The following is a 243,793-nucleotide window of genomic DNA, read 5'->3' on the forward strand; positions in this document are numbered from 1 at the left end:
CTGCTCCCAGGATCCTCTGTGTGTCATTTGCATGAACAGGGATGACCCTGGGACGATCCCGGGATAAACTTTAGGTCTAGCTAAGGCCTTAGTTTAGGATCTAATCCATTGTGTTGGCCTTCATAAAAAAGCATAAAGAGTGCTTTGCAGAACTGTTAGCTCTGTCCATGAGCTTTCAGGTTCTTTCAGGGAAGCCAAGGGGACAAAAGTAGTCAGACTCACAGGTTTGCTTACAAGGAGAGGAATTTATTGGCATATTTTACAGCACATTAGGCATATCCCAATAAAAGTGGACTGCAAAGGCTTCCTGCACCGAAGACCCTTCGACCAGTCTGGACCCCCACCCCTGGACACAAGAGTAATTATAGCATAACTTGGACTTGGCACTGCTGCCAAGTTAATCAAGTGATTGATTACTAGGTTTACTAACAAGGTATTACATTCTCAGCATAGAAAAGCATTACTGGTAAAGAGCACTACTGATAGTAAGGCACTTCTTGACATCTCTTTGGCATGGGTAAGACCCACTAATTGGGTTTCTAAGGGTGTTATGGCCAGGTTTTTGACTGAACCATCTTGGAATGTAGGCTTGTTAGTATGTTCCATGAGAACCGTGCTTTGACTCATCTTCCCATGGACAGAGGAATGTTGCAGACTAGTACAGAAAAACAACAGTTTGCCAGCTTAGAAGCAGAAGCAGCCATTCACCCCTAAACCTTTGCAGGTAGCCATGGTTTGCAGGCCTGTAGGCCATACAAGAACAAGTCCAAGGTGCTATCTGATCTAGTGTTCTATTTTCTACAGTGGCCAGTCAGTAAACAGCTGCTGTTAAAAAAAAAAAAGGCAAACTCCATGCTAGAGATTGCTAGGAAAGGGATAAAAAATAAACAAGCCAAATTCATAATATCTTTATACAAATCCATTGTGCGACCACATGTAAGTGATTTTTTAACAGCTGGGGAAGTGTGGTATTTAATTGTAAAACCAAAGGAAACACTGTTTTTCCTTGTGTATTTGTGCTATTCTGTTATACCAAAGTGCAACCTAGAGGTCATGTAGTGGGAAAGCAGGAAAGGAAACACTCTTCATGTAGTGCTTGTATCTCAGTTCTGTGACAAAACTGAAAGTAAATACAGCCGATTGACAACGATTAACAGTCTCATGTAGAAGTGGAGCCAATGTTAACGTTGTTAATGAAGCCAATGCAGGCCCCTTTGGGGGGAGAAAGTTTGCAGTAGGGAGCCTCCCATTTAGAACCATTTACAGTTTGGATTCTAAATCAAACAAGAAGGCTATAGTACTACAGTGGCAGTAGCTCCTGGCTGCAGCACTTTGCCCTCCAATGTATGATGGGTAATGAATAGAGCCAGGCAATGGTGATGCATTGGAGGGGGTGAGTGTCCCCATTCTCCCCTCATCCCATGAGCTGTTCAATGTCTTAATTTGCACTAAAATCAATGGATGACTACCTTGTTCTATTTATTTATTTCTATATAAATAAAAGGAACAGGGGAGGCCCTGTGGCTCAGTAGTGAAGTACATATTTTACATGCAGAAAGTCCCAAGTTCAACCCCTGGCATCTCTAGGTAGAGCTAGGAAAGAATCCTGTCTGAAACATTGGAGTCAGGGACAATCAGTGTTGACAATACTGGACTAAATGGACCAATGGTCTGACTCATTAGAAAGCAGCCTCCTCTGTTCCTGTTTATTTAGCTTTTCTACATGCTGCTGTTAATTGCTGTATATACTTTGAGTTTTGTCACAGAATTGAGATCTGAGCCCTTCACAAACAGCTTTTCCTTTCCTTCTTTTTCACTACTTAACTGCTAGGTGGTGCTGTGATATAGCGGAATAGTGAAATTACACAAGTAGGAAAATACTTTTTCTTTCCCTTTCCAAAATAATACTTTATTTTCCCCACTCTAAATACCTGGAAAGTGCTCTTAAAAAACAGAAGTGAAACTGGAGGATCACAACATCATGTAATGAATCCTTAAACAAGGAATCATGAGTGCACAATAAATGCCTTGTGTAGAAAAGCTCATAAAGCCCCATTGTTTTCAGCTGAATTTAAGCCCCAATTAAGCTGAATTCAGTTGGGTTTTCTGTACTGGATTTTGGCCGGAATCAACCAGCCTTCAGTCCTTTCACTGCTTTTTATGTGTCTTGTAAGTATTATTTGGGAGTGTTTTGAAAGGAGACTGATAAGTACACAGTTTTCTGGAGCTAAATGATGCATCAATATGTAATTACAAAGATTTTTATTACAGTATCAATGTTGCTGAGTCAATAGTGAGTAGGAACCAGACAAGAATTATGTTTCATACTGTTGAATGAACATTCATATACAAATATCATCTAGCCCATAGCAAAGTATATGTCAAAGTAGTGTCACTTTGGCAAATATTTTACCTGCCCTTGCAGAAACTCTTGTACACAAAACTGTAATGCGGACAGGAAAGGAAAAGTGAAAAACTGTAGTCCTAGCTGAAGGCTAACATGTAGAAAGAAATGGGTTGTCACCCACTTAGAGAATTTTTAGTTGATTAATCATCTAGCTTTAATCAATTTATTGATTACCAAAAGCTCACTATAGGTATCTTTTAGAGATATTGACAGCACTGTGGGAAAATACAATGTAATAAACAAAGCCTACTTCCCTTTGTTAAAAGGAAAGACCATCTTTAATGGTTTTCTTCATTCAATATGACAGTAGAATACCAGAACCAAAATAGCCTCCAAAATTAAAGAAGTGCATCTTTAATGCTTGGGGGGTGCAATTAAAATGTGTCCGCATTAATTAAATTTGCCCGCAACAATCAATCTAGTGCTTTAGATAATTAATGCAGCAATTAAACCAGTGCAGGACAAAGTACCTGCTCACTCAGTTCTCGTCTCAGGGTCTTGCTATTTACTGTGTAATCTGTACAGCACCATGTACATTGATGGTGCTATATAAATAAATATTAATAATAATAATAATAACATCCAAGCATGGGTGCATCATGTTTAAATAGCTTACATTTCCATGGTTCTGAGCTTTCCCCAGATGTGTTGGATTACATCATCCCCAACCAGCATACTCCTGGATTATGAGAGTTGTAATCCAAAAATCCAGAGGTCGATAGGCTAGAGAACGCTGGTTCATGGCAACATTTAAGTGCATACTATGCAGCTTGGCATGTTTATTGCCCAAAGCACACTTCACAATTGCTTTTGATTTTCCGTGTGCAGTAACTGTGAAAGTGGACAAACTGCGTAAGTGAAAAGAGAGCCCAAACAGGGTCACATGAGTGTGTGAACTTGTTTTTGCTGTGAGACAAACATTGGGAGGAGTTTTGACATTGCAGCAGCACTTTCATGGCCTGTTAAATCTGAAGACACAAGTTTTTAATGAGGGTGAAAGATTCTCCATGCGTCTGACAACTCTCATTTCTTCTCATGTCCCAACTATCTCAGGAAGAAGGTTTTCTTCATGAGAGACAAATGTTTTATATTGAGTAACAGGATCCCACACATCTTGCAAAAGGTGTCAGATAAACCAAAGGAGCCAGGAAAAGGTGACAGCAAAGAGCTTTTGCTTGTGTTTGAAAGATAACAGGGACAGAGGTGAGATTTTACTTTTGAGCTAACAAAACTGGGATAAAATGCAGCCCATTCTGATGTCACTTTCTGCTATTCATGTTTGGAAAAAACCAAGTAAGGGAGTAACTAAAGAATCACCATGGATGTTTCACATCTTCTTGAGATTCTTACAAGGGGGCAGTTTGTCTAGGGTTTCCCCCCCAGTTTTAAGGTCACACAAAGGTTATGTTGTTGTTGTTGTTGTTGTTTTTGCTGTTGTTGCTGTTGTTATTCTGTTTTATATTGTGTAGATCCTTGTTCTTTAGATGTCCAAGAAATAATATTGGGTTGGTTCCAGATTCAGGCATTGCATTTAATTGCCATAGCGAAGAGGGAGTGGTAAAATAATCTGCTTCATGCCCAGTTGGACATGCCTAAATCTGGATCCAAACCATTGTTAATAATAACCCATTATTCCTGGGTTAAATTTTACTTTTGTGTATATGATTATCTTTGACCTTTGCTTTGCTTTGGTTTCAGAAATTCTTATTATTATTAAAACATATGTGAAACAATGTGTGAAGCCCACATGTAGCTTATAATGTGTGTTTATCCCCCATACATGTCTTCTATTGCATGTATGCATGGGGTTGGACCCAGCATCCACTGGCACAGGTTGAAGGATACCACTTGCGGAACTGGACTTCTGCATCCCCACCTTCTCCCTGCATCCCACACCCACCCATTATGCCCTACAAATCTCCTCCGTAGCAGTTTTAGAACACACAACAGAGGGGGATGTAGGAAGTCCGTAGTGCAAATGGTATCCTTCCATTTGTGCATTATCTATGCTGGATCCAACTCAAGGTGTATGAACACTGTGAAGCTGAGGTCAGCTGTGCAGTACAAGCTATGAATCTATGGCATCATCACAATTTCATGTGCTTTTCTCTGCAAAAGTGCTTTTCATGTAGGAATATTGTAACATGTAAAGTGGCCCTGCTGTTATTTTTTTATATGACACAACTTTTCTTGGAATCAAATGGAATATTCCATTCCTTGCTGTATTTTTCTCCTTCAGCTGCTTACATCAAAAGCGTAATAGGTTTTCCACAAACACCCTTAGCGCACGTTTACCCTATGTCAATTGCACAAGAGTAGTGGTAATTATGGTGCTATGGCTGTATTTTTACTGTACATGCTGGTTGACAGCAACTTAAACTGTGATTAAAATGTATTTTAAAAAAAGAGAAGTGGTACATCGCATACTGCACAAAGAAATATAATACATCTTACAAAGGTTGGGGTAGGCTGTGACCAGGCTGCCTCAGTGCCAACTGCTCTTGTGCAACGTCAGACCACCTGCTCTCCCTTCTTACGGTTCTTTATCTTTAAACCAGACGCAGACAGGACAAGCCTAATAACAGAGGATACCTTCAAACAGAGGACTGTCCTCTGCAAAGTAGGACACCTTGCCACCCTATCAAGTGTTAAATACATGTTCAAAGAATGTGAGAATGGTCAAAGGGAAATGTGAGAGCTACAGATCTGGCTGCATTCACAGAATGTTCTTTGCTGGCGCAGGTTTACGTCTGGCTGATTCCAACGTTATACTGTGGCCATTTTCCTAGGCCTTGTCTTTCACAAATTTTGAAACACAAGCAGGGAAATATAACAGGGAAAGTGGTTCTCAGAACAAAAATAATGAGTTTATATACAATTATGTGCTTTAAATATTTTTTAAAAAAAAAACCTAAAGAAACCTAACCTAAGAGTAGATACTATATTCAAACGTTTGGATTTTTTAAGATGCAAGGACACAGGCCTCAGTAATAAGATTTCAATAATTTAATTAAACACACTAGACCAAAAGGGTTATTCATTTATCAGTTTCATTCGACTTCCCACCCTCAACTCGTCAGGCACCAGCTCGCTATTGATTACCCACCAAAAAAACACCTTTCCTGGGCATTTTTATTGAATAAAATGAAATATGCAACTAATTTTATATGAAAATAATTACCAAAGCGGACAACCATAGCAGAAGTATGAAATGATGAAATACCAAACCCGGGGATAGCTCAGAGAGTAATAAAATGGGATATGATCCATATTGATCTGGAGAATGGTTTTTGAATGAATGGAACCTATAGGTTGTTAGCCCTTGAGTATTTATAATTATTTTCAGGAACTGAGCCTTTAAACAGATTAACAGTAGCAGGCTCATCATTCTGCTTACTTATGTGGAAAGAATTCTAAATTCAAAATGTCCAATAAAATAGCTGTTCAGAGCCCAGGACAATATAAAACACACAATATCAGTGTGCCTGTCACATCGACAGGTAATTTTCTAGGGCAATAATTCCCAACTGGTAGGACTTGTAGGCATATCAGAGAAGTCTTACAAGAGAGTTGGCAAAGCAGCATCAGCACTGGGAATATATTGGAGATAATTCAGCAGAAATTGCAAAGCAGACTTGCTCAGTAGAAATGGCCTTTCATGCCAGAAGAGTGTGTGTGTGTGTGTGTGTGTGTGTGTGTGTGTGTGTGTGTGTGTGTAGTATATAGACAAGCCTTCTCCAACCTGGCACACTCCAAATGTGATGGACTACAACTCCCATCATCCTGAGCCAGCACACTGACCAGGAGTGATGGGGGGTTGTGATCCACCACACCTGGAGGGCACCAGTTTAAGGAACTTTGATATGCGCAATGAGCGAAAACAAAAATGCACGTCTACAAATGGGCATGAATTTAAGAAGAAATTAAACTGGTGGTACATTGCTGATATGCCTATCACTGAGAGGTGCTATTCAAAGCTTATCTTCAGCACCAAAATAAGAAGAAATATTTCAGAACAGAGGCCTATCTTGCAAGATCCCCATGAGTATGAATGAGATAAGAAAGGGATATTGCAATGCAACACCCTTTTAGGGTCTTGGTGAACATAAATAACTAGAAATAATGTGGCAGATATTTCTTTTGGAACTGATTTCAAAATGACAGACAACGATTCTCTCTTTACGTTTTGTATTCAATCCAAAATATACACATCTGCTGTCGAGTGTGAATTTATTATTTTATTTTATTTTTAGTATATTTCTAATCCGTCCAATAACTAATGTTCTCCGGGCAGATTACAGCCAGTTAAAAACTAAAATGCTGTTTTAAGACAGTTAAAAATGTAAAATACAATGCAAATATTTAAAAGAATAAAATGCAATATAGTCTCCATGTGTGCAAAATTAGGTGCATGTTCTTTTCAAATGCACAGAAGTATCAACAAAGAAAGGACTGGACCATTGCTTCTGAGTATTTTGAAGGAACATAAATGAAATTATGTTCATAATGACATGCCTTCATGCTGGCTAAATGGTATGTACATGCTGAATTTGGGTGTCCATACAAGAGTACAAGATATAAAATAGACACAGCCTAAGTTGTTGTGTTGCAATAGCGTACAGTATCAGGACTGGGTGGATTTATCTTTGCAAGGTCTGATAAAATCTATCTTCCTATCTTGGCATGGTATGAATGAGAATAGAGAGGGTCCCTGTGTTATCTGTTTTAAAAACACAAGATGGGGAGGGACCACAAGGAAAAAGCCCGCTCTACAGGAAAATATTACTGAACTATACATTCCATGTGGTTAAGGGTGTTGTCACTTTAAAATCTATTGGGCAAACCACACCATGGTAACACCCATAAACTTGCTCAATTGACAGAAATAGCAACCAATAGTACCAGACTACTTAGCAGTGAGAAACACAAGAGGTTTTTTTTTCCTATTGTTTTATTTGTGACTATAACAAAAATAAAAGAAAAAAACAGCAACAAGAAAAAAAGAGGGGGGGAAGAACATAACTAAAAACAAACGAACATATCTACTCGTAATAACCATTTACAACACCATTAATAAAAAGAAGAAAAAGGATGGGGGGAAAGAATAAAAAAGGATTCAATAGTTCTATTTCAAATTCATTCATTCATTCATTCATTCATTCATTCAATCATTTATTATATTTGTATCCCACCATTTTTCTTCCAAGGAACCAAGGCAGTATACATACTATGGTCTAATCTACACCAAGCAGGATATTGCACTATGAAAGCGGTATATAAAAGGCAGGAGCCACACCAAGTAGGATATAGTGGTATGAAAGTGGTATATGGTATGTGCTAATGGGGCCATACCGCTGTAAAGCAGTGGTGTGGCTCCTGCCTTTTATATACCACTTTTATACTGCTTTCATAGAGCAATATCCTGCTTGGTGTAGATTAAGTCATAATCCTCTGCTCTCCATTTTATCCACACAACAACAACCCTGTGAGGTAAGTTGGGCTGAGAGTCTGTGACTGACCCGAAGTCACCAAGCGAACTTCCATGGCTGAGTGGGGACTAGAACCCAGAACCTCCGACTCCCAGTCCAACACTCTAGCCACTATACTAATATATACTTTAATATAAACTCTCCATATATCTAAATAAGCATCCAGATAAAATTGACAACTGTAGGATATATGTTCAAATGCAGTAAAAGCGGTAAGATCTTCAGACCATTGTATGAAAAGTGGGGCATGTTTATCTTCCCAAGCTTGATATATGAGTCTCTTTGCAACTGTAAGGGCTTTCCGAGTCCACTTTTGCAATCCATCTGTTAATCCACACATTACACAAATATAATTTAAAAGCTCATAAACATTCTCAATTATCACAGATTTCTCAAAAACAAAATTTACACAAGCAATTACTTCCAGCCAGAAAGAAGCCACCACAGGGCATGAGAAACATGGGGTGCTTTATGGTGCATTCCTGCCTCATTAATAGAATTTTACGAGGGGCCTAGATGATGTCGTGTTCCGTTTGTAACCTGCCTATGTTTTCCCACTGCTTCTGCTGTCTCTTTTCTTACCACAGAAGATTCATTAAGGAGGGGAAGACAAAATAGCTGCGCAATATCTTTTGACTGGCAGCACTAGGAGCCATCCATTTGGAAGCATCCATAGAGTGAGACAACGCATTATCAGTAGGGGTTCATGTCAGATAGCAGATCAACACCCACCACACACTCTCCAGAGCAAGTGTTTCAAGGCCAGACTAGACACCGTGTTAAACACGAGCTGCCACCAAAAAGGCAGCTACTTCTTTAGCTCTCTTCCCCTTCAGTAGGGAACTCAGCTATTTCCTGACGTCTTGACATTGTGTATTTCCCCAGACTTATCTACACCTTAGCTGCTACTGGCATGGGATGGTCTTATATCAGCTCATCGATAAGTTGTACTAGACATTGGGCCAGTTCACAGGTCATGATAAGCTACTGTGGGTTAATTAATCCACTTTGAATATGCAAGCTGCAGCCAGGATGCACCTGGGTGTTGTGGGTTAAACAACCCTTGGATAACCCTAGAACAATCCATGGTTTCTTTGATTCTCAAAAAACCCACAACACCAGGCTTGCAAAACACAAGAAGCCATGGTGTACCCCTGCCATGGCTTGCAGGTTAAAAATGGCAGCCAGTACATGTATCAGCCCTATGGGTTATTTAGTCCATGGAAGTTATCATGACTTGTGAACTGAGTCATAGTGAAGGAGGCCTAAGTGGCTGGCTGTTGTTGTCAGTAAAAGGCAGCTGTGCATTTCTCACTAACACGTATTTTAGATTTCGTTTACCTTATGAATAAATTAGCTCTTCGTTAGTCATTTATTCCATTGGTGAGAAATTGAGGGTGACTTCGTATTATTTTTTCACCAAAGTAAATGCTGTGTTTTTGTGTTTGTGGTTGTCTGCATAAAACATGGACGTGCATAGCACGGCTGGCACCAAGGACAGACATAGTCAGGTACTTGCCAACAGCCCACACCCCGGAAGGGGCTGACCCTCTCTGCCATTGGAACCTGCTTGTTCACCTGCCTCTCACTCTGTCCGAATAACAGTGGAGGTGAGAATGAGGAGTGGTAGATGCCACTGCCTACTTGCTCACTGGCTCTCTGGCTGTCAAGCAAGCATGTGGTAGCAATGCTGAGAAAGAGGAGAGACAATAGCAGCTGCTAGCAATGGTTGTGAGAACGTAGGGCTAATCTACACCTACAGCAATGGAGGAGGGATAATTGCAATGGTTCCCAGCTTCTGTGATGGGTGCTCACAGGGCACATGCCACTGATGTTTCCCACAAGTAAAGGAGAGCCATTGCGGGAGAACATGCGCCCCATGATGGCCATTCTAAATGTGTATCGGAAGAAGTGGGCAGGGCCAGGCAGATGGCTAGTTTTTAATAACTCCTGAGAGATGTGCACCAGTGCAAACATGTAGCAACACAAGGGGGGGATAGGTAATGTGTCAAAAATGCACTGCTGCACAGAGATATACTTGTTTTCTAAAAAAAAAAAAAACACTTGACGATGAAACACGCTGATGCCCATGCACACGCCCCTGACAGTGGGTTGGCTGTTCTCTGTGCCAGGAGCTCGCACCAAACAGCAACAGCTTCGCGAGGTGGGGGGCACACCAGCCATGGATTTCAGAACTGCATTGAGAGAGTGGGGAAAAATGTAACAAAAGCAGGCAGCAAGATTTCTGAGTACCTGAGGGGTTGACCCAAGATCACAGCGGGATCAGCTGCACATCATGTGACCCAGTAGGGACAACTTTGATATTATCCTGAAATAAATGGCTGGTGTAGACACGGCTGTAGACTCATTGAGAGAGAGGGCCCATTGAGGTGTCCAAGGCTCATCTAGAATTATTTCCATAATACATGTTCAGCGTAACAGGACTACAGTGAAAGTGAAAGGTTTGCCTATTGGATATGTCTGCATTATAATTCTTAAAGGCACAAGAGTCTTTTCCGGTAAAAAGGAGGCAACCCTCATTGAGAATAATTGATTACACCAAAGTCAGAAGATTTACTCTCAACTCATGTGGATTTAAGCCATCCCGATGTTTTTAAAAACCATCTGAAAAATAAGGTTAAATTTTAAGAAGGCAGAGGCAGCTTGCTATATTCTCTGTAGTCTCATCCTCTGTGTGTGTTGCTCATTTTATTATCGTAGCAACCCTGTGAGGTAGGTTAGGCTGAGAGGGATTTGAAACTGGGTTGCAGGAGAGACAGAGAGACTCTGATATCTTCGTTGTTCTGCTTTTTTTTATGATGCCTTTTAAAACTGTCTATAGGGAATTCCAACTGTCTGGGAATAAAGAAGGCTATCTTTTCCTTCCTCACTCATTCTAAAATATTTTGCTGTTGGGTTTAATTTACTCAGTTATTTAGACATTATCCTAACAAGCAATTCCTACATAATGTTTGTACCTAAGATAAAAGTAATCTCTTCTGGTGTTTTCTGTCTTTCAATAAGATGGCATTGTAACTACAAGAGGGGCATGTTTGATGACAGCTAAAGATACCACAGGATAATAGTATTGACAATGGGGTGTTAATTGGAAACCAAGTGGGGAAGTATCTGAAAAGAATGAGTACTAATTAACTTCTTATCATTAAGCAGGTTAATGTATGTGTGAGAGAGTGGATTTCCCCCTACATCTTCTCCATGGTAATACGATTATGACATTTAAAATTAGCTTTTGTTTCTATGTTGGGGAAGGAGGGAAGCAGACACGCCTACATATTGAAAACACCTCAATAATTTCCTCAAGAGGTACAGATACAAGGTCTCTTCGAGGTTTGGTGGGTCCTGAGAAAGAAACTTGCAGTGAAAGAAGGCATATATTTCCTACCCTCCAGAGCACACACAGATACAGGATATGGCCACACGTTGTACTTGCACAAGAAACATTTAGACACACACTGTATTTTGATTTATATATTATTACATTTATTTCCTGCTATTTGTCCTCTTGCAAGGAACGCAATGTGGCTTACATGGTCCTCCTCCTGCTTTCCATTTTATCCTTACATCATCCCTGTAAGTTAGGTTAGGCTCCTTGTGAACTTCATGGCTAAGTGGGGACTGCAACCTGGATCACCCGAGTCCCAGTCCAACAGTCTAACAACTAGGGCTGTGCAGAGCCTCGGATGAATGCCTGAATCTGAGCTGAGGCGGGCTGATTCAGCCCACCTTGGTTCCGAGGCGGTTCTGGTTCAGCCCAAGGCGCCCTGAAGCCGAAACTGATCAGCTCCGAAGCTTTGGAGTGCCTCAGGCCACTTCGGAGCAGCAGTGGGCCACTTACCTGCTGCCATTGCCACCTCCTCCTCCTCGCTCCTGCCAGCTGCAGTCATCATTGCCGCTGCATCTGAGAAGAACCAGATTTTAAGTTTAGTACCTTTATGGCCACAAACTACAATGGTCATAGAGGTACTAAACTATTTAGTTAGTACCACTAGGGCCACAAACTACAGTGGCCATAGAGGTACTGAGCTTAACATCGCGGCCTGGTTGTTCTCGGTAGCGGGGCAGCAGGAGCGAGGGGAAGGGGGCGGCAATGGCAGCGGGTAAGCAGGGAGAGTGGGGAAAGGGAGGCTTTTCTGGTGCCGGCTGCTCAGCCAGCACCCAGAAAAGGCCAAGTTGCCTCAGAGGGCCCAAATCTCATCTCGGCTTCGGCACCGAGGTGAGGCGGGCAACCCCTGAAGCACTCTGAGGTGAATTGGGGCTGTTTGGGGGGCTCCAAACTGGCCTCCGAATCAGGGGAGTCCCTGCACAGCCCTACTAACAACTACACTGGCACTCTAACCACCATATGAAAGACCCACACACATTGCACACTGCCAATTTCACACCATTAAGGTTTATTCCAGTTTACCTCCAATCTTTTTCAAAGCATAATAAATGGGGGAAAGCGTGGGAGACATCCTGGGGGTTGATGGTATCACATAAAGGACCCGCAAACTTCTGTGAATAGTCAATCACGTGTGTACAATAAATCTCTCATGTAGAGAAGCTCTTAGATTTTCTAAGCACCCAGCACTCCAGCTGCTGCCTTATGATTATGTCCAATATGTAAAAGATCTAGTAATTTCCTATTAGGTTATGTTTTAAATGGAATGCTCTTGTATTGCCTACTGAGGAAGCCCTGGATTCGTTGACATCAGAGCTGATAATGTCGGTGAAACGCTTCAGGCACTTTGGAAAAGATCTGTAGAAGTACTAATGTAGACTCCCTCAACTGGTACCCTCCAGATGTGCTAGGCTGCAACTCCCAGAAGTGTTGGACACTGCTGGTAATGAGAACTGCAATTTGAGGAAGACTGTACTAATGCATTATTACAAATTAGGGATAGGGGATGTGGTACCTTCCAGAAGTTTTGGACTACAACTCCCAGGGTTCCTGACCATTGGCATTGCTGTCTGGGGCTGATGAGAACTGCAGTACAAAACATCTGGAGGATTCCAGGTTGCCTACCCCTATTATCATCCTTCTTTGAAGAAGCCCAAGGACATCCCCATGTACAAGGCAATACTCCCAGTCCCTCTGATGTTCTTTGCTTCTGGTTTTTGTGTGCGTCTGTTACTAGACTGACTGAGGGAGTCTTCATCTGCCAACAATCTGCTCAACTTAATTTTCCCAGAGTCACATGGTGATTTTTTTCGCTATGGACACAGTGGCCACAGCTAGACCTAAGGTTTATCTTGGGATCATCCAGGGTTCGCCCCTGCCTGAGCAGTGGATCCCCTGTGTGTCACCTAGATGAACAGGTTTGACCCCTGGATGATCCAGGGATAAACCTTAGGTCTAGCTATGGCCAAACTCTTCTGGAGGGGTGTTTTCCTCAATTGTTGGCTTTTCTTCAGCAACACTCATTACTTAAAAGAATGCCTGTGGCGGCTAGCCCAGGACTTCTCTGAGCTGCTTTTATTCTTGTCCAGTCTTATCTTGTTGTCCTATCTTAATCCCACTAAATAACAACTGAAGATTTCTGAATTTTATTACACTTTAATCCTGAATAAAATGTCAAAATATCCCTTCATATTATCAAAAATTGCAGTTTTGCAGCAGCAGCAACATAACTCTTCATCAGGCTGGGTTGTTGGTGGGAAAAGTGGCTGATACTGAAGCAAAGGGGGCACTTTGGGGGGCTTTGTTTACCACTAACCTTATAGAGTTTTGGAGAACTTGAAAACTTGTGACCTTTGAGTAGGCCTAATACGCATTTTGAATTTTTTCTTATGTCCCACACAGCTATCTGTACTGTTTGTTTTCCAGAAATAATCTGTCTTTGGTGATTTTAAAAAGCTACGTAAAAATGACTCTCTATACTACACAAGCCGACTAGACACGCTTTTACGCTGAGGTAAATTTATACATTTACGCTGAGGTAAATTTACACATGCATGTTGATCACTCAATCATTGCTGCATCAAGTAACATGGAGGAAACAGCCACCACATTTTTATTTTGCTTCTTGGTAAGGCCTGTTATGTCATTGTGCCTTTCCTTGTTGGTGCTGTTCTCCTTCTGGGTCCTTATTTAAGAGTAATGTACTGCATAAAAACAAAAGTCAGGAAATAAAACTATACTTTTCATATGAGACCATGGGAAGGAGTCAATTGTATGAGACAAACCAAGGGCATGCAAACCCTAAACATGACTTCGTGTGTTGCCGATATAGCATTAGTGAACTTCTGACATGTCTCATACAGTATTGCCTTGTACGGTGTACCTCACCATTCTGAAATTGAATGGCTGACCAATAATGAGATTTCTCAAAGTGGGTTCCATGAAACAGCAAATGAAGGAACAAGAAAGTAGTAGATAACGGTTGGGACCGGAGTGGAAATTCCACCTGCCTGACCATAGCACCTCTCCTTCAAAACAGCACTGTAAATCTGGCTCCTAGAGAGTCAATATCAAAGCAGAAGGAGCTAGAGAAACTCTGGTAGCATCCTGTCTTGGCAGTCCAAGAGGGGATCTACACTAGTATATGAAACATTGTTTTTACAGTCATTGAACGTTTTGTTTATGAACGATTTAAAACATAGCAGTTTTTTAAATGTTTACTTACTTTTTCTGTGGGAATGCATTCCTTTTGGCAACACTAAGAAAATAAATCTGTTTGTTCTATTTCCCCATCTGCCAATTTCCCCTCCCACTTCCTCTTCTCTCCGAGACAATCCTCCACCTACAAACAATTCAGCAAGCAGCCTCCCAAAAGTGAAACTGGAAGTAGCTGCAAAAAAGAGGCTTGAAAGAAAAAAAACGGCTCCAACTTTGGGCGTGGAAATTACATAAACATGCCCCCCAGGAATGCGATTGGCTAATTAAGAACTACAGGAAACCCATTTAATACGATGAAATCGGCCACGTCATACCAAATAGAACGACTTATTTCAGAGAAGTTCAAAATAAAAACTGGAGAACAGACAACAATAAAACGTCACAAACTACACGTCATGTGGCGAAATACTACCAAACACACACTTAAAATGGTAAGACACGTTCTAACTTGACTAGTGTAGATCCCCTCCAAGTGTACTGTGGGACACGGTGGTGGGTTTCTGTCACTAAGGCAGTGTAGCTTCTCTCAAGCCTGAACCTCTGAAGAGGCAGGTGTCCCCAAAATGTTTGAAATCTGCCCAGATTAAGGACTGTGGTCTGGTGCACATGACACAACAGCCCATTGTGAGCTCGAGAGGATGCAGTGCATGCTGGCCACCATTATGGATATGCAATCCCTAACCGGTGTCTGTGTGCCAGCAGGGTTATTTGAAGGCTAAACAACCCTGTCATAACCATACAACAAATTGTGGGTTATATAAGGGTTGTTTAGCCCTCAAACAACCCCTGCCAGCAGGGTTTCGTCAATGTATTTTATACTTATTGTTGTTCCCCACCTCGATCCAAATGGAGAGGTGGGTAAGAAATAAAATTATTATTATTATTATTATTATTGTTGTTGTTGTTGTTGTTGTTGTTGTTGCTGCTGCTGTTGTTATTATACAAAAAGCTACAGCAAGCTCTGGTTGGGAGCTGGATATTCATAATGGTGCCAGCATGCATTGCAGCCCTTGGGGGTTAATTAACCCATGATTAGTTGTTGTGTCATGCGAACCAGGTCACTGTGGCCATTTCTACACCTGCCTTTTTCCCCAGGATCATCCCCGGATTGTTCCTGTGCATCCAAATGACACACAGGGGATCCCGGTAGCAGGCAGGGATGATCCCTCCATTTTCCTGGGATAACCCTTAGGTGTAGAAAGGGCCTGTGTGTAGTCCTGGGCAGATAAAAATAAAGGAATTTCTTTTGACATTTCTTAGCACCAAAGCTAGTAGCCTCTTTTTCTTATAGCCTATTCGTGGTTCTTTTTCCTTCTTTTTCCTCAACAGTTAACAACAACAACAGTTGGAAACACAAAATTAAATACCATTTTTAATTGCAAAGTACTTCAGTCAATCTAAAGCCAAGCTTCAACCAGAATAAATGAAGGGAAATATATCACCGTGGGAGAAGGAAAGGAACGTTGATCCCTCTTCTTTGCTATACAAGGGTGATTTTTCTTCTTCTCCTTTCCTTATTTCATCCATTTCAAGAAGCTCACAACATAATTGGCAAAATATCAGGCACAATAAGATAGAACAGTGAATTAAAGCCCTGAGGGAACAGTGGACCTTTTGTACTGAATTTGCTTGGGGAACACTTGGAAACTCCCTCTGACGCCTCACTCAGAGCAATCACAAATCAAATTTTAGCTCAAAGCACAGTTGTGGGATACCTTCGCAACCTATTTTAACGGTTTCTGCTTGGGTTTTCTTCACACAGCGAACTACCTGCTTAAATTCATGCCTTGAAGCTTGGAAATGAAAAGTCCGTATGACTCTCATTAGCCATGCTGTCCTTTGAAGAGCAAACAGCTTGTATAATAATAACTTACATGAAGAGTGGGATAAATCCTTCAAAAAGAGCAATAACTTGAAAAAGTGAGTCATGTTTCCACATGTGTATTATAATGGAAGGATTGCCAAGGCACACACACACACACACACACACCAACTTTCTACAATTTCCTCCTGAAATGGGCAGCCTCCAGGTATCATCTTATAGTAATACAGTTTGATTTAATGGGCCATGGGAAAAGCCTTGTCAGGCTGGACTAGCCAATTGGCCTTCATTTACCTACCCCTAAACAATGACCTTCAAGCTAAAAATGCATGTTAGTGCAATACAAATAAGTGTTGTATCATAGTGTCTAAGGCTGTGACCCTATGCACACTTATTTGGTAGTGAGGCCCACTGATCTCAATGGGACTTATTTCTTAATAAACATGCATAGGATTGCCCTGCAGTGCACAAGTATGACCAAGCCAGGAAGACTCGGCCACTTGCTCACTAGGTGGCCTCAGGCAAGCCACTCTTTTCTCAGTCCTGATGCAATTGATTCAATGAAGCCATATTATTATTATTATTATTATTATTATTATTATTATTTATTTATTTATTTATTTATTTATATAGCACCATCAATGTACATGGTGCTGTACAGAGTAAAACAGTAAATAGTAAGACCCTGCTGCACTAGGCTTTGGCTCAGTTGTTAAGAGTGTCATGGGATGTTTATAAATATTCCAACTATTCAAAAGTATCAAAAGCCTGCCAACAAATAAAGCCAAAGGACACAAGCCACTGTGAGCTATTGGAGGGAGGGGAGACATTTGAGAAAGGAATAAGTGAAGGTATGTGGAAGTGAGTGAGGGGCTATATTGACACAGAGAAGATAATAGACACAAAAATGTACACTGCTCTTCACTTGTTTTGGTGATTTGCAAAGATCTCAAGATTTCCAAAGAGTTCTTTGTTGGAGCTTCTTCAGACAGGGACATCACGTTTCCCGCTTTGCCTCATACTACTGTCCCACAATAGGGACATACAGCTTCCTCTTCCTTCACACGCTGAAGAAAGAGGAAATAAACAAAGACCACGTGACCCATTGAAGTGGGTATTTTTATCACATTGCTCTCCCTGCACACAACAGGAAATGGTGGCACATTTTGCTGTAGGAGGAAAAATCGGATTTTGCAGGGTCTTTTTTTTAACGGGCGGCATATGGAAGGTAGAAAGCATCGTGAAAAGGACCTGCAAAAATCCATGAACGGCCAGTATCAAGTGTGCTATAAAACACTTGTCTGATGATCCTCTTGATCTGGCAGCTCAGATGTTATGATAGGACCTCCATGAAAAGCACACATTGTAGAACAATAAGCAGTTCCTTAATGGTTAAAACCTCTTTGGTTTAAAATCCAATTAAAACCTACATATGCTATATGCAGTCTCTGCATTTTTGTAACTAAAAGCTTTCTTTATTGTTTCTATATGTGTATTATTTCTTCATATTTTAGTGCAGCTTTTCTAAAACATTAAAACAGTTCTATGTAAATAAATACCTGCATTTGAGGGTACAACAATATATGACATACGCAAAGTAATTGCCACTTAATTCCCACTTAATATAATGGTTGGCTGTTAAGTTACTCAACATCAGACATATTTTCTCCCAGACATGTATTACAATAACATTCACAAGCCAGTTTTTTAAGTATTCAAACACTCCAGCAGTTTTAGCATTTCCGCTAACTTTTTTACCCTAAGGCTTCAAAGCTTTCCAAAGTAAGGGCAAACACTTTTAAAGCAGCTTATAATTCCTATTGTGATATTTCCATTTCAAGATAATAATAATAATAATAATAATAATAATAATAATAATAATAATATTCTAGGTTCTGCAATGTGTATTTTTATATAAAGCAGTTGCCTCTGTTTAATGATAGTAGTAAGTTTTATCAGGTGGTGGGGATAAAAGAAAAAATGGTTTTTCCTTTTTCTTTTTTTTTAATGGGCACCCAGAAAATAGAATTGGAACATTGTAACACCACAGTTACAAGACTATCCTAAAACTCACACTTCTTGAATAATTTGTATATATTACAGTAAAAAGGGCCATTTGGTCTGCTTTCCAACTAAGATATTGAGAGCGTCATCAGATGGGTGGATTTTCGTGTTTTCGTACCGCTGCTAAGGCCTCCTGCTGCTGTCCCACAATAGCGACAATCTCTTTATACGGGGGAGAGAAAGAGGAAGCAGCAACGACCACATGGCCCATTCAGGGGTCGTTTATAACATACAGGTGTTTTTTTTAAAAAAAGAAAAGACAGATTAAAAGGGGTCTATTTGGTGATGGAAAAACAAGCGGAAGGAGCAGTGGGAGGTGGACAACAACATGTAAAAGACGCGCAAACATCCGTAAGTTGGCAGTAGCGAGCATGCAATAAAACGCTTGTCTGATGCCGCTCTTGGATGGGAACTATGGGACTGATGTTTGGTTTGGTTTGGCAGGGCCTAACAGCAGCTTCTATTTATACTGCTTTGTAAAGGTACATGAAAGTTAAAGCACCAGACAAGGGAGTCACCTAAAGCCATGCCTTCACTTTCTAATTTCATTACATAACAGTATCCCAGCAGTAGACTGCAGCTTTTGAGATGTTTCAAAAACATCTTACAGCCATTCCAGCTGATAATAGATCATGGCTTTAGTTTGAAGGCTTAGACATTGTAATGTAGGGTGTCTTTTTTAATGGTTACACAGCCCTCCAAATTAACTCTTGCTTTAGAGCCTGAAGCTATACAAATCTTGATTGGACCAGCAAACGTTCAAAGCCTACATCCCGCCTCTCTTTCCTGCCCTGCGGGTCCTTTGTGTGAAGCTCATTGTTAAGCAATGCAACTAACTCCAGCTAAAGGAACCACTTGAACAGTATCAACATTATGCAAAAAGATTATCAGGGATGTTTTGAGGATTGTTGAGGTCTCTTAATTTTCAGCATTGAAGAGTTACCCAGTTGATGATTCCCCTACTCATTTCCATTATTTGGACTCTTTCTGTGAAAGTCAAGAATATTTTACATTGAATGTGTTTCAGTTCTAAGTAATCTGAGCATTTGATAGCCACTAAGCATTAGTCACTAAGTTCTGATGCACATAGCTATGTTCATGACTCAGTGACCGGATTACATGATTAAACAAGCCATGTTTTGTTAACTATGGGTTGCTTTGGAGTGAGCAGGAATGAGTGAGCATGGTGGCCCCTGACCACTTGACCACTTCCAGGGTACTAAACATGCTCCATCCCTGTATTTTTGTTTTTTCAAGCTTCATCCTGTTAGATTTATTACTGCCAAACATGCAGCACGGTAATATTGGCTTAAATCTAACATCGCACTAGCAAAAGGCTGGTAGCACAATGAAGCTTTCTTCCTCTCTCTTCCATCTGCAGCCCTCTGTGCCACCTGAAAATCGGCTCCAGAGAGTTTCCCAGACCAAAAGAGCAGATTTTGTGGGCACAGTGGAGGCTGCAGGGGGAAGGGGAATTGCTTCTGTCCCAGTTCCCCTAACAGAACTGCTTAAGCCAGTGGAATCAGATACTATCAGCTGTAGACACCAACAGTTACATCTCCCTATCTCAGCTGCTCCCTTTTGTAGTTATCCTGTCAATGGACTGGGTGGGTTGGTGGGCTATTTTCAATTGATGTCTGAGTATGATAGCAGCAGGAAATGAGGCCAGTGTCTCATGAGGGAAGACTCCTTACAGCTCAGGGGAAGCACAGTGGGGGCTAGCAACATTTCTAGGCTACATCAGCTCCATGCTCATACATTGGTTTCAGAACTTAGGCCATAGGGTTTGCCTCTAGCTACAAACCTCACAGACTTTCCCAATATCTCTGCAGCGACCCACACAGAGAAATACTTTAAAGGTTGGTTGGGTACCAGCAGCACTAAAGAGGACAAGAAAAGCACCCAGAACAAAGGAGGGGGAGTAGCCCAGAAGAGGATTGCCTCAATCTAAGGATAGTTAAAAAATAATAATTAAAAAAATCTTAAGAAATTAAACTAAAATCAGGAGAGGCAGGGTACTTGATGGATCCCAAGAGAGCTGTCCATGGGCAGATTGGTTCCCATGGGCGTCATGTTAGACACCCAGGGCATGGCTAGACGGGGTGATATCTTGGGGATCGCCCCGGGATCATCCCTGTGCAACCACATGATGCACAGGGCATCCCAGGAGCAGGGAGGGATGATTCCTCCCTTTCCCCAGGATATCACTCTACCCTTCCAACCCACTTTTTCCTGAGGTCCCGAGACTGCGGGACATGTGGCCCGCCATCGAGGGTTTTTTCCAGCTCCTTACAAGTCACCACCAGGAGCCGGAAACCGGGCACGTAGCTCCGCAGGAGCTCTGTGCCCATCGGGGGTGGGGTGGGGTGGGGTAGCACAAGTTGTTGTTGTTTTAAAAAACCAGGAGCAGGAGCACTTCAGCGCTCTTCTCCAATTGAAAAACACACACAAAATGGCAGGCGTGACATCCTCTTCCTCCTGGGACGTCGCACATGTGTGTAGATGAGGGGGATGATGTCGCGATCATAAAATCGTGAGAGATCATACCCCTCCACCCACCTCGTCTAGACATGCCCCCAGACTTAGAGCAAATTCTTCCTGAAATCAGGAGGCTAAGTAATACCTCCAGAGCCAATGTCTGTACTTAATTTGAAGGAAACTCAGTTATGGAACTCCCTGCTACAAGGAAATACATGTGGTAAAGAATTTAGCAATTATCAGAGAGATTAGATATCAATATAAAACAATATCAGCAATTGCCACCTCATTATGCCAAACTCTGCCCCCATCTGTCACCAGTGTTTGATGGGTGGGCCTCAATTATTTTCTGCTCTTTCTGCCCTGGAGGTAGAAATTTTGAGAATCCCTGCACTACACCATATTGTATCTTGTTAGTTTTAATGTTTTATCTGCTGTAGCAGATTGATTCCTCTTAATATTACACTTTTCTGTTTCCCAGTGTTTTTGTCATCATTCTGCTTCATAATTCTGTGTTTTGTGAACACTGTATGAGACCTTGAGTTGTACACAGAACTCCCTTGTTTGCCAATAGCACCTCAAGATTAAGGGCACAGCAGAATAAGAGAAAATAACGTGGAACAGCTTTTGTCATCTTTCCTTTGGGGGTTTCAAATGCCTGATATCAAGTTCTGAAATTATGTCCTGTAGCATCTCTGGGAGACAGATATCATTATCTTCTTCTTACAGGTGGATGCACTAATGTGGATCATGGTTAAACTACTTGCCTAAAGTCACAGTCCTGTGATAGCAAAAGCTAGAACTCAAACCCTGCAGCCTTCGCTGACAAATCCAACCTCCTAACCACTTGATCACAGCTCTACCTTCGTCAGAATAAATGTATTGTGTCATATCCCTCAAAACACTTTCTGGAATTCCATATACAACTTACTGGATCTGTTAACTTTAAATGTCACAACAGGAGTCAGAGCACTGTGTTTTACTTTTGATAGTTTACGGTTGTAGGGCTTAACCATACACTCCGACAAAGCGTGCCCAACTGCTTTTTCTTTTCCTTTATAGTACTTTACTATATAAATGGGGGGAAAGCCTTGGTTCTGGGGCTTTGTAAATGTGACTGAGTTAGATAGTGAGCTTCACAAAGCTTTCAGGGCAAAAGCTTTGCTACAGGCCACCAAAAAGAGGGAGGTGAAATGGCCAAGACTGCCCTGAGAGAAATGGCTGGCTGTTAAACACTCCCTTAAAGATTCCAGGAAGAGGAGGGCCAAGCTACACGTGGCACCTGCAGGCCAATTTATTTAAATTGGGTCTTCCTCAGTTATATACAAAGTAGGGTTTGGGGCAAGGGACTCCCATTTTTAGAGAAAAAGAGGAGTCCAAAATCAACGATGTAATTGTAAATTTAGAAGTGCAGGTGCTCATCATCCGTATAAGGACAATACCATTCTTAGGCCAAATAAAGATCACAAAAGCAGTGTGCAACCTTTCGATTCTCCTAGAACACTTGGAGGAATCCTTCCTTCCTATGCAGTCAAGTCATCCTTTCCTGACCCTGATAATAAGTGTAACAGAAAAGAGGTAAAATCAGTGAGCTTTGCAATCTCCCATATAAGAATTCCAGGATGGTTCCAGATAAGGTCTTTATTGCATCATTGTCCTGCCTTATTTACGGAATTTGGCAATGCCCTCTTCCTGGTGTAACATCCCCACATTTTCCCATCACTTCTTCTATTTTTTTTATCTTATGGCAGAAAATTCCTAAAGGAGAAAAAGACAGGGTCACGGCACAATACTTTCTAATTAGTAGTGCTTGGAGTCCTCTGACTGGAAGCACCCTCGGTGTCTTCATCCATCCTCTACTAATCTAAATATTTTCATACTATTCATTCTTCAAAGGGCCTCGAGGGAAGCCTACAAAGTAATTCAGTTTTAGGTCATTGGTTCAAATGTTCCAAAAGTCATTTGGGGCTGGACATGATTAGCATACCGACAGCTGTTTCATACTTCATGTGAAATGAATTGGTGGCTTCATTCCAATTGCTAACAGCCAGTTGTCCATTTCCTATACTTCCCACTTGATCATAATTGGCAGCCTCACAGCTGACGTATGTTTCACGGATACTAAATGGTTCTTTCCCTGAGACAAGATAGTTTTATGAGGGTATAGAATGCAATAGACGGCTCATGAGCCTGTCAGAAATGTTTCAAACAGAGGAGCTGGCAAAACTAAAAGGGAAGAATATCTGACAGCACAGTGACTATAATGGGGGAACTACAGCTTGATTACACTTTTAACTTTCTGTCTAAAATGTCCCTGTGGTACCTTTATTTATGTACTCACCAGCCCAGGTGCTTCACCAGACTCCTATCCCTTCCCTTGACCACTGATTCTTTGGTAGTTTATTTTGTGCTGATTTCCCCCTCCTCCCATTCAAGAAGGTTGAAATGCATGGTTGGTGTTCACTCAACATAGCTAGCCCCTAGAGGTTGAGTACAGGTTGAGTGTGTGTTGTTGTTGAATCATGTTGTGTTGTGTGAAACCAGCTGCATCAATAAACCATGGTTTGTTAAAAACTAACAACCCACAAAGAGAATTCATGGTTTGTTGGATTGTGAACTGTGGGTTGCTTGTGGTTAACAAACCATAGTTTACTAACATCGATGAGTCCACACAAACACAGCAATCCCAATGTCATGTGGTTTCTTGCCCTTCCCCCAATAACCACACATCAAGCATGAACATCTGAGCAAGGGAAGCCTATGCATTTCAATTTCCATGGCAGGTGAAATCCGAATTCTGTATGGTTGCAGCTCCTGTGGACATCAGGGGATGGAGAGTCAGGAAACCTACTGCTTCTGCTTGTCAGCGGTAAGCTGGCTGGGGACAAGGAAAATGCTGATGCATTAGCTGTGATGGAGGGAGTTCAAGAGGCAAAGAGCAATGTGATTGGCTAGCTGCAGTGGTACTGGAAGTGAAGGGGAATTGAATGCATGGATGAGGCAGAGAGCAAGGTGGACATGAGCTGGGAGATGTTGCACTCACTGAGTAGAGAAGAGCCCTGCCTCAGTGCCCAGGAAAGATCCATCCCAATCCAAAGAACGAATGAGTTAGTTTGTCAGAATTTGCTTGCCTGAGGAAGCTCTGCTTGGATAAAGGGGAGGGGAATGAGGAGGAGAACATCCAAAAGCCCTCCAGCCGAATCCAGTGTACACATCACCCCTTGACTGAGGGGGGGTAAGAGGATAGGCCTCTGACAGTTTGTGAAAGGACCCCATGTGGTGCCTGGAGCCAAAATATCAATAATCAATGTGAATGAAATAAATTAAAAATCATCATCATCTTAATAAAATACCAGGTGGCATGATATTTTTGGATCAACTAGTTGTTTGCAGTTTTTACAAACATTTAGCAAGTCCCAGGTTCCTTTCATTGTGCCCAGGTGTCCGCAGCAAAACTTGAAATAGATTTTGTTACAGCTCCAGAATGGCCATGGGTGTTCAGCTCCGAGGACAAAGGAGATGAAAGTACTTCAGAACTCCCTAAGCTGAAATATATTGCATGTTTTCAAATATAAATTTATATGCTGAATTGTTAAGCACCCCATAACGGTACAATATTACAAATGAGGTTTCTTGGCTCGATTTCGATTTGAGCCACCCCATAGTTACTCACTCCCTAGGGATATTCTTTTGATGGCATAATAGTTATCTAGAACAAATTTGTCTCTGCTGTGTGTTTTTTTGTGTGTGTGTGTTTTAACCACAAAAGAACGGTTGAAATGATTACACCCATAATACATGATTACCTAATACCTCGGCCAGTGTGGTTTTGAACTGGGACTTGCGCCAAGTTTGCGATACCGGAACCTAGAGCAACAAATGAGTGAGCGTGGCCATGGTTACGCTGCATGAAGCAACCATAGAGGTTCTTTCTAGAAGAAATTAGTCAGGTAGTAAACTTATCCTCAGGGTCTCAGATGTGTGGGTATTTCTTCCTGTTTTGAAAAAAAGGCTACCAAAATATGATAGCACACAATGTCCTGAACACAATCTGTACTCAAGATATTTTTAGCATATCAACACTGTACTGTTTTTCAAACCTTGTGTTTAGTTCCGAACAAATCACCTCAAAGGTGCATCTTAGGGCCAAAGCACATGTTACTTCAAAAATGTAGCTAGCAGCTACATCTTTCCCCCTTTTTTCTTTTAAACTAGTGTAAGTGCAGGGGTGGATTGGATCTAGCTTGGATGGTTGTTGTTTTAATTCTTCCCCGTCCTATGATCGTGATCTAGATTGGGACCCTACCCCTGCAATATATATTGTCAAATAGAAATCCTTTGCTTTAATGGATCACTATTTAGCAATATAAACTTGGGTGACCCTTGAATGCTAAAACACAGAACCGAGAGTGATCCTCTAAGTTGGGCCCGCATTAATGGTGACCCACCAAACTAAACACAGCTCACTAGCCATGAATGCCAACCACCAATAGCTCACTAAAGCTATTTTATGTTCTTGAAACTACAAAAAACAGGAGGGTTGTCAAAAAAAAACTGGCAGCCACATTCCGTTACTGGTGGGATGTGTTCAGCTCTCTGGGTCAGTGTAAAAAGGCAAATTCCATGTTAGGGATTTTTTTAGGGAACTGAAAATAAAGTGTCAAGTATCGTAATACCTTATATATTATCATATGGTGTGGCCACATTTCGAATAGTTTTGATCTTCCCCGATCTCAAAAAGAACTGGGAAAGGCCCAGAAAAGATAGACCCAAATGATCAAACTGATGTTACTTTTCTGTAGGAAGAAAATGTTTGGGGCTTTTTGGTTTAGAAAGAAGACAACAAAAGGAGTACATGATGGCAGATAGAGAAAGTAGGTTTAGAGAAATGTTTCTCTTTCTCACAGTATTAGAACTCTAGGTCAGCCAATGACATTGATGAGTTGTAGATTCAGGGCAAGCAAAAATATGCCTCTTCACCCAATGGATTCTTAACACATGCAATTCACTGTCACAAATTGTAGTGATAGCCACTGGTGTGAATATCTGACAGATTCATGATAGTTAGCCATGAAATCTAAATAGAACCTTCTGAATAGCTTATAATTTGCTGAGAAGAAATAATGGTCTTATGAGCCGCTAGGAGGCTTTCCAGAATCATTTGGCAGGCCATGGTTGGAAAGAGCCTGGTAGACTAGGGCAGGGGTGAGGAGCATGTGGCTCTCCAGATGTTGGACTACAACTCCCATCATTCCTGACCAGTGGCTGAAGCTGATGGAGTTCAACATCTGGAGAGCCACAGATTCCTCACCACTAGATTATGGGATTCTTGGGGTTAGATCCAATGTCACACTAGAAGATGTTTCTCCCTCTCTCCTCCCCACTTTGGCCCTCCATGTCACCCAAAAAATTGCTCTGGAAGTTTGCCCATCCCTCCAGAGCATATTTTAAGGGTGTGCAGAGGGGGGGTTGTGGGGGCAGGAGAGAGGGAGAACCCTTTCAGTGGAATGATAGCATTAGAGCCAACCATTGGCCTAGGATGACCATATGAAAAGGAGGACAGGGCACTTGCATCTTTAACAGTTGTATCTGGTCACTCTAGTATAGGTAGGGCAGAGCTCCTGCGGCTTTAACTGTTGTGATGAAGAGGGAATTTCACCATGAATACAAATGCCACCTGCTGAAATTCCTGCTTCTATGCAATTGTTAAAGATACAGGAGTCCTGTCCTCCTTTTCATATGATCACTCTAAGCAAGGTTCTTCTTACATTCTTATTTTCTTATATTAATTCTAGATGGGTTACCCTTGCAGTAGCCACTTTTACTGAAACTTCTTCAATACACTGAAAATCTAATTGTGTTAGCTTAGTAGCTGATAAATGTTAAAAATTAGGTTTCAGAACAGGTCTAGCTAACTTGTTACTCTCCATTCAAATTGAATGACATCTAAAAGCGAGCTTTTAGCATCAGGATGAAACAATGGCCACTTTTGGTTAAGTAAGCTCAGGTCCTGGTGCCTGTTGTTCAAGGTGAAGTGATGATATAATTCAGGGAATAACCTGCCCCCCCTTTTCTGTTTTACTCTGGTCTTCCTGGTCTGATGTCAGTTCTGGAAAAGTCTTGAAAATGCATCCTGTAATTCCCTGCTATGTAATCCTCAGAGATAAAAACTATCAGCTTGTCCTGGTGCACAAATGGAGACATGTTTGCTAGGAGGATTAACTGGATTGTTCAAAAGCATCTTGTCAGGGTCAGCTCAGTCTAAACAAACAGTAAACCATCTCTCAGGCAAGCTGATTTCTCCCCTAAATATAAACACTGCCCCATGGGAGAAAACAAGTCCGGAGCCACCTCATGGGTTCCTTTTGAGTCTGTGTCCTATTTGGTACTTGAAAATACAGCCCTGTCCATTTTCAGTGGATTTCCAGATGACAAATTAGCTCACACGACACCACTGGGCAGCACTTAAACCAGCATTATCCCATTTTACAGATGGATGAGTTAAGGCATGGGGGTTAAGTGCTTTGCTGGAGGCCACAAAGGGAGCTAACCATAGGGAAATTAGAGTTGTTTCTGCCAGACCACACAGTACAACTTTACTGCACAGACCATTAGACACTACTGATGCGGTAATAGGACATGGTTTGGATGAGCAGAAAAGAAGAATCAGATCAAAATGGAACAATACTCAGAGACAACAGTGCACTAGGGAAAATATCTCTCCCGGTACAGTGTCAGGGTTGGAATAGATGCATTTGCAATATATTTTCAATTCCATCTAGCTGTAGCAAAGGGTGAGATGAAATAGCGGATGCCTTAAATATAAATATAAAGGCATTCATATATTGTCCTTGACAATAGTTATTCCAAGACACACACCCCCAGTGGTCTAGGCTGAGAAACTAGGGTGACCATATGAAAAGGAGGACAGGGCTCCTGTATCTTTAACAGTTGTATTGAAAAGGAAATTTCAGCAGGTGTTGTTTGTATATATGGGGAACCTGATGAAATTTCCTCTTCATCACAACAGTTAAACTGTAGGAGCTATACTAGAGTGACCAGATTTAAAAGAGGGCAGGGCACCTGCAGCTTTAACTGTTGTGATGAAGAGGAAATTTCACCAGGTTCTCCATATATACAAACGACACCTGCTGAAATTTCCTTTACAATTCAACTGTTAAAGATACAGGAGCCCTGTCCTCTTTTTCATATGGTCACCCTAGCCTGGATCCATCTATGGCTGCTTGGTTGGATAGGCTAGAAAATCCTTGACACAGACAACACAGGAAGCATTTGAGGCAAACGGGTCAAAATGGATTCTTCTCTCGGCTTGATCCAGCTTACCATCCCAGTCATAGGATAATTGTTTATTGTTGATCTCTTGCTCATGCCTTTATTCTTCCCTTTTTCTTTAACCATTCCCTTTTGAAAACCAGTGAGATCGTCACGTTGCAACAGAAAAAGCTCTTTAAAATTACTTCCTACAGTATTCCATACTGCTGAAAGTACCAATCAGAATACCAAACTATATTATTACTAGTAGGGTGACCATATGAAAAGGAGGACAGGGCTCCTGTATCTTTAACAGTTGCATAGAAAAGGGAATTTCAGCAGGTGTCATTTGTTTATATGGAGAACCTGGTGAAATTCCTTTTTCATCACAACAGTTGAGTGACCAGATTTAAAAGAGAGCAGGGCACCTGCAGCTTTAACTGTTGTGATGAAGAGGAAATTTCACCAGGTTCTCCATATATACAAATGACACCTGCTGAAATTCCCTTTTCAATACAACTGTTAAAGATACAGGAGCCCTATCCTCCTTTTCATATGGTCACCCTGATTACTAGATTCCTAATAACATTGGCTTGGATCCTGGGTTGCCCTGAAGGGATCCTTCCATTCACAAAAGGGACTCCAATCCAACAGACACATCCACTAGTGCAATGGAAGGTGTGTATTTTTCATCATCAACACCTCCTCCCTGCAATGCCACCTTCCATAGTGTTCCATAGGGTCTCCCAACCTTGTAGAACAGATTTTCAGTGGACTGAAGGAACAAAGGAGAATCACCTCTCTCCCTTCTGACAGTGGAAGACTCCTGGGAACAGCCTTCCGCTCATGGATACTTAGATCGAAGCCGTTATTTGTATATTATTGCTAGAACTCCTAAGGCCATTGTTGCTAGAAATGGAAACTTCACTTCTCTGTGTTGGGTGGTGTAAAGATGATGATGTGTGTGTGTGAAAATGATATCTAAAAGGACTGTTCATCTTTGTTCTGATATTACTATTCATATACAGCCTGAACTGGAAAGTTCTTAAGTAGTTAAAATGAGAAACAGATCATTTCCTAACAAAAATATGCAGTTTGTCACTAAAATCAGCCTCCTTACCAGAGGATTAGAAGACAGCAAAAGTAACACCAGTTGCTGTTTTTAAAGAGATCCAGGAAGGAGCAAGGAAATTATAGGCCAGTCAACCTGTCTATCCAAGTTAAATCAGTGGAAAACTTTATTAAAGCTAGAATTCGTTAAACATGTGAAAGAAAAAGCATTGTTATATACAAAATTCTTCACTAAAGATTACCATCTGTTCTAATGAAGATTTCTGCAGAACCTGAAAGCTTGTATACTATGTATATACACACACTACTATTTTGTGATCTTTGGTTTAGCCTAACAAAGATATTGTCTGAAAATGGATTTTGGAATTTTTCTTTTCTTTTCGAGAAATTTAGTAGTTGTGATAAGAAGTCAAGTCCTTTTATACTGTTAGTTTTACCCTACCCTGTGCCTGCTTACCCTACCCTGTGCCTGTTTGCATTCTCTTCCCCTCCTTATTGTTTTACTATGATTTTATTAGATTGTAACCCTATGCGGCAGAGTCTTGCTATTTACTGTTTTACTCTGTACAGCACCATGTACATTGATGGTGCTATATAAATAAATAAATAAATAAATAAATAATAATAATAATAATAATAATAATAATAATAATAATTTTGTGGGGTTTTGGAACAGAAAGCAGGAGGCAGGACTAAATGGTCAGTTATCAAACAGAGGCAAATAGGAAGCCAGGTCAATGGAGGATTTGTATTGGGACCAGTACTATTTTACTTGTACCATGTTAGTACAATTTTATTTGTACATACTGTACATGATCTGGAATCAGGGGTGAGCAGACAACAAATTATTCAGGATGATAAAAATCCATACATATTGCAAAGGCTCTAAAAAGATATCTCTGGACTAGACCAATGATAACAATATGACAAATTAGATGCAATTCCAAGATATATGCTGATGTGATTTGAACTGGTGGTCACTAACAAAGTAATAGAACTTGGGCTCAACACAGTATGGAACAGTATGGAAAATGCAAATTCCATGATAGAGATTACTAGGAAAGACATACTGTTTTTACGTTTCTGATGTTTTTTTTAAATCTTGTATACTTTTTAATGTTTACTATTTTAACTGTTATAAACCGCCCCGAGAGCTTCAGCTGTGGTGCGGTATATAAATGTAATAAATAAATAAAATAATAAATAAATAAATAAGATTATGAAAATAGATACTTCTAGTTAGTAAACTCAGCAACAACATAAAGCCATGGCCAACCCACCCATGAAGCAGGGTTAAGCACCAGCACCAGGGGGCAGAGCTGAAGGAGTGGCAAATAGCACCACTACCCCACCACCTCCAAGAAATGCTCTGGAGAGCTCCACCAACTGTTTATTAATTAATTAATTTATTAATTACATTTCTATACCGCCCAATAGCCGGAGCTCTCTGGGCAGTTCACCTGTTCTCCTGTCGTGGCATTTGCCACAGTGAAAGAGTGGCCAGTGAGTCTTTCTGGAGCAGCCACCTGCCCTGTTTCCTTTTTGAGAATCCCATGGTTGGAAAAAGAGGGATGGGTGGGAGGCTCTTGCAAGAGTTCAGGTGGGTCTTGTGAAACCCAAACAAGCTCCTGTGAGAAGCAAAACCCAAAAGGCTGCTTCTTCTGGCTGTGTGGGTCTCCATAGAACCAGTGTGGCAGCAGCAAAGGTAAAGAGGGACAAGAGAAGGGGGGCATGATACAGCAACAGCAGGTGGAGGGCAGGAAGCAAAGCAGCAATGGGTGTTCTCCCACTTCAGGTAGTAAGAGAACTTGCAGCAGGGCTGGATAAAATGAGAGGTCCCTTATATGTTACTTTTGCAGCAAAGGAGTTGTTTTCCCATAGCTGCCAAGCTGTTGCAGTTCCATCTGAAAACTGGGCATTGTGTGGGCATGTCTAGTCATGTAGGTCCTTAGGTAGATGACTATCATGCAATAAGGATCCATCTGGTGTCAGGCCTTCAGATCACACTGCATTTGCATAGCACAAAGCTTACTGCTGGATTATATGACAGGTCTCTAATTTGAGACAGATTCTGGAACAAGTATATGTACGTATTTAATACATATTTGTGTGGCAAGACAATGGCTGACGTCTGCCAAATCTTTAACGTGTTCTTGAGAATGAACACATGTGGACCTAACTTTGTAATGTTAGGTCCACTATCACCACCACACACAACCAACATTTGGTCCTGGAGTTGGAAGCACAATCCATCAATTAGACCAACTGGAATTTAAAAATGACAAAAGTCCCCAGCAAGTGTACAAAAAATGCAGCTATGTAAAACAAAGACTCAATGTCAAATATTTGTTGTAAGGATGAGGATGGGAATGACCAAAATTACAATTCATCTTAATGTTATTATTTTGAACACCATCTTTCTTTATTCTTATTCCATAACCTATAAAAGTTTGTATTCTTTTAATATGTTTTCCACATTTACTGAATATCATCCATACCCTGCTAGTATTACAGTATTTGTAGTAGTAATAGTAATAGTTATAAAAGTACAGAAGCCAAATTAATTTTATAGTTCTTCCTTTATTTTTAAACTTGCCTCATAAATAAGTAGAAAAATCTGAGTACAGGCACTTTACGCTACAGTCATATACCAATTTACCTGGGAGTAAACTCCACTGAATGCAATGGGACTTACTTCTGAGTAGACTCATATAAGATTGCATAATTCGTTTATCTTTTTTGAGTTCAACACCAAGTTATCCATTTCAGCAATTACATTTAAGTGTCACTTTGTTCATCAGTGAGTGTAATGAACATTTTTAATTATTTAACAAGTGCATGTTAATGATTCACAGTTACATGATGCTATGTTGTATAGGCACTTAAGACTTAATATAGTAAATGGCACATACTTTCAGAAATGTGTAACAAGTAGACTGGATTCTAATCTTTACCCTAATTTCTATGGTAGCAAAGCGTTTAATGCCGTGCGCAAACTTGAAAATTGCTCTTTTCTCCTTAAGGTTTGTTGCACATTCATTGAAGGAGATGCTTTTCCTGGAATAGTCACCTCTTTTATTGCTTTGCAAATCATTAACCACATGCTCTTCTACTCCTTTTCAGAAGAAGCTTTTGACTTGATCCCCCCCCCCTTTTAGGTATGGTTTGGTAACAAAGGAGACTATAGATCTAAAAAAATAAAAGCCAACTGAATGCCTTCCGTCCCATATACATATCTCATTAAGGACTTACTGCTTTCAAAGAGTCTTGCTCTCCAAAAGACACAATCCCGAAACCACAAACTCTGGAGGAATTCCAGTTAATTCAATGCCAGACTAAGCAGTTTGAGGACTCATTCCAAGACGGCAGTACTAATCACATTAATTGGTAAGAACGGTTTGTTAGTTCAAACGTTACACATTTTCTACATAGTAATAAACACATCCACATAGGAAAAAGCATGAAAATCATGATGTTGTGCAGACTTCTACTGTTACTTTCTACTGTTAGTTTTACCCTACCCTGTGCCTGCTTACCCTACCTGTACCTGTTTGCATTCTCTTCCCCTCCTTATTGTTTTACTATGATTTTATTAGATTGTAAGCCTATGCGGCAGGGTCCTGCTATTTACTGTTTTACTCTGTACAGCACTACGTACATTGATGGTGCTATATAAATTAATAATAATAATAATAATAATAATAATAATGTGTGGGCTATCACATGTTCTGAGAAGCCACCACCAATCACAGTTCCCTAACATGTGTACACACAGTGGAACGGTTATGTGATGTGATCTGCATATGGGTCTCAGGGTTTTCCCCACACACACACAGGAAAAGCATAACATTTCATCGAAAGCAAGAGGATATGATTCGAAGCAAATATACTGAGCATAGAGCTTACGGTCACTTACTTCCATGGGAAAACTCCCTTGTTGGAACTTTGCCTTCAGGCACCTTTCATCTAAGGGACCAAGGCACCTTTGACCTTCTCACACCACTGAATGAGCATTTGCAGCTGAATCCTAACACTGGGTGAACTGGCAAATAAGTAGATTAAAAAGGGGATACCTACTTCTGTGCAATGTTATAAATCTTGAATTTATGCTGGCCTTACAAGCAAATATGCTAATGCAAATGTTGAGATTACAGAAATATCTGGTGACAACAGCTTATGGCACAATAGCCGTGGGTGAAGGTGAAAGGCCAGAAGTCCACATTATGTTCCAGCATGCTAATTCTCCAGTTTCTATGGAGGGGGGAAGAGAGGAAGGACTTTTCAGCAGAGATTAGGAACGTGTGGCCCTAGAGATGTTGCTGTTTTGAATCTTCCACCATCCTCCACCATTGACTATGCTGGCTAGGGCTGATGAGAGTTGTAGTCCAACAACATCTGGAGGAGCACACATCCCCCACCTGCTTTACAGGGATATTGATTGTAACTGTGTTGATTAGGATATTTTGTCTACCCCACAGAAGATGTACAAATTAAATCTTTTTTTTTTTTTTTTCATTTTTATACCGCCCAATAGCCGAAGCTCTCTGGGCGGTTCACAAAAATTAAAATCATCATAAAACAACCAACAAGTTAAAAATACAAATACAAAATACAATATAAAAAGCACAACCAGGATAAAACCACGCAGCAAAATTGATATAAGGTTAAAATACAGAGTTAAAACAGTATAATTTAAATTTAAGTTAAAATTAAGTGTTAAAATACTGAGTGAATAAAAAGGTCTTCAGCTGGCGACGAAAGGAGTACAGTGTAGGCGCCAGGCGGACCTCTCTGGGGAGCTCATTCCACAACCGGGGTGCCACAGCGGAGAAAGCCCTCCTCCTAGTAGCCACCTGCCTCACTTCCTTTGGCAGGGGCTCACGGAGAAGGGCCCCTGTAGATGATCTTAAGGTCCGGGTAGGTACATATGGGAGGAGGCGTTCCTTCAAATAACCTGGCCCCAAACCGTTTAGGGCTTTAAATGTCAATACCAGCACTTTGAATCGGGCCCGGACCTGGACTGGCAGCCAATGAAGTTGTAAAAGGACTGGCGTAATGTGATCTCGCCAGCCAGTCCCTGTTAGTAAACGGGCTGCCCTGTTTTGTACCAGCTGAAGCTTCCGGACCGTTTTCAAAGGCAGCCCCACGTATAACGCATTGCAGTAATCCAAACGAGAGGTTATCAGAGCATGGATAACTGTAGCTAGGCTATCACTGTCCAGATAAGGGCGCAGTTGGTATATCAGCCTAAGCTGATAAAAGGTGCTCTTTGCCACTGAGTTCACCTGTGCCTCAAGTGACAGTTCTGGATCGAAGAGCACCCCCAAACTACGGACCCGATCCTTTAGAGAGAGTGCAACCCCGTCCAGGACAGGGCAAACATCACCTCGCCGGACAAATGAACCACCCGCTAACAGTACCTCCGTCTTGTCTGGATTGAGTCTCAGTTTGTTAGCCCTCATCCAGTCCATTACCGTGCCCAGGCACTGGTTCAGAACAGCCACTGCCTCACCTGGGTTTGATGAAAAGGAAAGGTAGAGCTGGGTGTCATCCGCATATTGATGACACCTCAGTCCACATCTCCGGATAACCTCCCCCAGCGGCTTCATGTATATGTTAAACAGCATAGGGGATAAAATAGAGCCCTGCGGAACCCCATGGCTTAGGAGCCACGGCACAGAGCAATAATCCCCCAGCACCACCTTCTGGAATCGGCCATCCAAGTAGGAGCGGAACCACTGCAACGCAGTACCTCCAACTCCCAGCTCAGACAACCTATCCAGAAGGATACCATGGTCGATGGTATCGAAGGCCGCTGAGAGGTCCAGGAGAACCAACAGGGTCGCACTCCCCCTGTCTCTCTCCCGACAGAGGTCATCCCACAGGGCGACCAAGGCAGTTTCTGTTCCAAAACCAGGCCTGAAACCCGATTGAAATGGATCTAGATAATCCGTTTCATTCAAGAGTGCCTGGAGTTGTCCTGCAACCACCCGCTCAAGCACCTTGCCCAGGAAAGGGATATTAGCCACCGGCCTGTAGTTGTTAACCTCCTCCAGGTCCAGATTAGGCTTCTTCAGGAGTGGTCTAATTACCGCCTCTTTTAAAGAGGCCGGCACCACTCCCTCTCTCAAGGAGGCATTTACAACCTCCTGGACCCAGCCGGCGATCCCCTCCTTATTTGATGTAATGAGCCACGAGGGGCAAGGGTCAAGCACACAGGTGGTCGACCGGACTTGGCCAAGCACCTTGTCCACATCCTCGGGCCTCAATAACTGAAACTCATCCAATAAAACTGAGCCGGACGGCGCTCTGAACGCCTCTACTAGTGGTGCTGCATTAAGTGTGGTGTCCAATTCATGACGAATCTGAGCGACTTTATCTTCAAAGTGCCGTGCAAACTCGTCACAGCGTGCTACCGAGGGTTCAACTATCTCACGCCCTGGCCCAGAGTGTAACAGGCCACGAACCACTCGGAAAAGCTCCGCCGGACGACACCGAGAAGACGCAATGCTGGTGGAAAAGAACTGCCTCTTTGCCACCCTCACCGCCACAGAGTAGGCTCGATAGTGAGCTCTAGCCCGTGTTCGATCAGACCCAGCACGAGTTTTCCTCCACCTGCGTTCTAGCCGTCTCCCCTCTTGCTTCATCACCCTCAGCTCAGATGTATACCAAGGAGCTGACCGGGCTCTGCTCAGAGGGAGAGGACGCTTGGGCGCGATCGTGTCAACCGCCCGAGTCATCTCTGCATTCCACAGAGCGACCTGGGCTTCGACAGGAGCACCGGCCATATCAGCAGGAAAATCCCCCAGAGCCCTCTGGAATCCATTGGAGTCCATTAGCCTCCGGGGGCGGACCATTTTAATAGGCCCCCCACCCTTGCAGAGGGGAAAGGCCGCCGAGAGTCTAAACCTCAGTAGGAAGTGATCCGACCATGACAAGGGGATAGATGTTAGTTCCCCCACTTCCAGATCACCATCCTCCTGTCCAGTCGAGAAAACCAGATCAAGTGTGTGTCCCTTTGCATGTGTTGGGCCGATGACATGTTGAGACAGCCCCATGGTTGTCATGGCAGCCATGAAGTCCTGAGCCGCTCCGGATACAGCAGCCTCGGCATGGAAGTTGAGATCCCCCAGAACCACCATCCTGGGGGTCCTCAACACCAGGTCCGAGACAACCTCCGTCAGCTCAGGCAGGGAGACTGTTGGGCAGCGGGGTGGACGGTACACCAGCAGAATCCCTAATCTGTCTCGAGTACCCAACACACAGTACATTCCTTATTCTATCAACCCTCTAGACTTCTATCAAGTTGACAGGACAGGTTCATATTTGAAGTCAAACATTTCTGCTGTACTGTGTCTATTTCCACCTACTGCAGTATCAGCAGCTTCAGTGTTAGATGGGAGAAAGGACAAGGGAAGAAAGGATAAAACAAAACCAAAAAAAATCTCCCAGAATGCCATCTTCCCAGAGTGTCATGCAGGGGCTGCCAATTAATTTGGGGGAGGGGAAAATACCACAGGATAGAACCAGCATAAATTTGTAGTGTAAACATACTATGGTCCCTTTCTCTTTTTCGTCTCTGCAACACCCCCGTCTCCTGCCCATTAGTTAGGTGGTAAATTTTGAAGTGCAGGTACTCATCGGGCCTGTTCAGAAGACACCTTAAACCATGGCTTTAACCATGAAGTTAAGCCAGAAAGCTGTGTTGATACATATCAACAAACCAGTTCTGGGAATTTTCATCTGCTTGGAGGAGGATATATATGAAACTAATGGGTCTTAATTGCCTATTCAAGCCAAGCCACCTCAAAATACTTTGCCTTACAGCGGGGCACAATGTATTGTTGCTAGGAAAATTCATTCCCTCTCCCGCAGCAGCTACGAGAATTCCAGCAGAAGGAACAGGAAACTCTGGGGGTGGCAGATAATGGCACCACCCCTGTCCCGCTAATAAAAAAAAGTAGAGGCGCTGTATCTCTGCAAGCTCCAGCTACACTGCTGATCCTCTGTTTCTGCTTCACTTTAAAAGCAGAAAAAATAAATGTGGTGCAATTCAATGTGAACGCAATGTTCACTTCTATTCCTGAACCAAGAATGCACAAAGATCCTATGCAGATATGCCCGCTACTAGAAGAACTGCAAAAGGTACAGAAAAGATACGCTGGGCACAATCCTATGCATGTTTAGGCAGAAAAATGTCCTACAACTCCCAGTATCCAGCTGGAAAACGCTGGGAGCTGTAGGGCTTTTGCCGAAACATGCATAGGATTGCACTCTAAAATGATCAGGAGACTGGAGCAGCTTGCTTATGAAGAAAGGCTTACCAGGTTAAGCTTTTGTACTTTGGGGGGTGGGAGCTAAAGTAAGGAAAACATGACAGATACAATGACTATGCAATTATGATCACAGTGGAAAGCACAAATTGTTTCTCTGAAAACACATATATGCATGTGTGTGTGTATATTGCAATCTATATTGTAAACCAGCTTGAGGACCATTTGATCTAAACCCATGTAATGACCATGGGTCTGTTTTTCTGGCTCATCATTTTTAAAGTTGTTATAGTGGTTTTAAATGTATGTGTATTTTGCTTGTTTTTGTGGTTTTTAATCTTTGTATATTGTTTTTAAGTGTTTTTATCTTATGTGAACCACCCAGAGAGCTTCAGCTATGGGGTGGTATAAAATGCAATAAATAAATAAAAATAAATAAAATAAATAGATAAATAACACCAGAACTTGGAGACATCCATCGAAATATCAGCAGCAACGGACTCAAGATGAGCACTTTTTCAAGCAGCGCACATTAACTTTTGAAATTGTTTGCCACAAGATACGGTGTTAGCTGCAGGAAGATAGGAAACATCAGTAATTGCACAAAAGGGGGGAAAAGAAAGTGTGTGGAGGAAATCACAAACTTATGCAATGCTCAGTGTATGAAAAGCACTGCAAATGAATACAAAAGACTCAATGATTCTGCAGTTAACTTGGGCAAAAGGTTTAGCAGAATGAGCAGGCAGTGCACACTTTATGCAAGCATTAGGTAGACTACAGCAGTAGGAAATAAGAATTCCTCTCTGGAACAACACAAGAAGGAAATGTCCCACTAGACAGGACTATTTTACAGAAAAAGCAACAGAGTCACCGTAGCTGATTGGTGGCTATATATTACGTTCCTCTCTCTTATGTTTGATGTTATAAAACCTTTTCTTGCTGAATTTTCCTGAATTTGGCTTCTGATTATTATTAAGAATACAAGAATTATCGCCCACTACTACGTATATTTAATGTTTATTGAACTCAATGTTAAGTCACACTGAGTCCAATAAACTAATCTGAAGTAAATGTGTATAGGATTCTAGCATTAGACACATTCCTAGAAGATTCATCCAAGCATGGCTATTAGCCAGGACAAGTAAAGATAGAAGTACATGTACAGAAGCAGCAGATCAGCCTTCCCCAAAATGATGCCTCCCAGATAACCATCGCCAGGTGACAGGGACAAAGAATAGGTGATGCTATGGCTAACTTCAGCATGCAGCATGCAGCCTGGCTAGGACATATGTGGCCTGGCCCTACCAGTTTGGGAGACAAAGAGATGACCTTAAGGACACAAGAAGCTGTCTTATAGTGAGGTCCACCTGGTCCAGTATTGTCGACACTGACTGGTAGCAGCACTTTCCAGGGTTTTGTGCAAGAGTTTTTCCTGCCCTACCTACTGGGGATCAAACCCAGGGTCTTCTGCATGCAAAGCAAGTGCTCTACCACTGAGCTGGGGTCTCTCCCTATCAAAAACTGGGGTCTGGCCTTGTGCTAACACTATTTCACTTGGGATCTGATGTGGTTTTGCTCCCCTACTTTGTGCGTGCTGGGCTCCTTGCCGTGACCAGACACCAGCCCTTCACAGCTTGCTTGCTTGCTTGCTTGCTTGCTTGCTTATTTATTTATTTATTTATTTATTTATTTATTTGAAAATGGATACCCTCCCCTCACAAGCCGAGGGGAGGGTATCCATTTTGAGCTCAGAGAGCAAAACTAGCTGATTCCCTCCCCTTCAGGTTTGCAGCTCCACCGCGTCTCCCCCCGCAAGGGGCAGCTTGGAAAGCTCCGAGGTGTCTTTTGGCGCATGCTCGAAAGCCCTCTTCGCACGCTCTGTTACCCCCTCCCCTCCGCCCCCACCCAGCCACCCTTAACCGCAACCCCCGCTCGCCCGCCCGCCCGCCTGCCTTGGGAGGAGGAGCCTCCTGCTGGCTGCTGCTGCCTGGTCGCGGGGCTTGCTCCAAGATGTGAGCGCGCCTATAAAGCAGAGCGGCGTGGGTCGGCGCGAGAACTTTGTTTGGGTTTGTCGCGCGCGGCAGCTGCGAGCAGAGCCGAAGTAGCCCCCGAGCGATGGAATCGAATATAGATGTAAGTGCCTGGCCGGGCTGCAGATGAATGAATGGATCGGTAATGTGGGTGGGTGGGTCGGTTTCTAAGGGTGGCCGTTGCCTGACTGAACGTGATCGCGTGGATCCCACATCCAGCCATGTGGCTTTTGTTTGCGTAGCTAATCAAAAGTGCGTGGGCCGTGGGCCGCGCCGGCTTTCCCGAGAGGAACTGGAGGCGTCCAGTCCATCGCAAGCGACTGTGTTTTTCTCAAGCGCCGGCTGAGCGACTGCAACTTCCAGGGACGCCTATAATAAAGCGGGTCGCGCTGCGCCTCGGGGTCGTAGCCGGCTGGTGGCCAGCGGGAGCCGCCGCCGCTCCCTCCTCGCGCGCGCGCGTTTACAGGCGGGTTAAACTTGCCGAAAAACTGGCAAACTTCGTTCTCGCGCAGGTTTGGAAAGGCTTGCAAATGCAAGGCGACCCGAGCGTGGCTTCTGGGGCGGCTTTTTTTGGGTGGCAATGAAATCGGCGCGACTTGTGTGGAGTCGGGCGGGATTTATGAGTGGCGATTTGAGAGCGTTTGCAGAAGGTGAATAGAAAGTACGACTCGTATTTGGGACGCTGTTTCTTTCACACCCTTTTATTTTTATTTTTTTACGCCCCGCGAAGCTGTTGAAGGGTGGGGAATAAATCAAATAAATAAACACCGGGTTGAGGGTGTGTGTTTTAACTATCCTTCTACGACTGGTGTGTTTACACACCTGTTGCTGCATCTATTCGGTTTGTGAGGCGTGTCCAGGGAGAAGCTATGCACAGCGCTCTTTACTGCCGAGAAGTCTCAGTGGAATGCTAATGTAATGGGGGGATTTTGCAGACTTTACAGCGCGCGATGGAAACCACTGAAACTTTTTCTTATTTTCTCGGACAAGCCGTATTCAAAAAGTGGATCAATTCGTTTGGACAATCATTCATGAACCTGCCTTCCCTTGTCTCCTGCTTCTTCCAGTGTTTCTTACATTAATAGAAAACCGAAAGTATAGTGCAGTAGTTTCAGTGGGTGGTATTATTATTATTATTATTATTATTATTATTATTATTATTATTATTATTTCTAGGTTTACCTGATCCTAGAATGGAAGTTCTAGAGCCAGTTTTATACCTACACCACCACCCCACTCCATGGGATCTACAGCAAGACCTTAAGCGATTATGCCCCCCCACCCCCCAAATAGTTAACTAGCAGAGTAACCACATGGATACTCTTTCCTTTTTCCAAATTGGAGTGGGTGCCTGGGAAAACGAGTGAAGTCCAGCAAAGGCTTTCCAAGCTCCCAACAAAAGCTCTTGAATACACTTCTTATTTTTGCCTGCAAGCTTGTGCATATGCCTTCCCATTGAGAAGCACTCCTTGCAAATGGATCGCCCCTCTTGCATCCTGCTTGTGAGTTTCCCCATTTGATCCAGAGAGGCTACTCTTGCATTTTTAAAGTTCCGTGGCCCAAATTGAATAGGATCTGTTTTGAATTGGGGTTTACAAGCCCATTTCTAAAAGTGCCACCAGTTCACAATGAGAGTAAAGTTTGTGTGAGGAAGGTCTCAACGCCCCAGGGAACTGGGCTGTACCTAAGGTGGCATCACTCCTTCCCTTGCTTGTCTCTTGACTGAGTGCATTCAAACGGCTGGCGGTTTCCTGAGGTGTCACTTCTCTCTTCTTTTTTTTCCTATCGGCCGGCATAATTGAAATATCTCCTTCCCCTCTTCTTACACACCGTTCCAAGCAACAGCTGCCTGGGAAGAGAAAGTTTTTGCTCTCTTTTAGAATCTGTAGACTTAGGACTTCTTCATCACCCGCAAAACTTTATTGTCTCTTATCCCTTTCTGTTGTTGTCTGGTGACTGTCCGGCCTGATGAAGCATTTTGATGAACTCTAAAGTTTGCTCACTACATTGTAACTTTTTGATTAGCCCTAATAAAGGTATTACATACCGCTGTTGTTACTTTTGGATTTTTTTTCCTAATGAGCCAACATCCTGCCTTGTAAATAAGCCCACAAGAGTTACTCCCCCCCCCCAATTATATTAGCCTGCTAGGAAAAGGGGAGCAGAGGAGAGACAGAGAGCTGCATTTCTATGCTGGGTGTGGAGGAGGGGGCTCCCCTGTTGTAGAAGCTCACTTGCCCTCTATGCTGAGTGTAATGGGGGGGGGGGGCAGAGTGTTCCAACCCTTCTCTGCCAATCAGCTCACTTACCTGCGTAGAATCCTGGCCACCTATGGTTAGCAGGCTTAAGTATAGGACTGTGCTCTCTGCAACTTTTATTTGCTCCTTGTAACTGCATAAGAGGTTTGGGGGCTTTCCACTTTCATAGGCTCCTGCTGGTCATATTAGATGAAACTAGTGTTGTGCCAAAACCACACCTGCCTTTCGCAAACTGTTTCCCTGCGAAAGAAGCAGTCGTTTTTCTGCCTCCTTCACAGGGATTTTGAGAGTTTCAGGGCTTTAGGGCTGAGCTTACTGTAAGGTGGAGGTGGGGGGGGGGCGTTGTGCACATTATTTTACAAGGTCCGTGCCATTCTGTCCTTGCAGCTGCTTGTGCTTTCTGAAAAGCCCCCTAGAGGACTTAGCAGGGACTTCCTCCCTTGGAGTTTTCCAGGTCTGCTGCCTGAAAAGTGAGTGAGGAGTTGTAGTTGTTTGTTGTTCTAAAGGGATTTAACAAAAAAAAAAAAAACAGATCCAAAAATGCCTCACTAGGTTTTCAGGCACTCAGCTGGTGGCAGCACTGGAAAACCCCAAGGGAGGAAGGCCTAGTTACGTCCTCTAAGAGACTTCTTAGAAAGGTCAAGCAGTCAGAGAGACTGCAAGGACCAAAAGGGATAAAATCGGTAAAATAAACGGACACACAGACCCCATCAGCCACTTCCTTACAGTATGGTAATCACTGAAGCCTTGCACTCTGAGAAATTTCTCTGGAATTATCACCCCTTCCCACAATTTACAGGTGGAGTTTCTTCCCCACCCCCCCAACAAATGGTCAGAAATAAATAGATCGAAAAATTCAGCACAGTGCTATATGAAACTATAGTAATGCACTCTGAATGACTGTTAAAAGTTTGTTTAAGGACCTGTAGCACCATTTTATGGGCATTTATTTTAGTTCTTAGTCCAAAGAGGATATATTCAAGACACTCCACACGATTGTAATCATACCACAAACAAGGGTTGTTTACGACTTTTATAAATTCCTGATAATATCGATTTAATTTCTAGTCATCAAGATCAAGGAGATAAGCTCTGCTCTTTTTGTCCTATGCAGCTTCAGATCACTTCAAACGTGATTTTTCTTCACAGCACTTTCATATAGGAAAAGCTTTGCAGACAGCCTGTGTATCTGCATACTGGAAAGCAGTGATTGCTCTGTGTGTACTACATACTGTGTGTGTACTAAACTAAATAGATGTATGTGCAGTTTTGGCCCATTGCACTGCCTGAACATAATTTCCGATGTTGTTCCTTATGATCCATGAAGGATATTCCTCATTTTTAAAATGTCTTTTAGAAAGTAGAAGTGACGTGGCTGAAACTAGTTTGCTCAGAAGCTTCCCCCCCAAATTGTCCCTATTGCCTCCATATCTGTGCTCCAGCTTTTCTTCTTAATTTTAATGCTTGACCACTGATCCTTAAGCATTAGGAACTAGAACTTTTACTATAGCGACAATATTCTGAGATCATCAAAAAAAAGATTTACACCATTGTGTTATTGCTTGCGGTTGCAGAATTGGAAGTTTTTAGTGCAAAAGTATAGTCTGCTTGGATATGATTCAAAGGCATGGCAAGGCATCAACTTTAAGAGGTCCCTGCCATTTCTGTTGTGACTCATACAAAAAATGTACTCATGGCACTATTTCCAGCACTCTCATTTCCCTAAAAGAAGTGGGGGAGACTGAATTACTGGTTGATTTGAACCCAGTTCTCCCAAATCCAGTGTGCTATCTACTGTTCAGCATATGCTCTTACTTGCCAATGAATACACTCTAGGTTTGGGCTCTCTTTCACTGCCATCTTCTAACTACTTCTCTTTTATCATTCAATTACAGCTGTCTTCTGGATTCTTTATTATCCCGTCAGATAACAGTACCGATGAGCCAGGCTCTGGTGACGATGGCATTTACCAAGAGGTGTGTTTGCAAGAGGAGAATGCTGATTTCAACCGGATCTTCTTGCCTACCATCTTCTCCATCATTTTCTTGACAGGAATCATTGGCAATGGCTTGGTTATTGTGGTCATGGGCTACCAGAAGAAGCTGAGGAGCATGACTGACAAATACAGGCTACACCTCTCGGTGGCTGACCTTCTGTTTGTCATCACTTTGCCCTTCTGGTCTGTGGATGCCGTAATCAGCTGGTACTTTGGAAGTGCCCTGTGCAAAATCGTCCACATCATGTATACCGTCAACCTGTATGGCAGTGTTCTGATCTTGGCCTTCATAAGCGTAGATCGGTACTTGGCAATTGTCCATGCTACCAACAGCCAGAGACCCAGGAAGCTGTTGGCCGAAAGGATTGTCTACGTAGGCGTTTGGCTACCAGCTGTGCTCTTGACTGTGCCCGATGTGGTCTTTGCTAGTACTAACGAGGTTGGCGGAAAATACGTGTGTCAGCGATTTTATCCTGACTACAACTGGGTGATTTCCTTCCGATTTCAGCATATTTTAGTAGGCCTGGTCTTGCCTGGACTTATCATACTGACTTGCTACTGCATCATCATTTCTAAGCTGTCACACTCAAAAGGCCATCAGAAACGCAAGGCCCTGAAGACCACCGTCATCCTTATTGTTGCCTTCTTTGCCTGCTGGTTACCATACTATATTGGCATCAGCATAGACACCTTTATCCTCCTTGGATTCATCAAGAATGGCTGTAACTTTGAGGCTGTGGTGCACAAATGGATCTCCATTACCGAAGCCTTGGCATTTTTCCATTGTTGCCTGAATCCCATACTTTATGCTTTTCTGGGAGCCAAATTCAAGATGTCGGCCCAAAACGCTTTGACCTCCGTTAGCAGGGGATCAAGCCTTAAGATCCTTTCCAAAGGCAAACGAGGGGGTCATTCTTCTGTTTCGACAGAGTCTGAGTCTTCCAGTTTCCATTCCAGCTAACAAAGTGTTTTGTTTTCTCTCAATATGTGTAAAGAATGGGACTGTTTATCTGTATCTATTTCTTTCCACAAGATTTTGGAGGTGGGGAATCCTCCAAGATAATGTACAAGTTTATTCCCAGTTGGGATATTGTATTTGCTTTTAGTTTTCTGTGGAGTTTAATGGACTTATTTATAAAATAAAAACAACTTTTCATGTTAGTGAGAGTGTCTAGGCAGGACCTGAGAATATGTAGCTAGGTGAGAAAGTTTTACTGCTTGTCTATCTAATTGTACAGATGTTGGGTCTAAACACTTTTAGAGCTGAGCTGATGTGCCTGAATTATTTGTATATAGAAGGATTTTCAATATACCTGTTGAAAAGAGGCATCATCAGCTGTATGGATATTTAGGACTCTGTCACAGATTGCATAAGCTGTTTTGATTTACACTAGTTTAATTGTATTATGGACAGTGGTGAAATCCATATCTTACTAAAGGCAATGTCAAGATGCATAACATTGAATGCACCCAGATTGCACCCAATGGCATTTACAGCCAAAGTATCTTCTGTCAAGTGCTTTTTTGGTAAGAAATTGTATTGCCAATCCAAATCCCTGCCTTTGTAAAGTTGTAAATAAAAGTATGTGACAAAGAAAACTACTTGGAATTGTGTTTTCATTTTGAATTTCATGTGATTTCCTGTTGCCTTACTTTAGCTTCAAGTCGCTAATGAATTTTCTCTGTCCTTGAAGATTTTGTACAGAAGAACGAGTGGGATATTGCATATTCCAAACAAAATATCATTCCTGAGATTATTCATGTATACGGATGGATGCCTTTGCCACATTATCTATTGGTGTATAATAAACAGCGTTCCTGTGAGTTTTGTGTGCCAGAACAAGACTACAACAAAGCTGGTGCTGTTCATGTGCATTATACTTCATTTTCTATCTATTTCTAGATGCAAAACTATCTGCAGGAGTGATTGATTGGCTGGAGAAATGTAATGTATGAACCATCCCAGCGAAATCACCATCTATAAATATATGTCCATGGCCTAATTGTAGGCTGCAAAATCAAGAACTAAAACAGCAAAGTTCAGATTATCAGAATATTTTGCATGTCTGACCAAGCCATTCTGATAATATAGGTTGCTCAGTATTATGAAATGTACCTTGCCTGTGAAATCGACATAAACCTTGTTCTTCTCAAGGTCAGTTTCTGTTTTTGTGCCCTAAGTAAAGAGGCAAGTTGTTGACATCAAGCTCAAACTGCTGAGTGTGTTTTTTCCCTAGGATAGTGGTGACTAGCTTTATTATTTACACTGCCTTGTAAAAGTAGTAAAAATAATAATAATCCCACTTCACCCTTTGCCTGCTTGCCCTTTCCCCTTCTATTACTCCTCTGACTTTTTGTACACTCTGCAGCCTCCCAGACACCTTTACCTAACCAAGTTTCCTTATTTCTAGTAGCATGAACACTAGATCAGAACAGTATTCCTCTGAGCCAGGAAGGGTACTATGGGACTATTTGAAATGTATGGAATTCCTCCACCACCCTTGTAGGGGCATTAGACAAGTCAAGACGGTGCTCCCATCACCTGTAGACACGAAACGAGTAACTAACGAATTATATTTCACGTGTTAAGGTGAGGACTTATATTTTTACCATAGCCAGCATTTATAGTAACTTCTTCTGTCAGTCTCAGTTAAATCCATTTTATCAGCCATCTGAAACTAAATGGAGTAGAGAGTTTTCTGTATTTGTAATAAGCCTATGTTCAAAAAAAATAAATCAAATCCCTTCAAGCCCCTTGGCCTACACAGTGATCGTCTGCTTGGGATGAGATTTTAATGGCTTTGGGTGAGTGCGAATTCTCCAACTGAGCATTTTTGCAGGCGCTGTAGTCTTAATAGTCAGGCGCAACAAATGTGATTGGCAACTGGGGCTCTTTTGAAAGGGAAGTTTCCCATTATATGAATATACAAGCTGTGGAGGCTGGCACATCTTTCTCCCTCTCACATTTCCAGAGTCCTGTGTCGTCCAATGAAATAAGACTTTTTGTGGGTTAAGGCGAAAGGCAGTGCTTCACCCAGTATATAATTAACTTAAGGGTTTCACTACCACAAGGTGTCTGAGTCATTACTTTTGATGGCTTTATGAAAGGATTGAGCAATTTCTGCGAGGGTGAATGCTAGCCCTGCTAGCTCAATGAAATTTCCACGTGCAGAGATGGTATACCTCTGTTCAGATGGGGACAAAAAGCAGGTGAGGGGTTGGATGGTGGTAGTTGTCTTCATGCCCTACTTGTGACGTGCTGAGTTCAGTATGCTTTTGATCCAACCCAGCAGTGTTCTCTTGTGTTCCCAAACTAAAGTGAAGTCAAACACCCCTTGCACGGATTAGGAAATTGGAGATAATGAGCTTTATCACACCAGTGTTATACTGTGCAATCACTGTGAATTGCGTGCAAAGGACTCAGAAGTTTTCCATTTTATAATCTGCTTTTATTGTGAAGTACTCTGAAGTTTTCCAGTTTATAACCTGCTTTGACTGAAGTACTCCCATGCATCCTGCTTTAATTTTGCTATAAAGCCAAAAGACCCAAACTATTTTGCTACTAGTTTTGGAGCGAATCATTTGTTGTTTTCCGAGCGGCCACTGGGGGCTCAGGAGCAGGATTTGATGCTCTTAAGCTTCAAATTAAACAAATGCTTACATCTGCATAAGTTTTAAAGATAAAGACATCAAAATTGGCACAGTAATAGATATTAAGGAGAGCTTTAAGCATACCAAATTTGAATTGGATTGGGTCATCTGTTGATTTTTAATGATTTTTTTACATTTCCCCCCTTAAACCCTTTTCCTGGTATGCAAAGGATTTTAGGAGTGCTGCCACCCAGGGTGTGATTAGCTAGCAACAATAACGACAGCTTAGCGCTGTAGGGGATCATTCAAGGGAAACAGGTAAGTGGGATGAAGCTAAAAGTCTGCAAGTACAATTAAATGTTTATTAAAACTTCACCTGCAATCTCCTAATTCACTCCACAAAATGTGATTAACAGTGCAATCCTGTATCTACTCAGAAGAAAGTCCCATTGGGTCCATATCGAGATAGGAAGTTCCCCAGGTAGCCAAGCCCTAATCACTATAAAGCTTTATAGGTGAAGACCAACACCTTGAATTGAGCCTGGAAAACAATGGGCAAACTGCAGATCTTTCAATATTGGTGTGATGTGCACTGGTTAGCAGCCCAGCCACCATATTTTGCACCAATGAAAGCTTCTGGAAGCTCTTCAAGGGTAGCTCCATGTAGAGTGCACATGGTTACACTCTAGTTCAGGAAATGATCTTGGGTGTATCTTACTGTATGCAGGAACATCTAATTCAAAGAGAATGACATGCAAGGTTGCATAAGGACCGTCATACATGGCAAGGACATCTTCAAATGCTGTGCACACCTCTGACATTAAGGGCATTCTTAGGATATTGTCCCTGTTCACATAGAAAACCAGCCACGCGGAAAGTAGCAGAAAATTTGAAGTTGCATTACTTCTAGCTGGGTTACCCCCTCAACAAAGTCACCTACTGTGACTTCACAGAATATTCTGGGGCAAGTGTCATTTTGAATAGAGAAGAAAGCATAGTGAGGGACTGAAGTTACATACAGCTGGTATCACAAGGAGATGCACTTCAGTTGTGTCACCTTAAGCAACTACCTTGCCTGCCCTGGTTACGTAGCCTGGGGAGTAGAGATCAGGGTGAAAGGGCAACTCTGAATCAGAAGCTGCTTAACTCCTGCAAAAAAATCTTCTAGACAAACAATCCATTCATTACAAAGTTGCATCAAAAGAAGACACACGAGTGAGCCTTGTGGCACCTTAAAGAATGACACATTTATTCTGGCATAAGTTTTCATGGACGCTACCCATGAACGTTTATGCCAGAATAAATGTGTTAAGTCTTCAAGAAGACTCTTTGTTGTTTCGGCTGTCACACTTTTTCCAAAGGCTACCCCTCTGGAAAAAGCGAGTAGTGCTTTCTCTTTTTGTGCTTCTAAGAGCTTCTCCACATGGGTAATTTATTGCATGCTCATGATTGGTCACTTATGGCAGTTTGTGGGTCCATTTCATGATATCCAAATGCCTCTCCCGCCATTTCAAGCGTGAATCCATCATTTTATAACCCCCCAAAAATGCTGTAATAAATCAAAATCACGCAATAAAACAGCAGCATCTGTTGGCGATATAATTGAAATGTATGTGAAGGAACTGGCAAAAACAAGGGGAGAGCATGTGTATTGTGCCGATCTTTAAACCTGTGAAGACTCCGGAATACAAAGCCCTGGTAAGGCTGTGGGATTTTTGCTAAATGTGGAGAAGCCCTTAGAATAACAAGCAGGGGGCAAATTCTCACAGATCTCCTGTGACAAGGTGTGTATGTTGTTCTCCTAGCTGGAGTTTCAGCATTTCTCTACTTGACAAATGTCTGAGTTTCCCTGAGTCAACAATCTCAGAAGCAATATCTAACCATTAGTTGAGGAGATAAGTGCAAGCTGAGATGTTTGTACTTATCGTTGGATTAGGTACAGCTGCAGTGTGGCAGTATTTTCATAAGAACTGCCCTCATAGTGATGTTTGGACATCTGAAGCATGAATTCTGCCTCTGATGAACTACAGGGTAACACTTGGGTCAGTCACTGACCCTGTTCAGATGACACACTATGCCATGGTGGTTAAGCATTTTGAGTTAAACATTATGGCTTAGCATCTCATGTGAACCATGACTTAGCATGACATGTGACCCATTCTTATCCAAGGGGGCTACATAACCATGGTTTCAACATGCCCACTAACAATTTGTTGCAAAAGGGTTAGCGGCCTAACCATGGCTTAGCATGTTGTCTGAACAGGCCCATAGTCTCAGCCCTAACCTCTCTCCCAGGACTGTTGTAAAACCAAAAAGGGTTTTCTGGGCTTCTTAAAGAAGGACAGGATACATACATAATAAATGAAATAATTAATGTGTGTCAGAAGGAGCCAGGCAAACCACATTTAAAAATAGAAGTAAAAACAAATACGTCTTAGGAAAGTGCTGTCACTTTACCTAAGAGGCGTATTTCGCCCCCAAGAAAATCAGCAGTGGTACACTGTTTGCTCCATGAAAAGGCTTGGCTCCTTCTTTATAGAGTGGTGCTCATATCTTAGAATCAATTCAGATTAGGAATGGCAATGCTGAGAAAAATCTAACCCTGTCTGCGTCAGCACTGAAATAGTGTATTGTTACTGAACTCATGTTTAAACCATTTTACTGAAACAAGCTTCCTTAGAAGGTCAGCACTGTGGCTCCATCTGCATAGCATCCAATACAAGTAGCTCAAATTAAATCATGGGCACATTTCTAATAAACTTGATGGTAATGTATTCCCAAAGGTCAGCAAACAACATACTCGTAGCTCCGTTAGATTAGAATAACAAAAGCAAGAGCCTGTCACTTGTGGGTAGTTTGTGAATTTTGCTAATGTGATCTGCAGGGATAGCTCTATTGGAGTCTGTCTTAGGGCCTTGCTAGACAAGGTCTTAGCGCGCTGTGAGGCCCGGTTTCCCTGCTGTGCGTCCAGATGACACACAGGGGAATCCGGGGTCAGGCTGTGCTGAGACCTCATTTGAACCGCCATAAGCGAAATCACTTATAGGGCGTTTTTTCCGCAGTCCCGGCCTGAGGCCGGGACTGCGGAAGGTCTAGCAGGGTCCATGGCTTTTTGCGGCTACTCGCTCGCATCACACAGTGAGCTTCATGGCTGAATGTGCATTCAAACCCAAGTCCTAGTCTGACACTCTAACTACTACCCCACACTGCCAGTGTGCAGGGTATGTTTTTTACTGGAGTAGAGAAACAGATGGGCAAATGCCCCAGAGCGAAACAAACCAGCTTCATACATTACAAAATACACAATTTGTCCTGCATAAAATATAACCACCATTGTGCTGCAGAAATAAAATTTGAGAGCCGTGGCCTTATTTCATGAGATGGCCATGACATAATTAACTCTGGATTTGAAAAGTTATTGATTTAGGTGGTGGTGTTGTTTTAAGACAAATGCCTGTGATGGCAGTACTGATGTTTGTCAATGAAATGAATGTTGGTCACATCCATTGGAAAGGATCATATTGTTTGGGAAAGGAAGTACCATGAGGATGAAAGGAAGGATTTCCTCAAACCAGATGTATGGCTGCAGCACCACAACAATGGTTCATTCTCTCACAGTACCAACAAGCTTAGGAAACGTTTGAGCGTGAGCTGCTTAAAGGATGCCACTCCCTCCTGTTCAATGTCCTATGCAGTCAATGGGTCATTCATTGGCACAAAAACAGAAGTGCAGCTGGCGGGCGCTTGTTGTGACAGAAAAGTTAACTTAACAGCACCTTCACCATTATGTGACTTAGTGGGGATGCTTCTTCCTGTATAATTGTCTAGATTCATGGCAGGTCTGCCTGTGTAGGAACCTGCATGCACTTCGTGTGCCTATTTTGATGCCTGGGAACCAGAGACGGCATCTGGTGCTGATGTATAGACATCAACACTATGATAAATCAGTGAATGAGTCAGGCTGTGTGCAATGTTGACTTGTCGTCCTAACATTTTCTTAATTCTCTTCCCAAGCACAGGTGTTCTTGCATGACTGTGGGATATTTTTAACTTTATATAATATATATATATATATATATATATATATATATATATATATATATATATATATATATATACACAAAAAGATTGCTGGGATATATCTGGGGTTGAATCCAGCTTCTTTGTTATGCCCAGGGAACAGCCCCCTGCCCCAAGCACCTTCCAAATCTGCTTTGGCAGGTTGGGGTTGTCTCTACACAAGGCATTGCTCACTCATGGAAGTTCACGGGTCTTTTTCACGACGACATCACCTCTGATGCCTCTTGGAGGAATCCACCATTTTTTAAGTCACCCAAAATGCGGTAACAAATCTAAATCACGCAGTATAGCAGTGCCATCTGCTGGTGGTATAAAGGAAACATATGGAAATGAAGGGGACAAGGAAAGCACATGTATTGTGCCGATTGTAAATCCACGAAGGCTCTGGAAGTCAAAGCCCTCGTAAGGCTGCGGGATTTTTCCTTAATGTAAAGAACCTCTGGAAGACTCTCTGGAGCACCCTGTGGGTTTCCAGGGGGAAGAGAGGATGCAGAAGTCCTGTTCCACCAGCAGTATCCATTCCACAGGCGCAACAAGGAAGCTGGGCCCAACCCCTGATGTTGATGAGAAATGAAAACTGTTAAACTAAACCCCAGATTTGATGGCTCCTATCTTGTATCTCACTTCACTTAAGGGTATAATTGACTAGACCATGTACTAGTTGCAATCCAATCTGATCAATCTGACTACAAACTGGATTGATTGCAATCCAATCTGTGCTCAGTGGGCACAGAAGGCTGACTGAGAGCTTTTCTATATAAAGGCTGTTAACCAGTTATTAATCCACTGTCGCAGAACTGAGATGTGGGAAGACTGTTTCTTTTCCTGCTTTTCTACTACATAACCTCTAGGCAGCACTGTGTATAGTGGAATGCAGCAACAACACAAGAGGAAATCATGCTTTCTTTTGCTTTTCGCAGTTAAATGCTGCATTTCTGCTGCTCTCAAAATACTCGCTGAAAGTACTAGTTAGACACAGAAGCAATACTGGAAGGTCACGTCGTCTAAAGATCCCATAAACACCTTGTGAGTTACAAGCACATGGTAAACACTTTGTGAGTAACGGTCACGTGATAAACATCTTGTATAGAAAAGAATTGACTCTTGGGAGAAGTAATGGAAAATTGTGGAGCATGATGGGAAGAATGGAATAAAATATCCTGAAGAGGAGCACTCCATACTACATTTTGGAGAAAAGAACCCAAGTGGGCTGGGTGGGGGGGGGGGGAGTACCATAAAAGCAGTTCAGTGAGGACTGAGCATGCTCAGTGGCCACTTAGTAGCTGATGGGGAGAAAAACCAGAAAACCAGGTGGGAGAGGAAATAGAGTATCCTAGAGGAGGCCATGGTTGGCTGACAGTAAATGAGAGTGCTCCACACTGCAACAGTTTTTTTGCAGTGTGTGTGTGTGTGTGTGTGTGTGTGTGTGTGTGTGTGTATAGATACAGCTCTGGTATGGATTTTGGATTGTAGCCCAAAACTAAACAAAAAACTTCCATTTTCATTGGCTGGTTTCCTCCTTCCTGTCCTTTTTTCAACTCACAGATTTTCAAGCAGGTTTACAACATAACATGCAAGAATGAACGGAATAAAAACATGACAAAAACAAAGCTACCACCCCATCGTGTCCTTTCATGGCCCTTTTGCCTCAGGGGCAGAGGTATTTGCTTATGAATAGCAGATTAATGTATGTCAGGTGAAAGGTTTCATCTTTTTTAAGGAGCACATGCTGTCCAGGCTTGTCTGCTTCCTAAACTCTTATCCAGCACTCCATAAATCAAGTCAGGTCCACCTACGATTACACTAAGTGAGGGGTGAATTCTAAGGAGAGTCCTTATCTGTGCGTCCATTCCGTCAGTGACAGCAACACTGCGCTGAAAGCAAGAGCTGCCAATTTGCCTTTGAACACTTTATTGTCAGGCTCTGCAAGTCAATAATAATAGAAATAACAATAAACAACACCAACAACAGCTAAAATATTTTATTTATTTATAGATTTATTTAATTTAGATCCTGCCTTTCCCCCCGCAAGGAACCCAAGGCAGCATTCTTCCTCCTCTCCATTTTATCCTCACAACAACAACCCTGTGAAGTAGGTTGGGCTGAGAGTCTGTGTCTGGCCCAAAGTTACCCAGTGAGCTTCCATGGCCGAGTGGGGACTAGAGTCTGGATCTCCTGACTCCCAATCCAACACTCAAGCCACTACACCACACTGGCTCAATATTGTAGCTGAAACCTTCCTGCTGCCATAAACTCAGTAGATTAGGCAAGTCATCCTGTTTCAGATTTATCTGCAATATGGGGATAATAAGCCTTACCGTCTTTACAAGGTTATTGCTATGCCATGAAGCAGGGGTGGGCCATGGAGGGCCCACATATGGTCCCTTCAGCTGTTTTTGCACACATACCCCTGCCACCACAACTGCTTTGTTTGTTGAGGTAATAGCAACAAGAAAAAGCAGTGATTTTGTAAAGGAGTGTGATTCTGCTTTCAAACAAGGCTCCTTCTCCCCACAGACCATGGCCCTTTCTACACCTAAGGATTATCATAGGAAAATGGAGGGATCATCCCTGCCCGCTCCTGGGATCCCCTGTGTGTTATTTGGATGCACCGGGATGATCCCTGGAAAAAGGCAGGTGTAGAAATGTCCCTTGTCTCCTTACAAAATCACTATGTGGTTTTTTTTGGGGAGGGGGGTTACCACTGCTGCAGAAATTTTGGTGGAAATTTTAGTGGCAGCCAAGGTGGTATGCAGTCCCCAGTGGGTTCCAGGAGGTGGAATTGAAACCAAAAGTGGCTCACCTCTAACTTAGAACAAATAAATAATAAATGGGAAGTGTTTTGAACAATCCAAAGCAGGATCTACACCACTGCTTTAAAACTGTTTATAACAGTAGCGACAACTGTTGAGGCCCAGGACACACTCCTTGTACAGTCTTTAAAATGTTTTCAAAGTGTCATATCCTGCTTAGTGTAGATCAAGCCCTAGACTAATACTTCAGGCCTAGAAAAATAATTCACCTCCTTCCATAATACTGAAATCTCACTGCCCTTCTTCTTTCAAAAAAACCCCAAACCACTTATTACCAGCATCAGCTTTCATGTGACAAATAGTCCAACATCTGGCCAGTATATTCAGCCTCTATAATTAAGCAAAACTGTTAGTTTTTGTTAGTTTAAGATGTATAATACCATTATTGTGTCTTGTAGTTATTTTATTATTATTTGTGTTGGCATTATTGGTGGTGTCTTTATATTATTTTATATTGTTATTTTACTCTGCATGTGTGTGTGTTTATTGTAATATATTGTCTGTATGTAATTTTTGCTGACAGTGAAAAAGGTCAATAAAATATTAATAACAAGAAAGCCATGTGATTCTAAGAATGTCTACTAACAAGTAAGGCCAGATCTACACCAAGCAGCATATAGCACTATGAAGGCAGTATGAAAGTGGGAAATAAGAGACAGAAGCCACAGCAAGCAGGATATAGCACTATAAAAGCAGTATGAAAGTGGTATATGGTATGTGTTATGGGCCCCAGTTGTCAGTGCACTTCAATGCCACTATAAAGCAGCAGTGTGGCTCCTGCCTCTTATACTGTATACTGCTTTCATACCACTTTCATAGTGCTATATCCTGCTTGGTGTAGATCTGGCCTCAGTTAGACTTACTCCTTCCATAGGGTGCTTAGGATTGCAGCCCAAAGTGAATGTATTAGTAATAATGACACTGCATAACCATATTATCCATTCCTGTTCATTGTGCTCTCAAGATGTCCTCCTTTGAAACAAATCAAGAAGCAACCTGCAATATTGCTTTGAATGCGCAAGTCAGTTCTTACTGTATAGCCAAAATCTTAGTACAACATAGAACTAAAAACAGGCCAGAAAGAAAGAAAGAAAGAAAAAGAAGGGTGAGATAGACATGAATGTGGCATAATGGGATAACTAATCCTGTTTCCAAGCAGTGGCTGTACATGACGTGTACAATGCACACACAAAAAGGAAGGGCATAAGTGAAAACATGCTCACAAGCCGTTCCGTCTCTGCTGCTCCCTGACGTCTCCCTGCCTTTGAAGCCTGTTCCCACGGTTGTCTTTGCACATCTTCTTCCATGCTGTTCTTTACACTGGAATTCCTTTCCCCTCTCCTAGAGCACCAAAACTCAGTCCCGTCAGTTCCCTATTGAAAAGACACTCCTTCTGGCAAGCATGTCACCATTAATCCATCACAGAAAGAGGTCTCGTTGAAACCAGTAACAGCAGGCCAAATTGCACTGTCCATTACTCTGGTCTAGTATGATTTCTCTATTAAAGACAAGTGGATTTGATACCAAGGACACGGCAAGCAGAACTTTACTTATATTTGATTTCTTTTTAAAAAAAAGACAAATGCACTCTATATGTCTGAGTATGCTATTTAAATGGTGTGTGCGCTCTGGGACAGGCAAATGCTTTTCTATGCTAAATAATAGATTGATCAATAAAGCTCTAATGTCTAACAAAGGGATAGAAATCGGTTGGGATGGGGTTTTATCATGCTGGAGAGGTTTTCAGTTATTATTATTATTATTATTATTATTTATTTATATAGCACCATCAATGTACATGGTGCTGTACAGAGTAAAACAGTAAATAGCAAGACCCTGCCGCATAGGCTTACATTCTAATAAAACCATGATAAAACAATAAGGAGGGGAAGAGAAAGCAAACAGGCAAACAGTTGGGGAATACCAAATTTAGCCACTCAGAAGTGAACTTCTACACCAGAGGAAGATGATCTTATACCACCTGAAGTTGAGACTCTGAGGTAAGTAAAGCATCCAATTTGGGTTCCATTGACATATTTTCCTAGCACACCATCTAAAATTATCTCCAGTTTTGATAATATAAAAATTGTCTAGTTTCTGCATACTAAGGAGCCTGTGTTTTTCACCTAAGGATGGGTACAGTTTTTGCATAACAGCTGGATTTTATATTTTCAAAAATGGGGAGTCAAACATTGCTTGTTTGTTACTTCTTTCCAGCAACCTCAACGTTTGGGCGACCCCATATCATACAAAATGGGAGGTGGCAGTCATTCTGTGGATGTATGGTGTTGTGTTCCCCAAAGCTTATTTTGAAGTGCAGAGGTTGTGAACATCCGTTCCTTATTTAGGGTGTTCACACAGCTTTCGGTTCATAAGGAACTGTGCATTAGAAACCTATTTCGACCACATGGCTGTTCATAAGGAACTGGGCGTTAGAAACCTATTTCAACAACTCTGTCCCTGTGCTATTAGCAGCTTGACACACATAAACTTAGCATGGCAAGCTTTCTCTGGATGGAATAAAGTAGCATGGGAAGGTTTCTCTGCTAGTTCTTCATAAAAGCACAAAAGGAAGAGGAGGAGGAGGAGGAGGAGGAAAGACTGCTACAAAGACTACAAATGATTCCACAGGATGGGAGACTGCAGAAAAACCAGTCTGATTTAGAAGGCAATCAATTATTAGGGTTTCCCAGTTGAAAACCAACACTTTTTCATAACCTTCTTTTTATCTACTTACACACATGAGTCTAACCGTACTCTTCTAAGGCTTTTTGCATCGCATCAATAAGGACAGTTGCAAAAGGCTGCAAAGGGGCAACCCACAGACCTGGACGTGCAGAGGACAGCCCCTTTTGCCGTTTCATAGAGCACTATGAAAGCAAAAGTCAATGGACGGTTGATGTTACTGAGCTCTACAACCACAGTGACATCATAGCCCTGAATCAGCAAGGTCTAGAAAAGGCATCTCAGCTGTTATAAATGAAATTATCTGCTAAAGAGTGGAGTTAATCTAACCAAAGGTCAGTCAGCTCAAGACATTAATAATGGGCCCCTACCTTCATTCGCCCATAACATCTATAGCTACCTAGGAGGTCATGTCATGGCTAATGCCTCCCAGTTGTATGAAGGCAACCACAAGTCCCTTTTAAATCAAATTAGTGCTGATTATTACATCACTAAATCACAGATAAAGCTCTCCAAGTGCTCTCATCGGAAAGGCTAATTTCATTTGAACTGCACTTCTTTCAAAATGTAATGGTCCTATTTGTCTCTGGTATGGCTGCCAATAAATATTCAGAGATTCTACACAGTAAGATGGCAGAGAACCTGTTCATGATTTATCATTTAAAATAGGCAGGTGCATTTGGTCCAGTGTACTTCGTAGTGGCTGTTATGGCTTGTGATGTGTTTTATTTGCTATTACACAGTGCCATATGTACAATATATTATGGATCCCTTCCATATGTAAAGGAATTCTTTGGAAGCTGAGAAGATGAAGCAGCAACAAGGTGATAATATTCACTCAACAGAATCAGCTATGGATTTTCTCCAGGCTGCTACATAATCCTTTTAAAAATAGTGAATATGAAAAATATGGCTGAAAATAAAATCTACACTCTACAGGTACACATATTTAAAAAATCTACAGACGTATGATCTACAGGTACATACATTAATATATATATATATGTAAACAGTGTTGAATGAAAGCAAGATAAAACCAGCAGCAAAGAATAAAACAATTACAGCATCATAAAACCAAATTAAAACCAAATTCTAGTAAACTAAAACTCTCCTCATGGTGTGTTTGTGTGGGTGAGTGGATGGATAGACAAAACACCCCAACCTTGACTAAGAAAGATTTAAACTCATTTTCCTTTATGAACAAAGAAACAAGCGTTCCCCAATCTGGAGACCTTCAAATCCCAAGATGGCTTTGGATGGTGGGAGTAGTAGGGCAATATGTCTGAGGGCATCAGGTGAGGGAAATCTAAAATAAACAAACAGTGTTCCATTTCATTGTTTAAATTACATACAAATATATGTGTGTCTAAGAAAGAAACACACGGATCAAGACTCCCCAGAGGCTGTTTCAGTTTAAAATGAACAGATGTCTTCAACGAACAATCAGCAAGGGACAGTCAAGTGACAGCAACTGAAAGACATCTTCAAAGAGTCAGTGCCCGCCCACCTGAACATGAGATGAAGGTGACCCTTAAGCAACCTGTCAAGCCATAAGGAATGTAAATAGGGCCTTCTCTCAGATTTACTTAGTCTTGAAAGGTGTTGAAATGAAAAAAACGCTTCTCAGTGGGAAATGTTTCACTAAAATATACACTTTTGTTCAGGTAGCAATGAATTACCTAAAGCTAATACTAAACTAATTAGTCTCCTTGACCAGGGGCAGTCCTTCAATTAGGCCTCAGGCAGCAGATTGGGGGCATACAAGGACAGAAAATAGCTAGCAAATGTAATTGATTATTGTTCCATTTTTAATGCCATGTAGAACGAGGGGCATTTGTGCCTTAGGTGCCAAAATGACTTGACTGGCCTTGGGTATTATGCACCTTGACTTTGGATGGGAAGCATTTGCTGCTGTGCCTCAAGCAGTAAAATGTCTTGGGCTGACAGTGTTAGGGTGACCATATGAAAAGGAGGACAGGGCTCCTGTATCTTTAACAGTTGCATGGAAAAGGGAATCAGCAGATGTTATTTGTATATATGGAGAACCTGGTGAAATTCCCTCTTCATCACAACAGTTAAAGTGCAGGAGCTAGAGTGACCAGATTTAAAAGAAGGCAGGGCACCTGCAGCTTTAACTGTTGTAATGAAGAGGAAATTTCACCAGGTTCTCCATATATACAAAGCACACCTGCTGAAATTCCCTTTTCTATGCACTATTAAAGATACAGGAGCCCTGTCCTCCTTTTCATATGGTCAGCCTAGACAGTGTCCTGCACCACATCCACAATTTGAATAGAAAGGGATATTAGTAACAAGACATGTGTTTATGCTATCAAAAACTAGCCCTTTGCTACACTGCATTTTCCTCTTCCTTTGTGGACTTCCCCCCCCACACACACAACAAATGTGTTATTATTATTATTTATTTATATAGCACCATCAATGTACATGGTGCTGTACAGATTACACAGTAAATAGCAAGACCCTGCCGCATAGGCTTACAATCTAATAAATATGTTACTCAACTCATGTATTGCAATGGGTATAGACTTATTTCCTCAAGGTCAAACTTCAGTTGGACACCTAGGTGACACATACTTCATTGAAAATTGCTGCTGCTTCCTTCTCTGACAGATAGTGAAATCCCAACTCTTTCTGCAGCCCAGGGATTTTTTTTTCAAAATCAGATTTGATCAGAGTGACAGTGGGACAAAAGAAATAACATATACACTATGAGATGTGAGGCATCTCTCAAACTATGTTTAACTTTCTTTAAAACTATGCCCCCTTTTATATCAGAGCTCCTGCAGCTTTAACTGTTGTGATGAAGAGGGAATTTCACCAGGTGCTCCATGCATACAAATGACACTGACTGAAATACCCTTTTCTATACAGCTGTTAAAGATACAGGAGCCCTGTCTTTCTTTCCAGAGGGTCATTCTAAATATGTGGTAAGGACTACTGAGATCATGTAGGTAAGGCTGCACTAACGAGTTAAAATGAACAATGTATGTGCTAAGTAGTGTTATTGGAGGAGAACTGTACAAGAATTAGCAGTCCCTGTGATATGCATGTAGGCAGTTGGATAGTCATATATAGAAAGCAACGTAGATGTAGAGCCATCTACATCTAATTGAACTACAATTAGAGTATTTTTGTTTAAGGGGATGTTATACATGGCCCTGTGGGAATTAAGTGCTGCCTGATCATTTCTCTTTTCCACGACAAAAAAAAAAACCTTTTGTAAATGAAAACCTGTAAGATACCAGAGATGTAGACACACAGACCAATCACATCAGGGACTGCCTATGGTGACATGCAGACTGTTGTACCACAGAAAACTTTGCTTGTTTCAAATCAGCCTGAAAGCTCCTATTGCTTGAGAGAAAGGCCTTTCAGAGCACTCTGCACATTTGCAGATAACTTCTGATAATGCCTGGTGTGATTCTCGCTTCCTTGTTGTTCACTGGCTCCTGTAAATGGGACTCTTTCATGCTCTGTAGTTTAGCCTAAGGAAATCCCAAGAGAACAATGCACAAGTCAAATGCTTGCAGCTTCCCAACTGGTCACAAGGCTTTTCAGTGCTGCTGGTGCCAAAAGAGAAGACACTGGTCACAATCCAGGACAGAGTTAAGCAGACTTTAGCCAGCTAAAATCAATTGTCTGAAGTGTGTCTGACTCTGTGCTTAATTGCCACTGAGTGGTTGGGTGGTTTTCAGCTCTTTCTAGAAGCCCAAACTAAAGGCAATACAGGGGGAGTGTGACTCTGCTGATTCTCCTTGATCTCTCAGCGGCTTTCGATTCCATCGACCATGGTATCCTTCTGGAACGTCTGGCTGAGTTGGGAGTGGGGGGCACTGCATTGCAGTGGTTCCGCTCCTACTTAGCAGGACGGCTCCAGAAGGTGGTGCTTGGGGGACATTGCTCAGCCCCGTGGACTCTCCAGTATGGGGTTCCGCAGGGGTCAGTCTTGTCCCCCATGCTGTTTAACATGTACATGAAACCGTTGGGTGCGGTCATCCAGAGTTTTGGAGTGCGCTGTCATCAGTACGCTGATGACACGCAGCTCTACTGCTCCTTTTCATCCTCATCAGGTGTGGCTGTGGATGTGCTGGCTGCGACAATGGACTGGATGAGGGCTAATAAACTGAAGCTCAATCCAGACAAGACTGAGATGATGCTGGTGGGTGGTTCCTCTGATCGGATGGGGGGTGTTCAACCGCCCATCCGATCTGGATGGGGTTGCACTCCCCCTGAAGGAGCAGGTTCGTAGCTTGGGGCGTTCTCCTAGAACCATCTTTGTCACTTGAGGCTCAGGTGGCCTCGGTGGCACGGAGTGCTTTCTACCAACTTCGGCTGGTGGCCCAGCTACGCCCCTATCTGGACAGGGATAACCTAGCTTCAGTTGTCCATACTTTGGTAACTTCCAAATTAGATTACTGCAATGCCCTCTACATGGGGCAGCCTTTGAAGACGGTCCGGAAGCTGCAGCTTGTGCAAAATGCGGCGGCCAGACTGATAGCTGGAACAGGGAGGTTTGAGCATATAACACCGATTCTGGCCCGCTTGCATTGGCTGCCTATATGTTTCCAAGCCCAATTCAAGGTGCTGGTCTTAACCTATAAAGCCCTACATGGCTTGGGACCACAATACCTGATGGAACGTCTCTCCCGACATGAACCTACCCGTACACTGCGCTCAACATCTAAGGTCCTCCTCTGAGTGCCTACTCCGTGGGAAGCTCGGAGGATGGCAACAAGGGAGAGGGCCTTCTCAGTGGTTGCCTCCCGACTGTGGAATGATCTTCCCGATGAGGCTCGCCTGGCGCCAACGTTGTTATCTTTTCGGCGCCAGGTCAAGACTTTTCTCTTCTCCCAGGCATTTTAACAGCATTTAACAACGTTAAGTTTGTTTTTAATGGACCCAAGAATTGTTGTTTTTAACTGGATATTGTTGTTTTTATACTGTTTTTATGTTTTTTAAATTTTTGTATACTTTTAATGTTTACTATTTTTAATTGTTGTAAACCGCCCAGAGAGCTTCAGCTGTGGGGCTGTATATAAATGTAATAAAATAAATAAATAAATAATAAAATTTTATGTTTTATTCTGTTTTGCTTCCACACATCAAAGAAAGCATATAGACCCATTAAAGAGATACGATTATCTCATCCAAGGCATGATCAAAAGTTCATGTCAGTCAATGGGAGGATTGCTGCTGGTTCGGATTAAACTTCTAAAGCAGGGTCAGTTCAATACCCTTTCCTTAGTGCAGACACAACTACCTGACGTGTATTGATTTGGGTTGTTTTTCACAATACTGGGACTTTTCAGAAGACACCCTTTACTGGCACAGTGATCAGATGTGAAGTATCTGGGCTAGAAAAACACAAACAGTGAGTTATTCAGTGAACCACCGCAGTAAACCACTCTGTGTCTGTTTTGTTTGTTTGTTTGTTTTTTGCAGAGAAATGTTTGTACGTGATTGCTTACATTTAAAATATTATTTAGCCAGCCACTGAGACTTCATAACCAACACGTCTCCTGCTAGATTCCTTTAATCGCTAAAGCCAATATTCATTCACCAATCAGACTTTCTAAGCTCATCTTTGTTTTTACCCAATAGCCAAGCTATTTGTCTGAAGTACAAAAAATGGCATCTGTATGTAATTTCCATGCTAACTTGGCACCACCAGCACCATTTGATGACAGCCTGTACTGTTTCCTATTCCCCCTTCTACTCACTCCAGCTGCAGGACCCAGATGTCAAGCTCAGGAATATGGGGTTTCCCCCCTCCTCTGGCAGCAAAATCTGGCTTGCCGTTAGTTTCTTTGGCTAGCAGGAAGGTTGCCCAGGACCCAAAGAAGGACGCAGTTGACTGAAGACAATCATTTTTATTCTTATTTAAATGTCCTTTTCCTGCTCTTCGTATGATGATGATGATGACGATGATGATGATGATGATTTATTACATTTATATACCGCCCCATAGCTGAAGCTGTCTGGGCGGTTAACAAAAGTTAAAAACAGTGAACATTAAAAAGAAATATACAAAATTTAAAACCATAAAAAGCATAAAATACAAACAAAAACAGACAATATCCATTTAAAAACAACTATTCTGGGGTCAGTTAAAAAACTCAGCATATGGTGTTAAATGCTGTTAAATGCCTGGGAGAAGAGAAAAGTCTTGACCTGGCACCGAAAAGATAACAATCCTTTCTCATTAATGACTAAAATCAGAAATTTTCTTATGGCTGGCAAGGAAATTTCTAAAGCACTAGATCAAGAGGCAGCAGAGCAATATAAAAATCTGGCCCCAATATAGAAAAGAAAAGTTTAGATTATTATCCTGAACAGGTGTACTTGGAATCGAGAAGGATGTTTTCTTGATTTCAATAGAACATAAAAGCACAGTATGCTTAGGATGATGGCTGGGCATGCTTATCATGTATATCAGCTTTAGTTCTATCATCAGAGAAAATGATTTGTTCTGCTATAGCTATAACTCAACCCAAAGCATGGCAAATAAGACACAACCAGCCAGCTCTTCCCTACAGATCAAACAATCCCTATCCCCATTCTTCCGAACTGATTCTACTGGCCCACTTGCATTGGCAGCATGTATGTTTCCAAGCCTGATTCAAGCTGCTGGTTCTAACCTATAAAGCCCTACATGGCTCAGGACCACAATACCTGATGGAATGCCTCTCCCGACACGAACCTACCGATACACTACGCTCAACGTCTAAGGTCCTCCTCCGGATGCCTACTCCGAGGGAAGCTCAGAGGACAGCAACAAGGGAGAGGGCCTTCTCAGGGGTAGCCCCCAAATTATGGAATGATCTCCCCAATGAGGCCCACCTGGCACCAACATTGTTATCTTTTTGGTGCCAGGTCAAGACTTTCCTCTTTTCCCAGGCATTTAGCAGCATATATTTAGTTTTTAATCAATCCCAAATCTATTTTTAGGTTTGGCTGACAGCTCAAAGTTGGTTTTAGATATACGTTGTCTCTATGTTTGCTCTCTGTTTTTATGTTTTTAAATTTTGTATATCAATTTTTAATGTTTTAATCTGTTGTGAACCATCCGGAGAGCTTCAGCTATGGGTGGTATAGAAATGGAAAAAGGAGGAGGAGGAGGAGGTCTTCTGCAAGAGACTGATCATTCAGAGAAAGGGGCAAGCATCATGTATCAATACTGATGGCCACTGCAGGTTTAGTCATGCTGCATGAGAAATGCCCTTATATCAGAATTAAGCTCCTGAACTATATTAAACTCCTGAACACAATTAAACAACCAAACAGCAAAGCCCAGAGTGACCTTTTGCACAAGGTCAGGTGAAAAGCTGACCATAGCAAGCAAGAACCAGCTGAGTGTCAGGGTATACGTTTACCTCAGGGACAGTACTGTGAAAAACAGTAATTCCTATGGCAAGTGCTACACACACATCAATGTCTAAACATGCTCTAGACCAGCCTTTTCCAACTCAGTGCCCTCCAGATGTGGACTACAATTCCCATCATCCCTGACCATGGTCCATGCTGATGAGAGGCGATGGGAGTTGTAGTACCACCCACACACGAAATTCATATGTCAGTGGAAAAGGTAAATGCACATTGATCCAGCATGTGGGGATAAGCAAAAATAAAACTGCCAATATAATGCCTTGATACAAACCTATGGTGGAATTTGGAACACTGGGTTCAGTTCTTGTGACTGTGCCTCACCAAGGATATTGTAGGGCGGGAAAAGGTGAAGAAAACAGCAACCAAAATGATCAAGGGGCAGAAGCAACTCCCCATGAGGAAGAGTTGCAAAGTTTGGGGTATTTTTGCTTAGAGGTGTATAAAATTATGCATGGTATAGAGAAAGTGCACACAGTACATAGTAAAACTATGGAATTTGCTACCACTATATGTATGATGGTCACCAACTTGGATGACTTTAAAAGTAGACTTTGGAGATTCATGGAGTATAAGGTTACTAATCATGGTAGCCATATATGACTCCCTCCCCATCCCAGTATCAAAGATAATATGCTTCTGTATACCAGTTGCTGGGGGACACAAGTGGGAGGGCGCTATTGCACACATTTCCTTCTCTCAGCTTCCCTTAGGCATCTGATTGGCCAGTATGGGAACAGAATGCTGGACTAGATAGGCCTTTGGTCTGATACAATACGGCACTTCTTATATCCTTAGACTCTAACCTTTCCTCATAGGGGAAGTGCTTTTTTTCTTTTTCTAAAAAATACAATAGATCTCCAAGTTCCTTTTTAGGTTAGATGCACCATTTGATTCCCACCTGCACCCCCACTCCTTGTTGACAAAGTGCCTGTCTGCTCTAAGACTAGGAGCAAATGACAAACTTACTCATTGCATGATGTCTGGTTGGGAGGATTGAATCAGTCAGGGATTTTCCCCTGAACCACAAGTCCAGCATCTGCGCAATCTGTTTCACTCAGTCTAGTGAGGGGTGTTTTTTTTCTGAAAGGCTTCCTTGAGACCACATGCCTTGCTTCCTGCATGGCAATGGTATATAGTACTAAGTGCTACATTTTTAGATATCATCCATTCAAGGCCATTGCCAGAAACGTTATGGTGGGAAGGATATCTTGGGGTGAACCTCAAAAATCAATGCAACATCTCAAAGACCTGCTAAATGTTGTTAAAGTACGCGTGTTTGTAAATCATTTTAGTGCATTTGCACTCAGTGGGTTTGCTTCCACTGCGAAGTAAAAGCAGAGTTACTTCTTACTGAGCAGAGCATTACTGGGACCATGATTGAGACATGGGAGAAAATCCATTCCCTTGGTTGCTCGAGGACTGTGCATACGCACATTGATGTGTACAAGATATGGTGTGCCCTTGCTATCTACATCTCTATCTAAGATTAGGGTGACAATATGAAAAGGAGGACAAGGCTCCTGCAGCTTTAACTGTGGTGATGAAGAGGGAATTTCACACAAATTTCATACAAATGCTAAACACCTGCTAAAATTCCCTTTTCCATGCAACTGTTAAAGATACAGGAGCCCTGTTCTCCTTTCCATATGGTCACTCTATCTATCCATCTATCTATATATGAAAAACTCAGGAAAGAGTTTTGGAATATGTGGAGAGGCAGCGTTGCTACCCTCCAAATTGGAATGGCCCTGAATCCATCAGATTTCAAAGAAGATTCCAGAGAGAGAGAGAGAGAGAGAGAGAGAGAGAGAGAGGTCATCACAGCATCTACCACCAAATCAGTTCACTTGAGGAGCATCTACATGTTAAACATACTCTGACCCAAGTTTGGTGAAATCATGCTGCTAATGGGACAACTGAGGGGCAGAGAAGGGGATGATAAACCCTTCCTCCTCAGCCAGTTCTTCCCTGCAAATGACCTCCTTTCCCAGATCAATTCTCCCAGCTGGGGTTACTTTTCATTTCTGATCCTGGTAGTAAAAATGATTTGCCATGGCCCACAGGCCTTTTCAGGGAAGCATCAGCAAGTGTGGGACGGGTTAAGAACATGTGCCCTAGAACCACCAGCCCAAGCTCTTCCTGCCTCTGAATTTGCCTTATGAAGAAAACATGAGGTTGCAATTCCCCATGTTTTGTTCATCTTATCTAGTTGTGCCCTTAGGCGATCTGCAGGCATCAACTTCCTTTGCAGCTTATTTAGAGCTTCAAACTGGTTTTTTTCCCCCCTTCTACCTGGATCAAAAATGAAAAGTAAGCTAAGCTAGAGGGATCATCTAGAGAAGGAGGTCATTTGCAGGGAAGAATTGGTGGTGGAGATCAGGTTGAGTTCCCACTTCCACCCCTCAGTTGTACCTTTTACCAGTTTTCTTTTGTGGCACAGGGAAGAGAGTTGGCTAGAATTGAGGGATTCTGAAATAAGAGACATCCTCTTGTTTGTTTGTGTTGTGGAACTCTGACATTCTGAGGTAGAGCATACCTGATAAAAAGGAAAATCCATTTTCCCTGTTATGGCTGAAAACAGAGGATAGTTTTAAAGCAATTTAAAGGTGGTGTCATAACACTGTTCATTGTTGTCTAGTGTAGACACTAGCCATCTTCCTAGATCTCCTCCACAAGTTCACTGAACCTATGGAGAGGATGCATGCTGCAAAATTGTGCCTGCTGGCTCTGCTCCCACCAACCTCCACAAATGTAGCATAGAAGTGTAAAGCAGACTTTTATATGCATAGGCTCTTCACTGAACCAGAAATTATTATCACACATAAGATGGTGCCAGAGGAGGCAGAGCTAGAAATATTAGAAATAAAAATATTTCTAATTCCCTGGGGGATTAGAATGCCCAAACAGGGCTAATGTGAATTAGGGTGAGAGGGATTTGAGGGAAGAATTAGTAGGCAGGAAGGGAGCAACACTTAACCAAGAAAGGCCATGTTAAATAGAGAGGATGGCAAGATGTACCTGCACACCAGTGGCACAAGGCCTCTAAATTACAACCCCAAGTGGGGCTTCACCAGAAGAGGCCACAGCCCATGAGCAATGTAGTAAACAGTGAGTGTTTACCCAAGATGGCAGTACACTTTAGGGTGCCTATGATGAGGTAGATTGCATTTCTATTTAAATTGTGGGTTTTTTTCTAAATTTGCGCCTATACACATACGTTAGCATATGCAAACATTACGCGAATTGGTATCTTCTTTTGTCCTCTTTTTCGGTGACGTATTTCCTCTTTTTTGTCAATCCTTAAGTGGCCACCCTAGTGTACTTTGGGCAAGGCTGGCCCTACCGTTAGGCAGGGTGAGGCAGTTGCATTAGGCGACAGATACTGAGAGGTGGCAGAAGGAAGTAGTGTGCCAGGCAGCCTGCCCTGAACTTCCCTAGGCTAGCCTGATGCCTTCAGGTGCAGTAGAGGATGCTGCCCAATTGCCAATATTGAAGACAGATTCAATTACCTGTCCCGTTGGCTTTTGTGCATGGAATGGGAGGGGGCACCATCTTGCCCTTCGCCTCAGACAACAAAATATCTTGGGCCAGCCCTGACTTTGGGCATGTTAAATGAAGAACTGACGCATGATGGAAGTGACTTGGCCTATTTGCATGGCCATATAAAATCTTACAACAATCTCTGGCCATTACAAGATGCTTTTCAACAAGAATGAAAGAGGGGGAATGAGAAAGAAACATTATCTAGAAGGAAGCATCTGTTACCAATGTTAACAGTAAACACTCTCTATTACACACCCAAAGGTTTTTTAAGACTTTAATTCATTATCATTATTTCCTCGGCAACACAAACAGTTCCAAGCACTAATTTTTACACTTTTCCTGCCAATACATTTATGGGGATTAGGTGTTGTTTGAAGTGTGTGATGAAAGTGGTTGAGACAATCAGTTTTGTTTCTTAAGTATGAAAATTGAATCTGAGGGTGCAAATGGAAAAAGGGAACCATGCCCCATAATTAACTGTTTAGCATATAAAAGCTTGGTCACTGTCTTTTGCTAATACAAATGAGATTAGAGAAATAAATTGTCAGAAGCAAGAGTTCAGAAGTCTCATAGGGAGATTGCATTCACTTTGTTGATTATATTCAGCAATTTTCTACCATTACCACCACCACCACCCCAAAAAAAACCCAGCCTTGAAAAAAACTTTTTCTAGCTTCCAAATGCAGCTATCCTTCATTGGAGGAGTTAATCCATATCACTGTACCAATTCAATACACCCACACACATAAAAACTTTTATCCAATGAAAGCTAATTATATTTTCACATCTTTCAGCAGCACTCAGATCGATCAATTGATTGATTGATTACATCTCTAACTTGAAGGAAAAAAGAATACAAAATAATCACCCATTAGAACACCGTATTTTGCCCAGCCATTTTTTTTAAAAAATTGGGGGTTGCAGGATGTAATCCTTTTTGTATTAGGAGAGAGCTTAAACTAGTGTTACATACCAGGTAAGGATAGGTACTTTTACAGAATGGGAATAGAAAGATGAACAGTACAATCCTATGCATGCCTACTCAGAAGTAAGCCTCACTGAATTCATTGGGGTTTACTCCCAGGTAAGTGGGTATAGTCTTAAACTGCAGTCCTATACCCACTTACATGGGAGTAGGCCCCACACTGAATTCAGAAGGACTTCTTTTTGAGTAGACATATATAGGAATGTGTTGTAAAAGGCCGATAGCTTCAACTGAGATATTTTATGGATTTAAGATGTAGGCTTCCTATGCACACCTATTTGCAAGTAACCTGTGTTGAATTCAACTAGACTTATTGGCTATGTTCGGACACCACAATAGTCAATGGTGGGTTAATAGTCAACTCCACGGTTGATGATCGAGGGAGTACTTCCCACATCACATGTTTATAATCAACCGTAGTGTGGATTAAGGCCAGTATTAAGTTGACTGTTAGTTAACGGTGTGTTTGATTGACACATCCCCCATGCTCTCCCCACCCTCAGTCTTCCCGCTGAGCCATTGCGAGTTCTGCCAGTTAGACCAGAGCAGCTGCCACCACTTTGGTCACCTTTGCCAGGGGACTCTGTAGTCACAGCATTGGTTATTTGCTTTGGTTATTTTGGCCGAATAACCAACTGTGGTGTGAAAAAGTCCCAACAGACCACACACTAACCAACAGTTGACTATTTAACCCAGCATTGACTATTTAACCCACCATTGATGATTGTGTCATCCGAACCCAGTCATTTTCAGGTCATGTAGACATGATTGCAATGTTTAAATAGTGATAAATGGGAGTTTTGACACCAAAAAAAATGCATCACAATTCTCCCCCCCCCCAACACACACCCTTTTCAATATTTGTAATGTAATGTTTAGGGGCCTACATTTTAAAAAAACCCTCTTCATATTACAGAATAATTATTCTGTAGGGCCCTATAAATGAAATGGGGGCAGAGGGAGTGTGATTAAGGCTGTGTGAATCTGCAAAACTGGAGCTCACCAAAGTTCTCCAAATTCCATCTTGAATCTCATTCCAGCTTGAGTCCATATCAGATTGCAAACTTTGTTTTTTGTTTTTGTTTTTCACATGAAAACATGTGCTCGTTTTCCTGCATATTTTTCCAAATGTACACATTTTTGAAACATACTTGTTTTTGAAGTGTACTCATTTTTTAAATATATGCATGCTGTGGAATGGGTTTTTTTTGGGGGGGGGCGGGTCTGTCTGGGAAGCACATTGGAACAAAAACAAAAACAAAAAGGAGGAGAGCATCCAAGTCAGGTAGTAAAAAGGAGAATCAAGTTCCAGGATGCAAACGTTTTTATTACAAAGCCCAATGCATTTTGGCCTGTGTTCTCTCAAAAGCCTTCTTCAGGGGGCAATTCTTACTTGTTAGAAGTTGACTGCAGAGTTCGCTTTAGCAAGATAATTGTCTCAATCTTGCTAGAGAGAATTCTGCAGTCATCTTCTAACAAGTAAGAATTGCCCCCTGAAGAAGGCCGAAATGTGCCGGGCTTTGTAATAAAAACATTTGCATCCTGAAAACTTGTTTCTCCTTTTTCCTACATGAGAATCACATTGCAAACTTGGAAATGTACAGACTTCGACCCCAGATTACATCCAAGTCCATTTTCAGTCCAGAAGGTGTGAACTGGGTAAAATCCTGATCAAAAACAAACTGAAACAAATTTCTCGTACATCCCTAATTGTGATACACATTTTGTCGGTGTCAGAACTATCTTTTTTCAGTATTTAAAAGGAAATTGTGGCCAACAATAACAAAGGGAAGACATACTGTGGGTGGAGCATGTTGTCTTCAGTGAATGCTGTACTGGCATGGGATCCATTGAGCTCTGCTTATGAAACTCTGCACAAATGAAACATTACTTTGGAAGCATTTCAGACAAACTTGTTATAGAAATGGGGGGAGCGAACGGTGCCCAACATCTTCTGGAAAGGATCAGATTACGGCCTCTTCAAAAGAGAACTATCATTTTCATTTCTTGAACACAGCCAAATCAGAACGTTTGACACAAAGCTGTAGACAACTCGAGCAAAGTGAGTTCTTGCTTTGTCTGTTAGGCGAAGTGATGGAAACAGAATCAGTAGCATACAGAAGGAGAAGATGGGGAACTGTAACCAGAAAACATGTCATAATTAATGCAATTTATTTTCAGTGAGACTGCTGCTGGGATTCAGGTTCAACTGAAGCCGGGCTACCGGGTGTCACTTGATTAGAGACAATGCCATGCAAACTCTCTCTCTCTCTCTCTGGGATCCCAAATCTCTTATCAACAAAATACATGTGGGAAGAGGAAAAGAAAACACTGAAGCAAAATCAGAGCTAATAGAGTCACTTTGCATATAAATATTAAAAGGAAGTCATTAAGGGACAGTCAGCTATTGCTGACTACAGAAGCTCCATTCTGGAATGAAAATAAACAGGACCCCATTCAAAGAGATTGGATGTGCTGTAGAGTCAATTAGTCATCTCTCCTAAAACAAAAATAAAACTGACGTGTGGTCCTTACTCATGAGAAATCCGTTAAATTCCCCTTTGACCAGCACTGAAAATTAGCAATAAAAACTCAAGAGACTTTGAGGGAGAGAGGGAAGTGAGTCACAGGCCTTAGCTAGACCAGGCTATATCCTGGGGCGAACCCCGGGATCATCCCTGTGCGTCCACATGATGCACAGGGGATCCCAGGATCAGGGAAGGATCATCCCTCTCTTGCCCCAGGATAGAGCCCTCTCCTTTGGGCCTGCTTTTTCTGTGAGCCCGGGCTGAGCCCAAGACCGCAGAATGTGTGGCCCATTTCTGCGGCTTGCTCGCGCAGAGCTGGGAGGAGCACTGCGCCCATCAGGGGTAGGGTGGAGGGAGCGGGAAAATTAATTTAAATTTTAAAAAACACTAATTTTTGCGCACGACCGTTCATGCGCTGCCATCACTTTAAGAAAATTAAAAAATGGTGGGCACGATGCCTCTCTTCCTGAGGCCATCGTGCCTTACATGTAAACAGGGGAGGGATCTCACGTTAATCCCAACGCGAGATCTCCCCTCCTCTGTCCCAGAACAAAAGGTAGGTCTAGCTAAGGCCACAATGTATTAAACCTGGCCCTATCTGCCACAGGCAAGCAGAAGCATGAGTAGTATTTGAAGAGCAGTGACCCTAGGAAGGAACTATATCTTAGTGGTTGAATTAGACCTGGCATCAAGAGGAAGGACTGTAGCTCAGCAGTAGAGACCATGACTGGCCACCACAGTCAATGGATGGATGATGGCAGTTGCAGTTCAACAATATCAGGAGGACCACAAGTTGCCTACCACCATCCTAAATGATCTGTTCGTTCAAAATTCCAGCTATGCAACTGTTTTATTCCAGTGCATGTCATTTGTGCTGAAACGATAAATACTAGTGCTGTGCTGAAACCCCTACCTGCCCTTTCGCAGCTCCTTCATTTCCTGCGAAAGAGGCGGTTGTTTTTCTGCCTCTTCCGTTGGGATGTTGAGGATTTCGGAGAAATTTCTCAGGGTGCAGGGCTTCAGGGCTTGCCTTACTGTAAGGAGGTAGATGAGGGGGGTGTTCTCTTTTTTCCCATTTCCCCACCCTCCAAATTCTCTCCTCTCATAGAGTACTTGTATGCCCACAGTTTCAGGATCACTAACTTAAAGGGTATCCCTATTTCTCACCTATATTTTCATAGATTGAAAAAAGTGGGAAAGATGGGCTAGTCAAACAGATTTTTAAAAGACAAAATCCAAGAAAGCAGTATTTACTTTTAAAAACATCCATCCATTATGATAATTATATTAGTATAAATGCCTTCCCTATGAACCCACTCATAATTTATGATCATCATTGGAGACCCTGTTATAAGTCCCACCACTTAGAGAGGGTAGACTGAATGGGTATTCAAGGCAGGGCCTTTTTGGTAGCAGCATCTTGGTTGTAGAACACCCTCCGGAAGGAGGTGAAATTGGCTGATTCCTTCTGCTGTTTTGGATGGGCAGCAAAAACTATTCTGTTTTGTGGGTGGGGTGAGTGGGGTTGGGGGTGGGGTTGTTCTATATACTGTTTTGTGACTCTTCAATGTTAATACTAGTCTATAATTTTATTATTTGGGATTTTGGGAGGACAGGATCTTGGTTTCATGAGAAGATTAATTAAATTTTCATTGTTCATCATCCTGGTTGGCAGAGGGTAAATTGAATATATAAATAAATAGAAAATAATATATCACTGTTTTAAGATAACAGTGAAGAAAGTTTAACAACTGGTCTTTGAATGATACAAAATATGTTCTCTCATCCAAGTATGCCAAACTTTAATGTGTTTCTGTACAGCAACATATGGTATAGTCATTATTTAAAGACTGCTTCTAATCGGTACACATCTTTCACTTCTCAGCCAGTGCAGGGATTAGAATAGGAGACCCATCTGCTTGCCTCTGTCAAGCCCTCCGTGAAACTTACAGCTCTCAGTTAACTGCAGCCATTCTAAATACCACAGGAGTTTTTGTTTGTGTAACTCGGGGCAAACAACAGGAAGGTGATTTTACTTTGTCCAAACCGATCTTAAAATTCTTGTCAGTGAGAAGAATCAAAGGAATAAACAGCTGTGGTGCAGCATCATTCAGGACACAATGATGTTGATGCAGGATAAGTCAGGCTTTTCCTTAATGGTCCGTCTTTCTTTCTTTCTTCCTTTTCTTTTCTTTTTTTAAAGCAGCATTTCTATTCATCCCACAGGAGGGGGGGGAAACACTTTTAAAAGCCCAGGCCCTCCAAATGTCCAGACGGTCCTTTTTATTAGGCTACAAGCTCCCTCCCTGACCAATGCTCCCCCGCTTCTCTCGAAATACAAATAAAGAGGACTCTTTGAGAATTTTTATTTTAATTAGCTTTATCTGACCGCGTAAGCCATAAAGGGGGGAAATCAAAGGGTTGCCCTGTGTGGTGCCTCTTGGTAAAATAATCAGCTTTGATGTTACTCTTTTGATAGGCCACAGGATTTGGGGTCTTGAGCAAGGAGCAGCTCTTTAGGATTTGCTGCCATTTGACATGGTCTGACAAACTTGGAAAGGCTTCATCCCCCCCCACTTCAAATCAGTAAACATAGATTGCTATATCAAGTGACATTTACAGAGCATTCTGCTTTTAACTGTGTCCCAAACTGACATGAAGCTAAAAAAATAGGGTAAAGGTGAAAATACGTGAAATTTAAAAAAATCTAAGGGTCAACATTAAAACAAAGAAAAAATGGAGGGAAATGTCACAAATGGCCAGGTCTTTGAAGAGGGCCTTTCTCATGATTCTGAATATTAATTCAAGAGCTAGTCTCCGTATCTGTTTGAAGGCATCAAATTAAAAGGCCCTTGCCTGAATCTATTTTCCGGGGCTCTGGATCTATTCCACAAAGCCATGAGTGTCCATAGATGCCTTTTGATGGTTCCCCCCTTAGCTTATTTGCCATCCAGAGGGTGACTTTTATGGCAGATTGCAGCTGCAACTCCTCTCCCACACTAGAGGCATTCAAGAGGCAGCTGGACAACCATCTGTCAGGGATGCTTTAGGGTGGATTCCTGCATTGAGCAGGGGGTTGGACTCGATGGCCTTGTAGGCCCCTTCCAACTCTGCTATTCTATGATTCTATGATTCTATAAGTATCCACCACTCCCTGCATGGCAATTAAGCTTAGAAAAAAGTGTTTCACAGGAGGGGATTTCCAGGGACACTGCAGTTGGGTAGAGAAGGGTTAGGCCTCCCATCCCAACATGTTGCGGCCCCAGAAAATCTCCTTTGTACGGCAGTTACATTTTGGGGAGAGAGTTTCCATTGGTGCTGGTGGAAACTTTTTTTCTAAGCTTAATAGCATGGGATGGTGGCAGCTTTCTTCCAGAAGGGAAAAAGACAGACAGAGCCCAACTTGCACATCACCTGATAAGCCACCCTTCAAGTGTGTTTGCTTGCTTAAGAAAAAGTAGTGGCATTTTTCTGCAAACAATATATGTCCATTTATAATTTATGTTTATTTTACTTCGCAACCTATATCATTTTACACCATCTAATTTTCCAGGGTGGCTGACAATTTCTTGGATTGTAATTTCTGACAATTACATTTCCCAGGGTTCCTGGTACCTGGGAAACAGCAACACCAGAATCCCAGGTGTCATGAACGGAAGAGGAGTGGAAGAGAGAAAAACAACCCTGCATGCTATTGTCCATCAGCAGGAGCTGGATAAGTGGGTTGGGCAGTGGAAGGGAGGAGCCTGAGAAGAACTATAAGGGCAACGGTGCCTGGTTCAGAATGCAGGCACACATTACAAGCATGTCAAATTCACCTTCTGAACTGAGTGATTATGCGTTTTGGTGTTATCATTTCACACGTGTATTTTTTAAAAAATAAAATTAATATTTATACTACTAATATTTAATGAAATTTCGGGCACCATCCTATGCACATTTAGACAGAAAAGAGTCCTACAATTCCCAGCATTTCCCAGATAACTATGCTGGCTGTGGAATGCTGGGGCCAATCATCACAGGCAATTTTGTGTGAAGGGGAAGCACGTTGAGGTCATTTGTGACACATGACAGTCATCGCCAGTCCGCAGCAACCCCTCAGTTTCCCTTGGGGAAAGGTGCATTTTCGCAGAGTACTTTTAGTCCATTGTTTTTCCTTAACACGGCTCCCGTATGCTTCAGCTGCTATGTGCCTCATTCCTCCATGTTAAATATAGTGTGATGGGCATGCCCAGGGTGCGTGTCTTTCATCCTCCCTGTTTTCTCCCAGTGTTGTGCTTTTCCGCCATTTCATGGTAGCCTGTACAAAAGTCAGGTTTCTGTATTATACCACTCACTGTAATTTATTCCTCTTTCCTTCTCCACCCCTTTAAAGTAAACGATCTGTGTTTAGCTTCTTACTAAACCTCCAAAATCCCAAAATTGTTAAGTTACTATTTAACTTTGGTGCTTTTGGCGTTTTACTGCTTTGGGAATATATTATGGGTCTCTATGTGTGATATTGCTGTACGGTTCCATCTAGCAGTAGGGACACAGGAGTGTCTTTTCTGTGGAGAAAGACTGGCAAGCACACTTGTTGGTGGGATGTAGGGTAACTTCCAGACAAAAGGAGCCACTCCTTTTCTCTGCTAAACTGTGTTTGCTTCCTGAGCTGCCAGAACAACATAACCACAACATGAGAAGCCCTATTATCCATTCGTTGGAGAGGTGATGCTGGGTCTCTACCCTGTGGTTTAGGCTTCTCACATTATGATAATACAGGTGAAAGCCTATCCATGTTCAGACAGAAAAACATCCTACAACTCCCAGCATTCCTCAATCAGGCATGCTATAAATCAAGTCAATAATAAATTAAGACAACATCATATCCATAAAGCACATTCATCCCAGAATACTGTCTGCAATGCAACAAAATTTTTAGAATCATTGGTGTTAGTTTCTATATTACGATGTATACATTCCAATTCTTTTCAAATGAGCAAGGTCAAGTAAACCACCATAAAAGTGCTAGTTATAGCTTTTGCATTAAAATTGCTATTGAACCAAATATAGCAAAACTATAGTGTAACCATCTTGCATCTTGAGATAACGTATGCAATCATTAATGGCGGCAATGTTAGATCACCTTACCTGGGAGCAACATCTAAGCAGCTAGGCACTGGGCTGCACTGCAAATCTCTCCCACATAATAAGACCGCAATAACATTAGGAAAAGACTTAGAGCACCACTCTGTAGTTGCTTGGCAGTGGGGGCTGGTGGACCTAATGTCAATGGGGTGATGAATCCAGTCCAGGTTTAAGTCAGAACCATTTACAACTCTAAAGAGCTATCCAAGGTGCTTCTGCACCTTGGACAGCTCCTTTAGAATTGTGCTTTGAATGATTTCAGGGTGGGGGGAATCCTGAGCAACTTCCTCTTTTTTCACAAGGGGAAGCAAGAAGAAGCAAGAAGTGACCACGTGGACCCTTGAGCAGGCATTTTTGTAGCGCAGATTCTCCTGAAATGGCGCCAATTAGTGTTAAGGCCAAGAAGAATGGATTTCCTGGGTAACGTTTTGTAGCAGAAAAAACAACAGAAGAAGAAGCAGGAGGCACACAGGAGGACTGCTGCATTGTGAAAATGACCCGCATAGATCCATGAATGGCCAGTCACAAGTGTGCAATAAAACATTTGGCTGAAGGTGCGCTTAGTTCCAAGTGAAGCCTAGAGTGGATTCACTGCCCCATTGACATCAGAGTCACCTGCATCCACTGTTACTTAGAGTCACTTAACTGTGTAGATGTCTTTTCCAAGTAAAAATGTTTACTATTGGGCTATAGTCACTCCGCCCTACTGAGAAAAAGCATGAGTGAAAACCTTTAATTCAGAATTTCCTTCTTTTGTGAACACTTGCATTAATCCTAAAGCAATTTCAACATTGTTTTTGTGCATGGCCAGCCTGGCAAAACTGATAAGAACATTATGACGGTCAAGCCTAGATTAGAAAAGTGTAATGCTTTTCCTCTGGGTTAAGAATTTCTGGTGTGTCCTCATATCCTGAGAATATTTGATAGGCAGGATCCTTTTTATTTATTTATTTTAACTGTCAGTAAAAATGGATTCCCTCCCCCCCCCCCCACTCTGCATCAACCTGAATATTATTTCTCATGACTAGCGACAGACGCAAAATGCTGACCTTTAGGTGTGCTCCCCTCTGATGGACAATTTGCATGCCTCATTTCCTGGGCACTGTGAGGAAGCAAGGAGTTTGCACATACCACTGAACTGCAAAAGAATCAAAATGATATGCCTGATGAAAGCACCCATGAATAGCCAGGAGATTTTAATCCAGTTCTGAATCGAACTATAATATGCCATTCATTAGAGGATCATTTGAGCCCCCCAAAAAAGGATTTGCTTCTCTTAGCTGCCCGATAGATTATAGCTGTGACAGCTGCATTCCTTGGATAGTTATGTTTTGCCCGGCAATTCTGAATCTGGCCCTCCCTTGGGATTGACATGAGATAAAATGTTAGCAATTGCCAACTGTACTATACGCTATAGTCTTAAGCTGCTCCTACTGTTACGATGCATGCAGTGCTCTCAGACTATTTGTGTGGTTCTATGATTGTCTCAGTCTACCTTGATCAATCCAGGTTCCAATTGTTCACATTTTACTGTGCCACATGTGCAAATGGAATACAATTCGGGGGGCTGATCTCACAATCCTATGCACGTTTAGTCATTACTAAACCCCACTGTGCTCAGTAGGGCTTAGTCCCAGAGAAATACGGAAAGATTTTCAACCTAACAGAACAGTCCTATGTACATTTACCTGTAAGTAAGTCACACTGTATTCAGGGGGGCTTACTTCCCAGTATTTGCATTTAGGATTATTATAGCTTTACAGTGCAATCCTATATATGCTCAAAAATTAGTAGACATGTATATTTACTAGAGGTGTGCAGAGTGGGTATTCTCTGCCCCAAAATTTGAGGTGGAGCTTCGCTGAGGCAATACTCTGCCCTGATTTCCAGAGTGGGTCCTTCTCTCTACCCCATCGAATTACCTGTTGATGAACCGTTCCATTTTCGGGTAACCACTACATTATCTTCAACGGGAATTAACAGAAATGCTTACAGCTCCCTCAGTTTTACAGATAAACACATGAAAATTGGCAGTGTGACAGCTTTTAAAGAGACCTTTAGGCACGCCAAGCTTGGAGCAGATCCCTGCATGTAGTGATTTATAGGGAATTTGTAAAGTGTGAACTCAAATGTCCTCTCAGGCACCTCTCATGGCTTGATCTGTATGGCGAGGGAGAGGAAAATGAAGCAGCGGGATAAACGCTTAGCACAATAATAAATAAGTAAATATAAATTCATAAATGCCACAACAGCAGCAGTCAGCTTGCCCATCCTCAGAGGGACAGGAGGTTTGCAGGACAAGGAGGTGGAGGCATCCCACCCCCACCTTAGGTCAGGCACATTGGAGCAAATTGAGCCAAGGCAGGAATGGCTTGGAGGAGGACGACAACGAAAAGCCCTCGCCCCCTGCTCTGGAAGCCCAGCCAGCCAATAGGAGTAATAGTTTAACTGAAATAAAGAGCCTGCCTGATTCAGGTATAGAAGCTTACTCACTGATGATGTCAGCCCAACAGCACTTTCACACTGTCGATGACTTCTATGAGTCTGAGCAGAAACGCACAACCAACCAGCTCTGCACTCCCCACTCCCCCCACAGCCAGAACCAGCAGGAGCAGTCAGTGTTTCCCACGACACGTGGAATGTTATCAAAGTGTGCTTCATTAATTGTGTATTGCTTGTGTGCACTGCGCAACCCTAAAACACACGAACATACAAGTACAAAAAGATTTTTTAATGGGTGAAGTAAATCAAACAACAGTCACACGGACAGTGGGCTGGCTTGAAGGATTTCAATTGAAATGGCTCCTTTTTTCTGATTTTTAAGTTAAAGAACAGAACAGACACACGCACACAGCTGCCTTGAATGAACTTAAAAGAATATTTGAAGGAACAATTCAAAGAAAGGTCTTTTTAAAAGGATTTCTTAAGATTTTTGGACGCATGCACACTGGGCGTGGAACAGCTCAAATGAACAAAGCATTAAAGACAGCCAAATGAGAGGAAAAAACAGGTCCCTTTCTCCCTTTCTCTCTCTCTCTCTCTCTCTCTCTCTCTTTCTCTCTCTCCTAAATAAATTCAATTTGCAACAAATGCTAAACAAATGGTATCTTTGCTCTCTCTCTCTGACCAAAACAAATGCAGCCAGACCGAGAACCCCAACGAGCATGGAATCAAGGACACTGTGTGAAAAATGATCGGCATTCCCTTCCCTGAACACTGCGATTGGAGGAGAACATGGTCACCGACAGCGCTGTGGCAATTCCTAATTGGTTAGCCACAGATGTCAATATCAATTATCCAAAACTACCCTGCCCCATCGCCCCATGTTCCTTACTGGGAGGTTTTCAATTAGACACACCACACACACTAAATGATCAAATAATTTTGGAGATGTTAGAAGCTCCAATTGGGCGCATCACCACTCTGAAATGGGTTTAGAAGCAACCAATCTCTGCTCTGGAAGTTCGAATGCTCCATGAATGTTCCTGGTTATCAGATCTTTCCAGCGCACACTCCTGATATTTACTCCCAGATAAGGTTATAGGATTTCAACCTCAATCTATTAGAATGATTGGAATTGCTTGCTGTATGAAGGTGTTTACTCTCTGTTCGAATTAACACATGCAAGAGTTGTGCTTATTGGCTTCTTTACACACACACACAGTTTCTAGCATGACCTAGTTGTCTGTCTGATGGCTCAGGGCAGGTAACAACATTCCCATAAAGACAATGTCCTGTCACACAGTTCATTGCCTATCTCATTCACAAACCAGATCTCTTTAATCAAAGCCACCACTTTCTTGCTTTCATTAATTCCCATTCCTTAGACTCTTACTTTGGAAAGTACCATCTCCTAAATCTATACCCTAAACACATACATACACACAGGATATATGGAGATTTCCAAGTCCTCCCATCCATCTAATTCTCTCTTGAAGGAGCCATGTTTCCTGCTAGGACCATTCCCCCTGCTCCTTAACCTCATTAGGGGTTGTAGTGGCTTCTGACCTCACCCATCCACCCTCCCATCTTCCGCTCTTCTTAAAAAACGGAGGCAGACTCTGGCCTCAGTCTTCTCAAACACAAGGCGGCCACCCGATTGACAGCCGTGTAGATCTACTATGACATCCATGAGAATAAAAGCCTATGTCTGCATAGCTGCATTGCTAATTATTTACCCTTCCCATTCAGCTTTCTCTCTCTGGCTCCCCCACCCCCAGCTTAATGCCAGCCAACCCAGCCTGAATGGGTGAGTCATTTTCTCCCTCCTCCCTCTTTTCTTTCCCTCTCTTCTCCTCTCTTTGCACCTCTGTTACTTTCAATGGGCTCCTGCAGTTACTCAGGCGGTCAGCGTTCCGTTGCCAGGCAACGCTCCGAAAAGGGAGCAAATGCTGCGTGGTGGCATGGACACAACAAGCCAGTCTGCTCCAGTGATGCTGTGGCCTAATTTTTGCCTCCCTGTTTTAGGTACAAAAAGGAGACATTCTCCAGCATGGCTAGTGAGGAGTGCTGAATTATCCACACACCATTCTTGAATGCTGTTGGCCGGCTTTGGTTTTCTCTCCATCCTCCTGACTGGCGCTTCTCATTCTCTAAGCACCTCCTGAAGCCATGCACGGCTAATCCACCTGCCTGGATTCGGAATAGCTGTGTGCCTTGTAAATTACTGTCGATTTTCGAGTAGCATTTGGCTGACACTCAGGGCCATACAAAGATCCATCCTTAACCCCTAAAGGAGAGAGATGTGCCTGTAAATTATAAATGGTTTTTAGATACCCACCCACCCCATTTGAAACCTTTGTTTTCTGTATTGTTACAAGGCCTGAGGGCTGGCTCAAGACATTTTGCTGCCTGAGGCAATGGACAAGATAATGGCTCTTTCCATTCCATGTACAAAAATTCAGCTGGACTGGTGGTTAATAGGTCCATCACACCTACTTTTTCCCCCAGGTACAATCCACGGTTTCCACCTGTTTCATTAGCGCATGAAGCACTGGTCCATTTCACGTGCCTTCCTGGTATCACCATTGTATTGGCGAAATCCCTTTTCACTTGTTCACTTTTCTGACCACCCCACCTCGTCCCCTTCTCCTTCCTCTTCCACTTCATTGGTTCTTGTGATTGATGGACATTGTGATCATAGAATCATAGAATAGCAGAGTTGGAAGGGGCCTACAAGGCCATCGAGTCCAACCCCCTGTTCAATGCAGGAATCCACCCTAAAGTATCCCTGTCAGGGATGCTTTAGGGTGGATTCCTGCATTGAGCAGGGGGTTGGACTCGATGGCCTTGTAGGCCCCTTCCAACTCTGCTATTCTATGATTCTATGATTCTATGATTCTATGACTGATGGTTGTCCAGCTGCCTCTTGAATGCCTCTAGTGTGGGAGAGCCCACAACCTCCCTAGATAACTGATTCCATTGTCGTACTGCTCTAACAGTCAGGAAGTTTTTCCTGATGTCCAGCTGGAATCTGGCTTCCTTTAACTTGAGCCCATTATTCCGTGTCCTGCACTCTGGGAGGATCGAGAAGAGATCCTGGCCCTCCTCTGTGTGACAACCTTTTAAGTATTTGAAGAGTGCTATCATGTCTCCCCTCAATCTTCTCTTCTCCAGGCTAAACGTGCCCAGTTGTTTCAGTCTCTCTTCATAGGGCTTTGTTTCCAGACCCCTGATCATCCTGGTTGCCCTCCTCTGAACACGCTCCAGCTTGTCTGCGTCCTTCTTGAATTGTGGAGCCCAGAACTGGATGCAATACTCTAGATGAGGCCTAACCAGGGCCGAATAGAGAGGAACCAGTACCTCACATGATTTGGAAGCTATTCTTCTATTAATGCAGCCCAAAATAGCATTTGCCTTTCTTGCAGCCATATCGCACTGTTGGCTCATATTCAGCTTGAGATCTACAACAATTCCAAGATCCTTCTCATTTGTAGTATTGCTGAGCCAAGTATCCCCCATCTTGTAACTGAGCCTTTGGTTTCTATTTCCTAAATGTTGAACTTGCCATTTATCCCTATTAAATTTCATCCTGTTGTTTTCAGCCCAGCACTCCAGCCTATCAAGATCACTTTGAAGTTTGTTTCTGTCTTCCAGGGTATTGGCTATCCCACCCAATTTTGTGTCATCCACAAATTTGATCAGCGTTCCCTGCACCTCCTTGTCCAAATCATTAATAAAAATGTTGAAGAGCACTGGGCCCAGGACTGAGCCCTGCGGTACCCCACTCGTTGCCTCTCCCCAGTTTGAGAAGGTTCCATTGAACTGTGAATCCACCTAATAGTTGTTCCATCTAGCCCACTTTTAGCTAGTTTGTTAATCAGAATATCATGGGGCATTTTATCGAAAGCTTTGCTGAAGTCAAGATATATGACGTCCACAGCATTCCCACAGTCCACAAGCGAGGTTACCCTATCAAAAAATGAGATCAAATTAGTCTGACAGGATTTGTTCCTGACAAATCCATGTTGGCTTCTAGTAATCACTGCATTGATTTCAAGGTGTTTACAGATTGACTTCTTTATAATCTGCTCCAGAATTTTCCCAGGGATGGATGTCAGACTGACTGGTCTGTAGTTCCCAGCTTCCTCCTTTTTGCCCTTTTTGAAGATAGGGGCAATGTTAGCCCTCCTCCAGTCTTCCGGCACCTCACCCGTCTTCCATGATTTTGCAAAGATAATAGACAAAGGTTCTGAGAGTTCTTCCGCTAACTCCTTCATTACTCTAGGATGCAGTTCATCAGACCCTGGAGATTTAAACTCATTCAAGGAAATTAGGTGTTCTTTGACCATTTGTTTATCAATCTCAAACTGCAATCCTGCCCCCTCAACTTCTGCTTCACTTTTTCCAGGGGGGGTCATAGACCCGCCTTTGGGAGAAGACTGAGGCAAAGTAGGAATTGAGCACTTCAGCCTTTTCTTTGTCATCTGTTATCAATTTGCCATCCTCATTAAGCAGTTGAACCACCATTTCTTTCCTCTGTCTTTTACTACTCACGTATCTGAAGAAAGCCTTTTTATTGCTTTTAGCATCCGTCACTAATCTCAGCTCATTCACAGCTTTAGCCTTCCTAATGGGCGTGGGCACCTTCCTCCCCGCTCTGGTTTTGTTGTCTAGTGTTTTAGCGATTTAGCATTTCATTGGCTGGGTGCCGTTTATCTCTTTAGAGGTAAGATGATGCCCTCCAATTTTGCCAGCAAGACCGCACTTCAATGCACACACACCCAAGAAGAGAAGTTCTGCAACAAAGCGCGAGGACAGCAATACACAGGGACGGAAGGGTGGTTTTATCCCTTGTGGAGAAAAAATACCACACTTCCCCTGCGCCAGAAAAACACAGAAAATGGAGGGGAAGAGGCAAGATGACTGCAGGACAGGGACGGCATTTTGTGAGGGTTGCTTGGCAAAACAATAAACAAGGCAGAACAAAACTGTGATAAAACGCTGGTGTGATGGAGCTCTGTTGAATCTTTCTTCTACACAGGGATGGGACAGTGTCCTCCACTGCACCTGAAGGCCGCAGGCTAGCTTAAAGAAGGGAAGGCTGCAGCTCTTTCCTGCGACACTTTACTGTCACCTCCCAGCATCTGCTGCCTGCCTCACTCTGCCTAATGGTAGGGCCAGCCCTGGAGGCCATCTTTGAGTAAAATTCCTTCTCTTTTTGCAAGGAACAGCTGCTGCAGAATCTTCTTAGGAACTTTCCCTAGCCCTTAGCTTTCTGTTTAAGAACACAAGAATGCCTAACTGGTCCAATATCCTGCTTCCCACAATGGCTAGCCAGATACCTCTGGGAAGCCCATTACAAGCAGGACATGAGGACAAGAGCCCTCTCCGGCTGTGCTTTTGAAGCAACTGCACAGGCCCAACTCCTTCTCACGGTTGTCAACCACTGCCCAACTCCCTTCAGAGCCAGTCCACACAGCTGCCCAGAGGGTGGGCAGAAGTCGCTGTTTTTTCTCCTTACTCCTGCTTTTAAAAGAAATTTAAAGAGACAGAACAGGAGATCCAGTTACAGTTCTGCAATGTCTTGTCTGGTCTGGCCCTAATTCCCATAACAATGAAACATAAAACAGAGGGAGGAAAATATCAGTCATGCTCACAATCTTAAAATGGGTAACCCCACCACACCCCGTTCAGTAGATGCAGCTGGTGCTGTTGCAAGATATTCCGGTGCTTCTCTATTTAACAGTTTCATGCCACACTTTAATAACAAAACCTTCTAGAGAAGCATAGAATTCCCAGCCCCACAGGCAAACACTTCAACAGACCATTCTGTAAATTACATTGGCCTTCTTCTCCTGCCAGTTTAAGATGACACTGCAAATTCAGCCCACTGCCAGCTGGCAACAACTGAAATAATACTCCAGTTCTTTGCACTGTCTACACACAGCTGTCTTCAAAGGGAAATGGACTAATCCTAGTGCATTTCCTTTCTTCAACTGGTTTGTAAAGATGTGCTTCAGGGCTTAAAAGGGGGAGGGGAGAACTGACTAGTATTTGTGCATAGCCCTCTATCTCCAAACTGGTTGCTGCTGGAAAAGGAAAGCAGCTAAGAGGCCAGGATTATTGTCAATTTCCTCTTGCTAATAGATTGGAGCTGGTATTCATGCCCTGGTACACATGTGTGCAGAGACTTAAAGGATGTGGCCTCTTGCACACACGAACATCATCCTCTTGTTGTGGCTGGGGGATTCACAAATTGTTCTGAGTAGGACAAATTGATAGAGAAATGTTGCCAGAAGTCATTAGCTGAGACGTCGCAATATACTGTACAGTCGGTTCCCTGCAAGCCATCCCCAAAAAATATAACGGAAGAAAGGGAAAGTGACAGACATAAGGGCAAAAGCAAAACAAAAAAAAAGAAAAAGTTCAGTTCAAGTGATGATTTATTATTATTATTATTATTATTATTATTATTATTATTTTGGAGGGGGAGTTTGATCAACAAAGGACAATATGGAAAGAAGAAATCTCATAATATCTTTAACATAGCAGTTGAATAATACTTCTGTATTTCTCTCTGTATTGTATATACTCTCTCTCTCTCACACACACACCTCTTATGAGTGTGTGTGTGTGTGTGTGTGTGTGTGTGTGTGAAGAGAGAGAATCCTATTCAAGCATTCAAAAAATGGCTAACATGTGAGCAGATTATTATTATTTATTTATTTATATAGCACCATCAATGTACATTGATGTTAAGTGGGGTACACCACTTAACCCTGTCCCAGTGTTGTGCATGTTTCATAGGCCCTGCATATAGCATGAATGCCTGAGGTGAGAGGGCCTATGTATGTACAGGTGCAATGAGCAAAAGTGTATGAAACAGCCCAGAACTCAAACGATAAGGGGTTCACTTTCTCATCTTTCCTATATTAAGAACGAGTATTTGGGCCTTGCCATAATTCCTGAGGAAAATATCCATTAAATCTCAGAGGCAAGACATTTAGTCACTTCAAGAGGCTGCAATTTGAGATGTTCATCCCATATTCCTATGCAATGTTACAAAGCACATACTTTTCAGTTCACATGGGGATTCAATGATAATCCTCAAAAGACTGTCACCCCACCCCACCCCATAGCCATGCAGCCAGTATGGCCTCAGTGAACAATAAGCCAAACGCAGTGGTAGGGTGACCATATGAAAAGGAGGACAGGGCTCCTGTATCTTTAACAGTTGCATACAAAAGGGAAATTCAGCTGGTGTCATTTGTATGTATACAGCACCTGGTGAAATTTCCTGTTCATCACAACAGTTTAAGCTGAAGGGGTCCTGCCTTCTTGACCAGATACAAAAGAGGGCAGGGTTCCTGCAGCTTTCTGCAGCTGAAACTCTCCCCACGGCCTGAGTTCAATCCCAGCGGAAGCTGGTTTCAGACAGCCGGCTTGGGTCGACTCAGCCTTCCATCCTCCCGAGGTCGGTAAAATGAGTACCCAGTTAGCTGGGGGAAAGGTAACAATGGCCGGGGAAGGCAACGGCAAACCACCCCGCTATAAGGCCTGCCAAGAAAACATCAGCAAAAGCTGGTGTCCCTCCAAGAGTCAGTAATGACACAGTGCTTGCACGAGAGGTTCCTTTTCCTCCATATATACAAAAGACACCTGCTGAAATTCCCTTTTCAATACAACTGTTAAAGACACAGGAGCCCTGTCCTACTTTTCATATCGTCACCCTACACAGTGGTCACTACCCAAATGTTTTATTTATTTATTCATTCATTCATTCATTTAAAACATTTCTTGACCATCTTTCAGGGCAGAAACCCTCCCAAGGCAGCTTACATGTATAAAATATATAAAAACAGTTAAAATGTTAAAAATGTTAAAATGTTATAAAAAATATAAACACAGTGAAAAGGCAATAAAAACCTCAATAAAAAGCCAATCATCAAACCAGCAGCTACAGCAAATAACAGCAACAACAGCAGTCATGTCAAGAGAAGACCAATGTAAAACAATGTTTTCGAGGCCTTCTTAAAAGCCTGAGATGACAGATCATGGTGGACCTCCGATGGCAACTTGTTCCAAAGGTGTGGGATCACCGCAGAGAAGGCCCTCTCATGTGTGGCCACTAACCTCACTGCTTTCCTGGATGGGCAAATGAGAAGGGCCTTCCCTTCTGATCTTAAAGTGCAGATAGGTTGAATATGGGTGAAAGCAGTCCTTCAAGTAACTTGTTTCCAAATGATTTAAGACTTTAAAGGTCAAAACCAGCTTCTTGAATCACGCTCGGAAATGCACTGGTAACCAGTGCAGCTTGTGTATTATAGGCATTATGTGATTGAATCGCCTCACCCCCAATGATATTCGGGCAGCCACATTCTGCACCAGCTGAGGTCCCTGAACCATCTTCAAAGGCAGCCCCAGATACAGCATATTACAGTAGACCAGCTTGGACCTCACTAGTGCGTGGATAACTGAGGCAAGGTCCATCCTCTCCAAATAGGTCCACAGCCGATGTACCAGCCTAAGCTTCCCCAGTTAACTCTGAGTCCAGGAAGACTCCCAGACTGTGCACTTGATCTTTTAGGGGGATTTATCCTTTAGGTAAATTTCGATCTGCTGCAATTGGTTTCCTATCCTACAGAAGCTCCATCTTGTCTGGATTAAGTTTCAGTTTGTTCATCCTCATCCATCCCAAAACAGCCTCTAAACACTGTGATGTCAGCATGTCCAAAAGAACCATGGTCAAGTGACCCTCCAGAAACAAGGCTTGATTCTGCATGAATACTTGCATAAAGGAAGGCACTTCTTGAATCCCTTGCAACTTACCTGCAAAAGAAAGTTTTCAAAAATACTGAGGAGAAGCAATGGAAAATGAGTCCATCAACTGGGCTAGTTGGATGTAGTAATTCACAGTGTGCTTTGAAGGCTGCCAGTAGTCCTTGTACTTCACTAGTGGGCAATCAATTTGCCTGCTCAGGAGAGCAAGACAGGGTAGATCAGCCTGGTTGCCTCAGCAATGAGGCTGTGTTTCCATTCAAAGTGAGAGCAATGAAAGGCCTCCATTTTCTGTCAGGGATATCAAAGCATAGCCAAGTCCAAAATCTACCCCTGTGCAATGGGCAGACTTTTCTTAGTTTCTTTCCATTTAGAGCCCCCACCACTACCATAGAAACGTTGCCAGCAAAGGGATCCATTTTTACAGAGGTGAAAATCTGAGAATTTTTATTTCTTGTATTATAAACCTAGGTCCTTCACATTTCATCTAAGACTGCCTTATCCAACCTAGTGCCTTCCAGGGGGTCGATCACACCTACTTTTCCCCCCAGGTATGATCTGCAGTTTCCACCTCTGTTTCATTAGTGCGTCAAGCACTAGCCCCTTTAATGTGCCTTCCTGGTATTGCCATTGTTTTAGAAAAATCCCTTTTCACTTGTTCACTCTTATGCTATTGTGCCCACCTCACCTCATCCCCTTCTCCTTTCCCCTCCAGTTCATTGGCTCTTGTGATTGATGGACATTGTGAGGGGCATGGGCATCTTCCCCCCCCCTCTGGTTTTGTTGGCTAGCATTTTAGTGTTTCATCAGCTGGGTGCTGTTTCTGCCTTTAGAGGTGAGATGATACTCCCTTCTGCACAGGGTCTTCACATGCCCTCTCTCCCTCTCTCCCCCTTCCCAGTTGAGTGGTTCTACGGACTGGAGGAGAACCGCCCCCACCCTCCTCTTTCGTCAGCAAGACCGCTCTTCAACACACATGCCCCCAAGAAGGGACGTTCTGTGACATAGTGCGAGGACAGCAATACACAGGGGTGGAAGGGTGGAGGAAAAAATATCACACTTTCCCCGACCTAGAAAAACACGGAAAATGGAGGGGAAGAGGTGAGATGACTGCAGGACAGGATGACATCGTGTGAGGATCGCAGGGCAAAACAATAAACAAGGTAGGACGAAAGTGCGATAAAACGCGGGTGTGATGGAGTTCTAGATGTGTTGGACTGAAACACCCATAATTCTCAGCCACCATGGCAACTGGGAAAGGTTGGGGAGTGCTTAGGGGAATGCAATAAAGTGGTCCCTGTAGTAATAGGCAGGGTAGCACACAGAAAGTTAAGGACATCCTGCTTTTTCTACTTGCACAGCTAAAGTATCTAAAAAGGGAAATTACTCACGGAAAAAGTGAAAGAAGAAAAAAGAAGAAGCTTCTTCTGCTTTGGCAAGTCACCAACCTCACTGAAAGTTGATATATTTTAAGAATTAGAAAAATAAATCAGTTCACACTGCTTTATTCTTTTCTTTGACTGCACTTGCCAATGGTGAGAAACAAGACCCAAACTTGAACAGCCCCAAGGATGTTGCTAGGCACAAAAAAGATTTGGGGCCCAGGCATAAAGGACACAAATCTGCATATGTTCATTTATATCTATGCATGCAAATTTAGGAATAATGAGGATTTATTTCAGTTTCGCAGGAGGCAAAGCCAGCCAATTAATTTCTTATCCAAATAATCCCAAAGTAAACAAATTCTCCATTTGTTTACTTTTCATCCTGTCCCAGATCATCCCAAACCAACAGGAAAAGTTATTTTTTCTAAGTGGATCTGCTATGCAGGAGAAATTTTTCTTAAAGGGCAATTGCAGCATGTGAAGAGGGGAGAATTATCTGGCAATTAACCAGAGAGAGAGAAAACCTTTCCATTGGCATCACTGGACACTCAGGACACTCAGAAACTGAGCCCTGTGGAACAGATTTAGGTGCCAGGACCCTATAAAACCGGTCCTAGGAACACCCCAGAATTTACCACATCAAAACCTGGTTCTTCCAAGCTGAATTGACATCAACCATTATTGTTCTCATGCTTTTAAGTTTGAGGCAGAACCATTTCGAGACATTTCTAGCTTGCTAGAAAGCCATTATGTCTGCTACAGAAGCCCATGTCTCTTTGAATAGGCAGAGAGATAAGGAAGGCAGGGAAAGGGCAGGGAGCAATCAGTGCAGTTTGCAATCTGAATCCAAAGTCAAAGGGCACTAGTGCTCCAGCCCTTCCTTTTCCAGCCACAAATGGGGGGTTCTACAGGAAGAAATCAGTCAACACTCCTAGATAACATCAAAAAAAAAAAACAAATACAAGCGAGAAACAAAGTCATTTTACAACTTAAGATTTCCAGACAAATGGCAAAATTATTACTGTCCCTTCCCTGGCACTGCGAGGCCGAATGCTTGCACTTGCATTCCTTCCCAACATCTGCATGGGAAGGAACGCAAGTGTGAACTTTCCCAGTCTTTAAAAGTAAACAAAAAACAGGGGGGAGAGGAATGGGGCCATTCCTTCCCCCCTTTCTTATTTTATTATCTGTATCTCCACAGCTGCGCAGATACAGATAAAAAAAATTAAAAGAAATAGTGTGGGGAGGAACAGGCAGCCCGAGGGAGGACACAAGGAGAGGGGGCAGGGACTCAGAGAGAACCTCCTCTCCTCTCCTCCCTCTGGCTGCCCGTTCCTCCCATTTATTTTTATTTTTATTATCTGTCTCTGCACAGCTGTGGAGATACAGATAATTAAAAAAAATTAAAAGGGGGGAGGAACGACCCTGTTCCTCTCCTCCTCCCCCACCCCACCCCCATTGTGTGGTGTGTGTTTTTTACTTTTACAGCCTTGGGGCTGCTCATGCCGACTAATCGGGGCGCCATGGGCTCCACTGCCAAAAAAAAGTCAGGGTAAGTGCCCGACTATTTTGGAGCGGAGTTTCCAGGGTTTGCCCCCAGATGGTTTCACAATGGCGGCTGCATCATGTAGATGACCTGCCGTTACTGCGAAGCCACCCCGGGGCAAACCCTTCATGTAGACATGCCCCAGCTCACTTCGTAGGACTCTCACTGCCCAAGCAGAATCACCCTGTCAGCAGATAGGCATTTGTTTTACCCCACGTGAACATCTGAAAAGGGATTAAAGTGTTAACCAGTCACACTAAGAAGAGCAGAGGACTTAATAGAGTTCTTGCTCTTGCTATTTTTATTTTTATTGAGTTTTAATGCAGTGCTCTAGATGGAAGAAAACTTTGCACCATGTACGCAAGATCACAGCCTTGTACTTTGTGCTAATTAATCTGGAATAATTCAATCTTTTATTACTTAGCCAAAGGCCATTGTCAGTCATTCAGTAGTATAATAAAAAGCAAGAGGCACCACTTCGAGTATAAGACAACATAATCTTGTAACAGAATCTATTACTATAGAATGTCTTCAGAAAGGAGTTTGCTGAAGAACCTGACGGACAATGAGGAAAGGGGAAAAGCAAAAAGAACAAATGCCCATATTTCCCTCTTCTTCTTCTTCTTCTTCTTCACAGATGTGCCCACTCCAAAACAAGAGCTATTGTGTTCAGTGGGGCTTGATCGAAACCAGGAGACATTGGGGCAACTCGCTGGGAGGCTGTGTATCCCCTGCCTCTGAGGAGGAGCATCGTGGCAAGAGGAAGACCAGCCTGGCCACATCCATAGACCAGAGAAGGAGCAGCTGCAGTGTGTTTGATTCCATCCTTGGTGCCAGAAAGAACAGTCTTCCAACTGCCAGTTGTCTTCAGATCACAGAACCGCAGGCTCATCCATCTGGCAGAGAGCCAAAGACTGCTGGGGTGTGCGAGATAGGTTTTTTAAGGGTGGGTGGCTTCAATTATTACAACCTTTTTCACTGCCTTGAGAATAATTTGATTGAAATGAGGAGAATAAACCTTCAAAATAAATAAAATAATAAAGATTATTATTATTATTATTTATTTATATAGCATCATCAATGTACATGGTGCTGTACAGAGTAAAACAATAAAATAGCAAGACCCTGCCGCATAGGCTGACATTCTAATAAAACCATAATAAAACAGTAAGGAGGGGAAGATAATGCACCAAACAGGCCAGTTAATATCTTGCCCATTAAAAACATAAGAGCATAAGACGTGCTATGCTGGATCAGACCATCTAGTCCAGCACTCTGTTCACCCAGTGGCCAAGCAGCTGTGGACCAGGGACCAAAAAAGCAGGACACGGTGCAACAGCACCCTCCCACCCATGTTCCACAGCAACTGGTACACACAGGCTTCTGCCTCGGATACTGGAGGTAGCACATAACGATCAGGGATGGTAGTCATTGATAGCCTTCTCCTTCAGGAATTTATCTAGTCCCCCTTTTACAGCCATCCAAACTGGTGATCATCACTACATCTTGTGGTAGTAAATTCCATAGTTTAACTATGCGCTGTGTGAAGGAGTACTTCCTTTTATTTGTCCTGGATCTTCCACCAATCAGCTTCATGGGATGACACCGGGTTCGACTATTTTGAGAGAAGGAGAAAAGTGTCTCCCTATCCAAATTCTCCACACCATGGATCATTTTGTACACCTCCATCATGTCTCCCCTTAGCCTCCTTTTTTCCAAGCTAAACAATCCCAGCTGTTGTAACCTTCCCTCATAGGAGCAATATCCATTTATAATGGCTATCCCATACTATCAGAATTAACCTGAAATTATTTCTATCCTGTACTTCAATACTCATAATCGCAAGTGAAATGTCAAATCCCTGCTTTGCTCCAAAGTATGAGATCCATCATCTCCTCTCATCCGTAATTGCTTGAATTGTTCATACAAACAGGGTAGCTAAACCATGATAAGTGTATTAAAGTATACGACTCCATACATATGAAGTTCAGATTTTAAAAAGGCAGTCATGTAGAAAACCTTATAAACAGAATTAATAACAAAGCAGGGGCATGAATCAGATCCCTATTCTTGTAAAAAGTGACTAAAGTAGCAAAAGATGAAAACAACCACACTGAGCATCTCTTTTAAGATTCGCCTCCTTGGTCACACCTTTTTAGAAGCATAGTGAGCTAAAGGTCACTGTTAAGAAAAAACAAAACCTTGAATGCTTTCCAAAGGCTAAGCAGCTAAAGAGACTTTTCAAATGACATTTTAGTAGCGTTTGCAGTTTGGGGAAATGCAATGAGTGATGCTGCTCAGGTAGTTCAATGAATTACTGAACCTTACTAATTTGGTTTATGCTTGGGGTTTTTTAAGGTTGAGGAACCTTCTGTGATTGTCACTGTTAGTACTTCCTACTTTTCATTTCTTTCTTAACTCACAGCTTACAATTCCCCCCTCATGTACCGTAATAAATCTGAAACTCTCGGGACACTTCAAGCATCATCACACAGGGGGAAATCGTGTTTGCTTACCGTCGCTTCTCCGCCCACGCATCTGTCCCTCATTACTTCCGCTTTTGAAAGAGGAAGCAAACAAGATGCACGTGGCCCATTCAGTGGGCTGTTTTGGTCTCTCTGCTTCTCCTCCACACAGCATAAGTGTCAACTTTCGTCTTTAAAAATAAGTTGGACTTATTGGGATTTTTTTTTTTTTTTTTTGTCGTGCAAAGAAGGCTAGAAGAGGCAGGAGGCATGCGGGAGGCAGACAACGACATGAGAGGGACCCACGAAAATCAATGAATGCCCAGTAACAAACGTGCAATAAAACACTTGTCTGATGGAGCCCTTCATGCATTTGATGAACTGGGATATAGTCCATGAAAGCTTATGCCAGAATAAATCTGTTAGCCTTTAACATACCACAAAAACTTGTTTTTGCTGGAAAAGACTAACCAGGCTACCCCTCTGGAAATTCTAGTAAAGCAGTCCTTGAATTATAGGGAGGCTAATAGAGGTACTCTTACCATTTGTAATGGCTCCTAGAAGGCTTCATGGCCCATGGTTTAGATAAAATAGAGGGAATTTGGATCGAACTGAGAGTTAAAGAGCAGGGTTTGTGGATTTTATTAAAGCCTTCTCCTCACCCAATCCAAATATCTAGCAAATGCATTTTCTGCCGAGGTATAAAGACAGCATCTTAAGATGTTTTCAGAGAGGGTGTGGTTGTGAGTGTTGTACAGGACATATTCTTTGAAAAGCACCAGATCTGGGCAATTTCAGGAAAGCATAGTGAGTGGAGTTCATCATAAAGAATGCCATAGCACAGCTAACAGTTTAATCTTGGGCACATTTGGCAGATGTAAGTTCAATGAGACTTACTCTCTGGCAATTGCATGCAGGAATGCCACTAATATATGGCACAAAGGATCTGGCCATTCTTAAGACAGATCGCTTTGTAGTGTTTCTTGCATTAATTTGCTTAAACATATGGGCAATGTATCATGAGTTGTACATGCCTCTGAAGATGGCATGAATAAGCAGTTTCCAAGGAATATCTGTATTAAGCTGTAGCAGCAAAAGAACATTGTTGTTGCTTTAAAAAAATGATGTAAGAGATGCACAGCCTAATCCTATTCTAGTTTATTCAGAAATAAGCCCCATCAAACTCAGAGCTCCATCAGATAAGTGTTTTATTGCATGCTTGTTCCTGGGCACTCATGGATTTTCACGGGACCTCTCATGACATCATCTGCTTCCCGCCCCTTCTTTGCGTGACAAAAAACACCCCAGTAAATCCGACTTATTTTTAAAGACAGAAGTTGCCGCTATCTCCTGCTGTGTGCAGGAGAAACAGCAGGATCAAAACGGCCCACTGAATGGGCCACATGCATGCTGTTTACTTCCTCTTTCAAAAGTGGAAGTTATGAGGGACAGATGCGTGGGCGGAGAAGCGATGGTAAGCAAACACGATTTTCCCCTGTGTGATGACGTTCTCCAGGTTTTTTCCAGTTAACAATTCACAAACTGTAACAGTATATTGTGAAATGTCAGCTAATGCAGACACTACACTTGCTACAACCATATGTATTTGAACATGTGTGTGTAACCCCGGCTGCATTATACTTTTTCAGACCAGTGGTCCATCTAGCTCAGTATTGCCGACACTGACTGGCAGCAGCCTTCCAGGGTTTCAGGCAGGATTTCTTTCCAGCCCTTCTTGGAGATGCTGGGGATTAAACCTGTGACCTTCTGCATGTAAAGCATGTACTCCACCACTGAACTAAGCCCCTCCCAACACATCTGGAGGGTACCAGGTTGGGGGAGGCTGTTGTAGGGAAATGCCTCTGGTTTAAGATTTCATCAAACTGTATCACTCTTTTTAAAAAGTCACCAGACACAAAGTTGATCCATATGCAGAACATGCCATTTTAATCTCATAACTCTAATACCTTTCATGTTGTGTTTAAAGAACAGGAATTCAGGACAATAACTCCTTCCTCTTAAAAAAACAAAAACAAACCATCAACTGTTTTCTCGGGTGGGTGTCCTCAGTTGCTGAACAATGCTGCATTCTCAGCTAACCTTTTCAGCCAACTGCTGTTCTTTCTCAAATGCTTTTGCAGCTTCCTTAGGTTGTCGTGCCCCCCCCTCAAAAAAAGTGTTCTTTGACGATGCCTGTTTATAAAGCTATGGCAGGAAGAAACAAAGCAATTGTAAAGCTTGTTCAGAAGTACTTCATATGCTATTAAAAGTGACCTTGCCACTTCCACTTCTATTTATTCTGTTTCCTTCCCATAGCAGGCCAAACCATGTCGAGTCAAGTATACACTTTCCTAAAGAGAAACAGGCCTGACATCAAAGCACAGGTGTTCCAAACCCTGAAGCAGGCTTAAAAGTGGTAGTGCTGATCTCGCATCAGACCCCTGGATTCTGCTCTTAAACCATCTCTGCGTGTTTCATTATATAAACAGGCCTTATGTATGGATTTCACACCACATTTGTCCACTTTTCTATGAGATTTGAAGAACTGATCAATCAGTAGGAGGCATCTGATTGGCAGTATTTCGCAGTTCCTTTCTGTTGCAGCAGACCTTTCAACTAGTTCCAAGATGATTCCATAGTAGGCTGTAATGCCATGAAGAATATCATGTGACACCAGAAGATATTTCCATATATGGACTATTTAAACTGGTGCAGTATAATGAAGAAGAATGTGATCTGGGAAGCACCCAATTCAAATCTTATATACCCTCCCTTCAGCCCCAGTTAGTATAGTTAATGGTAAGGGGTTTGGAGAGCTGTAGTTTAAAACATCTGATGGGTTGCCTAACCCTAGGCAAACTACCGTGTTACTGCGTTGGTCAACCCATCTACAGTATAGGGCTAATAATATTGTCCTGTCTTATGTGGTTCTTATACATATTATGATATTCTGTGAAGCGCTTTAAACACTTAAAAAGCACCATATTATTTTAGCAGTTCTCTAAAAGTTACACACTAATCTGAAATGCATATGCAAATGGCACTCTGCCTTTCAATAGACACTAGGGAGAACAATATTCAGAAACAGATGTTTCTGCAGTATATACTTTTTACATCAAAGCTCTTGGATGATTTCTGTTTCACCTGCTTTTCTAATTTTTGACCCATCTCCCACATAAGGCATCAAGCGGATTCAGGTAATGAAGCTGGAATTATAATTTATCCTGGGCATATGTATTTCTTCATTGTGTGAATGGAAGAGATGGAACTCTTTCCCTTGCCAAAAGCTACACAACTACTTCCAAATCCTAATGGTCACGGGACAGTGAACCCAACACCACTTGAGGAAGTGCTGGCATCTCACAGGAAGAGGTCGAGATCCTTCATAGCACAAAAAGCTCCAGGCACTTAACATGAAAAGTGCATTGATGACTACACCATGACCTTTGTAATAAAGTAGAATTTAAGTTCAAGGAATTAAATCCTTCCTGAGGGCACGTGGATCACAAAGGACTACCGTCATTTTTACAGATCTAAATAATTCTACATTTTTCTCATTTAATTACATTGGTCTTCCAGCCTGTGAACATATTATAGAAAAGATAAGCATTACTATCTAATAGTCAAGTTTCCTTTAAAACCAATATACTAATGGGATCAGTTCCACTTAAGCTCTCCTAGGTGCTCTGGGCAAGGTCACAAAGTTAATTTAAATATTGTATGCAAAATACATTATGAAATCTACATTCAGACTGCATTCAGAAGCCTTCAAGGGAAAAGAAATATGAATATCTCAATACTGCAGAGATTTATGGGCAATACCAAACATGTTTCACTACAGATAAGGGCTAGTTCACATGTTATTTAGCTATAGTGTTATTTATCCTGTTCTTCAGCTGACAAATCTCCATGAGTGGCTTATGAACAATAAGAAAAATTGTTGTCTACTGTTTTAATATTATTTTTTCTATTGACAAGCCTTTCCCAAATTGCCCTCCAGATGTGATGGACTGCAATTCCCATTATCCACAGCCAACATTTGCTTCTTCTCCCTCTACTGCTCACAGGGTGGTTGGTTGTAATGGCCGCTTTGAGGAGCGGAGGGGGCCAATCTCAGCTGGTGAAGCAGAAGCAGATATGGGAAAGTCATGGTGAAAATACACCTCTTTGGCTTCTTCTTGCTCTCCTGTTCCCAGGGCAGTTGGTTCCAATGGCCATGTGAGGAAAGGCAATGGCAGTAGTTCAAGTACATTTAAAGCGCTGTCCACCTAAAAAGGTAATGTGTGAACGCAACCAATGTCTGTTTGCAAACACTATTATGATACATCAGGCAATCAAGGTTGACTGCAGCTCCTTGTTGAGTGGCAACCTTTAACTGAAATTATCTGCTGTGCAGTGTGTGAAACAAACATCTCTAAGGCGAGTGTGTACACACTTCCCTGGGAGTGGGCCCCACTGAACACAATGGGACTTACTTTGGATTAAACATTCACAGGATTGTGCTGCATTGCCCATTGATTTCAAGATGACTACTGGATCAAGGAGTTAATTCACAGATTTTGCCAGGCACATTGTTCTGTTTTCTTCCGTAAACATAATGGCTCGTGTCTGTGATATTGGAGCGATGGGATTCCATTGTCTCCAAACTGATGCAGTCTGCAATCAATCAAACAATAGAAAAAGACAAGAATAGCTTACCAATGGTGAATAATTACTTCTACCTGTATGACTCTTAAAGTACAGCTTCCCTATGCTTTCCAACTGATTCTTCCATCTTTGTCCTACTGCAGAAAATCTCACTGTTCAAATATTGTTCAGGAACTGAAATTGAAATTAAATTCCTTTCCTTTGGGCTGTCTTGATCACTGGGTTTAATTTTATGATACTGAAGATCCTGCCTGTGATCTTTAAAGAAACTGCTTATTGTGCTCTGAATTTGACATTGTGCAGTGACAACAATCAGTTCTAACTTTCCTATTTAGACAGAATGCAGAATTAAAGAAGCCATCTATTGGCTTCCTTAATTCTACATTCTGTCTCAATAGTAATATTAAGTAGTTCTAACCATTTATTGTCACCTTACAGCAACAATGGCTTTTCTTATCAATAAGAACTCAAATCTTTATCTATGGATCATGCCAAAGTCAGTCCCTTAAAAGAAATCTGGCTATAGCAGGTGCACCGAGCTGTCAGACCTTGAAATTTGTTTTGAAACTAGCCACCTGTTAGTGTAATTGTGTAGCTGTTTTTCCTGGCTTATGGGATTTTGGTTCAGCTGTTGTTCTCATGCTAACATTTATTTCCTCCAGGAATCACTCAGACCACTTGCTACAAGCAAGGCTCCCCCCGCCCCGTCATCCCAGGACCTGATTCATTGTTGTGTACATGCAAAACAATCTCTTAGGCTTCCTTCACAAGCAGCAGATCATTCCCCCACACTCACACATGATTCCAATATAGTAAATGTGATAAACTAGATCTTAAATGTTGCTTCTTGACTTTCACTACTTTTTTTTTTATTATTTATTGATTTATTTCATTTCATTTCTATACCGCCCAATAGCCGAAGCTCTCTGGGCGGTTCACAAAAATTAAAACCATGAAGAGCATAATAAAACAACCAACAATTTGAAAACACAAATACAAAATTCAATATAAAAAGCATGACCAGGATAAAACCACACAGCAAAAATTGATATAGGTTAAAATATGAGATTAAAACAGCAGAGTTTAAATTTAAGTTAAATTAGGTGTTAAAATACTGAGAAAATAAAAAGGTCTTCAACTGGTGACAAAAGGAAAACAACGTAGGCACCAAGCGAACCTCTCTGGGGAGCTGGTTCCACAGCCGGGGTGCTACAGCAGAGAAAGCCCTCCTCCTATAAACAATGACTATTGTTTATAGTTCTGTGGTAGAGGACAGTGGAGGCTGGTCGCTTCGATGTCAGTGGGGTGATGAATACACTTCGGGTTTCAATCAGAGCACTAAAGAAACTATCCAAGTTCCTTTAGACCTCTGGCTGGTTCTGACTGAAATCCAGAGCAGATTCATCACCCTACTGACTTCGGACCTACTAGCCTTCACTGGTGGGGTACATGCTTTCCATGCCAACAATCCCATGTTTAATCACTGGCATCTCCAGGTAGGGCTGGAGAAGACTCCTGTTCGAAACCCTGGCAATCAGTTTAGAGAATACGAAGATACATAGAGCTGTAGTCTTACTCAGTATAAGGCAGATTCCTATGCTTGTATAATATTATTCTCATGTCAGAGGGCTAGTGTGGTATAGTGGTTAGAGTGTTGGACTCAGGTGATCTGGATTATAGTCTCCACTTGGCCATGGAGCTCACTGGGTGACTGTGGGCCTAACTTACCTCACAGGGTTGTGGTTGTGAGGATAAAATGGAGAGGAGGAGGATTATGTGTACACTGTCTTGTGCTCTTTGCAAGGCAGAGAGGGAAAATAGGATATCAATGTAATAATAATAATTATATTTCATAAATAATTTATATATATATATATATATATATATATATATATATATATATATACACACACACACACACACACACACACACACACACGTCAGATGTGTGCTTGATGTGATTCCCTCCACAGACATGATATAGCTACAGCCCAGAAGGGCCAGCTCAAGATCTTTTGCCACCCCAAGTAGCAGCAGGACACACAGTTCAAGAGGTCTCCTCCAGGATCATTCTTGTTATCACAAGGTAACCCAGGGCACAACTTGTGGCTCATATCAGTAAAGAGACAATCAAGCTCACACTGTGCAGAGAGTTTGCAATATGGTAACTGAAGTGCTGAGAAGAGGTCATGTGACCTCAGGGGTGGCAACAAAGGAATAGTTTGGGGAGTGGCCTGAAATATGCAGCAGCTTGACAGAAGGCATGAAGTGGGAAGTAGGAAAAGAAACAAAGGAAAACGAGAAATTAGCAGGGGTGTTAAAGGTAATGTAAGTTGAATAGCTAGTGTACATAACAACCAGATACTGTGCATGTTCACCACACATGAGGCAGAACATGCATATAATCTATCTGTGAAGAAGAAAAACATAATTTCCTCATTCTGAAATATGTGTGTTTCTCTCAGTTGGAGACTATGCATATTGCTCGGAGAATGTACAAAGTGTTGTGGAGATATGTACATTCCCCAAGGGTTGTAGGAGAGTGTGTGCAGTTTGCTCTACTTGAGCAGATTCTATGCATACACGAGACATGGTGATCATGCATAATGCTCCGTTGTTGCACACATCAGTCATTCAAGTTCAACTCACATTATGCCTGAGAGAGAAAGAGGGAGTTTATACATATATACACACGACACATACACACATGATGAAAGAGCTCAAAAATTGGAGGGATTAAAATTTTAAAGCTCTTCCAAGAAATTAGTTCACAGAATTAAGGACCAGGATGATTACAGCAACAGTAAACAACACCCTGTGAAAGAAACATACTGATAAAGCCAGATACGGACATGATAGCCTGTGCTGTGGTGCATGTGGGCTGTGGTGCATGTGGGCCGCCATTTTGTATATTCAACTCCCGTCAGGGGTTGTTTGTCATCTGAACCTGGTGAGTGTGGGTTGTGTGAGGGTTGGAACGCTCTTCCAGAACACTTGAGAACTACAAACTCAATCACTGCTTTTAAGACTCAGCTAAAAACTTTTCTTTTCCCTATAGCCTTCAAATATTGAGTTTGTTCTGACTTTACACTGTTGGTTTTGCCCTACCCTGTGCCTGTTTACACTTCCCTGTGCCTGTTTGCATTCTCCTTCCCTCTTTATTGTTTACTACAACTTATTAGATTGTAAGCCTATGCGGCAGGGTCTTGCTATTTACTGTGTTATCTGTACAGCACCATGTACATTGATGGTGCTATATAAATAAATAAATAATAATAATAATAATAATAATAATTATGCCGTGGCTCGCATGGGCTAAATAATCCACGATGACTTGTGCCGTGTCACAGTAGGTGACCATATGGAAAAGAGGGCTCCTCTATCTTTAACAGTTGTATTGAAAAGGGAATTTCAGCAGGTGTCATTTTTATGCATGCAGCACCTGGTGAAATTCCCTCTTCATCACAACAGTTAAAGCTGCAGGAGCTATACTAGAGTGACCAGATACAAAAGAGGGAAGGGCTCCTGAAGCTTTAACTGTTGTGATGAAGATGGAATTTCTCCAGGTGCTGCATGCATAAAAACGTCAGCTGCTGAAATTCCCTTTTCAATACAACTGTTAAAGATACAGGAGCCCTGTTCCCCTTTTCATATGGTCACCCTAGCACATGAACCAGGTCATTGGCATATTCTGCTCCCTTGCTTATGACTTTATCTCTGCATCCAGGATCCCACCTCAGGTCTAATTCCTTAAAGAATGTGTGATGCATGATATCTGTGATCAGGATTTCTCCCAGTTTTTTTCCCCTTTAAAGTTAACTGCAGTCATCCATCACTAGTGAATCAGATCATAACCATGACACTGATGGAGAGGAGGAGGCTTTAACCCTTTCCCCTTGCACTGGTTTTCCAGTTAAAATCTCCTTCCTGAAGCTGCTATTTGTTCCACAGGGGAAAACATACAGCCAACACCATACAGTATGTTTTCCTCTGCAGGGCAACCTCGGGAGGAGGGCAAATTAAATCAGGAACAGTGTGTGAAGGGAAGGCAGATCCTGTCTGAATCCCCCCCCCACACACACACACAGTTGCTTTGATCCAAAAGAAAAAACCATGGGAGATTCTGAAACAAATCTCTTGTGTAATGTCTATGTTGACACTTATTCTCCTAATGGAAAGGACTTGTCTGTATTATCACATCTTTGCATGTAAACTAAAACCTATCCTGGAAGAGGCAGGTATGGATTAAGTTGTGATGAAAACTGGTATAAGGCCTCCCAGAGACCCTGCTGGGATTTTATAGTGCTATAATGTCCACATTTGAGTGCTGGCTTTAAAGCTATCATAAAGGCAGCCATGTAGGAATGTTCACATATGAATCATCAGGACTAATAAAACCTCTGGGGGATGTATTGCAAGTGAAACCAAGCAACACCCATTAAATATACTTGGAGGCTGAGATGGACTGGTGAAATTATTAGGATGAAATATTTCCAACATTTTACAAAGGGAAACAACTCTGTATTGTGGAAGTAATAAGGTGTGGGGGGGTTGTGTTTCTTCAAACATATAAAATTGTACATATGCCTGGAGCATGAGATTCATATTCTTGTTTCAAGCAATGATTGCTAGGTTTAACTCTGCTTCACCTTCAGTTTTGTAAAAAGGACCTTGGGATTCATAGCACCTGAAGTGTTGATGAGATTGGCTCTCTCCAATTTAAATGCACTACTCATCACAGCTTAACAGAATGTGGCTTGCTTCTTATCAGAATACCCCTTCAAAACCTGATTTTAAAATCCAGTTGCTATCAGACTCTTAATTGAAAAAGGATGCCTCTTTGTGTGAAGTCCTTTTGGAAAAGAAATACTCTTTGCTTCTTATCATAGGCATGCACTTCCTCAAAGTTCCTGTTTTAGAAGTGTATTAATTGAAAATGCTGTTTGTCAGAGGAAAAGCCTTCCGACTGAAGTTGTAAAACAAAGAGAATAGCCATAGCATTTAATCCTTTGAATAAGGTTTTGTTTCTCATTGACTAAAAACTTCCTAAAGGAAACAACTTCCTAAGTGAAAATCCAGGACGAATTTGGATTGCCCTACAAATCTAACCCTGCACAGATTTGAAAGCCTTTGTTTCTTTCTCTTAGAGGAGTTTTATGCAAAAACTGATAAGTTGCATTCTTGCCTATCACAGAGAAATATATATATAAATAACTGAACTTTTTCTCACACTGACATGAAATTAGATTTAAAATTAAAATAAAGTAATGATCTCATTCCATGTTGTTTTGTGACATGCAAAATACAATAAAATGTGTGCAACAACATACTAAAAAAACAGATTGCTGCAAACTAACTTTTCATTGCACCTCCTTAATGTTCAGGATTTTTTAATGAACAGTTCAAATCTATTCATGTTTTCTCAGAAGTAAATCCCACTGAGTTTAATTCAACTTACTCCCAGGTAAGTGTGCATAGGACTATCCCGAATTAATTTTTAACATTGGTAGTATTTCTCACGCATCAAACAGTGTGTGTGTGTGCGCGCGCGCACACACGGCATCTTATGATACTTCTCACCATTTGTCTTGGTGAGTCAGTCATTATGGGTGAAATCCAATGGTGTCCTTCAGCTGACCGAATAGCATCTGCTGGTGGAGTGGTTTCCCCCCTCTCCCAGGTAGCCCCTTCAAGCCATCCCCAAATCTGCTCTCTGGAGGGGTTGAGGACTCTCTGGAGCAGATTTGCAGGTGTGAGAGGGGGAATGAGAGGACAGGAAAAGACCGGTGCACGAGCAGAAATCTGCTTGTGCAACTTTGGATGTAGCTTCATCATCTTCACCTTATAGTGGTACTAGGGGTTGAAAGATAACAATTTCCACAATAGTTAATATTAGGACTCAGATTCCAAGACTAATTTTCTATTCTCTGGGGCAAGCTGGCTTTAGTTTATTTATTTTAAAATGCCATATGATGAATTTTGATAAGATACGAATTGACAGCTAGAGGTCTCTGGAGCAAAACAAGCATCCTGGGAAGTGCTGTCTGCCCTGCCTCCTTAGCTGTCACGAAAATTAGAGTAGGGGATGAGCAACATCTGCGGCAATGGAGATTTGCTGCAGGCCATTTGGGAGGAAAGAAAATTAGGCTTGGGTCCTTGGCCCATCGCCCTGCATGCCCCCATCTGACAAAACTAATTCTGATCAATTAGAGTTTTTTTATTGTTGTTATTTAGACACTAGACATATTACAAAACTGCAAGAGAGAAAAAAGCATTACAATCCTGAAATCTAAAAATCTAAAAAAGAAAAGAAAAAGCAACTGGAACTCAACATCAATAATACAATCAATGGCATTCTACTTAATAAAACAGCTTGTGACTCAGCTAACACCATAAAAATGTCATTTTTAGTTGTTATCTTGAAGTTATTAGTAACAATGCCCCACCTTGCCCCACCAGAGAAAAGAAATTATCTACAGGTCAGCCTATGGAAATCAGGGAGAGGGCGGCTAGAATCCGTGATAGAGAAGCCACCATTTCTTAAGCCTTGCCAGGCTCACACCAGGCCTTGGGGTAGGGGCAGTGTCCTTGCTTTCCTTTTTGGTATTTGATCATCCTTTTTTTTATTTTCCCTCTCGCCAACTACATCAACTCCAGCTCCAGCAGAAAAGTGATGGTGCCACAAGGTCTCTAGTGATGGAACTCCTTCTCCATCTGTGAACCGCCCTCTCTACCAACAAAGAAGAAAGTCCACAATATTCAATGGCCCCTCAGCAACCCTCTCCCAGAATTTAGGATTCTTCCCAAAGTGATCTACAACTGTCTGATTCGTCCTATGTTAGGGTGACCAGTTGCAAAAGGTGAAAGGGATCCTGCAGCTCTAATAATTGAATTAATAGTTATGAGTATTAATTAAAGGTGCAGATGTGAGAGAGGACAGGGCTTCTACATCTTTAATAGTTATGACTATTAAATACAACTATTAAAAGTGCACGAGCCTTGTTCTCTTTTGCAATTGGTCACCCTAACAGGAAGAACAATTGGTGGCGGGTCTGGGCTGCCAGTGGAAGGACGCCATTGGATCCAATCCCATGTGTTGGTAGACTGCAGTTCCTATCAGCCCTAGCCAGCATAGCCAATGGTGAAAGATAGGAGTTGCAGCCCAGCAACATTTCAAGGTCGCACAATCCCCATCCCTGATATAGACGTAAAGACCTTCCCACAGACATAGCTGCTGCCGTTGAGGGGTTTCATTACTGGTGCTTTTTCACTGGTCTTTATAGACAGATTTGAAAAGGTATATGAATGTTTAAGGACACTATTGCATTATATCTCTGCAATGCTCTTGTTTTTAGCTTAACTTTACCTCTTACACTGCAAGCACAAGTACTATGTAGCGACAATTCGGGAGCAATTAACTGCTGAAAGACTAAGATTTATTTATTTTTAAATGGAAACCGGACTTCTAAAGACATGTCAAAGTGGAGCTGGCCATTTGGAATCCAGGGGCTGGGTCCAAGCATGTGACACCAACAGCATCATTGTCACTGGCCAGGATATATTCATGACACGAATGCAACCAGAGGCAAAAATGGATTCACTTGTAATGACAAGAATCACATTTCCCCGGTTACCTTGATTTAGCTGCTTGAAGTCGGTAGTGAATCTTAGTGGATATATCTTGCCCCCGAGACTGCAGCCCACAAAATTTGTCTCTACTTATTACTTGTGCTTACAATGGATGAGGCAAAATCAAGCTGAAAACAAGAGCGCAGCAGAAATACAATGCAATCGTTTTTCAAAACTATATATACCGAGGGCCTCTTTTTTGGCATGACTTGTTAAGCATTTGTTTGAAGTATACCCGCTGAGACTCTTAACCTGTAAATTCAGCCACTTAGCTTTCCTTTCCTTTTTTTAACATTACACTTGCTGTCTTTCTTTTCTTCTTCAGAATGGGATAGAAACGAGTTTTGATTTAAGTCCCAAACTGCTGAAATGTCTTCAGTTTGGCTTTGTGTTTTACTGTTGCCTGAGGCATAAATTATTTAGCACTCACACATGGTCTGTCATGTCTTGTTACTTAAGTGCAATACAGCTTTCATCCGTGTATACCCAAGGGGGCCATGCAATTGGCAACGGGTGATGTCATCCCCATTTGGTAATCCCTTATGATCGGGGAGCGGGGGGGGGGGAGTTAACGCTTTTAAAGCAAACCTCGTAGTAGTGCGTCTCCTAGTTTAACCCTATGCGACATTTATTTGGACTCATCGCTGTAGATTCACTGCAGGACGCAACCCTATTCATTTGGCTTCTTGGGTTTTTGTTTTGAAATGAATGGCTCCGAAGGGCAACTGTTTCTACTCAACAGAAGGCAGAGCAGATGAACCGTGCTGCCTCCCTCTATCCATTTCTAGTCCAGGCTAAGCTCGTTTGTGCCAATCCCATTAGAGAGATTTAACATTTGGGTGACATCTCCAAATAGATATTAAGATGGACATTTTGAAAGAATTGAAAGTTAACATTTCAAGGGGTTTAGTTGGGTGTTCAGTATGTTGGTTTAGAAATGTGTTGTAATTCATGACAAAATGCATGTTCATTAGAGCAAGGGGTGGGGTGAGGGAGAGCTGTGGCAAAACCTCATAAATAGGAGACGTTAGGGAGCTGTGATATTGGCATTGAAAAGGTCTACGGAAAGAGACATGTGTTGTGCCCTCAGGCCCTATGTCGCTCTAGAAACAGACAGATCACTCCCTTCAAATATAGAACAGCTGGGAATCCTAAACAAGTATTTTGTCAGATGGGTAAGGAACAGTTAAAACTGTCTCTCCTGGGAAAGCTTGAGGCATTTTTTCACTGTGGAAAAGAGTTCCAGGACTGAAAATAAAATTTTAAAAAGGGCTCAATACACAGCACACAGACACATATATGCAGAGTTCCATAAGTCAACAGAGGGCATCTTTAGGAGGGCTTTTTACCCCATGTGATCATCATGGTTTGGTCACTGGTTTTTCCGTGACCACGCTGTCACCATGTGATTGTTGTCTCATATCTTCCCCTTCTTTTTGCGTGTTCTTTTACTATGGGGAAAATACAGTATTTTTGGCGGCCATGTGATGAAACTGCCAGCGTTTCCCCATGTAATCCTTCCATCATGCTATGTCCTGCTTTGGGTGGGTGGGTGTTGCGTGGCGCAGCATTGACGTCTGACGAGGATCACTTGGAAGTGTCCCGCCCCTCCTCGTCTCCGTATTTCAAGAATGCCTAAGCAGATGGGCAATGGGGAGGGGATGGTGGTTGCACCAGACATGAGCAGATGCAACCCGTTGCCATTTAATCCCCCTACTCAAACGGGAAAAGTGTTACTGTTGCTTTTAGAGTGTTTTCTGGCAGGAGGGAAATCGCATGGCTGGGAAGCAGGGTCATAGCTGCAAAGATGCTCTTACAGGGACAATACTGATTTGCACATGGGGTTGGGGGAGGCGGACTTCTGATCTTCTGAAGAATCAATGCTTAGCAGTGGGATGAGGGCTGCTCTGCTTTTGCTGCTCAGAAAACTTTTATCCCTTTCTATTCAATCCTCACATGCACACACACAGGAGAGACACAAAGCTACATCACATCTAGTCAAATGCGTGGCTCCCGTCGTTTCTTCTGTCACCGCCCCCACATCGCTTCCTGAAAACAGGAAGTAATTAGCCCCATTCAGTCCGGTAGGAGAGAGCAGCAACCGGACTTAAAGAGGGGTTTTTTGCCGCGCAATAATGGCTTTAGAACAACCCCGTTTAAATCCCAATAACAATCCAGAACAGGAAGAAGTGGTAAATTGCAGAAGAAAATGCCCCTCTGAGGTCACCCAGAGTCCTGCTGCCCTTATTCCCCTACCAACGAGAGTGGCACAGGCAGCATGATGGGGCATTGCAATAAAGAGCAATGAGGAAAGCAGGCCGCCATGCAGGTGGCGAAACAATGTTCGAGCCCCGTGGGATTCCAAACATGGGCACTGTGCCCATCCTTAACTAGATTTAGCCCCAGATGTTGAGTTTTAATTCAATTTACAATTCACTGAGAACTGGTGTTAATAGTGTAGAACCCTAAGGGTTCTGTTTTGACACTTAAGTTTTACACACTTTCTAGGGGCTGGAGAAAGCATGCTAACAGCAAAAAAGAAGAAGATGGGAATCCGCAAATGATGAAGTAGCTATGCTATCTCACCATCAAAGTTGGGTTTCTTCTATGGAACTGGAGCCTGCTTGCACTTATATGAGGTGCCCACTTGCACCAGAACCTATTGCCCATTGTTGCTCTTTATCTTTTTCTTTAGCTAAATCTAAAGAAGTTGCCCTGTTCAGAAGACACCTTAAACCATGGCTTTAACCATGGTGGTTAAGCCAGAAAGCCAAGCCATGTTCAGAAGACACCTTAAATCATGAGTTTAACCACAGTGAATAAGGCTTTTTGCCTTATTCACCATAGTTAAAGCCATGGTTTAAGGTGTCTTCTGAACAGGGCCATTGTGTTAAAATAGCTAACAATTAAGCTCAGTGCTAATAAGTGCAAAATCATGCACATCAGAAAAAAGCTCAGCTGTATTTACAAATAGCTATAATCAAAACTGGCTAGCAGGAAACCTAAAGGTGTGAGAGTGGGAGGTGGGGGAATCTATGAGTTTTACTAGTTTATAAACATCAGGTCAGCTCACTGCAGACATCAAAATATAAAACCAAATGGGGCAATAAGAATAAGCATAAGAAAACAATAGAAATGTTTTTTTTAAAAAAAAAAATGCTGCATGCTGACTGGTTCTGATCACATCATCTCAACAAAAATAAGTTAAAAGGTGCATAAAATATACTAGAACATAAGAAGAGGTAGACAACAGTAAGTAAAGACCCAATGAAAGTCTGTAAGCTTATGCATGCTTACCACGAAGTAACTGAACTGTCTAAGGGGCTGTCTATACATGGGGAAAGCCCCGGGGTAACTCCACAGTGGCACTGTGTTGTTTATGTGATGCAGTAGCCACTACGCTGTCATCCCAGGGCTTTCCCCTGAAGATCCAAAATAAAAAAATTGGGGACTTAACCCAACTTTTTTCTGTGGAGCAGGGCAACGATGGTGCATCTGCTGTTTGTCGCTGCTCCAGAGTCACGCCGGAGTCATGGCCGGGCAGATGGCGACCCCTGATTGGTCGCCATCTGCCCAGGCAGGCGAGAGGGGGTGGGCCAGCAAGCCGAATGGCCACTGCAATGTATGTTTTCTCAGAAGTAAAAAGCCCTTGGTTCAATAGGCTTTACTTCCCGTTACATGTGTTTCAGATTACAACATAAAGATTGCAGTCTCATTTACACTTAGCATCCTGACATCCTAAAAATAATTAACCTTCTGGTGTTTAATATCAAGATCTAATGCCTCACTGACCATTCCAGCAATAGCTTATTAGTAATTTCCAAGAATTTACTTTCCAATGGCTTTATAGCTGAGCTCCATTCGACAGCTAGATATTTGCAGAGCTTTTTTTAACTGCTCTACCATTTCCCCCAGCAGTTCCAAATTTGCAACATCTGCCTTATTTTTCAAAAGCTTAGTATATTTGGAAGTCATATTAGGGTCTTCTCCATTTAACAACCAAAGCTTAATAAAATCACAATATACCATGTTGACATATACAAAGTCATCAGGATCCTTCAAATTGAGCAGCTGGTGGTTGATGAACCAGTGTGGGAAAAGGGGAGAGTCCAGATTGAGCAGGCCCTGACATTTTCCTCACCTGTCTCCATCTCTGAGAATCCTTCCCATAGGAAATTGATGGGTGGATGGAAGTTGGCTCTGTAGAGAGGAAAAGGGGAAATTTGAACTGGAGCAGGCCCCTACCTCTTCTTTGTCTGCTGTCTTCCTTTCTCCAATTAAGAGAACATTGTATTCTTAATTAAGTTATTATATTACAATGAATACATGATTAACATTTGCATTAAATCTGACATAATATGGACACTGTCCACGTCTTCAGGTTTATCTTCATACATCTGATGAAGTAGACAAAGTCCACAATAGCTAATTGCAGAATAAATTTGTTAATCTTTAAGATGCCAAAAGACCCTTTGTTGGTTTTGCTGCAACAGATTAACAAGGCTACCCCTCTGGAAATTTATAAGCCTTGTTTTAGCAGTAATTAATACATGTGATTCCACTTTAACAGTAATTAATACATGTGAGAGCTTTGGCTACTGGATGGTATAGAAATGTAATAATAAATAATTTTAACAAGTACAAATATGTACTTTTCGCAGAAATTTAACAACATACACCAATATTCATTTTTCTATGCATCTTTTGTCAGAAAAATAACCCTACAACTCCCAGCATACTTTTTCTGTCTAAAAATGCATAGGATTGTGCCCTTAAAGCATTATTTTACAGTAAGAATATTTAATATCTAAGCATTGTTGAACACAGGTATTGCATTGTTGTATTCCTTCTTACACTCTAATATCATTTACAGCATGATAGCATATTCATACAGTTTATTTTCCTGTTCAGCTAGTGTGGGATTGTTGCTACTCTTCAATATTTTGCATAGTTTATTCTGGCTGATGCAACCAAATATGAAACCAATTCAGAATAATTGGGCAGTATTTTTTTTTAGCATAAGTTAATAAAGAGATTAACAGGTCCAGTGGAAGCTGTATCCAAGTTATTTCCCCAATTACTCCACTAATCTTCTGCCAGCATTTCTTTACTACACGGGACATCCGTCACAGATGGGGAAAAACTAACTTCCCCTTTTTTATATTTCCAGCACTAGGATGTTATTTTATATGTACCCGTTAGTTAATGGATTTGGGGGGGGGGGGGCATAATTCACTGTACATCCCCTCTGTCCCTATATTCCCACCTCATACAAAGTTTGTGAATATAATTTGGATTTTAATAGTTTTACAGTTGCCTCAGTTGTGTACATTCTCCAAGACTTTATTCGCGCACTTCCTCCACGCAAGGACAAGCAGCAGAGTTACTAGTGTTTTTAGGCATACATGTGCCACAGGCCACACTAGAAGATGATGACATTCTGTACCCAAATGAAGCTACCACAAACTGGAGAACCAAAAATGACAGAGGTTGATTAAGCAGTTGAGACCTGAGGCAGGAAGGATTCAAGAACCATGGGACAAGAAAGTGACCTCCGCCCCTCCTTTACCCAGGCTTTCACCTGTTATCCCCTCACACCTAGGACAACAAGCCCAAGAAATGGAATGCCACTGCCAAGTCAGTTGTATAGACTGACCTAGCAACCTTCCACCCAGCCACAGTCAACACCAAATGTGTGTCAAAGCTATCACTGTCACTATTATTTCTAGTTTAGGGAAATGGGTGATGGCTATAACGTGCTATTGTATGCAGTAGCTTAAACAGAGACCAAGTTGGCACACAGATTTAACTCAATAACACAAAATAAAAGTTTATTATGTACAAGACAATGGTTCAGTGATGCAGATGGTGTTATTATTTACTGGTATGATTAATAAATAGCCTAAGCCTACCTTACTACCCCTCTAAACCCTCTCTCAGAGCTAAGATGATGCTCTGCCAAACTCCAAGCCCTATCTACCTCAAAACTAAACTCATCTAACGGAAAACATCACTCTGACATCACTCACTCCCCGTCTCCCCCCAGGTAGAACCAAACCAGCCAATCACACACAAATCCCCTCCTAACCTTTATAAACAGTACCTGCAAAACTAAATACATTCATATTAATGTAATAAAACCGGTTAACCGAAGAAGCAGGTGAATTTGTCACAGGCGACCTTACAACACTAAAACAGTCTGCAATAGTCCATCCCAGGGGAACTTCACTTTTAAAAGGAACAATCAGACTATGACAACTGAGATTCCATTTTGTATAGGTTCAGGTACCATAGTATTCAAAACATAGAAATAAGAAGGGGGGAAACAGGGATATACTATTGTCTAGAGTTAACCATGAGCGTCATCAGAAAATCTTGTTTCCTTACTGCCGCTTCCCCCCCACACACACACACACTTCTGGCCCATGATACTTCTTCTTTCTTCACACAGGGAAGAAAGAGTAAGTAAACAATGACCACCTGGCTCATTCAGTGGCCATTTTTATCGCACCACTTTTCCTGAACTCAGCAGGAAATCACGGCACATTCCTTTTAAAAAAAAAAACAGATTTAGAGGGGTCTATTTTGTGACGGAAAGAAGGAGCAGGAGACGCATGGGAGGCAGACATCGTCATCAAAAGGACCAGCAAACATCCGTAAGTGGGGAGTAACCAGCGTGCGATAAAACACTCATCTGATGATGACACCCAGTGGACACTTATATAAGCATGAGCTGGGAGGGAACTGGGTGAGCCTGTTAAGTGGTACATACATATCTCCCTAAGAACCCTGCCAAAACAGAAGGGAAAGAAACCCCTCCCCTTAAACACCACAACCTTAGTGGTGTCCTGCTATGGTTTATGCTTGGAATTATAAGATTTATGAATACATGACTTGTTTCCACAATAGAGGGTACATGATTCCACAAATAGCAAGGAGGCATCAGTATGCACCTCGAAGTGCTTGTTTTGAAGCTCTACAGTAGGAGGGATCTCTCAATTTTGACACTAAATGTAAAAGGTCTTGGTACCCCCAACAAAAATGGCTGGGGTTCTAGCCACCTTATAAAGGTATAATCCAGATATAGCATTTCTTCAGGAGATGCACCAGAAATCAGTCAGCAATAACTTTTGGAAAAAGGATTGATAGGTTAGCAGTTCTGTGCCCCAGGCACATCCAATCAAGATGTGTCTCCATTATAATTGTTGTAAACCGCCCAGAGAGCTTCAGCTATGGGGTGGTATATAAACGTAATAAATAAATATAATTGCCAAGAAATGTCCTTTTATAAAAACAGCAGTCTTCAAAGATCCAAGACGGAGATTTATTTTTGTTACAGGAAACAAAGACAAATATGGGAACATGTTTTTTATTTATCTGTATTGGAGATACACACAATATTTATTATGTTTGATGTTATTAATGATGTATTATTCATGGTAAGTCAATAAAAGTTTTAAAAATGACTTGCTGATGATGACTGAAGTATTCTGGGGGTGAACTTTCTCACTGCAGGATGTTTTGGTCATCTGTATCATCCTGCCAAATGGTAAGGAGGCGTTTATGATTTAGAATCCACCAGTACTGCTAAAAGAATTAATTTTTCTTCTCTTCCCTCCCCATTCCTTTTTCCTTGTGTGTCGTGCTGTTTTAGATCACATGCCTGTGGGCAGGGATTGCCTAATTTAATTGGTTATAATTGATTACATGAACACTGCTCTGGGAGCCTTTTTGGCTGAGGAGCGGCATAAAAATACTAAAAAAATATTTCAAACAAAGAAATAGTCACCTGTATCCACTCATAGTTCAATCTTTTATAGTGCAGTCCTATGTGTGTCTACTCTACTCAGAAGTCAGCCCCACTGTGTTTAATGAGGTTTTTTCCGAGCACAGGGTGTATAGGATTACAGCCTTTAAAAGTTTTTAATTAACATTTTAAAATATTTTCAATTTGTATGTCATACTGTTAACCAAATAACACCTGTTTAACATCTTCCTGTCATGCAGCTCTTTCAGACACAACAGCTTTATTGCTTAAAAAGACCCTTGTGTTACATACTATATGCAACCCTTGGAAGAAAGGACGGGTAGGTATACTAAACTTTTCACGGTACTAGGATGCATGCAGTATTGCAAATTTGTCAGACTGGTTAAATACTTAAGGTGTAGAGTAATATGAACAAACTAGAACCTATCCCTGTTTGAAAGATATTTTTTGGTATCATGCAATGGATATAGTATGCCAGAATCTATGTGTGCAGGCAATGTTTGTGGTGTAGGGAAAATATAGAGCAAAAACCTGTCCAAGTTTTGTCTCCTTTTACATCATGTATATACAATGAACAGATTAATCAGAATGAATTATTAGTGGATATGTTGTCTTCAGAGGTTCAGGGATTTCAATGAAAGACTTTTGGAAAATAACAAGATTTTCTGGCTGAATTAATTAGAAAATATGGTGCTGTTAGAGATGCAACAGCAATGGAGAGATTGTTCCATGCATCAGTAAAGAAGGGATTAATTGGGAAAATATATAAAATTCTTAGTGAAGTACAGAGTAAAGGACCTATGAATTATCAAAACAAATGGGAAAACGCTCTGGGCATCTCCATCATTGAAAAAGTGTGGAATTGGCTCGGAGAAAACATGAGTAAAGTATTGATTGCAGCAAATTTGAAAGAGAGGTTCTATAAAACAGTGCATCAGTGGTATTTGACACTGCATAAATTGAAGATGATTATAGTTAATCCGAAAGTAATTGTTGGAGATGTGGAAAAGCTCATGCAGATTATATACATGTATTTTGGAGCTGTAATAAAAAATAAGAGTTTTTGGCATTTAGTATTGTATTTTATTAAACAGATTTCAGACTATAATATTCCAAAGGAACCATTAAGAGTATTATTAAATTACTTTGATGGATGCATTGATATAGCTGATGTTGAGATGATTACAAATTTATTAACAGCAGCTAAAATGTCAATTATTATGTACTGGAAAAAGAAAATGGCACCACCTCTCTGATTGGTTCTATAGGATTTGGGATAAACTTCGTTAAAATCAAATGTATGAAAATCAATTTATAAAGAATGAAATCATTGATGCTTGAGATATCTCCAGTGATACCAATTTGTGAACACCTGGATATTCACCTAAAAGAGAGAATGATAAACAAAAAGGCTTTAAAAGACAATCAACTGGATAGATTAATGCATTATTATACAGACTTATTACCCATATCTAGGACTCTCTGGAGTACACCATTGAGGAATACAAATATTACATGGTTGGTGTGGTATCAACTATCCACATTTATTAGAAAGCAGTACATCATACAGGAAGGCACCAGAATGGTAGTTAACACAGCAGAAAAGGGCAAAGGGTTAAAGGGCAAAGAACTACTCTATATAGATTACTACTTAAACAGGATTTAGGATCACAACAAGGGCTACAAACTTGCTGGGGGCATGTCTATACGAGGGCGCCTCGAGCCCCCACAATCCTGCACTTGTGCTCCTGCCAGGTAGTCCCTACAGCACAGAGCGTAAGTGTGGCAGAGGATGGGGTGGACTGTAGTCCGCTCCCAAACAGCAGGCACTGCAAGGCTCTTACCCAGCGGCAGAGCCAAGGCGATGCGCCCGCCGGCCCGGACAAGGCAGAAGCCCCAGCCTGGCGCTGATCCACAGGCTGATCCACCCACCAGGGACATGGACACGGACACACACAGGCAGCTGGAGAAGCAGCAACCCCACCTCTCCCCTCCACGGCCCAAAGTGTGGTGCTGCTGCTCCTCGTCTTGCCGGCACTTATAGGAAGGCACTGGTGAGTGAGGGGCAAGATCCACAATACAAGGCAAGGCAGTGGGAGCAAGAGGGAGCCATCAGCTGCGCCGGAGGCTTTCCCGCGACCAATCAAGGGTCGCTATTGGCTGGGAAACGCCTCTAACTCAAAGTCAGAAGATGCTGGCAGACTGGGGATGCACCGTCACCTCGCTGGAAGAAGAAAAAGCCGGGGTAAACCCCCAACCTTTTCATTTCGGATCTTTCGAAAAAAGCCCTGGGATGGCTTCGCAATGGCGAAAGCGTCCTATAATCGACGTGCCGCTACTGTGGAGCCACCCCGGGGCTTTTGCCTCATATAGACAAGGGCTGAGAATCTGACTGGGCTATTAAAATAGATCAAGAATACTGGACAAAAACGTGGGGGAAATGTCCTTTAAAAGCCACATCAGCTAAATTTACAGAAATATCGCTTAAAATATTACAAAAATGGTACTTAACAGCATGAAAAATAGCAAAGATAGACAAGTCTTACTCACCATTGTGCTGGAGAGGATGTGATCCTATGTTCACATCTGGTGAGACTGTGAACGTATTCAAAGATTTTGGATGGAGATTTCTGAAGAAATATCCATCGTAATGGAAACAACAGTAATAAAAACACTGGAATTGGCATTACTTAATAAATGTGATGGCCCAAACCAAACTATATTATATAAAAAATAAATAGAGTATCTCTTAATAGCAGCATGTATGCTGATAGCTAAATGTCGAAAGGAGGCAAAAGGTTTAAATATAAGGAAGTGGTACAGTATAGTATGGGAAATAGTGCTCAGAGAAACTTGCTCAATGTTTGAGAGTATTAAGAGGACAAAAGAAAAAAGACAGTTTTGCTACAGAATGTTTGTGTTTTATTACACACACAAACAAAATAACAGCACCAACACAGGTTCCAACTGCCTTTAACAGTTTATGATTACAATAGTTTCTCTGGAGAAAATAATAATAATAATAATAATAATAATAATAATAATAATAATAATAATAATAAAAAAAAAAAAACCACCCAGCCTTGATTTGGGATCTAGCCTCCCATTAATTATCCTTTAAAATTGCCTAATAACCAATGTTAAATAATTTGTACTGTGTGTTTATAGCGTTGGACTGCGTAGCATTTTCTCTTTCTTTTTAATAAAAAAGCATATGCAATTTATTCCTTCCATGTATGGTTTCTGTATTATGCAAATATTTAAGTTTTATATTTGCAAAAAAAATTAAGAAGTGGTCAATTTTTCTTAGTTTCCGGAAGGATAAATTTGAAGATCATCTATGTCCCTACTCATTGATTCCTTATACAAAGGAAACAATCTCTTCTGAATTTTCTTGTTATGTTTTATGAAGTCTGAGTGACATGATGCAATGCATATATCGGAATGCATGTATTTATACTGGTTGTTTTATTGCAATTTCTGTATGCGTCATTTACAATGCGTAAAACTGTATGATACTGTTTTGTATATACTTTTATTTCTAAAGATGTTTTAATAAACTCGGACACATGCAAAAAGCCTTGTGGCACCTTACAGAATAACAGTGCAAGCTTAGGTATGTCTACTCACAAGTAAATCACACTTTGGCCTAATCTACACCAAACAGAATATTGCACTATGAAAGTGGTATATAAGAGGCAGGAGCCACACAACTGCTTTACAGCAGTGCACTGACAACTGTTGGGGCCCATGACACATACCATATACTGCTTTCATAGTGCTTTATCCTGCTTGGTATAGATTAGGCCTAAGTTAAATGAGTTACATAAGCGTATTAGGTTTTAGGCTACAACCTATATTGACTTACCTGATGAATCCCATTGAACACAACAGGACTCACTTCCAAATACACGTGAATAATACTGCAGTGTAAGAAATTTGTGGTGTGTATATGCTTTGGGGGTGGTAGGAGGGAAGAAAAGCAGTCCTATGCATGTTTACTCAGAAATAAGTCACATTAATTTCAGTGGGACTTTCTACTAGATAAGTGAACAAGAAAGAGTTCTTGGGTTTGTGGTGGACAGCTCGATGAAAATGTTTAGCCAGTGTGCAGCCGCTGTAAAGAAGGCAAACTGCATGTTAGGCATTATAAGAAAAGGAATTGAGAATAAAATTGTCAGTATCATACTGCCTTTATACAAATCTATGGTGCGACCACACTTAGAATACTGTGTACAGTTCTGGTCACCACACCTAAAAAAGATATCATGGAGCTGAAAAAAGTGCAGAAAAGGGCAATTAAAATTATTAAGGGGCTGGAGCATCTCCCCTATGAGGGAAGGTTACATCAACTGGGATTGTTTAGCTTGGAAAAAAGGAGGCTAAGGGGAGACATGATAGAGATGTACAAAATTATGCATGGTATGGAGAATGTGGATAGAGAGACATTTTTCTCCCTCTCAAAATACTAAAACCAGGGGACATCCTATGGAGCTGATTGGTGGGAGATCCAGGACAAATAAAAGGAAGTACTTCTTCACACAGCGCATAGTTAAATTATGGAACTCACTACCACAAGATGTAGTGATGGCCACCAATCTGAATGGCTTTAAAAGGGGGTTGGATAAATTCCTGGAGGCAAAGGCTATCAATGGCTACTAGCTCTGATGGCTGTGGCTATCTCCAGTATTCGAGGCAGTAAGCCTGTATGCACCAGTTGCTGGGGAACATGGGTGGGAGGGTGCTGTTGCACCATGTCCTGCTTGTTCATCCCAGGCCGGCGGCTGGTTGGCCACTGTGAGAACAGAGTGCTGGACTAGATGGACCCTCGGTCTGATCCAGCAGGGCACTTCTTATGTTCTAAGTGTATATAGGATTGCAGCCTATAGCTATTAGTACTTAAGGCGCCTCAAGACCTTTGTTTGCTGCGAGTGAAAGACTAACATACCTACTCTTCTAGAATCTTTCAGCAAAAACCACGAAAGCAACCAAACACGCAAGCCGTTCGTGAAAGGCAAGAAGCAACGACACGTGGAAATGAGAAAATACGGCAAGATCGCGAGAAAACAGTCAATTCCCGCGATGAGGTTCCTTGATTAAAGAGAGAGGCAAGGCGAGAGAGTCAAAGCTACCGGGATGCGTTCTCGTGTGACGTAATAATTAGAGCGCCCTTCCTCGCGTGCGTTACGTGCCCGGAAGCAGCGCGAGCGGACACGCGGTGGGAGATCAGAGAGACAGCGAGCGAGCGAGGAGAAGGGAGGGGGCGAGAGGGATAGAACAGCCTTCGCCAGGTGGTACGGGAACCCGAAGGGGACAAAAAGGAAAGGGAGTCTCTCTCTCTCTCTCTGGCCAACTTTCTGGCTAGCTGTGGCACAATGCCCGGCGTTGCTACCCGTAAGAACCAGGATCGGAACCGAGACAACACCATGGAGCCGCCGCCAGCTGATGTGGGTCTCTGGACGCCTGGGAAAGGGGTTGCGGGGGTGGGGGACGGACGAGAAGTGCTTTATCGGGAGGGTGGGCGAGCATGGAGGTCGGGTTGCAAACTTCAAAGGCCCCAATGTCTAGTCAGAAGCCCCTGTCTCTGCTCCCCACCCAGCCACCCCGGCGCCTCCGCCGTCTCACCCCTCCCGCAAGACGCGAGCGCGCTTCCCCCCATGGCTGGCAGGGCTTTGAGAGGTGGCACGTTAGTCCCGTGCTCCCCCTTCCCCGCCCGCCCCGACTCCCAGCCCCTTGTCTAATGCCACATCCTACGTTTTCGGAACTGGGCAGACGCCTCCTCCCACTGCCCCGCATTGAGGGTTTCTCTCAACTCCTATCCGCTCATTGTTGTCGTTTGAGGGAATGGAAACAGGCAGAGGTTGGGAGTGTATTTTGAGTGCCCCAGTGGGACGAAATAGATCTAGTAGCTTGTTGTGGACACCTACAAATGCGCTGTAACTTTTTCTTTCATTTTTAATTGTCCCGCAGTGTCTGAGCAAACAGATGCTGCAAACTTTTTAAACAAATCAAAAAAACCCACACCCTATTTGCCAGAAGCAACGGTAGGATGAGTGTGAGTACTGCAAACAGATCCTCCTTTCAAACTTCCTTCAACCGGATGAAAGAAGTTACATCTATTACTGGGATATCTTGACTTATAAAGCGGAATAGACTAAGGCACATGACCACATCTTTCAGGGTTATGTGTTCAAATTCTGTCATGTAGAAGCCAAGATGACACCCTGGTTGTTGTCACTTCCTCCTAGTACTGCAGGCAACAGGAACAGGTTTGAATTCAGACATTTAAGTATAGTGGATTGGCCTTGGTTTTAAAGTCCTGCAACACTATACCAATACCAAAACAATGGGATTAATTTATGTCCTTATTCTGCTGTTTCCACAATTTAGGGCACAATCCCCCAGCCAGCATTGCTGTCCAGGGAATGCTAGGAATTGTAGGGCTTTTTCCCTCTGACTGAACACCTTTGTGTTCTTCTGGGCAGTATTTCCGTTCTATAATCATTTATTTATTTATTTAAAACGTTTTTATCCCACCCCATATCATTAAGATCGCAGGGCGGTGTACAGATTGAAGCCTTTACTGCAAGGCTTCAATCAAGATAAATTGCTAGGTGTTATTTTCCCTCCCTTAAGTAGGGAATTCCACAGTGACACAACTTTTTTTCTGTCTAGCGAAGCTTGTACTGAAAAGATCACACCAGCCATATCTTAGGACAAGACACATACCTACATCATCCATACCCATGTACTAGGAAAAGGAAACTCCTTAACTAGTTCCTTGTACTTTCTGGCAATGCTGATCTTTTCTGTGCCAAACACCTATATTTATGACTCCACTAATTTTTATTAAGGGGACTTACTTGAAAATATGCATGATGTAATATGGACTGTGCCCACGCTGTGTTTACACTTTTCTATCTTAAAAAAATACAACTACAGTTATATCGAACGTTAAACTAATGGGCTTAATTCTTGGAGTATGTAACTGTTTCCTAAACAATTAAATTCTTGCTTAATTCAAGCTCTTCTGAAAAGTTATTCCTAATAATAGTGAGTTGTTCCTAAGGATCAGCTATTGCACTACCTCTATTAATGTAAACAGACTGTACAAGCAGCAGCAGCAGCAAAATTCAAAATGGCATTTTACTCCTCAGTGAGTGAGCAGATTGAAGAAGCAGGTGCACTTCTTAGTTATATTTAATTCTCATATCTGAACCATGGACCTTTCCAAGAAAGTGTGATTCCTACTATTTCCCACATAGGCAAAGATGTTATTTTATCTCATGGCACAAACTGGATGTAATAACTGCAACTGTAGCCTGTACCACTACAGCTAATATGTCAATGTGAGATAGGATAAGTTTTGAACTCAAGACACCAGTAGGTAGTGGTGGGGAAACTATTGTATCATCCTGCTTATATCTTCCCAGTAGTTGTGATGTTGATGTGTAGTGCTGCTTGTGTCTTTTTGTTCTTTTTATGAAATGATACCACAAGACTTCTATTGTGCTTTGCTGTGTTTCCAGTATCATTGTCATAGATCCCTGTTTTTAAAACTGCTGATAAGTTTCACCATTTTGTTTACACATGTTGCTCATGTTAGTAATATGAAAGGTTAAATTATTATTACCAATACTGTAGCCTACAGAATCAAATCAGAACACTCTGAGGGCCATTTTTACTTTGCTGTCTGAACATGGAAATATATTTTGTTTTTGGTTTTAACTCAATGTCTTTTTTATTAATGCACTCTGTATTAATAATCTTCGCCTCTCTACACTCCATAGTGCAAGGTAGGCCTATGGGCCCAGGCATCTTTCTTGACAACTACCAAGGAGGGCTTTGCCCACCCCAGAGTTTTCTCTGTATCCATAATATCCTTTTTATCTCTTTATCCCATAGTACAAGTGTGTAAAACCGCTTTCAACCTGAGGACTAAATTTCATTTGAGAGAAGCTCTTTAGGGCTGTATTCTTGGGGGTTGGGGGCAAAACAGGCAGGGCCAAAATAATAATAATCATTTATTTATTTTTATGCTGCTTTTCCATAAAATTCTGCCTAAAGCAGCTCACAGTATAACTACAGTAGAAACAATTACAAATAACCATAATATTCAAAGGGAAACAGTAGAAATATTATACGTAAAATGTCCAGTAAAACAGTAGAAATAAAGTAACATAATCTGACACTAAACTGGAGCGAGAAGAAAATATAACACAGAAATATAAGAAACTCTTCCTATAAAGGCAAATAAATTTACATTTCTCATGGGGGTCCTCACAGTTACTTATTATTTATTTATTTTATTACATTTATATACCGCCCCCCAGCCGAAGCTCTCTGGGCGGTTTACAACAATTAAAAATAGTAAACATTAAAAGTACACAAAAATTTTAAAAAACATAAAAACAGTATAAAAACAACAACAGTATCCACAACAACAGTATCTGTGTCCATAGTTAGCCTATGGACACAGGTTGTCAGCCACATCTCTCATTTGTGGCAGCCTTCCTCACAGTTCTAACCTTGGTCTCCTCTCATACTCGCTTCTCCATCTCTCACCTGGGGAGATAAACATTACCTGGACTCCTTCAAGCCCCACATACCCACAAAGTTTTGATATTGCTCAGTCTCTCTACTGGGCACCCTTCCAAAATTTATCTTCAGGTAGCAGACTTTATTCATCTCCAAAGTGGGGTGTGGCAGCTGGTGATGTTCGATGGCTTGATGTTAGCAGCTCCCCACTAAATACTTTTTGCACACTCCATACCGGAAGCACCAGTATTTTTAGCTCAAAGCTTTTACTACCAACAATTAACCCTTATGAGAGGCATTTTAATCTTTTAGAATGGGGGAAAACTACAGAAAAACTGGGATACCAGTGATCATGTGGGGAAAGGGTGTGTGGCCAGGGGAAGGTGTAGGGCCTTCTGGGGACCCCGGATAGCTGGATTGGGACCCCTGCCTCAGATTATGCACCCCTGCCTCTTTTCACCATTAGCAATGCTGCTTTAATATTTAGTTGTTATGATATCTTGAGCCTCTTTCGAACTGCTAATCTGAAACTCATCAGAGGAAGTAGAAATGCTTTGGAAGATATAGTGTGACAAATATAACCCTAATTCTGGGAACACTTAGTTCTCTATATTCCCAAGCAGCACCGTTTGTGCACCTGTCAGGCACAAGCCTGAGTAAATAATGAACTCAGTTTCATGGCTTCAAGTCCAGCTCTCCCGGATCAACTGGGATATTGAATGCCATAGTTCATTTTGTCCTCAAAGTGTTCTCTTCTCATAGGTTTTTATCTAGTGGCTGCAGTTGCGTACATGAGCTTATATCTGTTATCACGATGGATGCATGGGAAGCATAGAGATTTCACAGTTGTCAAGACTAAAGTCATTCTGTGAAAGAAAGTAATAGTTGGAAAGCTGATCTCTAAGCTGATGTCAGTCTTAGCAGGGTTTATTTTCCTTATGTGTGTAAGCAGGAATAGGAGAAATCCTGAATGTCACTCAGCACATTCTAGTTGCATATATTTTAAAGTGTAGTGTGGTGAAAGTTGCATGCATCCCATCATACTTCATTTTGTACTTGGGTATGCATATCAAAATACCAAAAATAGAACGGGAGTTGGCCATTCTTTACAGATTCATGCCTGTGATATTCTTTGTAGGCTGTGTGTATGCTTTTATCACACAATTTCATATGTAGAATATAATCACCCATTAAGAGCTAACAATGTTTTAATGAATTGTGTGAAGCCAATTGTGTATACATGACTATAATTTTTCCTATTTGACTGTCAATTGGTGTAAAGGCTTTTAGCACAATAATGTTTTCTTCCCCCTCTTTAGGACTATGCAAAGGAAAGATATGGAGTATTACCAATGATACAGTCCCAGGAGAAACCAGGTTAGTTTCAAAATTCCAGAAAGAACACAAAGTCCTTTTAGGTTGTACGTACCATGATAAGTAAGATAGTGCTGATTGTTGCATCAAGTTGAATATACAGATACCATTTCTAGCTCCAGTGGAGCCAGTTTGAGAAAACAAGTAAGAGACTATTCACTTCAGGCTCACAGTTCGCAAAGCATTGTGGAACTAATAGCCAAATTTTTGATACATGACAAATGTGAGTTGAAGGCTTTTGTCATGTGCTAAAATCTGAAAGGAGAAGAATTGGCACATATCAAGATAAATGTTAGTGGTGACTCGAAGATTGGTGAAGATGTAAAACAAATAAATAGCTGACCTTGGTGATACATTCTGTTAGTTAATTTTGCTTGCTGTGCAATCCTATGTATGTCTGCTCGTAGAAGTTCCATTGAAATCAATGGGACTTACTCCCAAGTAAGTATGCATTGGATTGCTGCCTCAGTTTCCCATAATCATAAAAAAAGCTGTATTTAAGATAAATACAGATCTAAGCCACTTTTCTTGCTGGGAATGCTCTGGCAGCTAACCTTGAGTAACAAAACGATTTATGTATATGTCTGTGTGTAAACAGAGAGATATAAAAAGCCATTCCTGGATTCTGAACATACACTTGTCTGATTCTCAGGTAAGCATGGGCCCTTTGCCCTTTGCTGCTTACAACTTTCGTTCAGCCTTGAAACTAAGTTCATAAGAGTTATTAGCTTACACAATGTTATTATTAGGCCATTGTGATAGGTGTAGACCTTGAGAAGCTATGTTTTGTGTGTAAGCTGAGAGTGATCTAAACATGAGCTTAACTGGATGTGTGTTGTGCTGTATTTTCAAACTGGAACGCTGAAATAAAAACTAGTTGAGAAGTCCGGTTACAGGTCTAATAAAAAAAAGTAAGAAATGAGGGAATAAATCGGAGCCAAGCTTCATTGTAAAATTTTTAAAAGAATTGGAAGGAACAGGAAGTTGAAAAATGTTTTAGTAGACTAAGGTGGAATGGCTTGAAAAAGCTATTTAAGTTGCAATACTGGGTTGGTGTAATGGATACAACTACCTGGTTTGGACGTCACGATAATCAACAGGGGTGGGGGGAAGAGGCAACTGTCTGTTGTGTTGATTATTGTGTCGTGTGGAGGGGGTCACACAACAGACACATAACTCACAGTACATTATTTTGTCGAATTAAACAACGGGTAAAAACAACGGGCTGCTCCATTGCTTATCCGAAGATCCATTGATTAAAATGTTTTGCAGTGGACTCCGTTGTGTAATCTCCCCCATCAAGTGCACTATTCCAGAAGGTCATAGAGTTCTCCAGCAGGAGTGGCTGAAAGCACCCTGGTCGCTCCTGTACAGCCAGCAGAACTTTCAATGCATGATGGGATAGGGCTGGGAGGACTGAGGGAGGGAGGAGCACCAGCAGTCCAGGACGCCGGGACTTTCAGCTTTGCAACAGGGGGAGGGACAACATGTGTGGGGAGTACCGGAAAAACAATGAACGGTTAGTTGCCTCTTCCTCCCTGTGCTCCCTGATATGTCGTCTGAACCAGGCTACTATCTTCCTGCCTCCAGCTTTTTCTGGAAAGTCATCAGAACAAGTTTATGGCCAGACTACTGTAGACCCCCAAATCTGCATCTGTATAGTCTTCCTAGGCTGACTGGGCTACTGCAAAGTAGGCACTGCAGAAATCACCTGGAGGATGCATCATCAGGTCCTCCCAGGTTATTGATTGGTCATTTTGAATTTTTCCTCTCCAGGAAGTGCCGAGCCGCCATACAAGTACCTGTATTGTGTAAATTTGTCTAACTTTTGGGTGGTTGGCAAACAGTCAAGGTAAAACTCTTCCATGGTCTGGACACCCACCACTAAGCTACTCTGATGAGTTACACTTAGGATCTTGATAAGTAATGTTCAGTGAGCTAGTTTGATATTTCATTTTATTTTTTTAAAGCAGCTGAGTATTCTTCAACTTCTCTCTGCTTGGTTCTTTAAAAAATATATTGGATTGGAAACTAGTTGATTTTTATTTTTTGTCTACCTTGCAAGTTAGTCTACCCATGCACTGGACTGCTTGGCAGACACGCTAACCTGGTTCCTAAGAACTTAATGAAGGCTCTGAAACAGCTTTGTCCTTCATGAAAGTCATAGCCAGCTCCACCTGACCTAGTCCACGCATGCCCCACCAGCCCAGGTCCATGTGTGGCCCCGCTATAGGTCTTCCGGGGGCAAGCCCTGATGCAAACAAAATTGCTAGTTTCTGGAAAGGGCAGTTCAACGTTTTCGTTGATGTCGGGGCTTGCCCTCAGAAGTGCTATATTGCAGCTGCATGCGGACCTGGACTGGCGAGGCTGGGTGGACACAGACCGGGGTCTAGCGGGGTTGGATGCACAAGCACAGCCCCTTTTGAATGCTACCCTTAGCTTTGTCTTCTTACATGGGCAGACTAAGAGACATTAAGAAAATATGTGATTGTTGGCGGCACTGCCTCTGAGGGATATAGAATAAAAGGTGTCTTGTGGCCTGACCTAATTCGCAGGGCTAGAGGTGCAAACACAATGGTTTGCCACAGCTGGGGAAAGGGAAAACAACGGTTTCAGTCAAAAACAAGCAAACCCCAGTTATGACCAATTAACATTTGAAAAATCACCAAGAAAAAGCAGCAGAATTGCTTCACCTACTTTTGTGAAAACTTTCTTCAGTTTCTCTTTAGCAATTACTTTCTGACTTTTTATATGACCAGTATAATAGTTAAAAATAATAATTTGGACTGTGTTGGCAAATGTGTTTGCCATCTGGTTTTAATGAAAGCTGGACCATTATGTATACAGTAATTTTCAAAATGCTAATCTAATGCACATTGTGGGTGATGCCTTGAACGTTAGGGATATATATATAAAAAAGTAATACTTCATTTTGTCCTTTTTATTCACATCTGGAAAATGTTGCAGTTTTGAAATAATTTAAAATTGATGTAATTCTGTCTGAATAAGACTGGGGGAATCTGTTTCATTTATAATTAGCAATGCTGAAACTTGAAATTCTGTTTGAACTTGTTACACACCCATCGTTTTTTCCATTCTGACATAGCAGCAGTGCAGTGGAGTATTCCTTTCACTACAAATTTAGGATAATTGTTCTTTAGCAGTGAAGTCCAGTATATGTTTACTAGCAAGTAAGCCCCACTGTGTTCAATAGGTCTTACTTTGTCTATTAATTGTGTTTAGGATTGCAGCCCTAGTGACATAAACAAGATGTCTCCCTTTCAGTGAAAAGCAGTGACACCAATTCTTACACTTATCAGCAACAGAATTATGAGATTCACGATACTTTTCACATTCAACTCCTTAATATCATATTACTCTTTTTAATGCTTAAATGAATTTGCAGGACCTAAAAATGACTCCCAAAGAAAATCCCAGCGCAATGTATAATATGACACTTGATAGCTGTAGAGATATTAAAGTCAAAGATTCACAAAACAGACACCAGCCTGGGATAGGAGAACACTGAGGTGTAAGAATATGAAAGGTAAAAGGGTGAAACTTGGTTGTCAAAAGGAGCCAATATCTCTTCATAGAATAATCTGGAATTGCCTATTTGGTTGTGCTGTTAAGCAGAAAGGACCACTTTGTTAATTGTGGCTTTGAACTAGCAGCAATATTAAGAATTTACAGGATTACCTGCCGTATAACATGCATTATTATAAATTTCAAGTGTGTTGCAGTACTGAATATATTAGAATGCTAATATTGAAAATCATGCCAACAATTGCCCTTTGAGGGTCTCATTGAGTAATTTGGATTGGCAGAACTCATGACACCATGACAGAGCTCAAATATTCAAAACAAACAACCCAAAAGAAAAGTTTGATCCTTCCAATGTGTGAGGAAGAGAGAAATGAAGGCTGCTTTAATGGGAAAAGACCATGCTTGCAAAGAATGATCCCTGAAAATCTGTCAAAGGCAGGAACTGTTGTGGCAGAAGATGAAGAAACTCCCCTGCATAAATGGAGATTGCAGCTCAGACTTATATTGCTATGAGGTGCAAATAGGAAGATGCATGGCTCTCTGTAATTGGAAGATGTAAGAGCAAGATTAAACTATATAAAAGCTAGGGTAAAGTGAACATTCAGAAATAACTTGCCTTCCCTGTCATTTGCTCATACCCCTCTGGGGAGGCCCACCTAACATTTGGTCTACAATAACCTTTAGTAAGGTATCTCAACTGACTTAAACAGGAGAATCATGACATAGAAAACAACAAAAAGCCCATTCTTCTGCATCTATGCTGAGCTCTTCCCCATCATACTCTCTCTCTCTCTCTCTCTCTCTCTCTCTCTCTCTCTCTCTCTCACACACACACACACACACACACGCACACGCACACACAAGCAATTAGAATCATAGAATAGTAGAGTTGGAAGGGACCTACAAGGCCATCTAGTCCAACCCACTGCAGGAATCTACCTTAAAGCATACCTGACAGATGGCTGTCCAGGTGCCTCCTGAATGCCTCTAGTGTGGGAGAGCCCACGACTTCCCAAGGCAATCGGTTCCATTGTCATTCTGCTCTAGCAGTCAGGAAGTTTTTCCTGATGTCCATCCAGATTCTGGCTTCCTGTAAATTGAGCCCATTATTCTGTGTCCTGCACTCTGGAAGGATCTGCTGTTCTCAGCTTTCTGGTGTGCAGAAGAAATAAACCCAAGGCTGTTCTTTTTGACTCCTTGTAGGATGCTAGTGAGGCAAGAGAATAAAATGCATTGCATAATGCCTTTTAAATTTATCCACATAACTTCTATAGAACAACAACAACTCATGGCCTTCTGTTTCTTCATAACTTGAGAGCCTTTTCTGGAACTTTACTGTGAGAGAAGTCTTATGCTTTTAATCCTAAATTTGTTTCATATCTTTGTGTGTGAACATAAGATAAATGATGTTAAACTTATCCTGGTTCTAACTGAATTTCTCTTTCCAGTACCCTGATCTATTACAAAATGCCTCTTAAGTTTAAGTCAACAGGGATCATTATCAGATAGTTGTGAAGGAAATTGGAATTTAGCAGAGGCGCTCCACTGGAGGAGCGGAGTAGTGTAGTGATTTTTGCCAATTTTCCCTTTCCCCAGAACGGCCTCCTACTCTGTTCCAGCAACCATCTGGAGCAGCTTTTTAGGGGGAAATGGGGTTGCAGAGGGAAGGAGGAGTTGGCAATTGTTTCTGCATTGTCCTGTTCCTCCAATCTGAGTAGAACTCTACTGAGTGCAAATCTGGATCCATCCCACAGTTTTATTAGGAGTTTTTGGCAAAATAGCTTTTTATCTAAATGTGAATAAAATCTACAGGATGGCTTTTGTTGGTAAAAAAAATGATTAGTGTCCCCCTTTTATGAATGTAACTAAACAATTCTGTATTGCATTCAGATCGTGTGTTGATTCGAATAGAAGACTTGACAGGAGATAGAGCTGATGAAGTTGTCTGGGTTCGTGGCAGGATTCATACCAGCAGAGCAAAAGGTAAAAACAAAATAAATTGTCCTTGACAGTGTGCGCACCAGTTTTCCTTTGTGCATTTCATTATGAGGTCAAGAAACTCAAGTTTTCTCTCCGTGTCCTGGTTCCTTCCTGTATTGCTTGTAATGGCAGCACAGGAATTTTCAAGAAAATATTATGGACTGTTTTAAGCAGCAGGTTGAGTTGGTTATGTGTGAGGAAATCACTGGTGGGAAGCTTTCTAGCTTGGTATGTCAACTGCTGGGATATGTCCACCAGTTGACATATTAGGCTAGAGGATCCTTGGCAAGAGGATTGGCTGGAAATGAGGCGTCAAGCTATAGGTCTTTTGCTGCATAAATGCCCCAGATTGCTGCATGTAATGGCAATTTACTCATGAGTAGATCACTGCAGGTATATGGCCCAAACTTGCCATTTCAAGTGGTAGCCTCAGACACTTGTTTGTGAATATGTCATCTCCAAGAAAGGTGCAGCAGGAGAGAGTGCTTGCTTGTAAGTCATCACACTCATAGGTAGATGCCCTGGTTTCCTGCTTCTCTCTCCTCACACTGTTGCTGCGAAGCATGTGCCTACCTCACAAGGGAGGTAGCTAGGTTTTATACACTATCTTCACTGGTGTCAAATACGTAGACATCATCTAACAGGAAATTTCTAGCTGAAAAGTCCAATACATGGCATATTCTTTTGGCAAGCATCAATACAAAGTGATAGGTACTGAATATTCCTTAAGAGAACATTTACTTGATTTTGCTTATCCGAAGAATGGCTTCTCATAGACATTTTGCAACATTTCATTAGCAACTACCGTAGCAACTCTGCCTCAGAGAGGGCACTTTTCCAACAACACTCTAGATTTTTATTGTATAGTGCTTAATACTAGACAGAACTGAGAAGTGTTTGTTGCAAATGCTAGAACTCCCATGTTTGTCTTTCATGTGACATAAATGATACACCCTTTGTCTTAAGTTCTACCATATATATGTGTGATATGTTAAAGAATGTAGTTTTATTATGTTAGGTTTTTCTACAATGAATATGGTTGTTCATGAGAATGTTATAGTTAGACATTGTTTTTAAATACCTTTTAAGTATGATTTCAAAGTAAAATTTAAAATCATTGCTGAAGTATCACACATCAGGCATGCTAGAATTTATCTTTTCAAGCGGGATAATCAGAGTATGGCTAGTTTTTGTTACATCATACTTTCTAAAGGAAATGGGAAACCCTGGAACAAATTGAGCTTTCATGTTTCCACAAATGAAATATTTCAGCTCATATTTTAAATCTGCACTTACCGCAGCCTCAAAGGAAACCTCTAAGTTTGAGTTCTATGGCATGACATACAGAACCACCTGCCTGTCATTTTTCTTCATTGTGAAAGCCCAAGTTTCCTTGGAGATCCATTTCCAGTGTAGAAGCTTAAATGTGTTTTGACATCTTCAGGTGACATGGAAGACTGACAGCTGTTCTGCTGAACACTACTTGTTTCACAGACAAGTTGCAATACATTTTTTTGAAAAACGATTACTCAAAGGTCAGGTCAAAGGCTGAAACAAAATGCTGTGGTCTAGCTATGGCTTGTGCTGGCCTCCTCCACTTCCAAATTTAGGTTCCAAATTTAGGGGAAGAACTAGCCACATTCTCTCCATAATAAGTAGTTATGAAAATGCGAAATATGACATGACCATATAGTGCACCTCTACCTTGTGGTAGCCAATAATGAGGACCATACTAATGTCAAGATATGAGTCTCCATAATTACATGTTACAGGCAGAGAAAGTGATGGACTTGTTTTGGGAAATTTGATGTGTACTGGTCATTTGCAGTGGCTAACCTGCATTTCTCATTGTGTCCAGTTTGCCCTCAGCTTTTACTTGTGTAGTGAAGTACTTAATTGTGAACCGCCCAGAGAGCTTCGGTTATTGGGTGGCATAAAAATGTAATAAATAAATAAATAAATAAATAAATAAGTTGCATACATGTGATTCTGCTGCTGTTCATGTAAAAGATTGTACTTTATCAGAAACTATATAGCCTTTTTTAATTTTCTAATTGGCGTGGGTGTTCATGTACAATATTCAGAATTTGGGCTGAAATAGACCTGAAGTGTACTACTAGATGTGAGAATTATGTCCTTCTTTATCTGTCCACTAACATAAAACATGAAGACCCATATTCTGAAATAAATTTTTGGAGTGCACAGATCTGACCCTGAATGAGACAGCGTATCCTCTTTATGTTACGGAAGTGTAAGTGCTTCCTGCTTCTGCTGTTTGTGTTGTTTGTGTCAATGCTGGGTAAGTTTGTCATTGGGTGTGAGCCATGACAGCTCAGTGGAGCCTCCAGATCCAGAACCAACAGCATGATGCTGACTAGTATGTGCTGGGAAACCACCAGTGACTGAGGGCTGTTGCCTTTATGCCCCGCTTGTGGCTTTCTAGAAGCATCTGTTTGACCACTGTTGGAAACACAACTGGACTAGATTGACAACATAAACCGCCTGGGTTGCTTCTGTGTGTGTTGGTGCCGTTTTGACCTAAACCAAGTGTGATCTTGTGTTTTATGGAATTATCAGTAGGTGGGTTCTGGCAAGGCCATGGGAAGAAGACAAATTCCCCTTTCTTCTCTATGCTCGCTGCAATACTCTGGTCCAAACCACTGACTGGTAGGAATAGAAGCTTTCAGATTAAGAATAGAAGTGTGATTCAGGTTCTCTTGATTGCAGACATTGGTTGGTTTGGTTTTCACCAGTTTATTATGCCAGTAATGTTATGAGTCAGACAGGTCTTTAAAAGTTGTTGAGTTGCATGCGGAAAGTAACATCTTATCTGGTTAACAAAACTGCTTAAAATATTTCCGGCAAGTTAACATACCACTAGAAGTGTGAAATCATTTCAACCATTAGCTTTTCCTTTACTTGTACCAGTCTTTATGAATTTGATTAAAATATTTAGTGTGTGAATGCTTTGCTCCTAATGACAGAAAAGTCCCAAAGTTGTCTCTTCTCAGCAAAAATATGAGAATTTTAGACAATAACCATTCTAACCACACGTTCAAAACTTAGACCTGGCAAAAGACAATCCTGTATTTCCAGGTTCAGAGATCAGAAATATTTATCAAGCCTCCTTCCAGTTCTTCTCTCCACTAAAAAGAGTTAAGAGAAAATGTGTTATCCTGGGAGACATAAATAAGAATCATTTGTCCTAGGAGCTACTCCCATTAAGGCCAACGTGTTTCTTTATGTAAGCAGATTAGTTCTAGCTCTGGGATATTTGCTTTGGTACTAATGCTATTTTTGCTTAAAATGTTTTTTGGCTGCTTTTCCATAGACAAAAAAACAGTCAACATCCAGCAGGCAATACAATCACAAAGAAATCATGTAAACAATCAGTAGCAATGAAAACAAAATCAAGCTCCAAGTCAACCAAAATTAGCCACAAAACAGATCAAAGTATCCACTGAAAAAGAGAGGTTTTACATCCCCTCTAAAAATGGAGTAAAAATGTTGATTTCCTAACATGATCAGGCAGAGAGCTTTGGAGCAATTGTAGCAAAGGCCTTGCTTCTAGCAAGATGGAACCACAAGCCGTGCCTGCTGGCCTGATCACATATGTGTTTGGGCTCTCTGTATTGATAATCAGACTATATATGATTTTAAAGGTTGAGGCTGCAATCCTTATACACTTACCTGGGAGTAAGTCCTATTGAACTCAATAAGATTGCCCTTAAAAAACAGTCTAAAAAGTAAATAGGTGTTCAGTGTAATTGGAACAGAACAAGTTGATATTACTTCATAGAATCATAGAATAGTAGAGTTGGAAGGGGCCTATAAGGCCATCGAGTCCAACCCCCTGCTCAATGCAGGAATCCACCTTAAAGCAGCCCTGACAGACGGCTGTCCAGCTGCCTCTTGAAGGCCTGTAGTGTGGGAGAGCCCATGACATCCCTAGGTAACTGGTTCCATTGTCATACTGCTCTAACAGTCAGAAAGTTTTTCCTGATGTCCAGCCGGAATCTGGCTTCCTGTAACTTGAGCCCATTATTCCGTGTCCTGCACTCTGGAATGATCAAATCTGTCAGCCCTGGTGGTGGTGTCAGCAGCAAGGTTGAAGTAATCAGCATGCCTTTGCTTCCCTTGTAACTTGCTTCCCCCCCCACCCCCGGACATTTCTAAGTTTTCGAATTTCTTGTGGAGTTTGTTTTTGAGACTAGAAAAAGGTTTTGCTTCCTTTGTAGTTAAGTACTAATAGATTTCCAACTGTAAAGATAATTGTGGCATAATAAGAGACAAAAATGTTATTGCTTGTAATCTTTAGATATCTTAGACATCAAGGTAAGTTTTACACTTAATATTTAGGCCATCTTCGAACGATAAATATATGATAACATTAAGGACAAATTGTTTCAGCATTTCAGAAATCCTAAAGACATAGGAATGGACTAACTGAGGCATATCTCGTGGGATATTCAACTTCTTCTGAGTAGTGATTACATTTGTTGGGGGTTATGGGGAGGAGCAGGTACACCAGTGCCAACATGACCCATTTGCTCCAGTTGTGCCAACCTAGACTACAGCAGGAGAGCCTGGGTTGCTATATAACCAGAGGGGAAGCAGAGTCTTGGATAATGTTTCAGTTTTCCATTGATCCCAGTTATGCTCCTGCCTGCTCGAGCTCATACCTCCTATTTGTAAACTGCCCGCAGGCACCACCTTTATCAGGAGCATGATGGCCTTTGAGTACCAGGCATCCAGGAAGAAAGTGCTGGAGGAGCTTTGGAAGGCAGAGCCACAGATGATGCACTTTATCTCTGACTTCTGAACCAACCAGGGTCCAGGGCATGGAGCACCTGTGAGGTCCTGTGGGGACAGGAGCAACCAGCACTGTGAGGGTGCTGGTGGGCTGTCTTCTGGCACTGCCCCTGCTTCTTCCACTCAGACATAATCAAGCAAAGAGTTTCTGATAAGTCTCTTCTGTGTGCTTCCCAAAAGCACTGTGATTGGAAAGCCTTGGTAAAGTCATTCCCTGATTACAAACTAGAGTTGTCAGTCACAAAACTGTCCCCTCCTCCCTGCCTGAACTTTTCAATTTATGGAGAGCTTGTGGGAAGTTGAAAAAAAAAGTATCGAATTGGGACAAAAAACTCCTCCCACCCTTGAAGCCACATCCAAAGGATTCAGTAGTGGTCTGAATATCTCTGAAGTGCGGATATTTCCTTTGGATTTAAGCCTTTTCCAAAGTATTTCCACAGCCTTAAACAGAAGTAGATGCATGGTTCTTTGGAACTTAGCATCTACATCAGTGGCGTTGGCATAATTTAGAAGTTACAATTTATACAATTTATAAATTTTTGCTTTTTATTAGATAGCTGAATAAGTTTGCTTCTCAAAATTACTTTTCCAAAGTTATAACTGTCTTTAAAAAAATTACTTTGAAAAGATTAAAAGCCCCGAAAAATATTATTGTGGTTTAAAACCTGCAGCAAAGGATACACATGTCCGCCAGTAAACATTGCTTTGTGAGCATTTAAACTCTGGCTTAATTTTAAAGTAGTAGAACATATTTTTGTATTCATTCAGAAAGATCCCAAGTAACTTGCCCTGAATACACCTGCATTGTTCCTTCCTCTTCCTTTTCAGGAAAACAGTGTTTCTTAGTCCTACGTCAGCAGCAGTTTAACGTCCAGGCTCTGGTGGCTGTGGGAGACCATGCAAGTAAGCAGATGGTAAAGTTTGCTGCCAAGTAAGTAAGCAATTATATCCTGTTGTCACAGTAAACAATGGTGGGAACCCAGGCTCCCAGGGGTTGGGACCATTTTCGCACATTAACATCAATGCTGCATTTGTTTTTAAAATGTAGTTATTTAAATTGTCAGTTCACTATAATGTTTGAATGCATTAGACTTACAAAAGACAAAATGGAACACAGGCTTGAAATTCATTCTGAACTGCTGAGGGGGCATTCTGTCTCTGCAGACAGTTCCCATTTACTTTCAAGCCGGCGAACAAAAAGGTTGGCAGGCTGAGCTCGGAGACATTATTTTGTTGGATGTTTGTGTGTGTGTGTGCGTGTGAACACAGGCACAGCCCTTTCCCCCTAAGTATCGGATCTTCGCTGAATAATATATTCTGTCTCATCTAAATGCCAAGTGCAAACTAAAGGTATTTAGAAGTTCAGCACTGTGGGTTTTATTTTTTAGATGGAAAAAGTTAAGAACCTAATTTGTGCTCTTTACATCTTCATTAGTGGCACTAAAATGTGTTTTGTAGGGGGGGGGGTTCCTCCCCAAAGTTTTTTTTTCCTAATAGTTGTTGGCTTTCTTTCTGTTTTAGCAAGAAGCATTACAGTCAAGGGTGCGCCTATTCTCCACAGGCGCCTTTAAAATTTGGATCTGATGAGTTGACAGTCCCTGAATTACCAAAGGAATCTGGGAATGAGGGCAGAAAGCAAGGTTTCCTAGAAACAAGCTAGGCAATAGGAGATCAAATAAGGCTGGGTAACCAAAGGATATTTCTAGTCTTTGACTATGAACTTTGACTATGAACTGACTACGTTTGGGCTTTTTTTTCTTGTTTTAAAAGTTAAACCAGTGAGAGTGAGTTGGCTATGTGCTTTTTAGTTCTGAATTAAATTGCAAATCTGATTTGTTTCCTTACATGCCTGTGTGGCTTTTAAGGTAGCAGAAGATGTGTGCTCGTCCAGCTTTTAAATTGGTACATAACTCAGTCTAGCATTATGGAAGATTTGAAATACTGCTAATGTTTCTTGGTGTAGCCTTTACGCCAAATGTGTACAAAGGTATGATGGGTTGAAGGAGGTGGTAATGTGATCTTAAACTTTTCTGATGAGAAGTTTCAAACAGTTCTGACAATTTAGATCAGCACTTGGTATAGCAGGGGTTAGTGCTGGTGCACTTTGTAGAAATAATGGTATTTACAGGTGCTTAGGGCCAGTTTGAAGTGCTCTGTCTGTTCTTTTAATGGCTTTGAGATTCGGTTTTGTTCTAGTTCACTAAGAACATAAATTGGAGAAAAGTTGGTTTTCTCTTCATTTGGTCTTTCTAAGTGGTGCCTTCGCTACTTTGGCTTCAACTGTATCATGTGTCCTCGACTGACCTTTCTAATGGCTTCAGTTCTTCTTTTCAGCTTTTTATGATCATCTGCTGTGCACCAGGCATTTCCTATTGTATCTTCTGTTTGTGTCTTTATACTGAAGCTTTTTCTATCAGAGCCGTGTGTTTTGTCTCTAATCGACAATTTGTCATCTCCGCCTCTCTTAGACAAGCTTCCTAGGCAACTTGTTCAGTGGCCCAATTATTTCATTAGTGCACCTTTTTTCTAATTTAGAGTGTGCTCCATGTAACACTATATACAGTATATACTTCGTTTTTGACCAGTGTGTATTTCCAAAAAAAGTTTCCTAAAAACGTTCTGCTGCCCTCATTTAACCCTGTCTACCCACATGCCCTCTTGATCCTGTTCTCTCCTGATTACTATTTGCCCCCCTGCCCCCCAGTCATGGTATCTCCTCAGGCTCCTTCCTTTCTGTGTTCCAACATGCCACTAAATCCCCCATTCTCAAAAAAGTTCCCTGACCCTTCCTCTAACTATTGGCACAACCTCACTGCTTCCATTTGCCTCTAAGCTCTTGGAATATGCTATTCAATCAACTATTCTTCAGCCCCTACTATTTGGCTTCTGTATTCCAACTTATACTACCCTTATTTAGATCACATGATTTTCTCACTGCCAAATCCGAAGCCATAGGTAGCCATATTTGACCACTAGAAGAAAAGAAAAAAAGCACAGTACAGTTAATATCTTTATTGGGACCTACCATGATGACACAACGGACTCATCTACACCAAGCAGGATATTCCTGACCTCCTTGAGGCCCAGTATTGAGCAAAAGGCAGGATACAAATAAATATAATAATAATAATAATAATAATAATAATAATAATAATAATAATAATAATTCCACTATGAAAACAGTATATAAAAAGCAGGAGCTACACTACTGCTTTATAGCAGTATTGAAGTGCACTGACAATTGTGACACACACCATATACCGCTTTCATAGTGTTATATCCTGCTTTTTGTAGATGTGCCATGGGTCCCAACAGTTGTCAGTGCATTTCAGTACCACTATAAAGCAGTAGTGTGGCTCCTGCCTTTTATATACCACTTTCATACCACTTTCATAGTGGAATATCCTGCTTGGTGTAGATGAGCCCAATGTTGTGAATAAGCTTGTTTTGTTTAATATCTAGCCTTGTTCCATTTAACACTGAATTCTGGACAACTCAAAAGCTTGTTCACAACTTTGTAACATCTTGGTTGGTCTTAATGAAGGTATTGCCATACTGTGTTCTTGGATTCTTGTCAAATTTAGGTGCTCTCTCCTTGCCTTTGACCTATCTTCTGCCTTTCATACAGTTGATCACCCTTTTCTTAGGTGTTTATTACTCTTTTCTTAAATGTTCTCTTCTCTCATCACTCACTCAGCATTTTCATTGCCTTCCCCTGTCTGTTGAGGTTTCTCAGGGTCCTGCTCTTAGTCCTCTCTTCTCTCCTTGCTTTCAGTACCACCTATATGCTGCTAATTAACTTATACCAATCTACCCCAGATCTGTTCTCTTTCTGTACAGTCCCACATTCTTGTTTCACTGCCTGATATATTCACTTGGCTATCTCATTGTTGCATCAGTCTCAACTGTCGAAGGCTGTGCTACTTTTCTTTCCTTCCCAAGCTGCCTTCCCAATCTCTCCCCATCTTGTTTTTTATAATAGTACTGCTTCTACTTTCCTATATACAGACATAAAGCACAGAGGAGAAATATCTTCCCATTGCCACCCTTGAGCTGCCTAAATGGGTATCCAAAAGTGTGTGCTTAAGGGCAAACAAATCCATGTGTGTGTGTTTCACGTTCACTCAGAAGTGAGACCAATGGGTTTACTTGTAAATGTGCATAGGATTGCAGCCTTTGAGTATATTCTCAAACGTTACTCCTTATAGTCACAATTTAAAAACATCTGTTAAGTGTGTGAAAAATCAGCAGGGCTTTGACTGCAACGGTTCCTTGTATACATATTATGGTTTGCATGTTGGCCTTTTGATCAGTCACCTATTGTTAGTTGACCACCTATTATAGTGGTCAAATATTCCAAGAATGCCCCTGTGCAAATTACCTCTTAAAATTTCATTAAAGTGTGATTTGTTAGCAAGGGTAGAAGTGAGGGCAGCTTGCCCCCCAGTTCTGTTGGAATCAGGGCAAATGGGGTAGCATAGCTAAGGGCATGTCTACACCAGCCCTATATCCCAGGATCCCTCCATTTGCCTGGGATAGGTGTAGAAAGGGCCAAAGATTCTCCTACTGGCTACCTGCTATAATTGCTAGTATCTCCAAAACCACTGCCTAGAGGATAGAAGGCTGGACCTAGGAGACCCAGGTTCAAATCATCACTCAGACATGGAATCCATTAGGTGACATTGGTCCAGTCAAACATACTCTGCCTAACCTGCTTCACAGAGTTGGGGTAAAATGGGACAACATGGATGTCTCAGCCCTAAGCTTTTTCTGATGGAAAGGAGAAAAAATGTGAAAGATAGAAGTTAATGTTATTGTTCTACAATAATTATCTAATTTGTAATTAGCATAAGCATCAGTCGTGCTAATGATTATCTTCTCACAATATTAATGCTTCAAAAGTATTTTAGCAATATTTGACCAGTCGTACAACCAACACTACCACATATCACAAACTGTGTTTTGCTGTTCCCTCAACTTTCAGAAACTGAGCCTATAGGCAAGGCTTTCTGGAATTCTGATTCTAACCCCTTATTTATTTATTTATTTATTTATTTAAAAAAGGATTTGGACCAAGAAGAGTTTGTCATAAGAGGGAGGCATGCTAACGTTGTTCTATGTTGTATTTTTAATGGTGTGTCTAAGTTGTCAGCCTTCTGTTGTACTACCCTGTAACAAACAACTTCTGTTAATGGAAGGCTATATAAATAAGATAAACAAATAAATATCTTAAAGCTTTTTGACAGCACCTGTGGCTACTTCACCATTTTATTTCTCTTTAGCTTTATATAAAATCAAAGAGAAAGAAAATAAAACTCTGCATTTTGAGTGGGTGTAAGCTTAGTTTCTCTGGGGTGCTGTCATTCATCTTTCTTTTGTATAGATGAATGAATGGCTTTCCCTTCAGTTCACTTGTTCTGGCTCACCAACCTTTTTCATGGAATCTATCCAAGAAGAGTCTTGAACATCTGGCTATATGAGAGATACATCTGTGCTTTAAGGACAGAACTTGACATCACCAAAGGTTATACCACTCTTGCCACCTATTGTACAAAATTCTATTAACCAACCAAACAATAGTTCCTCTTTTCCAGTATTGGCACATAACTTGAGAACTTTCACGACTTTTGGGGTAACTATTGACATGTAGTCGTGTTTAGCTGAAAATACTTCAGCTTTCATGCAGGAACTAAAACTTGGATGATGCATTTCTGCTATTCATCATTATAAGAAAAGTTTTTATGCTCAAGCTGAAAATCTTTAGCAGGCTAATACCAGCTTTAAGAAGTCATCGGAGTGGAGCTGTTCAACTAATCTCAGTGTGAAGTATAAGAGGAAAAAAGTGAAGGATTTATTTATATGACACCAAGATTCAGTGAAACTTTTCACATTGCTTTTTTTTTTATCACAAAGCTTCAAACCTATGCAAGAAGGCTTTATGGTTGTAGAACGTGCTGCACAATTTTTGATGTGAAGTCTTTTATATTATCCCGTATGAAGCAAACTGAGGCTGCAATCCTACATATCGTTTCCTAAGTAAACATGTATAAGATTTCCCTAAATGGCTGTCTTTGTTCTGCTGACCTCATATGTTACAACAGAAACAGGGGACTCTGCCACTTTTTTGTCTTCTGCTTTTTCCAGGCTAAATGAGCTCAGTAGTATATGCATTTACTTACTCAAAACGTTTTCCTGTCCCATCACTGGGACACTCAAAGTGACGAGTACTACAGTTTTATTTTCTATTTCAGGACATTTTAGGATAGCGCACTGTTGTGTTGTGCATTTGTTTGACGTTCTGGTGTGCAAAGTTGGTTTATTAAACTTGTAGGTAATGTTGTGTAGTTGGAGGTGATTTGTTTTCATTTAATTTATTAATTTAATAGTGGGAATGAAGATAGAACAAACACCAAAAGTTGCATTACTGTCACTATTTGAAGATTTAAACTGTGGAAAATAAATTAAAGAATTGATATCGAGTTTGCTGACTGTAGCACGATTGATGGTAGCTAGGAACTGGAAGATTCAAGGGGAATATTCTATTGAAGAATGGTATAAAGAAGTATGGGATATAGCTATTAATGATAAATTGACTTGTAATATTAAGTGGAGAAGAGGTATAACTAAAACAAATGATTTTGAAGGAATTTGGAAACAGTTCCTAATATTTGTGTTTTCTAAGGGAAGTGGGAAACCGCCAGCAGAAGAAAATATGAGATTTTGGAATCAGGAATGAGATCCCGAGGTGGGGGATGCACTTATATGTTAAGATTGATTATGTTAAGATATGATATTCTGTAATCAACATTTATTCAACATGTATGTAGTATGTTGTTGTTGTTGTTTTTTGATTGTAATGATGTATGTTTAAGTAATGTGGAAAAGCAATAATAATAATAATAATAATAATAATAATAATGTATTTCCCCAGACACTTTTGAATTCCTTGATTTTGTGTATCAGGAGTCGATGTAGTACATGTAGTGCCCAAAGTAGTTTGGTAACTGCCATGTAATATTAAGATAATGCTATTGGCTGTGAATCTGGTCAGATCATTTTATGACTCTTGCCTTGACCACCACCAAAACACAGAATGGCAATGATAAAACTAGCTAGATTTAGCTGAATAAAGAAATGACATGCTTTCAAACTTAACCCAGGATGCTAGATTGAACTATTTTAAGACCATTCATTGGCCTATTTCAGATGTAACATTCCAAGTTTACTTAAAATTTAAACCTTAGGAATGAGTGTCAACGAGGGCACTCACCCCTCCCCGTGTTTTTGTTTCTCTCACTGGCTTCAGTTGGCCAATCCTGGTTAGCTTAAAATTCAGTTCCCTATGGAACGATGGTTTAATGTTAGTTTTCTGACTAACCATGGTTTGAATATAGTTTAAAATCCTGGTTAGTAACTGACATTAACCAGAGTTTCCTGTTTTGGATGTAACAAGAAACTGCATTTGAAGTCAAACAAGAGTAGGGTGCAGAGGCTGGTTAATGAGAGAACCAATGATTTAGGAGGATGGAAATGTTACATATGAAAGGTCCACCACCACCATCTGCTATCCAAGGCCTACACCAAAGAGGTTCTTTCTCATCAGTCACGCTGTGTTTGTATCAGTGATTGTGAAATAGTCCTTCTCAGAGTCAATGTTCTCCTTTCACTGAATTTACTGGCACAGTTAAAATGTTCAGGGCTTAGCACAACCTCTCTTAGAGGTGACATCAATCGATTGCCTTCTTTGTTAGCCTTGCTACTGCTGTGTTACAGAAAATAAGATATTGAGCCAATTCTAGGGAAAGGAACACAAGAATTGTCAATTGTGGCTCAATACTGCAGGCAGCAGGGATTCCACTCAAGCAGCAAGGAGGTGTTGACAAATTCATTTAGCATTCATTTAGCATTCATTTTAACCCCACCTCTTTTTTGAATTAGCTATTAATTTAACATTTTTGGAAGGTTGAATTAGTAATAGAAGTTCTCCCTCCAATAACTGGGAAATAAACAACTATCATATGTTTTCCAGTATTGAGCAACATAAATGCCCAGTTCACACAATCACAAGGGCTTAAACAACCCATGCGTGTAAGCCTGTGTGTTATTTGAAGGTTTTTTTCCCTCTCCAACAAGCCATACCACCCAGATTTGGACAATAAGAAAAGCCGTACCTGGACAAATAATTAGGCAAATGGCACCAGGGATATGCTGGCATACACCATGGCTTAAAACAGTGGCTTGTTTAAGCTGAAATGATTGTGTAAACTGGGTCAACATGTAGTTTAAATGTCATCAATATTGCAAGGTCTGTATATACAGTTATCATAAGTAATATCACGATTATTTATTTAATAAATTTATGTACTGCTTCCCATATAAAAAGGTATCTCTAATTACATAATAAACTATAACCATCAACAGTAATTGAAAACTGAAAACTTGCCTATTTGAATTCTTTTAAATAGAATTCAAATTCATGACTAATTTTAAACCTGGTGTATATTTTGTTTTTATCGGATTCAATACAAGCAACTGGTAGTTTTTAATAAAAGGATTGTGAATCCTGTTAAAAAAACAAAAACTTTTGGGCAACATCTAATCAATAACAAAAAAAATTCTCCCAACCCTCACCCTCCCCTGTATTGGTTTAGTTTATTGGTCCATAAAACTAGCTTCACAAATTTGCCATGACATTATGCATTGTGACCTCGATGCAAATTAGGGGGAAGTGTTGTTCTCCTCCTGAGAAAAGAAATTCTATAAAACTGTATTTTGCTGTTAGGTTAATTTTTAATTATCTTTTACATGCTTTATATTAACTTTGCTCCTGGACTGTGACTGTAACAGATGAAATGATGGTGATGACATGACATGTACTGGGCCCATTCCACAGGCATTTTGAATATTCAGCCCCCAATTGGAGGTTGCTACATGATGTCCTTACCTGGACACTATAGGTTAATTGTGGGTTAAACAACTCACAGTTAATCTACAATTAGTTAGGTTAACTGTAGGCTAACTTTTACATCATATAAGTACCCCCGATCAGAATGTGCACATCATATGCCATAACATGCAAACAATTTCAGTGTGTTTGCTGCTGTTCAAGAAAACTTGTCTTTGATAAATTATTTTCAGTCGTTAATTGTATTTTAAGGCAGCAATTAACTAGCCCACGTGAACTTTACAAGTGGTAAAGTACACATTTCTCATCTTAGCATGGTTGAAGAGCACCAAGAACAGTTCTTTCAACAACAACAAAATCCCTGTCCATCAATTTACTAATTCACGAGATTTTGGAGTATAAAGAACTTAACTCATATATAGTTTACTTTAAATAGAATGTAACCAAGAATCAAATGTTTAAATGGAAATGAAGCAGATGAGTGCAAACTAAAATTAATATGATGTTCCACTTTATGCCCCAAATCAGTAACCTTAGGACAACTGTAATACAAATGAGCAAAGGTCACTTGTGGAGTGTAGCATTTCTCACACTTTTCCTTAGTCAGACACATTTGAAAAAGTAAACAGGAGGCCACTGTTATTGGAACAGAATTGTTTTGTTGAATTAGGCTGAGATCCAGTGATGCTGTCCTCACTTAATTAAAAATAATAATAGCGTTTGCATGTTAACTAATCGAAAATAGGTTTGTGAGCTTTTTGAAATTCAGAAAGGTTTTTAATCAAGAAAGCTGATTGAAAGTGAGTCATTACTAAATGGTGTTTGTGGTTTGGATCTTGCAATACAAAATTGTTGCTGAAAGAGGTTTGCACAGATGCAACTGGACTGAAATCATGTGGTTAAAACAAGTCTTGACTAATACTTAGCTAACTAAACATAAACATTGGCATTTAGAAATCAGAAACTGAATGCTGTTGGCTTGAAGGACATGAAACTACACATGTAAAGTGTCCTGTTTAAGTTAATGGCCACATTAGTTTAAGCCAGGAATCTTGGCTTAATAAATCACAATGTGAACATGCAGCATGCTGGTGCACATAGCCCATTTGCTTCTGCTTCACTCTTCATGCATGTAGGTAAACAAGCCAGGAAGGGATAGCTTTGTGTGAGGTCTGAACTCAGGACTATGGGTAAGCGCACCTTAACAAGCCTGGTTTCCTAAATCCATAACAAACTCTAACCTGGGTTGTTTGGATGCCCTTAACCATAATCCTGGGTCCAGATGTCACATAAAGCTTTCCTTCCTGGTTCATTTACCCACCCATGTGAATAGAGGAACAAATGCCCTGAGTGCACCTGTATGCTGCTTGTTCATATTGTGATTTATTAAACCAGAATCCCTGGCTTAAAGTGATTTGTAAATGTGGTCACTGCATGTGATACAATATGAACAGATTTGTGTGTTTACCCAGCCTCTGTAAGCTGAACTATCTACCCAGTTGACTCAATGCCTGTTTCCATGCTTTAATTTGAAATCAAGTGATGTATTCCCCACCCATAGCATTTTAAAGCAAAACATATTAATAACCATACGTAAATCCATTCACAGTGATAGTGAGATTAAAAGGCAAGCTCTGTTTTGGGTGTAGTGGTTTATCTTTCATTTTGCTTTTAAAAATCTATTTTAAGGTCTTTTATTCTGTTTTTTATTGAATTTTATCTTATACACCGCTCCTCCAAAATTTTGAATGGGGAGTGGTATATAAATATTGTAAATAAATAAACTGGAGAAGTTCCTTGTTAGTTTTTCATTTAAAGATTAAGTTCAGTCCTGTGGTCTTATTTCTGCTTATCCTGAAAAGCATGGAGCTGACACTAGTCTTGAGTATTATTTTTTTTTACTAGATTCTTGATGGTCAGCCATTTGTCTTAATTTACAAAACAAGATTGCCTTGTTAGGATCTCTTCACAGATAAAGTAAACTGTGTCAAGTGATCCTAAGTATGCACTCTTGCTTAAGAATATAAGAAGTACATTTCTGTGTCAGATCAAGGCCTATATACTCCCTCATTCTATGTGAGAGTCTCGGCAACTGGTAGGTGGTCTATTGGAAACTGGCCAGGGATGCACATGCTGACCCATGGTTCACTTTCTGCACACTGGGTCTGTATAACCCCCCTCTGTAAAACGTTTTAGCCAAAAAAATTGAACCTGAGATCTTACTGTGAGGATAGCTGTTAGTGCAGATGGAATGAGGGGTAAGAAGATGGCACCTTGCCGTGTTTGGATTTTTCTTTAATACCTGTGGTTAATCCTAGTGCTTCCATGTGGGAAATACTAAGCCTGATGCTGAGAAATCATCTCATAAGCAGTCAGGGAGAAATCTGTATGAACGTTCTAAAATTCACATTTATTATATTAATCAGTATGCCAACAACAATCAGTAGCACTATTGGAAAATGTAGGGATGAATAGGGGGGCTGGAGGGACTTTTTGAATGAGTCTAAAAAAACATTAAACGTGCCAACAGTATTCTCTCTTTCACCTTGATGTATTTTCAATGTACCATTAAAAACAGGCACTATTTTGATAGAAATTGAAAGAGAAGTTTCAAGGACAACTGGCAGATCAAGAAATGATAGTAATTTTTAAGAGTCTGCATGGTAACCTGTGATTTCACAGCATGATGTAATGATGGGGCAGTGAACTCAGATTTAACCATCTCATTATTGTTTCCTGATATACCACTGATTCGAGTGTGAGAGGGTTTTTATTCCTCAAGTTGCCCTAAAAATAATTTAAAATACCAATAAAAATTAAATAAAAATGATCCTTTGAAACAGGTGCAGTTAAAAAACCTGGACTTCATGAAGGTTTATTTGCTTGAAAATGGTGGCGTATTTCCTCTCTTCATTTATTATTTGATTCTAGTTCATGGGTTTACCGTTACCAAGCTGATATCAATTATCTGCTGTTGGGTCAACTTTGTAATCTCAACATTCATCTTGATATGGGTCCCCAACCTTATAGGACCCATGGGCAGATTTGGGAATGTGAGAAAATTCCCATAGGCACCACCACAAAATGCTCTTATGGTGGATGTGGCTAATTACATAATGGCTTCTCTGAGGGCCTGCTGACTCATCAAAAGTGAACTAAAGAGGGGTATGCCGTGCAGGCAGGAATAGCCAGGCTAGAGGCTAGGTGGGAGTGGGAAACAGCAAGGTAGAAGGAAGAGAAAGAGAAGCGCCAGGGGGCTAGAAAGGAACAGAGAGATGAAGGTTAGGCGGGGCAGGGGGGGAAGGGGCAGAAATAGCCAGGAAAAGGACTGTGGGGAGAGAAATCGCAAGGCTACAGACTAGGAGCGGAGACGTGACAGAGAGCAAAGAGGAAGATTGGGCAGGGCCAGAAAGCAACCTTTTCTTTCTCTGCCTGCCTGACGATAGCTGATCTGCAGCAGGAACAGGAAGGAGAACTTGGCGCTCTAATGTTTTCCAAGGTTTTTATTACAAATCATTTTTTGAAGTGGGCAGAGAGTGAAGAATTTCATTGGCGCAATTCAGAGCCCCAGTAGGTGCCATGTTGAGGACTCCTGGTCTAGGTCTTTCATTGCTCCTGGATGAACAGCTTCCTGCTGTGGCCAGATGTGTCTTAATGTTGGGTACATCTGATACGCTATGTGCGCCTTGCTGAACTTCCTACAAAAACCCCATTGTGGTTGAAGATCAACTACTGTTAACACACTTGATGTAGGGCTGTTAGTGAAAAGTGTTAGGAAGCTAGCTTTGGGTGCTGCAAAATGCCCTACCTCCTTACACATGCAAGCAGTGTGGAAAGAATATACCAGCTTATGAACAGGTGGAATTGACCTATAAAACCAGGACAATCTAAGTCTTGCATATTTCACATGTGAGCCTCAACCCCAGTCAAAATTGCACAAGGACAGCTTTTGCCCAGAGTCTTTTCTGTGAGAAAAGGGCAACAGGCCTTGAAAGTGAGGCCTACCAATGTCCTCCCTGATGATATTTAAGAAGAAAAGTAATTAATGTATTTTAGAGGATATTTTGTTTGCTGCTGCCAAGATCTCTGGTGTCTTTTATTTGTCATGTTATTTTTTTTAAGATGCCTTGAGTTACAGGTATTTTAAGTAGAGTTTGAAGGACAGGCAGCATAGTACGCATGTTGTACATTTAGCATTTGCAAAGGTCCCGATTGCAAAATGCCTCTGCCTGATTTTCTCTGATTTCCCTGACTCTCAGGAGAGGCTTTTCAGGGGACCCAAGTGCAAGCAGCATTTCCACATGCTTTGGATTCAAGCCAATGTGTGCGCAAGCTGTTCGTTCACAAGCACAACATCTACAGATCCAGCGCATTGCAGTTTTGGACATGGAAGACCCAGGGTCAAATCCTTGCCCAGCATGAAGCTCACAAAATGCTCTTAAAGAAATCTGTCTCTTAGCCTTCTGCCAGCCTGCTTCAGCTGGTAGTCGTGAGGGTAGATGGATAAAATTGTAAAATGTCCTTTTAGATTGAAAAGTGCTATAGAAAGAAAATGCACATCACAATATGATAAAGAGCTAGGCTATGAGAAGTTCGGATTGATAACAGACTTTAATGCACTGGTAACTTTTCCTTTTTTAAAATGGAGGTTATGACCTTTTTGACTGAAGAGAATCCTTCTGCATCCACCCTGCAGATAATTGCATGATGAATTATATTTTGACTCAAAGAAAATGCACCCCAAGCACTTTTCCATTATAGCTTTTCCATGCTTGAGCTACTAGCCAAATCCAAATATGCTACTTTAAGTTCACCTCTTCTTCTAGCTTTATCTGCACCTTGCTTTAAAGCGTGTGTTTTTTAAATACACCTGACTGTCCGGTAGAATGGGTCCCTTGCTCATTTGCACATAGTGCATTATTTCTGCTTAATGCTTCCCAGACAGATGATGTAACGACTGAATATGAAATGCTGAAGAAATCTCATTATGGTTCTCCTTCTTTTCAGCCCTGTTAATTTATCGCAGCTGAGAAATAGTTTAGCAAAGACCTCTTTCTTCTTTATTTCATAATGAAATGTTCTATACATTTAGATTTTTAAAAACCTAGTTTTATGGTTATGTTCACGGCCATCCAAAACTCAAATGAATACTTCCCATTGTGATGAAGCTTTCAAACTGACTTTTTAAATTTATTTACAGCATCAACAAAGAGAGCATTGTTGACATTGAAGGTGTTGTAAGGAAAGTGCCACATAAAATTGGAGGCTGCACTCAGCAAGACGTTGAACTACATGTTCAAAGGGTAACATTTTTATCAGCAAATTAAAATGTGCCATGATTATTGTTTAATGTTAATTTTGGGACCTTTTGTGGATACTTTCCACAAGTATTGTCCTTTTTGGTGAGCATTTATGAAAGCTGGTAACAAAATAATAAATTGATTTATGCTGCAGATTCAATTGAAATAGAAATTGAGAGTAACCATGAAGCAGTTTTATCTGCATGAGAGAGAAGATTCATTTCCATCTGTTCTTTAAATGACTAGTTCTAGATTGTGTTTAATATCTGTTTCTGTCAAGAGCAGCAAATGCAGACAGAACTGTTTTCTTTGTAGGAATGACTAGTTAACATTTTCCCCAGAAATCTGTTCAGAAATAGATGGATAATACAACGTATACAACATCTGCTTCTTATGTATGCTACAATACACACTAATTCTAACTGTCTTCCAGGCAATCTTGGAAGGTGGAACCACTTATATCTTTTCTATTAATAGGGAAAATCCAAATCTTCAGAACTTTGGAATATTGACCTCCACATTGTGGGGAAGGATAGGGTGAAGGTGAAGGACAGTGGACCTCATAAAACATGTTAAAGAATTGGCCACATTTTATCTTCATTTTTCCTGGAAGGCAGATGACTTATAAACCTGTTGCATTTGCAACACAACATAAATTCAGTCACCTGTGGTGGGGGGGAAAAGCCAGTTCTGTGACATGAGAAATGGATTGAGATATGTTTTAGTCAAAGACACTGAAATTACATATTTACTTTATAAGGTTATTGATAAAAGATGTGCGGAATCCAACTTCCTGTAAGGAATTCCACTTGCACTAGAAGACTGCTCCAGAGCATCCCCCAATCCTCCTGAGCAGAATTTGAGGGGCACAGCAGTTCCCTTAAACCTGAGAGTAAGTCCCATGAACTCAATGGGAGTTTCATCTGAGCAGTCATGCATAGGACTGCCGTAAATTCATCCATGAAATGGTATCTTCCCATAATAAAGTTTAGAGGACACTATTTTAAAATAGCAGTGTTTTTATTAAATGTTTCTGGTATTGTCATAAAAATATAGCCAAATAAATGTGTGTCTTTCTTTTTTCAGGCGTATTCTATATTCTTACAGCAAACGATTATGCAAACCTTGTTTCATATTTCTTCCAGAAATAGGCTTCTGTAAAACACGCTATAGTTTCTGCAGCACTTTTTGTTCAACTGTATTTCAGATATATGTGATCAGTTTGGCTGAACCCCGACTGCCCTTGCAGCTGGATGATGCTATTCGGCCGGAAGTGGAAGGAGAAGAGGTGAAATATATTATTTTCAATGTAAACAACATTATGTTAAAAAAAAGTTAAGCAAGAGCTTGACATCTTAGTATCTACTATTCATAACTTCATTTTAAAATTCTTGAATTTTGGTATCATCAAGCAATACATGCTATCTTTTCCATGTTTCTTTCATATAGATGTAGAAAATAATGCTTACTTCCAGTAAAGGCATAGGGGGCAAAGCTATTGCAGTGACTGGTATTCCAAGATTTCATGCACAGATAGTTAACAAGTGTGGTCCATTGTCCTGAAGTTCCTCTCTTTTGTTCATATGAGGAATTGATTTCATAAGCATGATCTTGGGGGAGGGGGCGAGATGGGGGGGAGAAAGAGAGAACTGAGTAGGATTAAGATAAGACACTCCTGAGTTGATTATTAGTCTGTTAAGAAGTTTTCAAAACGGTCCTACTGAAACAAAATCTCAGTCTTAATAAGAGCTTTGGGAAAACTTTTAAAGTCAAAGGTTCCCAAACTTTATCCTTTCTTCTGTTTTCTGAGAACAGTCTCAGAAAAGGCTGTTCCAGTCTCCCCAAGCATAAACTGATGACAAATCCAACCATACGGAATGTTCTCGATCCAGCCGCTGTGGATAAGGATTTTAAAAAGGGAGAGCGGCAGCAACATTGGCTTGTGACATGCTTAAAGGCCAAAAAAGAAGGCTGGAGGGAAATAGTATTCCCATTGTTCTTGGAACAAATCTAGGTGTGTTTGCGTATTTCTAGGGGATCATTCAGAAGATCCTAACTCTGTACACTGCCCAGAGTTTGGCTTCTCCTGGTCCCCCAGCTGTAGATAGGGCTGGTGATAATGATGGAACCAGCTCGCACCTGCTGCTTCAATTGTTTTCACCTTGCACTTCTGACTTCATGCTTAAGCATCAGATCAGGAGCACAGGAAGCTCCTGTACAGAAATATCCTCAGCGGAGGCAATATGATAAACAGACCACACAGCCGCTGTCTTTTGGTGCAGTGACGTCACTCACTCAAAGTGTGTTAGATACTTAGCAGGTGTCTGTGTTGTAGACACTGAGATTCTTTGGTGTGGCCAGCTTGTGAAGTTTCCCCTGAACGTGCAACAAACCCAAAGCTTTCTTATAGTACAAAACATGCATAACTTTTTCTCTCGCTTCTCTGTGTGTGGTTTTCATTGTGTTTTCTTTTGCAACTATTCAGGAAGGAAGAGCTACTGTAAATCAGGATACAAGATTGGACAACAGAGTGATTGACTTGAGGGTAAGAATCCATTGTGTTGGACCTGAAAATGATCAAATGTTTAAGACGGTGGAAAGAAGAGTCCTTGTAATGATTTGCTGTAAACTTGATTTTCACCATAACAAAAGTCAGTGATGATTGTACTAAAAGCCTTCTCTGAACTTGAACTCCTTAGCTGCGTGACATGAAATTGCAAGGCTTTGCTTTGATGTAAGAAGCTCAAAAGAATTAGAAGATTGTGTCCATTGGTACACACATACATGCACAAAACTCAGGGGCTTCTTTAATAAATTTTGCTTTAGAGCTGCAACTAATTTTTCCCCTTAAAACACACAAATTCATGACTCTTTGCAGCCATTGTTCTATTAATCTGCTGATGTTTCAATGCCGTTTTTGACAGGCTGGTGTTTTGTCCTTTGCTGTTTGATCCCAGTTACTCAAGCCAAATCGCATGGTAACACAGTGACCCTGTTCAAACAACACATTAAGCTACAGTGGTTAAGTATTTAGAGCTAAACATTATGGCTTAGCATGTCATGTGAACCATGACTTACTGTGTCATATGAACCATTCCTAACCTTGGCTTAACATGTTGTTTGAAGAGGCCCTTTATGACATCAGGGATCCACATAATCAAGTTTCATGGTGACATCAAAACCTCATTGCCATCCCTCTGAAGCGCTGATCCATCTCTGTTCATACTGGAATGTATCTGAATGCACATTAGAATGCACACTCAAACATGGATTTCACAGAGCATTATAATGTTGAATGACAATATCTGCAGTTAGATCCACATTCTTCTATGGCACTAATGCTCATCTGGGCCACTAATCTGTGTTTTGCAGTGGTGCAGTGTGCTTCACTGTGGCAAGACAGGGAGCTTTGACCCAGTTGCCAAGGCACAGAATAGGTTCATGAAGCTTCTTCTCCCACCCCCAGGTTTTGACTCATTGTTCATAAAGACAAGTTGTACACCAAATCGTCTCAGTGAAAGAATGTAGGGACCTATATTTATAGTTAACAACTTCTTATAGTCCAGCAGGTGAGCACCAAACACGAGCAGTGATAAGACTGGAGCATCAGTGAGGAGGGGCTTCAAGGGTGGATACATGGAGAGAGAGAAATACCACCCTTCATTAAAAATACTTGTAAGCATATGTGTCTGGCGAGGTGGGGGGAGGTGTCCTAACTTGTACAGAATGACAAAGAAAATGAAACATTACAAAAGAATGAAGGAACATGCAAATATCTGTAATCAACTCTATACACGGCTCTTCCTGAATTACAATTTAAAAATACATTTAAAAGTTTGTTCATCACAAGGTGTATTTTGGACGTTGAAAATAACCCTGACCTCCAGGTAACCCTAGACTTCCCTTTTCGATTAAGAATTCACATCCTTAGCATCCCACTCACTGCATTTCCTCCAACTATTAATGACATAAACATCTCTCAAGTAAAGGAGAGGAGCAGGTGGTTGTCTGAGACCTGGGCCCAGCAAGATCCCCAAGAGGAAGACATTCATTTTTAATTATATGAGGATTTCTCTTCCGCTTGTCTATTGCATACTCGTCAGTCAGGCACTTACAACAATTGTAACAATAACATCTTTAAACACAATATGAAGCAAAATACAATGAAGGTAAGCAGAAAAGAAAAGAAAAATCCAGATAAAAACATAATCTTCCCAGTTGGATAAAAACATGCCAGAATTAAAAAAAAATGTCTTTACTAGCTGGCAGAATATGGGTAAAGAGGGGGTCACCCAAACCTCACAGGACAAAATATTCCACTTTATGAGTGCAGCCACTGAGAAAGCCCTAACTCCTTTTGCAGCCAACTATGTTTCCACTATAAGCCAGACACAGAAGCATGTAGTTGTGATAAAGTTTTTAACAGAATGATAGATCCCACAGCCCTTTACCTCATTCCTGAACTCACAAAGCTAAGTTAGGTCTTAATGTTAGCTGGCAAGTGATGATCCTAGACTAAATTTCATCCATGGTTTTGCTTGGCTGGGGAATGCAGGGCGTTGTAGGACTTTTGTCTGTCTAAACATGTATATGATTGTGCCCTTAGGGTTATTTTTTTTAGTCTGGAGTACAGAGCCCTGCTTATAGAAATAGTTACCGTACTTTATGTTTGGGAGCTTAAAATATATATTTTTAAGCAGCCACCTTGCTGCATATATTTGTTTGAAATTCTGCCCCAATAAGTGATGGGACAACTTCAGCATTTACTTACGAATTAAATTTCTCTCTAGAAAATTATTGGCACAGATAACTCCTCTGAAGTTGATGTCTAGCTGCTTTGGTATGGGCTCAAAATAATTTTCCCAGTTCATCTCTGGCTCTGTTACCTTCATCAATGTCATAAGTATAGACTGAGCTTAAAGTGATCAGACAAACCAAGTACTTATTGCAGAAGATACTGGAATACTGTAGGCTGTTCTTTTTCTGCTGTAAAAGTCTGTAGGATAGAAGGGTAAAAGTGTATTTTAGACCACCTGTCTAATCAACCTTATCAGTGATCGCTCTTGAACTTTCTGGAAGTGGCATCTTCCTTAAACATTGTTGTGTGTGCTCTGAAGGGAGGCAGCAAAAGACTACTGATACTGGTAGTTCTGCTTTGTTGCTCCTCTCAGATATCTGTGTTCTTAGGAAGCAAGGAGCTGTTTTTAATGAAAGAAATACAATTTTGGTGAAAGACCACTGGAAGATGAGTACAACAACTATCGATTGCTGTCTCCAGCAATGTGAAAGTTGCTTATACTTTTTTAGTGCTCATAGTGTTGAAAACATCTTCCTTAGCTTGTGTATGAGCAGCCGGTCCAGCATGCACCTGGGCAGGAATCTTCCTGTTCCTCACTTTGGCCAGCCAGTTGTTTTAAAGTATCCTATCAGGCATGAGACGTTTTCTTTCATTCCTTGCTTGAATTTCTAAAATGAGAGGTGTTGTGCACATGTTTGCCTGGAAATCATGTCTGGATGCCCTTTTCCCATTCTCAAAGATGCTTGTGGCTATTGCTCAGTGTTGAGGAGGGAGGTGTGATGTTTGGTTCTTCATTAATTTGAGGCTCAAACTTTAGCACTTTAGAACTCTAGGTTCTGACAGAGGAAAACTGAATGTTCGGAAAATCACGCACAGCTCCATTATTTGTCAATGGAGGCTTTTCTTCTTCTTTTACCCCCCCTCCCCATTCAGTGATTTGTGGGGGGGACACAGATGGGGGGAATGTTTAAATTGTAACATGGGAATTATAGCACTTTTTTCTGTCTAAATATGCCCTTAATTTTTTTTAGTTCCGTGTACGTAGCCCTCTATGAAGTAATAGTTATCTTAATTCATAGTTGGAAGCTGCAGTCAATTGACTATCTATATTTTTAAACAACCACCATCCTGTAAATGTTTGTTTGAATCTAAATTGGGGCCAGATGTGCGTACACTAAGGTAAAGAAAACTACCTGAACGTTTTGTTTGGCCCTCTGATTAAGATGTGGGGAAACCCCTCTGCACATACTGAAAGCTCTTGAGTTTCATTACTTCAGTTTCATTACTTCTGTTTTCTACATGGATTCCCGACAGCAAAAATAGGTTCCACAGCTGAGTCTTGAGAAGAAATCCTAGTGTCCTTCTGCCAACCGTTGGTAGAATGGATTCCCTCTCCCTCTACAACTCGCCATGTCCCCTTAAATCTGCTCTGATGGGTTAGGGAAACCTTGAGTAAATTTTGGGAGTTGCCGAGGGAGGAGGGAAGGAGAAGTCATGTTGCATGAGCAGAAGCCCAATCACCCAGACTGATGCTTAGCTGGAAAAAGTGCCCTGTAAATAAAAACACTTGAACAGTGAACTGCGTAGGTTTACAAGCTCTACTGTAAAAGAAATTGTAAATGGGAGAAAAATCTTTCTATTGGTATTTCTATGTATACATCCAGGATGTGTGAAAATATGACAACTCTGGAAATGCCTATGTCTTGTTTATAAAGGCCAGAAAGTGAGGGTGGGCATGAGACACGGGCAAGGAAGAGGGAGAAAGTATGAGTCCTCATCCATAGTTAGTAAGTGTTAAAGCTGATATCTATCACAGTTTGACCATCAAACTTACATTGGATCAAATTAATAGACAACTCAAGGCTATGTTCATAGGGAAGTCTGTTTGAGGATTTCTGCTCAATTATGTCCTGGCTTTTTTTAACATGGCCTTTTCCAAACTCTTTGGCCTAGTTCCCGCTGAGTTAATAAATCTGTGGTTTCACTGAACTAATGGACTACGGAGTTGGGTGTTTGTAGCTCACTTGATGTAATGCTCCTCTAGACAAATGAAATCCCATGCCTATGTGCAGGGGCTTTTTTGTACAGAGGAGCACTGCTTCATTTGAGCGCTCCCCACCTGCAATATGAAGCAGTTCAGCCCAGACACAGGATTACCACCTTGTTGAGAATTGGGCCTTAGCACATGTATCAGCTTTCAAATTGCACAAGGAGAGTGCAGTGTTTACCTTAAGCTTTAACAAAGCATTTGTTCCCACATGGATACGTGCGCATGCACACGCAGTAGAAATGTACTTGAAGGGAAAGATAAAATATTGCCTCCAGCATTCCAAAAGCAATATTCATTTTCCTGTTTTATGAGCAATAGTATATAACACTGAAGCCCGTGTCTCACCAGTTATTTAAGGCTTGCTTTTGAAGCTTAAGTTCCAGGAGCGTGTTTAAGATTTTCTTTATTGCTTAGCACAATCTTGAGTTCCTTTCTGTACTATTGTACAGATATTGTAGAAGAATTTAAGACATCGAGAATAAGAAACAGTTTCTCTCTTCCTCACTGCACTCCATGAATCTAACATGTGTCTGAGGTTCTGTTAATTACAAGAGGCAGTAAGACTAAATGGTTCACAATCACTTTTGTGATGCATTGTTTTCTGGTCACTTTTTCCTTGTTTGAAAGTCAGGTGCTGGAGTCAGAATTTATATGCATTCCCATATCCAGGATAGAAATCTTTAGCGCTCTTTCTCTTTAGATTCAGAGGAATAGACACGAACTTTGCAGAATAACATAAGTACGATCATTTCAAATAAATTTAAAATGAAAATCCAAACACCTATAAATGCAATACAGATTCTGAAGGAATAATAGGAACTCACATTAGCCTGTGAAAGTTTGCAGAGGAGTTCTTCTTTATTCCTAAGCTGACTCCCTCATTTGCATTGTCCTTCACAGATGCATGCTCCACATGGCAGACCATCTGATTTGCCATGGCTTGTTCTCCCCTTGCTTCCCCCTCAATCCTCCAGCTGGCTCTGGCACATATCCCAGGCATTACAGCAGGACCCATCTTGTCTCCTTGCCCTGGCACTCTCACCACTCTGATCACTACGACTTTTCATTCACCACCTTTTTTTCGGTGCTTTAGGAGTATGCAACTGTGTTTGCAATTTTTTAATTATCTCCCCCCCCCCGGCCCCCATTCTTTCGCAAGTGCACAAGAGCATACTTTTGCCTGGCTGGTATGTGTATTCTTTCCTTGTCAATGTCCTTAGATGGTGCAGCTGTCAATAGGAGTGCAGTAGATAATATACATGGAAATTGACAAGACAGGGCTGCATATAGGCTAATTTGTATACAGTTACAAAGGACCAGGAGAAAAATAGCAGTAAAAAAAAGGAGGGACCCAGTAGCACAATTCAGAAGCACCAAAAATGAGGGAAAGGGCAAATGGAGTACATGCACCAAAAGGGTGGGGGAAATGTGATCCTCTTGTTTTCAAGTGTTGAACTGACACTTCTCTGTGTCCTCCACCTTTTCAACACTTCCCTGATTTTCCAGCAAGGGGAGATATTGGTTCTTCCCACCAACACACTTTTCATTGCTCCCTCCCATTGCTTGCAATGAGAGGGAATACAGTTCGATGAGCTCTTGAGTTGGGTTGTGGTTGGGGGCTCTTTCCCCTCTCTACAATGTTCAAGTCACAAAGGGAGCCACCACGGCAACGTCCACAGTGGCTGGGAGGAGCCAAGAAGGTTTCCCCCCCTAAAATTGGAAGAAATCCTCTAAGGTTGGAGGTTCATCAAAGACCTGGGAGGGCGGAGGTTCCAATTAATCCTATGGCCCTAGGAACGTGTCCCTGGAACCATAGGGTTACTTTCTAAGTGAAGTAATTTGATGCCCTGTCCAGCTCTTGCTGAACAGACAGCTGCAACACATTTGAGTATAAATATGCATGTCGTAGGGAGTCTGCAAAGAAAGGTTGGATTGAAAAAAAAACATAGAAATCCAATAAGGGATGGAGCATTAATATATTGTGGACTCAGGAGGCTGCTTTTCACAGTTAAATTTAACTTTCATCTTTAGGCCTGCCTAGTAATTCTCAAATACTAAGGTGCATGTGAGTCATCATACCAGATCATGTTTATGGAGTCTTCATTAGGGCTCGGAGTGATGTCTAGATTGATCATCCATAGTTTATGACCAGTCAGCAAATCCAAATCAGAAACTATAATTTGAAGTGGGTTTGCAAACCATAATTTGAGCTAACTATGGTTTGGAGTAATGTCCGAATTGCCAAACAATAGTTATGGCTACTGTTCCACCTCTGAAAGCCACTGCACCGTGGAAACAGGAATAAGCTGAAAAATTTGAATGGATTAAAACAGAAGTGGACCAGCATCTTTGTACTGTGTTTGCCCTGTATGTTTGGAACCTCAAAACACATTTTGGTTCTAAATTATGATTAGCAGAAAGCAGAGTTTGACATAATGTTTGAACTGAGTAATATGCCTTGGAGTGTTCAAGGGGCTATATAAATCATTATGTAATACCTGTTAAATTGTTCTGATTATTTGTGCATATTTATAGGATCAAGAAGATTCAGTAGATGAACCAGGAATTGTGAGGGCAGTTTAAAAAGAAAACAACTGAATTTCAGCTGGCTAGATTACTCTGTGTCACCTTTGCAAATTAGGCCCAAATTAAGTGGAAAATATTTGTTTCCAATTTGAAGTAAGATTCCATTAAAAACAGAAATTTATAGGACTGTCACTCAATTAAAGACATCTTAGTTGATTGTTTTTCCTTTTAAATATTATTATCAATATTATGTTTATGCAAGTATAATAGATTATATTTGAAATCTACAGTAAATTAATACTTCTGGTGAAAAATAATCCATTTCTTCATTTGAGTGAATGAACTTTCTGTTATAGCTCTTTCCACACCATTAGATTATGCTTTTAATGTTTTGTGTCAAAGGAAAAAGTAAGGTGTCAGTGGGGCTGTTTGTGTGACACATCATAGCTTGACATCGTTTATTTAAGCCACAACAAACTGCAGCACTTGCAGGCACCATCCTCAATGTTCTACCCCCAACCGTGGGTTGTTGTGTTGTGTGAACCCAATGTAAAGGTTACTTAGCCTTCGTCCCTTGTTGTTTCTCTCCAGCAGCTAGTAATAAGAGATGTACTTTGTTAGGATATTGCAGCCAATAAAGAACAGAAGAACTACTTTGCTAGTTTACACTAAAAGCCAGGTGCTTCAGGGACAGCATCAGCTCTTCATCATTGTATGTTGCTCAGCATTTGGTATTTAATGGTATACTGCCTCAGAACATGGAGGTTCTAGCTAGCTACTGAACAGTAAAAGCACACTAAACAGTGAAACTCTTACAGCTATGGACGGTCTGTGTCAAATGTAACGTTCAACCAGAAGTTAGTGCTACATGATTGCACCTCTGGTTCATGTGCTCTTCTCCTCTCCTCTCTAGTACAGCTGCAAGGAGTAGACTACAGTATATATTTCCATCTGAATTGGAGAAATTGTGGTTAGTTTTAACTATGCAGTTGGGTATTAAATATAACCAGCACCCAGTTCCTCAAAAGTTCAGGAAATAGCAATCAGATTTCTTACAGCCTGCAGCAGATGGTCTCTCCTATGCTCCTATCTCTCTCATTCTGGTGCAGGTTTTAAAGACTCCAATAGTAACAGGCAGAGAGTGGGAATTGATCAGTCTTTTCCCCTGTGCTGAGGATGTTTATTTTGCTGGATAGTCTAAAACTCTCTTCCATGGGTGTTTCTGTTCTCTTAATTACTGTTTGGACATTTGGTGTGTCATATTAAGGGCATCATATGCTGTGTTTCTTGCACTTTGTCCCCTGAATTTTGCATAACTTCATTGAGATGTAAGCCTGCATATCTACCTCCTCTGTCTGTCAGGGTTTCATTTCCACCAGACAACTGAAAACAAGACAGGGTTCTTCTAACCTTATATGTTTAGGAACCCAGCGTGGCTGTGGTTTAAGAGTTTGGTTAAAATAAAACAAAACAACAGCAAGATTGTACCAGTCACTTTCTCTCTGGCTGTGTTAGTGAACTCTAACCTTCATGAAGCACAAGGTGAGCGTTGGTTTAAAGAATGCAGTGGGCTGTATGTTTTAAAAGAAAATACCCACATACTCCTTAAAAAAAAATAGGGACAGTTATATCAATGTATTAGTTTATGCATATCTGTGGCTTGGTGGCATGTCATGTGAAAAACCACAAGTCTCAACCGAACCGAAAAGGCAGGCATGTTGAAAGAAGTAGTAGTAAACAGAGTGCTATGACGCACATCCTCCTGTACAAAAAAACCCCAAACAAAACAAACCTATAGCTACTATAGGCATGTACAACTGTAAGTTCCCAGTGTATTACCAACACAAACAGTTGTGAGTTTTGCATTAACTGTGAACTTCCCAACAGCCCTTGTTTTTCTTCACACTAAACCTCAAGGCTATTCAATCTGTTTAGTATTACATGTTAACCATTTTATTTATTTATTTATTTATTACATTTCTATACCGCCCAATAGCCGAAGCTCTCTGGGCGGTTCACAAAAATTAAAACCACAGTAAAACACCCAACAGTTTAAAACACAATTACGAAATACAGTATAAAAAGCGCAACCAGGATAAAACCACACAGCAAAGTTGATATAGGATTAAAATACAGAGTTAAAACAGTAAAATTTAAATTTAAGTTAAAATTAAGTGTTAAAATACTGAGTGAATAAAAAGGTCTTCAGCTGGCGACGAAAGCAGTACAGTGTAGGCGCCAAGCGGACCTCTCTGGGGAGCTCGTTCCACAACCGGGGTGCCACAGCGGAGAAAGCCCTCCTCCTAGTAGCCACCTGCCTCACTTCCTTTGGCAGGGGCTCATGGAGAAGGCCCCCTGTAGATGATCTTAAGGTCCGGGTAGGTACATATGGGAGGAGGCGTTCCTTCAGATAACCTGGCCCCAAACCGTTTAGGGCTTTAAATGTTAATACCAGCACTTTGAATTGGGCCCGGACCTGGACTGGCAGCCAGTGAAGTTGTAAAAGGACTGGCGTAATGTGATCTCGCCGGCCAGTCCCTGTTAATAACCTTGCTGCCCTGTTTTGCACCAGTTGAAGTTTCCGGACCGTTTTCAAAGGCAGCCCCACGTATAACGCATTGCAGTAATCCAAACGAGAGGTTATCAGAGCATGGATAACTGTAGCTAAGCTATCTCTGTCCAGATAAGGGCGCAGCTGGTATATCAGCCTGAGCTGATAAAAGGTGCTCTTTGCCACTGAGTTCACCTGTGCCTCAAGTGACAGTTCTGGATCCAAGAGCACCCCCAAACTACGGACCCGATCCTTTAGGGGGAGTGCAACCCCGTCCAGGACAGGGCAAACATCACCTCGCCGGACAGAAGAACCACCCGCTAACAGTACCTCCGTCTTGTCTGGATTGAGTCTCAGTTTATTAGCCCTCATCCAGTCCATTACCGTGCCCAGACACTGGTTCAGAACAGCCACTGCCTCACCTGGGTTTGATGAAAAGGAAAGGTAGAGCTGGGTATCATCCGCATATTGATGACACCTCAGTCCACATCTTACAAGTAAACAGTGTCTGTGACCCTTTAAAAGTAACATATTTGTCTTTATCTTACAACATTTGCGTTGGAGAGATAATTGAGGGAAGGCTGTTTCTCAGCCCGTGACAGTTAGTTTTTGTTGGTACTACTAGAAAGTATTTAGCCACCTTCTGTTTGCTGTATTCTCATAGCATTGATGCAGCCTTCATTCTACCAGGACTGGCTGACCTTTCCTTGTCTTCTTAAATATAGTAGCAATTTAGTTGGTGGTTCCATCTTCTCTACCTTAAAAATTATTTTATTGTCTTTATCTAGTTTGGATTAGCGCAACAACCACTTGGGAACAGATTCAGTCATTGGTTGCAAAATGCTCTAATGACATTGACTGGATTCACACAACACGACAACGCATCAGGGATGACAAGCTACAATGGGTTGTTGTGACGTCCGAACTCAGACTGATTCCCTCAGGATGTCTTGTTCCTGGTCAACAAGCTATCCCAACAACCCAAGGCCTATTCCTGGGGTTGTTGTACCCACGATGGGTTGACATGTCATCCGAACCTAGCACAGCCAACATATCACCTTGCTTGGGTCAGGGAAAACTTGATGCTCCAGGAATCACCTTACTAAGTGGGTGAACTTGAGCCCTTTTCCTCTTGACAGGTGGAGAAAGGGCTCAAGATCACCCACTTAGCAAGGTGATCCCTAAGTTTTTGGGTGTTGCCCTAACCCTTGGGGTGCCTCCGCTTTCAATCCCCCCTTCCTCAACTTGGCAGCAACCACTACCCCATATTGGAAGTAACCCATTCAACAGCTATCAAAGGTTTCTGTGATTAGTGCAAATGGGAGGGAAAAGCGGGATGGCGTGTAGTTCTCTGTGAAAAAGGAAGCCTGCATATTATTAATAGCTGGAGTTGCTCACTTGTGCAGCTCCGAAAATGCGATTACAAAATAAGCTATGCAGTGTGGGTTGTCATCAGAACAACCCACAGTGAGCCTGAGAGACAATCAGGCTTTCCATGTGTTGTTCTCCCCTCCTTCCCCCTCGGTCCTCTAGCTGGCTTTGGCATGTATTACCTATGTCCGCAACCCATGATGGGTTGGCAGTGCTGGGTTAGGATGACACGCCAACCCAACAGGGGTACAACCCCTAAAACAAGCCATGGATTGTTAAGGTGGCTTGTTGCCCACACAGCAAGCCATCTTGTGGGAACTGGTCTGGGTTCGAATGACATGACAACCTACTGTGGATTGTTCTCCACAGTTGTCATGTTGTGTGCACCCAATCACTCTGTAGAAGATAGTTTTCCCTTTAAAGCAGGGTGGGCAACTTACTGGGCCTCCAGTTATTTTTGAACTGCAATTCTCATCACCCCTTACTATTAGCTATGCTGGTTAGGACTGATGGGAGTTACAGTCCAGCAACATTTACATGGGAATTACAATCCAGCATCATTGCCCACCCCTGCCTTAAAGTATATCTAAATATTGCACCTGTGTATCTCTGTAAAGAATTCACAATAATGCACCCTTGTGCCTCCAGATTTTCAGCTGTTACTCTTCCTGTTGCTGGTTACATTCAGACCCTATCTGAAAGCTTCCTTCTGCTGGCCCTTGGGTAATAAAACATCCTTGAGAGACTAGTTTAATGGTTTCTTTTGTCCTGATCTGAGAAAACAGTGTTCAGCAAGTGAAATTAAGTTATGAATCTTAATGTAATATCTTCACTTTACAGACCTCCACTAGCCAAGCTGTCTTTCGCCTCCAGTCTGGCATTTGCCAGCTATTTCGAGAAACTCTCATTCACAAGGGGTTTGTGGAAATCCAGACTCCAAAGATTATTTCTGGTATGTACTTGTTGTTTGTACTGGATTCAGATAAATTCATACTTTGGAGGTTGTAAACATGGAGGTGACAGGGAGGATCTTACTACCGAGGGAGAAAGCATTAATTCATGTTAAGTCATGAATTGCTCATTAAAACATTATTTTACATTGCTGCTGTCTCCCATGAAACAGTAACTCAGCCTTCTCCAACCTGATATTATTTTTATTATTTATTTATATAGCACCATCAATGTACATGGTGCTGTACAGAGTAAAACAATAAATAGCAAGACCCTGCCGCATAGGCTTACATTCTAATAAAATCATAATAAAACAATAAGGAGGGGAAGAGATACCCTCCAGATGCATTGGACTACAACTCCCATAATTCCAAGCCAGCATGGCCTGATTTAGAAAGTCAGTGCGCTGGTCCTGTCTAAAGTACTCTGTGGGTAGAAACTCTGTCCATCTACACAGGGTTTTATTGCTTAGCTTCTTGTGTTGCCATTTTCATGTTTTAAACCAGAGTAAATACATCATACAAACAATGGTGAGTAGTTACAACTCAATGTGCCAAGTTGGTCCTGTAGATGGACAGGCTGGTGGCCTCCCCAGGGCTACCAGCCAAAAGCCCCAGTCTGGGAAGGAGTGGAATCTTTGTAAAATATGGGCTTGCAACACCTGCATGCTTGCTACAGTTGTTCTGTTCTGCCATAAAGCCCCATTGAAATGTCCTGCCATTTTCTTTCTCTGTTGGAACAGGCCTTGATCTGAGCTTTTACTTGGTTTTTGTACCACAGAAAAAGGAACCAGTTGAGAATGGGGTTGGAGGGTCTCTTTGCTGCAAGCTCATGTGAAAAGCTTGGTCTGTTGGCCCAGTGCCACAGAGCTGGGTGATAAAAAAAAACAAAATCTATCATGGGTTATGGCTATCTAACTGGAAAATGATGATTAAAGTTAACTGTTCACCTCTGAAAATGTACTTGTTAAATCATACCTGCATGAAAAGGGATCAAAACAGAACAATGAAGCCTGTCTTTAAGCCTCACACAGATTCATTTAGAGAGCTTTAGTGCCCCATTCAAAATATGTTGCTAAGTTTGCCCTTGCTTTATAGCTGATTGCCTTTGCTTTTCAGCTGCCAGCGAAGGGGGTGCCAATGTATTTACTGTCTCCTACTTCAAAAGCAGTGCCTACCTTGCACAGTCCCCGCAGCTTTACAAGCAGATGTGTATTTGTGCAGACTTTGACAAGGTTTTCTGCATTGGGCCAGGTAAGGGAAAGCTCTTTGTTTTTCACCTTTATTTACTAATGTCGCAGCCATGTCTCCAGAGTAAACGTGCTCTGAACGTTTGGGTTATGCTCACACTAAACCTTGCAGGTCCTTTTCCTTTCTAATCTGCAACCTAAACAAAGGTTTCATGCAAAAGCTGCTAATCCATATGGCAGCTTGACAGGGTTTGCAGGCAGAACAAATGTAATATTTGGCTGAAATGAGAACCACCAGCAGCGCAATGGTGTTCTCTAGCGGCTCTGGCAGTGTCATGCCGCAGTTTACAGTCAGGACTGCAGCTGGAATGGTTAATCTGTCAATGAACTTAATGCAAGCCTACAAGCTTGGCAGTGCCAGGAGTTTATTAATGGACGCTTGCTAGAAATCAATACAACCTAAATTAGACTGTGCAAAATATTTTTGTGCTCTGGTTTTTCACAATGCATCAGTTCAGTTTTGGCAACTTAGAACACACATATCTTCCCTTTCCCCATCCCTGTAAGAGCATTGGACCAATTTTTCACCAAGGGCTGTGCTCCTCTTTGCGTGGTAGAGGAGAAGGTGCACCCTTTACCCTCAACATCCTGCACATGATGGAATGTATGAGCCAGCTGCTCCAAACCGATGCAAGATCACTCAAATCCCCTCCCCACCTATTAAGGGGGGGAATTGCGTGGGTGGATATTGTCACTGACTCTGGATCATAGATACCATAATCTGAAAGAGGGTGTGGAGGTAGAGATGCAACAGAAAAGCCACCCTGCGTAACGTGTGCACTGGGGCTCTATTGTGTATGATAAACCATTGAAGGCATTTACAACATCTTTATGTCCCACTGATTTCCTTGTTGGCTTAAATCAGTGGTGAGCAACTTGTGCCCCTCTGGATGTGGTTGGACTGCATCTCCCATCGTCACTCACCATTGGCTATGCTGGGTAGGGCTGATGAGAGATGTGGCCCTCCAGATGTGGTTGGTCTACAAGTTGCCCACCCCTTGTTTAAGTGACTTCAGGATTTTACTTTGGAGAGTCTGTCTGCACAGCTCTTTGGAAGAAACGTGATCCCTCCGACCCATGTATCTCCTGGCCAAAGTCCTTATTAATTTGTCACCCACCTTTTCATCCAAGTCCCTGATGCCAATGGGGCTAGCAGAGGCCATGCAATCTTCAAGGTAGGAGCTGTGCTCTCAACCTGCAACTCCCTGTTTTTACCCCACATGTCGTTTAGTTCACAAGCCCCAAAGTAAGACAACATATAGCAACTGAATGGATATCTCCAATGGATTTAATCTTTTAAATCAGATACAGAAGAGTTTCGTTAATGCCTCATTCAACTTTGTAGGACTGTTTTGAACATCTACATAGTAATTGGCTTGTGGACTGTGTCTTATTTTATGTCAAAAACAGATTTTTGGAACATTGTGGTGTTTTTTTTAAATCCTTTTTTGCTTTCAAATACAGCTTCTACTGAGAGTTGAACTGTTATTTCTTAAGTGGCAGAACAACCTTGATAAGGAAAGACGAAAGTGAAACTTGCAGCAATACAACCATGTTATTTATTTTGGTATTTAAGGAATTCCTCTCTGGCACAGGAATTGGAGTCTTGCTTCAGAAAATTGCTGCTGTTTTACCTATTCACAATAACAATTTGGTGCTAGGGGTGTCTCCAATGCTAGTTATAATACTAGAGATAGATTTATTTATGTGAGACAATAAAGCAATTTAGAAACACTTTTTCTCGTGTAGTATTTAGAGCAGAAGATTCCAACACTCATAGACACCTGACTGAGTTTGTTGGCCTGGATATTGAAATGGCCTTTAATTACCATTATCATGAAGTGGTGGATGAGATTGCGGATACTATGGTGCGGATATTCAAAGGACTCCAAGAAAGGTAAAAGGAGAATGTTTATACTATTATAGAAAACGAGAGAAAACAAGAATAAAAAAGTAATAATAAATACTACTTATATGTATGCAAACAGATACATAGTTTCTGATTACCTTTTTCTGCACACATGGCTGGATTGGACAAATCCTATACCTTAGCTTTCAGTCAGGAGTATGGCTTGACATAGTGTCAACTGGAGTGTCAGTGCTAATGTGAAAGGGACTTTGCGTCATGAATCTTGAGCAAGAGACATAAAACGTCCTTTTTTCAGATGTCTCTGTGTAATTAGGATAACTTCGAGTATCGTCTTTCTGTATCTTGTAGACATACTTGAGCAAATGTTGATACTGCAATTAGTCAGCAGGGTTGTAAACATCATCTTACATATGATGGAGCAAAATGAGATCATTCTCTCTCTACCAAACAACAGAGATCTGGATAGTCCAATGAAATAAATTGGCAGTAGGTTTAAAGCAAGCACAAAAATTTATTTCTTCCTGCAATGCAGAATTAACTAATGGAATTCATTGCCGTTACTACAACAACCATTAGTTTTGGGAGCTTTTTAAAAGGATTAATTTGAGACAGGATTAAACAGTTTCATGAATAGGCCTTTCCCAGCTGAAATAGCTCAGAATTTGTTTATTTATTTATTTAAAACATTATTAACCCCCCCCTTCAGTCAAAAAGGCATCTGTAAGAGCAGCTTACAAAGATAAATAAAGTGGTCCCTGCCTTCAAGCTTACAATCTAAAAGCTGCAATACAAAAGGAAAAAGAGATTGGGAGCGAGGAGGAAAGCAAACAGACTCAGGCACTAAGTTACAAAGTTCTTAGAGGTATTCATTCTAGCAGGGAGGGTTGAACAATCTCCCTCCAGCATTTTTTTCTATGGCCAGTGCATGGTGCTGGGTTGGTCCCCCACTTCCCATGCTGTTCCTTCTAGGAGGCCAAAACCAGGACAACTGTCAGTTGTAGCTGAGTGTCCTTTCTGGCAGAGACGGGTGAAGCAAGCAAGAAGAAGCAAGTGTTATGCCTCTGAAAAATCCATGCTTCTGAGCTATACCAGGGGCATTGGACTAGCCTCTGTTAGATGCAGAGTGCTGCATTTTGGTCTGCAATAGCAGGACAATTGTTATTCTTGCCCTGTGGAATAATTTCTCAGATTTTATATTATACTTCCATGTAGTATCCTTTCTGTCTTCTAATACTCATCTTTCCAGACTACAGACAGGCGACGTACAGATCGCATGCCAGTGGCCATGAGGCATAAAGTTCAGCCACTTTTCCCTTGGGTTGCTGGCCATACAATGGGTTGTTGCTTTATGCTTTTGTGCTGTGGTCGCTTAACTTGTTGGTAGTCTTTTTGTTGTTGTTGTTGTTGTTGTTGTTTTTCTTCTCTATTGACTGAAAGCTGCTTGGACTGATTTAGAGGATCAAGTTTTGGGAGCAGCTGGTAAGGTAATATGGCTGCTTTTTGGAAGCTGGGGAGTTGCCACAAGACCACTTAGGTTGCAGCTAGTATTTCTGCCATGGAGGCTTAGCATAGTTGGGCTCAACCCTCATGCATTTTAAGCTCAAGAAATCTGGAGGAAACTTGGGAGTGCTCCTGGACTGGGGTCCCCCTCTGGTTGGCCAGCTTGAGGATCACATTTCAACACTTTCAGCTAATTTGCCAACTATGTCCTTCTTGGAAAAGAACAATCTGCAAACAGATGTGTATGTTCTAGTATAGTTGACTACTGTAATGTGCTCTATATGAAGTGAGGCTACCTGGTTCAGAATAACCTATTTGGAAAACATGGGTTGAAAAGCTGGCTAAAACTGCCAAATCAATAACTGAAGTGCTACTTTTAAAACGTGTGTGTGTGTGTGTGACTGTACATTAAACCAAAACATATTCAAATAAGTGCAGCTTACCTTTTTGTAATTAATTTTATGTTGTGTTTATATAGACTTAACGAAGATTAGTTTTGTTAACCTCTAATTATTAAGGTTTGGATTTTTAGATAGTTGCTACATGAAAATGTATAGTAATTTTTTTACATGTGTAATGCCCAAAGTCAGTCATGTTACCTCAAAAATCGTGCCTCCTTTTTGCAGCAGTAGTAGTCAGACTAATACAGACTTAAATGTTGCATGGTGTCAGAGTGAGCTCTTGTGGCAAAGAAAGGTAGTGTCTTTTTATACTTCATTCTTGCTTTGTTAGAAAATCACTTTCTCTTCATGCACAGGTTTCAAACCGAAATCCAGACTGTGAACAAGCAGTTTCCATGTGAACCATTCAAGTTCTTGGAGCCAACTCTGAGGCTGGAGTACCGGGAAGGACTGGCTATGCTTCGGGAAGCTGGAGTAGAGATGGGGGATGAAGATGATCTCAGGTGCATCCATTTTGTTGTCAGGAGGGATTAGTGCCATCTACTGGAGTATAGGTGTAACCAGTTCTGAACTGTATTTGGGTTGCATTTCATTATGAAGACAGCATAAAACTTTATTATTATTATTATTTATTTATATAGCACCATCAATGTACATGGTGCTGTACAGAGTTGCGGTTGTCGGAATCCTAATGTAATAATAATCCTAATTATTTCCTAGCTTTTAGAATTGCCACCATTGTGTACAAATGCACAGAGCAGAAGAACATTTTATTAAGTTAAATCGCCTTGTAGAGAAAAATGTCGTGTAAAAAGAGCCCCTCCTACAATGGGGGGAATCCCCGTTTCAAGTAGCACATGGAACATTTGAAGAGAGGAGCTAGAACGAGCAAATCTAGGATTGAATCGATAGTCATTTAGCAACAAATATTACTCAGACACACCAGTATAGTTTCTAAATAGTTAAGACGCAACTCCATCAATCGCAACTTACATTCTCCTTTTCTAGAACATAGGTGCATGATAGCTTCAAGGGTAAATAAATGCACTGACTCCTGCCCAAAAATAAAATTGTATAGCATGTAGTTCTGCCAAGTTGGAATAGTATCACTTTTATTTCAGTTATGTGAAGGATCACAACTGGGGCTCCCAGGTATGGTGTGTCTTAAAATATCTGCTTCCAGTTGTGTGCTATAATGCACACTGGAGAATGAAAAGCATAGAGGGAAGACACAATTTCCCCCCCCTCCCCCGGGACACTCAGGCAGGGCTGCAGGAAGGCAGGTGTGCTGTCCCAGTGCCAGACTTAGGGCTCATGTTCACATTCAGCAAAGCCATGAGAAAGACTCTTCCTGGCATTAGACCACTTTTGACATAGGGGGAGTCATGCATTGAAAGAATTAAACCCTACCAAAATTCTTGCATGAAACAAAGTAGTATATCAGGAATGGGGCCAGGAAACGTGGGGAACATTCTAAAAGATGGTTCCCTACCTGCAGTTTGAGGTGGGACAGATCTGCCACACGACTTTGCAGAATTTGTAACTTGGCTCATAGACATTTTAACACCTAAAAGAAAGCAGTCAAAAGGGCTTTCCTCTTCCTGATTATTTTTATAATAACCCAGAGTTACAGCTTTGTACTAGGAAAATGGCACTCTCTTTGTGATTTACTGCATAAAGGAGCTGTTTCACAATACTTCATGGGGAGGCTGTTTCTCCATAGGATTGTTATTTATATGGAGACATTATGGATAAAGATGCATAGATGAATTTGTATTTCTGTTTTTGACATGCTTGGTTATGAACAGCTTTGAATGTAATGTATATTGAAAAACAGTATACAAATAAAGTGACTATAACTAAAGCCAGCCCTGCATAGCAGAATCCACAGTCTTGGGCTGATCTCTATTAGTCATGTGGCCAAGCAGGACCTGTATAAGTTGAAACCTAATGCAGGTGGGGATAGCAGGTATGAGCAGTGCTGGACACATCTCTTCCTGATTCTACAGTTGTTGCTTATCTGGAGACCTTATCCCATTATTCAGTTTCACATTCTGCTGGGATTGACCCAAAACATTAAATGGCATGAATTGATCGACACGCACATGATCTCCTCTGTAGGATTTATAGTTTTGCGATGGACAGTGCATAAAGTCTTAAGACCCATAACTATTTAGAGACGTGCACGTGGTAATAACCACCTGCTGCTTAAATGTGACCTTAAGCATCTTTGTTTTCAGTACACCAAGTGAAAAGCTCTTGGGACGTCTGGTGAAAGAAAAGGTAAATGCTTTTTAAATCTTGCTAACTCCTTATTACAGCAGTAACATGTCTTTGTGAGCTACATTTTTTCAGGCATGCTTGTCGCAGAAAATTGCTGCATATATTAGTAGCATGGCATTCATATGTAATATAGTGTTTTAAATATATTGCCTTAGAGCCTGTATGGTACAAATGTGAATACTTTAAACATGTTGGATTTAATTGATGGTCATTAGTGTGTCTTGAATTTTTTGTTCTTAGTACAAAAATTAATGGGCAGTATGAAAATTTAAGGTTTTTTTTGCAGACTTTAAAAAAAACTTCATTTTTTAAAAGAACACACACACCCTTCATTGTATTTTATATCTTGTCTTCTGTAGTATGACACGGACTTCTATATTCTTGACAAATATCCTCTAGCTGTAAGACCTTTCTATACAATGCCAGATCCAACAAATCCTGTAAGTAAAGTTTTATATTTCTGTCCGCGTTTTGAAAAATGCTGTGAAATACTGATTTAACATTTGCAGACCACTTTCAAGTATCAATATGGGACCAGACTGGCATGAAATTTGTGCTGCAAGTATTCCATAAACTTGTAGCAAATTCACAGTCAGGTGGTGATCATTCTTTTAAAATCTAAATTGTTCTTTCTCCTTTGACTATTGTCCTGTAGCCATCTTGCAGCATGTTCCTTGATTGTGTGCATTTACTGAATCTGGCTTACAGTTTCCAGTGCCAGTTCTGCTTGTTTTCTCATAACAGTATCTGGAACCAACCCCATCCCAGGCACCAGTGGATCATGCCGCCGTTGGCAGTTTTGTGCCTGTGTTCCTTCATTTGCCTGCATGGTGTACCAGTGCATGGCAGGACTGGAGAGTATAATTTATGGGAAAGCGTGATTGTAGGGAAGAATAGTGAAGGAGGAAACTCCCATCTTGCCAGTGGAGACTAGGGTGGAACAGTGCGATTGCAATCAATTCACTGCCAAAAGAGGCTAGGTTGGCTTCTTTTCCGTTGTCCTTCCACCAGCATGCAAAGAACATTTTTTTTCAAGCTGGAGTTTCTAATTTTATGTGCTTTATCTGTATTTTTAATGTAACAGATTTATTGCTTTTTACCAAGTTTTGATATACTTTTTTTAAGTTCCTAAAATCGTTAGCCACCCTGAGTGCCATTTTCTTGATGAAAATGTGGAGTACAAATCAAATTAATAAAGAGAAAGAAAAAGAGAGGCTGGTGGCCTGCTCAAGCTGACCTGTGCTGTTCACTGTGATTATGCTTGCAGAAATCAAGCAGGATGTTAGCATGTGAAAGCACCCTGGCTTGATTTTTTTGTGACACTGCTAGTCTTTTTCTGAGCCTAATCTCAGTACCAAAAGTAGGCTTCCATCAGTAGAAGAGAGATGAGGGCAATTCCCCCTTTCCCCACAAATCCCCTTCATAGGCATGGGGGTCTGCAGGTGAGAGGAAGAATGGTCCCTCTCCCCGTTCCGCTGACAGAAGCCTTATGTCAGTGCAGGGAAACTAGTTGGATTCCACCCATTCTTCCCCTTCAAACATATTTTTGGCTAAAACATAGCCAACCCTAATCAATCCCCCAAGTTAGAACAGGAACAACCTTTCCTTCCACTTTTCTTATTCAAGTATAAAACTCATATATCAAAAGTACTACCCAATAATTCAATTTTTCATACTACTGCAATATTTTAACATCAACATCTTTATTATGGAATTCAATACCACAAGATGTAGTGATGGCTTTAAAAGGGGGTTGGATAAATTCCTGGAGGAGAAGGCTATCAATGGCTACTAGCCCTAATAGTTATGTGCTACCTCCAGTATCCGAGGCAGTAAGCCTGTGTGCACCAGTTGCTGGGGAACATGGGTGGGAGGGTGCTGTTGCACCATGTCCTGCTTTGTTCGTCCCTGATTGACATCTTGTTGGCCACTGTGTGAGTGCTGGACTAGATGGACCCTCTGTCTGATCCAGCATGGCACTTAGGTTCAGATCTACCTACTGCCATTTGCGGACCATTTATCTGCCAGTTACTAAGATACAAACTTCCTTTTCAGAAAACCTCCAACTCTTATGATATGTTCATGAGAGGGGAAGAGATTTTGTCTGGGGCTCAGCGAGTTCATGATCCACAGCTGCTGACTGAAAGAGCCTTGCATCATGGCATTGGTAATACTTCATCTCTTAACTAATAAATGAGAGAATAGCTATACTTCCAAATCCATGTATGTGACTAAGATAAGGATGTGAGGAGGGGAGGTGTTAAAGCAGAAATGGAGGCCTTGATTCTTTGTGTATAAATATAATGGACTGAATCTAGACTAAGCCAGTTGCAGTTTGTTCCCATTGAAATTAGTGGAACTTAGTTCATGACTAACATTTCACATTGATTTCAGTGGGACCGAAGTGCAGCTAACTTAGTCTGGATCCATCCCTTGTCTTGTATGTTCTAATGGTTAAGGGAAATGTTGAGGTCATTATGATAACAATAGTTGTCTGCAGCATTTAGCCAATGAAAATAAAGTAGCCTTTTAATTAAAAGCTCAAAATTAACCATGTACTTAGATTATGTTCTTAGAACCATGTGTGTAGATTTGGGCAGTATAGAAATGAAATGAATTAATTTTGCCGAGCGATATCTTAGAGAGCTGGTATAGTGTAGTATCTCAGCTAAAAACCAACGAATCTCAGGTGACCTTAGAATTCACTAGATGACCTTAGGCAGGCCTCAGCCCCCATTTTGAAATATGGAATTATGATATTGTCTGTCGGGAGTAATGCGGGTTAGCGAGTGAACAATCAGTCCACTATGGCTTATTTTGAGGGTGGCCTATTGCCCATTGCCACGTGGGCTTATGTGTAGGGGATGCACAAAACTAGATTTGGATATCTTCAGGCCTTTCAGGATAATAATTTTATCACTTGGCAAATGTGCAGCTATTTGTTTGCTGAGAGGAGATCAAAATATGGTAACATGTCTGTTACCCAGAAGAAGAAAAAATACAGGCTGGGAGGTAATACCCTGTTCTGAGGCCTTTAGGAGAGATTTCTCTTTGGGGGCGTTCTTCTAACCTGTGTGCATCCTCTCTTTAATTTTTAAGAAACAGCAACAGGATTAAGAAAGTGTTGGATACTTTGTGGGGAGATGTGGAAATACTTTGAGATAGTATTGGTTCTTTCTCCTATACTTGGATGTATTCCTACAGTCTTAATGAGAATTAGACCCAAACTAAAATAAACTATTTCTTTTTCAGATTTAGAGAAAATTAAGGCTTATATCGATTCCTTTCGCTTTGGTGCACCTCCCCATGCTGGTGGTGGAATAGGTAATGTAGCTTATTTTATATTAGTTCTGTTTTAGCCCTGATGTAACATCAGATGGAAAAGCTGTGCTATGACCAAGATGATTATGAGCTTAATTTAGAAAGCTAACCTGGATTTACAGGGAATGTGTGTGTTCGAGAAACATTCTAAGCTGCTTATCTCTGCGGATTTGTTTTAAAAAGCTGTGTTGTAAGATTTGCTTCCCTTTTTATGAAACGACTTATCAGGGAAGTAATCGGACAATATTCAAAGGCTCACATTCAGAGGAGAAAATCCTACTGCTTGTCAGCTGTGTTCTTCTCTTTCCTGTTCCCACTAGCAGGGCATGAAATGGTGAGGAAACAATTGTCTATATGATAGGAGTTTATTCTTGCTGTTAATGCAGGTAAAGCTATAAGGTCTAGGATACTCAGTGCTTTTTGATGCTCTTTATTTAAGGCTGGTTCACCCCATAGTCATTTTTAAGCCAAACCCTAGGTATTATGAGGAAAAAAACAGGTTTTCAACCCCAACCTTCCCTCTTAATGCTAATTAGGAGGGGAAATTGGGGGGGGGGTGTTACAGGAGGGGTGTTACAGGGGGAATCAAAACCTTTGCATCCCTGCTAATCCTCCCCTTCCATTCCCCCCAAGCCTGTTTTTGTGCCAGCTAGACTGAAAGAAAAACATCTGGGAGGGTGATCTACAGTGAAGAATCAGTGGGCAGTGGAAGGGCTAAGTAGCTGTTCTGCTACTGATCCTCCACCAAAACGCCTCTGGCCTCACATTCTCATTCTGGGATGTCACATTTGCAAAAGTAACACCTGATATTGCTCATTATTCACCTTAACAATATTTTGATGATGGTAAAGTTCAGATTGGGGAATCTTTGGATAAGACTGCTTTAAATATTAAAATGAATACAAATGACACATTTTGAAGAACTCGTAGCATTAATCCTTAAACTGGGTTTTCAGCCAAGCAGCTTCTATTTGCATATGCCTGCCATGATCCAGTGATTTCCTGCAGATCTAATGAGCTCATGGCCATCTTTAAGAGATGGAAGTTCAGTAGAAGCAGATGGGACTGTGCACATGAGACTTTGATTTTGTGATCTTCAACAAAAATGTAACCAACACATAAAGTTGCATGCAACTTTCCTGCACTAAAGAAGGACATATTTTTGGCACGTTTAAAATCCGGAAAGGAGATTTTCTTTCTGTTGTAACTTTATTTTTTTCCTCTGCTTCATAATAGTTAAATTTAGACATATCACATTTTGCTAGTTAAGAATCTACACTATTGTTTCACTTGCAAATGTACAACAGGCAAATCACACTTTAGATGCTTTCCATCTCCCAATTTCCACCTGCTCAGTACTCTCCCTCATGTTCGCTCCCATCTTTATGATACAGTAGCCTCATGATGTATAACTGGATATTTAATGGATATTTAATTTTTGTGAACCGCCCAGAGAGCTCCGGCTATTGGGCGGTATAGAAATGTAATAAATAAATAAATAAATAAAGGCTTGTGAATTCAGGCATCACCACAGTTTGCATAACTTGTGACTTACAAACTACTTTGATGTCCTGTTATGGCAGCCTTTTACATGCTTTGTGGATTAACATTTGTAAATTGCCCAGGGAGCTTTGGCTATGGGCCAGTAAAGAAATGTCATAAATAAATAAATACACCTATGAAAAGTGGCACAGGTGAGCACCTCCGGGGAGGACATTCCATAATTGGGGTCCATCACTAAGAAGACACTCTCTCATCTCACTTGACAGAGGAACTCTGAGGAGGGCCTCAGATGATGACCTCAAGAAGAGTAGAGAAACCATGGTTAATCAGGATGTTTGAACCAGCCAGCTTTGTTTCTTTCTTTCTTGTACATGCATATCTGTATACATTCACACAACTCGGACTTCTGACTGATTAGATTTGATTTAATTTTGACAGGGTTGGAAAGAGTCACCATGCTGTATCTTGGGTTGAGCAATGTCCGGCAAACATCAATGTTCCCTCGTGATCCCAAACGTCTAACACCGTAAGAAGACAGAAGTCTTGAATTTGAAAGTTTGATACCTGCTGTCAAAGACCCAGCATAAATGCAACATGCAATGGGAGGACCTCTAATCTACTGAAGTGCCACAATAACAAATGTTCAACTCATTTATTACTAATATTTCAAATCAATAGTATTAACAGATCTCATCCTGGTGTAGAAATGTCATACATTTTTAAGGAAATTACTTGATGAAGTTAGGAGTACTGCTATCATCTTGTACTTTAGAAACTTGCTAAAGACTTGCATTTTAAGAAAAATTCATAGTAGTGCAATAATGATAAATTTGTTTTTAAATACTTGGCAACAAAGTTATAAATCTTAAGATGTAGAATTTGATCAATAGTAATGAGTGAAATTTGGAAAATAACAAGTTGGACAAGGATTATTCTGAGAAGCAACTGGATAATAGTGGACAAAGTTGGATCTTACTAAATTGTAAATGCAGGTTACAATAAAACTTTTAAATATCTATTTGTGTGTCTTCCTTTCCTCGATTGACCTGGTTCAGAACTAATGACAGCCTATCAGTTTAAAAACTTCTGCTTTTACTGCACAATCCACAATCAGCTTATTCATGGTTTGTTGTTGGATTAACGACTGGATCCTAAATAACCCATCAGTCCAGGTTTGCACATCACACTCTACAACCTATGAAGGAGCCAATCGTGGGTTGTGGGTAAAAGCAGAAGAGGCAGGCATGCTTCAGACAGTACTCCTGTGTGACAATCCATCAATTTTTAAACCAATGGTTTGTTGCTACATGCAAATAGGCCCATTGTAGAATTTGCTAGAATTCCTTCAGAAATTCCGTGTTTGTCTGGTGCTTCCACCTGTGTTCAAATTATCTCATATCTTGTAAATCAACAGGGAGTGTTTCGTTTTCAGTACTGGCAAATAACTTTATTCAGAACATAATTAACCTAAAGCTTGCTATGTGACCTCAGCAACTGACCTAACTTTCAACCAAGCTCTCACGGGGTTGTTGAAGATACAAATGAGAGGATCCCTCATGTATGCTATCTGAACTCCTTTGAAGAAGGGTGAAATATAAATGTGACTAATAATAATTTGATTCTACCTGAAACATGCACCTCCACATCCCCTTGTGATACCATATGGATAATGCTTTCAGCTTCCCCCTCTTAGTTGGCTTCAGTAGAAAAGAATACTTGAATCTAAATCACAAGCTTAGGTGATCAATTACATGCCCTTACCTCTGACACCATACTAAGGTCTTGTTTTGCGAGTTCAATGGAAGAAACTACTTCATGTGCTCCAGGGTAACACACACAGGAACTTGAATGTGAAGTGCACATTGATGATTCTATCAAACTTTTAGCTCAGTGCCTTAGTTCCCATGTCCTTCTACAATTAAGTCTGTAATCAAACCTATGCACATGTAACTGAAACAACTGCTATTTCCTTGTTTACCCTGCCTTGATTTCCCTATCCTTCCTTTTATGGGATTTTAGATGGTAAGCTCTTCAAGCCAGGGACTTGTTTCTTATATAGCACCATGCACTGATGGCACAATTTTAAAATAATCATATATGCATGTGTGCTTGCAGAATATGTAAATGACCAGAGGCTGCACCTAATGGTAGGTTCCCATGAATTCATGACACAATACAACTTCCATGTGACTGACCCCATGATGGGTGGGCTGATTTCAGTCTTTTTGTGGTCTACTTTTCCCTGCTAGAATCCCCATGTCCACCAAATTTTATTAAGGAGGAGTGCATTCTTAGGGTCTCTTAGCGATGTTGATCAGCCCCAAATATACATTCCAGCAACAGTCTATGAATGCCTCATTCGTAGGTTGTTAGCAAGTTTCACAAACCCAGACACTTTGGGTTATTCATGTGTTAAGCAACCCAAAGTTAAGCTACAAATAAACCATGGGTTAACTTTGGGTGGTTTAACCTACGCTAGGCCGCTGAAGGCTGCCATTATGCGCAAACAGGATGTATGTGTGGAGCTATGTTGGCCTGGTTTTCAAAGGGCATTGATGTTAAGGTCCTGATGCAGAAGCTGAATGTGTGCAAATTGTAGAAAATGTAATTTGACCTAATGCTATTTAATGAAACTGTATTACAGATTATACCTTGAAAGAAAGGTCAAAGCAAACAATGACAAGTGCACACGTTAAAGTCTTTGAAGCCATCCAGATGAGAAATCAGGCAGCTTAGCTGATGGAACCAGCTGTGAATACTAAACACTGGCATATTCCCAGAAACATGTTTGACCCCCTCCCCCCCCACCCAAAAAATGTGTTCCCAGTTGCAGTTAGGTTTGCTCAGTGGATTATAAACAACTGATTATCACAGATTTATTACTGTTAAATTCAGGTTCCAGAAAGAGTTGCTTGTTCAACTGGAAAATGTCAAATTCAATTACCTTTTTCCCATACTGAGCTAGTAGTATCTCTGGACAATAGCCATTCTTGGATATTTCATCCTTATAAACAAAGAAGTCATTGACCGACTCCTACTGAAAGGTATCTGGAAAATCACACTGCTGAAGAAATGAATTTCTTGCAGTTTCCTCTCTGCTTTCTTATGCCAATGTAGTTTGCCTCATGCCTTTACGTATTCATTCCTTGTGCCTGGCAATGTTCTCTGTTTATTGCTGGGCTTAATGGGTGAAAACCACTGAAGTTTTTCCACTGACAGAACTGCTTCCATTCACCCTCTTCAACTGCTACAGTTGTCCCCCATGCAATTAGACAAATAAGCTACTGTGTGTAATCTGAGCCATCCCCCTGTCCTGCTGCAGTCCCCCTGCCCCAGCAATGGCACTGCTTCATCCATTGACAACACTGCAGCAGCCTGTTTTAACTTTCCACAGTATCCCAATGAGAGGGGAGAGGTTAATTCAGGGCTTCCAGCATCACCCCGACAAGGGGGTGGTGACCCTTAAAGTGCTTGGAACCATGTAGAATTGAGACCAAACTTCATACATAATGCCCCCTAGTCAGGAGGCACCCGATGCATCGTCAAAACCCTGCACGATTACATACAAAGGGGAGAAAACCCTGGGTGCACCAAAAAGAGGATAGTGCAAATAATTGGAAGTTTGCAGGATCAAGGCCCAATTTCATACACAGCCTCCCCTAGATGGGGAAGTACATGATGCACCATCAAAATCCTGTGTGATTACAGAGGGGGGGGGGGGGGAAACCACAGTCTCAAAACCCTCAAGTGTGCATCCCCCCATAGACATTGCTGGGATACATGCCTTTAAGTGCTCTCAATTGTATATTTCCCCCCATAAACATTAGTGGGATATTATTTAAGGTGTTCCCAATTGCGCATTTCTCTCCATGGACACTGCTGAAACAGCCATTGTAAGCAGTTGCCATTACACAAAGAATGCCCCCAAAGAATAAAGCATATAATTGCATATATCAAGGACTTGTACCTTTTTTTGCACCAATCCTTTGAATATTAAACAATACGTTGCTCCGTTATGACCCATGACAGACTGCTCCCTTTGCAGTATCAGCATATTATCCATCTGAGTATGTTTCTTGTTGCACATTCATCCTAATCGTCAAGCATAAACTTACAAGCAATATCGTTAACTGATAACATTTTATTATTATTCTTTATTTATATAGCACCATCAATGTTCTAATGGTGAAATGCAGGATACTAGATACCTATCTAATGAAACATGATGGCCAAGGAATTTAACATTTGGCACGCAAAAGTTTTAAGGAAATTCAATCCTTTTAGGTCTTCGGCTGAGTTTTCTGGTTTTATGCTAGGTCAAGGGCTGCTCAGCAAACTGATAAAGTCGGTCTGAAATTGTAGGTGAAAGTGCAAACTTTTCTGCAGGTCCAAAGTTCAGCATGAATTTAATTCAATTCCTAATAGCTGATAGGTTTTATCTACATTAATATTTTCCTATTTACAACCAGTGTAGGGATGCCAGCATTTTTAACAGCACCTTGACAAGAGCAAACTCAGCAAATGAAGCTTCCCTCCCCAACCCCCACTGCATCTCCATGTTGAGAGTTTGCCTGTGAAGTTCTGCTTGTCATACAGTTTCAAAGGCATGGGAGGCCTAGCAAAACGAGGAGAAAAACCTCAATGTGTCAGCTGGTACCTAGCAGTTGGTCTGCACTGAGAGATGCAGTTTATTTTTGACATATTTATTCTGCTTTTCCAGAATTTTTTTTAAAAAAATCCCCTCAAGGAGACTCACAAGCGGACAAAAAGAAACAATTACGTAACAGGCACAATTCTGATAGTCACTGGCAAAAGACTCCCTTAAGTTAAAGTGCAATTTATGATGGTTTAAAGTTGCGATCCTATACCATTTCTGCCTTTGTTTCAGTATTTAAACACTGCAAACTGCCTGGGGTGCCTTGGCAGAAAGGTGGCACAAAAATGCATTACATAAACAAATATTTCCCACTCACCTGGGAGTAAGCCCCACTGAATTCAATGGGACCTACTTCCGAGTAGATATGTGTGGGATTGCACTGCAAAAAGCCAATGAAACATGCACCTTTCAAGTGGTTTCCATTTTCTTAATCATGTGACTGCAGCGACTGTTGTGTTGGTCACCAAGCTTGTAAATTATGCTACTTGGCATGCCCTTGCTATCAGACCTTTAAATTGCCCTGTCATTCAGTTGGCCATTCAATTCCCCCTGTTTTGAAATACACATTGGCCTTTGGTCCAGTCAAGAGCCAGGAGACAGAGCCCAACAAAGCACCAAAGAGTTCTGTTGGGTTGGGTTGGCCCCCACCCCCGTCCTCCCTTCAGCTCATGCAGATGATATGCATTCAACAGGTATGGGCTGGGCACGCCTTCCCTCCCACATCTTCCTGTCGGTTAGATAAGAACATAGGAGAGCCATGCTGGATCAGACCAAGGTCCATCTAATCCAGCCTTTTGTTCACAGGCAGGACTTGAGTACAAGAGCACCCTCCCACCCATGTTCCCCAGACCCCAGCAACTGGTGTACATTGGCCTGCTGCCTCTGATATAGCATATAGCCATCATGACTAGTAGCCATTGATAGCCTTCTCCATCCAAGTTGGTGGCCATCACTACGTCTTGGTGAAGTGAATATTCTATAGTTCAGCTATGCACTGTGTGAAGAAGTCCTTCCTTTTATTTGTCCTGAATTTCCCACCAGATGATCCTGGGTTCCAGTATTATGAGAGAGGGAGAAAAATGTCTCCCTATCCACTTTCTCCACAACATGCGTAATTTTGTACACCTTTATCTTGTCTCCGCTTACCTTTTTTCTCTAAGCTAAGTCCAGATGTTGTAACCTGTCCTCACAGAGATACTGCAGCCCCTTGATCTGTATTTGATCCGTTGCCCTTTTCTGTACTTTTTCCAGCTCTACAACATCCCTTTTTAGTGCAGTGAGTAGAACTGCACACAGTATTCCAGATGTGGCCGCACCATAGATTTGTACCTGCAAGCTAACAAAAGCAAACGAGAGCCCGTGGATGGTGACTAAGGGCTCAATCGTCTGTTTATGCAGCAAAAAGTCCCGACAATCCCCATTCATACAGGACTGGGAGTCATAAGGCTTTTTTGCTGCCTAAACAGGCATATGATTGCACCCTAAGCGGCTTTTATGTTAGCAACTATGTCTGCTTAAGAAACAATCCCGCCCCCACAATTCTTGTCCTCCGACTCCCAACACGCCCCTTTAACGGCGGCTCCCCCCTCCTTTGCGCTTCCTATTTCCTCTTCCTCGCGTCGCATTTGGCGCGAAAAAGTGTCTCGGGAATCCCTCGAAGGGGGCGGAGTATCTGCCCCTGGGGCTTCTGATTGGTTAGCGCAGCCACGCGGGGCTCGCCAGTGGCGCGAATTTCTTCCATTGTCTGGGACGGAGCTGGAGGGCAGAAGGCGCTATGGACCTGGCAGCGGCGGGGGAGGCCGGCTTGGCAGCGGCGGCCGCGCTTAAGCAGATCCGCGATGAGGTGGCCGAGAAGTGCCAGAAGCTGTTTCAGGACTTCCTCGAAGAGTGAGTGACAGCCGCAGCCCGAAGCGGGTGGCCTGGAGTGGTGGTGGGGTCGACTGGGCCCGGATGTCAGACGGTCAAGTTGTATTTCGTCTTCCCCTCCCGTCCCCCCAGACGACGGACACCCAGGGACTTACTTCTGAGTAGACATGTATAGGGGCATTCCCCAACCTGGTGCTCAGATACGTTGGATTCCAACTCCCATCATTCCCAGCCAGCAGGACCAATGCCTAGAATTGGCCAGTGCTAAAAAGCTGCAGTCCTGCACTCTCTTTATCTGTGAGTCCCACTGAAATGGGTGGGACTTGCTTCTGAAAAGGCATGCATAGCATTGCTTTGCTTTGGCTGGGGGTGGGCAGCTGTGCCTGTATTCTTCATGTCCTGATGTTGCACCAATGACCACCAGGCACTTGTGGTACATAGCTGTGCGCCACCCTTCCCCAACCTGGTGTTGTCCAAAATATCTAGAGGGCACCAGGTTGGGGAAGGCTCGTGTATTGACAGTTGTCTTTCCCTCAGGCAGAAGCGGTGCCTTAATATTAAGTGCATTCTGTTACTGAACTTGGATCCTCTACCCAAATAATGGTAAACATTGACAGAGTTCTGTGGGACAATACTGAAAGTTCTTGGGCTGGCATACAATAAACATTTTAAAACAATTAATGTAATAAAGAGGAAACCCATAAAAACTGAAGCAGCACAAAACCAGCAAGGGAAGATGACATTGATGCAAGAAAGCTCATAGCAGTACCAAAAACAGCAATGGGAGCTATTCTCTGCATCTTAAGAAGTTTAAAAATTGTAGAGAAGTTTTATAATAACCCAATCCTGGCTTCTTTACTCTCAACACAGATCCACTGTTGTTGGGCTGTATCAAGAGAACTAGCCTTTTCAAAGTTGTTTTTTTTTAATGATTAACTATGGCTCTTCGTCCCCAGCACTGGTTGTGGGGAAGAGAATTTGGTCTAAAAGCAGATGCTTCCTTTGGATGTGACATAAGTTGTGCAAAGTGAAAACACTTTTTTTGTATTCTTTATGCAATGTATACAAAAGTTAACACTTCATCAATAAATCCTTCTAGGCATTGTCCAATTTAAAATATATTGACACCAAATTATAAATAAAATATAAACAAATAAGCAACAGTCAGCAATATAAAACAAATAAATATGCTAACACAGCATAAAATTATAACATGACTACAAAACCTAAAATGATCAGGTATAAAAATTGAAACCACAGCACAGGGATTAAAAATTTTTATATATATATAAACACTGAAGATACTAAGACATTTTAAAAACCTGGGAAAACAGAGAAGTCTTAGCATGGCACTGAACTGATAGCAATTTGAGCACCAGGCAAGCTTCCCTTGAGAGAGCATTCCAAAAAGACCACCAAAAGTGCTCTTCTTGTTGTTACTGTGCTCTTAGCCTCAGAATGAAGGGGCACTTGAAGAAGGGCATCTGTGGATAAACTTATGACACAGGCATACACTTGCTAATTGGGAAATATTTCTGCAGAACTGTCCTCTAAAATACTGCTATTTTCAGATTCCAGAACAGCGATGGAGAAGTTAAATACTTGCGAGATGCAGAGGAGTTGATTCGCCCAGAGAGAAACACATTAATTGTAAGCTTTGTAGATCTGGAGCGGTTTAATCAGCAGCTTTCTACCACAATCCAAGAAGAGTTCTATAGGTAAGAGTGACCCAAGAGTTGTACAATTAAACTTGCTTTATTGAATTGCTGGTTTTGTTATCGCTAGCTTTACCCTTTCTGGGTTTTATTAGAACAGTTGTCAGTAGTATTAAGGAATTAGTTAATTATATAAATCCATTTGCTGGAGAATCAAAGATGTTGGTCATCCATAGCCCACATATTGGGAATATGTGAGCTTTTCCCTGTCCAGTTGCTGCTGTTTCAGATAGCCCTAATGGGATTGGCATGTAAGGTCTTGCTGCTGTCCTCTTGCAAGCAATAAAGAGCAGTACATGAAATATTAACTCCTCTGAGGTGGTGCTTTTTGTGCTACTTTTGCTAATCACAGTGACATCTGAGGACACCCTTGTTGCATTTGTGGACATGTATGGTTGATAGTAGTGTAAAGTTATATTTAAGTGTATGAAATAATGTCCCTTTTGATTTGGGCCAAAGTTTGCCAAGTCATTTGGGGGGGGGGGGGGGAATGAGGGAGCCAAATATAAGTAACAGGTTAAAAATTTTGCCTTTTTGTTTCACTTACATAAAATATTACTATATATTTTAACATACTTTAAAACCTCTTGGGGAAAATGCAAGATAGATCTGATTTGACCCTAAAGGTACAAAGGTTTACATCACTAAAATTGTCTGTTGTATTTTAGAGTCTATCCTTTCTTGTGTCGAGCTGTAAAAACCTTTGCCAAAGATCATGGAAACGTTCCTCCCAACAAGGATTTCTATGTTGCTTTCCAAGACCTACCTACGAGGCACAAGTAAGAGACTCTGATAATGTTTAGCACTGGATTAAACTGACTCAGTAAAGATGTAGGCATGCAACATAGCAAGGAATCAGCAACCTACTTCCGAGGGTACTTCTGCGTAAAACCTTGTTCACAATTCAAGGGAATCCCATCAACATCTCTGAACTTGCAAGAGATAGGGTTCCAGCATAAATTATACCACCATTTGAGTTATGAGTATATATTAAGCTGTATACAAGTGGCACTGTTCATTGAGAGGAGTAATGAGACACACAAAATCCTGCTGGCTGTTATAATTTGTCTTTTCAGGAACAGCATCCCTCTAATGTTGCTCTAAAGCAGCCTTCCCCAGCCTAGCGCTCTCCATGTGTTTGGGACTACAACTCCCATCCCCCCTGAACATTGACCACACTGGACCACATCTAAAACATCTGAAGGGCACCTGGTTGGGGAAAGCTACTGTAATAGGTTAAACAAGAGGTGCAGGAAATTCCAATGCAAAAGTGCCTTTAGTCTTGCGGGAGGAAGGTTTTCTCTCCAACGTGTAGAAAGAGTTGTTTAACGCTTCCCTGTAATATTTTAAAACTATAGCTTCAGAATTGAATTAAACTTCCATATGCTTGTGCTAAATTTATTAAATTGTTTGGTGACCGGCCAAATATAAATCCATAGGTGTGTGATGTTACTATTTCCACCTAGAATATTTGTAAGATTTCAGAAATACCTTACTCAGCCTGATGATCTAAAAGTTAAGTGGAACATGACGGAAAATCAACCATTCAAGGTCCTTAGGGCTTCCCCATCATTAAGCGAAACTTCTAAAGACTTACGTATTTTGCTTAAATGTCATAGACATCAGTACACCTGTATGGATTGACTTGCAGTGCAAGTACAGCAGGTACTTTTCTTGTTCATAGCTACAGAACAGCTTGTACTTGCCAATAATAGCTTTCCATAGAGAACAATAGGTCATAATGGGCCATGTATTCACTATCTGATTTTCTGGATTGCAGTTTCAAATCGAAGAGCTTTTAATTTTGACTTTGTTCTCTGAACAGAATTCGAGAAATGACCTCAGCTCGAATTGGATCGCTCATGCGTATTAGTGGGCAGGTGGTCCGGACTCACCCAGTTCACCCAGAGCTTGTAAGTGGAACCTTCCTGTGCCTGGATTGCCAAACGGTGATAAAAGATGTGGAGCAGCAGTTCAAGTACACACAACCCAACATCTGCAGAAACCCGGTCTGTGCCAATAGGAAACGGTTTCTCCTGGACACCAATAAATCCCGATTTGTTGACTTTCAAAAGGTAATTCAGCAATTGTTGTTAGAATTTCCACTTTGTTTTTTTGTTTTTATGATAGATAGGACACTGTGTAAATGTGACATGCCTTCTGGTTGGTTTTTCAGGGTGGGCTGATTCAGATATCAGGCTAAAGCATTGTTTGGCACTACGTGAACAAGACTTTTAAAATGCTCAAGCTTAGCCACCCCTCCCCCCACCCCATCTTCTCCTTTCTCTCATGCATTGTGATTTCCTTTCTTCCTTCCTGGTTTGTGGCAAACCATAGTTCATCATTTTGTCTTTGTATTTGCCATGCAAACCAGAATTGGAATAAAGAACCAAACCATGGTCTTCAGTCTTGGTTTGCAGGGCTAGTGCAAACCGGAATTTGCCCATTTTGAATAAAATAGAAATGATGGTGGAAGAATGACGCGTAAAATTGGCTCAAGTTATAGGAAGCCAGATTCCAGCTAGACATCAGGAAGAACCTGACTGTTAGAGCAGTACGATAATGGAATCAATTATAGGCCTCCTCCAACTCTACTATTCTATGATTCTATGTTGGACTATAATCCCCATCACTTGCAGCCAATAAGCATGCTGACTGGGAATTGTGGGGATTGTAGTCTGACGTATCTAGAGTGTACCTGAGGGGAAAGCTACTGTAGGCATTAATTTTAGATATATTCCTTAGTTGACAGTTTTGAACCACATTCAGGTTATTGCTATATATAGACATGAAATCACATTTACTAAATACTATCCAGTTATGAAGAAGAAAGAAATCAACAATGACAAAAAAAAACTGGTTTTAATACAGTTTTAGGCTGGAGTTATATTGGACAGAGCATTTTTTTTCCTGTAGGGCATTGTTCCTTTAGTGGTGTTTCTCTGTGGCTTTTAATGGCACTTTCCTATCCCCATCCCATCTTCCTCCCTGCCCCCCATCACTGCCAATATGGTAGAAAGAAGCTTGCTTTTCTGACGGTGCTCCTCCTGGGTTTGCCCTTTGCCTCGTGGGGATGTTCAGATGTTTAAGAGATTCTGTTTAAGGGCTCTTCAGTTTGCTTCTTTTTGTCCTGTACTCATGATGGATGTCAGTCATGGCTTGGTAAAAGCCCCAGAACATGGAATGTTTACCTGGGCTCCTGGAAGTGTAACACTGTTAAAAAATTCTGCATGGCCCTCCAAAAATTAAAGCTGATACTTAGGAGCACAGTATTTTTTCCCAGTCCACATGCTACAAACCTTTGCATTCAACGGTTAACCTTTTCAGCTTTGATAATTTGTTTCCCCTCTCTCATCAGGTTCGTATTCAGGAAACGCAGGCTGAGCTGCCTCGGGGGAGCATTCCTCGCAGCGTTGAAGTGGTCTTGCGTGCTGAAGCTGTAGAATCAGCACAGGCTGGTGACAAGTGTGACTTCACAGGATCCCTCATTGTTGTGCCAGATGTAGCCCAGCTGTCCACCCCAGGTTGGTGGACTTTATTCAGAGCTGAGCAGTACTTAGAGACTATCTACATTTTCAAATAAGGCATGTAGTGTGGGCTTTGTGGGCTACTTGAGGATGCAGGTTGGGAATTGCATAAAAGGCTCACTTCATGCAAACCGCGCACGCACGCACACCGCCAAGTACATAGTACAGCCTTGAACCTGGTGCCTTTCAGATATTTTGGACTTCAACTCTCATGCACTCTAGCCAGCATGGCTAATGGTCAGAAATGCTGGGAGTTGGAGTTCAAAACATCTGGAGGATATAGGGAGAGAAGGGTAGGATGTCTGTTAGGGTAGCTTGTCCAATGCAAACAGGTTTGACATTCAAACACGCCGTTCCAACCAACGTTCTGAAGTGGTATATTCACAGGAGAGCTATACCTTCCACTTTTCCCAATGCATAGGCTGAATATTGGAAATGCATTTATTGACCAGAACCTAAACTGGTCTTGCTTTTATAGGTATACGGGCAGAAACTGGCTCTCGGGTAACTGGGAAAGAAGGATATGAAACCGAAGGTATCAGAGGACTTCGTGCACTTGGGGTCAGAGAGTTGTCCTATAAATTGGTCTTTCTAGCATGTTACGTTGCACCAACAAACCCAAGGGTAAGCCTTACTAAGGGAAATAGCGTTAAAAGTCTTCATTGAAGAAACTGATGATGGGATTTTGTTGTTTTCATCCTCCCTTCTTTTTTACTGAATATTGCAGTTCTTGCTTGCAGGTTTTTGGTTTTTTTTGCCGCCTTTAATTACCTAACATTTTGACAATTGTGCATGTATCTTTCCTAGCTGATTATTTATTTGTTGCATTTCTATACCGTCCAATAGCCGAAGGTCTTAAAAATATAAAATATAAGATGGTAAAATACAGTATAAACATTTAAAAGTTTGAAACTATAGTATAAAAGTAATATCCATATAGAACATAGCCTGAGTGCAAAGATTTAAAATGGAATACCAGATTTAAAACAAACTTAAAAACTAAAATGCTTGGGAGAATAAAAAGGCCTTTATCTGGTGCGGAAACAGGCACAAGGTAGGCAACAAATGAGTCTCTCTGGGAAGTTCATTTCACAACCAGGGTGCCACAGCAGAAAAGCCCCTCTTCTTAGTAGCCATCCACCTCACTCCCTTTGGTGGGGGCTCTCAGAAAAGGACTGCTGAAGTTGATCTTCGGGTCCAGGCAGATGTATATGTGAGGAGATGATCCTTCAGGTAACCTGGCCCCAAGCTGTTCAGGGCTTTGAGTGTTAGTACCAGCACTTTGAATTGGGCCGATAGAAAAATACTGGCATGATATCATCATGTTGGCCAGTCTCTGTTAACAATCTCACTGCCCTATTTTGGACCAACTGAAGTTTCTGGAATGTTTCAAAGCAGCCCCATGTACAATGCACTGCAGTAATCCAGAGACGTTATCTGAGCATGGATAACTGTAGCTAGGCTATCTCTGTACAGATAAGGACATAGATGGTATCTCAGCCTAAGCTGATAAAAGCTGTTCCGTGCCACCTAGTCTTTTCTGTGCCTCTAGTGACAATCCTGCATCCAAGAGCACTCCCAGACTATGAACCTGATCCTTTAGAGGGCGTGCAGCCCCCTCCAGAACAGGTTGAACATTATTATCTCTGGGCGGTTTTTGTGAACCGCCCAGAGAGCTCCGGCTATTGGGCGGTATAGAAATGTAATAAATAAATAAATAAATAAATAAATAAATAAATAAATAAATATTAGGAAACCACCATTGAGCAGATCATTAGTCTTCTGAACTGAAGATTCATCACATATCTCTTTAATTAAAATTTTAAAAGCCCTTTTCATTCCAAGGTTTTGTGCCTGTCCTTTTCTCTCCAAAATGAGAATAATTTCTTAGGTAGTTCTGTATTTGAACATGGCCATAGCAAGGCTGTGCTCCCAGTGTTTCCTGCCAGTTTTTCAATTTGTCACCATTCTAAGCAACATAATGAGGTGGTAGAATGGGCTGTACTGTACATGCAGCTGTGGGACTACTTTTGTGGATGCTGCCCTATGCAAAATCCAGCGCAGCAGGGAGAATTCTGCTCCCCTTATATGCTAGCTTTTTATTTGATTTCTTAAACCAGAGAAAGTGTTCCCTCACTTAAAGACTAAGTGGTCGCTCTACCTCCTCGTTTTGTTGAATGTGAAGAAGTAGCCCTAATTATTCTCATTATGGAGATATTTGTCTTGTTGACTGTGCCAGTAACTTCCCATCTCACACACTTCCCATCTTATTTCTGCATTTTTGTAACTTCTGCCCACCCTTCATTGTTTCAGTTTGGTGGCAAAGAGCTCCGAGATGAAGAACAGACTGCAGAAAGCATTAAAAACCAGATGTCTGTAAAGGAGTGGGAAAAAGTATTTGAAATGAGCCAAGATAAAAACCTTTATCACAACCTTTGTACCAGCCTCTTTCCTACTATTCATGGTAAGAGCTAATTGTGGAATCATGTTTCAGTGACTAGTATTATTTTAAGTCAACTGGAAACTTTCAAATGAATTAAATCCTCTGTCTGATACGTAACTGCCTGAATAAAGGTTTGTCGAACATGAGAGATCAAAACAGTGAATTTAGTTTCTGGCATGTTTTTTTTTTCCTTTGGACCCAGAGAGTAAGAGAGACTAATCCAAATATCCATGCACGTCCTTTGGGATTTTTCACCTTTTCCCTTCTTTAGCTCTATGTGCGTATAACATACCATTGCTTGTATGTGTGTGATTTTCTCATGGGATCATGGGCAGGAAACCCACTTCGCAAGAATCAATGAATGCAGAATGTTGTTGCAAAAGCATAGAGTTGTCATCTATATAGATCACCTTCTCTATCTCTTTCTTATCCAGTAACCTCTGCACCCTAATTAGAGATGATAGACTTGAACTCTGATTTGCAGATTATATAAAATGGCTGGTTCCTGTTGACTGCAGGTTTAATCTGGCAATCACCTTAGATGTCAGGAGTCCAAGATAAATTACTTTAAACTATAATCATCTTCTTACTTAGGTTTGTTTTAGAGATAATTGGCTGGATCCAGAATTCCAGTAAGTGGAACTCACTTCACCAGAGGCTCTACTGAAGAAGGGTGGGGATAATTGTTTGTCATTTTCTCCTTCCTGTGCCCCCTGGAGAGGGTTGAGGGACCCTCTGGAGCAGTATGGGAAGAGGCTGTAATGGGGGAGGGAGTGTGATACCTGTAGAAATCACCTTTCCCTTCACAGAAAAGAAAATCCTACTATTCCCTAAACATGCCTAGGATTGTGCCCTTAACTTGTCCTCATCCCTGAAGAAGCCTTGTTGAATTTATTTATTTATTTATTTCATTTTTATACTGCCCAATAGCCGAAGCTCTCTGGGTGGTTCACAGGAGGATTGTTTAATGCCACCAATACAGCAGCTTTGATACAAGTAGTTCTCCTGCATCCTGTTCATGGACGTGACTCTGAGCACTGACAAAAAAATTCAGCTTCCTAACTAAAACTTACTGTGGTGCAGGTAATGATGAAGTGAAGCGAGGGATTCTACTCATGCTGTTCGGTGGAGTACCCAAGACAACCGCAGAGGGCACTTCATTGCGTGGCGACATCAACGTTTGTATTGTTGGCGATCCAAGTACTGCCAAGAGTCAGTTTCTTAAGTATGTTCCTCCTAAACTTGCAAGTAGTTAACTGCATAGTCTCCATGGTTATTGATGCGGGTTTAACCTTTGGAGGTGGGAAATTCATAAGAAAACATTTAGACAGAATGTATTGACAATGAATGGTAGCTATTGTTACTGTTAATAGTTGTTTCGTTGTTGGTTGTTGTTTCAGCAGCTGGACCAAATTTTTACCCATGGAAGTTTTCATAGCAAATTATGCTTTCACAGTGTGTGGAAAAACACCATGAAAACCCTTTCCACTTCCTGACTGTTTTTTCCACTCTTATTTCAATCTTCCTTGAACACATCCTTCCACCCCCCACCCCCTTCACTATATGAACCCAGGCAGTCAGGGATCACAAAGTAAATGTGATGATATTGCAGAGCCAGATGGATCTGGCTATGTGATGACAGCAAGTCCGGCAAGCAGTTGCTTTACCCTCCCTCTGAGGTACCCAATCCAACTCTAGTACTGCCAGGATGCACATCCAAGCATGCTTGCTATTGAGAATGTCTAATGCTGGTAGATTACATTTGCACTTGGATGTGAATTCCAGTGAGGATCCAGGCATGCATTTCCTCTTTTTGCAGTGTTGTGCTACAGCAGTTTCATTGCTTCAGCAATATGGGGCGAGGCAGCCCTGCAGCTGAAACAATGAGGACATGTCCCCTTCCCCAGAAACACTTTGGTTACCCTTTCAAACCCTTTCCCCTGGAAAATTGCCAAAAATAGGGGAGGTTGTTTTAAGAAACATGACAATCTGAAATACACAGCTCAACTTCAGTGATTTATTTCTAGAGCACCTACATCTGGGATAGGGAACCCTGTGCCTTCCAGCTGTTTTGGATTAAAACTCCCTCAAGCTGACTATGAGCCATTCTGGCTAGGACTGATGGGAGGGCACCAGAAAGCCTACCCCTGAGCTACACGGACTGTACATACAATCAGAATAAAACACAGGTGCTTCACTCTCAGGTTTACCATCTCAAACGCCAGCACAAAAAAAGGGGAGGGAGAGGGCAGAGCAGACCTCCCCAACCTGGTGCTCTCCAGATGTGTTGGGCTGCAATCCCCATCATTCCCAGCCAGCATGGCCATTGAATTATGAGAGTTTCAGGGCGATGCATCTGGAGGGCACCAGGTTGAGACAGAGGATGGAAATCATTCTGCCATAGCCAGCCTCAAGTGTGTTTTTTAGCAGGCAGTTAAATCCAGGTGGGGCCAGGCATGCCTTCCCTTCCTGGAATGGGAATAGTACAACTGTCCACCAGTCCTTGGACCTCTGGAATCATAGGACAAAGAACGGTGGTCTTGATAGAAGGAAGAGGAAAGGTGTGTGCTCTCTTCAAAGATTTGGGCAGAAGGTGGTTCTGGCCCCAGCCACTGGTGTTCCTTGATGCAGTCTTCTTCCTGCAGAAAGATGGTTTCTTACCTACTGGTACCTGCCATTCTTGGAAATAGTTCCCAGAGGTACAGTCCCTTTGGCCTACACATGCTTGCATTACTAATTTATGACTGAAGTACTAGCTCTGATAAACCTTTGTGCCTGGTCATCCAAAGACTATTATTGCTCTCCTATGACAACCGGACAAGTCGTTCAGAGCTCTGGTACCTTGCAGACATTTCAAGTCACCATAGCGTTGTTGTATCTGTTTGGTAAACTTTCTGATGTGAATTGTTGAGCTGCCTCTTCATTGACCCAACAGGCACGTGGAGGAATTCAGCCCCCGAGCTGTATACACCAGCGGAAAGGCCTCCAGTGCTGCCGGCTTAACAGCCGCTGTTGTGAAAGATGAAGAGTCATATGAATTCGTCATTGAAGCTGGAGCTCTGATGTTGGCAGATAATGTACGTTTTCTGATTGGTGGGACTTTAACCCTTTTTTCAGGGCTTTTGTTTTAGTCCTCCTGGTATGGAAGTAGGGATTTATGAACCTTACCTCTGCATTCTTCTTTAGGGAGTGTGTTGCATTGATGAATTTGATAAAATGGACATGAGGGATCAAGTTGCCATTCACGAAGCGATGGAACAACAGACTATATCCATTACCAAAGCGGGAGTTAAGGTAAATGGTTGCATTGCTTGCATTTGTAGTTGTTATTGTGTGTTGAATGAAACTCTCCCCAATAATATATATGTTATCGTGCTTCTCCAGTAACCTTTTAGCTAGATTTCCTATCCACCAGGGCCACTTCCTGTCAATCAGTTTTATTCCATCTAAAAAAACCAAAGGAACCTCTCTTGTGACTAAACACTCCTAGAAGAGTATCAGTCTGCTATACATATCCAGAAAGGATTTTTTTCTCTCTTCTGCAACATAAAGCAAAATTTAACTCTAACTATATATAGTAGAAGTAAACATTTCTGCAAGAAACCTATCACTGTGGTTTGTGTGTATGAGTATATTTGTTTCCCATCATGAAAGTCCTTGGATACTTAGACTGCAATTCTGTGCACACTTTCTTCTGAGTAAGCCCCATTGAATTCCTTGGGACATGTTGATGAGGTTAGGTGTGCATAACTTCAGTGAAGTCAGTGGTTTAAACATCTGTTAGGGGCAGGACTTATGGATTTAAGTAGTAACTACTGTCTTTCTACATTTTTTGTTCCAGAAACTCAGTTTCTTGTTTTCAGTATGATTGATCAGATAGATTCCAGATGCCATTGAAAGTGGTATTTCCTGCCCAATCATTTTACTTCTAAAAACTTGTTCTAGTTGCTTAGAAAAACCATTTCTTGCTTATTATCAGGCTACGTTGAATGCCAGAACCTCCATTTTGGCAGCAGCTAACCCAGTTGGTGGACATTATGACAGAGCAAAGTCTTTGAAACAGAACATAAACCTATCAGCCCCCATCATGTCTAGATTCGATCTCTTCTTTATACTCGTGGATGAATGCAACGAGGTAAATCATAACCTACCACTACATGTAATCCATTCTAATTTCAATGATACGCAAGCAATAAATATTAAAACTCTTTAAATGTGAGGATTCCCTGTTTGGTGTGGATTCCCTGTTTGATGTGAAGAGGCTTATATCAGTGGGTTAAACCTCCCCACTGGGATCATGTGACAAATTGCTTCCCCACAACCAACCACCTTTCAGTCACATTCTACCCAATGCATATTAAGTGGGAATAGCCTCGCCTGAGCTGGTATTTCTTCAGCAGCTGACAACTTTACCCAAGCTGGTGCCCTCCAGATGTTTTGAACTCCCAACTCCCAGCATTCCTGACCATTGGCTATGCTTGGTGGAGCTGATGGGAGCTGAAGTCCAAAACTTCCGGAGGGCACCAGTTTGTGGGAGGCTGATGTAGCAGAGGTAATGGCTTGGATCCTAAGATAACTGAATTAAAGGCAGTTCCTGGAAGGAAAGTTTCCTCTCCCCTGCTCCTGCATGTGCCCCCTGAAAAGCCTCTCAGGGGGTGGGTGGGGGTGGTACCACCTCTTGAAATGTGTGTGCTGGGGCACAGGGAATTGCTGGGGGTGGGGGAAATTGTGCAGAATTGGTTGGGCTCTCTGACTCTGAAGGTGGGGTGCAAGGCAGAGATGCGGCAAGGGAAGCTTTGAGAGCTTCCTTAAGTTAACTCACCTTAGGAGCCAAGCTTATGGAGTTGGATTTGGAAGCTTGTGAATAGGAGAACTGTGCAAAACACATGCCAACCTAAAATTGCTTTTATAGCAGTGATGGTAGGGAGGCATTTGTATTCCTGTTTAGAGAGAACATCACAAAACCAAAGAGCTCATTGACCTGGTTTGCACAACACAACAAACCAGAGTATGGGTTGAGTGTGAGTTGTCACTGAACTGTGGGTTGTTGTTGAATCCAGCCATGCTAACAAGCCATGATTTGTGAACCACAAACAACCCACAGTTCACAACCCAACAATAAGCCATGGGTTCTCTTCGTGGTTGACAAACCATGGTTTGTTAGTGTGGCTGGGTTCGCGCAACACAACCCACGGTTCAACAACAACTCAACCCATAATCAAACTGTACTCAGGCTTATCATGTTGTGTGAACCCAGACTGAATGAAGACCTCATCCAATTATGAATTAGATAACCTGGTTTTACTGAAGCTGCTGCTAGTGATTTCCTAAACAGGTAGTAATCTGTTGCTTTGTTAATAATAGGGTTTCAATCCTAACCTGACCTTGGATTCCCCCTCCCACCCACCCCCACGGAAATTTCTGCAGCCCATACCTCCCAGGTGAGGGAAGTAAAAAGGGTGCTGATCAGAGGGCAAAGTGTAGGCAGATTGGGGGATCCTTTGGATTCCTGCTCGCCTCCTAGTCATGCCTCCAACATGAGGGAAAATTTACACCAACCTTGAATCTGGTGTATATAATTTCCCTCCCATTGCAAGCAATGAACGGGAAATAGTCTCCCTCTCTTCCCCCCACCCCCACAAATAAGAGGAATTGGAAGGAAGGGAGGAGAGCACTGTGATTCACTTTGTCCCTGATGGCATGAGCATGGCAAAGCTTTGGGTATGATGGAGGCCCTGACCTCAGAGCATTCTGACTCTTCGGGTAGGATTGTCCTATAGTTGTAGCTTGAAGTAAGCCTATTCTAACCAAAACGTCTCCTCCTCAGGTTACAGATTATGCCATTGCAAGGCGCATTGTGGATCTTCATTCTAGGATAGAGGAATCAATTGATCGTATTTATACACTGGATGATATCCGAAGGTACCTTCTCTTTGCCAGGCAATTTAAACCAAAGGTAATGAGAATGTTCAGACCTGCTTATATTTGAACACAGCCTGGTGTGACATACAAAGTGAAAGTGGTTACTTTAGGTATGACATGTTCCAAACTCAAGTAGAGCTCAGTCTCACTTATTAGCATGTCTGGTTTATTGGAATGTAATGCAAGTGCTGTCTAGTTCCCTTGCATTGATAAAGGGCCACTCTTGGCCTGCATACTAAGAGTGGCCTATTAAATTTCAGACAAGTTGTAATGGAGATCATAAAGTTGAATCCATATCCAGCAATTGATCTGCTTTGTAATGGAAATTTCCTCTTTCAGATGAATATCAGTAGCAAGTGTTACACAATTCCACTAAAGCTCATACCATTTCCCCCCTTCATTTATCCAATAGATTTCTAAAGAGTCAGAGGATTTTATAGTTGTACAATATAAGCGCCTTCGCCAGAGGGATGGCTCTGGTGTTACAAAATCTTCGTGGAGAATCACAGTACGGCAGCTGGAAAGCATGATTCGACTGTCGGAAGCAATGGCACGGATGCATTGCTGTGATGAGGTAGCTACTCTTGATAGAGGAGCAGTTGGCATGATGGTTCTTGCCTGTTGTTTGACCAAGTAGCTGTTCTTAGCTGTCTTAAGAACATAAGTAGTGCCATGCTGGATCAGACTGAGGGTCCATCTAGTCCATCACTCTGTTCACACAGTGGCCAACCAGCCATCGGCCAGAGACCAACAAGGGAGGACATGATGCAACAGCACCCTCCCACCCATGTTCCCTGGCAACTGGTGCACACAGACTTACTGCCTTTAATACTGGAGATAGCATACAACCATCAGGGCTAGTAGCCATTGATAGCCTTCTCCTCCAGGAATTTATCCAACCCCCTTTCAAATCCATCCATATTGGTGGCCATCACTACATCCTGCGGTCTTCTTCCTCTAAAATATTTTGTACATACCAATAAAACCTTCACTGGAAGGGTTTCATACTCATGGTTAATGCTTGCCAGTTAATCATTAGAGAATACTATGGGCTTACAATAACATGAAATGAAAAGCCTGTATGAATGTTAAGTTTTCAGTCGTTTAATATCCACTTATTTGTTTCTACTTGTGTTAGAAATAGATATCCCCCATGTCAATCTCAGGATGAAAGGATGAAATTTAGCAAGTTTTCGTGCTGCACACAAATCTTTAACCTTGAGTCAGAGTTCTCTGTAATTAAAGCTTGCATATTCCTACACCAACTTCGTCTTTATTAAAAGGCTTTGTACATGCTCCTTCATTGCAGACATTGTTATTCTTGATAATGGATTTAGTGTAACTTGGTTCTTTCAGCTCCTTGGCAGGGAAGGGTGATTGCTTGGAAAGTTATCCTAAGAGATCGCTTGTGTTGGAATCTAATGATGTGTTTTCAGGAAAAATAATGTCCTTATTCATCTGACTCTTCCTTTTAAACATTCTTGCAAGGTTCATCCAAAACACGTGAAGGAAGCCTTCAGGTTATTAAACAAATCTATCATCCGAGTTGAAACTCCAGATATCAATTTAGACCAAAATGAAGAACAACCCATGGAAGAGTCTGAGGCCCCAGACGGAGTCGCTGGTGAGTGATTTGCAAATCAGAAATTATTTATGTATTTCTATTTGATAGCCACCTTAGAAGCTTTTGTGCTAAAAGGCAGGTTAGAAACCTCCAAAATCAATTATAAATACTTCTTAGAAGTTGTTTGTTTCCAGGTCCAAGTGCTGGTTCTCAGGTTGGTGTGAGGAAGCAACTCACAGTGGGCCTGTTCAGAAGACACCTTAAACCCTGCTGGCTAAAGCAGCAGGGTTTAAGGTGTCTTGTGCGATGCGTTTTGCTAAACCCTGCTCACTAGCCATAGTCGGACCGTCTGCAACAGGGTTAGCAGCTCTAAACGTGGCTTAAAGTGTGTGTGACTGCATGGCCTGTGGTTAGTGCTAGCCCCAGAGAACCCCAGTTCCACTAACCACAGAGCCTGAAGTGTCGTCTGAACAGGCCCAATGGGTTACATCCCTTTATTGCACAGGGGACCACATGACCTAAATCTTTGTATCTACTGCTAGTCTCCATCCAGCTCTTTTCCATGCCTTTGATAGAGCTCTGCTATTCTATTCCTTATGTACTGGAGCAATATATAAGCCTTAGGCTACAATCTCCAATAACCTAAACAAGCCTTTCCCAATGTGGTGCCCTTCAGATGTTTTGGACTACAATGCCCATCAGTTGTAGTCAGCATGGCCAGTGGTCAGAGATGATGGAAGTCATAATCCAAAACATCTGGGGAGCATCAGGTTGGGAAAGGCTGCCCTATACCACCTAGGCTCTGCTTATTGAAGAAAGGTTTCCCATATATTTCTTCCAGTAGGATGTAGAACTTTCATGTGATAGGCAAAAAACTTTTTATTTTTATTTTAAAAAAGTTTTTCATTGTAATAAGTTTTTTGCTGGATCCTGCCTTAAAGAAAAAAGAAATTAGCATATTATTGTACACTTTTATTTTGTTTTTATTTTATGTATGGTGGTTTATGGTGAACTTTAGAGACAGCATTGCTGTGGAACAGTACATTATTTGAGGCCTATACCCCTTTACCTGGGAATAAGTCCCATTGAACATGCTTAAGCATTCCTCAGAACCATTACTTTCAAATCAGCATTGTTTCTGATCCTTACAATTGCAGAAAGAACTGAAAATGTGATTGCCTCTTCACTTTTGGAAAGTTTCCATAACAAGAAGGCAAATGAAGTTTTCATTATTCTCAAGTCCATAAAGTGGCTTGAAGCAGTGAAATACTTGTTTTTGAACCTCTGGAGTCAAGTGGTAATTAGGACTCTTGGTCACCCCAAGGTGCAGGAAGATATAATCTGTAGCAGCCATCAGTTCACATGATAATGACAAGCAACCAGTAGATTTACAAAACCTTTGAGTTTTCATTATGGGTGAACAAAACAGACGATTATTCCATGCCATGCTTCCACTGTGGCATTTTGTTCTTGTCCTGGTCTCTAACGTTTACAAAAACTGTCCATGCTTTCCAGGAAATGGGGAGACTGTCGCTGTGAACGGCATGGTGAATGGCATCAATGACCACGCAGATGATTCGGGCAAAGATTCAGTACCAAAGGCTTCCTTAAGGCTTAGTTTCCCTGAATATCGCAGAATCTCTAATCTCATTGTGATGCATCTGAGAAAAGCAGAAGAAGGTAAGAATAGAGTGAACCTCAGAGAAGCCATTAAGGCCCTACTTTTAAAACTTTCCCCTTCATTTGAGAAGCTGAGCACTTAGCAAATAGGAGAGTGACTATGAGTGGAGTACTTTTCTCTCATCACTGGATTAATCATAGCCTCATTCTCCGAAGTATTTGAATATCGGAGGCAGACTTCCTACTTAGAAAAATAGAAATAGATTTTGATGAAATAAAGCAAATGCTTTTTTAATTGTGTGGACATTTTTTCGGATAAACTTATTACAGCAGTTCTCAATATTGGGTATCCAGATGTTGAACTATAACTCCCATAATCCCCAGCCAGCATGGCTAGTGGTCCAACAACATCTGGTAACCAAGGTTGGGAACCATTCTATTTGGAGAGGTCTTATCGTCCAACCGGGATAATGCTTATATATAAATATATGAAACTGCCAGTCATCTATACATTGACTACTTGCACGTTCTAGGCAAGTAAGAATCCACAACACAAAGTTGTATTAGGACTCTTATTACAGTCATTTTATATAGAGTCTGATCTGTCTCTCTTTTTGTGATGTTTAACTGCTCAGTGCTTATCATGCAGATAATGACCTTGGACTGAGAATTAAGAACTTGCAAAGTAGCTCAGAGTGAGAGCAAGAGATTTGCTGCTTCAAATCTCACCTCAGCCATGAACTTAGTAGCTCTAGGCAAGCCACTATTCTCACAGCATCAGACCTTGCCTGCAATATGTGGATTAAAAAATACTGGGTCATTCTGAAGATTATTGGGGTAATATGTATGAAACGCACTCAAAGGCATTGTAATGTTTTTTCTCCTGCTTGCAGAAGATGACGATGCCTCCTTGAAAAAGAGTGAGATTATCAACTGGTACTTAAAGGAAATTGAATCATCAATAGATTCTGAAGAAGAACTCATCAATAAAAAGAAAACAATCGAGAAAGTTATCCATCGTCTTACACACTATGTATGCACAGTTTTACTTATCATAGCATTCAAAATCAAAATGTGATTTCAGTGGATGAAGGATTTGATACAGTTAAAACAAATAACATTTATTGGTGCAGATATTTGATAGGCTTTTAACCTGATCCTATGATCTAAAGCATGCCATTGAGTTAAATGGGTCTTATTTCTGAGTAAGCATACATACGATTACTCTCGATTACTCTCAGGTAAGCATGCATATGATTGAGATCTATTTTATACACCCTCACCTGGGATTAAATCCCATTGAACTCAATAGAACCTACTTCTGAGTAGACATGCATTGGATTGTACTGTGAGGCTGATAGTTACAGTTTGTGTGAAGTACTCCTTTCTTATTCCCCCCCCCCCAAAAAAAAATTGTTTCATTCGTATAGAGGCACCTGTATTTGTAGCATTGTGGGCAAAGAAATGTAAGAAGACAAGGTATTAATTGTAATGAAGGCTTCAGTCTACTCATACTTATTTGGAAGCAAATCCAATTTAAAGCGGTGGCATGTTACTTTGAAGAAAGTACGCTTAAGATTGGGGTTCTATAGTGTGTGGCCTACGGCTTGTAAAACATGGCCTGACTTGAGAATTCTGTGTTTCAGGACCACATTCTAATTGAGCTCACCCAGACAGGATTGAAAGACTCAGCGGAAGGACAGAGCTTTGATGAAGACCCTTATCTCGTCGTTAATCCTAACTATTTGCTCGAAGATTAGGGATTATGAAGCAGTGTTACAGGATCAACATATCCATTTCCTGCTAGAACCCATTGCTTACGGTCTGATAACAGCATCTCCATTGTATGTAGTGGTTAACCTAAAGAGCTTTGTCACAGAATTCACCCACCTTGTCTTTGTAATAATCTTTTTTTTATATAGATAAGAGTCTATATTCTTCTCAAAGGAGTCATGCGACCTGATAAGGGAGTTGTTTAAAAAGAAGCTGACTTAATCTTAATACTTCGTCTGTATTTTACTTCGAGAACTCGTTACAGTTTCAATACTGTGATCTTATGCTGTAGATTGGAAGGGGGGGCAGCACCTGCCTTATTTGTGTTAAATAAATAAAGCCTTGTCTGTATATGTGTATTCAGAATCACTTCTTTTTTTCTTGCTGAGCTTCGAAGTAAGACCAAATGTCAGTTAAATAGGATTGTATAGGTTGTGGCTCTCAATAGATACAGGGTCAGTTGGAGTATTTGACAATAAGTGGAATTGGTAGGGTTGTGATTTGGCCCAAACCAGGTGGGAAGACCTTCACACAAACACATGAAAACTTAGAATAGACAGTACGTTTGTCATGTGATCTTCTGTCCTAGGGTTCTTGGCTTTTTAAATATCAGCTGCCGTTGGGTGGGGATCTAGGTTCTGGCATGCTGGGGGTGGGGGAGCAGCCTGACTATTCACCTATTTTTAATTTTTTTAAAAAAACACTAGGATCATGCAACAAGCATGCCAGTGTGGTGTAGTGGCTAAAGTGTTGGACTTGGAGTCGGGAGATCTGGGTTCAAGTCCCCACCCAGCCATGAAAACCCACTGGGTGACTTTGGGCCAGTCACAGACTCTCAGCCCAACTCACCTCACAGGGTTGTTGTTGTGAGGACAAAATGGAGAGGCGGAGGATTATGTGCGCCGCCTTGGGTTCCGTGGAGGGGAAAAAATGCCATAATAAATAAAAATAACAAATAAAAATAAAATAAATCTGTTTAAGACTTAAATCCTTCCCCATCCTACTTTTTACTGCTACCACCTTTCTGGTTGTGGAGCATAGTTTGGGTAGCAATTTTTTTTTGGCATTTCTAAGGGAGAATTGGCAAGTGGGGGTGGGGAGGAAGGATTAACTATTTGCCTGAAGAGTCTTCCAACAGTGGCCAAGTGTGTGTTTCCCTCATAACTTTCTATATTCAAAAGCCCAGGACTTGCAGGAAAAACACCTTCAGTGAGACTTAAACCTTTGGTTGTGTTATCTTTGTGTCAATTGATTTGGCCAACTTTGTACCTTTGTGATAGAGAGTACAAAGTTAAATGTTAATTTCATTATCTCTGAACTAGTATAAAAGTGGCGTGAATTCTCGTGCCATTGCTTTAGCAGACATGGAGTTAGTTTACAAGGTGTATTTGGTTTTCCTGCTTCCTTTGCCTTGCATTGGAGCAGACTGGGATCTTGCTCAGAGGTTTATATCTATTGCTGGTCCTCTTACTGATGAGATAGTAAGTAATTTAAACTTCCAAGGCGAACATATACAAGAAACTGCTCTTAATCCTGTACTGGCCCAGTCAGATTATCTTTGCCATTGGCCTTCACTCTCTTTCTTGCCATCGTACTTTGATGATCTTAATGAAAACGGCGTGACCCACTTTAAGGTTTTCTTGCCCTGGACTCATATCCTCCCGGAGGCGAATGCTCAAAACCCCAATGAGACAAACGTTGAATGCTACAAGCAACTTCTCAGAACTCTCAGAGCTGCTGATCTGAAACCAGTTTTAATTCTACACCGAAAAAGTTTTCCGAAGTCCTTAAGCACCCAGCTTGCTTTGAGCGAGTCTACAACTTTTGCTGACCTTTTTGCGGAGTATGCAGAGTTTTCCTTTCGGTCTTTTGGTGCTTTTGTTGACACCTGGCTCACTTTTAGCAACCTGCCTGAGAACACAGAGGGACTGCCTGATGGAGCCCTTCCTCTCCAGATGCTAGCTTCAGCACACGAAAAAGCATATAAAATCTACCATGAAAAATATTCTTCAGAAGGTAATGAAATGAGGGCAAGATGGAACAATGTATGCATTTTCTGCACAATGTGGAATGACTTCTGGAGTTTAGTGTGTGTGTGTGTGTGTGTGTGTGTGTGTGTGTGTGTGTGTTTTGCAGGGCTTTGCTGCACACTTCCTGTTGCTGCAAAACCCATACAATTCCCCCTCCTTTTCTCGAACTTCAGCAAAGTAATTGTATACATGGGGTGGGAAGGTCCTATTTTAAACTCCCCAAATCCCTTGACTCATCCTGCCCAAATAGCATTCAATTTCCTTCCTATCGTTTTCCATGCAGCATGTCCCTTCTCCTTACTGTCAGGGTTTTCTTTCTTCCAGCTGTACTCATTGCCTCCTACAATCTTTCTTCTGCCTTCTCTATTCCCTCAACAAAATTATAGACGAATTTGTGTTTTTATCCTCCTTGACCTCTTGATACCTTTGATATAGTTGACCACTTGCCTTTTTCACTCATTTTTTATCTCCTAGATTTATGGGACTGAAGGACAAAGTACACATGATGTTACTCTCATAATTTGCTTTTGGGTGCAAGAATTTTCTTTCACAAATTTGTGTGTGTGTGTGTGTGTGTGAGGAGAGAGAGAGGGAGAGAGAGAGAGAGAGAGAAGGAAATGAAAGCTCCCCTCCCTACCATGCAAAGAGGCACAGGGGCAATGGGTTAAAGTCCTCTTTCCTCCCATCCACCCCCCCCCCCCAAGCCATGGAGTATCTACCTTGGCTTTCAGACTTCAGCTGGTTCTTTTAACTGTTGAATTGCTCCGTTCAAGTGTTCCTTCTTGAGGGATATATTTGCCCTCTGTACACTGTGTTCCTGGGTGTCCCTATCAAATCCCATGGCTCTTGGTACCACCAATATACCAATGACATCAGCTCTACCTCTGTGCCAGTATTTCCATGCTCTGTCTAAACATGCATTTCTCCAGTGGCCTACCTCATATTTCTGCTTAAATGCTTCATCGCTATCCCAAAATGTCTAAGCTTTTCATCCTTCTTCCTATGCCTCCCTGTCGTCCTACTCATTGAATCCAGTTTCAACATCTCTCTGTCCATCCACCATGTTGAGAATGTTTTGCTTCATCTTCGATTCTTCCCTCTCTTTTGCTCTGTTGTCAAATCAGGTTTCTTCTCTCTATATAGCAATGTGAAAACGTGGGCCTTCCAACCTTATAACCCAATGTATCATTGCCTGTGACTTTAATTCCTCCAGATCCACCACCCTTAGCTGGCCAAAGGACAACTGCTTTTTTAAATTATGGACTCCTTTTTTGCCTTTTTACCCTCCCTTTCCACTTGACTGAAGAGTCAAGTTTCAAATGCTGTTTATGATATGTACGTTATGATATATAAGTACAGAGAAAGAATAGCTAAAATCACAGCAATCCCGTCCTTTAAATCTCAAAACCTGCCTTTTCCATTAAGCCTTTAGTACAGCCTTCCCTAATCAGGTGGTTTTGACTACAACTGCCAGCACTCCTGACCATTGGGGCCAGAGCTGATGGGAGTTAAAGTCCAAACATTTGGCGGACACCAGGCTGGGGAAGTCTGCTTTAATGCAACAACATAGTATCAGAGGAGGATTAAATTCAAGTACATCCAAGTAAACTGAGCATACATGAGTGTTCCTTTATTTCTCCTTGTCTATATATCCTCTTCTCCCTCTTCTATTGTTTTCCCAGTGTTAAACTTTAAAATGTAAATGACTTGGGACAGGGGCCTCTGTAAAGTACCACATAAATTGATAGCACTATGCTGTGGGAGAATAGCACATGAACTATTGGAGTTTGTTTCTGTTGGAAGACTCCCCCCTCCCTCTTTTTTCTCCTCTGTAGTATTTCAATATTATTTGAAATTGCAATAGATAATGTGCTTTTTTTCTTCTGACTTTCAGATGGAAAACTGTCCATTTCACTAGACGTTAATGATGCTGGGATGGTGATGCCAGGATCTTTCTTAGCTTCAATTTTGGTGATGCATTTTATTTTCTTGGGACTTTCTTCCGACGTACAATGCATATGTGATTAGGAAAATAAAACAACTCCATACTGAAGTGTCATTCAGGCTAGCTTCGTCCTGCATTCATTGTGACACTCCATGGCCAAGACAAATATAGCCCATTTGAAGCTTGATACGCCTTTTTTGCAGCCTGTCCAAGATTGTAAAAAAAGTATCTAACAGATTAGTGGACTGTATTTGGCTTGATGGGTCATAAATTGTGGAGGCGTGCTGTCGCTGGTTCAGTAATGAGGCCTTACTGTTGTTAGAGGTAACCATAGATCATTTGGACTAAAGATTAGAAATGGAATATATACAATATCCTAGAAAATAGCATGTGAGACAATGGGATACATCCAACAGTTGTCTGGTGGGACTTTCCCCCATCCATGCCTCCAAATCTGCTCTGGAGGTTCCCAAGCCTCTGGAACAGATTTTGTTTTGGATGGGGGGGGGCTGCAGTGGAGAGGGAGAATTTGTCCCATTGGCAGATGGACACAGATTTAACCCAGTTGCTGTTACAGCAAGACTTCCAGCAGGGCCAGTCAAAAGAAAAGATTCTATACAATGCATGAGAAATTTAAGGGATTCACTGCCACAATATGTAGTGACGACCTCCAGCATAAATAACTACAAAAAGGTGGAAGAGAGGTGTACTAATGATTCTATGGAATCACTATAATCACGAGCAGGAAGCCACTGAATATCAGCTGCTAGAAAGCAAGAGCAGGAGATGGTCGATGTCTTAGAGCCCTGCATGTGGCCTTCCCAAGTCATCTGGTTGGCCACTGTAGGAAGCAGAATGCTGGATGAGATGAATCTTTGGTCTGATCCAACAGGGCACTTAACACTTTTAAAGCCCTAAAGCCTAATACAGTGGCCTTCAACTGGTGGGCCGTGACCCAAAAGTGGCTCTGAGATCAGTCCCAATGGGTATGGCAAAGCTGCTTCTGCTATGTTGGGCAATTGTGAAAGTGGTTCTTATATTGCAAGTTGAGAGAACGAGGTGGGATTCAGGTCTAGACAATTTAATGACGTCTGGCATAATACATATGCAGCTATTGGCTCATTACAAAAGCTGCTTCCATATGAAAGTATGGAAGTATACCATGCAGTCAGACAAATGTTTATTTTGCTCACATATATATGCTGCGGGGAATGTCCAAACAGAGAGATTGTTCTGTGATACAACTTAAGTGTTAAATAAAACATAACACACAGCTACACAAAAGCACCACAAATGTAACTATGTGCAGAACTGTAGCTCTTGTTACTAATTATGTTTAATCTAACCCTTGTTTTTAATATATGTGATAAAAGATGCTTCTCAAATTAAAAACAAAATTGAATGGGGAGAATTTGGAAGTGTGTACATTCCACAATAAGTTGTTTCATTCACACACAAATATGTGTGCGCACACACACACACACACACACACACACACATATCTATGAATGACTAATACAGTGTTTAGGATTTTGCAGATGAGAGATTTCACTCCTCTTACCTACATTGGGGGGAATGTAATCTGATAGATCTGTGAAATCTGGATCATCACACATTTTTCTTGGGATCAGGATTTTTTCAGTATATTTACACTTCCATTGTTAGGTTTGTCCTTTGTATGAAGTTTTCAGAGTAACTATCACATCTGCAAAAGCTGAAAAAATATGAATTCTTTTCAAATCCTTCAATTTCCCTTCAATTCCTTCATTCCAAGCCATCAAATGTAGATAAAAAAACATTAAAAGCAGACTTCTACTTTGGCTCCAAGTATAAAATAATAGCAGCAATAATGTCTGCAATATCTCTCTGTGATAATCCTCTTGTTTTGTTCCCAGAACTCTTTAGATTTTCTCTCTCTCAGCCTACAGTACAACTGTAAAAGGGAGGAAAGTATCAAAAATATGCTGAATGAACTACAGGTAATTCTGAGCAATTGCACAATGATACTTTATAGTGTCCTGTAGACTCTCTTGAATGCAAAGGCAGCTCTTGTATGCATTTAGTTTTTATTGAATTGATTAAATGACACTTCTTATTAGATGTTTGGAACTGCATCTCCTAACTGGAAGGTTTTGAAACAGCAAATGCAGCAAATAATTAGACATCATGTTGAATTCTATTAAATGCACAGTCTAGAAATTGACATGATCATTGCACAGTAAATCACATACTGTCTGATCTTCTGCATGCTTACGTAGAAGTCCCGCTATGTTCAATTGGGCTTGCTCAGAGGAAAATGTGCATAGGACTGCAGCGTTAATCCAGCTTTCTGCAATATATGCTGTGATGTTCCACCATCCAGGTCCTTCCTCCTGACCCATGGTCTTTTAAATCTGAGGCACTTGCATGCTTTTAAAAAGTGCATGAAAATAAGCCATTGATATCTGCCTCGGTCTGAGTTTCCCATCCCTGATCTAGAAGGACGGAAGCAGTTCTTCTCACACCAGAATGACAATCTGTATCTTCCAGAATTGTACACAACTCTTAGCAACAGCAGCACTGTCCTCCTTTTACTTCTAGTCATTCTGCCTGAAATCTTTGGTTTGATATTATTTGTAATGAAAGTTACAGATGTCAACACCATGCAGCTTTGACAATTCACCTTGAGATAGTAGCTGAATGTATGTTTTGCTTTACAGGATGTCATAAATTATATGGAAGTTTGGCTCTTTAGTCTAAAATTCCATGACTGTTCTTCCATGCAAGAAAACCTATTCATGTCAGTAGCTTCCATTTTCAGTGGTGAGTGACCTTTGCAAGAAGTAGCTGTGGTTTTGTAGCTTAATTGCATGGAACATGGGGACCAAGCAAAATACGATCAAGGCCTTGCTGTGTCCCAGCTAGGCCATGACCATCTAAGAGAGATCTACTACTAATGTCAGTGCCAGCCCTACTGTTAGGTAGAGTAAGGTGGCCACCTCAGGCAGTAAATGCTGGGGGTCAGTGGTGAGCTGTTAGATAAGAGAGTTGGGTCTGCACCATGCAAGCTGCCCTAGCTAGCCAGGTGTCTCCGGGTGCAATGGAAGATGTTGTCCTGTTGCCAGTGTGGAAGTAAGATTCAACTGCAAGTCTAGTCAGTTTCTGTAGATGAATTGGGCGGGAGGTGCAGGGGACCCTGCAAAATGACTAAGTTTGGCCTGGCAAGAGGTGGGGTTTCACTGAACAGGAACTGCAGGATAGGACTGAATGTCATGGCTAACTACTGCTCTTGCATAAATTAATTTCACTTAATTTTTCAGTCCTTTATGAAGACCGAGCATTGGCAACAGGATATGATATGAGTTACTTCTTGGACAGCTCATCTATTCAAGCAGCTCGGTACAAAACATTTATTTTTAATGTTAATTCATTTGGGTTTTGAAAATCTATACTTTTTGTGCTATTAAGACTGCAATCCTTACCCAGGAGTAAGCCTCATTAGAAACGGTGGGACCTACTTTTGAGTAAACATGCATAGGATTTGTCTGGAAGTGTGTGCCAAAGCGTGCGTTTATGACCATTTTTCAGAATTCTATGCCATAAAAAAACCCCTTTATTTTGTACTGTTTCGAGAACATGTTGTTCTCAAACTGCTTCTGCAGTTTCAGGAATCCTGTATCGGTTGCAAAATGTTTAATTACGAAATGTTTTCTGAACATTGGCAATTAAGAGGGGTGAACATTGGGTAAGATTATCAGGAGTCGCCACAATTTTCAGTTCAGAGGGCACATATGGAATTTTGAGAGGATGTCATGGGTGCGCCCACAACATGGCTGTCATTGCAGGTGCTGCCCACTCATAAAATGGCTGCCATAGTGGGCACGGCAAGTCACAAAACACTCATTTTCCAGAAGGCAAATTGAAACTAAAAGAAAAGTAACTTGCCCAAAAATGTAAATACAAGACAGAGATATGATCTAAGTTCCAAAATGCAAAATTGATGAAGATAGCACTGGAGAGCAGTCCTTCACTTGGCAATATGCTGTCTTCCTAGTTTAAAATGAAATGTTTTTAATTAAAAATAAAACTTAAGAATTAAAATAAAATTCAGGAAGTGCAGGGAATCTCGCAGGCTCCCACAAGCACCCCATAGGAGACTTCTGATTGAATTACAGCATAACGTAGTTCTGTTAGGCCCAATGTCTGTGTTGCCATGACTGTACAGTAACTGCCAAAGCAGTGCATCATTTCAGTAATGTATGGCGGTCTAGATCATATGGGATCACCCTAAGCCCATTGTGGGATCGCCTTAAGCCTATTGTGGGCTTATCTTTCACTTGACTGTCAGAGAATGATTCTCCTGCTTTGGGGACCTGAACAGAAATTTAATAATCATCAAAATTTAATTATTGATATATTCCTTTATTTCGATCTTTTTCTTCTTTTAAAGCTCCTACACAGAAAATCGAGCCATTCAACCAAAGCCAAAGGAGACACTGCTATCAGCCATTAACCTGCCTTCTTCATATCAAAGTGTTTGGGAAACATTTGCTAACCAGTCCGCATTGGAAAGAGACTCTTTCTTTCTGGGTGTTTTCCCTCGTGGCTTTCTCTGGGGCACATCAACAGGATCTTTTAAAGTTGAAGGTGCCTGGGCAGAAGACGGAAAAGGAGAGAGTATTTGGGATCGATATGGGCATCAAGGCCAAGCCCACATGAATCAAACAGCTGACATTGCATGCGACAGCTACCACAAGGTTGACTATGAAACTTACCTGCTTAGAGGGCTTCGGCCGAAGATCTACAAGTTTTCTATATCGTGGCCTAGGATTTTTCCCAATGGGAATAAGAACAGCTTGAATTCTCGAGGGGTGGATTACTACAACAAACTCATAGACAGCTTGCTGGATTCTAACGTTGAACCCATGGTGACCTTGTTCCACTGGGATCTGCCGCAAGCTCTGCAGGATCTTGGCGGTTGGCAAAATGAGAGCATCATCACTGCCTTTGTGGACTATGCTGCTTTCTGCTTTGCCACTTTTGGGGATCGGGTTAAGTACTGGATTACCTTCCACGAACCCTGGGTCATTAGCTATGCTGGCTATGGCACTGGGCAGCATCCTCCGGGAATTGTTGATCCAGGAGTGGCATCTTATCAGGTACAAAGAACAAGTGTGGTAGTTCGACATAATGTATGGATTGCAATGAGTCCATGAAGAACAATTCAAAGGTGTCTGCCTCCTAATCTGGGGTTACTCTTTCCTCCACAGGCTGCAGGTGGAGTTATTATAGCCCCCTTGCCTGATTATTAGAAGGGTTCAGTGGGGAGGCAGGTATTGAAGGCTGAAGTCAAACTACCATGTTCTAATCTAGCCTTCCTGAACCCAGAGGCCTCCAGATACTTTGGACTATAATTCCTGTCAGCCACAGCCAGCATGGGCGATGGTCAGGAATGCTGGGAGTTGTACTCCAAGACATCTAAAGTGTACCAGGTTGGAGAAGGCTGTTCTAGAATATCACATCACAGACCTTGCTGCAAGTGTGTGAATGTGCAGCACACAGTGACACTTGAATTGGCCCCTGTTTTTCTTAGGAGGTTGGCTGAGCTGTTTGAAACCTCATGTCTTTTGATTTAGAGATGAAGGTAACATGAGAATGAAAGATCTCCATTGGCTAGGATGTACCTTTTGATTTTGATGATGGCTCGCTTTGCCTTTCTCATCTTCACTAACATTGTTGTAATGCTTTCTAGATGAAGAGACCTTTCCAATGTTTCCTTGGGTGGCATCAAAGCTCTTACTGCATGGGGCTTTCAAAGGGATGATTAGGTTTTGCAAAGGCTTCCAGATTTTAGGGAACTTGTAACGTAAGTTCTAAATAGGTGGTACAATGAGAACAACTGGCACATAAGACCATTCTCCAGGTAGATGGTGAGGATTTAGTAGCTATACATCAAAACAGATAATTGGGTAGATGTTAAGACAACTGTAGGAGAGAGCCCTGGGTTGTTGTGTTTAACTAACAAATCCTACACAACTATCCATCATATTACTATCCTGCTATGAAATTTCCAAGAACATAATTTCTAAATTCTTGCAACACCTTATCAGCCGGTAGACCACCCTAGATTGGTGTTATCTGGGAGTGATTTCCACCATATGGATGTATATTATTTTGTCAGGGAATATGTATGAACTTAATTTTAGATATCCCTGTTGATTTGACTTCCAAAAGAGGGTGGCTGGGTGGGTAGGAATGGAATCTTAAGACTATTAAAAGTGACTCCAGTAGCACCTGCTGTGCAATCCTATATATGTCTACTCTGGAGTAAGCCCATTGAGTTCAGTGGGACTTACTCTCAGGTAAACATGTACAACTGCAGCCTTATGGTCATATTGTTTCTGTGGTATCAATCGCCTACTTTTTCAAATGTTGGTACTTTTACATCAGCAAGCAAATAAAGGAGAAGGTAGTATTCCTCTGCCTTGCTCTCACAGGGTCCGTTTCCTCTATTATAAATCATACTGAGTATTCTTATTGAGTCGCTGAGTGAACCACTTGAATCCCCAGATCTATTGCAGAGGTAACATGAGAAGCTTACATAATGATTTTGTTCTTTCCATTAAACCCACAGAGAGGTTTTAAATGTTCACTTTTTAGGGCAGGTAGCAGCATGTGGCATAATTTGAATGTCATGAGGAATGTCTTGCAAAGGTCCATGGTGGGTGGGTGGGTGTGTACATACTTACACTTGGTCCATCTTGCACCATTAGTGGTGCGGGAGCAGTGGCCTTGGCTGCTTTTGGGTCTCCGTCCTGGTGCTGCTAATAACAGCACTGGTTGTGGGGAAGTGTTGTTGGGGCTTCCCTGGGTTCCCACGAGCTGTGTGGAAAACAGCCATGGGTCACATTTATTTATTTATTTATTACATTTTTATACCGCCCAATAGCCGAAGCTCTCTGGGCGGTTCACAAAAATTAAAACCATTATAAAACAACCAACAAGTTAAAAACACAAATACAAAATACAATATAAAAAGCACAACCAGGATAAAACCACGCAGCAAAATTGATATTATATATACAAAATTGTATATATAAAATTTATATACAAAATTGTATATAAAATACAGAGTTAAAACAGTATAATTTAAATTTAAGTTAAAATTACGTGTTAAAATACTGAGTGAATAAAAAGGTCTTCAGCTGGCGACGAATCCGGCCCATAGGTGATGGGTTGCCCACCCTTGACCCAGCCCTACTTGGGGGGGGGGGCTCTCTCTGCTCCCATTGGAACCAGGTCTCCAAACCTCAGGTCACAGCCTTTCTGCCATAGATGGCAAGGACGGGAGCTGGGACTTCCTTAATGCAGATTATGCACTGTTCCAGTGAGCTATACTCAGCGGAGTAATAACCGTCTGTTCCTCTGTTTCCCAAAGGTGGCTCATGTTATTCTCAAGGCTCATGCCCAAGCCTGGCATATTTATGATGCCCAGTATCGTGACAAACAGCATGGCAAGGTGGGAATAGCATTGAATTCCGACTGGGCTGAACCCAAGACCCCAGGAAGTCTCGAGGATCTGAGAGCAGCGGAGCGCTACATGCATTTTATGTTGGGCTGGTTTGCTCACCCAATATTCGTCAATGGCGACTACCCGGACATTCTGAAATCCCAGATTGAGCAGATGAACCAGCAGTGCTCTTCTCCAATTGCCAAACTCCCCGTCTTCACCGATGAGGAGAAGAAACTGGTGAACGGGACAGCCGACTTTTTTGGCTTTTCTCATTACACTTCCCGGCTCATCAGTGCTTCAGCTAATCCCACCTGCGCTCCAAACTATGGAAATATTGGGGGCTTTTCTGAACATGTGGACCCTTCTTGGCCCCCGACTGCTTCACCATGGATTTTTGTGGTGCCCTGGGGGCTAAGGAGATTGCTGCAGTTTGTGTCCAAAGAATACACAGGGGAAAAGATCCCCATTTATATAGCAGAGAATGGCGCCCCCACAGATGATAGAGGCGATTTCGTTAATGATACTATGAGATTGGATTACTATCGTCTCTATATCAATGAGGCTTTAAAAGGTACAGAGGTTTCTTATGAATTGGATGTATGTATTAGATGTGTTTCTATACCACCTTTTAGTCAAAGATTCTTAACAGGTTAGGCATCAAGCATGGAAGAAAATTGAAATTAGCCAGTGAAGAAAGTGTCACTTACACAGTTAACCCCCTTCCCAAGTCATTCTCCTACAACATTTGTCACATCCCTGTTAATCACCAGCAATATGGTGGTCATGCCTTAAATACAGTAAATCACATAAGAGCCAGCATGGCGCAATGGCTAGAGTGTTGGACTGGCAGTCAGGAGATCCAGGTTCTAGTCCCCACTTGGCCATGAAAGCTCACTGGGTGACTCTGGGCCAGTCACAGACTCTCAGCCCAATCTACCTCACAGGGTTGTTGTTGTGAGAATAACATGGAGAGGAGGACTGTTATGTACACCATCTTGGGCTCCTTATGGAGGAAAAAAGTCGGGATATAAATGAAATAAATAAAGTGGTTTATGTTGGTTGGCTTCTTAGATAATACCTATGTTTGTTTCCTTAGCTACCATGTCTTGTCATACCTGCTTAGAAGATAAAGATGTTTGGTGGAGTCCAATGAAGTTTTTCTGCTGATGGAACTGATTCCATGAGTAGAATGGGGAGGGGGATGATTTCCCCTTCATCTTGCAGGGATCCCCCATGCACCCTCAAACATTCCTCTGGAAGTTGAGGAAACCTTTGGAACGGATTTTTGAGGGGCTGCAGGGGAGAGTTGAAAATCATGTTGTATGAGCAGACTTCCTCTTGTACAATGATGGATTCCACCCTCATTATTTCGTTCTTCAGTGCCTAATAAAATGGGGGGAACACTGGTGCAGAACCCAGTGGGAAAATGGAGGTGGGGAAACTATTGGCAGCCTCCACTGGGAAAGTCAAGTAGCTGATGTACTTGGAGCTGAAAATCAGTGAATACTTATCTGGTGACACTGGAATGCCTGATCAACATGGCTTTAGCTGGGTGAATTAGTAGGTGTATTATCACACTGAAAACCCTTGTATATTGCCTCTTACATCTAAATAAATGTGGAGATAAATAGCAATACTAGTGGCATTCAGGCCAACATGGGTGACACTATGCAAATGCACATCAGTGCAGTAGTGATGGGAGGAGAGTTGGGTTGGGACTATTCTGTGTACTTTCTAGGATTGAATGAAAAGCTAATTAAATTGTCTGTTCTTCATTGTGTCAGCTATAACGCTAGATGGTGTTGATGTCCAGTCATACATTGCCCGATCTTTGATTGATGGCTTTGAAGGCACTGCAGGTTATAGTCAACGGTTTGGCCTTCACTATGTGAATTTCGAAGATGCAAACAGACAACGGACACCAAAAGAATCTGCATATTTCTTTTCTACCGTTGTTGAAAATAACGGATTTCCTCATTCAGTCAGAAGAAAATCTCTTCAGCCACTTGGAAAGGATGCTTCCATACCTCCAAGGTTGCCCAGTTTACCAGCTTCGGAGGTTCCCTCAAAAGCAAAAGTGGTTTGGGAAAAGTTTTCCAACCAGACTAAGTTGGAAAGAGACACGTATTTTTATGGCACTTTCCCAACAGATTTTCTATGGGGTGTCTCCACTTCTGCCTACCAAATTGAAGGAGGTTGGGATGCAGATGGGAAGGGACCTAGCATATGGGATAACTTTACCCACATCCCAGAGAATATTAAAAACAACGATACGGGCAATATAGCTTGTGATAGCTACAATAAAGTAGATGAAGACCTTTACTTACTGGGAGCCTTAAGGGTAAACAGTTATCGCTTCTCCCTCTCTTGGCCTCGAATTTTTCCAGATGGAAGAAACCATTCCATAAATAGCTATGGCGTTGATTATTATAACCGACTGATTGATGGTTTGCTGGCCCGAAATATCACACCAATGGTCACCCTCTACCATTGGGATCTGCCGCAAGCTCTACAAGACATTGGTGGCTGGTTGAACCCCGAGATGATTGAACTCTTTGATAGTTTTGCAGACTTTTGTTTTCAGACTTTTGGAGATAGAGTCAAGTTCTGGATTACTTTCAACGAGCCTGTCGTGATTTCCTGGCTGGGCTACGATAATGCAATCTTCCCACCAAATGACAAAGACGATCCGGGCTATGCAGCCTATAAAGTTACTCACACCCTAGTGAAGGCACATGCCAGAGTCTACCACACGTATGACCAGAAATACAGAGATAGACAGAAAGGTGTCATTTCTTTGAGTCTTAACATAGACTGGGCTGAGCCAAAGGTGCCAAATGAGCCCCGGGATGTGGAAGCAGCCGATCGTTCCCTGCAGTTCATGGGAGGATGGTTTGCCCACCCCATTTTTAAAAATGGTGATTACCCAGATGCCATGAAGTGGAAAGTGGGGAACAGGAGTGAACTGCAGAAACTGCCGTCTTCCCGTCTTCCGGTTTTTACTGAAGAAGAGAAAAAATATATCAAGGGCACAGCTGATGTCTTCTGCTTGAACTATTACTCTGCCAAGATCATAAAGCACAAGACTTCCCGGCTCAGACCATACTCTTATGAGGACGACCAGGAGCGGGTATTGCAGACTGATGCATCTTGGCCTACCTCAGCAGTGAAAGATATGCAAGCAGTGCCCTGGGGGCTGCGAAGGCTGCTCAACTGGATCAAAGAAGAATATGGCAACCCTCCCATTTATATTACTGAGAATGGGGTTGGGATAAAAACCACGTCCGATGTCGATGATAACAGCAGGATCTTTTACCTCAAAACCCACATTGACGAAGCTTTGAAAGGTAGAGATGTTGTAATGACACCAACCCTCCAGGTTACATAGATGTAGGTACTAGACAGAGTTGAGGGGTTACATGATTAGTTGGCTAAACCAGTCTTAGTTTTAAATAAGGGAGTATATAAACTTGTAGCCTCTAGTGTGCCGAGGATGCCTATTCTAGAGATCCTGCTCCTTGGGGCTGCAATCCTATGCATACTACATGGAAGGAAACTCCATTGAATGCCTAGCATTAGTGTTTTGTGGATTGTCAGGCACTTTTTGTTCCGTCATCCACCCACCAATGGAATCATCTCTACCTAGCATTGCACTATTGATATGCATGTGTGTCTGGAGGGGGAAATGTATTGTTGACTCCAGTTTTAGGGCCCTTGGGCAAAACACCCTGAGTCAGTGTGTGCATCACTTCCATCAGTGAATCTACCTATTATTACCATGGTCACTAAGAGCTATTGCTCCTCATCCTCTTTCTAATGCTTGCTTAACCAATAGAGATCCAGTGAGCAAATAGGCATCTGTGGCTCCTTCTCACCACCACTATTGTCTGGGCCAGAGAAAGAGGAAGGGGGAACAAGCAGGTTGCTATGGTGAAGAGGAGGAGTGACTCCAGGAGGCTTTTGTCAGTAGGCCCTCAGCATGTGCCCAACTATGCTGACCCTTGATGCCCGCCGGCCTTGGGGAAATGAACATCTTTTTTCACAATTACACTTTCCTGTTCCCTACTGCATAGATGTCTAGTAGAAATAGCTATATTTTGGTTTTGTGTTTTTTAGCCTACAATCTGGATGGAGTGAATCTTCGAGGTTATGTAGCTTGGTCTTTTATGGATAGTTTTGAATGGCTAAATGGTTATGAGCCAAGATTTGGCCTGCACCAGGTTGATTTTAACAATCCAAACAGACCAAGGACTCCAAAACGTTCTGCTATATATTATTCTGAAATCATACGTCAACATGGGATCCCGCTACCCAAAGGGGAGGAGTTCCTTTATGGAGAGTTTCCAAAGAACTTCTATTGGAGTGTGGCGTCGGCATCATATCAGGTTAGGAAACCATGCTTTTAAATAAAGAAGACTATTGATTGTTTTGTGGAGGCTACCCAAAACTTTGTTTTGTGAAAAGTATGCAGACCATGAAAGATACATGTAATCAGACTGGGGCACACAAGGACCTATGGGAAAGAAATCTTTTTTTAAAAAAATAGCATTTACCTTGACAATGGTGAGCCTCTGGATTGAGAGCCAGTGCCATGTAGAGGTAGGAGTGTTGAGGCAGTATCCTATACCGTAACACCCCATAGCACAATGGAAAGTTTGTGCTTGGTAGGGCAACCCTGAAAACAAGCCCAGACTACGCCTCTTGAATGGGACAAGACAGCAAAGCTCGCAAAAGAGAGAAACCAGGACTGAACAGAACCTATTTTGAATTCTGAGCAACCTTTGGCCAATCACTCTTAGGGATGTATGGATTTTGTTTAATCCGTCTGTGTTTTGCAGATTGTCAGGTGTCTTCCATTTCATTGGCCACTCATTGACAGAATCAGATCATTTTCCCCTTCAGAAAAAGTACACTAAAAAGTCAGCTGCAGTTTACGTGAAGTTTGCTGGCTTGTAATATTTTGCATATTTTTCTTAGCTCAGTGTATAATCAACAAGGAGAGTTCGCAATAAAAGAGGGCTGCACAGTGTCTGAAGAGAGAGCGGAGATGTATAAAACGTGTGTGTGTGTGTGTGTGTGTGTGTGTGTGTGTGTGTGTGTGTGTTTTAATGGTGTATATATTAGCATATTTTCCAGTAAATGCCTACAATTCTGGAAAGTAAAAAATGGCTCTCAAGTTAAGTGACTAGGAAGACGGCAGTCCGCTATAGAATCCACAGGTTGGATTCATTTGAATCCATTTCAGATGCCTCTAACATCCGTAGTCACACTCCCTGTCCCTGAGCCTAAATTATCTCACAGGCTTGTTGCAAGGATATGAGTGAGGGTGGGGTGTGTGTATACATTGCTTTGAGCTCCTTGGAGGAAAGATGGGATATAAAAATTATTTCACTCCATTAAAGATTGAAGGAGCCTGGAGAGCTGATGGGAAAGGCCTCAGCATTTGGGACCAGTTTGCTCACACTCCTTTGAAAATCAGCAATGATGAAAATGGCGATATCGCTTGTGACAGCTACAACAAGATGGAGGCAGACTTGGCTATTCTGAAAGAACTCAAGGTGACTCATTATCGTTTCTCCATCTCCTGGCCTCGCGTTCTCCCCGATGGGACCACCAAGCATATCAATGAAGCTGGACTGAACTACTACGAGAAGTTTGTGGATGCTCTCCTGGCAGCCAATATCCAGCCTCAGGTAAAAGCAGGTGTAAAATTCCATACAATCTACATGTAGATGAAAAAGCTCTACTAACAATTTGATTTTAAAAGAAATCTGCCTTTCCCAGCCTGGTTCCGTCCAGATTTGTTAAGTGTTATATATTTGCTTGCCATGGCTGGCTATGGCTACTAGTTTAAATGATGATGGGCAAGTTTTACATAGCCCTTTACACAAGTGCTGGGGAACCTTAGGCCTGGAGGGCAAATCTGGCCCTCCTGGGTCCCCTATCTGCTTCTCCAGGGTTCCCTGGGCAGCTGTGCCCCTTTCTCCCGGCCCTACTGCTTTTTGTTTGGGGGTTTCTCAGATTTTGTACAATCCCCCCTCCCCCAATTTTAGAACCTTTGAAATGCTTCTCCTGAGCCTTAGTTACTGACAGTAACAACTTTAAACTGCAGCATGATGATATTATTATTATTATTATTATTATTATTATTATTATTATTATTATTATTGGCCCATCCAGTTTGCCTTCAGGCCCCACCCAGCTTCTCCAAAACCAAACTTGGTCCTCAGGCTGAAAGAGGTTGCTCACTTCTGTTTAATCAAATGAACTCTCCTAGAACTCTGTTTTCACTGTTTCCTGCTATTCTAAGGTCACCGGCTTATTTGACAAAATGGCGGATGTTTGTAAATACATGTCTCCATCTCTAGGTAACTATGTACCATTGGGACCTTCCCCAAGCCCTTCAGAACATTGGAGGGTGGGAAAATGAGACCATAATCGAGAGATTTAAAGACTATGCGGAACTCCTTTTTCAAAGGCTTGGCGAGAAAGTGAAATTTTGGATAACCTTGAACGAGCCCTATTCCATTGCCAATATTGGTCATGGTTATGGAGTATCTGCTCCAGGTAAGGTATTTAGTGTTTTGCTAACCCTGTCCTCATTTGCAGGAGAGATGCTTTGGAAAATCAAAGAGCACTAATTATATTACCTTCTGATATTACCTGTGAGAGAGCAGTTTCGTGATTAAGGCTGTGTACCAGCCTTAAAATCTCTTCACTGACTGCCAATTAGTTTCCAGGCGAAATATCAAGTGTTGGTTATCACCTTTAAAGCCCTACATGGTTTGGGTCCAGGCTACCTGCGGGATCATCTTCTTCCATACAATCCACCCCGCACACTCAGGTCCTCTGGGAAGAATTTACTCCAGCCAACAAAAACAAGGCTGACAACTATTACCCAGAGGACCTTTTCTTCTGCCGCTCCCAGTTTGTGGAATGGCTTGCCGGGAGAGATTCGTCAACTTAACAGTCTTCTAGAATTTAAGAAAGCCATAAAGACTGATCTGTTCTGGCAGGCCTACCCAGTTGAATTTTAAGATGCCTTTTTTAATGGTGTGCTGTTTTTAATGATGCACTGGTTTTAAACGTTTGAATTAGTTGTATGTATTTTATGGTGTTTTTATTTGTGTTGTACCCTGCCTCGATCCAGATGGAGAGGCGGGTAACAATTATTATTATTATTATTATTATTATTATTATTATTATTAATGCAGAATCGGAAATTCAGGGACCATTTAGCTCTTGGCTATCTCCACACTGTATAACAGGAGCAGGAATCGGAAGCACACATCACTGATAGTTCTAAAAAGCCTGTCAAAAGTGCTCTTTGTTTAGGAGTGGGCAACACGTGGCCCCTCTCATATATATTTTTAAACAGGAAAAAAAACGCAAAACAAGCTAGGTTTGGCCATTTGGGCACTCCACTGTACTCTGGACACCATTTTTCATTAAAAAGAAAACTATTTGAAAAACCCGGAATTCTCAGGAGGTTGTGACCCAGGGTGGGGACTTGTCCAGGGTGCATAAAGAAGGCCTCTGGACCTCCTGATGTTGCCCACTGCTGTCAGATATCTGGTTGAAGTGATGATGAGAGAGATGTCTTTTGAAAGAGGGAGATGATTTGGCATGTTTCTTGAGGGCTTCTCCTTCAAGAAAGCCAAACAGCATGAAGGGGCGTGGTAATACAATCAAAACATACCATTTATGCCAAGTCCAGTACTGCAGCATAACCCATTTCCCATATCACTGTCTTCCTAGGCATCTCTTTCAGACCAGGCCGAGCCCCTTATATAGTGGGGCATAACTTGATCAAGGCCCACGCGGAAGTTTGGCATCTGTACAATGAAACGTACCGTCCCAAACAAGGAGGAGTGATCTCCCTTGCCATCAGCGTGGAGTGGGCGGAACCAAGGAACCCTTACAAACAGGAGGACCTGGATGCTGCCAGGAGATATGTCCAGGTAATGTGGCGGCTCCATATCCTCTTAACACAGAGGTCCCCAGATGTTGCTGGATTACAACTCCCAACATGACTGGCCATTGGATATGCTGCCTGGAAATGATGGAAGTTTGGGGACGCAAAATTGGAGAAAGCCGTGAGTCTAAAGGGGAACTCCTGTGTATTAATAACAACTGTTGTTTATCTGCATGTGTTCATTTACTTTGCGATGTCTAGTATGCAAAATAGTATCTGGTGAGCAAAAGAGGGAGAGAGAGAGAGAGAGAGAGAGAGATCTGTAGCATTGGTCATCATTGATTTGGCTGTTGCAAAAATGTCTAATGAATATCTCTTTTTATTTCACTATCCTAGTTCTTTGCTGGTTGGTTTGCTCATCCTATTTTCAAAACTGGTGACTATAGTGAGCTGATGAAAAGGAGGATACAAGAGAGGAGCGTGGGCAAATCACGGTATTTATTTATTTAAAAAATATTAATATATTTTAATAATTATTATTTATTTATTTCCCACCTCTCCCTTTGGATTATCCCACACTTCAACTGAAAAGGCTCCATGATTGGTTGACATGCAGCCAATAAAATAGGGCAGTCCCTGTCTGCAAGCTGACTAACTAAAAGAATCAACACAAAAGGAAAAGTGGAAGGTGTGTGCAGTGGGGGAATGGAGGGTGTGTTTGTGTTTGTGTGTGTGATAGAGAGGGGAAATTATTTGGCTGACAGGAGTCAGGGGAGAGAAAAGTGTTTGCTTTCTGTCAAGTAGGTTTGTGTGTATCAGTAAGTGCAAAGGAATTGTTTACCGTGTTGGGCCTCAGGCCCCACCTCTGCCTTATACTTAGTCTTTTGGACAGGTTACTTGTTCTTTGTTACTAGCTGTGCCTCCCATAGCAGCCATAGTCCGGTGGTCCCCAGGACAGTTTCTCAAATTGCTAAAGGTGCCCAAAAAGGCTACCTATCCCTGGCACAGAGGAGAACAGCACACAGATCCTCACTCTAGCCTTTTCTGCCTACCACTTGACCCATTTAAAAAAAGGTAGTCAATAAATCTGACACAAGACTTCCCTTTTTCTGATAAATACATCCATGTGAGAATTTCTCTTCCCCCACTTTTTTTGTCTGTGTGTGATGCAGACTCCCCGAATTTACTGAGAGTGAAAAGCAACGGATTAAAGGCACCTATGACTTCTTTGGTTTAAATCATTATACCACAATACTGGCCTACAACTTAAACTATCCTGCTCTTATTACATCCTATGATGCTGATAGGTAAGTTGACTCCATACTTCATCAAAGCCTGCCTGCTTTTCTGGAACCTATGCTTATTTCTATCAGTGCCTAAATAAAAATAATCAACACCATATGGAAATTAGGGTAGTCATTTTTTTTAGGATTGGAGTGCTGGGCTTTATGGCCAGACCATCTTTTGCATTGTAATAATATTCTCAGTATAGTTATTATTATTATTATTTATTTATATGGCACCATCAATGTACATGGTGCTGTACAGAGTAAAACAGTAAATAGCAAGACCCTGCCGCATAGGCTTACAATCTAATAAAATCGTAGTAAAACAATAAGGAGGGGAAGAGAATGCAAACAGGTACAGGGAAGGGTAAGCAGGCACAGGTTAGGGAAAAACTAACAGTAGAAAGTAACAGTAAAAGTCTGCACAACATCAAGTTTTAAAAGCTTTAGGAAAAAGAAAAGTTTTTAGTTGAGCTTTAAAAGCTGTGGTTGAATAGTGGCCGACTTCAGTGAAACTGAGCCCTTGGAATTGACGTGGGAACTCCCCGCGTTCGGTAGCAGCTCCCACATCACACAGAGTGCCGGCACAGTGCTTGTATTCCTTCTTGCAAGGAAATTGAAAGGATCAGTAAGACTGTGTACACATGATAGGTTCTCAGAGAATTGGAAGTGGTATTATGTAGCTGTTGTTGCCTATGGTGGCCATGTTCATATTTACTGCTCTGCCGTAGTAAAACACACTTCACAGGTACCTGTAATTTTTCAAGCAGTATTTCGAGAATGGATGGTCACCCCAAGCCATTAAAGGCAATTCATGTGCAATAAGCAGGGGAACTCCTTGCACTTCTGCAATATTTTTGTGTGTATATTTTTAGCGTGACTCTCATAGCCTTCTGACAGACCTCATGGCAACTAGCCCATTTTACGTTGTTTAGAGCATCACTAGAACTCATATATATATATATACACATACATATATATATATATATACGCACACACACTTAGCATTATATGTATACAAGTTGACAAGGAAGTATTATATGTGCTCCTCAAATCCACCCAGCAGGGAAGAAGGCAACCCACATGGTGAGAGGGCAGCAACTACTGCGGTGGGAAAGTTCCCTACTTCATGCCTCTCGACCTCCTCCCAGTGTAGCATAACAGTTCTGAGGGCTGCAGTGATCAAATTCCATGGTTGGGGGAAAGGGCTGTAACGTGGCCTCCCTCTGGGGATGTTCTTCCTCTGTGGAACAACATGTCCCCCATGGAAGCATCTGCTTCCCCCACCCCACAGTTTAAAAACTAGAACCCCAGTCTAGTAAGGAAGATCCAAGCTTGCACTGATGCAGGTTTCAGCAATGTTATGACCACTGAGATCCTGCTGCATTGGCTGGCTCCATCTTCTGAGGCAGAAAGAGAGAGCATCTCCTTTCCAGAGTCACGACTTGTACATGAGTAAGGTTGGAGCAAGGCCTACTCACCCAGTTCCGTATATCCAGACAGGTCTATTTATATAAGTATGTTTGTATGTTAACAGACTGGAAAACACAGGCTTGGATCCAGCGAACTGCTGGTGGAGGGGGAATGGTCAAAGGCAACTTTACCTCCCAAAGGGTATGAGGTACTGAGGGGGAAGGGGTATCTCCGAAAATCAGGAAGAGGCGCCTTCCATGAGAAAACCTCCTTCTCCCAACTCCCTTCCCCCACGGCTTCTGTGGATCCAAGTGCCTGATGCTAATGTCTAGTTGTTGATTTCATTTTATTGAAGTACACTATGATTAGAGTTTGGAAATAGAAGAGTTTTTAAAGGTGTCATGACTCTTCAAATAGTATAAATTAAACCTTTTAATTTCATGTTAAAATTATAATCTGGTCTAGTTTCAATCAGATAAATAGTGCTTTGGAAGTTTGAAATAGGTGGCAGAAATGTATTGGTAATTTGTATTGTGCTTGGTCAGCATTAGTCAGTGTTTGATGTTTCCTGCCTGCTCAATCCTCACAAAAACCTTGTGGAATAGGTTAAATTGATGAATAGTTATTTGTATGGGGCTCCCTAGAAAGTATTAAGGCTGAGCAACTATTTCCCACATCCAAATGTATCACCCTGATCCAGCCCATCCACCTGAACAAATTGTAATAATAATAATAATAATAATAATAATAATAATAATAATAATAATAATTTATTGCTTACCTGCCTCTCCACTTGGAACGAGGCAGGGAACAATTAATATAAAAGACATTAAAAACTGATTAAAAACATAGCATACATGATTAAAACATCCTAAAAACATTCTAAAATTTCACTGTTGACCAATCATCTTGGCTTTGTTGGCATCTAGTGTGAACTGCTGAATTTTGGGAATTAATATGTATCAGTCTTGTCACATGTTACGGAAAGAGCAGCCATGACATGTTCTCTTCTGCAGAGGCGTTGCCTCCATCACAGACCGCAGCTGGCTGGGCTCTGGTTCCTTTTGGCTGAAAGTCACCCCGTTTGGCTTCCGAAGGCTTCTGAAGTGGATCAAGGAAGAATACAATAATCCACCTATTTATGTGACTGAGAACGGGATTTCGGAGCGTGTAGACGGGGGCTTCGATGACATTTGGCGAATAGATTACTTAAAGAGTTACATCAATGAAGCTTTGAAAGGTACATGGTTTTCCCTCCAACGTTTCCAAGTAGCCACCAAGATGCAGAGGACATAAAATCAGTTTTATGTCTCTCATTTCTTTGCGATACAATGAACACAACCGTTAGTGAGGATCTAAGTCATGTTAGAGGTAAATGTAAGAATTGGAGAAAGGATACCTGTTGTTGTTGTTTTAAGAAAAGGAGCTGGAAGGGCTGAGTGTGGAAATGGTAGGAAGAGGGAGTAATTTCCTTGCTTGTAATTTCTCCAAAACAAATCTTAAATGGCTTCTATCTAAAAGGGTTTAAAATGTGGAGAGAGATGTATTTTGAGCATAGTTGGCGAAACATTGGGTGTGGAATTAAACACCCTTTCCTCACTGCTTCTTTATTTTTGAAAACCTATCCCTCTGAAGTGGGGGCTATTTGATAGAAGTTGGTGGAATCCCTTAGAAGGATTACACTAGAAGTTTTTAAGCTGCATAAGTTTTTATCTGCATATGCTGTAATTAAGAGTGGGTTTCCTACTTCTGCAGATTGGACCAGATGGCCTTTGTGTCTCTTCAACTTTATGGTTGTTGGGGTTTTTTTTAAGTATTGGGGATCTGTTATTTAACCCCTCAATGTCAAACATTTAGTGAATATAAAACTTTGTGAATACTTTTATTTCTTAATATATCCAGAGGGTTGTGGCACATATCAGAAATTCCTTGGCAATTAATGGTAAATCTCAAGTCAATGATTACAGGTGGCCTTTACCAAGGCATTTAGTCATGAAGCCTGCAAAACAACACTGATGATGAAGCTAATTGTCATGTTTTTTTGGTAAATCTCAAGAACTCTTCAGCTCTCTGTATGCACTATTGCTGCTGGTAGAATGCAAATAAACGAAGGCTGGGAAACCCAAACTCTCCTTTCTGAGCAGCAGCAGCTTAAATAAAGTGCAGTAAACTGGGGTGGGCGGAGAGCTTTCCCCACCATTCATTCAAGTGGTCAATATTACTGCAGTGGAAGCAAGAGATGAGAGTCAGGGCTAGAGAGAACTACGCCTCGCTTCTCCCTCCCATCAGAGCCTGGGCCATGGATTATATCTAGTTACCACCATAATAGCTATAGGTCTGGTTCACACAACACAATGCCTCATGCGTTGAACAACCCATGGGCTATGGGGGATGAGCAGGAGAGGGTGGATGTGCTGCTGGCAGCTCAGCCGTGACTGCTACTTCTGCTTTTACTTACCTCCTTTGTAGGTTGCTTAGCATGTTGTTCAAACCCAGAGCATTGCTAAACAAGCCAGCAGTTAACCCAGCAACAAACCATGTTATCCCTGGGTTTGGACAACATGCAATCAGGGTACGCTCACAGTATTACATGTGACAATTTTCATCCTATCTACTTTTGTGGTGAGTTTTCTATCAACAGTCAGAAAGAAATGTCGACAAACCCTCTTCCTGTAAGTAGTGAATGGATGGAGAGAAGCAGATACGCAAAGGGACCCTTCACCCTTCTTTAATTCTAAGTGAGCCTCTATGGCATACACTTGACTACAGTTAATGGATCTCAGGGATCTAGTAAAAATAATAATGTAGATCCCACAAGCTTCAAGCCTGCCCAGCCCAGCCCTAGGTGCTCTGGAATAAATGTCATCTTCTAGTCTCATGGTTATCACTAACACCGCCATGTATACATATGTGAATGCGTAAGAAAAACAAGATGACAATCTATTCGTTGACCACCTTTTATTCCTCCAGGTTGTGAGTACAAAAGGTGCTATAACCAATCTGAGTTAGGAGTGTGTCCTTTGTAATGCAGTCTATATTAACAGAATTCCATTTTGTGAATTATGTGCCTGCCTGTGTGGGTCTTGGATTTCACTCTTTGTTGATGGTTACAAGCTCAAGTTCGTTAGAAAACTGACATTAGAGAGGCAGACTTAGATGGGGGGTCAGTCTTACTGGATTCTGGAGGACTTATTTCCGAGTAAACATACATAGGTTGCACTGTAAAGAAACTCTTTTCCATTTTGTACAGGAGTTGTAGTTGATGGTGTTGATCTGCGAGGCTACACGGTATGGAGCTTGATGGACAATTTTGAATGGGCAGTGGGCTTTGCAGAAAGATTTGGGTTATATTACACCAACTACACAGATCCCAATCTATCCAGAATTCCAAAGAAGTCTGCAAGATATTATTCATCTATCATCCAGTGTAATGGCTTTCCAGATCCAGCCAATGGGCCTCATTTGTGTCTAGAGCCACAACCTGAAGGTAGGTAAATTACCATTGTAGGGTTAGGCAGTTCATTCTGACGTAAGGTAAAAAGCGCCTGCATGTTTGAAACATTAATAATGTATGTGAGCCATAGAAAAAGCTTTGATTCTTATAAGCATTTGACAATAGGAATAACTTTCAGGAGGTGGAAATGTGAAGCCAGAACATTTCATTCATGCCATCTCTTAGAACCATTCGCAGGAAGGTTTTGGTAGATGGCTTCACATATATTCAAATTGTCTTAATTTGTTTTGAACAAAGTGGTCTCTAAAAATATTTTTGCTGAGGCTGCAACATGCTTAAATGATATAGGATGCAACCCACAAGGAAATTCCAACTTCTCCCTACTAAAATGAAGGAGGCCTGTACAAAACAAAAAAACATCCCCTTGCCTTACTATTATCTTTATTCAAGTTTGCCTAAGAAACTACCCATTGTACTGAAGCCAATGGGTTGGAACCAGACTCAATGGGACATTAGTCTTTACTAAATTAAAGGGTCTGCTCTAAGAATAACAAAAGTTGGATTTAACCCAATGTTCTTAGAGTGAGATACCGGTCTCCAGGGACTGTATTAAATCCTTTCTCTCAAGCCCAGTTTCAGTGTTTGTCTTCCCTGGAAAATGAAGTATTTTGATCTCTCAGAGCTTTGGCTAATGGGCTGTATAGAAATGTATTAAGTAAAATAAATCCTCCCTTGTTCCTCCAGCACAACTGAAGTGGTTATGGCTACAGTTCTATAGAGTGAAGTATGCTTTAGCCAATTGAGTCTGTTGGTTTCACCTAAGAACCAAGGCTTCCCACTGTGGTCTTGGAAAAGCATTATTTTTAAAAGTGAAGGGGCTCTCAGGAATAGGAAAAGGGGCTGCAGCAGTAGAGTTAGGCTCTCCCTGCTGTGTAGGCACCCCTTTGGATCCAGGCCAATGAGTTTAGGGGGATGTTCACCAATACTGTGGTTATTAGTGGGAAGGCTTTTCCTCTTTACTTTAGGAGGATCAAATACCCACTGGTAGAAAGCCAATGGGGCAAGAATTCTTTCCCCGGTGCAGATGCAACAGGACTGTTTATAAAAGTAATGCCCACTAAAAAAAAAATCTTTGACTTATTCATGTGACTATCATTTGATCTTTCTAGGTACTAATCTACCACCTACTGCCACTAGTCCCTCCCCTAGCAACTCAACGGAGTCTATTGACCATTCAGCCCTTGAAATGGTGCGATTTTTGGGACTGGACTTGACTTCATCTCGTGCAGAAATAGCCCTTTATGCGCTGTTTGGACTATTCCTGGTGGCTATACTAGGCCTTGCTCTTTTTTCTTATGTATATAGAAAAACTACCAAAAAAAGCCCAGCAAAAGTGTCTGTTGAACTAAATAAATTGTAAACTACAATATGTTTTGTCTTCTGAAGAGACTTTGAATGGCTTGAAGTCTAAGCTGACCCACTATGGCTCATAGTGCTACTGAAAGTGAATGGTCACATTTACATGGAGGGGCATGTATACTCATCAGAACTGTACCCCAATTCGCAATTCAGAGCTAGGGATCTTTTTCCTGTGAGGTGAATGGCTTTTTGTGCAAAACAAGAAGCATACAGATAAGGGATGCCCATTGCTACTATGATTCCAGATCCTTAATTGATGATGCTTTGGAACACTACACAGCAAGATACAATCTAGGCTCTAAATCTGAATGAGGAAGTAATTAGCCCTTAAGTAGAGTACTATGTTCAACACTTACATGCTTAATCCAGATCTGTATTCAGTACATTTCCCTGCAAATGAACTGATAACAAAAATCTACACCTGCCATGTCTTTTCCATTTTTGTAAAATATTTTTATGTAAATAAAGATAATTTACCTACACTTGCCACATTGTCCTTTTAAACTGCAAAATGGAAGAAAAGAATTGTAGAAGGCAAACAGACTATGAAGGTTGATGTGAATGAGAGTAAATGCTCCTGGACAACTTGGCGCCTTCCCTGCTATGACAGAAAACTAAGGTGATCTTACTGCGTATGTCCCTCCTGTATTTCTATTTCCAAGACAGTTTACTATATGTAAACATGGTATTATAAAGTTAGAAATACCTAGGGAATATACTAAAGAGGATTAGACAATGATCAAACAGACTACTACTTTTTTTGGAAAAAACTTTATTGAATGCTTTGAGATTAAAAACTACCAGTATTATTTTGAAATTGCAGAAGCACTAAAGGGAAAAAAAAATAAGTTATCCAATTTTCTAGGTTTACACCTCTGCTAGTCAGACTTGCTTGTTCTATAATCTGAGCTTCTGATTCGTTCCAAGATTTCTATAGATAAAAAGTGCCTTCAGGTGACAATAGGGCTAGTAAGTATGAAATTCTAAATTCTGAATGCTGATGGAAGATAGGGATTCTTTACATTCTTTGAGCTTTTGGCAGTAGTTACATTTGCAGTATCCGGCTACACAACTGAGTTAACACCTTATTCCATGTTCTATGACTAGGAATAAGGTATAATGCAGGCAGCATACTGATACAAGCCCACTTGTGCAGCAGAAAGTTTAATTGAAATTAAATCAAATAAAAAAAAATCAATGATTACTATGTACAGTTTGCCCAAACTACATTTGTTGGGTTGAATTTCCATTCCATGTATTGTTATCATCTTCTCCATCATCCTGAGTTCTCAAACGATAGATTTTGCCTTCTTTTTTGAATTCTTCACCTCGCTTTTCCGGTACTCGTTTCCTAACTGCTTGCCTAAATATGGAAGAAATGTGGTTTGAGAACAAATTCCTAGAGTGGCAAAGTACATATACAATCTTTTCTAGACATCAAAAGGTATCATTCATTCAGCTCTGATTCAATACTAGACCTCCCCACCTCCAAAACTCCAAAATTAACGAGGTTTATACAGGTTTGATTTTGTTCACTCTGTTTAACTTTTTCAATGTACAAAAGATACTTTGCAGAGGGATAGCCATGTTAGTTTGTTGCTGTAAAAACAAAGCCTCTAACACATTTATTATGACATAAGCTTTCATGGGCATATAATCTACATCATTCCTTTTCAAAATATCATAAGTTGAATTAGATGAACAACTAAGTCGGACAGGGAAATCACAACTAAGTTGGACAGGGACTGGCTATTTTGCAAGGGCTCTAACATGTGGCTGCCAGTCACAGCCTGCCATTTCTTGGTTCATAGTGGTCACATTATTTGGCAGGGATATAAGAACATTCCCACAAGCAGTTTGTTATGCAACCAAGAACATTTAAGATTAAATATCTGTGGTGACAGCAGGCATAGAAATGAAAATTTAGACTGCTGTTTCACAAAGGAACTGACAAGCCTCTGCCAGTGAAGATGACCTACGCATTCGGGATTTGTCTTGCTAGGTTTTTAATCGGTTATTGGGGAAAACTTGAGGATTGACAAAACAATATGATGGCACAGAGCAATCTTCCCATCAGTTAAACTAAGCTTATGCTGACCATGGAATTCAGTCTCGGCAAACTGGGCTGCTGGTTGCTTATCAGCAGACATTTCTCCATATCCTAGTACAAGTGAGAGAAGGCCTCATCTTAGCCCTAAACCCTCAGCACATGCCAGAAAACTGAGGGAAGAAAAGAGAGAGTGGTGACACCAAATGATGAGATTTAGAGTGAGCACACATTAATCAATGCGCTGGTACCTGCTTGGTTCTGCAGTGTTAGATGCTGAAGGATTTGAGTGCTCCTGCTGATGGCGTCTCGCTGTAGGCTGGGGAGGAGGAGTGCTGGTAAACAAGAAGTTGCTAATAAATCGCCAAACAGCTATGAGTGGATAAAGGATTGTGCCAAGGAATTTCCAGAGATCTCCACTGGAGGACTGTACTGCTGTAGCTGGCCTTCCTGCCTATTTATGAGGAAACAAAGCAAATTGGAAGTCATTTAAATAGAGGTGAAAACTGGACTCCAAAAGAAACTCCATACATGTATTCCAAGAGGTCTGATAGCATGGTTGCAAAACACTTCATGGCATAATTTGAATACCTCAATACTCCGGTCATTTATTTCCCTTTTTCATAAATATACCTACCGGCAACAATACTACTGAAGCGCTTGGGGCAAGTTCCAGGTCCAATAATTTTTTTCCATAATCATCTTTGGTAAATTCCCTTTTAGGGAACATTGTCGCCAATGAGAAATTGCCATATGTGTTGCCAACTGTCTGTAACAACAGAACAAGCCAGTTAAACATGTTGTACTTTTTATATATCTATGAACAATTAAGGAAATTGAAAGGACTTCCAATTTTCAGCCATGTTTTTCCAAGGCAAATGCAATTCTGTCTCAAATAAAGTCATTTCAAAGGGAAAAAATATAGAAGTACCTGTAGCCTACCTGTCATCTTACTAGGCTAACCTAGAGCTAAATTGGTGATATTTGGAAGCACCCTAATTTATGGGCAGATGAAAACAGTGACTTGGCTGTACAAGTTGTAACACTTGGTTAACTGATATTCTCAGCAGTATGTGCTCAGTGAACAATTTACAATTAGTATCTGGCAACTTTTAAAAATGTACTACCTAAGCACTGAGATCAAGGATCAGCACTCCAAAAGCCCAATCTGCTCATGCAAAATAGGACTTAACCTTGCTCTCTTTCACTCCCCCAAATATGCTCTGTATCGTCTATACAATGTTGCACAAGCACACTATGGGATCACACAATGGGAATTCTCCTCCCTGCCATCTGAAGCAAGAGAGCATGTGGGTGGGGGGGGTGGGGCAGGAGAGAGAGAAAAGAATCTGTTCTACCAGTGGTTTCCATTCTGCTGGTGGGTGAATAGCACTGGATAAAAAACCCTCTGTTCATGAAAGCTACCAACATCTCTCTTAAAATACAAAAGGTGTAGCTATGTGTCTCTCTTTTAACTAGAAAATACAATAGATGCTCATTTACCTGTGCAACAAATTGCCGAGCTTCTTCCAAGGGGGCATCTGAAGGGAACGTATTAGTAAAGGACGATCCATCTGGGAGGCGAAACTGAATCCTTGCTATTGCACTACGGAAGATATTTTAGATTAAGAGACGGTTCTGTTTGTTCAAGAGCAGCATACTTAAAAAGTTTTTCTGAAATGCCAGGTGATATTACAGTAGGCAAGCTGATCATTTGCACTCACTTTAAGTTAGATGCAGCATGTTAGCTGAAAAATGTTTAGCACCAGCAGTGTGATAGTAATGTGCAGAATGTGTAAGAAATATGTTCTCTGACAAGAGAAGTTGTAAGAAAGTGTATAGTGTAAGAAAGACAGAGGGTAAAGGAGACACAATGGATATGAAAAGATAAAGAAGTAAGAATGGGGTGAAGCAGGATTACCTGGTGGTGGAAATGAAAGAATGTGTGAGCCTGCAATACACAAGAGAGGTTTTGTGCAAGGGGAAGGGGGAAGGAAGATTTAGATAGTAGGCTGAACACCAATTCACCTTCTTTCCCTCTGGGATGCTTCCTTCCTGGCTTCCATTTCAGCTTGCTTAGCCTGGAGAGCAGCAGCTTTTGCAGCTTCTGCTTCTTCCTTTGACCTTGCAAAACGAGCTGCTCTTTCAGCACGATCCTTCATGAGAGAATATTAGCTACATGTTACTATGGCTCTTCTTATACCAGTTGTGGCTGTTAATAAATGCAATTTCACTTAGCAGAATTTTCCATGACAAATCACCTCCAACTTCTGGGTAAAAGCTACTGGGTTTGGATCTAGGCTTAGCCATATTTAACATAGACCCATTGAAATTAAAGGGATTTAATTAACTCATTACTAACTTAAGTCCCATTAATTTCATTGGTTCTACTTTAAGTAGGGCTAAGTCTGGATCCAACGCTTTATATTTAATAACATCTTTCAATAGTTTTACCAAGTCAAACCTGAATGCAAGCACCAAGCTTGCAAGTTACAATGAAATTCAGTAAATTATAGGTGACTCTATGACATGACATATTTTCCAGCACAAAGCAATTTACTTATTTATTTAGCTATGAGAAGAAGCAGATGTGTAATGTGTGCCAATATATTTTCGCAGGACTGGTTTTTTGAAGATAAACCCCCCACCACTCCAAACCAGAACAGCCAGCCAATTCTACACCTATTTCCAAGAAAGTATATTTAGGGTCAAGTATGCTAAGGATATACTAATTCCAACTAATCCACCTAATAATTAACTACTTACCAAGGCAATCTGCTGCCTTATGCGATCCCTTGCAGCTTTGTCTTCAGCCTTTTCTCTGCTCCTTTCTTCTAATATTCGTTTTGTAAGCTCTTCTTCCTGTTTCCTTTTGTATTCCAACATGTCTTTCCCACTTTTTCTTCTTTCAATTTCTTTCTTGATTTCTTTCTAAATAAAAACAGAACACACGTTTTCTAGTTATTACAATAACAACAAACACTAAGTATCGTATATAATGACAGAATAACTTTTGGCTTTCTTTAGTAAGATTCTTGTTTAAGATGCAGATATTGTGAATGAGTGCTCTTCTGCAAACGTATGGACTCCTTCTGTTCACGGAAGGAAGTTGGACTCCCAGTGTTACAATTTCAGCTGCACTCTACCTGTTCTTCTTCTTTCTTTTTCTCTTCTCTTCTTTCTTCAAGTTTCTGTGTCACTCTGAATTTGGAAAAATAAATAAACCCAAGATGAAACCTTATTTCTGTGTCATAAAGTGTCACATCAAATCTGGTTAAACAATCTGGTTTATATAAATGTACCAATCTTTCACAAAAGCCGTGTCAGGTACAATCTCTTTTGGAATACCCAGAAAGTCCGCAAAAATAAACATACCTTTCTACTTTAGTTGTAAGGTCATCTGATGACTGTGGTTCTACCCTTCTCTCACTTTCCTCATTTGTCTGGATCAAATTGACTTCAGCTTAAGGTAATTTAGAAATCACATGTAAGTAAAAAGAGGGAGACTGAGTGGGGAAAAGAATATTCAACGTTTACCATCATAAAAGAGATTGCTATATTTTTATTTAGTTAGCTAATGATTTATGAGTCATCTTTTGGACCAAATAGCCCCAAAGGTTTTACAATTAAAACTTTAAACGATCTAAAAACATTTTTAATGTAAAAACTTTAAAACATCACCAACAGCAGAGTTAAGAGCAGGAGAGTTAAGCAGCATGATGAAGCAGACTTGGCAAAGGGTGATCATTAACAAAACTATACTTTGAAATTAAACTTAAGTGGGTTGAAATGGTAATATTTCAAACACAAAGTTATTCACAAGTAGAGAGGTACTAATACCTACCAGCTGAGGTTAAATGCGGTCTTTCGGGCTTCACTTCAAAGGCCTCAGCTATTTGGGGTTGAGAGGCTTCTGTGACGCTATATAAAGATGAGGAACATGAAGCAGAATTTTCTAGTGCTTCATTTTTTAACAGGTGCATCTATGGAGAAAGAAATGTTGACATAAGTAACTGCTTAATTACAGATCGCTTTTGATGCCATTTTCTAAATTAAAATGTAAACAACTGCTAGCTTTCTAAGGACAAAGCACAACTCTATTCTGTCCAGTCTATACATGCTGTATCTAGGCTGCAATCCGACTTACACTTATCTGGGAGTAAATTCCATTGAATTTGGGAATAAATTCCACTAAACTTTCCCCCTCAACAATGCATGCCACCTGGGTTTGGATGACATGACAAGCCATGCCCAGGCAAGTAATTAAGCAAACGGTGCTAGACACACGTCATAGCTTAAATAAACCACCACGATCAGGCGAACCTGGTCAATAGGGCTTAAGTCTGAGTAGACATGCATAGGATTGCATTGCTAGAGTGCAATCTCATGCATTTTTATTCAAAAGCAAGTCCAATTGTATTCAACGGGGCTTAGTCACAGGAAAGTGTGTACAAAAACACAACCTTAGGATATGACCCTAAACCTACTTACTTGAACTGGCCACTGAAATTAACAGGGCTTACTTTCAATTACTGTATTTCTTCGATTGTAAGACACCATCAATTGTAAGACGCACACTAATTTCAGTACCACCAACAGGGGAAAAAAAACCTAAGACACACCCGCGATTCTAATACGCACCCCATTTTGAGAGATGTTTATATGGGGAAAAAGTGTGTCTTAGAATCAAAGAAATAGAGTAGGTTACTTGCCCTGTTTTGCCAGTAGTCCTACCTATGTTGTATGATGGCAATACACAGTGAAGAATAAGGGGCAGTATCTTGTGAATTATACCAATTTCAAGAGTGGTGTGGAGCTCAAATCTGTCTCTTGCTTTATATATTGTAGAATTATGGATTTTAGTACAACATTTTTCAACCATCTAATTGTAGGGCTGGATTACAAACTTCACCAAGTCAAAAAACCCTCTAACATTACCATCAAATTAGTTCTCGATCCTCCCAGAGTGCAGGACACGGAATAACAGGCTCCAGTTAAAGGAAGCCAGATTCCAGCTGGACATCAGGAAAAACTTCCTGACTGTTAGAGCAGTACGACAATGGAACCAGTTACCTAGGGAGGTTGTGGGCTCTCCTACACTAGAGGCATTCAAGAGGCAGCTGGACAACCATCTGTCAGGGATGCTTTAGGGTGGATTCCTGCACTGAGCAGGGGGTTGGACTTGATGGCCTTGTAAGTCCCTTCCAACTCTGCTATTCTATGCCACAGGCATAGGTTTAGAGTACACCAATACCAGAGGGGTTGGTAGAGAAAGCAACAATATTTAGTAAAACTCACTTAGATAACACATGCCATAGTATACATGTGAGGGGCAGCTAGAACTAAATAAAAAGCTCTAATGTAATGGAAAATTCCTTTTTTTATTACAAATGTGCTAGCAGCTTGCCAGAATGGAAGCTGCCAACTGTAAGTGTTCTGAATAATGCAATACAAGTTAGGAGGACTATAATTCTAGGCCTGGACTCAGACCTATAATAGCTGGATCTTAAAAGGGGAAAAAAACCTCCACTTACAACTTGTCCTTCCTTACTCTACTAAAAAAGCTGGGGAACCAATACATTTCAGGAAGTGAATATAAAGTCCATTTGTTAAGCCCACCAAGAAAAATATTTTACTCAACTAACAAAAGACCTCACTACTATATTACTACATCTCCAGCTCTGTGCAGAGCACCCGTAAACATGTTTGAGTGTAGCATCAATAGGATTAAAAATACTTTTATACTAATCAAGAGTGTATAAACATGACAGTTCTATAGGCACAATGACCTTTTCTTTCTTTTAGTAGTTCAACCTAAGACTTTTTAAAACAAGACTTCACTATACAGAAAAAACAGGTGTTTCTTGTTACCTGCTTAACTTTATGAATTCTTGTAATAAGTTCCTCCGCAGAAACACTGCCAGCAATTACTTCCAAGGGAACTCCATTGTCTCCTATAAAGAAACTCGATGGAACGCATACTACAGGATCTATGCAGTAATAGTAAAGGAAAATATGTCTCTCATTTCTAAGACAGAAGTAAATTTAAAAAAGAAAATTACAGGATCTATGCAGTAATAGTAAATATGTATCGCATTTATAAGACAGAAGTAAATTTAAAAACATCATTAAGAGAGGAGCGATTATTGGAAACAACTGGACAAACAAGACTCTACAGCAAACTGGTGCTGCCAACAGAAAAATGTATGACCTCTCTAGGCAGATTTAAGCGGAGCACAAACCTATCACTTTTCTGCTGCCTCATCCCCTTTCCCAACTTGACAGGTTATTAGACTGTTCACACATACATCTCTAGTACAGAAGCTGAATAGAGTCCAAATTAGAAGCAGAACAGGTCAGTTCTAGCCCCAGAACAAACACCTCCTTTGTTTTTAAGAGACGATCTCCACCACAACCTGAGATTATTCCATTAAAAAGAATTCACATATGTGGGTGGAAGTTCATTCCTGATCCCTGCTGGATCAGACTAAAGCTGCATCTGGTGCAGCATTCTGTTTTTAACAGCAGTCGGCCAGATGACTCTGGGAAGCTCACAAGCAGCAGTATGAAGGCAAGAGGCTTTCCCCTGTGGTTTGTTCTTAGCATCTGGTATCCAGAAGTAAACTGCCTCTGTACACAGAGGTTCAATTTCAGTAACATGGATAACAGATGCTGACTGACCTATTCTACACAAATAGATCTAATCCTTTTATAGCCATCGTAAGCTAGAGGTGATCATTACATTTTGTAGTAGCAAAGTCCAGCAACCTGTTTGCATGAGATGGTGCTTGTGTAGTTGAACTGATTTTAATCAGTGCCAGGTAGTCATACTGAAAACCAGGCGATTAGCTAGGGTAGTTAAGAGCAGCAGAATCATGCTGTAACTATGTGGGTGCTGTTCCATGCAACTAGCTTTCCACATGGAACAATACCATCAACTTCCCAGTTTTTAGCAGATATTCTGTCACCATCCCTAACATGCAACTAGGAAAAACACCATATAGAAAAACCAATTAACCCGTAGGGAGGAAAAAGGTAGCAATGACTACCTAGTTTTGATGCCCTTCCATTAAAAACAGTAGAGAAGGTTGTTATTATTTATTTAGCACCAGCATGTACTAAGCTTTATAGAGTACAATTCTCTGCCCTGACGAGCTTATAATCTAACATTTTCACACAGGGGAAAAACTGAGGGAGAAAGAGGAGGCAGGGCTAAACAGGGGAAGCAATATCTGGTTGTTTCTACTTCAAGTGCTTAGGCTGAGTTACAGCAGGATGTGGGAAATAGGAGGTTGTGCCAAAGGCATCACAGAAAAGGTGGGTTTTATAGAAGGATTTAAATTAAGTAAAACAGGTGGCATCACATGCAGGTGCTCTGGGAGGCAGTTCAAATATATTGAGCAGCAATGGAGAAAAGATAGAATCCCATTATTTGTGCCCTGTGAAAATTTAGCTCACAAAAGATGGCAATGGAGTACAGTTGCATTGGTCAATTTATCTCTTTGATTCTGGAACAAATTATTTGCGATCATCCTAACATGAAAAACTTCAATTAATTTTATTCTGTCCAAAGGATACAGATTTGTGAGAACTGCAGACAGGCTTCACTGTGTAAAAGAAAGTATTTGATTAGCAAATCACCCTAATCATCTGAAGTGTCATAAAATAACCAGTGACATACCATTATGCATATAACTGGAAAAATCCTTGTGGAATCCTGATAAATTAGTTTCTGTTCTTTTGAAACACTGTAGTGGAATTAAGCAATACAATACTACACAGAGAGATGAACTTCAAGATCAATAACACATGTGTAATTTATGTAACCAATTATATAAAGGCCCATATGAACCTTCAGACAGGCAAGTCACTGCAAAGTTTACTCTAATCAGATCAGGTTGACAAACCGGCTTCATTTGGCTCTTCTAATCTCTTGTTTCCATTCAAGCTCGTAATTAATAGATCTTCTGTAACTTTAAGAACTAGTGCCTGGATTTGCTACTTCCTTTTCCTTCTCCTTCCCCATCCCACTTCCCTTTTGTGTCATGTCTTTTAGACTGCATGCCCACAGGCAGAGAATGTCTTTTTGTTTTTTGTCTTCCCCTAAGTTCTTTAGCAGCCTTTTCTGCACCAAGTGGGAGAAAATGCTTGAAAGAAAGAAAGCTACAACTGCACATTGACCAAGGATCAGCTGAAAATACAATAGAAGGAAGAAATGCTTCTCATTTGAGTGTCAAACTATATGTTACAAACCTAGTTTAAACCACACCCCCTCTGAAAGCTATTATTATTATTATTATTTATTTATATAGCACCATCAATGTACATGGTGCTATCTTTTTGGGGAAAGAGTGAAAAAGGAGAAATGGTGTGTGTGTGTGTGTGTACGTGCATGTGCACATGTGTTGCTAATTTTTTCCTTGACATTTCTCTACTCCAAATCATCTTTTAAGAAGGGTTATCGCCCTCTATCAAAATGGCCTATCCTTTGTGGGCTGAGGATGCGGAGTGAGGAGTGAAAAGGCCCAACAGGCTTTGAATCTCCTATACATATTATAACTTTTAATTTTACAGAGTGAAAAGACGTGTGTCTGCCAGACCTTGTTTTTGCTGATAATGGAAGTAGCAGGAATGTAATTAAAATAAAGTTTATTAGGCTGTAAAATGTATTTTTTTAATATCTGGTTGTATAAAATTCAATAAATGTTCTCCAAATTTTAGGCCTTTCCAAAATACTGACATCTTGATTACAAAGTAAATTATTACTGACAAGACAGATGAAATTGCCAAACCTTTTGGTATCAATTTTAATAGCCACAAAGCCATCTGTTGTTGCCTCAGTCACTTTCTCATTCTCCCAGCTGGCAGCCATCTCTGTGGACTGTTCATCATCCCCTATGAAAAGCAACAAGGTGGTGTTTTTTTTCACACATGGAAATATAGATTGATCAGAAATTGTTACTGAAATTCAATGCTCCACAAAACAAGTGTGTCTCACACTTTGGTTTTCATTTAATACATTTTCAGCTCACAATGGTGGAGATAATGCTAGAAATATGACTGAAAATTACATTACTATGCAAAAACTGCAATGGATGAACTTTGCTTTATTATTTTATTGTACCTTTAACAGGTTTCAGATAGATATGCAATACTAAAATCTTCCAAGAACAAAATCTTCCATGGAACAAATTAGCGGCTCACAAAAATGTGGTGGTGGGGAGAAAGGAGGGGATGACAATATATTTTTGCTTCCCCGTGCTCTGTCCTGAAACTTCCATGCAAAGCACAAGAAATTGTTTTAACTTCATGGTATGCATGTCCTCAGACAATCGATACTATAAGCTCATACAAGTCATTTATTCCTGGACACTCCCCACCTTCTGGCTGTTTATTTTCAATGGAGATCCTCTACATACTACAGGTCCTGGAAGACATTTAAGTTTATTTATTTTTCCTTTTATTTACAACCTAATATTTTTATTTCATGTAACACAAACTGGTGGGTATTTCTTTGCTGCTTAGTCTTTCAAAAGTTTACTTCATTTTATTTAAAAATCTACCAATATCAATACATGTATACATAAAGTATTATTTAATTTTTGGAGCCCAAATAATGTACAATATAAAACTATTAATAAGTAAACCCTAGCTATTATGCCTAGATATGAAATATCTAAAACCCAGCAATTACCCATGTGTGTAAGCAGGACTCTACCTTTGTCAACAACGGCAGGAAAAAATGGTCCCATGCACTTGTAAGACTACTTCCCAGCCACGAAGAGGCATGTGGTATCAGTGCTCAAATTATAGGGAGACCACAGAGGGCCTGGCCCCTTATCTTTTGTGGTGGGCACCTTTAGCTACTGTTTTTAGAAGACTGTGGCAGGGTGGGGGAAGAAAGGATGATTTGGCTAACATTTTAATTTATTTATTACATTTATATGTACCTTCCTTCCATCATGGAACTCAAAGCAGTATACATGGGATCTCAGATAGTCACTGACTAGACCTGCTTAATTTCAGCAGTGTGGCTGCATCAGGTACCCTCAAACATGTCTTGGGATTGTTTTTATTTGATTCACAGGACCATGCCCTCTTGTGGGAGTCAGGGTATGGGGCTTTTGGATTTCATTACGGGTCCCCATACGTTTTCCCACACAAATTCTGGATTACACAACAGCTCTGGATGACAGTAAAAACCTTTGTGAACTGTGCAGAGGTGTTCTATAATTTTGCAGAACTTTAAATTTTTGTTTTGCCGAGACTGTAATAGTTTACATATTTACTTTGAAGTAAGTCTCGTTGTGAAAAAGATTTACTTCTGAGCCAATATTCAATGCTCCAGCTGCATTATACAATGGTGGATTATGCTATAGACTTCCAAAGTAGTGAGAATGTCACTGGGTATTTCATACTTCCAGAACTGATCTTTGCAATTGTGTACTTATTACACATAGCTGCTCCTCCTTTCAGCAAAATGGATAATGCAGATTACTCCTCTGTTTCAGATAAAATGTAATACCATTTCAAGCCTTCAGTAACAGTATAGATTAGGCGTTGATACCCATACTAGTCTTACTTTAGTGCGAAAGTGGAAGGAAAAAATGGTGTGAGATGGTTAGGTCAGACTCAAATATGTCTGCCCAAAAAGAATAGATGGCATCCTTCCCCACTCTGAAGTATGCTAGTACCTTCATGCGGGCTCTGATTCTTTTATAAGAATTCTTTAAAGGGGGGAAATATTGAGAATAAGCGTTCTGCTCACTACAAGCCCCTCCTTAACTTATTTTCATGGTAGGAGGGCTGCAGTTAAGCTCCTTCCTGCATCAGCCAGGTGGGAGGAGCTCAAACTGTGTCTCCTCCTCATTTTCTCCAGTTTCCAGGCAAGTTGACAATGCATAGGGAGGTGGTGCAGTATGGACTCCTCTGATGTAACCCAATACTATTTATTCACTTTTGCATCTTAAGAGCAAACACATATGTTAAACTAAAATGAATTTAAATTATTTAAATTACATTAAATTAAAAATTAGTCTGAAAAGGTGCTACTGGATCCATACTTTGAACTTGTGTAACAATTAGGGGAATGTCCTCCAAGAATCATACTTTCATTATTTCTTCCATATGATAATCTCTATAACCACAAAGACTGGAATTTTTAGGAAACACTGCTGAGATTAGGATTTATTTATTTTTAAAGGAATTATATACAAACTCCTGTATACAGTTGGAACATACAATGAAAACGGAATTTATCAGAATAGTATGTTTTGTTCAGTTACCTAGAGGAGTAAAATCAAAGCATAAGAATCAGATTTAATACCATTTACTCATTAGCTTTCAATATGACTGAAAGCTAATGAGTAAATTACTTGGGTTATCTCATCCCTATATCACTAACTTCAGAGCGTTACAAAGGGGGGAAATGTAATCACAAATTATGAACCCACATACAGATACTTAGAAAAGAATAAGGATGGGAAGGTGATATTTTTTTCAAATGATCTTGTCAATAGGGTAACTGGTATCATTGACCCATGCTTAAAAACAGCACTGCTATATTGATAAGAGGCAGGGAAATGTAGAAAATAGCTGAGCTAAGCCAATTGCCAGCACAGCCACAACCTGCGTACTCTAAAATTATTTCTCTAGAGGGAAATACAGAGAGAAAAATAAAGTGCTCAAGGGTGTTGATTTCCCAAAGGGACATTCAGAATGTGATGTAAAGTGCAGAAGACATGCAGGAAACGTATCGTGGACAAGCTGACTTCAGCCGATTTTTACAGGTTAACATTTACAAAATGCTGTATAATTAACTTCTTAAAAATTCAAAATTGTCAATGCTTTAAACCATCTATTAGTTTTAGCCCCATTAATCCTAAAAGTTCTACCCTCTTCTAGATATTCAGAAATTCTCATCAGAATTTTATGGTATCATTATTCTGAAGTCTGGCAATTTTCACTTCAAGAATGGCTATAGATTTTTCATTTTTTATCATCTTCAGTGAGTTGTATTAAGATCTGAAGATATTTCAGACCCCAGCATCAAACTGTTACAATGGCCTCAATCTTTGGAATTATTTGTTATATTTATATCCCACCCTTCCTTTAGGAAGCTTTTTGTTGCATCCAAACAACTGTATGGTGTGAGTCAAGCAATAAAACTTGTCCAGTTATGGACAGTTTACTAGTGTGTGTGTAGCCATCTGTGCATGCCTGTCAACTACAATATAGGCAGCCATCACTATAAAAGGTTAGTAAAAAAAAAAGAAAAAAGCTGTATGTCACTTGTTTACAAACGCCTGAGAATTCCGTAAATAGAACATATGAGGGCTAGACCAGGGGTGGAAGAAGAGAATGACATGATCCAATGTCCCTGTGTTTGTATGTGTGGCTGCTCTTTGAGATCTTCACGTGTTTAGCACCAAGATCTGAAGGGTGTTGTAAGTGCTTTTAGCCAACTATGTTTCCATACTGGGTAGGAAAAACAGAAATCTCTTCCTCCCTGCCCAGCACAGAAGCCAGGAGAGCTGCCATAGGAGGATCAGAGCGATCTTTTCCTCCTGTGGCAGCCCACTGCATTTCCATACTAGGCATTGAGGAACAGAAGCCTCTTTCTCCCCATCCTTTTTCTTAAGTCCTGTCCACAGCCAGTATGGGGTCTCCAACTGATTGCCTTGGAGAGAATGCAGCTCTCAAAATAAAAAGGGTTACCTACCCCCTGAGCTAGTACATAGATTTCAAGATATTTGAGCATGTTCTGCAGTTTTGTCAGTATACAGTGAATTTATTTCCTGCAGCCTTATTTAAGAGAGGTCACATTTAAAAGACATGGCAAGTCTGTTCAGTAGGTATAGTGAAGTTCATGCACGTCAACACAAATGTTAAGGTTGCTCTTTCATAGAACAACTGGTGCAGTTCTTAAGAAAGATGAGCATAGGAAATGAATGTTTCACAAATAACTAATTTCTGTATTGTATGGCAGTGTCTGCTACGAAAATAGCTTCCATTACTTTGGCTGCCTGCAATTATTATGCACAAACAAAGCTCTTTCTGACAAACACCTTTTACCAGAGTGGTGTAAGATAACTAGGCACCACTTGGTAGGTACTTGAAAATCTGCCATGCAGAGCCTACGGGGGGAGGTAGTTATCAAGCCTCCATGGCTTGTTGGAAATCAAGGAAAAGAGGGTGAATATCAACGGCTGCAGACAACAGCCCAGCTCAGATGATCTAAGTCAGGGAAAGGCAACACACAACCATGCCACCTACCAAGGCCATTTGTGCGCACCTCCTCCCATTGCTATCACACCACCAAAAATCACTGCCGCACAACAGCAATTCTATTGCAAACAAGGTGCATGGGGATTACACACCCTGTTTCTCAACAGAACTGCTGTAATTCCAATGCTGGAGCCACTTCCGATGGCAGCATGGTGTGGGCCCTGGAGGGTTCTGGGGGCAATGGAGGGTTCCTGTGACTGGTTTATACAATAATCAGCGACATGGCTTTCTGTAAACTTTTAAGTAATTCCAAGGATATTCTGTAAACTATAAATAAGCGCTCATTTAACAGTTAGCCTCTCAACTGAATAATACTCAATCCCAAACATGATTGGAACAATCTAGCAAAATGTATGCACTTTCATGTCTCATTGATTGCTTTGAGAAAGTTAAGGACATGCTTATCTTTCTCCCATTGAAGTCAATGGGCTTTAAAGTGCCTAATTTTGCTTAAATTGTGACTGTTGTGGGGAAATAAAATTAATTGATTCCAGTAGCTATATGGCTACTGATAATGTGTAAGTTCATAAATCTAACAGAAATGTACTTCTAATATAAATAGAGAACTGGGGTGGATAGGGGAAGGAACCTTTATAAAACATATAGAATCACATTCATGCAGTTGATAACAAAAATAGACTATTACAATTTATGAATACTTATTACAGTAAGACTACTTATTACATGAATATTCAGAAGACTGCAAGATAAAACAAAGTAAGTAAAAAAAGAAGAATAGTATCGCAGTATTGTAATGACACAATTGAGGATATTAGCTAGGAGACATGAAACCATTTTGAGAACAACCACCAAATCATTTTCATGCTTAACTATATTCTTGGAAGACAGTGGATTGTAATATCACCTGGTCTCAACCTGAGCGGGGCAACTGCAGCCCACCCAAGAATCAAGCCTACCAGACTGGGTAAGTCAGATAGCTGGATGTGGAAAGGCTTTTGCGTGCACTGTAGAAGCCCATTTATCTTACCCCCCTGAAGCCCTGGGTATCAAGGAGAGCTGTTTACCTTGTAGGGAAGAGGCTGCACCAGCCTTCCCCAACCTGCTGCCATCTAGATACTTTAGCCTACAATCCCCACCAGCCTCAGCCAGCATGCCCACTGGTCTGTCCTAATGGGACTTGCAGTCCAAAAACATCTCGAAAGGCACCAGGTTGGGGAGCACTGGTCTAAAGGGGGAACAGGTGGACAAGGACGCTTTTCAAAAGGGGCAGAAAGCGCACGATCTTTTCCAAAGGGGCTGAGCAACTCCAGTTAAGGAGACCCCCGAGGATAAGTCATTTCTCTGCCTCAGACCCCCGAGGAGCCGCGTCCACATGGAGTAGGCAGCAGAAGAGGTCCAACGGCCTGGCTGTGTAGATAAGGCCGCTCCCTATGTCACCTGAGGCAGATCTCCGCCGTGTGTGCGTGGGGTGGGGGATAGCGGCGGGGGACAGGAGCAAAGAGGACCCTACGTCCGGGGAGTCCGCGGAGGCAAGAGCGCTGCAGCCACCCCAAGGAAACACGGACGGGCCCGTACCTTCCACGAACACCACGAACACCGCGCTGCGCTGCTTAGCGGCGGCAATGGCAGCCGGGATGGTGCCAGGGAACCACAACATAATGGCGGCGGCGGCGGCGCGTCCGTGCGCGGAGGAGGACCAAAAAGAGCAGGTTAGTGTTGGGGGGGGGGTGCTTCACTCCTCGCTCCGCTGCCTGCCCCTCCACCGCCCAGCAGTCCGTTTGCCTCGACGCGCAGCGCGCATGCGCGTCACAAACGTCAGCCTCGCCTCGGACGCGATGACTCGCACTCCGCAACCCAGCGTCTTTCTTTCCTTCACTCTTCCTTCCGGAGTGAAAGAGGAAAAGGCGCATGCTCTTTAAAAAAAAAAAGTGGGGCGGAAACCGGTGTAGTAGGAAGGCAACGGATCCGATAGGGCGCTGCGAGTGTCACACGACGTAAACCCTGGTTGCGATTCTCGCCCGCACATTCCACAGTGATTCAGCCGGTGTTTGGCATTCGCAGATTCGCACGGAATGACGAGGCTTGAGCGGCATCATGGCTCTGTTGTTTATGCACTCCAGTATTACCCCAGTTGGCTTTATTTCAATGCAGGGCACGCGCTATAATCTTCTGACGCTGAAAGTAGTCAACACTCCATCCCCCAGAGCAGGACTGTTGTGCCTTTACAATTTGCATAAGAGGCAAGCAAAAAACCCAACATGTGAATTTCCCCCTCCTATTGTATTTCCTCTGACAGAAAGGATTGGCAATTCTACCCTCTGATGAACAGGTTCAAATTCGCATTTAAACATTTGTAAACTGACTTGGGATTGTATAAGGTTAAAGGTGGTATAAAAGTTGCAACTGATCATTCGGTCTGGCTCTACC

At 41.4% G+C, this 243,793-nt stretch overlaps 5 protein-coding genes across 5 annotated transcripts; 4 read left to right on the forward strand and 1 right to left on the reverse strand.

The window, feature by feature from the left end:
- Positions 1 to 39,548: 39,548 nt before the first annotated feature.
- On the forward strand, positions 39,549 to 45,365 carry CXCR4 (C-X-C motif chemokine receptor 4). The gene is made up of 2 exons (XM_063118637.1): positions 39,549 to 39,628; positions 43,679 to 45,365. Exons 1-2 carry the CDS (start codon positions 39,611 to 39,613, stop codon positions 44,738 to 44,740), a joined length of 1,080 nt encoding a protein of 359 aa, XP_062974707.1. The 5' UTR covers positions 39,549 to 39,610; the 3' UTR covers positions 44,741 to 45,365.
- A 73,115-nt stretch (positions 45,366 to 118,480) lies between these two features.
- On the forward strand, positions 118,481 to 175,048 carry DARS1 (aspartyl-tRNA synthetase 1). Its single transcript, XM_063116592.1, has 16 exons — positions 118,481 to 118,648; positions 123,059 to 123,116; positions 128,550 to 128,642; positions 134,280 to 134,382; positions 147,557 to 147,659; positions 148,864 to 148,944; positions 150,142 to 150,201; positions 161,793 to 161,904; positions 163,022 to 163,156; positions 164,902 to 165,049; positions 167,280 to 167,426; positions 169,164 to 169,206; positions 169,566 to 169,646; positions 171,262 to 171,373; positions 172,459 to 172,530; positions 174,469 to 175,048. Exons 1-16 carry the CDS (start codon positions 118,577 to 118,579, stop codon positions 174,558 to 174,560), a joined length of 1,512 nt encoding a protein of 503 aa, XP_062972662.1. The 5' UTR covers positions 118,481 to 118,576; the 3' UTR covers positions 174,561 to 175,048.
- Positions 175,049 to 180,452: 5,404 nt separating this feature from the next.
- On the forward strand, positions 180,453 to 199,473 carry MCM6 (minichromosome maintenance complex component 6). The gene is made up of 17 exons (XM_063116591.1): positions 180,453 to 180,574; positions 182,125 to 182,271; positions 182,937 to 183,047; positions 184,094 to 184,343; positions 185,627 to 185,792; positions 186,274 to 186,419; positions 188,109 to 188,259; positions 189,322 to 189,463; positions 191,174 to 191,315; positions 191,425 to 191,532; positions 192,218 to 192,373; positions 194,066 to 194,194; positions 194,573 to 194,734; positions 195,649 to 195,784; positions 197,240 to 197,404; positions 198,238 to 198,377; positions 198,991 to 199,473. Exons 1-17 carry the CDS (start codon positions 180,462 to 180,464, stop codon positions 199,102 to 199,104), a joined length of 2,478 nt encoding a protein of 825 aa, XP_062972661.1. The 5' UTR covers positions 180,453 to 180,461; the 3' UTR covers positions 199,105 to 199,473.
- A 1,008-nt stretch (positions 199,474 to 200,481) lies between these two features.
- LCT (lactase) lies at positions 200,482 to 226,491 on the forward strand. The gene is made up of 16 exons (XM_063118316.1): positions 200,482 to 201,162; positions 204,988 to 205,071; positions 205,792 to 205,894; positions 206,392 to 206,470; positions 207,522 to 208,230; positions 210,510 to 211,155; positions 212,369 to 213,931; positions 214,701 to 214,969; positions 215,987 to 216,277; positions 216,953 to 217,151; positions 218,343 to 218,545; positions 218,896 to 218,993; positions 219,672 to 219,806; positions 222,215 to 222,438; positions 224,452 to 224,685; positions 225,822 to 226,491. Exons 1-16 carry the CDS (start codon positions 200,482 to 200,484, stop codon positions 226,070 to 226,072), a joined length of 5,769 nt encoding a protein of 1,922 aa, XP_062974386.1. The 3' UTR covers positions 226,073 to 226,491.
- A 335-nt stretch (positions 226,492 to 226,826) lies between these two features.
- Positions 226,827 to 243,205, reverse strand: UBXN4 (UBX domain protein 4). The gene is made up of 13 exons (XM_063116593.1): positions 242,942 to 243,205; positions 236,911 to 237,013; positions 235,697 to 235,725; positions 233,990 to 234,108; positions 231,963 to 232,101; positions 231,494 to 231,581; positions 231,265 to 231,319; positions 230,885 to 231,049; positions 230,147 to 230,274; positions 229,622 to 229,724; positions 228,756 to 228,887; positions 228,370 to 228,572; positions 226,827 to 227,434 (listed from the first exon to the last, which is right to left on the reverse strand). Exons 1-13 carry the CDS (start codon positions 243,021 to 243,023, stop codon positions 227,296 to 227,298), a joined length of 1,485 nt encoding a protein of 494 aa, XP_062972663.1. The 5' UTR covers positions 243,024 to 243,205; the 3' UTR covers positions 226,827 to 227,295.
- Between the last annotated feature and the right edge of the window lie 588 nt (positions 243,206 to 243,793).

The sequence above is a fragment of the Elgaria multicarinata genome, chromosome 2 (genome assembly GCF_023053635.1).
Source record: "Elgaria multicarinata webbii isolate HBS135686 ecotype San Diego chromosome 2, rElgMul1.1.pri, whole genome shotgun sequence".
Classification (NCBI taxonomy): Eukaryota; Metazoa; Chordata; class Lepidosauria; order Squamata; family Anguidae; genus Elgaria; species Elgaria multicarinata.

Bases quoted from the DNA above. Each gene is read 5' to 3' on its own strand.
- DARS1 (XM_063116592.1), top strand. From the start codon at position 118,577: ATGCCCGGCGTTGCTACCCGTAAGAACCAGGATCGGAACCGAGACAAC. The intron at 165,050-167,279 runs GTAAAAGGAGAA...CTTCATGCACAG, and splicing joins TTCAAAGGACTCCAAGAAAG to GTTTCAAACCGAAATCCAGA. The intron at 169,647-171,261 runs GTAAGTAAAGTT...CTTCCTTTTCAG, and splicing joins TGCCAGATCCAACAAATCCT to AAAACCTCCAACTCTTATGA.
- UBXN4 (XM_063116593.1), bottom strand. From the start codon at position 243,023: ATGTTGTGGTTCCCTGGCACCATCCCGGCTGCCATTGCCGCCGCTAAG. The intron at 237,014-242,941 runs GTACGGGCCCGT...TGCTTTTCATAG, and splicing joins GTTCGTGGTGTTCGTGGAAG to GGGATGATGAACAGTCCACA. The intron at 230,275-230,884 runs GTAAGTAGTTAA...TCTCTCATGAAG, and splicing joins TAAGGCAGCAGATTGCCTTG to GATCGTGCTGAAAGAGCAGC.
- LCT (XM_063118316.1), top strand. From the start codon at position 200,482: ATGGAGTTAGTTTACAAGGTGTATTTGGTTTTCCTGCTTCCTTTGCCT. The intron at 206,471-207,521 runs GTACAAAACATT...CTTCTTTTAAAG, and splicing joins TCATCTATTCAAGCAGCTCG to CTCCTACACAGAAAATCGAG. The intron at 216,278-216,952 runs GTAAAAGCAGGT...CTCCATCTCTAG, and splicing joins CAGCCAATATCCAGCCTCAG to GTAACTATGTACCATTGGGA.
- MCM6 (XM_063116591.1), top strand. From the start codon at position 180,462: ATGGACCTGGCAGCGGCGGGGGAGGCCGGCTTGGCAGCGGCGGCCGCG. The intron at 183,048-184,093 runs GTAAGAGACTCT...TTCTCTGAACAG, and splicing joins GACCTACCTACGAGGCACAA to AATTCGAGAAATGACCTCAG. The intron at 188,260-189,321 runs GTAAGAGCTAAT...ACTGTGGTGCAG, and splicing joins CCTCTTTCCTACTATTCATG to GTAATGATGAAGTGAAGCGA.